The sequence below is a fragment of the Desmodus rotundus genome, chromosome 10 (genome assembly GCF_022682495.2).
Source record: "Desmodus rotundus isolate HL8 chromosome 10, HLdesRot8A.1, whole genome shotgun sequence".
Classification (NCBI taxonomy): domain Eukaryota; kingdom Metazoa; phylum Chordata; class Mammalia; order Chiroptera; family Phyllostomidae; genus Desmodus; species Desmodus rotundus.
Window position 1 is genome coordinate 80173706 of NC_071396.1, and position 288358 is coordinate 80462063.

At 39.1% G+C, this 288358-nt stretch overlaps 1 protein-coding gene across 1 annotated transcript; it reads right to left on the reverse strand.

Annotated features, from left to right (window-relative positions):
• Positions 1 to 33281: 33281 nt before the first annotated feature.
• On the reverse strand, positions 33282 to 239888 carry CDH2 (cadherin 2). Its single transcript, XM_053913141.1, has 16 exons — positions 238900 to 239888; positions 210378 to 210489; positions 92142 to 92368; positions 90296 to 90442; positions 88409 to 88564; positions 84285 to 84429; positions 82077 to 82249; positions 72868 to 73005; positions 72021 to 72206; positions 69378 to 69631; positions 67810 to 67952; positions 64105 to 64338; positions 63590 to 63823; positions 61470 to 61609; positions 43723 to 43887; positions 33282 to 34653 (listed from the first exon to the last, which is right to left on the reverse strand). The coding sequence occupies exons 1-16, from the start codon at positions 238957 to 238959 to the stop codon at positions 34447 to 34449; spliced, it is 2721 nt and encodes a 906-aa protein (XP_053769116.1). The 5' UTR covers positions 238960 to 239888; the 3' UTR covers positions 33282 to 34446.
• Positions 239889 to 288358: the final 48470 nt, after the last annotated feature.

The following is a 288358-nucleotide window of genomic DNA, read 5'->3' on the forward strand; positions in this document are numbered from 1 at the left end:
AGCTGTAAAAACCATCAGGGATTATGGCTGAAAGAGACAGAGGGCTTCTGGAGTCCCAGGCATTCCTCTAAAAAGGCCCATGCACAGACTTACTTGGACTCATTCCAGCCCTGGGGCAGTGGCTTGAAATGTGCCAGGGACATACATGGAGGAACTGGCTTCAGGATGAAGGCTAGAGGGGCAGCTTTCTCACAAGTGGAAGTGCTGAAAGAGGCTATTATTCCTTTTCTGAGACCACTCTCCACCCACAGAGCCAGCAGGCATGAGCCAGATTTGAGTCTCCATCAACTTGGCTAACACTGTTTGCTCTGCCCTGGTGATTCCCTGAGATCCCGCCCTGCCCAGCTTGCAGGCTCACCCAAACTCTTCCCGGTGGCTTTTCCTTACAAGTAGCTTCTCTTGGCTCATCCTTCAGACTTTCCTAAATCTCTCAAACAAGGAGCATCTGGCCTCAGCCTGCTGCATATCTCTCACTAAATGGCCCAGGCCTGGCACTAGCGGTAGCTAGTCTCAGTTCTCAGCTTGGCCTCTCTTGGGCATCTCTAAGCCCAAATAAGAAGCAATTATCTGCATATTGCTCTGCAGCTCATGCCAGCTGGTCCTGAGCAGAGCACAGGTGGTGGCTGACCTTGTACTGCCCAGCAGGCCACAGAGCCAGTACACCCGGTGGATAGCTTCAGACTAGGCCGAATTACAACAGGACCACTCCATGATCCACACATTCAAGGGACGGACACACTGGGCAACAAAACCCCACTGAATGAAGTACTGCTCTATGAGGTCAGCCCCTGCCTAGCAGCTTCTCCAATGTGGTTGCAGCTGGTCCAGGCAGCCAATAGTCCTGTGGGTAAATCCCTCTCATTGACATGCCAAGAGCAATCAAGGATCAACTACTAGAGGAGGATGGACACAGTTCCTATCAGAGCTCACCTGGAATGCCCTACTCAGGTGACTGGGGAAGTTATACCACTGGGCCCTACAGGACACTGACTACAAAAGGTTACTCTACCAACACTGGAAGACATAGCAGCTCTGCCTAATATATAGATACAAAAACAGGGAGCCAGCCGACATAAGGAGGCAAAGAAACAGGTCCCAAAGGAAAGAAGAGGAGAACTCTCTAGAAAAAAGAACTAAATGAAATGAAGTGAACTAGCAGGTACAGAGTTCAAAACAATGGTCATAAGGATGCTCAAGGAACTTAGGGCTTCAACAGCATAAAAAAAGACATGAAAACCATAAAAAGAACCAGTCATAAATGAAGGGTACAGTAACTGAAAGAAAGAATAATTTACAGGGAATCAATAGTGGAGTAGATGCTGCAGAAAAATCAAATCAGCTATTTGGAAGACAAGAAAGCAGAAAGCACCCAATCACAACAGTAAAAAGAAAAAAGAATCCCAAATAAAAATGAGAGTAGTGTAAGGAGCTTCTGGGACAACTTCAAAGTATCAGCATTCACATCATTGGGGTGTCAAAAGGAGAAGAGAGAGAGAGAGCATGAAATTGAAAACCTATTTGGAAAACAATAACAGAAAGCTTTCCTAACCTGGTGAAGGAAATAGACACACAAGTTCAGGAGGCACAGAAAGTCCCCCCAAAAATGAACCCAAAGAGGCCATACCAAGACATAATAATTAAAATGCAAAAGGTTAAAGACAAAGAGAGAATCTTAAAAGCAACAACAGAAAAGCAGCAAGGGAGTTCCCATAAGACTGTGGGCTGATTTCTCAACAGAAACGTTTCAGGTCACTAGGGGTTGGTATGAAATATTCTAAGTGATGGAAAGCGAGGACCTACAACCAAGATTACTCTACTCAGCAAAGCTATCATTTACAATCAAAGGACAGATAAAGAGCTTCTCAGACAAGAAAAAGCTAAAGGATTTTAGCACCACCAAACCGATATTATAAGAAATGTTCAAGAATCTTCCAAGAAGAAGAAGAAGAAATAGAAAAATATGAATAAATGCATATCTATCAACAATTGTGTTAAATACAAATGGATTAAATGTTCCAATCAAAATACATGCAGTGACTGAATGAATGACAACATAAAAACCTTACCTATGTTGACTAAGTATTAATGAATAGATTAATGGACAAAGAAGAAGTGGTGCATACATAAAATGGGATATGATTCAGCCATATAACAGAATGAAATCTTGCCATCTGCAACCATGTGGATGGACCTAGAGGGTGTTGAGCTGAGTGAAATATGGCAGACAGAGAAAGACACATGCCACATGCTTTTCTTATATCTGGAATCTAAAAAAAACGAAATAAACACACAAACATAACAGAAACATCCTCATAGATACAAAGAACACTTTGATGATTAACAAATGAAAGAGAGGTTGGGGGAATGGGTGAAGAAGTTGAAGGGACTTAGAAGTACAAATTGGTGGTTACGTTAGTCATGGGGATATGAAGTACAGATAAGGAATATACTCAATAATATTGTAATAATGGTGTCAGATGGGTACTAGATTAATCAGGATGATCACTTTGTAAGTTATATAAATGTCTACTCACAAGGTTGCAGACCTGAAACTAATATAGTATTGTACATCAACTTTTGTATAGATTTTATTTATTTATTTTTAGAGAGAGGGGAAGGGGGGGGAAAGAGAGGGAGAGAAACATCAATATGTGGTTGCCTCTCGAGTGCCTCCCTACTGGGAACCTGGCCTGCTACCCAGGCATATGCCCTGACTGGGAATTGAACCAATGACCCTTTGGTTCATAGGCTGGCACTCAATCCAATGAGCCACACCAGCCAGGGCTCAACTGTAATTTTATAATACAAATAAAATGAGAACAAAATATGAAAGTACTCTATCAATACTCAATGTGCCTTCTAATGATTTAACCAATATTTTCCAATTATTTAAAATGGCTTTATCTCATAATAATTTTAAAACAGGTTGTAAAAACAATTTCACTTTGCAATATAATAAATGGAGACACAGAAAATAGAAGTGAGGACTATATATGTCAGGCACCATTGCTCGACATTTAAATATATTTTATAGTTTAATACAATGACCAAGAAAATTAGTACTTATTATACCCACTCAACATGAGGAGACCTAGTCCCAAAAACACTATGTAACTTTCCCAAGTAACACAGCTAGAAATCGTTCTTTGGAATTATTAAAAACCATGACCCAAATGAAATTACTCTATGCAGTTCTATGGGAAATTGTAAGTTGGGCAGGTATTGCTTTGTTTTGACTTTTGTTGTTGTTTTCTTTGTTTGCCATCTACTCTCTGCCAGGGTATTTGCCTTACATTTCTGACTCCAAAACCCATGAAAGCAAATCTAAGGAATAGGTCATGAATCAATTTGCTTAACAAAAATGCAATAGAAGTATACATTCAGGAGAAAGTCCAATATTTTGAGGTCACATTTATAGGTCCAGGGACATTTCCAAGGTCTTTAAATCTCAGGTTTTAAAGTTGGCACCACTGGTAGGGGATAGAGGAGAGGGAGGCTCTAGAGAGGGGACCACGCTGAATGACATCAACTTGTTCACCGCCTGGACACATGGTTTATCGATTCACACATCAGTGCTGCTGAGTCCCGTGAGGATGTTTATAGTTCCTCCCTTCCTCCTTGTGGGAACTTCCCTCTAGATAAGTCTATTTTCTTGACTGAACCCAGCACTCTGTTTATCCCATTTCTTCTTCTTCCCCTGTTAAAACAAGGAAGAAGAAAAACTTATTCACACTCTTCTGTGATCACGGGAGTGAAGTGAGGTCTATTTGGAACAGGTTATTAACACAAAGACAAGTGGGCCTTAGGGCCAGCCATTTGGATAATGGCTCACTGGCCCCTAAGGAGGAATTTACCAAACCAATTTCAAAGAAATCTCTTTTACCCTTTACCCCTTTCGTCTGGCTGGGGTAAATCAATTTCAATAAAATCATTGCAGTTCATCTTTCCTGCATAATTTGCCATTTTGCATGGATGTGAATCCTATCAGGTCTATCCGCACAGTGTTCAGAGGTGTTTACGCGGTCAGACCAAACCACCTGAAGTGATTTGCCCAGCCAGGGTTATGCAGAGGCAAAGGTTAAAGCCGGAATGGATTTCCTCATTCCTAAATCAGTATTGTATGCTCTCTTACTGCCTTTTCCCCCCTAATAAAATTGTTTTAGCTAATTACTAGATTAGAAAACCTAAGATAGTACAAAAACATCCCTAATGGCAGCAAAGGTTAAAGGGGGAAGAGGAAGGATGCATTGTGTGCTGATTATCACTGAAGGACAAAAGTCTTATTAAAAATCATGTTCTTCCCTAGCAAGGAACCTTTATAATAGATCTCCACCATAGAGATTAAAAGGCTTCAGAGCTGTACAAATAACAATAATCAGATCAGAAACTGTTAAAAGCATAAGACAGATAAGCCCAATGAGAAACCTTCAGAGGGAAGCAGATAAGCATTGCATCCGAGGGAAAATGTCAGTGAAGCTATTTCCCTCTGGAAGCTTTTTTTTCCTCTTGAAGAGAGGAGAAAATACTGATAGAAACGGAAAGTTCTCATGCATTTGAAAAAGAGAGAGGAGTCCCATTAAAGGTCTAGTTGACTCTGTTCCCTGGGAATTTGGGGCTTACTTGGCATCTAACCCTGTGCCATGGGAGTTTGCCTTCATCGTATTTTAAAAAGTAGGGGGCAAAAACATACATCAGGTAGAAAAGTAAATGCTAAGCATGAGCAAATTTGAAATGAGAGAAAAGGCATGGTTGAAACACTCAGATTCAGAGGTGGGCTGTAGAAAAGTAGCAGATAAAACATTGATTTATTTCCCATTGCTTCACCCGGGTCACAAAGGTTACCGAGTACAACGGTAGCTATGACGAGGGTTTCTGCTCAATGATCCAGCGATGGCAGAGCGGCGCCGGCGCTGCGCCTCTCCTTAATTCACCTCGGCAGAGTCTCGTCTGTGCAGGAAAAACGTAAAATGATTCCCTGATGCAGATAAATGTGGGTGTTCTTCCTTGACATCAACACTTGCTTTTACTACTGCTCCGAGTCACTTACTTGGTTTTTAAACAGCTTTATGGAGATGTAATTTACATACCGTAAAAGTCACCCATTATAATTGGACAATTCAATAATGCCTAGTAAATTAATAGAGTTGCGGAACCATCACCACAATATTTTCTCTTTGTCTTCCTACAGGTTGAATGTGATTGGCCTAGATGTGTTTTACTTGGTGTTTGTCTTGCTTGATGTTCTCTGAGGCTCCTGGATTTGTGGTTTCCTGTCTGCCATTAATTTTGAAAAGTTCTTGGCCATGATTACTTCAAATAGTTCTTTCCCACCATTCTTGGCTTCCTCTTCTGATATTCTAATTATGTCTATGGTACTCCTGTTCTGATTGCCCAATCTTTCAGATTCTTCTCTGGTTTTGCTTTTTTGTTTGCTTTTTTTTTTTTTTTTTCTATTGTATTTACGTTTAGAAAGTTTTTGTTGACCTCCCTTCAAGTTCACTGTTTTTTCCCCTGGCTGTGTCAAGTTTACTGATGTGCCCATGGAAGCCATTCTTCTTTTCTGTTACTATGTTATTGATTTCTAGAATTTCCTTTTGACTCTTCTGTAAAGTTCCCATCTCTTCCATGACTCATTTGTTCTTTCGTTCTCTCTTCTTTTCCCATTGCTGACTTTAACATGTTGATGTAGTAATTACAACACATATGAAATGTACCATATTTCAGTCTGATTCTTCTGGTCTCTTTGTCTCTTCAGACTCTTTTTTGCCTTTTGGTGTGCCTTGTTCCTTTATTTTATTTATTTATTTTTGGTGAAAGCAGTGCATGTTGTATTGGGCCATAGAAGCTAGAGATAAATAGGTCTTCAGTATGAGGATTTATGGTAACCTGACAATACAGGTTATGTCTAACGTTTGCTGTAGTTACAGGTTCCAGAGGCTTCAATTTCCTGTAGTGGCCTTGTTTTGGTCTCAACGTTTTAACATTGAACTTCCCTAAGTACTCCTCCTCAAAAGGAGTTTGTGTCTTGCAGCTGTTTTTGGTTTTCAGCCACTGTTATTGTATGAGAGTGAGGGAGAGAAGACATGATAAATGTAAAAAATTAAACCGTACAAGTATGAGAATAATACATGGGAAAATGATTCTCTAATTTCATGGTAGAAGAAAGCTTTCTCAATTTAATTCACAGTAGGGGCAATAAAAGAAAGGATTGATAAATTTGACCACACAAAAATTGAAACTTCAAGTGACACAAAATATTAAAAGTCAATAAACAATTGAAAAACTAATAGAAAATACTGGCAACATACACTACACAAAAAGCTAAATTCATTATACATAAAAAACTCACAATTGAAGGACAAAGGATCAAGGTCTTCATAGAACACTCTGAGAAAGATTAAATAATTCACAAACACACACATTTAGTCCTGAAACATATGGGTAAATGTTCAAATTCAATTATAAGGATAAATGCAAATTAAAACAATACTAAATGCAATATAAAATCTGGGATTGGAAACTGGAACAGAAAAATCACACTAGTGGAAAAATGGTGAAATTTGAAAAGGTCTGTAGTTAATAGTAGTTTCTCTTAGTTTTCTGGTTTTGATAAGTGAACTATGGAAGATGTAACTTTAGGGTTCTAGGTGAAGAATACACAATACAGGAGCTCTCTGTAGCATTTTTGAAAAGTTTCAGTACGTCTAAAATCATTTGTAAATAAAAAATTTAAAAAAACAGTATATTTAGGGTTACAACATGTTTGGTAAGACTATTAAAAATCAGGAGGGAATGATAAGCATAAAACATAGTCACTAGATAACGTGTGAGGGTGACAGATGGGAAATGGATCGGGGAGATGACTTCACGGTAATTTTAATGCTACTGTTCTTTGAATAGGTGTGTATACATAGTGTTCATTGTTACATCATTATACCTTTTATACACTTGGTAGTATTTTTAGACCTAATGAAATTTATTTAATACATACAAATATGTGAGATTCTAGCAGAAATACAGTTCATATTAGAAACAAACTTTTTATAGCAATTTGAAATTGTATTGAATTCAATCAGAATACTCTTAAAAAGGCCTTTTGAAGTTACAATTTAAAGTGGTAGGTGTGCCTACTTCTCCATCTGTAGGTCCCTAATGTGACTTGACTTGCATTGGAGGATAGTAAAATCTTGGTAATAATGCAGTTTAGTTCTGAGTGTGGTGGTGTCAGTGGAGAAAGGGGAACAGTTGGAACATGTGCCTTTGGATATAATTTTAAGAAGAGCAAATGGAAGTGAGTACTTATTGGCACATATTGAAAAAAATCCCCCTGCAGTGAGTCTCAGGATACCCAATTAAGATAAAATTAAATCATGCAAATATTGATCCAGTTAAAGTCACCAGGGGAAAGTCTTATTATCAGTCAGATTTCTTTATATCAAATAACAAGGAGCTGTAGAAAAGCCAAAAATGTTATACATATGCATTCTAAATGAGGGGAACAGTAATAATAGGGAAAAACATTTTATTTTATTTTTATTACTTGCATTGGTTATTGACTTACAGTGTTGCTTATTAAGATGAATTATATTTAAAATATCAGATTTTTTTCCCTGATTTTTAACACGGTCACAGTGAATGCTCTACCTTCAAGGAGCCAACAATTTTGCTTGACTAAGATGCACACAATATAGGTAATTTGCACAGAGCTAAACGCAGGAGGACTATAATGGCATGTGGCCTATGGATATCCTTAGAAAGTGTCTGTTAACGATCTCATTGGTCAAAGTAATTGCTTATACTTCCGTCACTGATTGGAATCACTCTCTGTTGTAGGAAAACCACCGTAGGAACCGCTCTTTACTTAATTGCACAACTGTGTTTGAATGAATGCAAGTCTAAATTTTGTTAATAAGACTTTTTTCTTTAAGGGTGTAGTTTCCAGAAGCAAAACTCTGCATTAAAATTGTTGCAATAAAACAAACTCAAAAAAATAATCTTCCACAAGAAAGGAATAGACAGTTAGTAATAAATTTGCTTAACGCTGTCTTCATTGTTTAGGTCATTATTCCATGTTGTTAGCCATAATCTAATAGGTGCATCTGATAAGAAAAGCAACTATTCTTTTCAAGTCTATCACATTTCACATATCCGCATGAACCCAGAGTATACCAAATTTTACATGTCTGTATGAATACAGACTTTCAACATCACAACAACCTTTGCTGCTGACCCTTGACCAAAGCACTTCTGGAGTTCCTCTTTTGAATTGCTCTCAGAGTTCACAACACTTCAGGAAAATCCTCAGTAGAGAATCTTAATCCTTTGACAATGGATCTGATTTTTGAAAAGAAAGTTATGTGGAGTTCAGTGTATTGAATAAAATGGGTAATGAATCTGGTTGCAAGTCTGGGCTAAAAATGAGGCATGATTACAAATCATTGTAAATGCCCCAAAAGACATTTCAAAAGGATTTCGCACACACAACACCTTCATTAAAATAAACATATAAACTTCCAAAGAACCTATTTTGCAGAACAATACTCATATTTCTGTATTAGTTATGGCATCGGCATTTAAACAACACTTTATAATCCCTTGCAGGGCAACACTGGAGGCTGGTCAGGGATTGCTGTCCCGATGTTGGAGAGTCGCAGGCTTCTCTGACAAGCCCTTCTGTTTCTGCTAGGCTGGGGCTCTTCCCTAGAAGTCACTCCAAGACTCTCACTGTGCAGTACTGCCACCAGATCTCACCTCTTCTAGACTGGGTAACGAAGAGAACATGGAAGCTTCCCCTTTCTCCCTTCACATAGCCTGCAGACTAAAAGGAAGCCAGAAACCCCAACTGTTTCAAAGAGTTGGAGTAAATGACAAGGAAAGTCACAAGGTCACCAGTCTCCCCAAACTTATCAACTTGTCAAAATTTGATTAAAATGAAATGGAAAACAAGTTCACTCAAGGCAGACATAACACCTGGGAGACATGGGGAGCAAGCAAGAGATATTTTCACACACAATAAAGCTAATTGTATGCTCATGGGCCTCAGTTTCTTTAAATAACCAATGGGCAGAAGCTTTCCCTCTTTTCTCTTGACTGCAGCTTTCTCCATAGCTTGCTGCTCACTTCCTTCTGCCTGCTTCCTCCCTATCCTGCCTGGCTGTCCATCACTGGGTCCCCCACAGTGCATAGGGCAATGGGTAGCTCCAATCAGTCATACCATGGCTTTTGATTTTTCCCCTCTCCTCCTCACTCTTTCCTAAAGATAAAGATAAGGCCAGTTTCACTCCTTTAACTTTTCTTATTCCCCTTCCTCATTTCTGTTCAGTCTTCAAAATAAAAGAGGTTAAGTGCCCAATTTTGAACCCCAGCCTAAATCCTGCATCACAGAAGTGTTCAGAGGATTGAATGAGTTTGTGCACTAAAGTCCAGAATGGTGCTTGGCCCAGAATAGGCTCTCACTGGATGTTGGTTATTATTGTCATTATTAACACTTTATTTTTCACTGTGCTTAATGAACACATTATGCCACATTCCCTGTGCCACCACTGTGCGATCTCCGATCTCCTCACTACATATATGCACGGCCTTCTCCCTTTTGGCTGGCACGTAGGCCTGTGAGGGGGAGGGAAGAGGAATGGCTGTCACCTCCCGAGACTTTGATCTGGAACAGCCTTTATCTCTTTCACTGTGGGGATTTTCCCCAGGCTCTTTTGTCCTCTATTTCAGAGCTTATTTTGCCTCCCTTTTGTGTTACATTTGCTTCTATAGGGTGGTAGAGTTGCCCTATTTACAAGAGTAGCTATCACCATGGTAACTTGGTATTTTGATACAGGCATGAAACAATTCTGAAGGAAAAATAGGTGCCTTATTTTTCAACTTTGGCATGTAGATGTATGGGAATCAAAATGCTTGCCCGGCATTATATAGCTGGTTCAGATGTCAAAGCAAAGAAACGAGTGTTGTTGGTATTTTAAATAAGTATTGAGCAACCACAGCACGCTATCAATTGAACAGAACATTCTCACAATTAATTTCTGCTTCTTAGGCACTCACTGATGCTTGCGGGAAACGTGGCATATACTTTGGTGAACTCATTCTCTGAATGAAAAAATTGGTACCCATGGTCAAACAAAGACGTGCTGTGTTCACTCAAATTGCAAAAAGCATTGTGAAAATGTCATTTGGAGTCTCTAGGATATTTTGATTGTTTATTGAGGGAGGACAAGAAACAGAATTTTAAAGTCAGCCTATTCTTAATGGCCAGAGGAACATGGGTGTTGTACATATCACTTATGCACTGTGTATAGCAGGAGGAGTGGGCTGGTTTTAAATACTAATGCCTACTGGGTTCCAAGCTCCCTACTATGAGCTGCTAACATAGATTAGTGAACTGTCCCTCTTGCCTTTGGCAATCTTCATTTGGTGAGGAAATAACTAACTATAATATAACATGATGTATTATAGTAACTCTTTAAAGAGAGCTATAGTATGCTATGAGAGAGGAGAAGCAAAGGGAGCCTCAATAAGATAAATTTAGAATGAGATTTTTAAGGGTGGCCACCTGGTGATATTAGAGGGAATAAGCTTTGCCTCAGTTAGATATAGTGACACACTGTACAGCATCTCTCCAGAACATGAACTTCTATTATTCCTTTTGCCACGTAGGGCAACCATAATCTCTACCTTGGCATCCCACAATAACCTAAGTGTTCCTAGGCTTGCTGACAAGCCCTGTGTGAATTCCCATGCTGCACTATTTTACTTTGCTCAGTGTGTTACTATTTGTCTCATCTTTGCTCATTTTGTTTCATCTGTCTGAAATCTGCCTGTTGTACCATGTCCCCTCTATCCACCCCACATGTCTGCCTCCTCTTGCCAACTTTTGCTGCCCTACAGGCTGTGGTTTTGATGTTTTTTCCTTGGGATAACCTTGTGCTAGTGCCAAGTGTTGTCATCCTACTATTTGGTCCTGCAGTATTCTCTTCTTCCCTTTATATGTGTGCTTATCCCACTGAGCATCTTCACTGACTATTAGAGAGGCGCCATTCTGACCAATTAGGAGAGTGCTCTTTGGACCAATCAACAACCAGAGGCAGGGGGTTTCTGTCTATATATGCTAGCTCCCCTCTGGCTCAGCGAGTGCACTTTCCTTTCCACCTAAGACTGAAGATTGCATTTCCCTGACCAAAGACATCTGGCCACAGCAGAGTGGAGCAGACCAGCACAAGAGTAAAAGCAAACAGCAAGATGGCACAGTGCAGGGCAAAGCAGACCAGACAGAGCAGCAAAACAGAGCAGAGCTGTCTAGTCAGGGAGGTCTCTGGCCCCAGGACCACCTCTCCTCAGGGCTGCCCCACAGCCAAGCTGTGCTGCTTTATACTTGAGCTGTAACACTATTGAGCCATTGTGATTCCATGCCGCATCACTGAACAAAGTTTCCTTCTTCACCATACCCCAAATTGGGATTCCAGCTGGTGTTGAGTTGGTGCCAGCAACTACATCAGTTGACACTTTCTAGACATGGTCCTCTGATCTGGAGTTTCCATTTTAAGTTTTCTACCATTCTGGCAGTCCTGGACCCTAACTCTGACTTCCTGAGTTAGCAAGACCAACACTTTCTGCTTCAATTTCCGCTTCTCCATGCCGTGTGAACCAACTCTTGCCCTGTGCTCTTCTCCTTCTTCAAGAGCCAGCTCCCCTTCAGTTTCTGCCTGTTTTTGATTTCTCTCCAGTGCTTTCTAATAGATGCCTGAAGTTGTAATTGTTTTATACGGGAGAGTTAAGTCTCATATAAATGACTGTGCAATTATCAAAAGTAGAATCTGCCCAAATGAACCTTACTTATTTCTACACTCTGGTTCTCTACATAAAATAGAACAAAGATTCAGCAATCCATTTATACCAATAGATACATTAGAGATTAAATCTAGATTTCTTCTTCTTTGTTTTATAATCTCTCCCTTACCATGGGTAATTTCAGCTGTTCTCATAACCTCTCTTATCTCCTTTACTGATGTTTTCTTAGATCTTAACCTTCAGACATTATCACTCCCCTGAACTCCAGATCTAGATTTCAAGCTGTTCCTAACCATATTCATAAAATAACATTTCCTTTTGAAACCTTGTCCAGCCCTGACCAATGGAAAGTAACGCCTCCCACTCTAGGGTCCTCCTCGCTGGGTGTCACCTGTTGTTTATCTTCATAGCATCACCGCTAGTGCCTCATTCATTATTTTACTCAAAATTGCTTGTTTGAAAAAGAGCTCAAAATGATTCAAAATGAGGTTCACATTATTTTAAGGTATGATAAAAGGATGCTATTGTCCCAAGAAAGTCTTTCACCTCTTAAAAGTTAAATGCTTTGCTTTTCCGTAGGCCTTAAATTCCGTAGCTTTGAGGAATGTGAATGAAGTGACACACTAGGATCCACTACTTACAGAAGCACAAAGACAAATATTTAAATGTGACTTTAATGTACTTGGGCCTGACCTGCTAGTGAAAGGAAATGAAACCTTTAAAAATGGTAAGAAAGAAAAAGTATTTAATGAGTATAAATTCTGAGTTGTAATCAATTTGAGAAAAGTTATATAAGTTGTTATTCTCTTTTTGATATAAGGATAAGGGATGCATCACTTGAAAAGGATCAGTTCCAAAAGTAAAATAAAATAAAAGTGATTATGCCCCAAGCTCTCTTTTTTCATGTTTGTTCTCGTATTAAAAACAAGTAGTTGTCTTTTTTATGCCTTTCCTAAATTACTTTTTTATTTTTCAGTTAAATAGTAGATTAGTTTTAAGTGTACACCCCAGTGCTTAGACATTATATAACTTGCTAAGTGATCATCCTGATAAATCTTGTACCCATCTGACAGGATATAAAGTTATTAGAACATTATTGACTATATTCTTATGCTGTATTTTACATCCTCAAGACCATTCTGTAACAACTGATTTGTATTTCTTAATCCCTTCACCTTTTTCACCCCTCCTCCCAAACCCCCTCTCCTCTGGCAACTGTCCCATGTTCTCTGTATCTGTGAATCTGTTTCTATTCTGCTTATTTGTTTATTTTGTTTTATAGATTCATTTGTTGATAGCTATGTATTATTGGCATTTTAATAGTCATATTTTTTGTTCTTCTCCTTTAACATTTCATGTAATATTATTTGGTGGTGATGAATTCCTTTGGTTTGACTTGTTTGTTTGTTTGTTTGTTTTGTCTGGGAAGCTCTTTATATGTCCCTCCATTCTAAACGATAGCTTTGCTGGATAGGGTAATCTAGGTTGTAGGTCTTTGCTTTTCATCACTTTGAATATTTCTTGACAATCCCTTCTGGCCTCCAAAGTTTCTGTTCAGAAATCAACTGACAGTCTTATGGGAACTCCCTTTTAGGTAACTAACTGCTTTTCTCTTTCTGCTTTTAAGATTCTCTCTTTGTCTTCAATATTAGGTATGTTAATTATCATGTGTCTTGGAGTGGGCCTCTTTGTGTTCTTCTTGTTTGGGACTCTGCACTTCCTGGAATTGTATGTCCATTTCCTTCACAAAGTTAGGGGAATTTTCTGTCATTATTTTTGCAAATAGGTTTTCAATTTCTAGCTGTCTCTGTTCTCCTTCTGGCTCCCCCATGATATGATTATTGGTATGCCTGAAGTTTTCCAGAGGCTCCTTACACTATCTTCATTTATTTGGATTCTTTTTTTTATTCCAAATAGCTGATTTGACTCTCAGCTTTATCAACTCTACTGTTGGATCCCTGTAAATTATTCTTCATTCCATTTAGTGCATCTTTCATTTATGACTGTTTCTTTTTATGGTTTCCATATACTTTTTTATGTGGTTGAAGTTCTCATTAAGTTCATTGAGCATCCTTACAACCAGTGTTTTGAATTCTGCATCTAGTAGATTGTTTGTCTCCTTTTTTTTTTTGCTATTTTTATTGAGTTTTGTTCTGTTCTTTTATTTGGGACATATTTCTTTGTCTCCTTATTTTGGCAGCCTCTTTGCATTTCTTTCTGTTTATTAGGTAGAACTGCTAGGTTTCCTGGACTTGGTAGAATGACCTAATGTAGTAGGTGCCTGGTGGGTTCCAGTGGCACAGCCTTCTTTTTCACCTGAGTTGGGCACACCAGGTGCACCCCCTCCCTTTCCCTCATGGGTTGTGTTCAGCCTCCTGTTTTAGTTGAGCCTTGATTGCTGTTTACATATCAATGGGCTATTCTACTCTCAGGCTGATCAGCTGCAAGGACTGGCTTTGACTACCAGCTACCTTGGAGGATCAGCCATACAGGGGTCCATCCCATAGAACAGGACTTATTTCAGTGGGCTTCTGGTGCCTGCTGAATCTGCCTCTTGGGTGTGTTGCTATGGAGGTGATTGAGTGGTGCTTCAACGTGGTCTGAATTTGTCCATTGGGTGCAATGGCCTTGGGGTCTCCCAGAAGTTACAGGCTAATGTTAGCTATGGCTTGTGTTCTGCCTGGGACCTCTCAGAATGATCTGCACAAGGATGTGCAGATGGCTGCTACTTGTGTTGGGACTGGAGGTTCAGGAGAGGATAAGCTGCAAACCAGTGTTAGCTGCCACTAGTACCAGGCCTGAGGCCACTTAGCGGAAGGTGGGGGACACACCTAGGTCAGATGCTGCTTGTTTGAGAGATTTTAGGAAAGTCTGAGGTCAGAGCCAAAGTAGGCCATTCATATGGAAAAGCCACTAGAAATAGGTTGGATGGACCTCAATTTGGGTGGGGTGGTGTCTCAGGAAGTCACCAAGGTAGGCTGAATGATGATGGCCAAGCTGATGGAAACTCAGACATGGCATGTGCTTGCCCTCTGGCTCTGTGGAGAAAGGGCTCAGCAAAGAAATAACGGCGTCTGCCAGCTCTTCTCTCTGAGAAGAAGCCACCCTTCCAGTCTGTGCCCTGAAGCCAGACGATTCATTTTCTCCCCATATGTTCTTGGTGCCCTTTGAGCTGCTGCCCCAGTGCTGGAGCTGAGATGAAGTGAGTCCGAGTAAGTTCCTGTGCAGCTTGGTTTTTACCGCTAGAAGTTATGGGTTGATTTTCTCGGCACTGGAACCCTGGGCCAGCAGGCCTGGAGTGGGGTGGGACCCTGGCTCCTCAGGGGGACTTATGCTGCCAGAATATCCCGCCTGATTTTTATCTACCACATGTGGGTGTGGGACCAGCCTGTTCTGTGTCTCTGTCACATGTTCTCTGTATCTATGCCAGACAGCCATGTCCAACCAGGCTCGATGTGGTTTCTTCTATATAACCTTAGTTCTAGGACTTCCGTCCAGCTAGGTTTCAGGTGGTTCTGAATAACGGCTGTTCTGCAGTTTGGTTGTAATTTTGATCTGGTTTGAGAGTTTCTGAATACTGCATTTTCCTATGCCACCACCTCGATCTTTGGAAGCCTTAGTAATTAATAGTCTCAGATAGCTCACTGTATTGTTAGGAAGAGATTTAGTATACATTTAAATCAATATTTTTAGTTCAATTTGCAAAGAGCTGGCATTCACTCAGAAATATGGAAATGGCAACCAATAAAATGGTTTCCTTCTCTGAGGTGTCTATGTAAGAAAATATTACTAACAATAATGGAAGTTAGTCATTCACATTGAAAAGGCACTATGCCCATAAGTGCTCTTGAAACAACACGTCAAATATGCCTATTTCTAAAGTTCTGATTTATGTAGTGCTTTTCTCACTGTGTAATAATATCAGTCTCTGAAGTGCATCCCATAATTACACCAGCAATAACCATTTCTTTTTGTTTATAAAAAATAACCCTAAGTGAGCAGCTGAAATGTAATTTCCTGAAGCAAAAATCTAAGAATTGATAGTATCTGTTTAACTCTCTCTGTATCATTTTCAAACCCAAGCTCAAAAGGTTAAGATTTCTGTTTGTAATGCTTTCTAAACTATGTTGCCCCATCAAGTAATGAAATTAGCAATGATTGAAAATTGCAGATACATTTAATGAATAGCATTTAATGAGTGTACGAAGATATTAAAATACAAGTACACCTTGATTATTCAGTCTAATTTAAGGACTAAGACATGACATTTCTTTGAATTTTCTGGTTACCGCCACTTGCGCTACGTGTATCAACCAGTTCACCTACTTTGTTTCATTGGATCGCTTTCTTTTTCTTAAATACAAGCACAAATGAACCACCAGTCTTGAATTTAGAAATCAAAATACTGATTGCATGACCAGTAGCCTTTGGAGAAAACATAATAAAACAGAAATTAAAGTTTCCACCTAATTCATAGGTGGAACACACTAACTTTTCCTCAGAAAATGCTTTGAATTACATATTTCAGTTATAAATTTTAATTCAAAAATTAATGCCAAAACACTTTTGGAAAATAACTGGATAATTTAGGATTTAGTAATCTGATTTTAAGAGATGATGATAAAAATGCAAACAGGAACTTGCCTCTGGCTTTCTTAGCTAACAGAATAAATCCTCATTGAATCATGAATCCCCCTATATACTTATTCATACCTTTTCTGGCGCCTGAAAACTCAAAGGTAAGAGGAAAAGACTTTTAGAGGTAGCTCTGACACTGCTGGTAGGCAGGTGAGAAGCCACGATATTTGGCCATGTACCTTCTTGTAGTCTCAGCTTCATCAGCTGTGCCTATGTCCGGCGGTGCCTCTGTCTCCAGGCGGGCACTGACTTTTCTTCCCCAAAGAACCAGAATCAAATGTGTACATAAGTTTTATCTGCATATTCTAAGAAATTAATGCCAACTGCCCCCCATGAAGAGAGACAACATGTCTTTGTTTAGGTGAACTGTTAGCATCGTATATTGGCTTTGTCCTCTTTAAATAGCATGTTTATTGGGGGAGCTTATTGTATAAGAGAAACCAAGTTTACTGGAAAAATGTCTACTAGCTCCTTGTGATAATTGATCAATATCATGCACATAAAGAAAATATTTAAGTGAAATTTACTTTTCTTTTTGTTAGAAATTCTTAGGCCAGACTCTCTGGGGATTTTGAACCAATTAACCCTCATTGGTTTCTATTTGAGACTTCCTGGTTACCAGTTACCTTTCTTATGACTGTTGGGGCTTTAGGTTAAAGAAAATTATTTTAAACAGAGTCAAACTTCGTATAAGGGCTCAGGAGTCTCTTTGGGAACCATAGGTGGAAGTGGGGGTGCCTGAAAGGAGGCCCTGGCCTCCTGCCTCCAGGAGCCCTGCTGTCCCCTCTCATGTCTGTTTCTGTGCAGTTGTTGGGTTGGTTAGTTCCTAGTGCGGACAGTTCCTCTGTTTCTCAATTTGTATGATAGAAAATGGCTAGTATTTAATGACTCCACATTTACACTGTTCTTACTGAGAGACGATCAAGATTGACTGAAGTCTTGTCTGCAATGAATGACACATTTTCAGAGGCAAACGGGTATTGGCCCCATCCATTCTGGTCTGAAGATGGACGTGTGTTGCACACACATAGCTGCTCCTGTTATAAAACAAATGGTGGGAAGAGCTTTGAAGGCAACAAAAGATGCCTTGATTCTAATTTTCAAATTACTTACATGAAGTTTTGACTTACAAAGGGGATAGATAATGAAAATATTAGGTCAATCAGTTCTAATCATTGATTTTTAGTATTTATTAATGGTCAATCAGATATCATTCAAACAAATCTAGAGCTTTATTTAAGGGACGGCTAGAATTGGCTTTGGTTTGCAGTCATGCCTACCGAATCCTACTACTTTTTGTCCAGGGATACGAACAATATTTGCCTATTTGGAATCATATTAAATAGCATATTACATAACTTATTTGCTCCTTTTTTTATTTCAGAAATAAATAGCACTAGACTGTAGTATTGCTATAAAAGCAAGCACATACATTCGTATATAGCTATAACTCTAAAATATTAATTGTCGACCCTGGCACTCTTCTCTGATGTAATGGGGCTCATACTCATTCAGTCCAAAGGCAGAGATGATAGATGAATTGCTGAGATCATGGTGTTGATGAAGCCAAGGTCAAAGGTGTAAGCTCTGGGTGGGCCAGGATTTTTGTAAAGAGAAAATGAAAAGCCTGCATCTCAAACCTCATCTAATCTTCTTATTAAAAATATCATTAAACAGGAGGGAAGCTGGTGATAATATTAAAGAAATTTCTTACACAAAAATGCATGTGCTTCTGTATCTACTATCAATTTTATATTAAGGGAATTTCTATGTTTAATCAAAAGCATATCTTGATCATGAGTAAATCCAACAAATTCATATACTCTAGATTTTATGGAAATAGATCCTTTAACTTGCAACTAGTAATCTAAAAAATGCACACATAAATTGTTCAGTAATAACTGTTTCATCATTACCACGACCCAAATAAGTAATAATGTATGTTATTCCTAAAATCTATAGCATTTCTTTGATATATTTTTGATACAATAACTAGTTATCTGATTGAATTTTTCATTGATTTTAGAGAGAGGGGGAGAGAGAGAGAGATTGAGAGAGAACATTGACTTGCTGTTCCACTTACTTATGCATTCACTGATTGCTTCTTGTACGTGTCCAGACCGGGGTCAAACCCGCAACTTTGCCATATCAGGGTGACACTGTAACCAACTGAGCTGTCTGGCTGGAGCCTTGAATTTTCTTAACTTCATTTCTTAGGTTGGAAAAAAGAGAGACAGGGAAAGAGAGAGATAGAAAGGTAAATGTTTTTATCTTGGAAGAAAAGGTATGTCTTGGGGGCCCCCACAATGGCTTTTACCTTGAGAACGCTAATCAATTTCAGATGGCCAAAGTCACTACATTTTGCAACTGACTGGTGAGTCAAAGGGTATTTCAGTAAAAGTGAGCTAGAAGTGTCTGGGATTTAAACAACATAGCATTGTGCATCCGGGCATATTTTCTTAGAAATTTTAAGTTATTCTTAACTAAAGTTTTCAAAACCCAGGTAAGAATTTACCAGACCTTGTTGACTTTATTGCCACAATGTATTCGCAACTGCTGATAATTTTAGGTAGATTTGCTTGAAGAGCTTGACCTATTTGGTATCCATGTGAATAATTTCACTGATAATGTAAATTAAAGAAAACGAGGATATTGTCAGCTCATATACACAAACTATTAGTCACGCAGTTATGAAAGGGGAAGATGCTGACTGACTTGCCTGCCCTTTTCATTTTAATAAACACATAGTAGGACAACATGTAGCAAAAATTGTATGATCCCTCTATCAATCCCATTTTATATAACATACATCAGGCATGCTGAAGCACACGTGCACACACGTGTATGTTGTGGGCTCTGTCTCTTTCCCTGGCTCTGCCTACTTCCCTGTTAGGTCTGGCTTTTGCTGCTGTCTACGACTGTGCCCATCAAGCAAGCCAGTGGGTTGTGTCCGTCTGCTTTCCACCGCCTTCTGACACGATTCTGGGAGCAATCTGAGTGCCTGCCATTTAGGCTTTGATGTACAGATTTCCTTTCAAGCAAGGAAAGTTTCCATTACTGCAACTAGAGGAATAGATTTCTTCTTCTACTGGGAGTCAGAGTGGTCTATTGTCTCTTTGATATTGTGGATTTTCTTTCAGGGACCCTTTCCAATTTTAGCACAATATCGCTTTTCTACCGGAAAGATCGGTTATTGTCTAAACCAACATGTCCCTTAAAGGGCCGTGTAACAATTTTCATAATATAGTTATTAGATAAGACAATCGCAGTAAGTGCTGAACCATCTATTAACATTAAAATACAATAACATAGTCACACAAATGTGCTCTCTTTGGCTATAGACCACAGGACTTTATGAGAACTATTTTGTTTTATTTTAATGTAATGTCCTTTTTTCTATAAAGTTTATTGAGATATAATTGACATACAACGTGATGTCAGTTTCTTGCACCACAAGCTGAGTGTCTTAAAGGTTAAAAAACACTCTTTTTAAATTCCCATTTAAAGCATTAAATTTAACAAAACCATTTTAGGAACCCTTCACTAAAACCTGAATTCTTTGATTTATACGAATGACAATATTATTCTGCTATACTATAAACACAACTATAATATTGGCAGAAAAAAGAGATTATCTGGTGAAGGTCACATATTTTTATTTATTTTTTATATTTTATTTATTTATTTTTAATTTAATCTTGACCATGGTTTTTCCCATTACCGCTTAGCCCCCTTATCCCCCCTGCCCCCAGCAGTCATTGCCCCGGTGCCATGTCCTTGCATCCTTTTTCCTTTGTGCTCAAGCCCTCCACCCCCTCACCTCCCACCCAGCAGCTGTCACAAAGGTCAGATATTTTTAGTGTCATGGTTTTAATTTCACTTTTCCTTGACCATGGAAAACGGAGCTAAGTTACAGACTCAGTTCATGGCTTATTCATAACGAACAACCACTGTGAAAATCACCAGCCAAGGTTAAGAGATTGAAATTAATATTTATATACATTTACATTACACAAAAATCTTTCCTATACTTTTTCTTTTTAAATTAAATGTCTTTAAATTAAGTGCACAACAGCCATTGTTACTACGCCTGTGGCTCCGCTGAGGGTGCCGGTGCTGCTGGTGTGGTTCACACGTGGCCATGGTATTAGAAACTGACAACGAATTCTGGGGTACTCATTCAGGACTGCTAGCTCCCAAAACCTTCTCTTTTCACTAAGCTCTACAGCATTCCCAATTCCATCAATCTGTCCACCTACCAACTCCTTCCAACAAGCAGAACAAACGGTTTCTCACTCATTCTTGCATGAATTATACATGTTTCTTTCTTATCTTCTCCTTTTATTTTGTTTGACTTGGAAAAAACTTGGGATAAGAGGCTGACATTAACTTCACTCAAAAGAATAAAAACAATCTCAATATTTAATGATATTCTAATTCAAAAGAAAACCTTTATTAATGCCAATTTTATGTGCTGATACAAAGAAAAAGTGTCATCTGAATAGTTGTATTTATTCAAATTCAACATAAAGAGTAAATTTTATGTTAGGGTAGCTAACATCCTGAAATCCCACGCTTTAGTTCTCTTTGCTGGGAACATTAACAGCATTTTCATTATAAGGTCCACTTTCCAATGCTTCAGTAAAATGTTGACATCTCACCAGACATGCACGATTTGTAATAGATGTCTGAAAGTTTGCTCTTTTGGAGATGAAACTAGTTTGTATAAATATTTATTATAAATGAAAATGAAAAGTTAATTAAAAGAATACTTAGTGATTAACAATATGGGGTTTTATAATTTGACATGCCGAGATTTCCTCCAAACTCTATAATCCGAAATGTGATTTTAGGCAACGTTTTTTTTGGGTTTTTTTGGAACATTAGTTTACTCAACTGAATAATGGATTGATGTTTGGGTCAAGTAGTAATTTTTTAAAAGCGCATCAATAAGCTAAGATATGTGTTAAAAAAGGTCTTTAGCACTATTATGACATGAGGCTAATTTATCTTATTTGTATTTTTAATATATATTTTTAGTGTTTTAACCAGTAAGCATTGATATGTACCACAGGATAACATGAAACTAATCTATACTCTCAGCCATCTTATTTAATTTTCTCTCAAAATTCTGTTTACTATTTATTAAAAAGACCTATATTGTGCACACACAATGGTAAGATTAGTTGGGAGTCAAAATGTGGGAATTACATTTGAAGCTTTCTTGACATAAATTGAATAGCCCAGTATTTTAATTATGCAACAAAATATATAACCCAGATAGTCAAAGGGAAAAATCATCTGCTGTAAATGGAGAATTACAGCTTGCATTTAGTTTTGAAGACACCAGTAAATTGTTTTTTTACCTTTTTAAAAATACAGGCATACACTTTGAAAGGCACACGTGGTATTCTATTGGATATATAACTTGACTGTACAATCAATATTTGTAGGCCATGTTTGCTCTAATGCATCTTAATCAATTTTACAATAAATAATTCTTATATCTGACACCAACACGCTTAAGGTGATAAAAAGTTAGAAGAATAAGACGACTCTATCTTTAGGTTATCTTCTTCCCACTGAAAACATTTTTTCAAAGCCTTGAGATGAATATTAAAATTTTTTAGGAGATGCTACTTATGTTTATTAAGTAGGAATTAATTCTCTGCTACACGTCTTCACTTTAACAAATTATACTATATTACTCCAGATATTTTTTATAACACAATCTAATTAGAAGAGATTCCTTGAAATTATAGAAATATATCCCTAGAGGTTGACACGACGAACTTCTCTCCATTTGCCAGGAGAACGTTTGTGGATCTTCTGGGTCAGAAGACCTTTCTCTCCATCTTGCATGCTCTGGAATGCACCCTGCGCCTCTCGAGCCCTTTATTTCTTGGACTCCCTCTCCTCCCAGTTTGGCTGTACATTAGGGCTACTGAGTTTCCCTATGTTTTCTTCATAAAACGGTTGTTACCAAAGTTAAAAAATTAAGCATTCACTGCGATGTGCCTACCAGAATCGTCCTGAGAACTGGAGAATGCTCTTCCCCCGTTGTTGGAAGTGCTGTTGGCAGATGGCCCTCCTGACAGGCCCCTCCCCAGATTGCCTCCAATACACAGGGTCCACTCACCCAGAACCACAATACTTAATAGGGTGCCATGTATCCAGTGACTAGTCCACACGGGCCTGCCTGGGTGTGCGGCACCCTCACAGTCCGACACAACCGGAAGGACCATCGGAGCTTTGCAGCAGACTGAGATGTCAGCTGAGGTCTTCATTGAAGCTGCATGGCAGCCCATCTCCTTCTGCCTAATCTGGCTTCTTTCACTAACCCTCCCTAAGCAACAATTCCAAAAGCCTTCCCTGATAAACTTTCTGCCTGCCAATCATCTTAGAATCTGCTTCCTTGAAACCTATCCTGAGACATGATCCTAGTGTTGTTCCATAGGATTACCAATTTTCTCAGTCAGGTGGGTCCTAAAAATGCTTTCAGGCAAACCCGGACAGGTTCTTTGTCTGGGTGACTCATGGCAGGTTCATTTGCTCAGACTGTGGCCTTGCTATTTTGGAGTGGGAGCCAGGCATCAGTATTTATAAAGACCCCCTGGGATTCTAATGTGCAAGTGAGTCTGGAAAACACTGGCCAATAAAGCCACCATCCTTCATCAAGTCTCTCTAACTACCCGGCTGTATTTCCTTATTAAAAGAACACGTGCTATCTGTTTGATATTCTTATATTTAGTTTGGGGAATAGTTTTATTTAATGCTCATCTGAGTAGCCACGCTTTTTTCCACCCTGAGACTAGTAAGTGACTACAGTCTTCTTGCCTCAGATTGTGGTCCTCCATTCTTCAGGGTCGCCAGGGTTTATTTTCATACTGCATTTTTCCTAGAGACTAGTATAGGCCAATTAGAACTGTGGTTCAACAAAGGAGAATCAACTTAACATGTAGAAACAATAAAAGACAGTATCTGTCAGGGAAGGGAATTGTTTTGTCACTTTATTTGATCATTTTATCCCTCCATTAAGTCACCATTACAACAAACTATTTGAGAAGATGAAAATCAAGCAAACAGAAAGAAAAACTAATAGCTTTGCCCCTGTCTGGTTTCTCTGGGTTGAGTCATCCATTCTGCAGAGCTAAGTCCCGGCTCTCAGTACCAAGAAAGACACATATCTGAGCCTTCAATCTAAGTAGTATCTTCCTATTGATAGATATGCCATTCAGCTTTCCAACTTATCAATTTAATATTTGAAACCTAACATTTATACAACCCTTTACAGTTTATAAAATATCTTGACATCAATGATCTCATTTGACATTCTTCAGATGTGCTGTGTGATTTAATAAACTGGGTGACACTGGCATTAAGTTCTTGTAAAAATGTAATCATGATTAACATAAAGCAATTTGATATATTTGCTTCTAAGCCCCTGTACATCCTGCTATTAAAGTTTAATATTGCATGATGACCTAATTTTTGAAAGACTCCTATGCATTTGGTCAAAGAGTTTAAGAGGAAGGGTACTATTCGAAGGGAAATATTAGAAAGTGGATTTAGAATTAGGTGAGCCAACCTAAAAATGGATGATTCTGCTCACATAGCTGAGTTATTAAGTCTGCATTTTTTCATGCCCAAGTCCACAAGGAAAATCTCCACAGTAATAAAGTTTGATCTCTCTAAGACCTATCATTTCCAGGCAATTTAGTCAACTTCTAGAATTTCTATAGTTCTGTCTTTTCTGGATATACTTGGATGTTCTTCCAGAGCTGGGGATTTAAGGAAGCAAAGTCGACAGGTATTGAAGCTTTCTTGTCATTGTGACCTGGAATCTCACCTATTTTACTTCAATGAACTTTACTATTCAGGGTCAATATCTTATATAAAACATATTTAATAGTGCTTTTAATCATTGTAAGAGGTTCAGACATAAAACGCAGAAAATTAACACTAATATTTTCTTCAACTTAAAGAGGTGAAATAAAAATCTCTTATCAAAGTAAGAGATACATCGAAAGGGCAAAAATGTGTATTATAGAATTGTAAAGTTTTTATGAAATTTCCAACTGAATCTTGTCAATCGTATTTGAAAAAATAAGAGATTGCACTGAAAATTCAAGTGAAAAAGCTTTTGGAGAGTGAAAATGTATTTTTCTTCTCTAAATTACAGGCACACCTCATTTTATTGCACTGCGCTTTATTGTGCTCCACAGCTGGGTTTTTTTGTGTTTTTTTTTTTACAAAATGAAGGCAAGACCCTCCACCAGCAAAAAGATTGTAACTTACTTTATTGCCATATTTGCTTTATTGCAGCGGTCTGGAAGAAACCTGCCAAATTTCTGAGAGATGCCTGTATGGAAGGACAAGGGTGTGCAGATAAATATGACTGTGTCTCAATAACAACAGCTAACATTTAAGATGTGTTTATTGTGTTCCAGGTCACAGGCATTCTCCTCAACAGCCATGTGGCATGAACCTTATTTGATAGACAAGGACACCGAGAGACCAAAGAAATTTTCAAAAGTTACTCAACCATTAAAGAGCAGGAGCAGGATCTGAATGCAGGAGGGATCGCGCCAGTCGGTGCCTTCTGGTCAGGCCGAGTTTCCCCTCCAGGCATTGGAGGTCCTTGCAATGCCCTGGTGAGCCAAAAGTCAGCATATTGAAAAAACAAACCAACTGTGTTGGATAAAGAAACAGAATGAAAGATTCATCTTTCTTAGTGGAAAAGAATATATGAGTTTCTGCTAGCAGGCTAAATGTTTCCCCAGAGCCTGGAAACGTTACTTTGATTTCCTAAATTGTTCAGCTTACAACAAGAAAATGAAACGTCTGGGCCAGAGATGGCAGGCGGGGCTCACTGCTTGCAGGAATGAGAGAGATGGTTGACAGCGTCTGATAGTGGACGCTTTCTTCGAGCAGCTTTCTAGGCCCAGGGTTAACAGAACACAGCAGCTGTCTTATTGCGGCTGGGGAGATGGGATGGAAAAGAATGCTAGGAATGTACCAGTCTTGGTGGGAGCGGGAGAAGAAAGGACTTAGTGAATATAAGAAACTGTTAAATTAAAAAAAAATTTTTTTCCTCTCATCTTAGAGCCTCTGATTCCTCCTCCCACGCCACATGCATCCTCACTAATGTACTCAGTGTATCACAGGGTCTGTATGTTTCCTTGTAAAATATATGATTTATTGTTTAAATGTAGGTTGAAATAACTTAAAATTGTAACTTAAGTAAATGAAATATCTGACTGCCCTGACGCCCAACACTGGCAATCCTATATGGTGCAACCTAACATAAATGAAAGTGTTTCCACGGTTCACTTAGCCCTGCCGTTCTTCCCTGGGTGCCTGTTACAGCCAAGTGATAGAGATAAGTGTGGGCTTAAATCTGGGCTTCGCCACTTACTAGCTGAGTGTCAGGGGATAAGCCACATAACTTCTGCTATGGTTTCTCCATCTAAAGAAACTTGGGAAAATAGAAGCGACCTTATATACCTTAATACATATTTCCTAGACTCAAAGGCATTCTGATGTTAGTACTCTACTGTTACCAAAAAGCAGCAAGGTGACATTTTCATGCAACGGCAGCACCCTGCCACCAGGCTGGCACTCACTCGATTGTTTGGTGCTTCTCCATCTTAGAATTGTGAAATTGCGGGGGAAATGACGCCTATTAGAGATGAGGAAAAGCGATGAAATAGGGTAATTAACTGTATGGATTAAATGAGCTAATAGCCAAGGGAACCGAACAGTGTCTATGCACAGAAGGAATTAGTATTATTGAAATGTACCATGTTGTTGAATGCACATGTGTGTATGGGTTTCCTTGAACCTGGCGACAGTTTGAGTTCAGTACAAGCTTTAGGGCCATGTTTTCTCCAGACACAACAGAAGTCAACTTCAATTTCTAATGCTCATGTGGGACCTGGGAAAATAGGGCATCGGTTCAGTTTGTATTTCTCCCAAAGTGCAGAGATCCTAGGGCAGTGATGGGAGCCACGTGTAGAAAGAGGAGGAAACCGTGGGGCGGAGAAAAGAATTTTCTTTGTGATTGTTGATGCCTTTATTGTTACCGAAAGTTCAAGATGGAGTTAAAACAGGAAGATAAAAAGAATCTAATGGAACAAGAAAACATTATTAAAATACAGTTTCAATCAGTCCCCCAAAAGATAGAAGCCAATAAGATAAAATAAACTAAATTAGAAAATATTCTCATTCAACGGTCATATTTCCCCTCTGACCCCAAATGTTAGTACAATGAATGTCTTAACCATACACAATCAAAAACTCTATTAGGAAAAAACCCCAGCAAACTCTAAATTGTACTATGCAAACTATCTCTCCCACAAAATAGAAACTGAAAAAATAAACTATTACTGATAAATGTTTATGTATTAACATACAAGATAAGGCTGACATTCTTAAACTTGAGGTTACTTATTCAAGTATGTTAGTTGCAGGGAAAGGTCAGGAAACAAATTAATGTAGATCCTGACTGGCATCCACTTAGTAATTAAATTCACCAGGAATTCCTGAACATATAAGTACTTTTAAAAATTATTTAAAAACATGTCAACATGTTCAGACTTAAACACTGAATAAATGAATCCAATATTGTAAATACGTATTAGAGTAATAGGATTCCACTCAAATATCTGTCCACCATCACATTTCTGAGTCACAGAAGTGTTTCAGGAGGTCTGCTCCACCCTCTCCTCACCCTACATCTAAGAGTAGAAACTTCAAATCAGTATCCTAATACTTATGTAAACTTATGTTTTGTTAAAACATTTATAAAGAGTAAATATAGTCTCAATTTTTTAATTGTCCCTATAGTCAGCACAACCATTTATTGTAAGAGAAATGAAGGAAATCTGAATTTTTTTTTTAAGATTTTATTTTTAGAGAGAGGGTTAGGGAAGGAGAAAGAGAGGAACATGAATGTGTGGTTGCCTCTCGTGTGCCCCTCCTGGGGACCTGGCCCAAAACCCAGCCAGGTGTCCTAACTGAGAATTGAACCGGTAACCTTTGGTTCGCAGGCTGGCACCCAGTTCACTGAGCCACACCAGACAGGGCTGAGTTTGCAACTAATCTCCCCCAAATTCATTTTAGCTGCTGCAGCATCATTTCTTTTCCTACCTACTGGTCGTTTAACTAGACTGGCTAACAAACGGAAAAAAAAATGGTATGTGAACTTTTATTACCACCTTTACAGCTGTGATAATCAAAAAGCACATCATATCTACAGAAACATTGAATTTGCTGCATCAGGAAAAAGAGAGAAATGGTTTTGCTGCTTTCCCCCGAAAATGCCTTCTTCAAGGGAGTCAACCAGCTGTTATTTGTCCAGGAAGGGTGGTTTTTGTTCCTTTGTTCTTGGTGAGCACATGGTAGTAACGTGACCATCAGGTTTTTCACATTTGTATCATCAATCATCTCATATGAGTCAAAAAAATGACAGTTCAGGATAGTACGAATCTTATAGATCTTCCAGTTTTTCCTTTGAATATGAAAATACTTTTATTCTCCCAATGAGGGAAAACTACAGTGGATTTTAAGTGAACAAATATAAAACTACCAGGTAAAAAGGAGGGACAAAAAAGACAACTTGTTAATGCCTTTATTGCTATTGAGCTCAAGTCACGGGCTGGTGGCCTGAAGTTACCCTGAAGAGCGAGTGAACCATCAGCGGGAGTGTCTCCTCACATCCCCGGTACGCTGAGGTCACCTCTAGAAATACATGATTGGAGGCTACTGATTGTGAAGACAGTGAATTGCAAAAACCAGATCATTATCAAGACTGATGTTTTGGCCAATCTCGTGTTGTAGTACCTGTTTGAAAATGACGGTGAAATAAAAAGTTTAAATTTATGTTGTTTACAAAGATGTTAAAATAAAATTTTAAAAATAAAGAGAGGGACCAAACTGTATCAGGGAAGTGCTAACCCACTACCTCCCCCCAAATAATAATAATAATACAGGTATTGTGACCTAAATAGTAGTATCAGACAAAATGGAATTTAGAGCCCAAAGCTTTGATGGTTGCCAAGCAAGACACTTTCCATTGATAAAAGCTACTTGACAATCCAAACTAGAGGATAGAACAGTTTTAAGCCTCTATCAACATGGCCTGGAAATCCACAAACCCAAAAGCTACTGGGAAATGTTTATAAATCTCTCTCAGAAACTGATCAGCTGAAAAGAAACACTAGGTATTTAAGAAGTAAAAGTAACAGGTTTAGAAAAATGTGAACCCTATAATCAAGGGAATAAATATGCCAAATTAGTGATTTTCAACCTTTTTCATCTCATGGCACACATAAACTAATTACTAAAATGCTGAGGCACACCGAAAAATATATTGTTTGCCTATGTGCCGAAAGAAATAGGTATACTTTTGATTCATTCTTACCAGAGGGCTATTGTTGTGCTGGCTGTTGTCATTTTTTTATTTGATAGTCTAAGGGAAGAGAGGTCAGTGCCCCTGACTAAATAGTCAGGTACTGCATGTTTTACAAATTCCTGTGGCGCACCAGTGGGCCGCAGCACACCGGCTGAAAATCACTGTGCTCGGTCAGTAAATCAGAACCCTAGTTCTTTTAATAGAACAATAAATAGACACATTAAACTACTCTGCTGAAGAGGAAATGAAGTAAAAGGAGAAAACAACATAAGACATATTTTTTAAATACTACATGCTACTTTCTAGGACTAATTTTTTCAAGAAGATGTAAACTGTGAAAGTTGGTCAAAAGGGGTGTAATGGCTCAGTAAGCTAATTCCTACTGGGAATAACATACCCCCCTGTGCCTCCAATAGTAAAATTATAGAAGTCTAACAACTTTTTATGAATAGATAATCCCATTTTATATAAGCAATTCCACAGCACACAAAAAAGTCAGTTTTCTTAATGTTTTATTGAGGCCAGTATAAATCTCGGACTAAAATTGAAAAGAATAGTGAAAAAAAACAGAAAAGAACATGAAAACACATAGAATTTTAACCCCCTCAGTAAAATAGCAACAAATCAAACATATCAGATGCCTATTAAAATAACATTATGACCAAGGGTGGTTTATTACAAAAAGTTGTATTCAATTGTAGCAAACCTAATGGCATACTTTACTCACTAATGGGTTAGTATATATCATCATCTCTGTAGATGAAGGAAATGCATTTTAAAAAAATGCAACATGTATATTCATCATATCTCAAAGTGAGCTGGATATACCATGAAATATATCTACAATTATGGTAAATGTTGTATATATAATGTTGAAATATACCAAATGTTTCTACCATGGCAAGAAACACTAAAATGCTTGATCCACATTATTACTAAACATACGAAAAAGAAACTAAGTATTAACTTGGAAACCAAATAAACAAAAAGCTGTAATTATTTGCTGTCACGATTATGTGCTGTCAGCAAAATACTCGTACAAGAGAATCACCAAAAAGCTATTAGAATATAAGAATAAAATAAACAACTAGAAATGAAATAAATACATAAAGGTGGCTAAATTTTCAGTACAGCCGTAAAAAAGAATTCAAAAATGATGTGGAAAGGAGGTCCCCCTCATAGTAACAATGAAAATTATTGAACAGTGTAATAAATGAGATATTCAATGAGGCTCAATGAAGGTTACGCATGTACTTGAAAGTGAGGGATTATAGTATTGGGTGATAGAACAGGTGAAACTTTTAACTTTTTAAACTCAGGAAAATTTGTTATGAAACTTGATGTTTCTAAAATTTATGCACAAAATAGAATTTTGCAAAAGAATATAAAAATTTTTGATTAGAAGGAAAGAACAGTGTGTGGAACGGCTTGTCAGAACTGATATTCTAGTATAACAGTCTAATATTGTGAAGGAATTAAATAAAAATCGAAGGAATAGAATAAATGATCTAGAAACAAACAGATTTATATGGGAATTGTATATATGATTTATGTGGCATTTTACATGATTGTGTTAGGTTTGAACTTTTTAAACAAGTGGTATTTGGAAAATAGACCATGTATCTAGAGATCTGTAAAAGTTAGATTTCTACCTCATACAAAATAATTTCCAGGTGAATTAAAGAGCTACATAAACGCAAAACAATAAAAGAACAGGAAAAATATAGGATAATAATTTTATTATTTACAGGTGGGAAAACCTCAAAAATGTGGAGTTGAAAATACTGAGTAAATAAACCACTTCGAACAAAAATTTTAGTAAGACACCACCATTGGCAAATTCACAAGATAAGCAAAGAATTAGGAAAAAATGCAAATAATGAGATTTTAGTAATTTAATTGGAAAAGCCAAGTAATTCAATAGGGAAACTAAAATAGACAATTTAAAGAAACACAAATGGCTAATAAACATGAAAAAAAATCACCAGCCCATCTAATTAGCAATCAGGAAAGCCCTAATTAACATGAGGTGTCTTTTCTTGCCCATCATTTGGCAAAACATTTAAATACGTGTAATGTCCAATATGGAGGCTGAGGGTCTATCGATTCTGTGTAGTGTTGATGGGAGTGTCAGCTGGTGCGGTCTTTAATTAGGGCAGTTTGGCTACATCTCAAAGTTTAAGATGCACATACATTTATCATGGAAAATGACCCATTTCACGGAGATCTAGCACTCTGTGGGCATATTGTTTTATTGGTAACGTTGCAGAAGAGATAGAAATAACTAGGAATAAGCTGGGAAAACATGTTTCTGGATGGGATCCATAAACCACACTCGTAAATAGTTTGCAAGGTTTTATTTTATCACATGGTTACAGTCATTTCACAGAGTACTTAAAACTAGCACTGTGGCCTAACTCACAGGCTAACTTCCAAAGGAAAAAAAACAAGTAAGGCATTGCCTAGATTGTCTTACATTTTGTGGTTACTATTTTGAGCTGCATAAGATCCTTTCGCCAAAGGAGGAAGTTGCAGGCTTTTAGAAAAGCCTCATCTTCTAGCTAAACGGCACTTTGAGAAGTAACATGAAAACATTGTAATTTCAGCCATACTTAATTAAGTTCCCTCCACATTCTTCACTCCAGCAATCCCATCTCCAAAACCTTCACATTTAGAGAAATGCAGAGACATGGATATTAACTGTTGTTGCATTGTTTCAAGTAGTGAAAAAAACTGGAAACAACATATTACCTAGGAAATGGTTAAATTAATTATAAGTCCACATTAAGGAATACTATGTGGCAATTAAAATGAGGTATATATATTTACATTAATATGGAACAATATCCAAGGTACAGGCTTAGTGGAAAAGGCAAGTTACAGAAAATATATCATATGCAATCTCATTTTCATGAAAACAAAACAAAATCTTTATAGAAATGTGCGTGTAAAAATGCTGATTAAAAAAAGACTAGAAATTACACATCAAACAGCTAACAGAAGTTCCTCCAATAGCAGGGCAGGGGGCTTCCACTTTTTATTAGTTTCCTGGGTTTTTTTGAAAAGTGTTTTTACTAAGGAAGTAGTCCTGTATTACTTCTGCAAAAAAAAAGTTAAGTTTTGAAAAATGTTAATGTTTAAATTTACTGATTATATGTAGGACGCTTATTATTAATGCTTATAGTTCATACATATATTAGATATAGTCTCTGTACCTCAACTACAAGAAAATTATCGGAATGTTTGTTGACCTAAACAATGAAATTCTAAGTGTTGCGATGGCTGAGTTTAAAAACGTGGTTCAGTTGTCAGCTGGGTGCACAGGAACACAGAGGCATAGTCTAAGAATACATTTCAGAAAAAGACTATTTCAATGAGCAAATTTGTGGTTTCATCATGTAAATTCCTAGAGGCAAGCTCCGGCATTTAATTATTAGAAAACTCACGCAAACACCCTGGAGTTAATTAGAGGAGGTATGTTTTATAAATGCTTTTTAAACTGCCCAGTATGAGGATATACGGTATAACGATGGTCATGAAGCAAATAGAAAAATATACTGAGAATTCCTTCAAGTCTCTTAAAATTCACTTGTGAATCGTATTAAGACACATAAACAATTTCACAATCTTTAGTAAGATCATCTCACTTTTCGCCCTCTGTGACTATCCACCAGGCTAATACTACTTTATACACTTGACATTTGCTCAGAGAGTGGAGCTTAGATGTCGTCACCACACAACTAACTACACACACGCACACACAGAGGTGACTATGTGAGGGGATGGGTGTCTTAACTTGACTGTGGAAATTAGTTCATCATGTATAGATACATCAAATCACATTGCACATCTTATATACAATTTTATTTATCAATTATACCTCGATAAAGCTGGAAAAAACGGTCAAGCCAATGAACAGATGTCAGTCAAACCCAAGTATATATTTCATTAAGTACATAAAACAATGGCTTCAATGAATTGCCTGAGAATTCCAGATGTCCACTGCAGTGTCCAGGGCCAGTCCTGTAACTTTTTACTGAGGCTTTCCTTTTGCTGCTGTGCTAAGGAGAAAGGCCCGTTAGGGTGAGTGTGACCGTAAGCTTGAGCAGAAGGGAATCAAGGCATGAGTGATATTAGGAACCACACAAAGCCCACTAAAGTTAAGGATGTGGTTGGCTTGTCACCGCCAGCGCAGTCTCTCCGGCGCCACTCGACGTGTGTCGTCTGTAAGAATGAGAAGACCCACGGTGGTTCTCTCCGAGGCTCATTGGACACGGCTGCCATGCTCACGGTTCGATGGGGAATAGTGCGAGAGCGAACGACAAACAGACAATGGAACCAACAGTACTGTATTCTCAATGAAACTCCCGTGCTCAGGAGTTTTGCAACATTCAAAGCAGTTCAAGTAGAAAAAAAGTTCAAACCAGTCACCAGATCCAAAATTAGCATTTTATTCAGAACGCTGGGGTGTTCATTTATATTCTGGTACACAATACAGAGGCAAAGCTGTTGTCAGAAGTCTCTCCAGTTTAAAAGCTTTTTTTTTTCATTTTTTTTAGAAACACACAGTAGTGCCACCTGTGTCAGGCCACCCCTTTCCTTCCTTTTTTTTTTTGTTTTTTGGTACAAATTATGTAAAACATTTGTGCTAAGAACTTTTCTCCCTCCCCAAACAAAAACAAAAATAAAAAATAAAAAAAAATTAAAAAAATTAAAAATTGAGTATTCTAACTACAGCTCAACAATTGAATCAAATGTCACTTTGTTTGTAAATACTTTATCCATAACGAAAGATATAAACATGCAAAAAACCTGAATCCATTGTCCAAATAATACATACACATGTTCTGAAGTTTCTGCACTTCTCCATAGACTATGCCAATAAAACATTATGTACACATACCATTTTTACAGTGAAGTGAAAAAAAATACAGTAAATAAAAAAGTGTACGTGGATTAAGACCAAAATGTGTCTAACATTCTAGTATATGAAAAAATTCAAATTTTGCTACAAATTGGTGATATGAAAACTCCCTTTATTTGCAACCAGCTGCGTAAGTTTTAAGATTTTAGTGAAAAAAAATCTAAAGTCTAAAACTAGAAGTAATGTACATTTTCCAATCTCATGGTCTCATCCCCCAAGATAATAAAATCGCTCCATGAGTTTTTGTTTGTTTGTTTAATTCTGTATTTTAATAAAAGCAAATGCAATGTAACAAAAGCGTGTTGAAGCATATCATGGTTTAACTCACTGCTCCCACCACAAAATATTTTGTCTTTTACTTATCATTTCAGAAATCAGTACCATTAAAGCCTTAAACATAAAACTAATTCCAATCTGAAAAAGGTACAAAAAGGCACATAAAATCCCAGTGCTTCTGTACTGTAAAATTCAAGTGTAACTGAGCTCAGTGTTTTTCCAAACAGTGTTGGATCACTGATATTCCCTCTGAGCCCAAATTGGTTTGCAGCCTATGCCCAAGCCTCCAGCAAGCACTGTGCTAGTAGACTACAAAGTTAAAGCCTAGCTTCTGAATGCTTTTTGGGAATATCAGTTGAAATTGTTTGTACTTGTCCAAAAACCAAGTTCACCCTGAAGTTCAGTCATCACCTCCACCGTACATGTCAGCGAGTTTCTTGAAGCGTGGCCCCCAGTCGTTCAGGTAGTCATAGTCCTGCTCGCCGCCACTACTGGAGGAATTAAGGGAGCTCAAGGACCCGGCCGTGGAGCCGCTGCCTTCATAGTCAAAGACTAGCAGGGAGTCATACGGTGGAGCTGTGGGGTCATTGTCAGCAGCTTTAAGGCCCTACAATTTGGAAAGACCAAGAAGGAATGAAGAAAGGGTTACAATCAGCAAATCCACAAGCAGATACCAATGGTCCCAGGGGATCCCGTATGTGTTTGTAAGTTTCTACCTGCAGACCACAAGATTTTCAACCCATGGGAACTGGGGTTATCAGCATGTTCCAAAGTTACACAGAAACTAACGTGAGGCTTTCCTCTGTAAGGAAAAATCCCCTAAGGAGTCTGGCTCTGTGAAGCCAAGACATACAATGGGAGGTGGTTAACTGGAGAAAGTCTAGGCAAACACCCCAAAACCCCAAAACACTCAGACTAGCACTGAGAACTAGGAATTCCAGGAGGAGGTGGCATTATATTTGATCTAAATTTGGAAGGATATCAAAGGAAGAGTGAAGACAAGGCCGGATGTGAAAATTATATGTAAGGAAAGTTAGTCACGAAATCATTTTATGATATTAACAAAACGTGAAGCGTGAAATGAATCGATAAACTGTGATCAGGTATTATTTAAGAATACAGGGACTCCTAGCTCCCACATGCCCTAGACATCACGCTCCAATATCTATACATCGTATAACTGTTGGGGGCGGGGAGTTCTCCTGATCTACAATTCTGCTCCTAGAAAGAATTTAAAAAACAAAAACCAATGAAATGATTACCTATAAATTTAGCTCTTACAAAAATATCTTTAATATGTAATTCATATGCCTGTAGTTAATTCACAATCATGTACTACAAAACTTTTATGGATTGAATACGAGGTCCTCTTGGTGTTTTCTCTAATTTTCTCCCAGGTCCATTCTGAACTCCAAGATATACCGACATCGGGCTCCAAGCAATCGTTCTGTTTCCACGCTCTGCTTCTTAAACGTCGGTGGGCTTACGGGGGTCCCGCTTATCTAAGACAGCATGGACTGTGCCACTTTAGATCAGCCCTTTCAATGCATGCATTTTATGAGTGCATATATATGTGTTTGTCTCTTTATTCTTTCAAGTTTACAGATGGGGGAAGAGGGCAAGAGCATAAAAATGAAGGTTAGAGACATTATGTTTAATGCCGGAGAGATCAGACTCTGGGTCGACACCTCAGCTTAACATCATGTTCAGTGTGGAGCTTGGCTAAGTCCTGCAAACTTCTTTTCCTCATCTGCAACTGTAATAACAATCATAGAATCATTTTGAAGGCCAAAGGGAGTAATAGGGCACAAGAGCTCACCACAGTTAGGTGAATATTAGTTTAAAAAAACTTAAGTTTAGAGAGAAATTTCCTGCTTTGGAATTTGAAAAAAAAATGCGAATATGTAATTTGAGAAACAAAATGGCAGTCACCTGGCTTCAACAAGAACGAGAGAGAAAAGTACACACGACCCGTTTTGCCATCCCCACGTCTGTCCTACCGTTCATTTAGACACCACTTTTCCTCACGTCGGGTTATACTATTTGTAACCCAGAACCTCCTGTGTAAAATAAAATAAAGCAAGTCTTCAACAAACTTCTTCAATATATAAAAACTAATTTTAGATGGAATTTTCTTTATCGTATTTATAGAATAAACTACAGGGCAATTCTGTTAAGATGGAGAACCACAAACTACAATTTCTGAAAATTCATGATCTCTTTCTGTGGTAGATTGTGCCACCGTCCTCCGTCATTCACGATCCTTTCCCGTGGGCAGGTCACATCCCACATGGCCACAGTTCCCTCTCTGGAGCCCGAGCTCACTTCCCCAACCCACCATCAGGGCTGGCGTGGGACTGCTATTGGCCAGTAAAATATAAGCAGCAGTGCTGAGGAAGACTGAGAGTTCCAGCTAACACGTTTCCACTGGACCCCTCTTCTGTCCTCCTCCACCAGGAGAATGGTCTGCTCTGGATGGGAGTAGATCCTGAAATGCAGAAAACCTTAGGAACTGAGCCCCTGCAGGCTGACATTAATATATAACTTGAGAAAGTTTTTGTTGTGTAAGTCAACAATACTTTGGAGTTGTTAGTTATTGTTGCCTTTGCTAGTTACAGCCAAAGAATGCACTCTCATTCATTTTTTGCACTTATGTATTCAATTCACAACATTATTTCTTGAGTGTCTATGCTGTAATGTGTTCTGCTTAGTGTGACGACACAGCTACCAATCAGCTACACCCAATGTGTGCTCTCCTGGAGTTTATATTCACGCGCCAGCACGAGCCCCTCTTTCCTTCCCCCTGCAAGTTCTGGCCACTGCCCATTAAACAGCAGGTATCCCTTTAGTTCAGCGCTGTCTAACTCGGGTCCACACAGGAATAAGACCCATGAAAGATCTAAAGGAAAACCAAGAAAAATCAACGAAGTTTCTGATTTCTGTGTTCATGTCTGATAAGAACAATGGGCCTCTGAAGACACACATTAAGTTTTCATTAGGACTTTAGGTGATTATGAAATTGTAACTGCTTTAGAATGCAGACAACAGAGAAGAAGCAAATGTCACCGTGTTGAGGTCATCTGCTTTAACACATTTCAAATTTTAAGTGGAAATACATGCAGAGCCCTGTTCGGCCTTCAGATGCCAGCACCAAACTGCAACTATGGAAAGTTTGAGACTAAAATTAGCTCTACAAAGTCAATGGCAGGGCATCCATGGTGTCTGGAATTGGTGCAGAGGAACGTGATGGCCCACGTTTAATGGCACCGAAGTATAAATACTGGGTGCTGTCTAGTCGTCACAGGCGTGTTCAAGGCCCGGAGAATCCTCAGCAAGTGCTAAGCCTCCTGATTCTTTAAAATAAATACAACACCTTTGAGAATCTAGTTCCACACTCACTATTCACATTCTCAAAAATACTTGTTTCTTTAACATTTTCTTTAGCTCCTGCCTTGGCTTTCTGATCATCACGAGAGTTACTGAATCTATGTTTTCTTTTCTTTTTGGGTAAGGTTAGAGACATGACACCCGTTAGAGACCCCTGTGCTGTGCTGAAGCATCACACCCAGTCTCAGGTTTTAGTAATTATAAAAGGGCGGACACCACTGAACTTTTCAAGAATTCTGAAGCAAGCCAACTTTCCACCCCTCGAAGGTTAGTACTTTAAGACCCTTCTACTTGGATAGCACTAATTTTTATCCACTAATTAAACAGGACTCTTTGGATGAGGCATTGTGTAAATTCTGGGTCCTATGCTTGCAGTTCTAGAAAGGACCCCCCTAGCCAAGTCCTGAGAAGCCGACAGTGACAGGCATGCAGCCAGAGTGAAGGGACGTGCAGGAGAGATTGGGTGGGCCACAGACCTTGCAGTCCACCCTCGTGGGGCCCTTTGTTCTTGGGTGGGGACACCTTTGGACAAGCTGTGTAACACGCTGTTGATAAATTACAAACTAAGTGCACGTGCTCGCTCTCCCCTCCGAAGTTGGACCAGAGCAGTACGCGCTTGCTTCACCTTTGCTGGATCTTGAACTCTGGATGAATCGGAACTATTTTCTGTAATTCGAGGTGCCTCTGTAAAATGAGAAGAGCTGTGGCTCTGGCTGAATTCTTGCTGAGCATGTATTTATGGACTTCTGATCCTGTGTTTTATGGGTGCAGACATGCCTTTATAGGGACTATAAAAACCCACATTCTTCAGTGAAGGAACCCATGAGGGATGTAAGAGGAAAGAGGTCCTATTGATTTCCTTACATTCTGTTTTCTATTGTTTCAATGCCGCTGCCTTTGTTCAGGTCCTCATTATGTCCTCCTTGGGCCACAGCAAAAGTCTCTCTAACTGGTCTCCTGTTCCCAGCACTATTCCTGCTTCTTCCCTATGAACTACTACTGATTTCTCTCTACGTATCGTCTGATGTCACTCCCCCAAGGAAAACTCTCTGACGGCTCTCTGTCATCTATAGCTCATCTATAGTTCTTCCCAGAGAGAGGAGGGGTTTGCCTGGGGGGTATGCAAGATGATTTTTAATTGGTACATGAACACTTTAAAACAATTCTCTTTATTAAAAAATTAAGTCAAAATTGATTAATAGTTTAAGTAAGTAACAAACAAAGTTTGCAGACATGGAAAAAACTGGAAGTTGTTACTCAAATGCTTGAGGTTCGGGTAACCTGCAGGATGAAGTTAAAACCATTCGTGACCCTCGGCTGCTCACCCACCGTGTATGTTTCCGCCCTCCTCAACTCGAGCAGCCACAACTGACTTATTCGCCAGGATCCCTTCGAACCTAGAAACGCCGTGTGCCTATGTACCTGCCTGTTAGGAGTGTAGTAATTTCCTGCTAGCTGAAGTGTGATGCCATTAGTCTGAAATGTCTACGGTCATATTTTTTCGTCTGATTTCAGCCATCCAGCCATCCATCCTTTAAGGCCTGTTAAAAATGCCACTTCTGTGTGGATTTTTTCCCCCCCAGCTATGACTGGACATTAATTTCTGTGGTCTCTTTTGTCCCCTTCACTTTCTTTGCCATGTGTTGGTTATACTGGATGATGCCATCCCTCTCCCACACAGGTGGTTTGTATTCATTCCATATCCTGCTTTCCAGCACAGGGCCTGGCATCCAGCAGGCATTCTAGGAGGTAACTTCGTGCCGCTGTCCCGGGCCTAGGTTTTTCCCCAGCATCTTATTCTTATGTATGTTTAATCCTTTCACAAGAAGCTAGGATCTAGGTTTAAAATATATAGAGGCATAAAAGAATGCCAAAATATACCATACCAAAGTATACATTACAGTATAATTCTGTGTCTTATCTGTACCAACATTATTACTAAGTCCCTTCCTGGAAATTTCATTTTACTTAAAGCAATTTTTTTAAAAAGACATTTTGGTTTGTTTTATTTACAATTAGAGGACAGTAGAAAGTTTTTACTTCTGAAAGGTAACTTGTAATATTAACAGTATGATACTGATAATAGTGAAGAGATATTACTATGTGACAGGCACTATACCAAGCACATTTACATGGCTTATCTCACTTGGTCCTCAGTGCAATCTGAAAAAGGAAGCTCTGTTATTATCCTTATTTTCTATTTTATATGTAATAAAACTGGAAATCTAACAAGTTAAACCAAGGATCTTGACCTTGTATGAGGCGACTAGATTTGAACCCAAACGCCCAGCTCCCATAAGAATGGACAGAGAAATTTAAAACAGAACGAATTAAATTTAGTCAATAGGAGAAAAGGCAAACGTTTTAAACTTTAGTAGTTTAAGCAAGTTATTCTAAAAGCACCTTCCATTAGCTTTTTAATGATATTAATCAAAAGTCAGTCTTTTTACAGAAGTATGCCCTTGGGTTTTATACTTCTGAGATAAAAAACATACAGGATTAGTGAAATTATTGAAGGTATGCTAATACCTACTGTTGGGCTGAGATTAAATACATTTGCTTCAACTCATCATCCTCTGAAGGTCATGTTTCAAAACCTCAAAATAGAATGAAATTCTGTAGCTGAAATTAAAAATTGTGTGGTTTGTTTTACTCCACCTACCAGACTGGAAATGTTATCATTTTTAAGATTCAAGGCAACATTCATTCATAATTTAAATAAACTAGAAATGTTCTTGGGAACTTACCCATTCTTTACATGTATAAAAACACTCTAATTATAATCAGCACTGTATTATTTTTCCTTTGGAACATTGGGTACTATGATAAATCAAATAAGACCTGGAGATACAATCTGTTGGCATTTTAAATGTATTTCTAAAATGTGCTTGAGTTCTTTCTAGGTACCTTCAACTATCTGAAAACTTTACATGTATTTATTTCTATTGGTCCAGCTATAGAAAGATTGAAGAAGTCTTAATGAGTGTCTCGGATGATAGAGTCTATGCAGTGTGTTTTAATGTAATTTCTGACCTAAGCCTTTTGACAGTTTCACCCCCCTGATCGTCCACAGAACCGACTATCACATCCCTGGACTCTTTTTAGTTATTTTCTGTGACACCCTAACATCCTTAGACATTCCTCCTGTGTTGAAAGTAGGGCATTTCTAGGCACAGATTTTTGGTTCCCTTTCTCTTGCACATTTTTCTATCCTATAATCACATTCAATGTCACAGGTTCAGTCATCATTTGGAGAATGATTCCCAAACACGATCTTTTCAAGCATTCACGTGCTCAGCAAACCAAAGTGCCCCACACCGCCACCCACCCCTGTGATATGCACCTCTTCCCCTGAAACATGGGAGGGCTCCCCGGGGAGGTGGAAGGGAACCTCTTCACAGGAATTCTAAAGGGAGGCTGAGTCCTGGCTGGGATGGAGGCCGATGGATGGCCCCTACCCCACACCGTGTGTCTGACCTGTCTTGGGTTGGTAAAAACAAAGAAACTCACATCTAGAAGAAGGGGAAAGGGCGTTCCTTATAGAAAGAACAGGCTGGGGCAGACACTGGTATGGGACTGCAAGCTGAGCCTGGGCGCTGCAAGTAGACGTCTCTGCTGCTGGCTTATTGAGATGCAGATTGGGGAGGGGCCTGAGACGAAAGACGAGTGTCCAGTAACAGGGAGACCCAGCTGGCCTCCTGGCCTGGCAAAGTAAGGATTCAGGCATCAGACTGTTCGTGGGTACAAAGTCCATGCTGACAGTAAAGCAGTCAGCACACACACAAAAATTCTAGAGGTCTAATTTATTTTCTTATCTAGGCATCATCGGCCCTGTAATGTACACACAGTAGACATTCAATATTTATTTGCTGAATGGGTGACTCTAAACCAAGCCCAAGATGATTCCAAAATAAGGTATTTTAACAAATGCAGACAGTCTTCAAATTTTGAATTGATTGTATTCTAGATGTTAATCTGCAAGTCAGGTGTTTGGCACAAAGTTTCTTACGTGAGTATTTACACATGTTCCTTATGGTCTCCAGCCACATTTTAGGCTCTGGACTTGGGTACTGTTTTAGGAAAAGAAAATCCGAATGGAAATCCTGACTGCACCTCCTCCTACTGCGGCCTTAGAAGGGTTGGAAAACTGAACCTTATTATCTAGATCTGTTTTGTGACCTGCTGAAGAAAGCCCAGTCCCTGTAAAAAAGATGAAAGAACACATACACAAAGCACACACTAAAACACGACTTAGAACCCCCAATACACTCATTTTCTGAATGGAATCAGCACCAGTAGAGTGAATAGCTCCAGGCATGGGCCCCGATGAATCCTAATCCACTGCTAATCGGGTGGTGCTCATAGCTTCATGCCCTATACACCTGCCCCAGTACCTGGCTTTCTTAGAACAATAAAATCTAAGAGCTAGGCGACAGACTAGATGCTTAGGTTACACAAAGATGAACATGAAACAGCCCCCGTCCTGGAGTTACATTAAAGTCACAACTCTGAAGCTTTTGCGGAACTGTAGACAGTTCAATGGGGCTGCAGCATAGGAAGGGAATGTGGTGGGGGAGAGGGCAGGGCTCAGATAACACACAGCCTTGTAAGTGACGAGTGATACTTAATGCTAGAACTTTAACACTGTGGGAGAAGCATGTCGTGCATCAGATGGAATCCCACAGAATATTTACACGTCAGGAACAGGCAGATGCATCCAGTTAGGTATTTGTTGAATCACACTGAAGCTAGAATTCTTGCTTTGAAAAAGTTCAGCTCCTACACCTACATTCAATAGATGCACTGGTAGTTCCTGAAAACCCTTCTCCCCACTATCCCTTCCCTCCTCTACTATAAAGGGCACATGGACAAAACCAAGGGGGAGGGTTGAAGCAGGGGAGGGAGGCGGGTTTGGCTGGGGTGGGGTAGAGAGGTGGGGAGAAAATGCAGACAACTGTAATTGAACACCAATAAAATAATTTAAAAATTGGGAAAAAAAAAAAAAAAAGACGCACTGGGTCTGGAAACCTGACGACTGCAGAAGTAACTAGACAATTCTTCAAGACGGCGGGAGCCAAATTACAAGTAAAATTATCAGGCACCCTTACAGATTAAAACCGTCTAGTCATATATAAAAACTCCTGCAAATTCCCCTAACCAGGCCCATATATAAATAAGCTGGGAGAGTCATGGCATATTTTTATAGATAAAGGAGTTGCTGGTACTCTTTGCTTTTAGCTCCCATCTACTTTTCAGTCATGTGTACTACAAAGTTACTTCTCTGCAGAAGTGAATACATCATGTTCAGAAAGCAGTATGTATTTTAGAAATAGATAGTAATGAATGCTTGTAAAGATAGATGAATATTCTTTGTTCCAAAACTTTTTTTACCAACTGTAAGTGCTTCTAAAGGCCTAAGGTAGATTGATTATGTATACGTAAAATATGACTACTTCAAGGAAGCCTAGGAAATGAGAGTCTTATCAGCCTGTGACTGAAGGTGACATGCACGACAAGTGCATTCCACGCCGTAATGCCGGGAGACCCGTTCTGCTCTTGGAGATACGAGTGGGAGGATATGGCTGGAGAACATGAGACCAGCTGTGTATTCTCAATCAATGTCAGTGTGTCTCGTTCCCTTAAACTTAAAATAAAAATTGAAAAGGAGAATTGCAAAGTATAAACATGATCAAATGAAGCAGCATAAATCACGTTAATTCAAAACTGAAGTATTAAATGTAGCAGAACCCTTGGTCAGTAATGAACTAAAAGAATGCCATAATAATTTTGACAGTGAAAACCCTATCTGTTATATTCAACAGCGAATTAGCTGCCTCTTACAGAAGCTCTTAAAACTCATCAACTAGACAAGTATTTAAATCACTTACATAATATTTAATTTAGCTGCTCTTCCTACTAATCTCATTTGATGGAACTCTCTAGTCATTGGCAGGCACTGAGATCTCACCATTTATGGGTTTAAAGTGAGGAAAATAAAAGCGAACTTATTACATTCAGAAATGCTAATAAATGAAATTAGAACACACTATTTACTATTGTTATGTATTGCCTTTATAATCTAGGAAAATCCTTTCATAGTTGGTGTGACTAATACTGATAATACATATGAATGTCATTTATAAATGCAGATATTAATTGATCGATCTCTTTTTGGCTGATCAAAGGAATGAAATCTATTTTCTGTTACTGAAGCCACATTTGCATACACAAAGCTAAACGTTAGCATAAAATAAACAAACTTTTAAAGAAAGTCAGTCTCTCTTTTTACCTCATTAATGAAATCCCCGATGTCCCCAGGGTGTGGGGCTGCAGATCGAACCGGGTACTGGGGCTCAGCGTGAATGGGTCTCTCATCCAGTCTTCGGATTCCTACAGGTTTGATGGCATCAGGTTCCACAGTATCAGGCTGCTGGAGCTGGCTCAAGTCGTAGTCCTGTGAAAGACAAAATCAAAAACCCACGGTGGATGGGCATAGAGATGGAAAATTACAGCATTTGTGTTCAAACACATACCCCAAATGCATAGAAATGAGTGAAATTTAACATAATGGAAAAGTTGCCACTATGAGTTTTTCATGTTATGATTAAATATTTCTTTCACACAGCTCTTCTGTGTTTTTTTAAATTTCTACAGTCTGTGCTCCATCTGTTTTACTAGGTTCCTTATCAGTTTCCAATGGAAAACAGCCGTGACATGAGGTCCCACTATAAACCGCCAAAAAACTGCCTAGAAAATAGAGTCCCACCAAAGAAGCAAAGGTAACAATGAGATGTTGATGGGGTTCGGACATACTGCCCCAAAGTGTCACCTCAGCATATTAACTGTCATAAGTTGAAGGACTTTTTTAAAATGACAGAAACGTGAAAGTTACTCTGACCTTATTCTGCTGCTCTGCCCTATGTCCCTAAAACAGGTCGTAAGACTCCCATGTGGAAGGTCCCCTCCTCGTACCAGGAGGAGAGAAGACATTCTTATCACCAGGGGAATTTGGAGCCAAGAAATCTGCACGAATGAGTTTGTCCGGCTAACCCTTATCTTGCTAGTTACTCCCCCATTTACTGCACTTTGCACCAAGCCCTTTTCTGGTCAAAAAGCTTCCCGCTGTAGCCACTTCTTCCGTTTTTCATTCTCTTATGAAGGCTCCCACATACATGTGAAATTTTTAAAAAAAATATGTGTGCTCTTCTTCTGTTAATCTTTTTTTTGTTACTTTAATTTTCAGGCCCAGCCAAGGACCCTAACAGGCTGGAGAAAACCTTTTTCCTCCCTTATGATGTTTAATTTCTTTTTTTTTTTTAACAGATGCAGGTATGTTTTCTTTTTTCCTTAAAGATATCAGTTCAGTACAGCGTCAAACCCGCTGTTTATTTCCCTGTCCCTTCACGGTCTAGAGTTGGCAAACTATGGTTTGTGGGCCCTGTCTGACCCATTTCCGATTTTTTGAAAGACTGGCTTTTGCATTTTCAAAGGATCATTTAAAACCAACAAAGAAGAATGTGCCAAAGAGACTGTATGCGGTCCACAAAGCCTTACTACCTGGCTTTTCACAGAAAGTGCCAACCACTGATCCCCCTGTGCTTGGCCAGGGGGACTGGTTTCCCCTCTGGTGCAGCCCGGGGGGAATGCCTGAGAAGACAGCCTGTCCCCTTCGGACGGGCAGGGCAGGGGGGACTTGTGAGGGTGCTCTGGGCGGAGACTGGGCCCTCCACACTCTTTTCAGCCAGCAGGGCAGGAATGTATAGAGAAACTGACTATAATATGAAAATACATCACAAGGTTAGGTCTGGGCAGGTACTTTGTAGTTCTCAACCCCCTAAATTCTGGTGATGTAAAGTGCTACATCCGTAGCTTAACAAAAATTCTCCAATTTAATGCTGATATTTACAGAAAGTACAGTTTCTGGTACTCTTTATAATTCAGGCCTCATCTCTTCGTCTACAAGCAGGTGAAAACCGTTTGCAGTGTCTCTTACAGTGGTTCTGATCTATTCGGCGCCTGAATGTTTACCAAGTTCTGGCAGCCTTCTAGGTGCTTTACATATGTTTGCTCACTTAATGCTCTGAACAACACTGTGTGATATTAAGTTTTATCATCTCCATTGAAGAGTCCAGGAAGCTGAGTGTCAAACACCTCAAGTAACTAGTCCGTGGTCCCAGATCTACTGAGACACAGAGACAGACTGACTCCACATGTATTAGACTTCAAAGCCTACCTCTTTGCCCAGTCATTTCAGAGAGTGAGTCAAGTCCCAGCTACAGGTTGGATTTAGAGTAACAAACTAGATGGATGGGGGTGGGCAGGAATGTGAGGAATGATTAAAATAACAAAGGAGACAGAGAGGAGAAAGGTCACAGACATTCATAACCTCTATGTACCAGGCACTATACCGACCTCTTGATAAGTGTCTTTTCACAAATACTTTCTAACAAACCTGTAAAGAATGTTTTATTTTCTTTGTAGATGAAGAAACAGATTCGGAGGGGTTGAGTAATTTGCCCAAGGTCACACAATGAGTCTGTGATTAGGATGGGAATCAAAACCAGACGCATCTGACTTCTAAACACTGCTGTAAAACTCGGTGCTGCGCTCCTGACAACACTCCCCTGAAGAGCCCCTCACCCCGTGACTCAGCTGATCTAAAGGTGAGGGCACGGAGAACAAACCCCCCTCTAGGGGGTGTCCAGGTGATGTGGGAGGCGAGGCAGGACAGAGGAGGCCCAGCCAGCCTGGCACGAAGCCTTGGTATATTGCCAAGTAGATGCTCGGAGAGGGACAACCGGCATTCATTTTGAATCTTGAGCAATACATGGGCTAGGCAGGAAAAGAATCAGCGGCGTGAGCAAAGGCACAGGAACACTGTTGTCTCTTGTCAGGACACAGCGCTTTGTATTAGGCATTCAGAACTTGAAAGAAAACATCTCGATCTTACACAAATGTGCTCCACTTAAAATTTTGTAGAATTTATGAGTTATTTGTAGAATATGTTAAAGTAAAGGCATATCATGACATAGATGTGAAAGCCTTTGATATGTTAAAATATTACACAAAATAGAGAGATTTATTTAGAGAATCTGAATGCTCAGACATTAAGGAGTTCGTTTTTCCAGGCTGTGTTTAATTGCGTAACTACCAGGCGTAACAGAGGGGGGTAACTGTGTCTTCTGATAACTATCAAAGCTTTTGTAAAAAGGGGAAAACAGATTGTAAGCATAACGATGAAAGTTAATGTGTTTTTATGCTGAGGGTGAAAAATGCCTTATTAGAAGTCTGAATCGCATGTCATCAAGTAATTGAATCTTATGTTTAAGTACTGCCTTTTACCTGGTGAGATAGCCCTTAAGAGTCTTCAGTACATTGTCTGGTAATTCAGTACAGGAACACAGAGAAATGCATTTGGCAGGACTAGAGACAAAAGAGGCGTGTGGGCTTTCTTTATGCTATTTCTTACCTGGAAAGAGCCTGTCTACCCTGATTTCTTACATAGCTCCCAAGGTATCCAAAGGTTACAAACACAAATGATTTTGATTGGCTAGCAGTGCTTTAAAAATTCTCTATTAAGTTGCCAACAATTCACCTGGAAAATAAAAAGATCTAGCAAAACAGATCTTAACTCCTGACATAATGTATTACAGCTGATAGCAGCTGTCTCCTGTGGACAAGCAGCCCCCTGGCCTGCCTCACTTACCAGTGTGCACACAGCGCAGCATATCAATTTCCAGGTTTTTTATCTTCCTTTTGATAGCCTTTTCCTACTGCCTTAAGAACCAAAGAGTAGAAATTGTCTTAAAAATGTCTGTAGTCCAGTCCAGCCTTTTCCACCATCAATACAATACGTCAGACCCCTAGGAAGTGCTCATTTAGAAAGGTGCTGAATAAAGTCTCAGGGACAGTGTGTGTGCCAGATGTTGCAAAGTACAGCCTGTTCAAGAAATGTGCCTTGGGTCACATTATACGCCACAACAGTGCACAGTGGGGAGGGGGGGAAAGACCCTCGGTCCCGCCCCATTGCAATGGTGAGTCCACCCTAATGATCGGAATGTGTCGTCCTCAGTGACACTGGTGCCTAAAAAAAGAGGCAGAGAGTCACTGATTTACAGGAAGCTAGAAACTGGGTTAAAATACATGGCTTAGAGTTTCTCTGTGATGGTTTCTCCTTGTTTATTGCAAATACGGGCTATAAAAACCCGACGGTGGTAGGAAGTGGGTGGGAGTGTGCTCGGGTTTCAGAAACGGGCTTTTCTGTCCACATCTGTCTCTGTTATATGACAGAGGTCCTGACCCAAGGGTCCCATTTTAAGCCTTTGGATAAGGGGTCACTCTACGCAAACCTCCTAAATTATACATCTTTACAATCCTGTGATGCTTTACTTACACAAATTACAACATGTAGGATAAGAATTACAAAGAGAATTACAGAGACTGAAGACCATGCTCAAGGCCATGGAGTTCATGGCCTTAATTCTGAAGATTATAAAGAAACAACCCAACAAGAACTCTTTATTTGGTTCCTAAAACTCTCTGGAGAAAAAGTGGATCTGAAAATTCGGATTACTGTCAACATTTACAATGTTAACTTCCCAAAGAAATTTAATTTTCAAATGAAGGGAATTCTTGTTTTAACTAACTGAGATCATGTGTTATTCAGCAATGACCATTAGAAGTAGGCATGGAATTAGGGTTTTTAAAATATTAACACTGCGCGTAATGAAAGATGCTCCCCCCATCTCTGATTGAAAATGTCTTCAAAGATAATATAATTCTGGGAGAGTTATTAGGAAGTTAGCAGCTGAAACTCTGGTTCTGGCTTTTCTCGCTCAGTTCCACTGACTTGCAATAATTTATAATTGGCTCAGAAAATGATACCATGAATCTATCTTAAGGCATTTGGTTATGTTAAGTAAAATAAAATGCTGTATTGGTATAAATTGAAATTCTGGAATCCCAGGCAAAAATTTCAGAAAGCTGCATTGCTGGTAAAATCCATAGAATTGTGCAATTAAGTCTGTTTTAGAGAGGGATGAAAACATTCATTTAGTGTTCCACAAGTATTTCAGGAATGCCTGCTGGCGCCAGCTGCCACTTTCAGCTCTGAGAGTGCGAAGAAGGAAACCGAGCTTTCTGTGCTGCCCGTGCGCTGTCCGGAATTACATTGGGTGCTTTCTCATGTGACATTTCACATGCAGTGGCCCCTTGGGGAGCATGGGTGTGAACTGCACAGGTCCACTTAGATGTGAACTTTTTGCAATAAATACTGTGAATGCACTTTCTCTTCCTTACAATATTCTTAGTAGCATTTTCTTTTCTCTAGCTTACTTTATTGTAAGAATATAGCGTGTAAGACATATAACACACAAAATAGGTGTTAACTGATCTTTTCCATTATCCATAAGGCCTCCGGTCAACAGAGGCTATTCGTGGTTAAGTTCTGGGAGAGTAAAAAGTTATCATAGATTTTCGACTGTGCAGGGGGATCAGCACCCCTAACCATCCCCCTCCCACCACCGTTTTGTTCAAGGGTCAATTGTACTCCAAGCAAAAATCCTTCCAAGTGGGTGTTGCACCGTTTTGTTGATTGTAGCACCTCGGAGAGGTTAATGATTTGCTCAAGGTCACGGACTCAGTGAAGCAGTATGGAAAGATAAGACAGAGACCACCAGACAAGCAAAATAAATAAACAAAAAAGATGCACCTTGTTGCCAAGGCCATTGGGAAACCCACCACAGAGTTTGCCGGGGGAGAAATGGGAGGGGGTTCAAGTGCTAGAAGGAAGTTCAATGTGGTTATGCTCATCAGGCAGGGGCCTAGCACTCTGGTCTGTGCACAGTTGGTTGTTGGTTAAAACAAACCTCACTGACTTTTAGTTGGGAAGATCCAACGAGGGCCTGGCAGGTCGGGGGGGAGGGCACTGCGAGCTCCTGGTCCATTGTCGGCCTCCACTGGTGAGAACCAAGGATGCCACCCAGAGGCCAGCTCTGCTGCCTCCTAGGCCACGGCTGGTACAAGTGGAAGTTGTTCTTTTGTAGTAGCAAAGACAAGTAACTTTAAAATTCCTATTTAGATAAGGTAAATATTTCTAACATCTTGAGACAGACAGAAATAAAAATACTAATATAAAAGTAAATGGACAAAATTCTGAAGGAAAAAAAAAAACGTTACTTGGAGAAAAGCTGATGAAGGCACAAGTGAGAAACTCTTCAGACAGACCCAGAAAGGATTGGAAGGTAGAACAGAACATTATTATCTCACCCTCCATCACTGCTGGCATTAAAATAATCAAATAAAATAGTGGTAAGATGCCCATACATTACCACGAGACTGCTGACAAACAGCTCCCATACCCTTGCAAGCTTTGTGTAAATTACACTCTGACCTGATTTGCTTCCCAGAGAAATACAGTTATTTCTCTGTGAGACTGTGACTGTCTACACAGGAGAAATGATGTGAAAACTAACTGGATTCTACAGATTAAAGCAACCCTCCCCACCCACAAAAAAAAAAAAAAAAAAAAAAAAAGAAGGTTTGCTAAAAACATTTCTGGTTTGAATAATAAACCTACTAGAGATAAAATAACTTGGGGACTGAATAAGCTGACGAAGGTCCTCCAGTCTGTTTTCAGGGACTATGCTCCACTTCCCACCGGGGCGGTAGCCGAGTCCCCAGGGAGCACACGCACTGTTTCTGCTCCCATGGTTTTCTCTTACTGCTGCTGCCCTGTCAGGGCCGCTTTTCAAACTCTGTGCTCAGGATTGGGGACGAGCCGAAGGTTCCTTTTTTGGTGCAATATTATGGTTCTGCTTCAGAAACTGGTACCACTGAATTTTATCACAGCTTGTTTCCCCTTATAAAACTATAACATGTTCTTTTGGAAAAATGCAGCAAATACCATTTGATTAAATTTCATTCAACAAGATCCTTCTGAAGAGTCTCCTGAGTCACAGGCATGGTTACTGACCTCATAGAGCTTTTAGTGGAAAGTCTTTTAAAAGGACACATTTACAAATAATGAAAACAATATAATCGATAATCGATTACAAAAGACGTGGAATGTGAAGGTGGACGCAGCTGGGAGATGTTGCTGGAAGAGGCGCGGACAGGCCCGTGCAGAGAATTCATGACCTGGCAGAGTAACGGGGCTCCAGAAAGATGTCTGTCCTGAAATCTGAACTTACTTACTTTTAAAAATTTTATTTATTTATTTATCGTTAATTTAGAGAGAGAGGAATGGAGGGAGAAAGCTAGGGAGAGAAACATCAATGTGAAAGAGAGATATCAATCAGTTGCCTCTTGTATACACCCTAACCAGGGACTGAACCCACAACCAAGCAATGTGCCCTGACAGGGAATTGAACTGGTGACCTTTGGCTTTGCAGGACACCTGTCAGGGCCTGAAATGTATGTCATTTCCCATTCCTTCCATGCAATTCAGTTACGGCCCTATAAAGATAAGCACATTTTTTTACCCTTCCAAGGAGACAAAAAGTGTAGCCTTCTAAATGGAATTTCAATTCCACATTCTTATCCCAAGTTCCAAGTTCTCCTTAACAAAAATTAAAACGCCATTATTCAGACAAGATTAAAGTCATTCTATCTTACCGTGACCTGTTCTGCTATCTGGGAGGAAACCTAAAAGTAAGTAATAAAGAAACGGCCACCAGGTAGGAACATGGTGACAGAGCATCAGAATCCTTTACTAGGTTACGTCACATCTTTTTCGGCACTTCCTAAAAAGACATGTTTTTTCTTTAGGATAAATCCCCACGTAAAATCAACACAGCAAAGAAAGCATAGTCTTATAATTTAAAATGATGGAATCTGAAATCAGAGAGCCTTAATTCAAATCCTGGCTTCACCAACCAAGCGGGTGCGTGACCTTGGCCGATGACTTAAATTCCTTGGGCTGATCTTCAGAGCATTCAATCTTTGGACAAAAAAAGCTAATGACTCCATGAATGGAATTAGTCTATGGCAAGGGTCAACCAACTTTTCTGTAAGGACCAGGCAGTAAACATTTTACGCTTTGGGGACCATACAGTCTCTGTCACAGTACCTCTACTCTGCTGCTGTTGCAACGTGAACGTAGCCATAAGCGATGTAAACAAGGGGCATGGCTCAAGGCTGAGCTCCAATACAACTGTATGTATAAAATCAAGCAGTTGGTGGTTTGACCAAATAGTAGAACTTTGACACCCTGACACCCGGTAACTTAGTACCCACCCCCACCTCCACACACATGCACTTGGCATCAAAACCTTTATCATTTGATTACTGGGATATTGATAACTTTCTACTCATCTAAAACCTATGTAGGAAATGGGTGATTAGTCAAGAACAATAAATATTACAGTAAGTTACGTAAAATATTGTATTCATTCACATGAAGTGACAGAAGAGCCAAAAACGTCATGTGCAAATCATGTGTGCATTAACTGTATTTAATGCCTAGAAAGTTTCATCTTGTGAAGTCAGTGCCACTCTTTCAGTAACTAATATGAACTGGTGTTTGCAGGTGGGTGTGAAAAGATGCATAACTTGGGAACATAATTAACAGTGTGCTTTAGCCAACAATAAAAATGTTGCAAGTGGTCTCCGCAGTTACATCCAGATTTAGCCATCTGTTAGTTTGCTTATACAGTAGAATGATTTTGTAAATCAATTATTTCAAAGAATCAAACACACCGTGGTTAAATTAGTCAGCTTCCCTCTCTGCTAGTCCAGAGACAGGCGGGCGCGGCGGCTTACACCGGGGCAGGAAGCCCACAGTGCCCCCAGGCTCACGCAGAGACCCCACGGCACCAGCAGGTGGCTGGTTTGGTCTCAAGGGACTTTCCTGTATCTGCACTCCATCTCTCCTTCTAGACATCAGCCTGGATTTTATGTTTTACTTCCAGCTGCTCGGATTATATTCTTGACTTAAACAAAATAACTTGGCTGCTCAGATTGCTTCTCCAGAGTGTCAAAATGTGCTCAATTTTGCAAACCATGTTTAACCAATTAATTGGGTCTTATAGCCTTTACCTATTCTCAAGCCAGATTGTTAGTGGTCATCTAACGAGCTGTGCTAAGTGTCCAGCCTCACTGGTCCTAGCCAGTAATGCCTGCCTACTATAGGCCAACAAGACAAAATAAAACATCTCTCACAGGACCCCAGCACAGCGCACCAGAGCTTGGCCTCTCAAGTCACACGAACCTGACTTTGAAAACTGAACTTACAGCAGCGTCTGCTACAGAGGGTTGCTGGGAAGATTATAGGAGACATACAAACTAAGTGCGGCGCCGTGCCTGACACAGAGCAAGTATGTGACGGATGCTAACATTGATGAGTGCGATTATCATTTCCTGAAGACATGAGGAATTTCAAAGGAGGAATGTGAAGCTGTTCAGGGTATCCTGGTTTCAGTAACCTAGCCAGACTTACAAACTAAGAGATTCAGGAAGAGGGTCCAATGCACAAACATTCTGTGAGTGTCTGCCGAGTGTGAGCTGTTGTATATACTGGAATACGAAGTGAATACGACAAGTCTTGCTTTTGTAGAGTTTAAGGTCAGGACCTGGGCTGGACACAAAGCTCTAAGTACAGGTAGATGCGGGTTCCTGTGGGAGCCCGGAGCAGAAACATGACTTAGTCTGGGACTACAAGAGAGGACATCTTGAGATGAATCTTCGTGGCTAAACAGTTAGAGGCTTGTGAAGACCATGGACTGAGTGTGAACTGACACGGCGCAGGTAAGACGCACAGGCAGCTTAATTCTACTGCAGTTGTAAAATGCAAAGTGGAGGAGCCGAGTGTAAGCCCTCACCAGTCAGAGTCCTCCTTCCTCAAAGCCAAATTCTGGCTCGTAGGAACTGGAGGCTCTTACCCCATCTCAGGCACCCGATCATTGCTGAATGTGCTTTCCATGTCATGGAGCTTCTGGGGATCTACCTACTAAAATGCTTAGACTAATTCCCACAAGTCACACACGAAATATATCTCATTTAAAAAGCCAACTGAAACTCAGACAGCAATTATAGCTGACTCTTTTGGGGTTTGGAGCCCTGGGTCACTGAAAAGAGCTCCTGTCGTGACTCCCCGACCCTGAAATCAGCTGTGGATTCCCTCCATGTGCAGTGCTGAGCCCTGCTCAAGAAGACTTTAGCACACCAGGGAGTTCAGGCATATTCTCAAGGAAGGAAAAGGTGCCCTTCCCAGTTGCTGGTGAGTCTCATACAGTTTCTCATGCTCACACACTGTCCCATTTTCACGAGCTGCTGTGCCTCCCATGTCTCCTCTATCAGAGGTCCCCAACCTTTTTGGCACCAGGCACCAGTTTCGTTTTGTAGAAGAGCAGGAGTGGGTTGCAGTGGGCCAGGGCGGGGCGGGGGGCGGGGCTCAGAGCTAGAGCTCTGGTGAAATTCAAGCTTCTCTGACTCTCCCACCCACTGTTCACTTCTGGCTGTGGAGGGCGGGGCAGGGCGGAGACAAGGAGGCGGAGCTCAGGCAAGCTTTGCTGTGGCCTGGCTCTTAACAGGCCACGGACCAGTACTGGTCTGGGGCACAGGGTTAGGGACCCCTGTCTAAGTTCAGGGAACCACCTTCTCTGGCATATCCGATGGGTGAGAAAGATGCACAGGATCTAGCCACCTGCTGTGGATGGGGTAAAATACATTCTCAAAGAACCTCAGGGATGATTCTCTAAGCTCAAATCCCTAACCTGGGCAGCGTAGAAGTGATGTGCATGCCACTTCCAGGTCTGGCCCATACAAATCTCCAACAAGTCATTCTCCCTGCCCTTTTGTCATCTAGTGGTTGCATGTGAGTATGTCTAGGGTAACCTTGGAAGCCTCAAGGGGAAGATGGAGGAGCCAGTGGCACTCTGGGTCCCTGAATGCCTGTGTGGTGTAGAGCCAACCTCCCTTTCCCGGCCCAAATTCCGGAGACCTGAAACCCAATTACTGCTAAGTAAGCAAGAAATACATTGCAACTAGGCTTAGGTCATTGAAATTTTAGAGTTTGTTACAGCAGCTAGCCTATTTTATTGTAACTAATATATCTGGTTAAATATACTTGTGGCTAATCCACTTTGTTTTTTTTTATACCAGTGCTACAGAAAATTATTCCATGGTTTCAGAGCATTACAGTACCTCTTCCTTGTAGAAATCTATTTTGTGAATCCAAAGCCTAGTAATTACTATATAATTGAATTGGAGCCTGCAAAATCAGGTATCTATACAGGATAAGCTGATAACATAAATCAATAAAGGCAGGCTGGTATAAAAATTAGGAAGAAAGAATTACTACAATGTTTGCCTTGCTGAGAGAAAAAGCCTCTACTTAGTTTGCTACAACTGTTGTCATATCAGAACACAGGCCATATTGCTGGATCTTTCCATTTTTTGAGAGAATTGGGAGATCCAAAATTTTTGTGAATTTTTCCAATTTTTACACTCCACAAGTTAAAATAAAACACACCCACTGGCTTTGTGTAAAGAGATCGGCAGTGGCCCTGGCCCGGTGGCTCAGTTGGTTAGAGCGCCACCCCTAGATGCCAAGGCTGAGGGTTGGATCCCTGGACAGGGCACATACAAGAAGCAACCAATGAATCCAACAAATTGATGTTTCTGTCTCTCTCTCTTCCTTCCTTTTTCTCTCTCTCAAAAATCACTAAAATAAATAAAGAGACCCACAGTATGTGAACTGTGACTTTAAATGACAGAAAATCCAGCTTTCAGACACATCCCCTGGACCATCAGGGTTGGTAGAAGAAACCAGCCAAGAGCAAGTCAGAGAGTCCTCATCCTGGAATATGAAACCTCCTGAATCCCAGAGGTGCTGGGCCTTGTGTGCAGAGACTGAGAGAAAGAATACAGCCAGCTGTGATGTTACACTCGGCAGCGGCGGTGTGGGAGGACAGAGTTGGTACACATGGATAATAAGGGCCCCAAATCCAAGAGCGATCAAGAGAAAACTGATATAGAATCTTTACGTAGCCACTCACACTTTCTGTCACAACCAGCTCTCACAGGCGTCGGCTTTAATCTCTAATGAGCTGACAGCCTGTCCAGATGACAAACCTGCTCTTCGTGCCGCCTCTGCTCCGCTGAACCACACGCTGTGGTGCAAAGGATCCTAGTGTCCACTGACTGTCACTTGTGACACCTCCTAACATGAACGGTGGAGCCTTCTTTCAGAGGTCTTGAGTCCCCACAATGGGCCCAGATCCTGGGAATGGAACATTTCCCCAGTCAAATTTTAAGAGCAGAGGAAGCTCTCGGATGTCCCTGAGCCTGCTTCAAAGAAAAGAGAGCCTTCTTTGATAAATTCAAATGACATTCTGAAAGACACTGTTTTAATTGCCTGGCTGAGACTAAGCTTTGCCAAGAATGGTACAAGATATGGTACTACACCATCTTTTTGGGACTCAGGTGGACTAGGGTTTAATCCCCTCTTTGCTACTTTCTAACAGTATGCACCGACTTTGCTGGACTTGGAGGAGGGTCAAAATAAATAATGTACATAAAGCACTTAATACACAGGGTACCCTCAAACAACAGCCTTTGCTACTATTATGGAGAATGAAGCTGCATAATGTCAAGGGGTTTAGGTAGAGGATGTGTAAAGTGAACACAAGTTAGTGCTGTAAACATAATACATACTCAATAAATGTTTCTTTGATATAAAAGCAATCTTAACTTAAGTCTTAAGCTTTAAAAGGGAGGAAGCTAACAGTTTGTTTCCTATCCCGGGGCTGCGCACTCACCCTGATTTTATTAGAGAAACCGATATGTAAGGAAATAGACATAAAGATCATTAAAAGGGATACAGTATCAGCCGCCAGCCCCACTGGCCAAAAGGGCACTGAAGGACATTTACTAATGAGGGTAATTAAACATGACTTGATAACCACCAAAAGCCCTGCTGATTATGGCTGTGAAGCAGATAAAGAGGAAACCTCACCCTTTTAAAAGAGACTGGACGTTTTATACTAAAAGTGTCTGTCCAGCTGCCAACAGCACTGTGAGGAAATAGAGCTCCTGTTCAGGACATGTCTGCTGCTAGTTGCAAACCTGGCCCGACCTCATCTCCCGACAGTCCAAACAAGCAGACTACCCAGGGCACCACCAGGCTCAAGGCACCAAAGAGGATAGATAGATGTGTGTGTTTATTTCTTTGTTTTTGTTTTCTTAGGCCCCTTTCAGCTATTTTGTTGAAAAAACTACCACCCTGTGTTTTGGCACAAAATGTAAACAGATAGAGATGCTAATCAAAAGCAGGGAAGATAGGGAGGCCTATCTTAGTCAAGGATGCTTTGCTTTGTTTTCTAATCAGCTAGCTCTTTAAGAAGAATCCCTTCTCTAGGCAGGAAGATGGGAATCCTGGCTCTCCCAGCTTTAGGTTCAGGGTTACAGCTTTCCCCAGACAGCTCTGCAGACCTACCTAAACTGACCCCTGAGATCTACCCACCCTTTAAACCTGCTCATTCGTTAAGGCTGTCGGCTGAGACCTCAAGCTGTGTCTGCCTCCATTGGCACAGCCTCCGTCCCCATCTTGAGGTAAGACATATGCTGCAAAACTTCCAGCTACGTGTAATAAAAATCAACTAAAACTCGTCAGGAATGCAACATGGCACCAATCTGTTTCCCAGGCCCACTGCGTAAGAGATGATGTCTTCAAATAAACTAATTAAAAAAGTATGAATGATATTCTGTTGCTAAAAAGACTTAATGCACACTACTGCATAGAAAGGGAATTTCTAACAGGTGATCATTCTATTTATAGAAAATAGAAAGTGTATTTCACAAAACTAAACTTCTCAGGAACTGACCATGACTTTAATATTTAAAGCAATACTATCTGATTTAGAAAAGGGAGAAGCATTTGGAATAAATTCACTTAGGAAGTAAGAGTATTAACGAAGTGTGTTGTTTTATTTTTCTTCAGAAGAAAAGGTAAATGATAAAATCCACAAAGCTTTGGAAAAAAGCTAGATGAACTGAGTTGGAGCATCTGGATCTGTGGATATGTTAGAAAGCTACAGTAATGAAGACACAGGGAGAATCAGGAAGCTGGCCCGCAGACTGGCACTCACGTAACTGTCTGCTGCATGTCATGTGGCCCACTGCAGTGCCACGGAAAATGGTCACCTTTCCTGTAAAGGGCGCTGGGGATCCACAGAGGAAGAAAACAAAGAAGAACTCTGGTCCATAGCTGGTACTGAATGAATAATCCATTACTCATGAATCACAGATATATTTTTCGGGGAGGTGATTCATTACCCTGGGGTATACAAAGTTTTGTTAAATAGGATATAAATTTACAAACATAATGAAAAATTGATAACCTGAAATAAAGACTTCTGTTCATCATAAGACACCATTAGGAGAATAAAAAGCAAGCTGCAGAATGAGAGAAGATATATATTTAATACATTTATCTGACAAAGAACCGTTATTCCTAATATATAAGGATGTCCTATAAATCAGTAAGAAAAAGACAGACAACCCAACCGAAAACCAGACAAAAAGTTCACAAAGAAGATATCAAAGTGGTAAGTCAGTGGGAACATCCTAATTAAATCATACTAAGACACACACATACACACACATACACAGAATGGCTAAAATTTTAAAAGATGGGAAAAACCAAGTACTAGTGAGGCTGTAGGGCAATTGGGACTCACACAGCAGTGGCGAGGGGACTGTGAACGGTGCAATCACTTTGGAAAAGTGGCAGGACTGTACTGAAGCTGTGCATATGCACACTCCAGGGCCTAGAAATTCCCTCTCTGTGCACATCACAACAGAAGTGTTAGAAAGCTACAGTAATGAAAACACACAGAGAATCAGGAAGCCAGCCCGCACCAACACACACACACACACACACACACGAATGTTCATGGAGGTTTCACACAAGACAACTGGATCAACTCAAATGTCCAAGTGTAGTAGAATGGGTAAGTAAAATGTGGTTAATTCTTACAATAAAATAAATATTATTCAGGAGAAACAAAAATGAACTACGTCTAAAAACAGCATGGATGAATCTCACAGATAAAATGTTAAGTAAAGTACGTCAGACAGGAAAAGTACCTACTATATGACGTCCTGTTTCATAATAAAATCCAAGCAGATAATGTTAATGTATGGTAACAGAAATAAAAAAAAAATATTGGTTACTGTTGGCAGAGAGCATGCTACTTGGCAAGGGGTACAAGGGAAGCTTCTGGGTTGCTGGAAATGTTCCTTGTTGATATGAGTGAACCTGTGTTGATATGAGTTAAACCTGTGGGAAGCCTTCTGCTTCTGGTTGGAATACAGAAAATCATGAGATTATAATTTGCACTCTGATGCCAAGAACAAGCCAGATAAGTTACTAAATCACAGACTTTTGAAACCATAAGATAGCTGAGGACATAATGAGATTTAACTGGGTGGGGGAGGGAGGGAAAACAACATCAACAACAACAACTGACAAGTCTTTTTCGGGGGGGGGGGGGGGGGCGGAGAAGACCCATACTGCTTTTATCCCTGGAAGAGTGGTAAGAGGAGGAAGAAAAAATAACATTAAATTCTAAAAGGACATATCACTCTGGCATTGAAAGAAACTTTAGTTGTCCTGGTAGACAGCCTTGAGGGAGTCACATCCTGAGGCGTCTGTGGCCACCACCGACCTTCCCCACCGGTCTTTGCCTGGTGCATGTCCGCGTACGCTACAGCTTGGGTGCAGGGCCAGAGCTAGTCATGCTAAGGAGGAAGTTTGGATTCATAATTTCCCCAGAGTGGATGGGGGTGTGAAAACACAAATAGGACACTCATTAAGATACTGTTGTAGGGTGGTGATAATTCTGACCTAAGTTAAGGTAGTGGCCTTGGAAATGGAGATAAGTGAATGGATTTCATGATCCACTTTAGGGGTGGAGGAGACAGAACCCTTGCTGTAGCATTACCACACTGCGTATTTCATTCCGTTATCATGAGGCAAAGATTGGAATGCATAAAAAAAACCCATTAAACAATTTTGTCACCATTTTCTATAATGAGAACTATAAATGGAAATCATAACAGAGGCTCAGAGATGGGCACAGGCTCTTAAACCTGGACTAAAATGCCATAAAAAAAAAAAACCCAAAAAAACAAGAGGCTACAAAAGGGTGTCACAAGAAGACTGGTACTAAATAAATTAGCCACAGTGAACAATATAAAGAAAGTTCCAGAAAAATCTTCGAACTATTGAGAAAGTGGGTAGGAAGCAACACATTCATGCCCAAGAGTTTATCAGGTGGCAAAGAAAACTTCAGAGGTCAGGAAAAGAAAAGGATGAATATTTATGGTGATAATATTAATAAATCTTTGCCATGGGTAGGTTTTACTATTTGATTCAAGCATCAAGCTAAGTGGATAAAGTCAATAAAGGAAGTAAGCCTTTCCTGAAATAATTACAACAATAAAATTTCATTAAACAATGAAAGGGAGGGGTTGGGGGAGAGAAAGAACCAGATTAGGTGGCATCAAGAGCCCTGGTCCAGACCCTTGGATGCTAAGAAATATCTTGGTTCTTGCCTCTAAGCCTCCAATTCTATGCAGCTGCCCGTTATGATGGGTGCCCTTTCAGTTTTTGCTATTTTTACTGAAGCTTCATTGAGTGAGGTTTAAGCTCATGCCTAGAAAATTATGCACAATGACATGAATCAAAATACCAGGAAAAGATTTATGAGATAATGTGATCAACATACATTTGCTAATCTTGAACACAGCTCAGGAAAGTGAAAGGAGAGATTGATTAAGGATTAAGCCAAACATGAATTTTAATATCCAAAGACACTTATAAGCAAGAAACCCTGGAGTATATTTGTAGAGCCATTTTAATTAGTCAGTATCCAAAACAGTTTCACTCACAAGTCAAGTCTTCAGCAGACTTTCAATACTCTTCCAAATGAGAGGGCTGGGGAATCGGGTAAAGCAAGCAGGGGAGCTGAAAGCTGAGCTTAGTTCTGGCTTTGCCAGTCTCTGAGCACCAAATCTCTGAGACCAAATCGTGCTACTTGCACGATTTGTAAAATGGAGAACTCTAACAGCCTGCCACAAAGATCAAACACAATGAATGTGAATGTGCTTTGTAAAACAAAAAGCGATATAGTATTTCCTCAAAAAAGCAAAGAAGGGAAAGAGAAGATATGTTCATGAAAATCTGCTTTCTTTAAATTTACGGTCCTATCACAAATGTCTCCATAAATACCGGAGACAGAGTCCATCTGAATTAACTGATGACGATCCAGGACCCAGGAGTTCTGGGTTCTCTTTTCTGAATGCTGCCCCTGACATTTGCATTAGTAAGTGAAAATGACATAACCTCCACCTGTTGGTCATTCTCTTCCTTGAACAAGAATGCCACTCCTCATGCCACGGCAATACAGAAGCTCGAGTTATTTTATAGCCAGATGGGAACTTCAACGTTCACTGACCGATGATAAGCTAGGTACCATGACGGGCACTATGGATACAAAGATGAACTACACATTGTCTCCAACTTCAAATATCTCTCGAGGATGTCAGACTCTCAAGGGTAGGTATTTGTTGGCTCCGCCCACCTCTGTATCCCCAAAGATTGTAACAGTCGCTGGAAAGTTGAGATCGCTCGGTAAATATTTATGGAACGAATAGCCCAGTGCCTTTCATTCTATACACATAAATATCTAAATATCAATATAAAAACTACTTTTATTTACATTTTGGATATCCAATTAAGAAAAAACTGCAAAAAGTATTTTTTTTAGTACAAATAGAATCGAGTTACATCCTAGGCTCCTTAAAATAATGTTAATGATTTTCTTACAAAATAAATATGACTTTGGACACTTTGAAAAAAAGCTCAAGACATGTGTAGCAGATGTTGGAAAAAAGTCACCAAGTGTTTAATAATGTGATAAAAGAAAGGAAATTTGATACCAACCATTATCTCACTGCCTGTATTGACATTTGTCCTATTCTTTAGATTATATGATCATAACATTTTATTTTAAAGATTTAAAATTGGCTAACCTGGTCTTCTTCTCCTCCACCTTCTTCATCATATTTTAAAATATTATCTCTTACATCATCTTCTGGATCAATTAAAAGTTGCTTGGCCTGGCGTTCTTTATCCCGGCGCTTCATCCATACCACAAACATCAGAACGAGAACTAAGGTAAAAAAAAAAAAAAAACAGTAAAAAAGCATAATGTTGTCATTTTTTAAACTTGGTCTATGTAACTAACCATGGTCTGCAACACTAATAACTTATGTGGGTTGAAAATTTGCAATGCATCTCTTACTGTGTTGTGTACAGTTGGCCTCACATTACAAGGGACAAGACAGAACAAGATCCTACCGCTGGGTTTTTATAGAGTGGAGACCTGGGGCACAGACCCTGGTGCCCTGTGAACTCACTGTGTGAATGTCTGTCCTCAGCCTCATCATCTACAAATGGGGACAGTAACTATTTCTATCTTTTACTTGGGCGTGCCAGCAAATCTTCCCCTTAATAAAACGGCGTGTAAATTCTAAAACAACAAATAACGGTACGTTTAATTGTTACTTGTTATTTAATCGCTGTTTTTTTCAAGTTGGTCAGTCATTACTATACTGCCCAGCTCAGGGAGAACTGCACCTCTCAGGGAGGGGAGGTGCCTGCCACGATGACTTGGGAGGTAAGTTGGAATTGGGTCAGCAGTTGGACCTTGAGGATTTTTGATTTCCAAAGGCTGGTATTTTCCCACTGCACTGTTGTGCATTCCCTTTCATATTAAACTGCAGGTTTCAGGTAAGAAGGTGAGGGGATTAGCCTAAGCACTGAAATAACATTAGGCTTTCATGCTTCACACGTTTGTGCCAGGTTTAGAATCATAAATTTTCCAGAGGGTTGATGTTAAAATCAGCACCAATTCATCTTCCTTCAAATGCTATAGTCACTTCTTCATGACATAATCCATCATATCTAAGTCTTTCTTGATAAGGTTGGCATATATGCTACATTTTAGTTGAAATTGAAACATATCCCTAAGTGCACATCTAGGAACACTCTCTCTCTAAAATCTGGAGATATCAGCTTACATCCCGAAGCAAAAGATTTAATGACTCCTATTTGAGCACATTTTTTATTATTGGCCATAAAAGTAAATATCCTCCCTTTAAAGCCAGATACATGATCTCATTTGCCATTGTTCCAGGGCTAAATCTAGCAAGTGGATTATTAGTATAGCATGCGGGTTTCAATTTATAGTCAAAGTCGTCTTCACAGGGGAAGTAAAAAATGCTCAAGCTTCTATAGTAATTGCTTAGGATAAAAGGACAGAATTCTAAATTACCAGAACACTTGTAAATGGCAAAAATATAAAAGAAATGGGCAACAGTTTCAAGAAGGTGATTGGTGTACAGCATGATCGCACAATAAACTAAGTCCTACTGCTCTTCAACAATAAAACACAGAGCCCAGGCAATTTATCCTTTTAACCTGCAAGCTTAGAAGTGGCTCCTAGAGTACTTTCCGGTGGTTAATTTCTTGCATTCCATTGAACCGAAGATTGCAAAGTATCTTAAAAAGGAGCTATTCCTTAATCTAGACTTGCTCTAAAGACAGGGAATTTATTGAGCTGTGTAATCATTTCTATTATCAAATGTGCTACACGAAGTACAATTTTTCACCATTTTACACAGTCCTTCAGAAGCAAATACCTTGATCCTTGCGTGACTGGAACGGGTTGCTGACTGTGCTTTACAGGAAGGAAAGGAAAGGAAAGCAATATACTTATTTTCCTAAATCATCAACTGCGTGCCAGAAATTCATACTCAAATCATAAGATACGTGCTCAAAGTCAGGACTGTCTAACATTTTTCTATAAAAAGAGTTTGCTACAGCTCCCCCAGCTACTGGCATCAGAAAACGGCCCCAGGGCACGGAAGACGCATGCTGGCTGGGTGTGCCCGGAGCCTGTGCGTGCTTGACCGCAGCTCAGGGCTCTTCTCATTTCAAAGCGGACTTGGCTGAACCATCTATGATTGGCAAGAAAATAAGGTCAACAAGAGCTGTTAAATTACTTCGAAAGGCAACGGTAGTAAGTTACTTTGCTAAACATTCTGGAAGTGAGGAGAGTTAAAATGTAAGAGCCGAGGAGAGCACTCACTGAGCAGGATGATGATGCAGAGCAGGATGGCAATGATGGCGCCCGTGCCAAGCCCTGCACCCACGATCCTGTCTACATCTGTGCAGTCCCCATTGGAGTCGCACTGGCAGACCTTCACACGGAGGATGGAGCTGTTTGATTTGGGAGGATTGCCCGAATCCGTGATGATGATCGGAACTTCATATATCCCAGCCTCGAGAAATTTTATCTTTAAATTAAGCTGAGCAAAATCACCTATGTAAAAAAAATACAGTTTGATAGTGAATACATGATATGGTGAAACACATACTACCTTCTGGAATGTACGTGCTACCGAATGGTGCATATAACGCAGACTGCATGCTGCATTGTGAAGACAATTTTGACTTCAAGGGCTTTGATATCTTATTTAAACTTTAAGTAGCTTTTAAAATATATTTAATGAGGAGATTATAAAGCACATAAAATTAACTTTTTGTTCCAAGCTTCAAAATCTCTCAGCTGCATATATATTCAAATAATTAACCTGTTCTTACCATTAAGCCGAGTGATGGTCCAATTTCTCTTAATAGTCACTGGAGACAAAGGAAGATCGAAAGCAAATGGTCCAGCATTCGGATCAATGTCATAATCAAGTGCTGTGATGTTAATTGAACTGGGGTCTGGCGTTTCACAAGTCTCTGCCTCTTTCGGTAGTACTTGAGGGGCATTGTCATTAATATCCAGTAAATAGATCTGCAGTGTTCCTGTTCCACTCATAGGAGGAATTCCTTAAAAGAAAGAAACACCACAAACCAGTGCTGAATAATTCTCTTCAATGAGCCTCGACACTGTGAAATTTTCGAAGCTTCTAGCCTTCTTCCCCGTATCATTGCGTAACCTTGGACAAATCTAGTTGCCACAGCACATGGGCAGAATGTTTCACAATAAGGCCACTTCTTGCTTCCTTTCCAGGATGACCCTGAGCTGCCACTGCTGGTGAGCAGGAGCTGAGTGCGGTGACAGTATGTGCCCCTGCTGACTGCCTTCCTGCACCTCCCTGCCCCTGCTGTCCATGACCCGGGGCCCTGGGCCCACCATGCTCCTCCAGGCGCTGTGGGGAATGTAAGAGATGCTGAACACCAGGGTTGTGATCTTGTGGACCCGACTTTTGATGGAAAACCAAGACATGTGCATGAAAGGACACAAGAATGCCTTGAAAGCTCAAACACAGCTATGAAATAAATAGTCTACGGATCCACAAACCTCATCTTGGGAAGAACACCTTGGAGGGGGGAAATGGTATTTATTGATGAACCAACTACTTCCTTGAGAAAGTATGAGGTTGCTCTATACAAAGGGAGGCAAAAAAAAGGCATTTATTTATTAAAAAACTGTGCATTTATTCTTACATGTTTCAACTTTGGTCACCTTCAAAGTACTCTCTATTTGAAGCAATACACCTATAGAGACTTTTTTTCCCACTGCTCAAAACAGTTTTTGAACTCATCGATTTTGATGCCTTTTAATGTTCTGCTGTTTTTTGTTTCACCTCTTCCACATCAGCAAAACATTTCCCTTTGAGGCCTTTTTCATCCCAGGAAACAAAAAAAAGTTGCTCGGGGTGAGATCTGGTGAATGGGAAAGGTGGGGCACGGGGGTCAGTCTGTTTTCTGTTCAAAAACTGCTGAACACTCAGTGCAGTTTGGCAGGTGTGCTTGTAAATCCCCCATTATGAAATGGGCAAACATGGTTAAAGAGTCTCAAAAAAATTCACCGAAGCAGAATGCAGCCTCTCACAACAGCACCAGCTGGTACACTGATACAGATGGGTTCCTAGAACACCAATCTGACAGGGGAAGCCTGTGTACAAGGGGCCCACCCTGCAGAAGATAATTTTGTTTTTTGGGGTCCTGCCTCATATACCTTATTCCATTGTAAACTTATGAAGTAGGTTCAGACAGATGTGGAACCCAAGTCTCTATAAACTACACATGGTCCCACACTCATAAGTGGTGGGGTTGCTACTAAAGATTGTTTCACTGACTTCAAATCCGTTCTTGTAACGGCATATAATGCTGTCTCTGCCACTTGTGAAAATCTAGTCTTGTGATTTGGCTTATGTTATATTAGAAATATTTACAAATGTACGTATAGTAATTCTTCAGTTAACATCATCAGTAGATTGTTTGACTTTAAAAGTATATAACAAAACCAACTTTATCACAAGCTAAGTGATAGAAACATCTCATTAATGTCAGAATGAAGAGATGTTGAACAAAACGATATTATTTAAGAGTCTGCTGTACCATAACAGAAATACTATGTTATTGATAAACATATTTAATTATATACTTTATACATTATATAAATATAACAGAACTGTGACCATCTCCAGAGTAAGGCTGCACACGGAGAGAGACACAGAGGTTTAGGTGACCTGCCCGAGGACCGGTAGCGAACGCATGGCTGAGGAGGGGACACGCAGCAGTCCCAGGGGCCTCTGTGAGGAACACGAATGGTTCTGAGGGCAGAGAGAATTACTGTGAGGCGTACAGTGGTAAGATGGAGGCAGAATTCTCCTGCCGCCGTGACTACCAGGACACCACACAGTTCGAGGAACTTTCACATTTGTCATCCCATTTAATACTATCTGACTCTCATAACAACTCTATGTAACAGGCAAGCAGCAAAAGTAATTTATCAATAATGAAAGTAACCCACAGCAAGTATAGGAGGTGGCCCGATCACTAGAGAGCGGGACGGGCCTCCACGTGCAGCCTGGTGAGTGAAGTCAAGCACCTCTGCAAAGCGTCACAGCGATGGAGATTTAACCGCTTGTACCAAACACCCTTGCAGATCGAAAATGGTCCACCCCAGTGAATGAAAAAATTGTCTGTAACTCACAACCAACATGCGTACATCATTTTACAGCTCTTTAAATAGCAACATAACGGAGCAGGATCTATTACTGTAAGTTCCACTGAGGAGGACAGCCACCACTTCCACACAGCGAGAGCGCCTAAGACAGACACCAACCCTGGGCTCCGACGTGCGACGGCGGAGGCTGCTTCTCCCGGTTCAACTCTGGGTATTTGAATACTAGCTCTCATATTGCTAAAGATAAGAAAAATATTGCTCTGGCTCTGGCGCCCCATAGATTTATCACTGACAATGATCTCGCTGAATCTTATTACGTAGGACTTGCAAAGGTTCACTGAAGCTGCTCTTATCAAAAGTGTTTCATAGGCAACGTTTTTCAATGTCGACCACCAGAGTGATGCCTGCTACTTTTATTTGATGCTAACGTGCAGAGCTGAACACTAAAAGCATTTTAAAATATGATTGTGATTGAGTTTCAAAAGTATCAACACATAATAAACATATTTATTGGAGTGTTTAGTTTGTGCCAGGCACTGTTTTAAAAACTTTATGTGTACAAGTCACTTTATCTTCCCCAACACACAGTGAGTCAGGTGCTGCTACCATTACCCTTGTTTAACAGAAAGGGAAAGGCGCAGATTTAAAACCTTGCTGCCAGTCCCACGGTGAGGAAATGGCAGAGCAGGGTTCCGGACCCGGGGGCCGCGTCTTCACAGCTTCCACTCAAAACAAACACGTATCATACTAAAAGCTAACAAAGCAAACAAGTCCAGCGCCAGGTTTCCACAAGTCACTTTTATTGTACTCATTAAAAAACGTGCCACCTATTACTCTCAACCATTTAGAATCTAGCAAAGGCCCAGAAAAAAAATGTACTAAGCTAGGTGTTCCCAAACCAATACACTAAGGCTCACGTACTCAATGATCTCAATTAATGCACAGAATTAAGAGTTTTCCCAGCTCATGGCAGACTAGAGGCAGAGAATTAGAAAGAAGAGAAATGCTGGGGACAGACAAAGTGATGGCAGCAGGAAAAAAAAAGACCACCTCGAAAAAATACAGTGTCTGGGCCACTGAGGACAGACTCAACCCGCAGTAATGAGGCGTCACTGTGTAGCAGGGCAGAACACCACGAAGGCTTCTGATCGCAACGCTAGGCTGCCATGGAGGGTGCAGGAACACTATAAAACACAGAGAATATGCCGTAGAAACCCCAGCGGAAATGGAAACTAGAAGTTGGGGCCTCAGAGGAATACAGGTCAGTGTTCCAGACAACCGGGTTTCATAGAAAACCTCATTCCTGGTGATGCGTTCCCGAGGAGGCTCTCCTCTCTTTAACAATGCACAGGATAATACAGGGGCTGCATTTAATTACGTACCATTGTCAGAAGCAAGGAACGTAGCATTATATATATTGTTTTTCACATTTGGTGATTCTCTGTCCAAAACAGCAATCGTAGTTACTTGCCCATTCACAGGATCTATTTTTAGCCAGTTGGCAGGATCAGATAATTTTGTGTATCTACAAAATGAAAGCACAGTCAGTTTAATTTTTTTGACATGAAATTTAAAAAATAAAGCATATTTTACTGGTTCAGTTCCAAATGCAAGCAGCCCATTACGTCAGTTTTGCAGAAACACGTCTTTAACGGGGAAAGTGTTTCAGGGACAGTGGCTCTGAGAGGCACAGGAGGGTGTGTGTGGGCAGCTATGCAGGCAACATTAGACAGGTGTCTGAGGGGAAGACGAGGAGCTCAGCCTCTACCGTGGGCTCTGCTGGATTTGACAGATCTCGTTTTAACCTGCTGCCTAGCTCAGTGCATGGCCATGGCGCCAGTACAACAGCTCAACTACCCCTTCCGGGTAAGCAGTAGCCTTAATGTGTATATATATATATATATATATATATATATATATATATATATATATATGCCTGAAGAAAACTGTAATGGCATTTTCTATCACACAATACTCCTAAAATGTTTAACACCTTATAATGGTGGAGCTGAGGTCCTAGTGGGGAGACCCCCATCATCCTATTCCTGGTAGGCTCTTCCACAATGGGTCAAGTTTCAGAACTATACCCTCCAAAGGAAATCCTATAGGCTGAGTCTGTATGAAGCTGATTCTCTATATCACTAGTTTATCACCTTATACTTTTTTTTAATGGGGGGGTGAGCTTTTAAAGTTTAGGTAACCAATATACAAATTAGAAAACATATCCTATCTTTTAAGAGGTAAAAAGTTGTAAGAATTCAATATGCCAATTAATTAGCTATTTATCTTTGCTGATTTTAATGTATAGAGAAATGGAGAAGACATGCAGTTATCTGTTAGCAGCAGTTCCAGAGAAGCGGAATAAAATAGGAGTTCATTTAAAAACTTATCGTCGGCAGCAATAATAGCTGTGTGGGGTGTGGTTTCCCACCCACCTACTCCCTCACCAGGAAGGATAAGCTTGATTTTGCTGAAGCTGGAAATCTTCCCAGATATACTTTGTAAGTCCTGTAACTACTGTACAGGCAAAAATGAAAAAAAATTAGCTTCTCTATCTTGGTTTTGGTATGAATTTTCTTCCTGATATGTGGAGAAGAGATAAATGTTATAAGCTTCTAAGAGTCACCTATTTACTTACAATAGACACTTTTTGTGAGTTTGGTATGAAAGCATAGGCTAAATTCTTATAAAATATTTAAATAAAAAGGGAGGCAGAAACAAAGAAGCAGAGAATATTTTTTTCTTCACATAAGACCTGAGTAGATCCATTTTGATATTTCCAAGGTACTATATCCATTGATCTATTCAGGAAATTTCATCAAAGAATTAAAAATAATCTTGTAATAAGTAGTTTTGGGTCCAATGGGAGATTCTTACTTAAATGATAAATTTTATGCACAGTGCAGAACATAATGTAAGGTATAAAATCAGTATACATGGCATTTGATACCTGATATTTTGCTGCATGTATCGGTCTGGGTCCTGAGCGGTAAACGTTGTTAGCATAGTCCCCGCGTGGAGGCCTTCCTCTTGGCGAATGATCTTGGGATTGGGGGTAAAATAAGGGTTTTCATTCACATCAATGACAGTAACAGATACAGTTGCAGTTGACTGAGGTGGGTGCTGGATACCCTTGGCTAATGGCACTTGATTTTCTGCAGCAACAGTAAGGACAAACATCCTGTTCGTTTCAAAGTCGATTGGCTAGGGGAAAAAAAAGGAAACCATATTTTTGCAGGAAATAGTCATTTCATTCTGCAGTTTATTCTTCTACCAACTCCTTTTCCAAAACATTAGCTTTTCATTCACTGGGCCATAGCTTCTTTTCAAATTTCTAGAAAACATGCATTAGCGTCGTCAGTGATTGAAGTGTTTATTCCCATGTATACAAGATATTTATAAATCTCGGATATTTCAAAGATTTATGTTACAAAGTTTACAATATTATTATTGCAAGATTGACATTATTTAGCTACATCCAAAAAACTTGATTATGCTAAAACATTTTACATAAACCGAGATCAAGTCGCAGGGGCGTCCAACCTGTGGCCCACGCGTGGGCTGTGCGTGTCCCAGGATGGCTATGAATGTGGTCCAACACAAAATCATAACTTTACTTAAAACATTATGAGATTTTTTTGTGATTATGTGTCACGATGTATTTAACGTGTGGCCCAGGATAGTTCTTATTCTTCTAGTGTGGCCCAGAGACACCAAAAGGGACACCCTTCTCGACTATACTCACAAACTCTGATACTAAGACTACTCCTGTCTTAAAAAGCTTTTGCCAGTTTGTGATGAAGTGGAAAAGAACCCAAAAGACTAGAAAACATAATTTTTAATAAAGCTAAACATTCCATTTAAAAGTTCATTCATAATTTGATATATACATTTTAAAGTATACATATATAAACACTTAAAAATAATAGTATTTGTAAGTAGAAGGGGTTTTTTTCCTTTGTTACTTAGCAAATAAAAACTCTGGTTATTTTTCCAAATAATTTCAGGATGTTACTGCTCTGTAAACCCCCCAATCTGAGAACAACACTCCAGATGAAGGCAATGCACAAATAACCCTTAATATAAACACTAACTTCCGAAGTTCCATTGAATCCTACTGTCAACGGAAAAGTTACCAGGAGCCAAGTGACCAGACTGGACTTTCACTCTTAACCTCCACTGACCGCCTCCTCGTGGGGGCGCAGGTGAGTGGCCCCAGTGCAGCCGCTGGAGAGAAGAGCCTGGCGAGCTCTCATGCTGGCACAGGGCGTCTAAGAACGATCAGAGTGAGGCTGAGGACAAAGCCGCCTCACTAGCACCAGCCGCACCAGTTCCTTAACCTGGACCACCTGCAAATCTTCAAACACATAGCTCCTTTCTTTTACTCTAAAATCACTGATTCAACTTCCCTTTCTCAATTATTTTAAACAAGACAGTGAGACGCCAGAAGTAAGAGAGAACCCTTTTCAGGGACGGCAAGGGCCAGATGAAGCCTCCCGGACATAAGGGTTACTGGGGCTGAGTGCTCTGTATACATGACTGTAAGAGCTTTAACACGCATTACGTTCACCTCCCCTCCGACCAGTGCTGCGAGGCAGTGCCCTTACCACCCTCACTTTCTGCAGGAAGAATCTGAGGCCTGCAGGAGGTTCACACGGGCCATGGTCACACGGCCGCCTAGGGCGGAGCATGGTTAGAACACGGGGGTCAGGTCCTGGGGCCCAGCTCGTGGTCACTCTGCTCCGTTCAGAGATTCCCAGCCCCCACCTCCTGAAGGAAAAGGCCATTCCATTCACACACGCTTAACATGCTTGGCAAGTGACACCTTAGGACGCCCTTCTCTGTACGGCCAGCCTTTGGGTTTTCTCACAAATTGAGAGGGTGGGGATTGGAGGCGAGGAAGCCAATCTCTTCACTGGGTGGATAAACAGGAGAGATGTTCACTTTACAGAGCTTTTACGTTAGCACTGTGTAGTTACTATGCTTGAAGTTAACGTCCCCTTTGCTTCCAGCACTTGGACTTCTTTTTTTTTTTTTGGTAATTAAAGACCAGAGGACCCAATTTCTTAATGCCTTGAAAATAACATGTTAACAACAGGAATGTTAATTCAAAACCTTTTAAAAGTGTGGACCCTCTTCTTGCCTACTCATCCCATTTTACCTCTGGGATAATTTCTGGTTTGCTCCCTGAGCCAGCACTGCCACAGAAACCTGCAGACACGAGAGCGGCAGGTGTGGGGCGGCGCTGCTGTCGCTCCCCACGGGTGACCCAAACCGCGGGGTGCGCTGGATCCCTAACGCAGCCGCACTGCGGTGAACACTGTGCGGGGCTGGCCTGTCTCCAGCTTGCTAACACTGTCCGAACTAACTGGAAAACAATGAAATTCCAGGGGTGATGCGAGACTATCTATGTTGGCCTCAACAGAAACTACAAAATAGTAAATGGGACTCCTCACAAGACATTAATTCCCGATTTAGAGATGTCTGAAAGAAAAACACATGTCCTAAGGCTGAACAACACACAGAGAGGGTAGGGGGCACAGGCTGGTCACTGCAGAGTGGCCGTCAAATCGCTGGCCCGAGTCCCACTTACCTTGACCACGGTCACTAAGCCATCATTGCTGTTCGGGTCGGTCTGAATGGCGAACCGCCCGGTAGGGTCCCCGCCGCTGATTCGGTACACGGCATTCCAGGACGGTGTGTGGGGCTGGTCCTTGTCGGTCACTGTTAGGTTAGCTACTATGACATCCACCCTGTTTTCAGGGACTTCACCATAGAACTGCAAGAAAGAAGAACCTCCGTCAGAGGAGCGATGTGGGCCAGAGAAAGACAGAGTGTCTCGATGACCACACCGCCCCGCCTTTACTAGCCTGTTACATCTTTATCATCCTCACTAAACGCGGAGACCAGTAATGCAGGTAACCACAGCATTCACGGTCAACTTTAAAAACAATATAGCATTTGCCAGCAGTCAATTTTTTCCAAATTGTGTCACAGTTTCATTACTATTATAATTAGCATCCATTTGTGAGTATCAGGGTGATTAATGGGAGGTGGGAGGAAGGGACTTGTCTGAGGGAAACAATTTTCCGCAAGAGATAATAATTATTTGCTGATGAAGTAGTAAAAATCAGTCATGTAATTCATGTACCTGGAAATATAATAAGTATTTTGTTATAACAGCCCAAAGTTTGGGGGGAGCATTTCTTCCAGGCAGTATATTTTAACAGCTTTATCAGTGGACTTGGAGACTAGGAGAGAAAACTTTGGTACCTCATTTGAAACCCTGGTTTCAGCGACAGAAAACGTCGGAGTCAGTAGCCATTCTACAATTAGGTTAAGCAAGTTCCACCTCTACTTAGCACATTTGTTATTCACGACCAAACTTCCCAGTAATGGACCGCAGACCTGGAATTCAGTGAGTGGCAGTCTGTACTTACTGTCATGGCAGTGAACTCTGGAGGATTGTCATTGACGTCTGTCACCGTGATGACAGCCGTTGCTGTGTTTGAAAGGCCGTATGTGGGACTGCCTTCCGTGTCTGTGGCTTGAATTATTAACGTATACTGTTGCACTTTCTAAAAAGACATAAAGATAACCTCAGTGAAACTAACTCCTCAGGAAGACGTAATGGTGGTTCTGTCAATGGCTCTTTATTACACACGAAGAGCACAGCATCATTCACTCTGATTAGCATCACTTGAAATTTCCCAAGTGGAGTTCACTTGAACTTGCAAAACACAGGTCTGGTCTTTGTCTAGAGAGATTTAACTATGTATTTTCACCTCCACTCATGAAAACAAACACAGAGCAGATGTGAGAACTTCGCAGCTACGCTGAAGCTTCGGTCTGGTTCCAACCTGTCCTTTTCTCCTGACCTTCTCAACATTCCAGTGCATGGTGGTTGAGCATTCACGTCCATTGGTTTTATTTATTTTATCGCATACTAATGTCTACCCACATTATGATACTGAAGACAACAGAGAGTCTTGAGAGGGAGAAGAAAGCATATGTATTTCACAGAGAACATATATTTCCTTTTATGTATTATTTTTAAGGTAGGATTGTTAAATCGAAAAGCAGGCACCTCAGCAAATATGACATATATTTAAAAATTACCCTCCCTCACTAACAGTGCTGAAAGCTTACTACTGAATCCCCTTGTCAAAATGGGGTATTATCCATCCTTTATTTTTGCCTATCTGATAACTCAAAAATGCTATCTTATTTTACTTAGCAAATTGATTCTATGTAAATTCACAATCATTACATATATTTACATATATATTCTTATGTATGTTCTATTAGCAGGATTCATACAGTATTTTCTTCTAGTTCTAATTCGTACATGATATTCACAACTATACAGACGAAGTACATTCGTAAATGAAGTCAAAACCTAATTAAAGGGTTTGTGTTTATATTCTTAGTCCTGGAACATAGTAGGTATTTAATATCTGTAAACTTAACGTATTGCTCCTTGGGCATAACATTGTGTCCAGAGACCTATCATGGGCATGGATACATTTATATGCAGATGATTATTATCAAATAGGCATCGCTGCTTTCAAATTCCAGGTGGGATCTTTTAGAGGGGAGCCAAATTAAGCCGTAAATGTTCCTAAGCGAAAATCTTGAGATTGTTTGAGAAGTCTACAGTACTACTGGACAAACTTTTATACTAGGAAATAACCAAAACAAGTATCTAAAATTATTGGAAATCTCTGTGAAAATTGGTGCAGATAAAATATACATATATATATATATATATATATATGGTTTTCACAAATGTTAAAACATTCTGAACAACAAAACTCACTTGTTCAAATAAAAATACACTGTCACAGCAAAGGGCAGTTTTCCCTGATTCTAAATATAACTAACATTACGAATGGCCACACTTAGGGGACTTCTGGAGCTTGGACAGAACAAACACAAATTGCAGCTTCTGCTTTAGTTGTTCGTGGGAGGTGCAAGGACAAAGAAGGGAGTAGGAGGGGAAGCCAAACCTCACACATGCGACTTGAAGTCTCTCTACCCAAATGTCAGTCTTTGCAGTCATTCATTTTAGTTAAAAAAAACCCCACACTTTTTTTAAAATTAAAAAAAAAAAGAAACAAAGGAATAGTGCTGGTTGAGCCATTTTAAGTTTTCTTAGTCCATCACACCTCACCATAATGCTTATGTAAGCTAAAATATTTCTCAATGATTTCCTCTCCTAATCCAGAGTGTCATTTCAGCTCAATGCTCTCACGGTTAGTGAGAGAATTTTGTGGAGTGCATAGTTCAGCTTCCCAGCTGAAAATAATGAAAATAAAAATCTGTTATTGAAATAACATTTGTTAGCTGCTGTTTACAGAAACAGATGAACATTCTCAAAAACAGCTTTAAAAATGGAGCCTTAAAAAAGAAGATAAAAAACTAACACAGATATTATATGGAGACACAGTTCTTTTTAATGTCTACTCTACAAAGATCTCTAAAATTATATATGCATATTATATGCAATTATCCATTCAGCTGACATATTGGGATCAGTAACTAATACTTGAAATTTCCTATTACTTCAAGCTAGTGTTGAAATCTTTAAATTACAAAAGAGCATTGTTATTTCTAAAATACAATGTCTTGTCAAATAAAGAAATAACTTGGAAAACAGTATAATCTCCACTTTCAAATGCCTGGTTGGTAAACTGCTCTTACACTCAGTAAGGGAGATGTTTTAGACAACCAAACGTTTAGTGCTTCTTGCCTAATTTAGTCACTGGGCGTCTGGTTTTAAATGACTGACATTTAGATTCCATAAGGATTTGACTTCCCACCCTCATAGTCCCACACCCCCCATCTGATCCAGGGGACTCGGCTTAAACACTGCCTCACTTCCTGCTCTGGACCGGATAAAATCCTGTGCTGGCCCACAACCCTTCCTTCTCCTTTTTACCTATCTTACCGTGGCGATCCCCTTTCATCCACTTACTCCACACCTTGAGCTTTCTGTGTTTATTTTCAAATGCTTATCATAACTCTACGCCATTGTACTTGCCATTTCCCTCTGTCTAAATTGGTGGTTCTCAACCAGTATGATTTTGTCCCCTGCCCCCACCAAAGGGATGTCCTGGGACAGTTTTGGTTGTCAAAACTAAGAACTACTACTGACACCTCATGGGTAGACAGGTTAGAGATGCTGCTAAACATCCTACGATGCATAGGACAGGCCCCTAACAAGGATTTATCCGACCCATATGTCAACAGTGTCAGGGATTTTCGGAACTCTGGCCTAGAATACCCTTCCCTCCATTCTCAACTTGACAAAAAGAAAGCTTAAAAGTCACCACAGAGATGACTTCTGGAAGTCCTTGAGGGACAGCTGTTGCCGACTCAGGACACACCTCTGTCACTATTTTTAGTTTCTGTGGCTGCCAGCAGTCCCTATGTCTGCCCGTTCCTGCAGTATGCTCACATAGGGACCCCGCCCGGGGCCCTTGTTTTGTCAGTGTTGTATGGCTGGCATGCACATACCGCCTCACGGGGCAAGCCAAGCGGTAAATACTTGCTGAACTGTTTTCAAATTATAGTTGATGTACAACATTACATAAGTTCCAGGTGTACAATATACTGATTTGACACTTTTATACTTTATGAAGTGATCACCATGGTAAGTCTAGCAACCGCCTGTCACCATACCAGGTTATTACGATATTGACTGTATTCCCCACGCTGTGCATTGCATCCCTGTGATTTATTTCTTTTATAACTGGAAGTTTGTGCCTCTTATTCCCCTGCACTTTTTTTTGCCCATCTCCCTTTCCCCTCCCCTCTGGCAACCATCAATTTGTTCTCTGTACCTGTGAGTTTGTTTCTCTTTTGTTTGTTCATTTGTTGTTTTTTTTTAAGATTCCATATGTAAGTGAAATCATACAGCATTTATCTTTCTATGTCTGATTAATTTCACTTAGGATAATAGTCTCAAGGTCCATTCATGTTGTTACAAATGGCAAGATTTAATTCATTTTCATGAGTACATAATATTTCCACAGGGTGAAATATTAAGTTTAGTTTACAGTTGTTTGCATGGAAAATAATACAATAATTAACATATGATAATACAATAAATTATGTGTCTTGTGTACTCACAACTATAAACCTACTTTTGCCCTACCCTATATTTAACACATTTTCATTATCCATTCATCTATTGATGGAAACTTAGGTTGCTTCCATATTTTGGCTTTTGTAAATAATGTTGTAATGAACTTAGAGGTGTATATATCTTTTTGAATTAGTGTTTTGGACTTCTTCAGATAAATACTCAAAAGTGGGATTTCCAGGTCATATGGGAGTTCTAGTTTTAATTTTTCTGTTTTTCATAGTGGCTGAACCAGTTTACATTCCCACCAAAAGTACATAAGGGTTCCTTTTTCTTCACATCCGCACCAACACTTGTTACTTGTTGACCTTTTGCTTTCGAATTTGTGGTTGGATGGATGACTAGATGGACGACCTTGGGCCCTGCATTACATTATAAAAATTTTTAAAGGATTTTATTTATTTGTTTTAGAGAGAGGGGAAGGGAGGGAGAACGAGAGGGAGGAAAACACCGCTGTGGGAGAGAAGCACGGACGGGTTGCCTCTCGTACACACCCTGACCGGGGACTGAACGTGCAGCCCAGGCACGTGCCCTGACCACTGCCATTTCGCTTTGCGGGACGACACCCAACCGAGCCACACTGGCCAGGGCAGGAAAAACCAGCTTCTTAATCTACATGGCTAGCTATCACTTATTCATTAAAACCTATCCTGGCAAGACAAACCAGCTCACTGTTTCCCAAACTACAGAGATTCATATACTGTTTTCCCAATTCTGCCACTGCTCATATTTCTATACCATGAGCCACTTATGTTAATGTTACCTTGATGTTAACTCCCTTTAAAAAAACCTCAATTTATTGTAAGAATACCATCAATGGAAAACTAGCATCGCTTGCCATATACATAACTGTAAAAATAAACACAGTACAATCCTCGTACTCTGGCAGTCTCTACTTGGTGGGATAGCATCGGTCGTCTATAAACATCCTATTTGTGGTCTCTGGTTTTATTTAGAGGTTTCCCTACGTGTATCAATTAAAATTATTACACCTGTGTACTGGACTATTGAAACACTGAACTAGGGAATATAAGTGAATGAAGAGGTAGGAATATTCAGTCATTCATTTAGCCAACACTTAATGAGTATCTACTAGATGTGAGGTAATGGAGTATTTACTTGAATAAAATAATGAACAAAACCAGAGGTGGCCTTGTTGATATTAGGGAGGGGGACATTTATTGCATCACGGAACCAAATACACAATGCAACTATAGAAAGGATGGGAAGAAGTGATCGGAGAAACCTTTAACGGGGCATCTGCACCCGTTCCTTAGAGCATGGGGGGGACGGGTGCACGAGGCGTATTGGAGGTCAACTGAGAGGGACCTGACGACTAATATCAAGATGAATTAACGGCAGTGTGTGTTAAAGGCGAGGAGACCTTCGTCTTTGAGGCAGAGGAGAAGGTGGCAGTGTTCCCATGAAACTGGAAATTCCCTAGGAATCAGAGATTTGGGGAGACAATAGGTCTGCTTTTGAATGCACTGGCTTAGGGGTTGAACATTTAAGTAATCTTGTCATAAGAACTTACCAGGGAAGTATGGGTTTGTAAACTTGTTCAAATTTAAGTGTGAGGCCCCTAGTTCCCCCATGTGTGAAACGGGGCCGATAGTACTACCGACCTTGTAAGGCAGCAGTCTAAAACGTTTTTGAATGCTAAATATGTTGACATTCTTCTAAGTGCCTTAATAATAATAAAGCATAATTAGCATTTGAGATTGAGCACTAACTATGTGCCAGGCACAGAGCTAAGCACTACACATTACCCCATTTAGTCCTCACAATAAGGCTGGTAGATTTTTTAAATCTTCATTTTACAGATGAGAAAAGCAAGGCCTGGGGAGGCAAGGAGACTTGCGCACTGACACCCGGCCGTAAGTAGCAGGGACAAGATCTGAACCCAGGTATCTCTGAGTTCCAAGTCTGTACCATTAATCACCCTGCCCTGTCAGTGCCTTCCACAAAAGCCATAATATATGTAGGGTACATGTGCACCCTGGAGGGGGTAAACAGGCAGAAAGCCAAATTTTAAGTAGATGGGGAAGGAGTGGGAGTTGAGTGGTGAGTATGAGCTGCCCTTTGAGGGGTCTGGTGTTGAAAGGAAGGAGAAATCTCACAACATGAATATTTCTCCAGGGCTCCTACTCAGAGTGAATGGACGAGGGACACACTGGCTTCCCCGAATACTGGAGGAAGAATGCAGACGTAATGTCTCTGTAACACAGTCTTTGTATTTCTAGAGGAGCGCACAGGCTGCTGTGGGTGCTGAGGAGAGGGGGGAGGACTGGCTGCCAGAGAGTGAGGACGAGCCTGCTAGAGAGATAAGAAAGCGATCTTCAGGCAGAGGGAACAACAGACACAGCAGAATATAAAATGCAGATTTGTAGAAGAAATTGCATGTGGTTGTATGAGTGGTTGGGCATCATTTTCTCATGAGTAGGAGGCAAGACATTCTAGGACAGCAGGTAGGCTAAAGGAGGCTTTGGGGCCAAGGTCACAGAGGGTCTGGCATGCCACTTTAAACAGTGACATTCCTGACTTCATGCTGTGGGTTGCGTACACTCATTTTACCAGAAGGAAAAATCAGCGTGTCTACAGATTATGAAGGAACCTGCAGGGCTGGTAGGAAGAAGCCTGTTGAGAAGGGAAGACTAAGCCAACAGAACATAGAAGAACATCCTTCAGGGTAGAATTCAGTGTTCCGGGCACCTGTAAAAGAATTATTAGGCATGGAAAACAGGAAGTATAATTCTTTCTTTGCCATGAGAAAAATTTTGGTAAGGAGTCAAAGTAATAGTGCTCACACTGTAGATGCTGAAGCTGGATTTATGATGGCAATGTGGGAAAACAGTATCTAATATGTATTGGGCACTACACTGATGCTGTCTGCTTTGTGTTACATAATCCTTACAACCATCCATGAGGTAGGTCACATCTTATCCCTGCTTACAGATGTGGCGGCTTGGGTTGCAGGGTAACACACTGAAGGTCCAACAGTCCAGAACAGGCAGAGCCTGAATTCCAACCCAGGGAAGCAGAGGCGGATTCTTTATAGTCAGGGCATGGATGCAAAGAGAACAGGGTGGAGAAAAAAGAAAACGGCAGAACTAGGCACGTAATGCAACAGGAAGTGAGGTGGAGATGAGGAAGAGAGAGAGAAATAAGTAAACAAATACATAAAGAACGAACACTGGGATATGTTGTGGGTACAGCTTAAGTCTGGGAAACCTGACAAACTGATCTTTTTTTAAATCTGGAGATTAAAAGAAAGTAAAAAGCTGAATCTTAGTATTTCAATCATTAGAAGTTCAATCACTTAAAGGTGTCAGATATTCTGGGAGAATGATAACTGAAATTACTTCTAACAAAAAGAAAACTGTAAATTCTAATAGAAATAAAAGAATCTGCAGCCTTTACGAGGCCTAAAGAAGAGTAATTTATTCCCGGCTTCAGGCAGAATTACCATAAACCATCTGAGATAGACACATTTTTTTCTTTGTTAAATGACTTTTGGAAAATGAAGGTTTTCCATAATTTTCCCTCCTAACTCATCGTTGTGTTTAATAATCTTGCTGTCAAGAAGTTGTTTCTCATACTGTATCTAATCCCTGATCCTACAGTTTCAAGTCCATTTCCACATTCATTTCATCAGGGGGAGTGAGTAGCTGCCTCTCCCTGCTGAAAGTCTTCCTGACCCATGACTAGGGTCTTGCTTCAGACTTTCATTCTCTAAACTAAAAAGTCTCTTTGATTTTTAAATGTGGTTGGTCTGCTTTAGTAAAACGAACACTCTATGCTTCTTTCTTGTCATAAAACAGCCAGGCTAGATGTGATATGAGTATTTCTGTATGGGAACAAGATGAAGCCACATTTCTGTATCTCACAATGCAAGTGTGACTGAAAGAGAAATACTATGCCTGGGAGATGAGTTACACGTACCTAGTATGTGAGCAATCTGGCCCTCGAGAAAGAATATAAAAACATACCATATTCTCATATAAATATGGCATTCATGCTCAGTTTATTAGCATTTGAGAACAGTATTTCATACAGTGATGGAAAAGGTGAAAAGATATCCATGTCTTGAATAGCACTACACTAAAAGTACTATTGCAAAAACTAAATTTCGACAATCTCTAACACAAAACATTCCTAGGGAAAAAATCATTGACACCTGGAAGTTAATAGGTACAATGAAATAAAGACAGATGCCTAACTCCTAAGTAAGGCTCTGAGCTCAGTAGTGAATGAAGTAACCTTAATTGGGTTAAGTTATTTTATTGAAGTGCTTCTAGCACTATATAGCCTATATAATTAATTATAATAGTAATGTTTTCTTCGACCCACTTCAAGTGAGCACTACTAGGATAATAAAAACCAACTCTTAAAATTCTTGTCAGTAATATTTATTATGATAGGTATATTGTTTCATGTTGATGTACATAGCTTGAGATCTCATTACTCCAAAAGGCTGGCTGGGCCAGAAATCTACAAAACAGGGATCCCTATCAGTTGGCACTTTGGTAATTCACTCATACAATGATTACTGATGGTCAGTGATGACCTTGAGAATTTCTTGAGAAAATGGAAAGAACAGAATAGAGAAAAGTTGTAAAGGATTCATTAGGGCTGAGATTTCAGGAAAGAATTAAGTAGGGCTTGAATTGGAGCATAAGGAAATAGAAGGGTCAGGATCAAGAAGAAGGTGCAAGGTGTTTCTGGTAGAAGGAATCATGAGAGAAGACACAGATGTGCGCACAGGTGTGCGGGAGCAGGGTGAGCTGGGGTCCGTCGGTGAGGAGACCACCTGGAGTTCACCGAAATACCCCTTCCCTCTCAGACTGTGCTACTACATAGTATTTCAATACCATCCAATGTTACGCTTTTTCAACCAAATACTATGCCAGAAGAGTGTTCATCTCCATTTATAACTTGAAAGACAAGTCAGTAGAATTAATGCAGTTATTAGTGTTCAAACTTGTTAAAAACATTCATTCTAGAGTTAAGAGGAAAGTTCTAACAATAAGATAATCTCCTTTGTACTAAACCAAGCTCACCGCAGAGGCTACAAAAATCGAATCACACACATATTATCTGTAGCCTCTTAAAAATAGGAATGTTAATATTTATCTTAAATTTATACACGCATTATTTGGGCATGGTTTTTAGTTCAGTTCCTCACAAAAACCGATTATAAGGCCAAACAAAGGAAATGCCAATGATTTTAAAAATTAGATACCACAGGTATCTAATTAACTTAGTCAATTATCACACTAAATATTATATAGACTAACAATGTCAGACTAGCAATGAATTACCTCGCATACATATATTATTTAACCAATTTGAAGCTGTGTAGAAAACAGTGCAACAGATTTCTTAGTGGACATTAACATTGAATAGTATTGTGGATACATTATTGCCCGGAGATAAACTGTATGTGATACCATGCACCTTTAAGATTAGAAACAAATTAAAAACAGTGTTTGGTTGGCTTACTTCTCTGTCAAGTCCAGCTGCCACTGTGATAATATCACCAGTCTCATTGTTGATGGTAAACATGTTGGGCGAAGGGGTGCTTGGAGCCTGGGACAGGATCCTGTACCTCAACATCCCATTTTGGGTGTTTGGATCATCATCATCAATAGCAGTGACCGTCATCACGTATGTTCCTAGACACAATACACATGGAAAATGAATGGTCGCCCTTCATTTCAGGGCCTCCTCCATAGAAGGTATATTTACCTCTTCATTCAATCTCAATTTCACTTTTTCAGAACGAACATTGACTTGATTAAAAACACTATTGATCGGCATAGTATTCACTTTAAAAAATATAAAACCTGGCTTAGTTACTTGAAAGGAAAACTGTAAAACATTTATACATTTAAAAAGACTCAATTTTTTCATAACTGAGAAGACAAATTCATTACATGATTCAAGGAAAGGATGACTTCAGACTTGCATTTATAGAGAATGCAAATTAATAATACAATGCCCTTAGCAACCTATATTATGGCCACTGATTCCTTCCCTCCACTGTATTTTCTGCACTTTCTTCTGTTATGCAGTAACATCTGAAATCACATGCTGAGCGTGACTCTCCCCAGTGCCTAAGCCACTTTCGGAGAGTAAGCTGTGTGCATAATGATGAACACTCCATTTCCTCAGGTCATAAGGAATCATTCCATGCATTACTGTTTTGGTACATTGCATAGGAGTTTGGCACTGTGGTTCATTATTTTGTAGGAGATTAAAAGAACACTGCGACAAATTCAAGGCACTTCAATTTATTAGATATTTTGAAAGGAAATCTACAAAGCATTAGGATCAAAAATAAGTTCAAATTAGCTAGACAAACTATAATTTACAAGTGGAGAGAGAAGTCATTATTATTTAACATGGTTTGTTCTGTGGGATATTTATAAGACTTGGATTATAAAAAAGTTCTACTTTAGAGCCTTTATAGTTGCTGTTCCTTTTATACAGTACCTTTTTTGCCCCAGAATTAATTAAGGTGTGGTCACACTATTCAAATCACTTTGCAGAGGCTGAGCCACTAAAGAAGACACCCTTTCGGGTTATATATCATCCCTACACACCTTTTTATTCACCTTTGTGTATTTGCCTGCTTGTGTGTTTCTTCCCTACTAGAATTTAAGCTCCAGCGGGGCAGAGCCTAGCCTGTCACTGCTGTATCCACGGTGCCCAAACAGTGCCTAACACAAAGCACATGCTCTATAAACATCTGTTGAATGAATGAATTATTAAAGCAAAACAGTATGTTTCAGAATCTTGAACCAAAATGGTGATTGCAATGAAATTAAACTCAAGATTCATTGTATTATGAAACCTCGCCTAGAAGAATGTTTTCAAAGTTACAAAACCAGCACAGGAAGTATACTCATGAGATGTCTGTACTTCACAGGATCATTTAAAGTCTTCCACATATTGTAGATGTTATGGAATTTCATGGTCAAATGCATAATAAATATATCTTTAATGTTTTTTTTGACAATTTTTGTGAAGCAGTACTTTTAAGAATGTTAGAAATAATAGAGGGAAAAATAAAATAATTTAAAAAAGGGAAAAAATGCTTGCAGTTTAAAAAACCAGTTTATCATCTTTAGAATATGTGTAAAAGATTTGTGTTTTAGTAAGGATGTGTTTATCATGCTTAGGTTTTACAGTATTTTAAAATAGTGAAAGAGACTAGTCTGAAAATGAAAGTGTGACTGAGAAGGAGCCACAGAAGGCTGAACTTCCTGCACGGCCCACCCTCCCACTCCAGCTGCCCCCTCCCTGGACTTCTTTCATGAGGTTACAGACGAGTGTATTTGGGCCAAGAAAAAAATAGAGGGCAGTGGAATGATATTTTTCGGTTTTCTCTCTTCAACCAGTGTTTCCCTAAATTACCTCCCTTTCTCCCTAAAAACCCTAGGAATGAGAGAAAACGACACCGAAAGGCTCACACCGTGACCCCCTTTCCTGATTGCGCAGCAGTGTTGCCTCCACCACATTGCCTGAAGTAACCTCCAGATCGTTGCCTCCAAACTTACCAGGCTCCAGCCCTGACTGGTGTGTCTCAGGGGACTGACTGGTGTGGCGTGCCAGCCTGTGAATCCAAACTTACCAGGCTCTAGCCCTGACTGGTGTGGCTCAGGGGACCGACTGGTGTGGCGTGCCAGCCTGTGAATCCAAACTTACCAGGCTTTGATCCCTCCGGAACTGTCCCATTCCAAACCTGGTGCAAGAACTCAGGCCTGTTATCATTCATATCAATGACATTGATGACGATGTCAATGGGGTTCTCCACTTGATTTCCATTAATATCCACTGCATGCGCCCTCAACTGTAAAAATAATTAGAACACAAAACTACTTAGCAGACTTACATCTCAAGTGAGCACATAAAACATACAATCGCCACGCAATCAAAATAGCATAGAGGGACTGAGAAGCAGAAAAACAAAAGCGACTCTTCCCACTGAAATTTAAGTTGGCCAAACTCCATGCGGAGTACATACAGTAGCAAAGAGCCCAAGGTGACTATCTACTAGGGATGGTGCTGGGAATTTTATGGATTTTAACTTATTCAATCCAAATAAAAGAGATTCAGGCAGAAATGACCAGCATCTGAAAGTGAAAAAACATTGAGCTTCAAAAAGGTGAAGTAACTTTGTTCTGTCTATTGACAGAACCTACACTCGAAGCCAGTTCTATTTAACTCCCAAATCCTTTTGCTCAATCAGTACATAAGATTCACAGTAATTAAAAATGCAGTACTGACCCAGAGTAGTCATATAGTTCAAGGGAACAGAAGAGAACTGCAAAGGAATTAAGTGGGTAGCAGGGAATTTTGACACTATGTTTTTTAAAATTATAAATGGTATTCATAAACATTACAAGATAAACATTAAATGTACATAAATACATGAAATGGTATTTCCCTCGCAGGCACAGATTCTCAGTTTTGTAGGTATTCTATAAATTTTATCTTATTCTTTTTAAACAAATGTGATCACTCAGCTACACTTGGCAGAATATCTTCCAAATCTTTTCATTGGCACATAGAGATCCGTTTCATTCTCTTCGGTAGCTGCGTCGTGTTCTATTGAATTGTTTCTTTTTAGCGAGAACGGCTTCTGTGATCTCCCTGTTCAGTGTGATGCTGGCAGCTGGTTTCTGTTGGGTATGCTTTATCAGGTTAAAGAAGCACAGACATAGCCTTTCTTACTTAGAGGTTATTTAATACATGAAGCAATGTAAGTTTTATTACTGTCTTTTCAACACCTATAGAAATAATCCCTGATGCCCCTTGACTTATTTAATATATTACATTAATAAACTCTTAATACTGAACCGTCCTTATAATTCTATAATTAATTAACTATTTTGTTATGAATATCACTCTTTCATGTGCAAAGAGTGAGAATCTGGAGATCAAGAATTTACCCCAAAATTGTCCAAAAACTATTTCCTGAGTATTAGCTGCATCATTAGATAGTAAGAATTCATATAGGAATAGAAATTCATAATTTTTTGTATGATCTTATTTATATTCATAAATTAGAGACTAGTCTAATTAGAGTCTGGTCTATTCTGTGCCATCTTTATCAAGTTTCCCTAGTAATGTGATGTTGTTTTTGTGAAAGGTCTGAAAGTTTTACTTCTTTACATTTTAGAATATAAAAAGCATGAGAATTACATGTTCCTTGAGGAGTCTTCCTCTGCCATGTATCAATATTTTAATTATGACCAAAATCTAAAAAAATGTTAAAGTTTCTACAAGTGTAAAAATCTAACAAATATATTAATGGGCACAATTAGAATCTAAAAACAAATGCATAAAATATGGAATAAAATTTTTAATTACTATGTGCAGATGATGAACCAGTGGGAATACTAACTCAGTACATGGGACAGCTGTCTAGCCACAAAGGAAAAACAAAGTGGATCATATCCCACTTCCTTTTTACTGTAACAAACTCCACAGAAATTTGGGTACAAAAAGAAACACCCACATTAAATTGGAGAGATTGGCATCTTGGAGATAAGAAGGCTTTTATCACCTCTAAATCCAGAAATCATGGTAAGTTATAGCAGCATAGGAATTATTAACACCGATTAAATCAAACAATAAAAGGGGAACACTACATGAAAATCATGCATTAATGTCCCTAATAGGTAAAAGGCTTTTAGTTAACAGAAGAGAAAAAAAATACACAATCTAAAAGAAAATTCCATATAAGACAAGAAGAGGGAATTCACTTTGATTGGATAGTCAACTTATGCAACTTAAAACATCAAGATAAATATTTTACAAAAATATTGGCAATAAATAATGCCTGGAATTGATCATGGAGTAGAGAAAATATATCTCCTATATCAGGGGTGTCAAACTCATTTTCACCGGGGGCCACATCAGCCTCGAAGTTACCTTCAAAGGGCCGAAATAATTTTAGAACAGTATAAATGTAACTACTCCTTAACTGTTAAGGAGTTGAAATTACATTTGGCCCTTTGAAAGCAACCGTGAGGCTGATGTGGCCCCCGGTGAAAATGAATTTGACACCCCTGTTTAGTGGGTAGGTGGTGAAATACAACACAACAATTCAGAGAACAATTTTACTATATATACAAAATAATACCAATTTAAACAATTTATTCCAAGGATATAATGAAAACATGTACAGACAAATGTTCATTGTTACATATACTTGCAAAATAAATTCAAAACTGAATTATCCAAATATCCACCAACAGACAGTTAAAATTATGTTACATTCATTCAACAGAATAATTTGGACCAATCAAAAATTATGATTTAAATAAATCATTTCTACTGACATGGAAAAATGTTTAATCTTATGATTTTGAAGTGGTAAAAGCTGGTTTCAGAGAATGGTCCCAATTTCAAAAGAATACATTTATGAATCTATGCATAGCAAAACATTTTACAGTATATCACCAAAGTGTTTTTAAAAAAGTTTAGTTTTATGTACTAGGATTACAAGTAATTTTTACTGAATTATTAATACTGTATTATTTGAAGTTTTGTTTTTATATCACTTGAAAAGTTTCTACAGTGTGCATATATTCTTCTAAAAGAAAATGGTACTTTCATCAAAAGTTTTAGTTATTCACATTGAAATTAAAGTAGTAATAATAAGCAATTTAGGTGTCTATATTGAACTCATGGAAAAATTGTTGAAATCTTATTCCAGGAAAATACACAAGTGACTATGAAAAATGAAAACAGAAACAAGCTTCTTGGAATTGATTATTTTAATACCAGGTAACTCTTGCATTCTGAAAGATTGAACACAACATTATTTTTAAGTTGGAAAAGTCAGGTTCAAACATATTCAGGGTAGGGCAAAAGTAGGTTTATAGTTGTGAGTATGTGAAACAGAATTTATTCTTGTATTATTATTTATTAATTATTATACTATTTTCTATATAAACAACTATAAACTTATTTTTACCTCACCTTGTATATATTTTAAAATATAAACATATAACTATATACATAAGTGGTTATAACTCAGTAAGAAAACAAAATATAGAAAAGTAAAGAATAAAAATTAATGTAAGAAATATGAGTAGTTAATATATCCAAGAAAAGCTTGCTCGTATTGGCCGACTGCTGAAATGGAGTGTCAGCAGGGTGATGAGGGAATGGGAGACCCCAGTCTCCGGCAGGAGTGCTGGAGTGGTGGTCTCTCTGGAGGGACTACTGCCCACAAACAATGAAACAGAAATGCGCTCTCCAGGATTGAGGTCCCTACTGAGTGGTAATAATAATACCAGCAGGGACAGGTAAATGGCAAATGGCAAATATAGACATCTATTAATAAGAAACTGTTTCAAAATTATAGATTATATATACTCTGGTTTCTCTTCAGAACATATAAATCTTTCACCTTTTTAAAATTACAGATTATACATTCAGTGGAATACTATACAGCTATTAAAAACATGATCTCTACATAACTTACAAGCAACAGTTTTGACCCCGTACATGTAAATTTGCTCCTGTGTGTTCTGAGCCTCCTATCTGAAAGCCAGTGTCAGCAAGTTAAAGGTAATGTGACTTTAGGCAATCTCACTTTCTTCTTCAGTACCATTTTTTTTAAACCACGGACATTCATCAATTCTATAAAAACAGTACAATTACTACAATAAGTTGAAAAGGCTACAAGTACATTTCGCATGTTAAAACTCTCAGAAGCAAAGCTTTAAGACTGAAACGAGAGGCAAACGTTAAACTCTGCACCCACTCAGAAGACTGTGAATAAATACACAGGGTATCAGCAGCTGAAGTCTTACATGAAATCGGGCTATCTGCTCACGATCCAGAGGCTTGGTCACTGACAGCTGACCTGAGATGGGGTTGATAATGAAGATACCAGTTGGAGGCTGGTCGGCTCCTGGCCCAGTCACGCTGTACCGCAGTGAAAGGTTTTTATCTCTATCAGACCTGATCTGAGGGTCAAGAAGACAATCACATTAAGTGAGAGACTAAATGAGCTCATTATCTGAGACACAGCATGCCACACCTCGTGCCCTTTTTCAGCTACAGACTTACACCGTCTCCTCCCAGAAAACCACTGAAACGCTCCCAGTCCTGTTCCTTGTCCTTGTTTCTTGGTGATAGGCTTCAGAAAGAAATGTTCCCTATCACCGGAAAGACTAGGGGCAAGGTTAACATCAGAAAGAACATGCACTAGAAGCAGTGCAAAAAGTCAAAATTCAGGAGTGTCAGTTTTTAAACAGTAACGGATTCTATCCTGGAAATTTGCAGAATATTAATCAAGTAACAGGTGTTGAATTTAATGAAAAAACATCGTTTGCCTTTTTGCATCAGTTTGGGTAAGAAATAGTTGTTTGACTACAGCGTGAAGTGGCCTCACTAGGGAAGGCGGAGATCATGGCGGAGCCTGGGAATCAGATTTCTGCACTTGCAGTGTGTGTACTGACATCATTCACTGCAACCAGGACTTCCCATATCACTTTCAGGTGGCACTTATCACCGCAAATTCCTTATCAATAACAAATCATACAAGATATGATTTAAAAATATATCCCTATACTCCCAAACATTATACCCATGGGCTACGTCCTTCTCCTCCAAACACCACAGTTCCTAGGAAAAATGAGTTGTGGATGAGCAATCTTAGGAGCAGGCGATAGAAAGGGAGGGGAAGGAAAGCACGGAGGAAGGGCGAGTACAGCAATACTGCAGGATGCGAGAATGAGATATTCATTAGGTAAAACGTGTAATAGGTAAGTAGACTTAGTCCAGTAATAGAATGTTGTTATTACTTTTAAAGTTAAAGCAAAATTATTTTTTCTCATTCTCCATTAAAGTAGAAAAATAAGAAACAACTTTCTTTGGGGTTATATTATTCATCGTTAAAGTGAATTATAGTGTGCAATAGAATAGCATATAGGACACAAAAGTAACTTATTAAAAAATACAGCTTTCGGTAAGTGTGTACTGGAATGCTAAATTAATCATCCACAAAAACATTTATTTTCTAATAAATGGCAATACAATGACTTTTTCTTATTTTCCTTTTGTAATAAAAAACGGGCTGCTAATTTTGCTAAACACATGGAAATGTCTGTAATTTTTTTCTCTGCATTTGATGGTATGCATTTAGAGTAACTGAAAAAACTGACTTTTTAGATTTGAAAGCCTATATTTTTGCACAGCCCCGGGGATTCTGTTAATGGTATCAGAGGTCATTTTTTTTTTTCATTTAAAAACTCTCAAATGCACTTAGTGTTGGCATTTTTAGCAATGATTGCTCCTTTATTTTTTCTGTGGCCGAAAAGCTATCTATAGAGGACAAAGAGCATCATGGAGAGGGCAGGTTTCAGGCAGGGAAGCCAAGGTGTGTGCGTTTTATGGCTAAAGGTATGGCATGGGTGTGAACACATGTTGGATTTAGGGTTTCTGTCTCCACAAACTGAACAACCTTGACCACCCACGGTGTGGAGGAGCTACAGGGAGCTCTACCTATAAATAATCTGAGATGATAAAAAAACGAGAAGGAGGCTCTTTACAACCCAAGACATTTCACCTATAGAAAATTATATTTCTTAGTACTTACATGTCGTAAACCCCACCTTGTAGGAAACAAATCGACAAAGACACCTCTAACACACACTTGACACATGCCACACAGACAGCGAAAATTGCCACCGTACCCTGACGAGCTCTTGAGGGAAAGGTCCTCTGGAGTTTTCTGGCAAGTTGATGGGAGGGATAACCCAGTCTCTCTTCTGCCTCTGTAGGTGTCCGTTGTGCTTAGTCAATTGTCTCGGGAACACTATTTCCTCAATTTCTTGCGATCCCTTTCCATTAAAATACAAGGAGACACTCCTGAGTACTAGGAGAAACATTTTCTGAAAGCATATTATTACCAATGGATACCCGAAAGCTTAGGAATCACAGTTTATCGTGAATAAGAAGATAAGTTGGGAGGCCCTTTCCTTGTCCTCCTACTTAAAATAATAGAAAACATCATATAAGTTTTGGGTTATACTGTTCATTGAAAAACTGAAATCCAAACCATTTATTATGTGGCCCAGCTGTGTAAACTATTTTCAGTTTCTATAAACCATGGTAGATAGTAGTTAATACTGAGCAAAATTTAATCAGACCCTTTTATGTATTTCTCATTAGTTTAAACCACAGTGCAGGTAATGCGTTACTGTACATTAAATTTAGATCTTGATGTGCTAAAATATAATTTGAATTCCAAGGGAAGTTTAATACATACTGCTAAGGAATGTCTCAAATATTTATGACCCTATTAAATCCCACAGAATTAATGCTGTAATTATTCTAAACCTATGTCAGCCATGATGGATGCTGTAGATGACCCACTTTGCACATGGGGTATTAATCTCTGCTGGGTGTCAACATTTTCTTCTGTTCTTCTTGTATCTGTAGACATTTTAGCCATTAGCCCTTGCTGCTTCGGTGAAAATATCCAAGCTAGTTTGCTGGAACACACTGAATTATCAACAACAAAAGCAACTTTTCACTTGATTAGTTACCAGTTTCTCCTTTTACATTACCCAGATAGCATGACTGCCCTTAACAGTTAACAGTCTAACACACTATATCCCACATAATGAAAGTCTGACACTGGCAGAAAAGAAAAATGATATATTTTCCTGTGATATATTTATTCATATTTAATTACTGGTGTATATATCGCATTTACAATTCAATACCAGGAAGGAATATGTGTATTCTTATCTCTCACAGTACAATAAATATACAAAATGCAATAGTCATAGTTCACAAAATGAAGAACTTCAGAATATGCATGTGGTGTCCCCTCATAATGGTTTCAAATTAACTCAAAGAAATGGAATATTCAAATGAGTAATGTTATAATAACTTTGCTGAAGAAGTTATTGTATGTTATTTAAAATTCTTAATCTGGTGACTTACACAAAATAAGTGCTCAATAAATTTTTGTTGAATTGAGTCGAACTGTACTCGGTTGGAAATGTATCTTATTTATTTTATCTTGGCTTAGAGCAGCTTCCACCGAGGGAGTGTATTATTCCTAAAAGTAATGTGGGTAGTATAAATAATTCATACTCTCCATTTGATTATTAAGGGACAAGACAAAAATCCAACACTCCTGGCCGGAAATGGATTCCTGTTACTAACGTCAATGTGAACTTCCCATCTAATAATGAATCTGTCGGGTGAAATCTTGCAAAGGAGTATTTATTTATTCCGTGGTTATATTTAACAGCTTGTAAAGCTTCTAAGAAATTTGAAACAAATAACTACTTCTAATTTAAGTGATAAATCTCAAAATGTAAACAAAGCTTTCAAATACAATTTTGGATTGATTAAAGTACATTTGGTCCAAGTAGCTCATAAGATTAGAAACACAACAAAATACTACTGAAGTGACTGAAGTTAATGCAAATTCAAATATCGGGCATCCATTCATAGGATGTGAAGCAAAGTATACATTTAGTTCAAACTGTAGAAGTCTAATTGTCAAACACGCAGATACTCTACCTTCATTGCGTCCTCAGGGGAGGCTGGCTTGAGGCTCAGTCTCACCGCTACCTGCCACTTTTCCTGCGTCTCTTCGTCTTGGGCGTACACCAGGAACTTCGCGCGCTCGGAGGACAGGGGGAAGCTTCTCAGGGCATACACCACGCCGTCTTTGTCCACCTTGAAATCTGCTGGCTCGCTGCTTGCATACTGTACTTTCCTTTTTCCATTGCAGTTGCTAAACTTCACTGTAAAAGATAATACATATGGAAGTCTAGTTCTACTCCCAAAGCAGAAACAACTAGTATCTAAATCTACAACCTGCTTAGGTTAAAGGATAAAATGTAGTAACATGAAAAACAAAAAATTTATTTTTACATCATTAAAGGCATTTTCATAGTAGACAATATCCAATTGTGGTTCTGAGATGTGGTCCCCAGCATCTTCTTGTTCCAAAGCCTTCCCTGTCCCTACCTCTCCCCTGGGTCTTGGGCCCACAGACACGTCTACTTTTCCCCCTATGCCTCTCACAAATGCTGCCCACCATCCCTAACAGACTCCTGCTCACCCTCAGATCCCAGCTCTGAGGGCAGAGCAAATCCCCTGCTCTCTGCCTGCACGTAGCAATCTGGACTCTACTACCAGTTTTGTAGCCATGCCTGACCCTCACTTGGAGAGGTGCTCCTGAGCAAGTTGTCTTGGCTCTCTTGTATACACTGTTTATACTATCTTGTATATTTTTATATCCTGAAACAGAGTCTTACTACATTAATTTTTGAACGAATAATTAAAGGAAGATAGCAACAGCATTTATTAATGTTGAATACCCACTATTCAGAATTACCCACTGTTCTAGAATTACAAAACCTATGGCAATTAAAAGTGAGTAATTTGCAATTTCTAGTCCTCATGGTGCTTATAGTGGCTCTATGAAGTATTAGGAATTTTATGCACTTTCAAACATATAAAAATAAAGGTATATATCAAAATAAATTTTAACTGAAAATATCTATGTCTTAAGAGGAGCAAAATCAATGATCTCATGTATCATCAGATAACAAGTTACACCACATACTTATGAATGTGGCACCAGAAATATTGAAGCCCAAAAATATATAAAATAATAAAAGTATTCTTTAGAGATTCTTTCCTTTGAAATCCTTCATCATTTTCTCTGAAGAAAAATTCTCTGTGCAGAGCATCAAGGAATTTTCTTCAGTTCTGTAAACACGTGATGTTGTGTCCGGACGGCGATTCCATAGGACACACTTTGGAGCGCGCTAATAGGTCCGAGTTACAAGTCGGAATCATATATACCTTTTGCCTGTTAAGAATCTAAGCAAATGTGTTCATATCCCCACCCCACATGCAAATCCATACAGTTCTTTGTTTTCATTAGTAGAAATTCACCAAGACGTGCACAAGACCACAGACAAGTAACAGGCACATTTATCTCCCTCACTAACCATAGAACCCTCCATAATAGTAATAGAATACTGTACTGGATATAGTGTTTTCACACAATTCCATGTATATCAGCTCTTATCTTTCAAACATTTAAAAATAAAAACACAAATAAAAGTTGTATCTCTCACACTAAAATATGTTTTAAACCAACATATTTGTCTTTGGAATAGAGTATCCCAAAAGATACTCAATTACCCCATCTTACATGACATGTGATTTAAAAGTGAAAAATGGGAATCCTTTCTATAGAACAATGCCATCTACTGCTTATTTTTTATTAAGGACAACAAAATAAAAAGAAAAATCATTTGGGGAAACCCTGCTGAGAAATCAAAATAAAAAACATTTATCGTCTTTTTGTATAAAAAGTACCTTTTTTATCACAAAAGGTATTCACGAAACTTAAGAACATATAATCTGGATGAGAAATATTACACTCCCTCCTGCATTTTATGTTCACTTGTACCGCTGTAGCATTAGCCCTCAGCGATTCACACCTGGATTACTGGGTCAGCCTCCTAGGCGGCCTTCTCTCTGCTCCAGGTCATTCATTGCCCGCCCACTCCTAGACCAAAGCTCTGCAGCGATTGTCTCCTGCCTGCTTAAAATCTGAATTACTGTAAGCAAACTCTCTTATCTAGTATATATGATCAATCTCAATTCTTGTTCACTCGGTCTCTTTGGTTTAACTTACATCATATTCTAACACATATTCTGCCCAGGTGGGCAGGCCCACACCCCACATGCATCACCCCCACTGGATGCCCCCACCCCCATTCTCCACGCCACAGCTCCAGAGCCGGGCCACTGCACAGGGGAGAGTCAACTGGGATGTCCGGATTCAGAAGACAGCAGCCTATGCCCTCATCTGGAAAGGTCCTACATGTGTCATTTGAACTTTTATTTGTTTTTACATTTCTTGTCTATGGAAACACATGTTAGCACTTTATTTTTATTATGACTGTAACAGATAATGTCTACCTATTAATGGCTTTACACGACTAGATCTCTCTGTAAGCAGACTGTGCACCCATGCTGGCTTCCTGATGGTGAGTCTTGGTTGGTTCTTTTGTTTCCTACAATGCCCAGCAGTGACAGGTACAGGAAAAACGTTCAATAAATATCCAGGGGCCAACTGTATTGATTAATATCTTACACCTTTGCAAAAAACCAGAAAACAGATGGGAAACTTAGAAGTATGCCCAGTCTGCTACGGCAACACATGGCAACCAAAACAATGACAACACGCCAAGGACTTGAAATAAGTTGGCTTTGTATTGGGTTGCTGGTAAAGAAATGACAAAGAGGCTTGATAAATGCTTGTGCAGAGAATAATGCCACATTAGATCTTTGAAAGTAAATATCATCTTCAAAAGGAATTCTTAAATTGGAGATACCTTAAATATCCTACAGAGGCAAGCAGGTGGAGCCCCCTAGGTTAACATGAATAGTCTGCAAGCAGAAGAGGAAAGTTTACTCTCGCTGTTACTGTGATTGACTATTCTGTTAATCTGGTACTCAACCACCTACTTGGATTCAGGTGTCAGAATGAAGCTGGGAGAAAAAGGAGGCTTTTGAAAACATGCATTAGCAAAGACGAAAAAGAGGTGTCTTTTCCTACAAAGGGTCATTACAAATCCCAGGAATGAGAAGTGGTTGACCTCAAAGAGTCCAACACTGGAGAGAACAGTTTGGCAGAAACTGCATAAAGGTCAGTTACTTAAAGTCAATTAGTTTTTCTATCACCCTTGTACGACCTAACCTATAACCAGTATGAATTAGTTTCATACATATGCTGTTAAATTGCTGTGGGTTTTAAAACAAATGCTCATTCTCATTTGCTCTAATGTGAAAATAGGCACCATTGTTGGCATTATTCAGGTTTGTTTTACATTATACAATTCCCTTTGTACACACTATCCGTGGAAACAACACATAAATGAAACAGTGCACTGCCAACTGACAAAGTCTTGCTCAGTGAAATACTGGCTCTAACTTCACCCTGTGACTGTGAACTAACGCATGTACAGTGCGCCCGGCTCAGAGGGACATGCTTAATCAGTGATAACCATGCCTCACTGCTTTCAAGTCACACAAATTAAAATACTCATTTCAATGTGTGTGATGGACTGAATTGTGTTCCTCAGAATCCATATGTCAAAGTACTAACTTTCAGTACCTTAGAATGTGACTGTAAATGAGATACATTCTTTGAAGTAGTAATTAAGGTTAAATGAGTTCACATGGGTGGGGCTTGATCCAGAATGACTGGTGTCCTCAGCAGAAGAGGCCATGTGGACACAGAAGCGCATGTGCATGGAGGAAATGCCGTGTGAGGACACAGCAGAAATGTGGCCCTCCGGGAGCCAAGGAGAAAGGGCTTTGGAGAGACCAACCCTGCTGAACCTTCAGGTTGGACTTCCAGCCTCTGGAACTGTGAGAAAATAAGTTTCTGTTGTTTAAGCCCCCCTGTCTCTAGCATTTTGTTATGGCAAGCTTAGCAAACTTAATACAATGGTTAATACATGAATTCCATTTTTTACCTGTTGGCCCACATTTATTCCCCATTGTTTTGTTCATTATGACTAAGATACAGCTAGGAATCCTTTCTTCAATCTGTTAAGATTCACCTGCACCCTTGGAAGAGGTGCTAGAATTTAATCAAGAAGAATTTTCTTTTTATGGAAACTTATAAGTTCATGGAAAAATATAGAAAACTGCTATGCTACAAAATCCTAGTTACAGAGCTAATTATATTAATGACTTATAAATTACATTTATTTATAATCAGTAAGCTTTCAAAAGGTTTCCAGGGTGATGACAAAATATGTGTACAAAATCTGGTTCTAAACAAAAAAAGAGAGGACAGAAGCTCCTTGGACGATAGAAAAAGATACCCAAGAGACATGCTTCAATTATTTAAATGACTAAAATTAGATTTAAATTTTAACTTTGAAGATGAAGGAAATAAGGCAGACATCATAGATGTGTGACTCTTGTAAGAAGAAACACAATTTAGTAGAACCAAGCTGTTCTTGTTAGTGAAATGTTTTCTTAATGGATGGTAGGTAAATGACTATGAATAACATAATGAAAAAAGACTTTCAACTTTTGTTCCAGAACATAAAGCAGTTGTATCATTTTTAATATTTTTTATTCTTGTTTATTCTATTATATTTGGCCCAGTTTTTCCTCCTTTGCCCTCCTCCTCCCAGCCCAAACCCGGATTCCATAGTTGTTCCCCACCCCATTGTCCAAGTCCACGGGCCACTCATAAATGTTCTTTGATTAATCTCCTCCCCTTTTTTCCATCATCCCCAGCCCCCTCCCCTCTGGCAACTGTCAGTCTGTTCCATGTCTCTGGTTTTTGCTTGTTAGTTTATTTTGTTCATTAAATTCCTCTTATACGTGAGATCATATGGTATTTGTCTTTCATTGACTGGCTTATTTCACTTAGCATGATAGTCTCCAATTCAAACCATGCTGTCAACAAAGGTCGGAATTCCTTCTTTCTTTCTGCTGCATAGTAATCTATTGCATAAATGTACCACAGTTTTTTAATCCTAAGTACTGATGGGTACTTAGGTTGTTTCTAACATTTGACTATTGTAAAAAGCACTGCTATGAACACAAGGGTGCAGAAGTTCTTTTGAATTGGTGTTTCAGGATTCTTACAGTATATTCCCAGTAATGGAATCACTAGGTCAAAGGGCAGTTCCATTTTTAATCTTTTGATGAAATTCCATACTGATTTCCACAGTGGCTGCACCAGTCTGCATTCCCACCAATAGTGTACTAGGGTTCCCTTTTCTCCACATCCTCACCAGCACTTGTTTGTTGACTTATTAATGATGGCCATTCTGACTGCTGTGAAGTGGTATCTCATTGTGGTTTTAATTTGCATCTCTCTGATGGTTAGTGATTTTCACATGTCTATGGGCCATCTGTATGTTCTTGGAGAAATATCTACTCAGGTCCTTTGCCCATTTTTTAATTGGGTTGTTTGCTTTCCTGATGTTGAGTTGTATTAGTTCTTTATATATTTTGGAGATTAAACCTTTGTCCGCTGTATGATTGGCAAATATGTCCTCCCATACAATCGGCTCCCTTTCAATTTTGATGATGGTTTCTCTAGCCATGCTGAAGCCACTGGTGCACTTCCAACTGCTGCCCCCGTGCTGAAGCCCAGAGGGAGTGAGTCTGTGTAAGTCCTAGGTCCATTTTGGGCCCTCTAAGAGGAGACCCCTGAGAATCCTGCAGTTTCTTCCTCTGCCCCAACCCCCACCGGTTTTTACAGCCAGAAGTTATGGGGACGTATCTTCCTGGCACTGGAACCCTGGGCTGGGTGGTCTGGTGTGGGGCTGGGATACCTCACTCCCAAGATATCCCTCCTGATTTTTATCCACCACATGTAGGTGTGGTACTGCCCGTTCTGTGTATCTGGGTCTCTGCCCTTTTTACCCATCTGGATAAATGTGACTTCTTTAATTCCTTGGTTGTCAGACTTCCATAAAGCTCGATTTTCTGCTGACTCGTGGTGATAGTTATTTTGTATTTTAGTTGTAATTTTTGCTGTAGTTGTGCAAGGAGGTGAGCCCTATTTACCTATGCCTCCATCTTGACCTGAAGTTCCCCTTTGTCAAATATTAATTGATCACAGAGACATGGGTTTATTTCTGGGCTCTCTATTCTGTTCCACTGATCTATGTGTCTATTTTTATGCTAGTACTGGACTGTTTTGTTTACAGTGGCCTTGTAGTATATTTTGATAGTTTTAATGTTTTTTAAGAAAAAGCGATTGTATATTTAAAAACAAGGATGAGATAGGTCCTTAGCAGTGAAAGTACTCTGTACTATAGTCAATGGATGCATGGCATTATACTTTTGTCAAAACTCATGGAAATGCACAACATGAAGAGTGAAGCCTAGTGTAAACCATGCACTTTACTTAATAATGTATCCATATTGGTTGTAACGACTGTGCCCCACTAATGCAAGATGTCCACACAGGTATTCCTACTATTTGGAAGTTTGGGTTACCCCACTTTGCCTTTACAAGAAAGGCAAAAGGTGAAACTAATGTTCAGTGCTTTTGTTTTAGTTTTTGCAGGAATCATAGGGCCAGCACACACTCTGAGCTGTGAGAGCGGACTTGCCAAGCTCCTTCCCAGCATCTCAGCATCAAGCTTCATAGCTTCGAATTGTTATCTGTGAACAAATGAGCTTTGTGTGGATTTATTTTGTGCATCTGTTAGCAAGATGTGTCATCCTAGGGTATCAGAAAAGCCTAAGAGAACTTGTAAGGGTGTCACAGTTAGCATAAAACTGGACATTGTTTGTGAACAAAACAAAGACATCTTGCCAGCAGCATTGAACTTGCCTGCATCCACCACTCGTACTATTTACACACAGATAGAGCCTTGAAAGCTGCCCAAAGATACCACTGGTGCTGCAAGGGGCAGAGCGGCCTCACTCAGTTGGCATGCAGTAATGGCTAGAATGGGAAGAGTACATTGCTTGACTGGATTGGTGGGTGTACAAAACTTTGGTATTATATCATTCCTGTTTTTACTATATGTTAGCATTATTTTAGATTTTATGTGTTATTTGGTATCATTTGGTAGGTTATTTTTTTCAGTCTGGGGACACTCAAATATTTTCCATAGAAATTAATGGTAACTGCTTTTTCATTTTGTACCATTTTGGCTTAAGAGAGGTATCATAGGAATGATCTACTTTCAGAGAATGGGAGAAACCTGCAATAGAAAAACTTTTGGGGGCACGGGATATGCGTCTCCCTGTACTCTGTCCTAATATTTTCAGTAAACCTAAAACTGGTATAAAAATACTGTCTTACAGTTGGCAGTCTGACCGACCACATTTTTAGATATTTGACAGCATGGGGTAGTTGTCAAGATCCTTAGTCTCCCGAAAACAAGACGTCCATTGTCTCAAGACGGTGCTAGTTAGAGCTGGACAGTACACAATAACTTTACACAAACCCCCTGGGTGTCGGGGTATCGAGTTGGTGTCTCATGAGAGTCATAATATTTTATCACATACATATAATAAAGTTGAAATTTTATCATTTAAAAGATAATCAAGAAACTTAATTTGAAATATTCTCCCGACAGAACAATTTACATTAACAATTTAATTTTGCCTAAGTGCTCAGGTAACGAAGTACAAGTTCTAGATTTCATAACATAAAAGAAAATAAACTTCCTTAGACAACTAATAAAACAGGCTTGATGCACTGGATAATTCAAATTTAAAACTACATTTGGTTAAATGTTTTTAGCTAAAAACATCACAATGTTAAACAAGAAATTTATTATTAGAGCCAATGCATACTTTACATAATATGTAGGTACTATGTTCACATAATTAATACAAATTAAACATCAGGAAAATAATTATTTTAAAGTACTTTTTACTGTTAAAGTAATACATCAAATTGATGTTAACCATAAAACCATAATATCCTTATAAAATATTAACAGGAAACCACAGATCTTACATATTAAATGTATTAGCAGTTTATAGCACTATGTAAACCATATGAATAAAAAGGTACAAATGTTAACATATTTTTTTGCTCAAGTAAAACATTATACCATGTTTAGAAACAATTATAAGGAACATTGTAAACTATGTTTTGTGCCTAAACATGCCTTTGACTTTTTAAATTCCTTTCCCACATTAATTGATATTTACAAAGCATGTTGGAAAAACAGTTTTACAATAGTAACAGAAGTTTTCTTAATTATTAATGAATTAGATATATATTAATGAAGAAATGGGAGGGAGGAAGATAGGGAGGAGGTGTCTCAACAGGATATTTCAAAGTGTTTTTACTTAGAGATTCCAACAAAGAATGGTCACTAACTGGCAAGTTTGCTCATAAATCTGAAAAATCTGGTTAGACATTCTTTTGTCACCCCAGGCCCATTCTGAGTTTAAATTCAAGAAATAATTCGTCTTGGAAAACTTTGGTAGCCATTCCATGGTCTGTCGGTCCTTTTCACACATGCCCAATGTGACACACTAGACAAAGGGGGCCTATATACATGGACATTAATGAAAAATGTTGTCACATTTTCTTTATAGCACATAAGTATGATAAAATATGAAATATGAAGTTTTAGGAAACATACTGACCATTAAATGTATACAAAAATGCTGTTCATTGCAGCATTATTTACAATAGCCAAAACGTGGAAAGAGGCAGAGTCCTCACCCATGATAAATGGATAAAGAAAAGGGAATATTACTCAGCCATAAGAGAGAATGCAATCTGGCCGTCTGTGACAGCATGAATGAACCTAAATTATGCTAGTGAATCAAGTCAGAGAAAGACTAATACCGTATGATGTCACTTATATGCGGAATGAAAACAAACAAAATAAACAAACCCTGAGTCCAGACAGATAGAGAACAGCCCAGTGGTTGCCAGAGGTGGGGTGGGAGGTGGTAGACAGGGACGAAGGGAATAAAAAGGTACAAATTTCCAGTTACACAACAATGAAGTCATGGGGATGTAATGTACTATGTGGTGACTATAGTTAATGACTATAGTTAATGATACTGTATTGTACATTTGAAAGTTGGTAAGACAATAGATCTTAAAAGCTCTCATTACAAGAAACAAATTGTAACTATGTGTGGTGAAGGAGAGTAACTAGACTTACTTTGGGGATCATTTCACAGTAAAGGTGACCATTGAACAACATGGTCTTGAACTGTGCAGGTCCACTTACACGAGGAATTTTTCAGTAAATATGCAGTCATCCCTCCTTATCCCCTGGTTTTACATCTGCAGATTCGATCACCTACAGATATGGAGGGCTGACTGTATGCACTGTTCTACGCTATTTCCTATAAAGGACGTGAGCACTGGGGGTTTGGAGTCAGTGAGAGGTCCTGGGACCCATCCCCCTCCAGATACAGAGGGCTGAAGAGTTAAGTTTTTGTGGAATCAAAAATTATACACATATTTTCTACTGCATGGTTATGGGGGTGCTGGCAGCCATAATACCCACATTGTTCAAGGATCAGCTGTGTATACAAATATTGAACCATTACATCACACACCTGAAACTAATACAATGTTATATATTAATTAAATGCCAATTTAAAAAATGAATATAAAGTTATAATGCTTGTTTTCATTAAATTTTTATAACAAGTTTACTGATGGAGATATCAAACTCTTGATAAATACCCTCAGTGAAAACTTTAATTCACAGAAGTTGGTGGTTGAAACAGTAGCACATAATTCATCACTTTTCCTTTAACTGACAGAAAGTTCCTTCTTGTTGAGAACCATGAGAGAAACATTTATTAAATTTAATGATCTTTTTCTTACATTGGCAAATATTGTTAGAGTTCCTAGTTGAAATGCAAATACTTTAATTTTTTTCAAATTAAATATTTTAAAATATTAAACTTTACTTCAAGCATATGTAGATATTGCTTTAATAGTCATAATTTTCTGTAAGTTAAAAATATAACATCAAGTAATTATCACAAGTGAATCATTTTTCCTTTTTTCAAAGTTAAATTTTTGCTTCAACTCCATAAATTGTGTGAGTATGTATGGTATTTTTTACAGGGTTTTGGCAGTTTTCAATTAAATTCATTCGGGTGCTCCAGATTTTCAGTTAAGTAAGCCAATTGTTTTTCAAGCTAATAACTCTCCTTCAAGGAGTCTACAATGAGCAGCATCTGAACACACAATGCACTTTGGTATATGTCGGCAAATATGGTTGTCTGATTCCTTCTCATGGCATAAAGCTGTAGCCATTTATTTTCACAGTATCAATTTAGGTGGAATTACATTTTATGGTCACATTTGTATATACAAGAGCTTCCATTTGAATAAAACACACAAACAATCTGGGCTCTCGGATTAATCTCTTGACGTTTTTATCTTCGTAACATTTACAGCTTTTATACCTGCATGCCATTAGGGCCAGAGCAAACAGCGTCATGGAATGTTTGTCAACATTCTATTTTAAAGTATTTATTTTTCTCTTTGTATACATAATTTACAGAAGTTAATTATGTGGCTCTTTTTTTCACAGAAAAAGAGAAGCTCTTCAAGGATTCTAACCACTGATATTAACTGACCTATTAATCCCTTAAAGGCACTGACATGCAAGGCTACCTTTTTTGATTTAATGCTCTTTCTGATTAGTGCTGTCTCTGTGACGTGGGATGTGCCCTCGTTCCCTCTCCCGAGCGCATTATTCCAAAGTGGCTCCTTCGCTGGCTCCCCATGTACTGTTAATGTGCCATATATACGCTGGTAAAATGAGGAATTCTGCATTGACGTGAGGCATTTTGGCTTAAAGCATTAAATGTATAATCTTGGAAGTGGCTTTTAGAGCTTGATCGTACAGTGCTCTACTGAATCTTGTGAAGCAATTTTCTCACTCTCTGCTTGAGAACGAGTCCAAAATCTCTCCTGCCTCAAATGGTCGTTTTGGGTATGGTGCCCACAAAACCTGTCCTACATGTAGCTTCCTTTGATCACATTAGAAATCAAATAAAACCTTTAAACCAAGTATAACAATAACTATATGGACACCAATTCTGATCTGAGGGAGTCGTTATTATATTAACTAATTAGGATCTTAAACATTTGAGGAGGTCCCTGTAACTTTCAGGTCTTTCCAACTTTCATCCCAATTCTCCACCGTGTTAGGAAAGTAAACGAAAGTAAAAATGAAATCTAAAGGTAAAACAGACTGCAGGCACGGAGTTTCAGATAACCTATTAGCAAACAATATCTGTGTAGTATGTCAATAATAATATAGTATGTATTTGTAATTATATAAGATATATAAATATATAAATATGTATATATAAAATATATTTAAAGTCATTTGCATTTAAAAATGCTTCAAAGCATATAAAAAGCTTAAAGTTATTCATATAAGTACAAATTAGAATACTGAATATTCATGTTCACTTAATGTAATAATTAAATGTTTAAAATAGATACAAAATATAGTCACTTCTATAATAAAAAACCATTTTGAAAATAGTCAATACTAGAACTTAAGTCCTCTTTAATAACTTAGTAAGTTTTATGTCTAGAAAACCAATTAATTTAATTTTAAGGAATTTGTTTTTAAAAAACCATATAAAATTTAATATAATATGTGGACCCTAATTCTAAAATGCACAAAAATTATTATTGACTTCCATAAAGAATAAGACTAATTGTCAACATTAAAATCCAATAAGAAATAAGAAAAAAAGCAAAAGAAGGGTGGAAGAAAAGGAAATGATGGAAGAAAGAAGAAATAAACAACTGAGATAATTTTAAAATTTAATGATTCTTTAATACCTGAAAAAACATAAAACAATTTACATTATCTTGTATTTTAGAATTAAAGAATGAAAACTATGAGCAAAAAATATGAACCAATTAAATTAAAATAATAATAAAATGAATGGTGCATAAAATGTTCACTTAGGATCAACACATTGATACAAAAGTAATGGTCAGCTAACGGGGGCGGAGTTCAGTAGGAAAGGGGGCTTTTCGGTACTTGCTCCGAGGGTGAGTTCTCAGTCAAGGAGTTCCGGGGAGATGCTACACGGAGACTTGGGTCTAGACAAGTCTTGCTTGGCAAATTAGAAAATAATAAAGAGTTTCAGGAAGATTTTAGAGAAAGCCACAAAAGCATGCAAATGTAGTTTTACGTGTCATGAATTAATTATTAAACTGCTGCACCAAAAGACCTTCAACTTCTCAGTACCGTAAAAAAGATGAGCCATGCCTGTCTGCAGCACACACGTGCTCCGTGCTCGGAGGTCCGGGTGGGAAACCGACCTGTTTCGCGTGCTGCTGAACTGGTAAGGTGCAGGAAGGCATTATTAACAGTCACCAATATTTGCAGCTTTTCTCCCTTTCCTAGGCATTCAGAAAGATGACACTTCTCATCTCCCTTGATCTTGGGCATGATCATGTGGTTTGCTTTGTCCAGTAAAATCTGGGGACTAAAGTGACCTATATCACTTGCTAGCAGAAGCATCTAAAAGCTGATACCATCTTTCTCTGCAGTGGAACATACGAAAGAACATGTTAATTGGACGAAATATAAGATGGAAAACCCATGGGAGGAGTGAGCCACCCCACTGAGAGTTTCACCAGAGAGTCCCCTGTTTCCACAATGGACTCTGCAGGAAGGAGAAGCGGGCGTTTCTGTGTTGGGCACTAAAGGACGACAGTGGCTGTCAGTGCAGCATGTCCTAGCCTATCACGCCTGGAAGGCCTCAACCTCAGTGACCTAAAACCCTTCAGTGCAGTAGAAGTACGGTAAAGTATCTATGAAACAAGATGAATCAGAATTAATCTACTTACTGTAGATTAAATTGGTAAAACAAAAATATTTCTTATTCTTAAAAGTCTTGGTATTGCTGCATCAAAATAACAAGGTTTTATTATAATGTTCTCTGAAATGTTATGAAATCTATTACAGAATCTGTTATTTCATTTCCTTTCCAGGGAAAGTCACATAGTGTTTAACTAACATCTGTTTACAAGTTGCCACAAACAAAAGAAAGGAATAAAGATCTATGATACTCGTCTTTGACATGAAATTAAAAAAAAAGCAGAAGAGATAATATAAAAGAATGACTATGACATCAGAAATATGAAATTCAGATTTTCAATAGTCCAATAATGATATGCATACAATTTTATATATTATACTAGTGAAAAAGCAGTAAGATTATTGTATTCTCTGTTGTATGCATTTTAATAACTCAAAAAATTTTAAGTTGTTCTTTACTTCATTGATATTCTTCCTCCAGGCATCTCTATGCTATAAAAGTCAATGAAAACGCATTCTTTTCACAGAATCCAGCTAATAATATACAAAATTATCAGTGCTCAGTAAGAATTCTTCTTCTCTCTCTTTGCAGGATGTGCTTATTACCAAATTACACTGAAATATCACTGCCTCTAATTAAATTACTCTGACAGAGCACAGGTTGTACAGAACGCCTTTTCCCAACAGTACGGTTATTACTCTCTGAAAGTTGATGCAGTGTTTACCTAGCCTTATATTTCACGCTACTTATCTCAGTAAAGAAATAATCCTAATTCACAATTTTTGTCATCTGTTAATTTTTAGAGTTTTTATTATAAACTACTGAACACAGAAATTCTTGCTAATTGTTTTCAAAACAACATTAGAAAAGATTCCTAATCTCTATCTAAATCAATTCAATAATGTAGCCTAAATATGTGCCACAGAGACGAAAAAAACCAACGTTTCCCCAGGATTCTCAACCTACTAAGACACTGGCATACCAGGGTTGAAAAGAATGTTCTATGTTTTATAAAACTTGAATAAGAGAGGCACATAGAATATAATGCTCATTAAGCATATTAGCCCTACTGGTATGACGTGTTATCACATTAACTAAAATTAAAGTCCATGGAACTATTAAATTATTACACCCAAAACCATTTGCTGATAATAAAGTTATAAAACAAACAGCATAAGATTTTATCCTAAACAGTTAAAACAACTTAAGAAATATCTATTACTTTGTGCACTATTAGGAGAAAAAAATTGTGGTCATATACAAAAAAAAAATGTATATAAAACAGCTCTTGAAAATTTGCCATAATAATATATAATTCATAGTTTAAAAGCTGAATTTCCAATTATTACTCCTTATTCCCCCAAAAGATATAACACCTCACTAGTCACTATAAAGTGCTTCATAAATAGCAAGGCTGGACTTTCTACAGAGCAAATTATAAGGATTTAGCAAAAGCAATACCAACCCCCACAATATTACTCACATTATTTCTAAAGGCTGTCCATGCTTCCTGAACACAGCAATATGATGTGTATTAAGCATTTAATATATGCAGAATTCCATAAAAATTTCATCCATGTTACTATTTATTTCATAAAGCCAATGAAGTTATTCAAAGCAATTATATAAATTCCCTAAGTTACCAATGAAATTTAAGTAGTAAAAGCAATTAACAAATTCTAATATAAGTTCAATTTTAATGCATTATTACTTGGGAAATATCACCATATAACTTGGAAAAAAACATGGTCTCCCAGTCCATCTTTTTATTATTGTCTCGGTACACCACTTTCCACCTTCTTAAAGAATTACTGTATAAACCCTACAGAAGTGTTCAGGGGGTACGAGCGTGTTCTCTGAACAACCTACACAGAAGCATGTCTGAGATCCAGCTCAGCTCACTCTCGTTTACCACACACAGTCACAAGGAAAACAGGGCAATTAACCTGTGCCATCTAACTTAAAAGTGGGCTATGATTTTTAATGCATTAACCTAATAGTAATAAAGAGCTATTTAAAGATTATAGTATTTGATTTTATACAAATATATAAATCCTTAAGTTGAATAATACTCTTTTTAGGTTCCACTTATATTTAGAGACATATTATGCTTACTAAATTATTGTAGTGTCCAAAACTGCAGTCATTTCAAAATGCTGTCATTGGTGTAAAACAGATAAAAAATAAAACAAAAATCCTCTTCCCAAGAACTCCCTCCCTCTATGACAGCCCGAGAACATCCACCTCTGTGAGCACACCAACTCAGCAATTTGAATAGCTGGGCAGGAGCCTGATGCTTCAACAGACAATAATAAGCTTTATGTTCATTAATGGGTTGACATTTCCTCTTGGAGAAATGATTACACTTCTATTTCACCATTCTCATTAATTATATCAAAGTGAGTGGGATTAATTGTAACATTTGGCCATCTCATGTATGCTGCTCACCATGTGATTTAGCTGAAAATATCTCAGGTGCAGGGGTGCTCTGCCTGGGGGCGCTGCTCTCACCCCTCCCTGCCCTGAGAGCCATTAAGCACTCACAGTCCAGCTCTTTAGGTAGACTCGGGAAGGGTCAGGGTATCTTTAAATTTTACAGAGATGAAGATTCTGCATTTAATTTACCCAATGTAAATATACGAGCCTGTATTAAAGGATTTTTATCACGCTAACCAACATGCTGTTAAGGCAAATACCCTGTGCACATATTATTTGCTTTCAACTTAGCTTTTATTTATTAGCTGCAATAAATTGACTTAGATAAGTAGTATATCCTTTTGCTCAAAAGCCCCCACAAATATTACTGTTTTAGAATAATATATTAAAGACCCTATTTAAAAAATTAACTTAGTGTGGACATTTGACTTCCAGAGGCATAAAAATAAAATAAAATAATAGATGCAGATAATTGAACAATGATAGAAAAACACATACCTAAATGGGAATGATAGAAGACCTAGTAAATGTGAATTTTTCACCTAAAAACAGTTTTTTAAAAAAGAGGGATATAAAAACCGAGAACAGACAGAAACTGCATGTATGAAGGAACTCCCAGAGAGCATGGCATGGCACATGGGTCCTCGTTTTTCATGCTCCACCTTGCTCCGAACACACAGCGATAGTAATGAAGTAGAGAGAGTAACAACAAAACAAGACAAAATCTAGGCAGGCTCAGAAATAAGATGAATATCCGGAAATGGGCTTAATGTAAGTTGCCACCTGGATAGGAAGCAAGCAGGGGCAACTGGAAGTTCAGTTTGCAAAGTAAAGGGGCTTACGTATGGTGAGAGGAGGTAGGGCACAGCATCCAGGATGCCACCTGGTACCACAGATGGGGGTGGGGCTGGGGGAGTTTGTACAAGGGCAGGATGAGAGATGAAAACCAAAACCCCACTCAGAAGGAGTCTGAAATCCCCAAATCATCACACATCAAAAAATCGAATACTAAGGAGAGCTGACAAAATCAACAATCAGAACCTAACAGACTCCAAATGAAATTAATTTCACGGAACATTCTTCTGGGACTCCTGATCCCACCAGCCATCCTTCTTCATCTCTGTAAGATGCTTCGAGGTTTAGTTCGGGACCTTCACTTCCCTACATTCTCACCCTAGGCGATTTCAACCAGACCAAAGGTTTTTAAAACTACAGGTATAAAGACGAATGTTGAATACATGTGTACTAACCTTGATCGTCCCCCTGAGATCTACATTTCTACATCCAACTGCCTAGTTGCTACCTCCACTTGGGTATCTGGCAGGCAACTCACACTGAACAGGTGCCAAAGCCAATGCTTGATTCACTCCTGCCTCCAGGCAACAAACTCCACGGTAAACAGTTTCAGCCCAAATGCGCAGACTACAAGTCTACCAGATGATCTTGACTCCTGTCTTACTCCAAATGTAATCAATTTGAAAGTGTTGTCAGCTCTACTTACAAAATATGGCCGTTTCTCATCACCTCGACCACTACCATCTAATCACCAGCCATTATCTGTACTAAATCATGTCTATAGCCTCTAAGTGGCCTATCATTTCCACTCTTCATGACACCTAGAGTGGCCTTTTGAAAACATAAATTAGATCCTGCTAAACAAAATCCTCCACAGAGAACCAAATCCTGAACAAAAGCCGCTGGCCCTGCACCTCCTCTCCTCCTTGCTTTTTCCCCTAGCCCACTGGGCGGCTGCAGTCACAGAGGCTGGCTGTCCTGTGACTCCTCCAACAAGCCAAATTCATTCCTGCCCCAGGTCCTTTCTGAATATTTAAAATATCACACAATGCAGGACGGTGGAGAAGAAAGAATAAAAGAGAAGAGGAAGCAAAAAAAAAGAAAAAAGAAAAAAGAGAAAACTTAGAAAACCAGCAAGAAATTCAATCCACTGCCCACATAAAAGATTATTAGGGTCATTTTGGTCTTTTATGGGATTTATTGCTAGTTAAGGTTACCTTTCTTTAATTTTTTCAATTTTCTTCCTTTCTTTTCTTTACTGGTCACTGGTATTCAAGGGGTGATTGGAGTTTAATTTTTTCAGCCAAACCAAAGAATGAATAAAATGAACATGAGACCCTTTTTTTACTTATTAGCTAGTTTGACTAGAGAAGGTATAGTGATATAAATCATAATAAGCATGGGGGAGGGGTATACATGCTGTGCTTGTCAACAAGAGCTAAGCAAATAGAGAGGCAGCAAACAAAAGTGTTTTGATGTTTGCAATATAATTGGCGTGATGACCATAATGTGTAGCCATGGCTGGGATACCGCCAAATAACCATAGTCTGTACCCTACTGTACGTACCACAAAGCCTCCCAACCATCGCTGGAACTTAAAAACTTGCAGTAGGAATGAACAAATTCCAAGCAGACCCTCAGCTATAATGGGCAAGGCCAACAACAGTATAGTGTTGAGCCTGTGTTCACTCATGTACACAACCTGGAGACTAGTAAGAATTAAAGGAACTTGTGAGGTGTCTCAATCACCAGTTATAACCCAGCTTCCATGAGAACGTGTATAGGATGACTCTTAAAATAAGAAAACAAAGGACAAAGGTAGATATTGCACCCACTTTGTCAGATCCAACAGCACAAGTATCGCTAACTTGTCTTCTATGTATTGTGTGTATCTATCTTCTATTTATCTATCAATCTATTATCTATCTATCAATCATCTATCTGTCTATCTATCTATCTATCTATCTATCTATCTATAAAACTTTAGAGCTTAGTACTATGCTCTGAACAGAGTAAGTAATCAAATATTCCTCTTATTACTGCCGTTTCCAAGTCAAGAGTTCAGAGTTCAAAGTGTCTGTGCTATAACACCTCCTTTGGATATCACCTACAACGATCCAAATACTTTCATGTACTTTTCTGTTGTTCACACACTAGTTGCTCACTTTTACACACAGAAAAAGTAAAGACCACATAATATAAATCACCTTGTCACACTGGGAGTAGTGGCATTGATGACGCAGTTCTTGGGGTCAGCTCGAGGAGCACCCAGCTACATTTTAGGACCAAGGGAAGTTGCCATCTCTGATCAAAGTGAAAACTAACCAAATGATTCCTAGTCTACCATTTAAAGTGCACACAGAAGTGGAGATGGCAAGGTCCCTGACCTCTAAGAGTTTATATTTGGGAGGGGAGGCCTTCAATAATTAAAAGTAAAACAAAATAGTATGTAACAAGAAGGGCAAAACCAAAGCTCTCTACATTTATGTTTGAAGGGTGGGAAGGAATCACTGAAAATGGAATGGAAATGGCAGCTGGCTTCTGACCTGAGCACGGAAGGATAAGCAGGACCCCGACAGGCTGCGTTTGGAGAGGTGACAGCCAGGGGCTTCAGCAACGATGGGCTCAGAAGCCCGCCCGCCACAGCGCCTTCTTTGCAGAGGCCACTGAGTGTGCAGCTGTGCCTGGGTGGGCACAACCGTCCCCACTCAGTGCTTGTGCTAGGGATGCGTATCTGGGGAGGATTTTGTTCCTAGGGCACATTTGTTTGCTAGGTGTTTTTTAGGACATCCTATCTTTGTGAGGGAGGAATTTTTACGGACTAAAGTATCTTACTGAGAAAAGCAGTCTTCGGTTAGACTGAAATCCATGAGGCTGAAAGAAGAAATGTCAACATCGGCACAAACTAAAGATCTAATTACTGATGCCCTGAATCGGCTCACAGGACTCAGGGGCAGTGTGTGTGTGACATGCATGTCTGACAGTAGGATTAAGGGCTAAAATGTAAATGTCATTGCAATTTTTAGAAAACGGCTTAGCATTACCCCCTTTCCTGAGCCCATGGGTTAGACCTGTTAACGTGAGCAAGACCATTAGTGGCACTTTTTAGACACAGGAATTATTCAAAAATACACAATCTAATATGCGAGATGTGATTATAAAGAAACGGGATTGATTTCACAAATTACATAGAAGAATCAGATTCATTATATAACAAGCACACCTTGTATAAATTACAGTCCAAGCAACAGGGGCACTAAATACGCACTTTAATTTGGAGTACAGTACAGGAGTAACTTCGCCATCTAATGAGATGAATTATTAATACAGCTAAAGGATACTAAGTAAAAACCCTGCTTTGTACAAAGGCCAACTCTAATCTCATGTATTTTATAAGTAATCTTCCATAAAACACTGTAATTTTATACGCATTTGAACCATACTCTCAACTAGTCTGACACGGCGTCCTTTTCTTTAAACAGGAAGAAATGGCATTGATAATGAGATTTTTATCACTTTTTCTTATTTGGTAAAAAACTAAAATAAAATTTAAAAAGCAGTGGGCTATAGCCGGTAAAGTCAGTTTTGCTGTGGGGCCACTGCAGGGAAGGCTTCTCTCCACAGGTCTGAATCTCCACTCCTTTGGCTGGAGTGGGAGGGGCCCTCCTGGGATCACCATTTTCTGGGAAAGAATTCAACATCGAAACAGGCCCCAGTGAGTGTCACTGCTGGCACTTGTACTCAAGTAATTCTGCTTTGTTTTTGTTCTTCTTGTTGAGCAGGTTGAAAGTAAAGTACAATGGATTCTCGGAGACATAAAGCAAAGGAGAACTCCTATAGGAATAAAACTGTTTTCAATGGATTTTTTCTAGTTTTTAAAAAGCAATAAATCGCTGGCCAAGTTAAAACCCAAACATCACATTCCATATATAACATATGAAAGGGCAGCAATAGCTACAGTGAGAAAAACCACTGCAGTTATTCAATGGTCACTCTTCTCTTTAACAGATTAACACATCTCATTGGCATTAATACGTTGTAACGTATAACCTAGATGCTTCTATTTGTCATCACAGAAAGCAACAGCAGCTCAAGTTATTCTGTTTGAAAATCACTTGTCCTGGAACAGACCAGTCACCACCTTTCCCCAAACCAGACTTCAGTCCGTCATTTCGGCACTCAGTGTCACAGTGAGTGTACGTCCTTGGGGACCAAACGGCGCCACCAGCACTTCAAGTTTCAAATTCTGTGCACTGTCCCCTTTGAAAATAATGAATGTCAATGAGAAAAGGTAAAACTCAAAATTCTTTAGGACAGTTCTTTAGCACTACTGAGTAAGGAATACAAAACAGGTGTAACTTTGGAAAATAAAAATATGCATTCAAGACAACGAAGGATACAATCCATGATTTCTGCTAATTTACAATTTTGATGGGACAAATGCTCTTCAGCAAAGATAAACTGAAGACCTGCAAACTCCTCTGGAAGACACATGACAAGAAAACCAATGTGACTCTAGCTTGGGTTTAAGTTATGACGGGTTTAAGTTGATGTTTACATGACATATTTTACTTTTAAATTTTCTAAGAAAATAAACTCAGCATTTGGTATAAAACAGAAATTCTCTACTCAATTCTTATTCTAATACCCATACATAAGCATTCTACTGCAAGTTTTGGTTTTTAATAGATAGTATTCTTTTTCTCAGGTTCAAAGTCATTTTTCTAAATAGTCTATTTCACATGTACACACTACCTTTTGATAATTCTTTCATGGATTACAGTTCAGACTTTAAAATAAGCAACTTTGTTGACTATCTTATTGTTTTCCTAGGTGGTTTCAAATCCCTTGAAGTTTGGCAAATGTTTACAATAGAAATGATGTTAACCTTCATTTTTCCGACTTGCAGTGTTATTTTATGTTAACATAGACCCCTTAATTAAAGAGGTCTCATAGTCAATGTCTTTTATATTTGACTTCACCTTTGGGAATCTATTAAGTTCAAGGTAGAGCCTCCCCCACCCCCCAAAAAAGAGAAGTATGTATGTGACATTTTCTTAACCTTAAACACTTCAGGACAACTAAAGATACATTAATTGTGTTTAAAGTAAATTAGATTGATAAAAATATAGACCACTGAACTAAAATTTAAAGGGGCTTTAATAATGTTTTTCATTTGAATATGTGTCTTTTTCTTTTCTCCATGAATAGCTGCATGGTATTCTGCCTTTTCCTTTTCCCCATGCCTGAATGTATATGACTTAGTACTGTGAGAGGAACTGAAAATATAAAAGGGAATCGGGCAAGTATTCCACCCTCAAGGAAGTTACAGTCTCATCTAAATTTCTCCAGCAAATAATGTGAAACGAGGTAAAGATCCACACAGTGGGAATTAGGGAAATTAGGCCAAGAAATTAAAAAAGTGGAGTTGACATTTGAAAACATGATTAAATATAGTATTACAAAAGGTATAAAGTGGGCTACAAACCACATTTTCTTTATAAAATTTTACTTTGCCCGCAGTTTGTAGGGGAAAATCTACCTTACAGAGAAAGGGCCAAGCACAACTTGTTGCAAACTGCCCACAGCTGGATTTGAGAATGGGTGCCTGGTTTTGAAGTACGAATGTTCAATCCGCCAAATCTGCACCTCTCACGAAGGCAAAGGAGAAGTACAGCTTTAAAACATGACTTCCCTAACCACCAACCCTTCCCCCATAGAACAGTTTTGCAGTTTTGTGATTGTTTTAGCTTGATTTTAGAATAACAGAAGTTCAGAGAATCACTGAATTCTTTGGTTAAAGCATAAAAATATGCTTTGTATATAAGCCTTCTCATTTTATGCTACTTTGTTTTCCAATTTAACTAAATCACTGTCAGAGGGAATGAGTAGGCAATTTCTGTTACCTGAAAGGAAAATATATGATTCTTTTTGGTTCTTTGATTTCTCAGTAAAGATATACACATAGCTCTTTAATAAAAACACATCATCGAGATTCTATTTCCCAAAATTCCTTCTGCTTAGTGAACGAAGTCATAATAGGTATGTCAGAATAAAAACAGGGATAAAGTTCTTTTAGGCTGACACAAATGCCTATGCAGCTTTTTATAACTGGAATACCGACCGTCAGCAAAACAGAGATTGGGTGACTCAAACAGAACCCATATTACATCTGATTCACTGATCCCTTTCAAAGCCTTGCCCCCAACCTCAGAGCAACACAAAACCTTCCTGAGCTCTGCCAGTCTCTTTGTCTGTTAGAAAAACAAAACGCAATGTGAGAATAAACTTTTGGGGGATGAAACAGCATTTCTTTTTGAACAAGTATCTCCCTTTTCGTTATTTTAAGATGCATGGCCTATCTTGCTTTCTCAGCTAGTAACTTTCCATCACCTGTTATTTAGCATCTCTTATGGTAAAACACCTGTAGCTCTCCTAGCTTTCTCTAAAGAACTTGGATGAAAAGTCAGTAATACACTTGCCTTGTGCACTCAAAGTCCTTGCAAGATAATTAAGATTGGTAAGGAGTCATTGGTTTTATACCTGAAATTGGGTATGAATCTGAGATTAAATCTCAGAAGGAATGTGTCTGAGAATACTTGTTAAACGACAAAATTTTATAATTAAAGGATGCACTCTTTGTGAGAGGAGAGATGCTAATTTCTCCTAAAGATGCTATTTTCAGGAAAACATGCCTGAAAATAATTTTGCTAATGGGTAGATACAGGATTCTTGAAGAGTGCTTTTTCTCTCAGATGTTTATGGATGTTAAACACACCAAGAAACTTCATAAGGTTCCAGATAGGTTTTCTACAGGGAGTTAGAACTAAGGCCCTTTAACAATGGCTTCTCAGATATGTTGTCTTGTTCTGAACATCCTCCTTTCAACAGTTGACTTTCCAGTTTATACCACATGCCAAAAAGCTCAGTACTACCTAAGGACGTCGCGGGAACAAGTGAGAACGTCATAGAAATACTCGAGGGAAGGCTGAAATTTGCAGGACTTTGAGGTGAAGACAGAAATAAGGTGAACGTTCCAGGAGCAGTAGGAATAACAGATCAGAAGAAGTTTGGCAGATGAAATGACAAAAAAAAAAAAAAAGCAAAAAAAAAGCTAAAGACAGCCATTGCTTAAATACAGTTTATATGGGATATAGTGGAGAATACATCCATAAATTTAGTATGGACACATTACAGGGGATTTGCAAAATCCTGGGAGACGGATGCTGAAGGTTTTGGGGCCAGGGAAGTGAATATAGTGTTTTGGGCCCAGTAACCTAACAAATGTACAAGCTGAATTATAAATGAAAACCCAAAGAATGGCAAAGTGCTGAAGACATTAGTGTGTGAGACTAAACTAAACTAAGAATCTGAGCCAGAGTAATGGTAACAGAGACCCAAAAAGAAGAAAGACATATCCAAGGAAGTGGCGAAGAAAGAATGCAGAGGAACTGATAACTAATCAGATGTGAGGATGAGGAATGGCTAGGAAGGAAAGTAAGGAGTCAGAAGGAATTCCTATGTTCTGAGTCTGTCTGACTGGTAGAAAGATGAATGGAAATGGGTTAAATTTGAAGGAGGAAATGGTTTTATGACAGACTGCTTTCTGAGAGCTGGGGATTTAATTTATCATTACAAAGATACGTGAATCTTCGGACTGCCTGACATTGGGCTAGGAGTAGCAGATTCATAAATTACCAAACAGACCTTACCTGGAACTGTTCCTAGTCTGATTACAGAGATAAACACACAAATCATTTGCCTAATTGAAGTCATAGGAATGAGGTGAAATCTTTCAGGGGGAAAGTCATGTCTAATCTAAAATTTGCCTGCTGAGATTATCTTGTTTAGTTGACTTATTGACAAAAAACCTGACAGCCATCTTGTACAGACGTGTTTTCCAAAAGATCTGGAAGATGCACTGATGTCAACCCTCGTCTTACTTTCTTTCCTCCATGTTAATTTATTTGTCTCTTAACTCATGGATCTGTGATAATTTGTTTTTTTTTTTTTTTTCTTTGTACCATATTCTAACTTGCTAGCACCTTTTTCAAATGTAAAACTTAGAAAACAAAAATCCTTCAGCTCAAATGCTGGTGCAGATTACTGCCAAGAAAACATTTGGGTAACTACTGAATGCAAAATACTTTTCAGCTTTTGTAACTCCTATGCAGACTTGGCAATTTCTTGTGAGCTTAGAAATCTTTGGAAGTATTAATAATCACTGAACAAAGAACATCCCACCTCTGGTATTACACACAGGGCAGTGGCCTCTATGAGTCATCCTTCAGGCTTTGGTCCCCGCTTAATGCTCTACCAGATTTAGGCATTGGGTGTAATGTCATGATGGGTCCCTTCATTTCTCTCCTTACCATAGCCACGTAGAATTGTCTCTGGTAAGCACATGACCTATACCACTTGGCATCTGCAGAAATCCATACTTCTGACACACGATGCATGGAATGTCAGGTGTTTGAGGCCAGGGCGTACTGGCACATTGGTACTCTCTGCTTGGCTGCATTCTTCCAGTGCTCCTTCCAATCTGCCCTTGGATTTAGGAAACTGGTACTGATATACCAGTGACTTCACAGACATGATCATATTTGATCCTTACAACTCATTCTAGTCTGAGTAGGCAGCAACTCATATTTCCTTTTCATAAATGAATGAATTATGGCTCAGGGAGATTAAGCAACCTGCCTGAGGTCCCACAATTGTCAAAGAGAACAAACTGCCATTATTAGGGACCAAATGAACTACAAATAATGATAGGTCTCTAGCTCACATTTAGTTTATGCCTTGTTATAATTACCTATTTTCTGCTCTACCAGTGCTAAGTCAGGATTTCAATCTATATCATGTTTTGTTTTGTTTTTTTGTCAAGTTCTACTCATTACTAATTTGTAAGGATAATTTTTCTCCAATTCTACTGGTTATGGGGATAAGCAATTCCACAACATTTAGTCTTGTGTGACTATGAAACAGATATTACCGTGAAAACTATAAACACAAAGAAAGCAAAGTTAAGGTCAGTCAACTTATACGGTTGAAAAGCAGGAGAGCATCATGCCCCAACAATGAACCAATGTCTTCTAAACTATACCTGGTGACCACGCATGCTTTTATATTGGCAACAGCGGATGGACAATGCAAACAACAGAAGGGAATCTCTTTTTGACTAACTGAACCCAAGTAAAAGTTGAAAATAGTTTTTATTATGCTAAGATCTTAACATGTTGCCACTGAGGACTAAATAACTGTTTTCCCGGTTGGAGTCAATGAGGCTTACTGAAGGTTGACTGAGCACAGGGCCTTGTAGTTAAGTATCCAAGCAAGTGTGCGGCATGCTGTGGTCCTTTCCAGTTGCTTAGTTTTATAGCTAAGCTACTGCTCTGTAGCAAAGGAAGGATCCCAGCTTTACTGCCTGATCAAGATAACAATAGGACCACCGTATCTTATAGCTCTATAGCACTTCCCCAGTTATAAAATTGCCTTCACATAGGCAGAAGGCAAATTATGATTTTCTGATACGGCAGTACTGCAAAGACCCTATGCAGTGGGGCACAGTCCACCACATCAGCAAAATGATTAGCTCACATTCAAGTAGCTGAAATGCTGTGAGGAACAGATCATGCTAATTTTCTTAGCTCCGCATGCTAATATAAGCGGTATCCCTATAATCCACATTCAACACAAACGCTCTCAGTTTTACCACCTGTCAACAAGCGCCATGAACAAAATTATCCACAAATAGCAAAACTGGCAACTACCTGAAAAATATCAGATGCAAAAAGCAAAGAAAAACAGTAAAAAGTGGAAGTTGAACCTATAACAGTCCAGCTGAGCTTTGATGCAGAATTCTGCAACCCCTCACTATGGTAAATATTGCCCTACTCTGTGCAACCATAATAAATACAGAAAATCAAGATGGGTAACTCCAGTCCTGACCCTCCAGAAACTCACAGTATAGTGAAAGAGCAACAAATGCCAAGGATTCCAAGTTCATTGTTCTCATATCAAAAGATCTTTGGTCCATTGATTCAGCGATTATGCCAGACACACAACATACACCATAGCATTTAATCCTAAGAGCAACTCTACAAGGTACATGTTATTTTTGAGATGGGAATAAAGAGTCACGGGGAGATAAATTACCAGGTGGGGTCCCACAGTGGTGGAACTAGTATTTGAACACAGCCCTGTGACTCCCAAGCCTTTCCGTTACTGGAGAGAAGCCCGTAGTGAGCACAAGTTGAGAGTAAATGCATGAGCTGCCAATTAATATCTTTGTGAATAAAAGTATCTTTCTCTTAGGAACTGCACTAGATTATACATATATAAAAAATAAAATTTTATGTTTTTTTTACATTCTTGAAACTATCTCTTTTAATTGACATGTTTATAAAATGGTTTTCTGAAGTGAAAAAAATCTGTCCATTCTACTTAAAATAAGGTATCCACAGGCACTGGGGAGTCATAAGTATTTTTCAATTTTCTGAAAAACAAATCAGAATTCATTTAATTTATCACTGGAATTGTATATCAAGTTTCTTATGAAATAAGAACAATGGATTTCTAATGAATACTTTCTACTTTAATCAAAGCCTAAATCAGACCCCAGACTCACCAGGCGAAGTGAAAAAATGGACAGTCAGCAGGAGTCTGTGTTTTCAGTGGATAAGTGTCCATGACAACAGGAAAAAATGCCACAGCCCAAGCAACACTGTCAGCAGGCTCAAAGAAATTAAGAAGAGAATTAGCCTAGAGTTCAATCTACCTCCTTCCTTTCCCTCTTACAGATGCACATTCTGAACAGAATTAAGAAGCGTTACAAAAGCATGGCCCTGCCTCCACGTCATTTTTCTACCTGTTCCGGAATTGACAGAGCGCTTGTGGGCTAAGCGCCACCTGCCCGGTGCTTTACTACAATGCTACACGTATTTCCTTATAATTCATAATCAACTTAGAAAGTCCCCAGCAACAGTACCAATGAATGAAAGAAAAATATAAATTTATTTTCTAAAATAAACGCAGAAGTATATCATTCCATAAAAATGTTTCTAATGACCTTAATAATTTTACCTTGATTTCATTAATTTTCAGTTTCATTGAGGTCCACTGTGATGATTTGGTATATGTATACATTGTAAAAAGATTCCCTCATTAGTTAATTAACACATCTATCACTTTACATGTAACTGTAATTTTTGTGAGAACATTTAAGTTCTGTCTTTGTAAATTTCAATTATACAATACAAAGTTACCAACTGTAGTCACCACGTTATACATGAAATTCTCAGACCTTATTCATCTTATAGCTGAAAGTGTTTTTAAGTATAATTTATTGATGAAAGAAATTAATTAACGCCAAGAAATGATTTTACTTTTTAGTAGTTTCCCTTAATCTGTATTATGCCCTTTGCAGTTAAGAAATGAGAAATAGTTGTATACTAGAAGGACAATCACCACCATGAAAGGAAAAAATATGAAAGCTGTAGCTGGTATATTTCAAATAGTAAACTGCTAATAGGCACTTTTATTAGCAGTATATGTGCTTTCACATTTTATTAATTAGATTTTGTTTGTTTCACTGTATGTACGAAGGAAACTTAAAAGTTTGGACATGAGAATAATTGATTTCTCTTTATTAATAGGTAGGCTTTTCTGCTATTACAATACCCATTAATATAGCACTAGAATTATGGAAATAGTGCTTTATTATTTTAACTTAAACGTATGCTGAGTTAGAGGTTCTTTGGTGGTAATTCCATCATTAACCTCAGAAGATACCTCAGGTAATTTGTTGGATACTTAAACCTGCTCTTTATAGAACGGTATGATAGCTAGGGTACCTACATTGATGGCCTGGCATTACACTCCTAAAGCACTTAAAAATCTTAACATTTGACAAACTCTGTTGCTTTTCATGTTGAAAACAAGGAGGCAACCACTTCACTTTAACATGTCTAATTCACTCAACAATTATCCATTGAGCACCCACCTTGTGTCAGGTACTGCTGTGAGCTCTAGGGATACAGAGGTAAACGAGCATACACATACACACAGGCAATGTTAAGAACAATTAAGGAAACATTTGCATTGATTAAGCAAGTTATTATGGAAAATTCAGGTTTTAAAAGTACAATTTTTCCTTCTTTATGAAGTCTATGAAACGAAGGGATTTTTATCATTTTCCAAACAAAAATTAGTAATACGCAGAACTGGAACTAGTAATTTCCGGCAGGAACCCAGACCTGACACAGAATGGAAGCATGGACAGAGCTCCTCCCTATCGAAGAGTTAAATGTGGAGGGATTGAGCAAAAAGGATAAAGGACTCATGGACATAGACAACAAGGTGATAATTGCGGAGGTGGGAGGAGAGGTATAAGGGGACTAAATGATAATGGAAAAAATATAGTAAAATTAAAATAAAATACAATGTGGATGTATATCTGAAAAACAGGCTTGATTTGGAGAAATTGATGGAGACTTGTGATTTTTAAAGGGCATTTAAACAAGTGGTTGACGGCACTGAGTTTTCATTACATTTCATTTTACTTCAAACTTTATGGCTATTCTTCCTGAAATACATATCCCACCAATGCTATTCTTATAATTATCTTTTTTAAAAAAGATTTTTAAAATTTATTTTTAGAGAGGGGAAGGGAGCGAGAAAAGAGAGGGAAAGAAACATCAATGTGTGGTTGCCTTTCATGCGCCCCCTACTGGGGACCTGGCCCACAACCCAGGCCTGAGCCCTAGACTGGAAGTTGAACTGGCAACCCTTTAGTTCGCAGACCGACACTCAATCCACTGAGCCACACCAGCCAGGGCTCTTATAATTATCTTTAAAAATATCGTTTTCATATCAGGTTAACAAATAAAGATAAAAGAAATGATGGGACAAGTGACCAGAAGGAGCTGCAGAAGCTGTGTTTACAGTGATCTCAACCAACAGGATTAGCGCTGAAGACCTGCCCCTGGCTGAGCCACTCATCTCTTTCTCAGCCTCTGGGATTTCTGAAGACATACAAAAAATACAGGGGCCTGCTGGTAGTGTGCTAATTTTCAGCTGCGCCCTGGAAGGAAAATTCCACAAACTGCTCCTGGTTGTTGACCTCTGAGATTTTTCTGGTATTCTTCTAATAAACCAGACCTTTGCTTAAGTTCGTTTCTGTTACTTGCATCCAAAAGAACATTAAATCACATCTCCTCCCAGTGGTCCATTTTGTGCGCTTCATTTGAAGTCATTCCCTTTTTTCTAATCATCCTGTTAAAACTGTTAATGTTTCCTTCTGCCAATAAGATAAAAATCAAATCTACTAACATTCCAATCTTCACTTCATGACATTCCAGATCTAGTGCACACACAGTCTGTCACCACTTCCACCCCTTGCTTCCCATTCATCCTAAATCACTACTGAGAATGATAATGGAAAATACAGTGAACATTTTAATGACATGTTTAGCTTCGAATGCTAGACCTGCCAATTATGAGATGTGGAAGCTTGTACAAGTTTACTTGCCTCTCTAAGCCTTAGTTACTCTTTAGAAAAGTGAAGGTAATAATATCTTGTTACTAGAGTTATACTAAAGATTTAAAAACACTATATATATAACATCACCGGGTACAGGCCCTAGCATATATTTAGAATGTATTCAATAAATTAGACCCATTTTTATTTCATCATGACTTAAATCTGTAGCTCTAATCCAAAATTTCTTTCTTCAGATGCAGAACCACAGATTTCAGCGCCTATAAGACCTTTCAATGTGGAAAGACCTCAAATTCAAATTCAATCTGTCCAAAAGGAAGATTAGCCCTGGCTGGTATGGTTCAGCACACTGAGTGCTGGTCTGCGAACCAAAGGGTCACTGGTTCCATTCCCAGTCAGGGCACATGCCTCGGTTGCGGGCCAGGTCCCCAGTAGGGCGTGTGCGAGAGGCAACCACGCATTGATGTTTCTCTCCCTCTCTTTCTCCATCCCTTCCCCTCTCTCTAAAAATAAATTCTTAAAAAAAAAGGAAAATTAACACCTACATTCCACCCCAACCTGGGTTGTCCTACACCCCTTATTCCTTGAAGAATGGCACCCACCAGCCACCTAGCCACAAGCTAATCTCAGACTCCTTTCCTCACCTAACTGATTTCCTCCTCACCCTACACACTGTACCTTCTTAACATTTGTGGGACCCATTCTCTTGTTTCTCCCTGGCACTCAAACCCTCTGCACCTCTCACCAGCCCCCAGCAGTAGCTTCTGAACGGATATACTATGCCTTTGTTATGCTCACCAAATTTACCCTCCTAACAGCTAATGAATGAGTCTTTCTAAAACTCAAAGCCGATCAAGTTCAAATCCATAAATAACTCCCTATTGATCAGAGAATAAAGATGTACTCTTTAGGTTGTTACACATGTCCTTGACAATGCAGCCATGGCCTAAAGTCAATTCTCTCATTGTGCCTTGTTAGTGAACTCCACTCCACTCACAGCCACTTACAGATTCTGCAACACATCAGCCTGCTTCAGTCTTCCTTTACCTTATCATGCTGGTGCCTCTGGGTGGCACGCCTCAATTCAGCATCAAGCCAAGTGACTGTGCATCTTCTGAGGGTCACTTCCTTTATGAAACCCTGGAAGATACAGGCATCCTCCAAGTGTGTTCCAAGTGTAACCCTTAAAAAACGTCTATCACTTCTAGCACTCATATTTAACACGCTGTGTACATATTTTTCCAAACTGAAGGGCAAAGCTATGCCTTATTCCTTTACGGACTCTGGTGCTCAGCTCAGGCCTGGCACAAAACAAGCCCTTAATAAATGCTTGCTGGATGAAAGAAAGTAACGGACAGAGACAGTTGAGGGAATTTAATTAAATTTTGAGAGTGCAAAGCAGAATTCAGCATGTATCTTGGAGTCTGTAGACATTCAGTGTCTCACAAGACCTACAACAATACAGGATACGAAAACTGTTCATAATGATTTCTACTAATTAAGAGAGCATTCCATCATAGCTATTCAGATTACCCCTATTTAAGGTAATCAAGGATGTGATAAAGCCGACACATTGTTCCGAAAGGGGTTTGTTCAGTCAAGCATTGGTTTTGTAATGTGGCTACTGCCCATTAAACACCATGTTGAGAGACTAATTTAAATACAGTGCATTACTGAGCAACAACAGACTACTGATGTCTGGTAATCTGAGACCATTTCCTACATTATTAGGAAATTTAGGAAACTTTAATAAATTTGCACATAACTTCCTCAATGGGTAATGGAACGTTTAGAAAAAATCTGGAAGATAAAAATGCCCTGGTAAATCTGTTCAATAGGAAATTATTTCTTTAAAAAATGTTAATAGCTATGCCTACTAAAACATTAAGAATATTTGCAGAGATATGATCAAAAACCAAAAAAAATTTTTTTAACATAAAGTGATTCAGGTGGGAAGGCATATAAATATAACTCATAATGTAGAGGAAAATCTTACATTACTGAATCAAATTAAGTCGTAATATAAGACTCAGCACTGAGAAAATGCTCTGCAAATTTACAGAATGAATCCTAGATAACAAATCTGCTATGAAAAACTGTCACAGACTAGATAAAATTGATGTAATTTATCTATCAATTTTCAAACCAGTCAATAAAAAACTAAATGAAATAAATGAATGTTTCGATAAACTTTTAGATGTGTTACCCATTCCAATGTTAATAAAGTATTTTTTAACAAAACTTTTAAAAACGTGTTTGTCCTTTGTAATGAATGAGTTTCAATAGGAGCAAAAATCGCAATTTTGCATTAAAGATCTCACTTCTGTTGAGTGGTGTAATGGATGAGGGTGTAAGGAGCCGTGACTCATTATTCTCACCTTCTAAAGCCGCCTTCGCAGTACACAACATTACCTTTGTGAAATCTAGTAGGGGGTTAGCAAAGAAAGACTCTGAATTTCCAGAACCATGCCTCACTGGGATGCGCTAGAAACCAAATGACTGCATTTGTTGTAGCTCCCAGAGGGATTCCTTTCCACTTCAAATCTTCTATGGCCTTGTGATCCGCCACGCTCCAGGCAGTTCACAAACAAATTACCACCACTTCCACAGCAAGTAGATTCCTAGCTGTAGAAGCAAGGAAGTTACACAAAAGCACTAAGAGATTTAAATACCTAGAAGCTTGCTAGAAGCCAAGAAATGATATAATGATAAAAGTTAGATATCTATCATTGAAAGCCTTGGTTCTCTGTATTCATGACTGAGCAGAAAAACATATCAAAATACTTTTCATTTTACAACTCAAGATGTCTTCAGACCAGAGGGTAAGACTGGCCTGCCAAGTACTCGGCCAATAGATTGCAGTATTTGTGGTTACCCTTTTAAAATAAAGGAAACATTTGCCTTCCGAAGCCATGTTAGTTTTAGTTCGGTAAGTACCAGGAAACAAACAAACAAACAGAACAACCCCCCCCATGTATGTCATCTGATTATTCAAGTTTTTATCATAAAACATTTTGACTGACATGAAGAGAACACTGGTATATGAAGAATAAGACCTTGGTAAGTTAGAGTTGTGACATATTTGCACCTTTATTTAGTGTGTAGTGCTACAAAAATGAAAGAGGAGGGGAGCGGAAGTAAAATTTCCCATGACATTTTGGCTTCATATATCTGCTTTTCCCTTGCAATTATGGGCAGAGATTTTACGATGTTAAATGTATACAGAGAAACAATCCTGCAAAAATGTACTTCACGCAGTGATAAATAATGATTCTGGTTGTTATTAAGAATAACTGTATCTGATATGCAATGTGGGCCAAATGCCCCCCAAGCATACACAGCGGGTACCTAGAGACCAATATTAAGTTTTTGGCATTTCTTCAGGACTACGGTGTTATTCATGACTATTTCCAAGTCCATGTGAAGGTGTTTCCAGGTAAGAAATCGGAGGCCCCAGAACCATGACATGAATTTGAATGTAAGCAAAGAATGCTGAGCCCCCACCTAAGGGCAGCAGTCTCTCTACTTCACAATAGGCAAACACGGCCAGCAAAAACAACAAACTAAATTTCATTAAAACAGAACGGCAGAGAGTGAAATAGCAGCATGCCACCAAATATTGGGAGTTTGATTTTCATCAGTGGCAGCTGAAACAGCACCCCTCTCCTACTTTCATACAAAAAAAAAAAAAAGACGACATAACAAAAGACAACAGTATCTGCATGCAAGCTGGAGGACAACCTCGCCAGTCTACCTTCTGTCTCCAGCACAAAGTCCCCAGCAGCCACAACCTCCTTTTTAGACTTTATTTCATTCAAGGGACCTATGTGATACCCCTGGTTATTGTGCATTCAAAGGAATACACAGTAATTTTTAAAAATATTCTGCCAGTGTGTGTCATATCACACATACTGGAAAAGTTTTCAACCAGAAGGCGTCTGATTGACTTGTTTGGGGTCATGTGGAGGTAAAAGGAAAAGTCTGAAAAACATAAGAGCTTAAAAGTGATCCACGCAGCAAGGTGAATGCTTTTCAAAAGCACGAAAAGGCGCCGTGGACGTGTGGTCCTTGCACCAAAACAACAGTCCCTAGCGGCTATACGGCTACTTCCATTCCACTGTTACAATGCTAAACACGCTCCTGAAACTCTGCCTTCTGTGAGAGAGAAGCTCTTCACACAGAGATGAAATGACAGGACAAATATGCACTGGGGTGGTACTGCAGGGTACATGAGATCGAATAAAGCAGATTGATAACCGGTAGAAACCATCTTCCGCTAGACTAGATTATTAACGATACCAGAGAAGCACCAATGTGCTTTCAAATTTGAACATGCATTTGTTTGTCAGGCACGGTGTATGGCCATAAGGATCCAAATAAGTGGCAGGATTAACTCACCACTGAATACTATCTATGATAAGGCAACATGCACGTTAAATGTCAAAAAGCAACCAACAAACCACAACAAAAAAACGTTCTCAACTGTGTCTGCCAGACCTGACCACTGTGCTAAGAGATTTTCACTCTAATTTAACCAGCATGTAGTGATAACAAAAATGATAATCATTTTAATAGCTTGAGTTATTATACATCAAATGTTCACTGCCATCTTTCTCTACCTATGGGCAGAATATACCTTCTCAGACCATAGATACTGGGCTTGGAAATGTGTCTTGCTTCGGCCACTGGGATGTGACTTGCCTTCTTGGAGGATGCATGCCATCACCATGCAAAGGAATGTGCTCCAGGTACCTACTGAGTTCAAGTGGATAAAGGAAACATGGTACAGATCTACACTCAGTCTGCAATTTGTATCCACGCCCAGCGCGGGTCAGCTGAGCCCTACCCAGCCCGTAAATGCATGACCAAGAATTACGAGTTTTGGAGTGTTTTGTTATATGGCATCATGTTGGCAATAGCTAACTGAGATAATATTAATAATGATGTCATTAATACATCATCATAAATAGTGCCTTGCTAAGGTCTACACATATTAAATAAATGGTCTAGGATGAAATGAAAATACAGATTTCATTATTACTGACAGAATACAGTATAGTTATGAGCTGTAGTCAAATTGGACCTTCTTAATTTTACTCCCTCCAAGCTTTCTACAGCCACATAAGTAGCTGCTGCCATTTATTAAATACTACGGCTCAGCGTCTCAGGCACTAAAGCAGTCACTTTCTATTCATTTGATTCTTAAAACACTTCCAGTAATGTAACTTTATCCCCCCGTCCTGATAAGGAAATCAAGACTCACAGAGGTTAAGTAACTCAGACCACAGGGCTAATAGGCTGCAGCTCTAGGTTTCAAGTAGGTGTTTCCTTAATACTTACCACATTTCAGTAAGATTTTCTTCTATTTAAAAATGGTTAAAGAAGGAACAAGCTGACTCCATAGAAGAGATATAAGGTCTTTTTCACTTTTGTTGCTCCATAGGGACTCATTTGGCGCTGCAACAGCTCTCCCATTCCCACCCCCAGATGGTCCGCTTGACAGGGAGAGGCCTCTGGGGGGCCTGAAAGCTCTCTTCTTACAAAGGAGAAGCACAGCCTAGAAAATTGCTATGGTAGCCATCAGGCTGAGCTCAAGAGGATACTTTTAAAAAGTTTATTTATTTTGGTCTATAATCATTAAGTTAGGTCAGTCTTGGTAAGGACTACACAAAGATCAGAATTTTCAAAAATAAAACACATCTTCCTGACCAGGTGTATTCCTATCGAACGCTGACAATACTTAACTTCTCTCAAATAATTTTCCTTTCCCAGTTCTAAATCTTGGGCCTATTATTTAAGAAGTAGATAACGATGGACATTTTTCTATAAATGCTTTTTCTTGAAGTAGCTTTAAAAAGATACTGATGAAGAGATTAAGTCCTTCTAAGCATTATATTGAATTGGTATTAATATTTCTGTTGCTGATATAATCTTTTATCAGACTTCCTAATACATCAGGGTAGTTAGGCCACCTCCATTGAATGGTAGTGGAATCTAAAGTTAGCCGAGAGCAAAGGTCTTTCAAAATTTAAGATGTGGGAAAACTAGATATTGGGAGTAAAAATGACCTTGGGAAGAGACCAAATGCACTGAAAAATAACCCTGCATAATTAATAGGGTGATGCTATCTCTATAGTCAGTAATATTAGGCTTGCAACTAAACATGTGAGCTCGTCCTACAAAATGCAATCTATTCGTACGCAAGGGGACAGATTCTATGTCAGAATCATTCTAATGCCTATCAAGAGTGCTTGACTATTAAAAATTAATATATTTAGTGCCAAGAATTCTTAATAAAAACAAAATGATTTAATCCTTTGCTCAAAAATCCTTCCTACTAACTACAGAATTGGGTTGCTCTTCGATACAAGACTGTTGATAAGTTTCCTAGTGGACATAATGTCAGACCTGTGAGAAATGCCTCTGTGTCTACAGGAAAACAAACTATGTGAATTAACCTCCAGAATGTGGGAAATACTACTGTTATTTTTCTATGACATCACTATGTAACAACTATAATTATGTCACAACATTAATTTTTACTGGAAGTAACTGTAAAATATGCACAAAAGAGTAATGCAATAAACTCGTCTTGATCATCCAGAAAGGACAATTATTAGAACTTGCTACATGTGTTTCACCTGTCCCTTTTGTTTGCACTCCTTAAATATTTTAAAGGAAACCCGATCTCATTGGTATGCATTCTGAAAAATGTGGACACTTTCTTAGAGAATTACAAGGACATTATAGCCCTAATACTATTGACGATACTTGTTTAGCATGATGGAATAACTAGTCTACCAAGTCCAAAGCAAGTTTGTTTTCTATCATAACAATATTTTACAAGGAAAAATATTTCTATTTCTCAGCACTACTTTTCCAAAAAGGAAAAATGAAGAAGTAAAAAAGTAATTATGAGTCAAATTTTTCCATTTTCAATTTATTACACATAGAAAGTAACTTGTTTAAGAGGAGGATAATTAAGAGAAGACATGGTATCAATATGCATTATCAAACTTGTAACTAAACAGATAAATAAAATGATTATTTGAATTTTAGTTTATATTTAGGCTATAACGATAGCAAATGAAAAATTAAATGCAAGCTTCTCAGTGTTGCCATTAAAAGCCATACAGAAGTGAACTCTGAAGGGCCTCCTTTCTTAAGTTAATTCAAACAAAATGCTAACATATTTAATGGTTTGCTTCTCTACAAGTGACCTTGTTCGAAAGATAGAGAAATGTGAAAGACTGTAGAGAAGCGTTTTCAAGTTACTAAATTAATGCTCTAACTTAAGTGTTGCCAATGCATCCCCCACCAAAATAAAAAAGGAAAAAATGTGTTAAAAGATGAGGAGAGTAGCATTATACAAAGCAGAACCTGCCAGAAGACTGAAAGTGAAAATATGCTGTGACAAAGTGACCAGATTTCTCTGGGTGCTTCCGCAAGCTCAGTATCAAGAAATAGTTCATTGAAACTAGCTGATTTGTTTTTTTTTTTAAGTTTAAAAAATTAATGTCTTCTTTAGATCAGTAAATTTTTAAAAAGATTTTGTTTATGTTTAGAGAGGGAAAGGGAGGGACAAACAGATGGAGAGAAATATCAATGTGTGGTGGCCTCTTGTGAGCCTCCTACCTGGGACCTGGCCAGCAACCCAGGTATGTGCCCTGATTGGGAATTGAACCAGCAACTCTTTTGTTCGCAGGCCAGCACTCAATACACTGAGCCATACCAGCCAAGACAAATCAATAAAAAATTATATTCTGTGTGTTACAGGGTAAATTTTGTCACCCTCCAATTCGTTTGTTGAAACTCTATCCCCCAGTACCCATTTGGCGATAAGGCCTTTAAAGAGATATTTAAGGTAAAATGAGATCATATGGGTAGGCCTGAATCCAGTGTGACTGGTGTCTTTGTAAGTAGAGAAAATTTAGACACAGACATGCACTTAGAAGAAAGACCATTTGAGGACACAGCAAGAAGGTGACCATTTGCAAGCCAAGGAGAGAGGCCTCAGCAGAAACTAAACCAGCCAACACCTTTATCTTGGTCTTCCAACCACAGGAACTGAGAAATATTAAGTTTATGTTGTTTAAGCCTCCCATTCTATGATATTTTTATGACAGTCCTAGCAAACTAATGGACTGTGTAATGCTGACAACTAAAAATTAGTAATGCTAAAAATCAGTCACTGACTTCCTTCACAATAAGGCAAATTAGTATAACCTTAATTTTTGACTGTTATATAGTAAATCAGTAATAAAATTTCCCTGTCACATATATACATATGTGTGTACATATATTTTATATATACATGTGTACATTATAAACTTACACACACACATACATGCTTGAATTAGATTCCAATGAGATCAGTTGAAAGTTCTCCTTTAATTTATAATTTCTCCATCTCTTTTTTCCTTTCAGTTTTTTTGTGGCTGTTGAAGAAACCACATCATCTGTGCTACCATATTCCCCACAATCAAGATTTTGCTGACTGTATACTATAATGTCATATAACATGATCCTCGGCCCTCTGTATTTCTTATAAGCTGGCAGATCTAAAACCTTGATCAGATCCAGGCTTATTACTTTTTATGGGGAATGGGGTAAACCAGTTCACAGACGAGGCTGTATATTCCTATCAGGAGGACAGAACAGATTTTGTTTCTTCTAGTTATTAGTGATCGTTGCCTAGATCCACTATTTCACTAAGAGATGCAATATAGTGATGATCGATTTGCATTACTTCTCCTTCATTTATTAGAACCTGTATAAAAGGGAACTTACTCTCACCATCTATTCATACATAGGGTTACTATGAAAAAGAGTCATTATATTAAAAAACAAGATAAGTGCTTTATTATCCTTTATTCAATAATTTTCAAAACAATGACCAAGTGGTTTGGTTTGCTTTTTTTCCCACTGCAGTTATTAACCTTATTGATGTCCAAGCTGGCCCAGCTTGGGAAGACCCTTTGTTAAGACAAGTAATTCTTGGCAGTGAGGTTGCTGTGTGGTGGGGCAACAGGACAGCTGGAGACGCGGCGTCAGCCGTTTCCTCATGGAGCCCTGGTTCCTTTGGGTGAACCTCAGTAAGACCCCAGGGGTGCTCATTGCTACTAGCTGGTCACTGTTCTCAGGTATTGAAAAAGATCAATATAAAAAATCAGTATTTTCAAAAATAAATTCATTTTGATACTTCTCCTTCAAATTTAGCATGCCAGAAATTTTAATCAATCACACTGATCTTACAACTCTACCTTCTTTCTCCCCAAAATACGGTTACTCACTTGCTTTACCCCACAATATGTAAACACACAATAGTTTCCAAAACTAACACTACTACCCAATAAGAATGTGAGAAAGTTTCAAATTTGCCTCTATTTTTAGATCTCAGAGTATATTGCAGTGAGGATGTACAGTCAAATTTCTGTGTCTTAGTATCATTTGGAATGATTCTGCTTTGTGTGATTCATGATACCAGCAACTAGATATACAGTAAGGTTTATTTTATCTTTAATGGTTGCCGTCCTTTCATTGCTTTTGCTTCATACTTATGTAAAACGTGGACACGTTTTTAGAGTCAGAGCCATAAAACACCCTCTTAAATAAACAGTAGCACTTATTTAACTACCCTTTTATCTGCTGTGCTGTTTTCCCTTAACGTGTTATCTGAGCTCTCTCCACAGCAGTGCATGGATGACCTCGTTCCTTCTTAAGGCCGTACGGTACTTCTTCAGAGGACCCACTGCAATCTGTTCAACCAGCCCCCAACTCATAGTCCTTTGGTGTCTGCCTGCTTTTAAATATTAGGAACAATTCGAAGTGGAACAGCCTTGTTTTCTTGCAATAAACTTCTGAGATATTTAATACTTTTCTAGCCATTTATCTATTTCTCTTTAAGATTTAAAAAGTGGCTAAAATGATGTTGAAAGGACAAGAGTATAATGAATAGGACAGATTACAGGCACCTACTCATGCACTTGTTTACTAAATGAGAGGATCTGTCAACTTTCTAACACAAAATATACAACTTAACTAATTGACCACAACCTATAATCCAACACATTCAACTTGAGTCAACAAGAGAATCTCAGTTTTGGGAGCCTTTATTATTTTTTCAAGCTACAATGGATGAAGCTTGTGATAATTCCCAGGGTTGTTTTTAATTATAAGACTATTTTTAGAATAGCTCCTCATACTGTAAGTCGAGTACTCCACATCCTGCAACTGAGCCAATAGTGCGAATGTTCACACGGTAACATGAAATCAGGCACCTGCATATATGAAAACGTCCCAAAGTTTAATGGTATGACATTGAAAAATGATATGAAGCATCACAAATTGTTAAATACATGTTTCATAAAAGCCTTAAAGGCTCCCAAATTGTTAAAATTATAATATAATAAAAAGCAGTAATTTAAAAATCAGCCTCTTGAATGTTAAGAGTTAAGCAGCAGTGTACGGCCTTCTAACTATTTTTATAGTGACTAAAAAAATAAAAGCATATAGCTTTGTAAAATTCTATTCATTTCATTAAAAAGTATTTGAAAAAATATCACACCCCCAAATTATTATAGGGCACCGGCAACATTTCTGCTACTTTTCTTATATTTTTAAAACGCAACCATTTTATTAAATACGCCATTACCATGAAAGTCACTATTTGGTGATTTTTTAAAAGGTGGGTAAGGGACTCAACAACCAACACCTGAGGAGGAAGCATACTGCAGAACAACATCACATTGTTTGAGGGGATGGGAGAGCAAACGGTCTTTTTCATCTGGAGCAAAAAAAAAAAAAAAAGAGGAATTCTAGCAAGTTATTTATGGTGGCACCTCCCACAACCACAGCAGATCTCTCTAACCCATTGTCTTGAGCACTAAAGCATCATTAACACATCCTAATAAGAATTTTTCACTGGGGCTCCTTTCTCATCTACATGCAAAACTAAATGTCAGCAGGAGGCCTGTAGCTTCAGGAAGCCATAAAGCGAAGCTTGAACCCAGTAATGATCTTCAGCAGGGTGTCTGCTGAGACAGATTCACTTGGCTAGGACAGACCTGACAGCATAACTGTGTCTTTGTAAAGTTTCACAACAGTTAAGCCACATGTCCCTGGGATTTGTAGACAAAATACCCTCTTTCATGCTTCGAAAAGTATAAACAGGCTATTCTACATTTTCTTCCTAAAGGAACTTTGTATTATTTTTGGTAACCGTCTATATTCTACCCTCATCAGAATTCACTAGTGGCATAGCCTATTGCACGTACCAGCCCCAATTTATCCTATCATTAAGATCGACTTAGGCAAAGGAAAAAGTAATATAATATTTATTGCCTGCCTGAGAGGCGTTAACAGCCAAAACAAGTTAAAATATAGGTTGTCCTTCATTTGTTTCTCCAGACATGTCTAGATGAGAAACATCTGGAAATCTCCTAAAGCTATGAATTCCTCAAAGTGGGGTGGGGGTGGGGGTGGAGAGGCACTTTTCTCTCTCCTCTCTCAAAAGGAACGCCAGCTCTAAATATGGCACTTGAATGGAAGGGATCCCTGGAAATCAGGACAGTTTTATCCACCTGTTTCACTGGCTCCCTAAACTATTCATTTTTCCGTGAAGCAACAGTCAGAGAACCAGAGTGCAGTGAAAAAGGAAATGCAGGGTGCCAGGAGTAGATAGATAGAAAGATAGACAGATAGACAGTCAGGTGGATAAGAACACTAATAGACTAAAATAGAGAGAGACAGGAGTGAATGTAACCGGCCACCTGCCCCAGTTCCAAGGTGGTTCAAAGAAAAGGAAAAAGCAAACGAATGGGGTAACCAAACCAGAAGTATTCAGAAACCTAAAACAACATTCAACAACAGTAGAAAATACAAAATAAAGTGAAAATTTGCTTAAAGGCAGAAAACAAATCACCAAAATTACTAAAGCCTTGAGGGATTCGGATGTCTTGCTCCTGAGATCTCGTCAGGCATTTACCAGAAACGTTTCCAGATTACAACCTGGCTTTTCCTCCCCTCCTAGGATGCTCTGAGATAACTCCCAATAAGCCCTATCACTGGGCCTGAAAGTGAGGGGTCTGGGGTTTTCAGCTTCCTTAGCTTCACGGTAAGCCTTCTCTCTCCTGTTCCCTACTCCCTCAGCTTGTCTTGTCCAAAACCCATGAATTTTCAAGTCCCTTCCTTACCAGCAGCTGCCTACCATAAGATTTCTCATATCCAACGGTGTCCCAAATGACGCTGTACTACCATTCAGGTGCTATGCAGAGAGGGCGCGGAAAACTGTGAATTGCAGGGACCGCCTCAGTTTGTAGCACTTCACTTACTCACTCCTCAGTCCCACTTACACAGGGAGCTCTTGGGAGGCTGAGCCAGAAATTCAGTGAGCAAGGGGTTTATCTCCTGTTGACACCTCACTGTTCACAGACGTGACGAGATCAAGCCAAGATCTAAGTCTGGGTCCCAAATCTGTAAGGCTTCACAATTGAGTATCTATACAATGTACCGTGACACCCATACATCAGGAGGCAGGCTGATTAAGGTATATCCAAACAACAATTAATTACAGAAGACGTCTTCCTAAAACAGGCACTTGGGTTATATGTTAAGAAGAATCCATTCCAGAGCAACTCTAATAGAGGAATCTTTCAAAAGAACCTCTATTTTCAACTATAAATGCGTCCATCTCCTAATATGGAAGAGCGATTACTGCGCTGCATTCTCAGACACTGGCTCAAGCACTAAGAATGCTGGCTGACTGATAATTCAGTCATTGTCCACCTCCAAGGAAATCCATGGTCACTTGCTAGGGAATTGGTTCTTGGTTTTCGCAGGGTGCTCACATTACAAGAAATATTATATCAACCTCTTCTATACAGTCCGGTCATGAACATCGTCATCATATCATCATCATCATCCTCCTGTCCAATTCTTCAATAGTAAATTTTGCAGAAGCCTATAAGCCAGGGTGTCTTAGAAAGACCTCAGCAGTCCCCCGAGTGACGAGGTGATTAATGACTCAGAAAAGCAGGATACCCACTAGCATTTATTTCTTGTAGGCAATGCTTGACTCAAATGCTAGGGGTTTGAAGAACATCACAGAATTACGTTTTAGTCTGGCTAGGCTCCGATGATGACTCACTGAGATACCTTGCAAATCCAAGGAAGGAGGCATCCTGTAGCTTTCCAACTACAGTGGGGGTGGGGTGGGGGCGATAGGGCTGGGACCACACCCATCTCCCTACTTCCTTATCAAATATTTGAGGGCTTGCTATGTTTCTGGACTTGAATGTCATTTACGCCACAACTCTCTCTTAATAACCATTTGAAAAGTACATAATTATTACCTTAAGAATAATTATTTTTAAATTCAAAATATTTATCTGAAAAACTATAACTCAACTAGATTGAACTGGATGGCATATTTCAACTGCACAGAAGAAGAAAAAGACAAAGCAGCCCTTTACTAAATATAAAATAATTTTATCTTCAAGCCCATTACCTATAAACTTCAAAAATGCAGTTACTTCATAAAGAGAACACCAATTTAATATTATTAAGGAGAAGCTTAGGCTTCTGATCAGAGTATTTTTAGATTTTAAAGTTGCCACCTTTTGAGAAGGAGTTCAAACAGAGGCTCTTATGTTTAATGCATCAACAATTTTCAGAATGATTCTTGATCGCAATGCATGGAATTGTATTGACAACCCCTTTCTCCAAATAGACCTCTTTCACTTTTTAAAGGCAAAATTCTCCTTTTCTTACTGACTATCGAACAGACAAGCATGTAATTAAAACCATTTTACTAATTCTCTTTTTTGTTTAGGTGCCACTGAAAATCTGGTACTACTCTACTGTTTGAATAATGATTTCTATTATAGTCAAGCTGAAGCCGAATTATACTAAGGGTAAGTTTTACCACTGAATCAGGTGGAAAAAATTTAATCTCTAAGTTACAAAAATGTTGATTGTCAGAATCTGAAATCCACAATCTGAGCACATTTAGCATTCAGAAGGATGCTTGCGGCGTTTCTACATGTGCTCCAATATGAACGTACTGGCAAATCCCATAAAATAGAAAAGCCAAAAGTAAATTTCAAGGAACAATTGAAATAAAAGCCTAAAATAGGAATATTATAGAAATTTACTTTTCTACCTGGATCTTTCTTCTCACAAACCAAACCTATAAAATCTGTAGGGGAAAACACTCTACAAGTGTACTAACAAATACATTGCATGGTATATATATATATAAAATAAATTTATATATTTGCTGGTAATGATAATAATCAAAAATTTATTTTTAGAAATTCACAGAGGCTGAAAGCAAATAATTGCATATACACATTGGTTATACAATGTATATTTTTGTGTTTTGGTTTTGTTTGTTTTTCACTTGTAGTGACACTAATTTTTAACACTTTATTGAGATACAAGTCTATGTACAACTCACCCATTCAAAATATACAATTCAATGGATTTTAGCATATTCACAGAGTTGTACGTGCATTACCACAATCGATTTTAGAACATTTTTTTGACCCTCCGAAACCCCTGCATCTCTTAGCCATGATTTCTCCTTTGTCCACCTGATCCCAACTCCCTGCCACCCAGCCATAGGCACCCACTAGTCTACTTGCTGTCTGCACAGACTTATCTGTGTTTTACATTTCATGCAAGTGGAGTCATACAATACATGGTCCTTTGTGACTGTCTCCTTTTACTTAGCATGTTTTCGAAGTTCATCCATGCCGTAGCATATATCAGTACTTCATTTCTTTTTATAGAAATATTCCATTTCTATAATGGAATAATTTCTATAGTGGAATAATACTGTATTAGATGAATACACATTTCATGTATGAGTATGCATTCATCAGTTAATGGACATTTGGGTTACTTGCAACTGACTCATTTAAAATAGTAATTCTTACCTAAACTTTATTTTTTAAAATTTAGACAATTTTTCAGTTACAATTGACATTCAACATTATATTAATTTCAGGTCCACAGAATAATGGTCACACATCCATATAATTTATGAAGTGGCGCCCCACCGCCCCGTAAATCCAGCACCCACCTGGCACCATACCCAGCCATTGCATGATTGTCTACATTCCCTACACTGCACCTCACATCCCTATGACTACTCCGTAGCTACCAATTTGCACTTCGGACTCTCTTCCGCTTCTGACCCAGCCCCCAACGACCCTTCCATCTGGCAACCATCGGTTTGTACTCTGTATCTATGAGCTTGTCCATTTTGCTTGTTCACTTATTTTGTTCTTTAGATTCCACATATAGTGAAATAAGATGGTATTTCTTTCTCTGACTTATTTCACTTAGCATAATACTCTGTAGATCCATCCATGTTGGCACAAATGGTACGATTTCATTTTTTAATGGTTTAATTATATATGTGTATATATATGGGTATATGTATGTACATACATACATACATACATACATACATACATACTACAGCTCTTTATCCAATTGTCTATTGATGGGAACTTAGGTTGCTTTCCTAGCTTGGCTATCGTAAATAATGCTGCAATGAACATAGGGATACATATATCTTTTTAAATTAGTGTTTTGGTTTTCTTCAAATAAATATCCAGAAGTGAAACTGCTATTTTTTAAAAATTTTGGAGGAACCTCCATACTGTTTTCTGTGGTGACACCAATTTGCATTCCCATCAACAGTGCAAAGGGGTTCCCCTTGCTCCACATCATTGTCAACACTTGTTGTTTGTTGATTTGTTGATGATAGCAATTCTGACAGGTGTGAGGTGATAATTCATTATCAGTTTTTTTCCTTTTATTAAATTTACTGAGGTGACATGGTTTTAATTTGCATTTCTCTGATAATTTGTGACATTGAGCATCTTCTCATATGCCTGCTGGCCATCTGTATGTTTATCTAAGTCCTCTGCCCATTGTTTAATTGGTTTGTTTTGGGGAAGTTAAGCTGTATGAGTTATTCACACACTTTGGGACGCATCAATGGCAAATATCTTCTCTCAGTCAGTAGCTTTTAATTTTGTTTATGGTTCACTTGGCTGTGCAAAAGCTTTCAGTTTGATGTAGTCCCAATTTATTTATTTTTTTCTTGTGTTTCCCTTGTCAGAAGAGATATACCAGAAAAAACATTACTAAGAGCAGTATCAGAGAGTTTACTATCTCTGTTTTTTTTCTAGAAGTTTTATGGTTTGGGGTCTTACATTTAAGTCTTTATTCCGTTTTGAGTTTATTCTTGTGTATGGTGTAAGAAGATAGTCTGCCTTCATTTTTTTTGCATGTATCTGTCCAATTTTCCCAGCACCATTTATTGAATAAGTTGTCTTTACTCTAGTTATTTTGTCATAGATTAACTGATCAGACTGGGCTCTGAATTCTGTTCCATTAATCTGTACATCTGTTTTTAAGCCAGTACCATGCCATTTTGATTAATATAGCCTTACAGTATAGTTTGACACTAGGTAGCATGATAAATCCAACTTTGTGCTTTTTTTCCTCAAAATTGTAGTGGTTACTCAGTGTTTCTTATTTGTCCCAATGTAAAATTTTTGGAATTATTTGTTCTAGTTATGTGAAAATTGCCATTGGTATTTTGATAGGGATTGCATTAAATCTACAGATTGCTTTGGGTAGTATGGACAATTTAAAGATGTTAATTCTTCCTATCGATGAGCACAGCATATGCTTCCATTTATTTGTATCTTCCTCAATTTCTTTCAACAGTGTCTTAAATTTTTCTGAATAAAGGTTTTTAACCTCCTGGGTTAAATTTATTCTTAGGTATTTTATTTATTTATTTTTTGATGTAACTGTAAATGGAATTGTTTTCTTAGTTTCCCTTTCTGATAGTTCATTATTGGTATATACAAAGTGTAACTGATTTCTGAGTATTAATTTTTTACCCTGAAACTTGACTGAATTCATTTATCAATTCTCAGAATTTTTGGTGGAATCACCAGGGTTTCTAGGCATAATAACATGTCATCCGCAAATAAAGACAGTTTTACTTCTTTCCAATTTGGATACCTTTTATTTATTTTCTTGTCTGATTGCTGTGGCTAGGATTTCCAATACTATGATGAATAAAAGTGGTGAAAGCAAACATCTTTATCTTTTTCCTGATCTTAAGGAAAACAATTTAGTCTTTCCAAATTGAGTATGATGTTACCTGTATGTTTGTCATATGTGGTCTTATTATGTTGAGGTATGTTCCTTCTAATCCCACCTTGCTGAGTTTTCTTCACAAATGTATGTTGGATTTTCTCAAATGCTTTTCTTGTGTCTATTGATATGATCATAAGATTTTTGTCCTTCATTATATTTATGTGATATATCATGTTAATTGACTTGCAGATATTGAACCAACCTTGCATCCCAGGAATAAATCCCAGTTGACCATGGTGCATGATCTTTTTAATGTATTGTTGGATTCAATCTGCTAGTATTTTGTTGAGGATTTCTGTATCTATTTTCATCAGGATATTGATCTATAATTTTCTTTTTTTTGTAATGTCTTTGGTTTTGGAACAGAGTAAAGCTTAATTTTACTTTGTTGACTAAAGATAGTCATCCTATCAAGCTCTATAAAGCATCTCCTCTCCAAAGAAAAATAATTTCCTTTCTGTTCAAAATTATGGTGAAAAGTACTAAATGTTCCTGAGAATCAAGTGGTACTACTATTCTTAAGCAAGGCCCACCACCTTATAAGGGCCTCTATTTTCTTATTTATGAAATAATGAATTATCTAGTTATGGTGAAACAAAAATTATTTCTTAGTTTCAGGTATTAAGAATCTAGATATTTATATTCAAAATGCAGTGGGAAGAATTATCAAAACAACAAAAAAAGCTGACTAGAACCCAAAGTGCAGTCTGGGGACACTAGTCTAAAGCCACTCCACATGTAGGCAAACAGAGTCATAAATGTCCAGCCCCGACTGGGGTGGTTCACTCGGTTGGGCATCAACCTGAAGACTGAACTGCTGGGCGAGGCACATGGCTGGGTTGCGGGCAGGTCTCCAGTTGGGGGAGTAAGGGAGACACTCAATGTTTCTCTTGCACATCAGTGTTTCTCTCCTTCCCTTGCCCTATATCTCTAAATAAATACATAACAGCTTAAAAAATGTCCTGATTCACTTGTCCTCTTTTTCTCCTGTCTTAGTCAAGGATTTAATTGGCTGCATCTATCCAAAAATAGAGGGCAAAGGAGCCCAGTGTTGTAGTCCATACGGGCCAGCCCCAGGGGGCAGCGTAGATCTGCAGGGGCAAAAAAAGACTGCTGGTCCTCAACCATTTCAAACAGCATTTCACTTTTCAAAAGCTAATTATAAAAGAAATAAAAATATCAGAGTTATTTGATATAAATTATGACTATCATTATCATGCAAAATGTTTATAAATATGAAGAATGTTCCAGAGTGTCCAAATGATAAGTAGTATGCATTTCTGGAGATCCAAGTACATGAACTTAACAAATGCACACTCACAAACACTCATAATATCACTTTCAAGGCCACTTTGAACACTCTGAGAAGGAACACACAGATAAATGTTTCTAACCAGTACAGAACTTATCGACAAATTAAAAATAAACTGAATTTGTTCAGGCAGCAGATAATGCAGACGCTCGGTATTAAAAGTGGAAGTGTTAACAGCATAACCAAAATAGCTTCATTAAGCCTTGTGGTAAGGTTATGACACCTAATGTTCATACATGAAGATAATAACATTAGCTACTATCGATCAGGACTAGCAGCTTTAAGACTAAACTTGGTCTTAAGAAGGCTGACGAGAAATGCCCTCCAGCTAAAGCAGAGATGCAGAGGCCAAGAACTAACTCATCACGGTGAATGAGATCCCATGCTATTCCATTAACTGGTGACTAATTTGACAAAACCTGGTAGGCACTATGCTGGTAAAAAGCTATTCAATCTGAAATCTATTTAAGAAACTTAGATTAAGTAAGAAAAGGACAAGTCTTTTCCTTACCATATTTCATCTTTATTCTTTCTCTCTCTCTGATAGTTTTTGGAGAAAAAGGTACAGCATTATCACATGTTACACAAGGGGCATATTCCTGGATTCTCCCTTGATTCCATGTCTAAGACTAACAAATGATTGAGGGTATTTATCAAATGCGGCAGAACCATCATGATGATTCATTCAGTTCAACCACTCTGAAATCACAGTAATCTTGCCACTTTTTTTTTTAATTTGGGGAGATGCACATTATTTCAGAATTTATGCAAAAATTTTATACATACCTTTATATTATAGTGTTTTAAACTTTGGAAATTTGATAACACTGTGATCCTAACCTTTGTTTGTCTTGTTAATCTGGAACTTGACATTCTTCTTCAATATTTTTTGAGAGAACAATCTAAAAAGTTCTTTGTGATTATTTTTTCAGTGGAAAAAAGTATCCATTTTATTCTGAACCTCTAATATTACTCCCACTCTATGCTGAATTTCATTCTTTCCACGGGAACTCCCTTCCTCCTCATTTGGTACTCTTTCTGTAACAGTCCCCCCTTTTATTTTCATACCAGGTTCAAGTGTCCAGAACCAAGATAGTGACAACCACTTCACTTTAATGCTGCTTTCCAGGGCACCTTATCCTTTCCTAGGTGGATTATTTCATGCACTCCTCCCTGAGATCTTGGACTAAAAGACTAACTTTGATATCTTACCCACATATTATCGGTGCCCGGTCTGTGGGCTGTCTCAAGTTTACGGTATTTGATACCTGTACTACAGCATACACAGAAGGGAGGAGCTGTCTTCCCACCAGCAGATGAGAAACGCAGGCATCACCATGTTCCATGCGGGGGTGGCATCACCACCATAATGAGCCTGAGCTCATTCAGCGCTGACTGTCCAACTTACCTGGACACATCTCAGGAGCTAGTCGCCCAGTTCCCCATCCCCACTTGACCAGCACTCGAGGTCCTGTTTCTCTGGGAACTCTATAAAACTTGATACAAGCAACCCTCCAGAAGAAAATACAAAAAATCGGAGGTTTACCTTAGAGGAATCCTGTGTACTGACAGCCACAAGAAGCCTAACAGGCAAGGACAGGTCAGGTAGATAAGAAACAAGGCAACAAATCAGACAGCAAACCCAATCTGCACAGAATTAGAGATGGAGGGAAACCTGGGTGTGGTTGAGGGACATGTCTTTGAGTCACGAAGAAATTCCACAGGTAAAGAAAATTCTCTCTCTCTCTCTCTCTCTCTCTCTCTCTCTCTCTCTTTCTCTCTCCCCATATATATACACATACACATATACACACACATATATATACATATATACATATTATTATATACATATATTTATATATTGCACTTTGCCAAAAGTTGCATAGGAAGTACAGTATTTGCAGCTACTGCTCTGCTCTCTTTTAAGCCCAACTACACAACTATCACCTTTATAATTTATAAAGTTCATTACATATAGTTATCTTATTTGCATCATTTCACACCCTAGTAGGCAGGTATAGTTATCGTATTTAATTGCTAAGGCTGGGAAGAGTGGGGAAACTTGCTACGGTCCTTCCAGAGTGGAGCAGAGCCAAGATTTGCACAGGGATTTCACTGACTCCAAGACTGGTGTGCATTCCATCACGCAGCAGGGGACTTCAATCAACCCTTTTCAAAAAAGTGCCCAGAGGAGCCAGGTACAGAACACAGACAGCAAAGTGTTGAGCCAGGGCATCTGAGAAGGTAACACTATTACAAAGTTGGACCCCTCACTAGATAAAAAAATGTCTACAAAATAAAAACTGCTACACTGCTTTGGATGTTCGCAGGAGCCTTGCAGAATCCCTACTGTGAGTTGAGCACTGAGAATCCAGTATGCCTGGTCTCAGGTCCCAAGCAGCTCGTGGCCTAACTGGACACAACAAAGTATAAACAAGTAATTAAACATCATGAGATAAACGTTTTAGGAGAGAGAGCACAGGCAGAGAGGTGAGATATCAGGAAATAGTAAAAAGCACACCACACCGCTAATGATGAGCAATCCATTAGTGGTAGGATCTGAATTAAATTACAACTGGATTTTATGTATTTATTATTCATGAGACATTCTGTTTTTCAATTATTTTTTTCTCCTCCACATTAGCCCACCCACTTTAAAGCCTCGAGCATTAATTTGATTTCCCGCCAATAATTTGAAGATAATGATTTGTGTCTGGGTTCTGTCTGCATGGATGTTCCTCTGATAATTTGGAGAGAAAATGATGTGTGTCTCCCCTCTTTTCAGACAGTGGCCTTAGGGATTTTATTCATTGTGGGGGCAGGGCCTTAGCTTTCTGCCAGATTTAGGAAACAGGAAGACAGAAATCCAGAAATGAACAAATCTGTCAAACTCATTTTCTTTCATGGTTTCCTGCCAATTTTTGCTACCTCCCTCCTCCCTCTCTCTTTTTTTCTCCTTCCTTTAAGTAAGAGAAAGAATGTAGGAAAATATGTATCTGCCATTCCTAAAGGAACACGCTGAAAGTGCTAGTGAGCAAAAATGCAGGTGTGCAGAAGCTGAAAGTTCCTCCTCTGCTCCTCGGAGACCGAAGTAGGAAGTCTAAGAAGGGCAAGAGTGAATGAGGACAAGGAGTAGAGAACTCAGATGGGAGGGACAGCTGTCTGGGACAGTCACTCCATCACCTTGCTTCCCAACAGAAAGCTTTCCAAGAACAGCAGGGCGCTGACCTGCCTTCCCTCCTCCCCCTCTTGTCTTCCCATTAGCCCTAAAGCAGGGAAAGAATTAAACCTTTTTTATTGCTAAATAATTAACAAACCACTGGCATTCTGACAAGCTGGCATGCACTTTCTTAATCAGCAACCAACCCAAGTCATTTTGTGTATAAGCTACTTAAGGTAAATCCCGTCACTTAAACGTTCCAGACGAGCCTGTTTCCACTGTCCATTTCCTTGGGGTAGCTTGAACAATGCTTTCTTCTTGCTCTCTTCCTCCTTCCAGCCTACAATTTGGCTCCTTCTCACAAACAGGGATCACATGATTAACCCAAAGGATGGTAATAATGATGCCTACAGGAGTTCCACCACCATTAAGAAAATGACTAGTTTATAAGACTTTAGTCGTACAATTCTTTTTCTAAGATCCTAGAAATTCAACAGACACTAGGGATAGGGATATTGCTGTGGATAAGGCCACCGATGACTGCTTAACTGCTACAGTCAATGTTTGTCTTGAAAGAAAGAGAAACATTTGATATTTTCTGAATCCCTTATTCCCTCTGCCTTGAACCCACAGGCACCCCATAACTTAGCTCTCTCAGTCAACACTCTCACCTGTTCCTCTCCCACTCTTGTACATTTTCCTTATCAGTCTCTTTCTTTCGTCTCTCTCTTAAGTGTGCGTGTGCTCCTGGTTGACTCTCCTTGAGATGATATGAAGAGCCCTTTGGCTTGTCCAAGCTAATGACCCACCTGATCTAACAGTAGTTTTATGTGACCACCGTACCCAATGCCTTCCACCTTCCGCGGTGTCTGCATTCCTGTGGCTCTCTTTCCTTTTCGACATCCCATCCCCACCTGACAGAGGCCTGCTTAACCTTGAATACTCTATTTGGCAAGGTCCTCTCTGTCCACACTACAATTTGGGTCATGTACTTGCCAGCTGTCTGTCTGGCTCACCAGTTCCACCAAGGCAGGTCAGTCTGCCCCTTTCATTAACAACCATGTTCTTCTAGGACTTAGCAAGTAACCAATAAAGAGTTCTGTGTAATAAAACCTACAAGAAGATTAAATCCAAATGACAGAGATGAAAAACAAAACAAACCAACAATTTTCCATGAAACTTTAACATGTAACACAGGGAGACTTTTTCAACTTTAGGATGTGTTTACCATTATAATGTATTATCCTTCAAACAAAAGTAATATATTAAAAGACCTTAAACAATTGTTCACACCCAAAGCAGTAATTTCTGCTCTGTACAGAGTCATACTTGAACATATTAGTATCATAAATTCAAAATAAAAATCCACCAATGTTCAAAAGCATGCGAACCTCAGTTGGATCTGTGGGTTATACACCTGCTCATGTGTGTTCTGTGCCTACCTACGTAAACACACACATACGCTCACACACACACGCTCACCTGGAGTTCCCATAACTGTCTGCGCTCTCATGCATTGTCCATAATCTCATACATTATATAGATGGTGACCCAGGAGGTTTTTTCAAAAGGTCATTTTATAGATGCGTCTAAGCCAGAGGGCACTGCAAGAATATCAATGAGAGTCATTATGCCCCTAATTTGGATTACATTTCCTTTAGTACTCTAGTGTAAACAAATCTTCTCCCAAATAGCCCTATTAGTAAATGAAATATTTATGTCGATAAATTTGCCACAAAATTTGCTGACCAAAAATGGTTTTAATGTAGAGAACCTCCTTTCACAAGGCATTTATTTCATACCCTCTAACATGGCTCACAGACAACCGAGGCCCTTCCAGAGCTTAACAGGCCTGTTTTCTAGTAAAATTTTTTAAGTTTTTAGTTTTGAAAAAATAATATAAGTAGAAGATCTCTTAGTTGTTGTTTTTCTCTGAAAAATATAAATTAAGCCCCTGAAGCTCCAGGAAAGACACTATTTTAAATTCTGCTTTTAAAACTGTCCTTTACAATGAGTCTTTAAATGTTTATGTTTTTTAAAGTGGGGAATAACTTCCTGAAAGGGTGACCTGAAGCCTCCTTAGCGTATTAAAGGCAGATGATAGTGTTACTCGGCTGAGATTTTTGTAAAGATTATTATATATGGGAAGTATCTGGCCCGGTACTTGATGCACTGGAAGGTACACTATACATATTTATAGAGTCATTTTATAGAAATAAAGCTACTGGTAGGGGTATTATTGGCTCTGGTATTATTTTTGAACCTGGGTTCAAAATTAGTTTTATCTTCTACTAGTCATGTGACCTGGGGAGTCATTTACTCACTATGCCCAAGGTTCAGTGTTCTTATCTATCAAAGAGAAATAACAACACAACCTGGGTCCCAGGGCTGCTCTCGGTTCAATTAGATGGTGTATCTAAAGAGCCTAGCACAGCATCTAACTATTAATTTTCTTATTATTTCCACTGTATTAATTTAATTAGCATGTTGGGTGAGGGGGAGGCAGGAAGACACGGCCAAGAAATTCTGGGCAACTACAAATTCTCTACAAGAATTTAAAAAATTAAATTTTCATTTTACTCACATGGTAATCTCTGAAGTTAAGAGCACCTGATGCCCGCTTGTCGTCCACATGTGCAAAGAGGTACAGAGAAGTATGAAAGGTGGACTTAGATGAAGATGATACTGTCTGGTCAAGCCAAGGTCTAAAAGGCCACACCATGCTGTTTGAAGTTTTGATATTGTTTAAATAAAGAAAGCAGTGAGGAAAGTTGGCTGTCACATACACAGGAGAACATAGGCATAACACAGACACACTTTGTACAAAGTTAGTTTCAACACACATCGTCATCTGTGACACTGAATTAACACTGTTAATTCCAATTTTAATGAGTTTTTTAAAATTTTGGGGTACATGTCTGAAGTTTCTTTGATTTTACAATTATACGAGACATGTATTATAAGAAAGGTTTCATATTTTGCACATATATAACTAAAAGGACACAACTTTAATCCTCACCGAAAAAAAAAAGCCTTTTAATTTCTGAAGCTTGAGAAGCACTGCTGTTACGGAATGCATTGATTAGGTCATCAGATCGCTCCCAAAACTATACCCAAACGTCTTCGCCAATCTGATAAACGAAACGGCAAACAATTGTGAAAATTGAATGAGATAATGCATGAGAAGAACTCTACATAGTATCCTTCTCTTGCCCTCAGCGAAGGTCGGCCATTATCATTACCATCATCGCTGTAATCAGAAGTCATCACCATCTACAGCAGTATCCATTCATCTTCCACTTTGGGAACGAAACCTGGGTGCTATCTGCACCAAATAGCCCTACTGGCAAAAAATGTTAGTTTTATCTTTCCTATTTTAGATAATTATTGTTTTCTGGTACATTGGCCCACACTGCTGTTTTAAGTATGTTAAAACTGGTAAAAAAAAAGAAAGAAAAAGTGCGTAACTGCATACCATCCTGTTTGTTTATAACAGCAGAATAAATCATATTCTTTGGAATAAATAGTAAATGAATTATTCAGAGGCTTACAGAATCTTCAAATTGAATAAAATGAAAACTTACAAAGGAAGATGTCATCAAATCAGAAATTAAAATAAGATTTAAAGAAGTCCTTTAATAAAGGAACTTACCAGCACAAGAATATCCACAAATTCCTGTTTATTTTAGACTAAAGCATTCTACAGTGCTATCTGAAAATTTGGAAAGGACATCATTTTTTAACTTCCTCTAAAAATCAACAGAAAAAATAAAAGAAATTGCAAACATTTATCTAAACTGTGCCAAAAGAAAAGGAACAGTGGTTATCACTAACATTTATTCTCCCCTGTAAAGTGGAAACTTTGCAAAATTCTAGACACTAAATCAAATCAGTGGTCATTGCAAGGGAGGAAGTACTTGGTTATGTGGTACAAAACCAAAGACTCTGTGCTCGGAAAACACCAAAGTGGGACATAAGCTTTGCACAAGGAGTCATCAGTGCCACATCATGCAAACTGCCTTTGCACATGGGACATATTACATTCCTTTTGCATTTCCATTTGACATGTAAACAGAGTTCATGAAATCTCAGAATGTACTTTTCAAGATCCATTTGGTGTTCCAGAACTTTCCAGACTAAGTAAAAAGGATTCTCCAGAGCTAAAACGACTTTCTACATTAGCCCCGTTAAGATCCTGGCCTTGGGCAAACATTACACTTATTTAATTCATCCAAGGAGAGTAGTGTTGTTCACATACAAATGAAGATGGATATTCATGAATACATTTGACTCATTAATGTCTTGGTAAAAGAGGGAGAGCAGGACTTCAACAATGGGGAAGGGGAGTTTTGGGGAAGCAGCTAACTAAAGACAGATTCTGGCATTAGGGGCCACTGTCAGCGACTAACTGGGATCCTGGGGTACAGGAGTAGTAGAACGATGCTGTCACAGACTTCAGGACTGAGTACTTCCTAATTTTACCTGCCTGCCTCATCTCCTGAACCTCCTCTCTCTCATATCTAATTCCCCAGCGAGACTAAATCCTCCTTCCTAATAATGTGTTCTCTCAGGCACCCAGGCACCTTTTTGCCTGAAATGACTGACCTTTCTCTAGCTGAAAAGCTCCTATTGACCTTTCAAGACCCTAGGAAAACATTTCCTTACATCAAAAGCTTTCTATGCCCTTCCCCCCAGAAGTTTAATTCCTGTCTTTTAGGTATCCAAAGCACACTGCTCACTCTTCCCTCTTGATCATGCTTATTTCACACTGGGTTGAGCAATCAAATCTGTGATAACTTTGAATGGGACTTTTCCTCTGGACGTTAATAACATCATTCCTCCGCAAGTTAATCAGAGAGGAGAACCCAGTTGGAACTGTAATTATTTGCTTACCTGATTTTACTAATGGACTTTCAGTTCCTTAAACAGACAGGCATGTTTTTAATTTATTTTTGCATCTGGTGACTTAGTAAGTGCTCAACAAATACTTTTAAATAAATAATTAAAATAGTCTAACATTTAGCTACCTAAATTGTCTAAAATGTCTTCCTATGCTTGGCCTAATTTCTCTAAATAAAGCTGTATTATTTTTTAGGCTTGCTCTAGATTACAAAAACCCTTGCTCTCTAATCATTCATTCTATTTCTCTCTTTAATTTATTCGTTAGTTCTTAAAATACGGCAATCAATCCAGAAAAGAATATTTTGCAATAAAGGCATGCAGGAGGTTTATATTAGTTCCAATCTTGTGTGGCTCTGAGTCCTGACTGTACAGAGTCAAGATTCATAATCAGCTGTGTTTGGGTTTCTCCAATAACTTGTGACTCCACAGCTGTGTATTCCTTCTGCTTTTTAAGAACTGTAGCTTTAAATTCCATAATCCCAATGGATGTTTTTTAAAAATTTTCCTTTGTAGGATCAATTTACCTATGAAAGAATGAAAGAAAATAAAGATTGGTGCTCTGGTCAGTAACACAAAGTGGTAAAGATTCCCAATTCCAGTCCTGCTATGGAGTCCCAGGCAAGGTGACACATCCTTGAGAAGGACAGAGCTCCGTCAGGCAGGAAACTGTCCTGAGGCCAGAGCCTACATTGTTAAGGCACAGTCCTAGCACAGAGATCTTAATTCTGAAGATGGAGCAGGTAGACTTTTTAAAAAGTAAAATTTTTTCCAGAGAAATTGTGTCATGTGATCATAGGGATTTAACCAATTTTTAAACACTGGCCCATTAATTTGTAACTAATGAAAATAAAATTTTAGCAAAGGGAAACATGAGGTCAGAAAAAAATACCTTCCGACATCTAACATATAACTGAAATTCCCTAGAATGCCATTCCCCAGAGACTGATCTAGGGACCCTCAGGAACTTTCACTGACTGATGACAGATTCCTTAGGAGGAGGACACGAGGCTGATATTCAAAAGAGAGAAAAAGATATTCTGGTAATTAATTTACCAGAAGGTGAAGGAAAGACAAGAGCCTGGGCAAGGCATAAACCAAAAAGACACTTGCTCTAAAGCCAAAGATAAATTAGCAATGAACATTGAAGGTCACTACATGAAATCTAACTCAAGCCCAGAGGCCTCTCAGGAATATTCCAAAGACACAATTAACACCAGAATAAAGAAATCTCAGTTTTCTTTTCTTACTTAATAAGGCCACATCACCCCTGGCTGCTGTGGCTCAGTGGATTGAGTGCCTGCCTGCAAAGTAAAGGGTCGCTGGTTCAATTCCCAGTCTGGGCACATGCCTGGGCTGCAGGCCAGGTCCCCAGTAGGGGGCGCATGAGAGGCAACCACACACTGATGTTTCTCTCCCTCTCTCCCTTCCTTCCCCTCTTTCTAAAAATAAATAAAATCTTTAAAAAATTTAAAAAATTTAAAAAATAAGGCCATTTCAGAGTGCCAACAACTCAAAAAGAAATTAAAATTCCCCAGAATTTTTTGTTAAACACGAGTTACAATTCTGTTTGTTTTCTGCTATAAAGTATACCTCACTTTCTCAGTTTTTATGTTGTTAGAAGATACGCTAAAAATGTAATTATTATGTCTTTCGATAATTAATGTAGCACAGACAACATAGAAAAAGAAAGTACTTTTAAAATATATGAAAGCTTTGATTATAAAAAAATTCTGAAACAAATTATACTAAATTGTGATAGAGCTTATTTTGTATGAACAAAATAAGCTTGTTCATACTTACAGCTTGTTCATGAATCACCCTCATGCTAACATTTTACCCAATGACTAACCTAATTAAATATACGGTAAATAGGGAAAGATGCAGTTCCGCTTCACTCAATCAGGTATCACTGAGCCCCTAGGATACTGCACATTTTGTAACAATTCAAGGACAGATATTTCACAATACTCTAAAAGGTCATGCGTCACACCTAAATCAGATTTCCAGTAACACACTGATTTCCTGTAAGCTTAGCATCTCCCAAAGTCCTGGAAGGTGCAGCCGTGTACCTAGGCTGGTGCCTTGTTTTCAAGCATCCTTTCCACTCTGTTTTCAAGGCCAGCTGCCCAAGGAGCAGCTTTGTGATCCAGAGTGAATGATTAAGCTCTGAGCTTTGGCCTGTCACTGGGAAAAGGCTGCTGGTTGTGAGGCTTAGCCGTTGGTGAGGAACCAGCAGGACTTCTCATGCTCCACGGGACTCGCTTCACGAGCCTCCTCATTCTAGAGCGACCCTGAGACGCTACTTGTCTGGCAAGGTCAGCACAATCTCTCCTCTTTTGGATTCCTTTAGCTCTAACAATTTAGCATTTACTTTTCTTTCCCGGTTTAGTTACGTTAGTGATTCTCCCAGCTACATTTTATTCTTATAGGACAGGTCCCATCTCATACTCTGAAGCACCTTGTAAAGCACTAGTCAAAGTAAATATTCATCAATTCATTTATTGCTGAAGCCCTGAGTAGAACCATTTAAAATGGTGTTTAATCATATAACATATCTAGATATTAAATTTAACTTTTAGAAAAATTTTTAAAATTATAAGCAATCCCTCACAAATGAGCTACATTAAAAGTTTTTACAAAGTAGTTGTAATATTTTACCTGATGTTTTACAGGCTGCAGTATTACAAATCTTTAAGTTGATAGATCATCCTACAGAAGTAAATTTTCTCCATGAGTAAAATACACCATTAACTGTATTATTTCACTATCACGTGTGATGATGCTTCATGTGGAAAATACCATCCGGCTTCAGGATTGTTCAAAAGTCTTCCCTAGATTATGATTACGCTGCATTTATAAAATTAATTATTTCCTATGGTACAGGCATCAGCATGTCAGCATGCTTAAGTGGTCAGCTTAGTGGCTGTTGAAACTCACATGTAATTTAGCATTAGGTAATGAAATACATGTGAATAATGTTTGCCAAAGGTGAAATATTTTACAACAAGGCATTTCATTTGCTCAATACATAGTATAAACAGGTGAACAAAGACAAGAGTTTACCATTTTCTTCAGTGTCATCTCTTGAATAACACCCTTTCCATATCAACTCCTGAAACAGCATAATCAAGTCCAAGATTATGCTATGACCTACTGACAAGCTTACTGAAACCAAAGTGACGATCCAAACATTTTACACTTATTATTAGAAGGGTCGCAGCCACCTCAGAGTTTTAAACAGTTTCTACAATGCCAACCAATATGCATAGTCATCCTTACATTATCCTCTAGAGACTTCCTGATGCCAGTTGACGCAGACCAGCCAAAGTGGATCAGACTCCTGTTAAGTCTTTGTGTTGCACTTAAGATTTTAACAGGCACCCCATCTAGAAACTTACATTTTCTTCTTACAAGTTGCTCAAAGACTCACAAAGTAATCCTTAACATCTCATTAATCATATTTTATACTAGATGATAAAATGATGCCTTACACGTGTTATTTTTATGACCATACAGCTGTTCCTTAAATGGTTGTTTTCTTAATTGTACTTAAGCTTTAGTTTCTTGAATCTAATGAAAACACACTTTAAATTTTTTTAAAAATCATTTAAGACACAAATGAAAAGAACGGCCAAAACAGAATGAGTACTCAAAGGCAAAAGCATCAGGTCATACCTTAAGGAGGATATTTTCAGCACTGGTGGAGAGAGGGCTGGGCTGCACCAACTCCAAAGTTCTTCCCCACCTTGGTCAATGACCATGGGTGGGGCTTGTTGTTCTTTTTCTTTACAGTGAACCAAACTAAATACTTTGTGAGCAGCCTGAAAGCAAGTAACAATTTATGCCAACCATGCAGAAAAGAATGCTGATATTAAATTTCCTGCCTGTGGACCTCCTGGGGCAGCAAGGCTGGTAAAGCATGTTTGTTGCTGTTGATCTGTTTGCAGAGTCATTCCCTCAATTAGCTCCTGGAGACACAGAGAGTATAACTAAGTAACTAAGGATAATATCCCCCAAGAAACTCATTTTCAGCATCAGGACCAAGATTACTGCAGTGCCATGCCTAGATTTCATTATTTTATTGTCCCTGTCCACCTCTGCTGGGGTGCTAATGAATAGACAAACAGCCAAAAGTCACAGAGTACATACAAGACCAAGAATTTGAAAAGGAGGGGCTTTGTTCCAACAGAAACCTGGATAATCTACAGTTTAAGCACAAATACTCTTATACCAGAAAAAAAGCTAGGCCACACTGACCTAAGTAAAACTGTTTTAAAACTCTTTCAGACGCAATATAAAAGATCATGAATTATGAAGACCTAAGAAAAAAAGACCTTGAAGATCATCTTCTTGCTGAGGAAGCTAAGACCTCAGAGGAAGTGACTTGCACAAGGTGACTAGGCTGCTTAGTTACTGAGTAAGAACTAAAACCCAGATTTTCCTTATTTTCAGGCTAAGGTTCACTCACCAACTCCCCCTGCCCCAGTCCACACACACACACACCTTCATTTCAACATGCTATCATGTTCTTAAAAGGTAGATTATGTTTTAAAGGCTGATAGAAAATATGCAGATACACACTGTAGTCAAGTAAATCAACCATGTTCTTTTTCCTTTGAGGCAAATGGAAATAGACATAGATATCACAAAGTCGGGGTTGGCAATCACGGTACTAAAGTCAGTATTTGGAGAACACACTAGGTTGGCTCTTTGATCAACTCATCACATTCACATTTTTACATAGGGGTGGGCCGGCACACACTATAGTTTATTTAGTTCTCTATTTGCCTTGCAGAGTTCAGCAGAGAGCAATTTTGCAAAGCTTAGAGAGCTGTCTCCAGCTTGGTTCACACATAATCTGAAGCCTGTCCTAGACAGCCAGTAAGCAAATCAACCATGAAGATTTTTGTCTGACAAATTCAAATTACCAAATGTCAACAGTACATGACTCAGTGCTAGCAACCAACATAAATAAATCCCATTTATTTATTTCTCTGTATACCTATTAGCCTCTGAGCCCTTACAAGCATCACTCAAAGGCAGTGCCTACTGTTTTTATGTCTACCTAAAAACTAACAAGAGATACTGAAGACACAAGTCGATCCCTTACACCGAATTCTAAGGACACCCATCGGGCAGGTTCCAGAAAAAAGTTACTGAGCTCAAACACAACAGGGAAGGGGTTTTCTTGTTTTATTTGTTATTCTTTGTTGTTTTGTTTTTCCTGGCATAATTGAGAGTAAAAAGTAATAGTAAGGATCACCAACATTTCAGGAGTTGTTTTTTGTGGCCTCCTCTGTTGCCAAGCATCGGAGACATGGCCAGAGAATCTCCTGCTGGCCCAGCTTCTCTAAGCCACATGGGAAAGAAAGCCTCGTACAACGCTTTCATGGTGCAGGAAGGGTACTGAGAAGCAATGAGGTGGTGTCACACACACACATACCCCCCATCACGGTCAACATGCCTAAGCCCCAGGCCACCCTTACTTGCTTCTTGGCCCTCTAAACAATTGTTTGTTCCATTTTGGCCTGATCCTTCAACCTCATTCACCCAGCAAAACCTCGAAACTGGGATCAATGGCAAAGCACCATCTCACATCCAGATGCAGAAAGCTGAGGGTTTCTGGACAAAAATCTCACAGCTATGCTTCTCCTCTAATGCATTCCTTGAGTCCTAATTTGGGTAACCAGTCACCTTGATTTGTTGTTGTTGTTGTTGTTGTCCTTGTTACACCCCATTCTTTACTCCCTTGGAGACCATACTGAACCTTCACTGGGATCTGGCCCAGCCTACAGGTAACTTCATCTCCCTGGACCACATCTGTCTTCATCTCCCTGGACCATATCTGTCTTGGCCAGATGGGAGGCCATCAGCCATGATCAAAATTCAATTCCCCACCAGTCTTTGTACAAACCAGTATCTCCACACCCAGTCCTGCAGCCTTCCAGTTGCAATTGTGTCTTTGACCCTGACTTCACCCAGAGATATAGGTGGGACACCCCCCACCCTGCTTCCTTTTCTCCAACTTCTTTCTTTACTCAGGCCATAAACCTGTTCAAAACGGCCAGCCCCCTCCCCTTATCTTAATATACTTCTCAGCTCTCCTTGGCAGTCTCCCCGCTCTCAGTCCACACACCACTCCCACATATGGAGACACTCCCACATATGGAGACACGCACACCCAACAACTCAAACATGTTAAGAAAAGACAGTTCCCTACCTGGCAACCACAACACTGCATTCTACTTTCCTACCCTGCTTCGGGGAACAGGCTTAATTTTCCACCTCACGCTCCTAAATTTCCACTGGCCTCTTAAATCCTAATTCCTAGGGCATCATCCACTTGTCAGGGCTCTTCTCACCCACACTGTGAGATTTCATCCACTATCACGTGGTATCAAAAACACCCTACTGGTGGCTTCCAGATCTGCACCTATTAGCCCAGACGTGAGCTCCTCTTCAAAAACCTTTGTTCAGTGATCTGTTTGTCACTGACTGATGTCATGCATGTGGGCATCGCAAAGTCAAAATTCTGAGGGGACTTTCTTCTAGGTCCTGACTCTATCCCCTTTCCCAGCACTGGGGTCACAGTAATCCTTGGATTCCTAGTGTGTTAACAGTGTGTTTGGGACCTAATACACACTTAATGTGCTGAACGAGTGAACTGATTAATTATTTCTAGTATTATATGATAGTAAATGCCACAGGACACAGATTATGAACTCCTGGTGCACTCATCTTCTCAAAGGGGAATAGAAATGTTATCTCCCTAGAAGTATGCTCACGACTCTATTATAAACTTGTTTGAGAAAATAATGACTTTTAGTGACCAGACTATCGGACCTCTGAGACCATATTAATTTCCGCCTAACACAAGGGAGAAGTTCAGCTTTCACAATAAGGCTAAATTTACCCTGGAACAACCTGGTTTGCAATTGAGAAGTTGATGCAATTCATAAAACGTGTTTATACATTTCTAAAGAAGGGATTAATGAGGTTACTATTTTCTTAGCCTAGTAAAGTCCCTTCCCAGTTCCAGAATTACCCCATAGTCCTTTCCAACATCAGAATTCTGTAATTCCTCAGTTCTTGTTATGCTTAAACAATCCCTCTACTTCTGTTTAATCCCTTAAGTCTCCTGGTCAAACTTTGCTAACTTCCTTTATTTATTAGCCCCTAATTGTTAAGTGAAAGGTCCATTTACTTATCATTCAACCACTTTTGAGGCCTTTCGTGTCCCACTGAGAACAGGCTGTGTGCACAACAAAAACCTTCAGAGGGTAATCAGGAAAGAAGCACAGATTTCCTGGGTCAGCCTCACATCCTGTCAAAATCAGGAGCCTCTGAGCTCTGTGGAGGCACTGACCACAGTTCTCAATAGTATATGAATCCAGACAATTACAAATATATGTTTTCGCTTTTTGCTCAGACATAAGCCACACTCAGGCTTGCCTCCGGTTGAATGGCTCCTTGTATTCAGTCCTTTCCCAGCCAATGCTCTCATCTCATTAGAATTTCTGTATCCTCTGGTCTTGCAGAGTTCCCTTCACCTTCATTTGTATCAGACAAAAGATGGTAATTTACGTCTAATTAACGGAACTGAGTCATAATGAGTTCTTTTCTCTTACACAGCACTTGAATGTCCAAAATAACCAGTGAGATTGGGCTTCTTAGTCTCCCTCCAGCGGGAGGATTTCTAACACAATGCTCTTATTCAAGCCTCCCACTTTGCATACAGTCAGAGGGCTGGAGGTTATCCACATTGTGAAATTCTTTGGCTAGTTATGCCCAGAGTGATTTAATGGCATGCAGGCAAATTTCATATTTTCTGCTAAGCAGCTCTGTTGAAACAGTCAAGCTTACGATTGCATCCTTTTTATGTCCCTTCCTTATACTTTGAAATGATATCTTTTGCCAGTTGATGAATTTGATAGCATTCTTTATGAGATCAATTTCCTCGCAAAAGATACAAAAGACAGGATGAAAGATGAGTTTGATGCAAAGCACACAAAGGGCTGTGCATCTGCGTGAAGAGAAGCATGGTAAAGCATAACTCTGTTCTCCCCACTCCACGGGAGGGACAGAGAGGGAAGGATGTAAACACCACGAGCCTGTCTGAAGAACGCAAAAACACGTGTTCTAGCAGCAACAGTAACCGGGGCAAGGTACTAAAAGCATCCTCTCACACGCCAGGGCATTTGAAGGTGCCCTCCATGTATGTCGGCATGCCTACACAAACACGCCACAGAGTCTGGGCTTCACTGGCGTCATGCCCTCCCTTACAGGGACACCGTTTCGACTTGCTGGACTTTTACTCCTGGGCTCACTTCATCCAATCTTTTTATGACACTGGGTTAAGAAGAAAAAAAAATACCTCAATACCTTAATCCATATTCCTTTGATATAACTTTGCTATGTTTTTAAAAGTTTGGCAAAACCACTTCACTGTCATCATCTTCTGCTAAAATATTTTTCCCCTCTGCTGCAATCTTAAAAACAGTAAGAAAACAAAAAAAATAATGCTGACCAAACTCCCACCGTGCGAGCCATGGGACAAGGAAATTATAGCTGAGTTACACGGAAGGGCAGGCAACTCTGGGCCGCAGATCCCATTACTCCTCCTCCCGCCTTCATTCCCCCCTCGGAGAGCGCAGAATGGCTAGACTGGGTCTGTTGGGATGGAAAGATGACTCTCTGCCAAACATATTAAACCAGACAGTAAACCAGAGAAAATTATACACTACCTTGATTAATAAAGTTTAATGGGAAAGAAGCAATTAATTTATAATGCAAAATTGACAAAGACAGGTTAAAGAAATAAGAGACTGTTTCACAATAAAGTATAATTTTTCCCTTCTTTCTTGTTTTTTTGGTGGGGGGGTAGACTGGTACTCAAAAAATGTAGTTCAGTGTTTGAGTATGTAAAAAGACATCACTAGAAGCACTTTCTAAGCAGCTGCTCTTGCACAGTGAGACTGAAGATCTAGTATCAGAAATAAGACGCACCTAAGAAGCCCCGAACGTGAAAATGCATTTGAAAGTTAATTTATAAGTCTGACACTTGAACCACAATTTTTCTAAACTAAATTGAAAAACATGGGAACGTCTCCTGGCTCATTCAGAGAATCCTTTCTAACCTAGAGCACAGTGAATTAATAGCGCCAGGAAGCTCACAACTCTGCCTCCTGTCTCACGCACCTGAAGGCAGGTACTGAGTGAGGGGGGAGCCCTGGTCCTGGTGTAGGTCTGCCCTAGAGGGCCTGGTGAGCCGGGTCCCTCCCACCACACAGAGAGGGGAGTAAGGCTTCCAGCACCAACAGCCCCTCCAGTGGTGGGGAAGGGCTCTCTGCAGGATTGCTGAGCAGTGTTCCAGGGCAGCCACCTGCTCAGCAAGTCCAGTGCTTCTAAACTGGGGGCTGTCTGCACTTAGCGAAAGGTAACAATGAGGCAAAGACGTGTAAGTGAAAAACGAGTGGAAGCAGATACTGTGCACCCTGAGAGAAAGCACCAGTTTTGTGCTGGGTGTCAGCAAAGACTGCAGTACAAAATCAAAAGGAAGGCAAAATTGACTTTAAAATTATGAATACACAGATTATTATAATTTACTAAATAACCATTCCAAAAGGGCTTTGTAAGCTAATAAAAACCTACACGCCTCTGACTTGGTTTTATTTATCTGTTCCTTCTCCTAACTGCACATACCTAGAATAGAAAAGAGAAAGGAGCATGGCAACGGATGAAAAGTATGTTCCCTTCACTTGCCATTCAGAGTTACACTTCAGAAGACTGTTGGGTAATAAAGAACAGTGAGAAACAACCTGCATGAAAGCCTACCTGTGAAACAAACTTCTTTGCCTCTGAGCCAAATTAGGACACCATGAACTGGTAACTTTCAGAAAAAAATATTTCAGGACCTCAAATAAAGGAGTCAGACCACAATGAAAGCCCTTCCAGGTAATAATTGCCACAGAAAAATCAAACAATAATATTTAGTCACAATTAGAAAGCATAACCAATTCCATATATTTCTTCACAGTAAAATTGCATAATCTTCACATTTTAGTCATTATTATAGTTGATAACACTTCCTAGATGTAGGGAAATTTAAAATGGTTATTTTCTCTCTCTCTCTCTAGGAATATCAAATTGTTTACGAGCTCTTTTTTTCCCCCAAAAGAGTCATACAAATTGATAGCCTGTAGAGACATACTTTTTTTAAATTTTAATTTTATATTGTTATTCAATTACAGTTGTGTGCCTTTTCTCCCCATCCCTCCACCCCACCCCAGCCGAACCCCCCTCCCTCCCCCACCTCCACCCTCCCCCTTGATTTTGTCCATGTGTCCTTTATAGTAGTTCCTGTAATCCCCTCTCCTCACTGTCCCCTCCCCACTCCCCCCGACCATTGTTTGATTGTTCTTAACTTCAATGTTAGAGTCATACTTTGAAAGTCCTCAAATTATTTAAACAACTTAAAACAATTTCAACTGCAATTTTGTTCAAGTCTAATCATCTTCTCTAAACAAATGGTTATATCTAATTTATCGATTTCTTATTTGGTTATATTGTACCTATAACCTTTTTTTTTTTAAAGAAAAGATTAGAGGAAGTAAGGTTAGCTGAAAATATGATCAGTATTCTCACTAGGACTTATTCCAAGAGGCACAGAGAAACAGACACCGGGTGGGCACACACCACCTAAAGGCAAAAGCAATGTTTCAGGCATAGAGCTGGGGACGAGACAGAGCTCACTCTATCTTAACGGGGCGCTCCACGCTTCACATCCTCTTCCATACCACCGCCAACTGCTTTGATGAACTAAACTATCTGAACATATCCTTTTAGTAAATCTTTGAGGTTTCAGGGACGAGAAACTAAGGTGTAGTTAGCATGCTTCAAAAATAATGGACCACCATAGCTGTAAGGTTCCTGGAGATCAATTCGTCTGGCTGTTCCTTTCCTTTTTGAATATACTCACTAATTTTTAATGTATAAACAAAACACAGCTACACAAAAACAGAACTCTGTGGACTCTCTCTCACATATCAGTAATTGTTCTTTTTAGCGTGGGTTGACTAATCTACTGCATATTGAAGGCACCACTTTCAATTCAGAAGGCTTACCAGCATATTACATCATCTTAACATCTAAACTAACTTGAAGCAGAGTGGCAAATGCATGGTGTAAACTGACTTATGGATTTATGGATCAGGCAATAATTCTGAGACCCCTTAAAGGAAAGAACCAAAAATTTCATCCATCTCTTCCACATTCACTCATCACTGATCAACTGAAGGCCAGAAAGGACCCAATCATCTTCCCAAGGCCACGCCACTGACTCGACAACACTGAGGTCTAATGGCTTCCACACAGGTAGCATCTACAAACATCTCCTTAGGTGCTCCTGACAACTTCCCTCTACTTCTCCTTCTCCTGCAAAACTCAAAAGTAAGCCGTCTGTGTGCTATTCAGAGCATCTTCTACTGCATTTCAGTAGAAGAAATGCTTGGAAATGCTACAGATGCTTTTCTCCTTCCAATCTCATGGTAGGTAAGAATTTAATGAAAGCTAAAATATAACTTCAGGGCAAAAGACAAATTTTGTTTTATTGTACTGTAGAATGTTGTATCTATCATGGCCTAAAAGTACCCAGAATTCTGTATAATATTTCTAATGCAACATGGATCTACCTGGTTTGGGGAAGAAAAAAAAAGTCCTTTTATTCCTTTTCACTTTGCCTACAACTATAACACTGAGATAATAGAGATCGAGCCTTAAATTTCTAAATTCAATAGAGGCAGAGTCACAAGGGGACTGGAAAAGCATTTGTCTATACAAGCTAATACCCAATATGTTAGTCCTTTGGGCAGTTTACATTGATTTTACATTTAATTGTATAGGCTGATGTTCTCATATTTTCCAGGACAAAGTTGTAAAAACGAAAGGATCAAGATATACTCTGATATGAAGCCAAAATAAGAAATAAACTCAAGAGTGAAGGTTTCTGTATACCTACATGATTTCAAAGAGGGTTTTTTTTTCCCTACTAGATATTCACATTAGGAATTTTAAAGCAAAATTAAGAGCAAAAGTGATAACATTATACTTCATCTGCTTTCCCTCATTTCCCCCAACTGTTCATAAAGTACTGTGAGAAATTAAAAGAAAATGAAAAACACCCCCTGACACTTAAATGCCCTTCACCTACTCTGTAACTAATTTGGTTTAATTCCCATTAGTTCAGTTAGCCAGCAGACTTTGTCCTTCCGTCTGTCTAGCAAACATTTCACAATTTTTTCAATGTTTTTGTAAAGTGGTGGGGAAAAAAGAACTACCTCATTAATTTCTCTTATCATCAAAGTGAATAAAACAATATTTTGACAAGAATGAAGCAATTAATACTAATGATTAACTCATATTATTTTTTAAAGTGTACGTTTCCTGAAGCCTCACAGAAAAATACACTTTAAAGAAAACCTACTGATCTCCTATTTGCAGGAGCTGCCTTTGGACAATGGATAAACAAAGTATCAATGGTTTTAGGGCATCCTCAAAAGGATTATGGGGAAGAGACATTAATAAAAACTTTGTTTCCAAAGAAAAATGAAATGATAGATTTATATATTCTCATTGCAGTAACTGAGCTATTTTAATCACTCTTTAAACCAGGTCCCTATATTAGTTTGCTCAGGGCAGCCACAACATAGCACCCCAGACTGGGTGGCTGAAACAACAGAAATTGTTTTTCTGATGACTCCGGACACTGGAAGTCTTAGATCAAGGTTGGTTTTATTCTGAGGCCTCTCTCCTACACCTGTAGAGATGGCCATGGCTTCCCCCAGGCACGACTGTGTCCCTCTGGCCTCACTCAGGTCGTCCTGGATTAGGACCCAGCCTGATGATGACACTGATTTAATTATCTCTTACCGACCCCACCTCCAGAAACAGTCTAACACTTCATTTCCAAGTGGTTCTACAATGTCTAATTTTCTCAGCCAACATTATTCCTTTATCTCCAAGGTCAGGGAAAGAAGACTGTGGGAAAGTCCGAGAAATTATTGACAATAACGCCAAACCACCAACCCTTAGTGCTAGTCGCGGTCTAATCTCGGCATTTTTTATTAAGGCTACTTTTGGGTAAAATTTGAAATGAATATTATGAAACAAAGCACAAGGGAGTCAGAGGAAGAGCTGGGACACACAGACAGATGTTAGTCGTCGCCACTCGGAGGCCCAATGTAATCAAACTGTGCTCAGTCCAATCCTCAACATTCCTCCAAAGGCCCCGTTTCAAGAAATAGGAATAAAATACTGATCAGAAGAGAAAAAACTACCAAAAAAGAAGCATGAAAATGGTAAAAAGCTTTACAGAAACTCTCAGCTGAAAATCCTAATATGTAATATTATTTTGGTAGAGACCATATCTTTGAAAAAAACCAAAGCAAGACAAAATCCACATTCCAGGGTAGTATCTAATCACATTTTAGCATGGACTGACTAATACACTGCACTCTGAAAGACCTCTTTGAATTCTCTATACTTTTAAATACATGCATTTACACTAATGCAACAACCATTTCTAATTCTGCAGAATGAACAAAATTACAGGAGAAAGATAGAATGATTTAAATGTTCACATCTACCCCCCTTATTTTAACAGTGAAAGATGTTAATTAAAAAGAAATTTTCTTGACAACTAAGTGGAATCAGTCTGTGGTCAAGCCTAGACCCTATATTTAAGCCGTCTCCCTATGTCTAAGTTATATGCTCTTTCCAAAGACAGCAAATGAATTTAAATATTTTTCATATTATTGGGCAAATTCCAAACATCTCAGTTCCGTCATTCTGAAAGACTTGTTCAAAACGATAATGATAATAAAGTTTGTCATTTCAAAAGTTACAGCAACCGAGCAGGCACTATGTCAAAGTTTGGAGTGATGCTTCTCATCCTCGTTTTGTTCAAGAACCACTTTGAGAATACAGTTGATGATCTACGAACCCTCTTCTTAAGGGAAAAAATATATATACTCGCAAAATTTGGCATTTCAGGGAAGTCAAACACTCCTATAAGAAGTACTCAGGAATCAAAACCTCTGACACGGATAAAAACAAACAAAGCCTAAGTTAAAAGGAGCTAAGTAGTTTCTTGCCCCTGAGCCCTCCTCACCTTAACAGAAAGACTTTCCATGTAACAAGATGAGTGCCAAGTTTTTAGAACTGAATGACTAGATGACAGAGTTTCAGAGGTTTCCCTCTGCCTCTTTACACCATTCTGATACCATATGGAGGCCACTCTGTTAGCTTTGTCTGGTGTTATTAAAATAATTATGTCTTTATCTTTTGAAGTCTAAGCAAAGCAAAAACGAAAAGAAAACATTGCATTGTTCTCAAAAACAATGAAACACTTGACCATAAAAGTCAGATACAACACTGAAAAACACTACTACTGCCAGCCGGGTGCATGATTAGTACAGTTCCCCTTGACATATTCTATGTCATTCCTTTACAATTAAACATTATACCGAAAAGCTAACACTCAAAAACATCTTTGCCACAAAGAGGACCATAAAGACCCAAAAAGTAAATTTAAATGTCTTTTTTAAAAGCAATGAATGTACACATGTCTAAGCATCACAGTTTCCAGATCCAAGAAGCATTTTTGGAGCTACGTGGGGGATGCAGAGACACAGGGTGGTGTGCGAGTGCAGACTGCTCCCAAGGCCGGCCGGACACACCCTCCCCGCCCTCACGGCCCTCAGAGAAGCGAATCTAAGTGATGCTCGCATCTGATATGCAAAGAGGTGTGTAAGGTTCTCCATCATATTTATGAAGAACTATATCCTTTCACGTTTGTGAAATATTTTCTTTTCAAAGAAAAACCTCAACTAGCCTGGGGAAAGTCACAATTGCTTTGAAGTTCAGTTTCCGCAATTGTAAAAAGGAGTTTTAAATAGACGATTTCTAAGGTCTCTGCTAGCTCTAAATAAAACATTTCTAGGCCTTAAAGTCTTTCACAAATGAAGGTGGGGCTTACAGCCGGTCACGCCAACTTAACTAAAAATCTGTCAAGTCTGGGAAAAGAACCTTTAAAAAGTTTATAGTATGTTATTCTATATATTTTTCCAATAATTCTTGATCATTGCTGCTTTAATAAGGTGTCTCAACTCATATATTTTAGTGGCTAAGGGCCACTCTTAGGTCTAAAGTCAGACTTCACACTCTATCAGTTACTTAGGGACCCAGGATTTCCCCCTGTAAAGGATCTGGCCAGACATCAGGGCCCAGGGCTTTTTCATCATTATATACTCCACGCCCCGTAAAGCTTAGGGCAGCTCTCAAGACATCCAATAAATGCTTGCTGAATGAACCAACAAACCTAGGCATGACTGCACTGCTATGTGTTAGGCAGGAGGAATTAAAAAAAAAAAAAAATCTGACTATGAGTTTTCCCTCCTTAGGAAGTGTCCCGAAGTGGGAACACAGACGTGATAAAAAAGTGCAAATACTGTGATGAAGGTACACATGAGGTACACATATAAGGTACAATAATAAAACAGAAGAGGGATGAACGAATTAATGAGGAGCATAAGCAGTACTGCTGTGAATCAGTGGGTGCATTCCAACCGGAGAAAACCAACTGTTTGGGAGTTACGCTTCATGCTTCTTTCACAGGTCATTGTGACGGTGGTTCAGACATGTTTTTATTCCTTAAAGTGTTTGAATCCGAGTAAGAGCCATTAACAAGAGGTGCTATTCCCTCTATACTATCAGGTCTTTAAAGGTTCAAGTTATAGGTTTTAAACTTTATATACATAAATACATATTTAACTTGGAGTAACTCCCTAAAGTATTAAATGTCCTTAATCGTGGCAAAGAAAAGACACTTTTAGGCAAGTATTTGGGTAAAATTATAAGCAATGTTTTAACGCAAGACAAAATTCCAAGAGTAAATACAACTAGAAAAAGATTGATCCTTGCTAGCAATCAAAGATATATAAATTAAAGAAACTATAGCTTTTATGGCTGTTAAGAAAGCAAGATTCTTTTTTGTTGTTATTTTTAATACACATAACACACAATCGTGGGGTAACCACTGTAGGAAATGTTATTAACTAGCAATACATTTTTGGAAAACAATATGAAATACACAACAAAAGCAATAAAGCAGTTCCAAGTAATTCCATTCCTAGGAATATATGCTCTAAAATACCCTGTAAGAAACAAAAAGAAAAAGATGGAAGCATTAACTTGTTCATTTGGCATTATCCATATTAATCAAAAAGTAGAACAAATCCAAAATGATCAAATCACAGAAGAATCTTAACAAATTCAAATATATTGACACAACCTAATACTGTATATTCAATAATTTATGATCACCAGGGCAGTGCAGAAGCAAACCAAAAAAAATGTTATTTAGAAATGTACAAACTATGAAATGCCACAATGTACTTTGTAAATAAGAATTAAATAGCATAAACCAACATTTGCTCTCTTGGAGCAGCAATGCTTAAAATAAATGATAAGCTAGGCACGCTCCCTACTCAAGAAAGATCATATGCAAAATTAAAAATTTGCCAGTGTAGTACAAGTATGCAAATTTATAGCATTAGATAATTTTTCCTATGAGCATAAGTCATCTTTCAATGTCTAGTACACATGCCACCTCTTTCAGCCGCCAAATCTCACAGCAGAAAGTAGCATTTGCTCCGACCTCTGTGTTTCCAATGCATTCTGCCTGGATTTTTCCAGAGGCATTAATCAGGATCTGTGTAGGGAACCTGCTCTGACTTGCTGGGTGGAAGGGAATGGTACCCCTTCACTTCTGCGTCTGCCTCCACAGAGAGCAGATGTGCAATTGGTGTTTCCTGAATTCAGCTGTCTGAAACAAAGCTAGAAAAAAGAAACCAAAGAGGGGCTGGCCATGCAAATGAAGTTCAGGTTCCCCTCTATACCAATGGGTTACAATATTCAAAAGAAAATAAAGCTGCGCAGTTTTGTTCTTTAAAAAAAAAAACAAAATCACAATAACATATTCACACCATCTCCAACCTTATCAATAAAAAAGAAGGGTTGGAATAAAATATCCTAGAAGCTTCTGCCAGTGTATTCTTATCTCATCTACAATTCTCTCCATATCTAAAGTACACTGCACTGCAACTTGAACACATTGAAACAAATTTACTATAAATGGCCACAGAAATAAGAGATAAAAATCACTTGTAATTTTCTTATACTCCTATAAAGGTTTTCGAAATTTGATAAAATCAGCAGTTTTTGTTAATTTCCTTTCATCCAGAAAAGAACACAGGAAGATCACAAAGGAATCTTGCAAACAGCAAGTCTCAATTTGCATATCTTGTTCCAAAAACTTCATTTACACAAAACTTATCCTAAGGAAATAATCATGGATGTAATAAAGATAAAGTTACAAGGATGTTTATTTCAGAATTGCACGTAGTAGCAAAAAAGCTGGGTAGGTGCTAGTACAGCTCTATAAAAGGACTTTTTTTTCTAATCCTCACCCGAGGATATGCTTTTTGTTTTGCTTTGTTTTTTTTAATTGATTTTAGAGAGAGGAAAGGGGTAGACAGAGAGAGAAACATCAATGTGAGAGAAAAACATCAATCGGTTGCTTCCTGTCCATGCCCCAACGGGGAATTGAACCTGCAACCTTTTGATGTACAGATGATGCTCCAACCAGCTGAGCCACCCAACCAGGACTAAAAGGATTTGAAAGCCCATTTGTATACTGTACTGCCACATACCATTTAAAAGATATTGAGGAATATTTAATGACACAGGAAAGGAGTCATAATACAGCATTAAGAAGAAATACACGAGTGGTGGGGGGTAAATGTAGACAACTCTACTTGAACACAATAAAATAATTTAAAAAAACATAATGACACAATAAAAACAAAACAAAAAAAGGCACAAATGCACATAGAACTCAATTTTTGAAAAAAGAAAAAAAGTTAAAATTGAATCTGATTACTCATGAGAGTTATGTTCTACAAAGTCACCCCAAGCACCGGCTTAGTGAAAATACGTAACTACTGCCCCTAGGAGGGAAGCAGAGGGCCCTGACGGCCTCCGCCATAACACTTCCGGCAGCTCGTCAATGTGCAACCTCGTCTTACGTGTTTCTGTTTAAAGACATATTTATTAATGGTTTAAGTCACTTTCCAGTTACATGGTATCTAGAATACCTTAGTAGTTGGCTTTCCACTTAAGATTTTATTTTATATCTAAACTTTTTTCCCCAAGGTATTCCAGAACTTACCACATTACACAATTTTAAACCACACACATACCCTGCACCTGCCTAGCCACGTCATATGACCCTTGTAGCTATTTGTGTGACCCTCCTGACCACACATAACTTAATTTTCATCCAGCCATGGTAAAGGCAGTGGTAAATTTTCCTGCCTTTCAAGGTCATCTGCACCCGTATGCATTTCTTTAACAGAACCCTATTAACTTATATTCCTCCAAAAGCCACCTGGAGACTTGACTGTAACCACACCTGTGATCTATAAACACACACGCCCTAACACATTTGGGAACTTAATCTCACCCATTTTAATACCTATGCACATAATAATTTGAATAAAATGTTATGTTTGCTTGGAATAGCAGTTCTTGGGATTAGGAGTTCTCAAAAGAGAAAGAACTAATTGAATTACAAGAATAAACTTTTCTGGAATCCAGGAAACTAAATTGCGTAGCCTGAAGCATACAATAGTTTACCAAAGTCCACCTTAAACATGAAAGGGCTTCTCATTTCCCTTACTGCTTAAGAAGGATTCCAAATACATGAAAGTAAAATAATGACTTCATGCTACAAAGACTTCCTACTTGAGCCATTATGAAAATCCCATCAAAGCCTAAATTAGCCACCTGTACAGCTGTTGCAGTTTTTCTCTGCCCTCTCCGTTTCTACCAACACGTCTTCCTGTTTCTCGAAGTGCTCAAGGGGGAACTGGCAATGACAGTGTGCGGTGAGAAGCTAACGCGTGTTCCCATTTCCCAGGGCCCTCTCTCGGCAAAGAAAGGCCCACCAGTCAACTCGCCATTATCACGAACCTGAAACCTCTCTGCCATGAAATTGGCCCGTGTCTTAGTTTTCCAGTGAGAAGACAGAGCAAAAGCTAGTGGCTCCTCTCTCTCTTTAGGGGAATCCATTATATTTTCCATAAACCACAAAATGGTGAGTTAATTTTAGTGGGATAAAATGTTATTGTTGTACTTTATTAAATGGAGAACTGAAATCCCAAGTGTTTGTAATTGATTGGCTGCAAAAATGCCTAAAGAATTAAGAAATGGAAAACTTCAAGTATAGGCTGGGCATGCTGATCCATCTCTGTAAAATCATCTCTTGAAATGTTTTATTTTGTTTAGCTTGTCCTAACTAGAAACACAGAGGACAATACCACAGACCAATACCCTTACTTTCCAGTCCCACACATGCAGGCCTGCAGTGGCGGCTGTGGACCCTGTGCAGGAGGAGAGGCTCATTTACACACTGAGGATCTCACAGCGAATGACAGTAGGTGGAACCTTGGGGAAGAGCAATTGCAGAGCAGATTATTTCGTTTTTCATGAATATGCAAATTATTCCCTTGCCTTTTTAAGTCAAGAGTTTAGACATTCAATGTAAATTAAATGTAGAAAATCTTCAAACTTATCTTGTGGCTTAGAGTGAATTGATAGTTAGAGGCCTTATTTATTTTGCTTATTTGTGGGCAAGGTGGCAAGGGATGGGGGTAATGGCCCCAAATTACTTATCTGAGTAACTGAAATGGAAATTAGGAGGAAAACAAAGTATAAAAATTGGTTATTAGTATATAGTGAGCAATGTTCAATACCTAATAATCCTTAACATTGCAACTGAAATTGGTTTTCAGATCATAAAAAAAATTACAGCATAAATTTGAAGTCAGGTAAAATACTTAATACATACAGCAGAACTGATTATAATCATCAAAACTTGATTTGCCTAGAAAGAGCACCCTGTTTTCACTATTTATTTAATAGTAGGTACGTACAGCAGGGGAATATTCAGGAAATAGCCATTTAAAAAATAAATGAAGTAATACAAGTCAGTGTCATAAGCCCAACTGATAAACCTTTATTGTTTTAAAAAATACTTTTGACTCTGTAATATGAAAATGGGCTACACACTGTGAATACCAATGGCCCAGGAAAACTCTGAACAACACTTTTTCCAGAAAACTCTACCAGCTGTGGCCAGTGGCATGGTGTTCTTGCAGCACCTTCTTGATGCCAAGTGGCTGTGAGATTATTTTGTTTGTCTCTCTAAGAAAAAATCAGTTCCAATCGGCTCTGTTATTGATTTTGGTTACTTAAAACTGATTTATAATGAAGGAAGACTATCAATAATATTATCGATAGTTTATTTTGATTCTGTTGCTACCAAATACAATAAATGTGAAAATATTTACCATGTCTACGGCCATACCACCCTGAACGCGCCCGATCTCGTCTGAAAATATTTACCATATTCATTAAAAGGTTTCCAAAATATTTGCTGGTAGAGAAATTAACTAAAACAAAATTAATTAAAAGTGTACAGGTATTGGTTCCATATCATAAAATCTGGTTACATGAAAGCAGAGATTATAACTGTTGATATCTTGAAATCAAGGGCCATTTACAGATAATATTTAATTTTCAACTTTCTTCAAACATACTTTTAAAAACTATAAAGTGATCCAAGAATTTAAGCTAAGTGTTTTACACCGTATCCGTATTCCTTTCCCTTATCTGGCAAAGGTGCTAATCAAGTAGCAGTAGTCCTGAAACTGGGTCATGAGAATAAGTAAATGTATCCTTATCCACATAAAATCACTCTCATTCATGTAGCTAACATACCGAATTAAACATACTTCAATAGGAAAAATTAACTACCTAAACAAATTATATGCAAAAACTAATTCACCATAATGAAGTATACTCAAAGTATACTCCTTTCCCAGTTCACACTGTGATTTCTTGAAAAGTTATATTACATTTATTGGAGGGTATTTTCCAGAGTAAAAAATACTTGACCTGGAGCCAGGAGCCCAGGGTTACAACCCTCTTATACTATGCTTCAGGTGTGCATCTTTGGACAAGTCATTTAATCTCTCTGGACCTCGTTTCCTTCACCTGTAAACTGAGAAGGCTGTGGTTGAAAAGCTCTGAAGTTCCATCCTGTTCTAATAACCTATGAATCTGTGAGAGAGAAAGTTCATAAATATTCCATAATCTTCTTTTTACCAAAATGTTACTTCCAAATATAGATAACCTTTCATGACACAAAGCAAATGTTATGACAAGGTACTTTCCAATTAATGCAAATTTTAAAGTTACTATTTAAAACAATTCAAAAATAGAGCAGACTCTATCAAGATGTTGTGATTTTGGATATTTCAGAACACAGCATAGGGAATCACATGCCAATCAAAAAAATCTGAATGAAGTAATTAAGCATGAACTTTAGAGAGTTCTGGAATACTTGCAAATTCCTTCTATTCCTTTCGAAAAAGGCTTTTCGAAGAAATACATTGAAGTCTTATCAAACAGAACCCATCAATTAGTATATTTAAAGTTTAAAATTATTTTTTCTCCAATCTTAAAAGAAAAGTTCAATCTCAAAACAGAGAAATTTATATCAGTTATTCAGTAAATCTTTTTTGCTCTCTCTAACTTTAGGGGCATACCATGTCACAGAACTCTGATGAAAAATGAGAATTCAAATTTAGAAAATTATTCACCCTGGTCAATGCACAGTCTTTAAATAAAACTATATTCGCATCCACTAATGGTGTTAAAATAGCAAAAGTATCCTAATACACTTTATAAATATGTTTTAAAATAAACCTTGAATATAAATGGGTTCCTGGTTAACTTAAGTCCTATGTGACCTAATTAAGCTGGGGAAAACAAAACAAAGAAAAAACTTTCCACTATGTGGATTCCTGAATTGAGGACTTATTATAAAAGCATTAACCAGAACTTTTAAGAGATGAAAAATGAGTAGAATGCATTCTCTTAAATAGTATCCTCATGATATTACTTCATTCACAGGGCTTAGTCACAAGTTCTCTGCTCTGAGATTTTGAATGTGAGATTCTTGAAAAATCTTACTTCCTGCCAGCAGTCAGTTACCATTAGCATATGTGGGGTAAGAAACTGTTAATGTATCTTATGGGCATCAATTAACCAGGGTTTTTTCCCCTCCCAGACAGGTGGTTTGCACTTATCTTTTCTTCTGTGATTGAAAAAACACTATCTATAGAAATTATCCACAGTTATAAATGTATAGCTATGATTTTTTTTTAAAATCACGTACATGTAACTACTTAACAGCGAGGCAGTCCACAGGATGAGCCACTCACTACTCATCTGCTTCCGCGTTTCAGAGCATCTGCGCCGTTTCGTGGATCCTTGTTCCTGGCTTAATCAAGCTGTTCTTTTTAAAGCTATTTCCCTACATTAATGGTAAGTATCAGAGATAGCAGCATTTAAAAAAATCACAGTCACGTCCTTAAAATAATTTATAATTTTGATTTAGCATCTCTAATTGTATTAATTATATCATGGGCAGCATGAGACTATTTTTATAGTATATCTAGTTACACAAGTGTTTTAGTTCAGATTATGTTGGCTATAAGCACAAAAATCAAAATTATGCACGAAGAGGCAGCCCAGTCAAGCACTGATTAGAAAACACATGCACACACACAAAACTAAACATCCATTACTAATTCCAAGATATTTTCTTAAATGATAAAAAATCTTGAAAATACTAAAACTTAAAAACTCCACAAGTCGACAATTAAAAGTAGGCAAAAATAGAATGTAGTACTTAATGCATTTATTGTAATATGCCTCATAAAAATCTAGCACCGTTTTAGACTATAAAATCAAAGTTCATCAATAATAATACATTATCCGGAGCAAGACACCTAAGAAAACGAACCTAAATCCACTACACCTCATGCTCAGTACCTACAGATACTGTGTTTGAAACGCTGAAAGATTAGCACACAGTCGGTGTGGCAGCAACGTCTGGAATGGGAGGTGGCGCGCCTATAGACACAGAAACCACCGAAATGGCACTCATCGTGACACAGAAAACTTTCGGAGCACCAAGACCTAAGGACTTAAAAATGACATGACACCAAATGAGGAAAAGCCCAATACAAAAAACTAGAAGAACTGACTAAATGATTTAATAGGACTATAATATGTATATTGTAACACTGCTAAAATATTGGTGCAAACCATGCATTTACAAGTAGGACTCATTCCTCTAATGCTTAGGTGGAACAAATAAGCATATTAGTTCTTCCCAATTGTTTAAAGAGGTAGTCAGTAACACAGAGTGACAGGAAAGACTGCAGAAGGCCAAAAGGCAGCTGTCAAAAGAAGTATGTTTCTCTTTGGGAAAAAAAGTGCAAGTTTTTTTGCATTTTAATTAGCCAGCCTGAAAAAAAAAAAAAAAAACAGGTGAAGACTACTAATTATCACCTTCCAGCCTCACTAACACTTTGTAGTCTAGCAAAAGGGTGAAAAGAGGATGAAAAAAAAGAAAGAAAGAAAAGAAGAAAAAACGCCATACCACTCCAGGCCATTAAAAAAAAAAAAAAAAAAAATCAAGGCCTTCTCTAGCATCCTTGCAACAGAGACTGCTCCATTTATCTTCAAAGAGCTTTCTTGTTTACGATACAAATCTTCCCCTCTGCTACAAATTAAACCCAATTATCTGGCGAACAGTTTGCACAATAAAACCTGGTAGACAGTGGAAGCAGTACCCTTTCCGGTTTCCCCTCCATTTGACAGTCCGCAGGTTTCCAAAGTGAAAACCACTCTTACTTACCCCATTAACACATAGGTGTTGAGAGGGCATGGAAACCTCTGGAAAGATAAATGGCTTCATTTTCCTTCACCCAGGCTATTGGGACAAACTCCAAAATTTGAAATAGTGCTGAAAACTCTCACTTGCTTATTTGATCCATAAATCTTAAAACTACTATGGGAAACATAACTATCTACTTAAAAGCATCATTAACTCTTTCTGGTCAATGGAATCTACAGTCATTGGTATACCTAGTCGTCAAAGAAGGACAAACTGCAAATATTCAATTAAATAGATCCATCTGCTGAGATTGCAAATAGATGAAATGCAATCATGTATATTTGAACCCTGGTCAATTCTACCTCACCCTGAAAGACCAGGGCTGAGCTTTTGATCAAACAGCTGCTCAAAGACACATGTGTGTCCCTTTCACAGTCAAACCCAGCACCCATCCAAGGAGGACTTTCAAAAAATCAAGTTTATTCTAAGTCCTCAGGATGCATTTGTACATACGGGATATACACAAACCACAGTTACAAAAGCACAAGCTCTAGTTTATTCTATGGTAATATTTTGCAGGAGGTAGATGAATTATCAGAAGGTTTTAACTAGCCACGTTCTATTGATGTGAACTCTGCTGAGCAAAAAGATTAGAGGCACTTTTAATAAAACAAGGTCACAATGAGAAGAGAATAGCTTTCCCCAAAGTTTTAACTTAAACTAGATGCCGGAGTAAGGTCTAAACAAATAAAAGTTTCCCTTTTTTCCCTTGGAGCCTGTAGAATTCCATTTACCTGACCAGTTGAGAAATGCAAAATAATGAAACCCACATCCACTCATACCTCAACAGGCTTTGTTTTTGCTGAACATTAAAGTATACTTTGACACACAACAGCACTTCTCCAGGACTAAAAGCAGTATGATTAATCTTATTAGCACGGCATCTGAACCGTGGCCACATGTGATGGGATAGAAATTAGACTGCTAATGGCGTACATACTGTATCCACAAACCCCTATTTTGGAGCTCAAAAGGAGAGAAAGAGAAAGTTTATTCTTGAAACCTTTGAATTTGTATTGGCATTGAAATGCCAATACAAATTACGGAGAATTTCCATAGAAGCAAGATTCCTACACAGAAAAATATGGGCAGACTGGGTACCCATATTTTGTCGATAGACGGGGTACCCATATTTTGTACTTTGGGTACAAAGACTGGCCTGCGACCTTAAGTAGCTTTTTTCTTTTAATTTTTAACTGTTAGGGGACAGAAAAAAAAGTGTCACTAATTTACAAAGAACTGACAAGTAAATAAGTGAGGCACCATCTAATTCTAAGTGGGGGGATTCCTCCATCCCCTCCTGTTTAGGAGGAAGGAGCGACGCTCTCCTCCTTGTACAGGCCGTGAAGGGTTTCAGGAGAAAGGCTCACTGAGCCCAAAGGAAGTGAAGTGGAGCTCTTCGGCCGTGTCTCCTTCTGAGCATTATAATAATAAACAAAACAAAATGAGGGGAAAGATGGGGAATGACCACAGAAGTAAGACATTTTGGACAATTTTTCTCAAAAACTGGGGCAGGATTTCTTATTGCAAGTCCAATAACACTCAAGACAGAACCAAGTCTTAGCTTCCAGGTGATTTCACAAATAACTGGTGTCAAAATCTCTTTGTCACTTGTCTCTGCTACTTTGCAATGTCAAACTCTGAAAAATAATAATCTTCCACGTCAAGATGATCAGATCAGGAAGAAAGCTTTTATGGCTTATAAAATTACGTATTCTTCATGAAAAGTACATAAACAGTGTCAGCACTTAGAGGGGGCTGTTAACTCCTCTTTCATATGCCAAATAGTATCTTCAAAAACACTGGTTAACAAATTCTATCTCCTTCCTTTTTGAATGACGGGCCAAGAATTTACATACCAAACTTCTGGAGAGAATCATTTTTGACAGGAGGAACTGTCGTGGCAAGAGTATACAAACACAGGGCCATATGGTGTCCTTTCTTGAGATGAGGTGAAACGCAGTGAACTTGCCACACTTAGGAGTTTATTTCCTTTCTGGATCGTGAACTTGATGTTGCCTGAGTTAACACAGGAAATAAGAGCATACTCACACTGCACTAATTACACAGGGGCACCTCAGCTGTTATCTCCACTGGGTAGCACTGTCCTCGGGTTAATTCTGCTTTGTTTCAGTGTCAGCCAAGGACTCACAAGCAGCGTTTCCCTGTATAAGACTATCGGCCACATTGTTTCACTACATCAATTATTTCTTGAAGAAAGACCTTTGCCTTCGTTCCCCAGTGCATTTGCATCTGCTTTGCAAGTTACTTGGCTGATCTACCTAAGCAATAGTAAGAGTTACAGAAGGGGGATAAATAACATACAGTTGCCCCTCAGTATCCACGGGGGATTGGTTCACGGGCCCTGGCAGACACCAGAATCAAAGATACAAAAGCCCTGTATGTAACATGGTGTGGTACTTGCATACAATCTACGCACATCCTCCTGTATACTTTAAATCATCTCCAGATTATTTATAATATCTAACACAGAGTGCTATGGAAGTAGTTGTTACCTATGTTGTTTATGAAATAATGACAAGAAAAGGTCGTGCATGTTCAGTACAGACAACTATCCTAGGCCTATACATAGTACACATCAGCAGCAAGAAGGTAACATTTAAAAAAATATTTCCCACCGGTGGTTAACCGAGGGCTAACTGCACACACTATGGGGGAGCTAAAAAAGGAGGTGGGTTTGCCCGGGGTGGGGTAGAGAGTTGGGGAGAAAATGCAGACAACTGTAATTGAACAACAATAATATAATATAAAAATTGAAGAAAAAAAGAAGATCAAAACCATGAACATTAAAATGGCAACACATTTACAACTATGAAAAAGCTGTGTAAGCTATAGTTGAAACTAAGGCAAGAGAGAGGTGGTCAGTCTTAACCAAGGGAATAGGACAAGGCTGGCTCATGGAACCTAAATCACGACTCTCCAAAATGTGGCTTCTCTTCACCATGCCAGTCTACATGGTCCCTTATATAGCATGGGCATCCTTCCTCTTTGAACTCTGCTGAAGTAAATGAGAGATTCACGTTAGCGTTTAGGTCATGCGTTTATGTCAGGTTCGTCACTATCCTTCTCTGGACAGCAGAAAGGCAGCCTCAGTCTACCTTTAGCTCCTCAAGAGCACGTACAGTTGGCTGTCCACATCAGGCTGAACTGTTTAGCATGGCAGAGAAATTAAAGAGAATGGTAAGGACAGCACACGCTGATCTGACAGTGCAGTCACGGAAGGTGGACCTTCTGGCCTCCTGTTCTAAGGGGAAGGGAGTTCTTATCAACTTTCCTATCTACTCCCAAGGCTAACCTTCAGTGGCTCGCCTGGCCTACTTACAGGCCTTGGAAACAAGTGAGACAAATACTGCCAGGGAAGGAACAATAGAGCAGGACTTCTATTATCAAATCTCAAAGCCTCACAGCTGGGCCTCAGCCTCACCCATCCTGCTGGAGCCCGCCTGCTGACCTAGATGGAGACACATCTGAGCTGGTGAGTCGCACCGCAGGTACACATGTGCCCCTTGCCCCCGCCCCAGCAATGAAATCTCACAGTCCTTCTTTTCCCCTTGGTTTCATCTGGATTCTGAATGTTACTTAATGTAAACTTGAAATAGAAGTGGATTTTTAAAAGGTTGGAAAATATCTATTTGAGCTAATAACACTATCCACATTTAAAGAAAAAAGAAATGCCATATTTTCGGACTATAAGACATATCCTTCCCCCCCGCAATTTGGGAGGAAAACAGGGGTGCGTCTTATAGTCAAAATGTAGCTTATATTTACATTGGTGAAATATTTTGTTATTTATGTTATTAAATATTTTACATTTTTTTGCTTCAAAATTTTTTGCCTATTTTCCTCCTCTAAAACCTAGGTGCGTCTTATGGTCTGAAAAATACAGTAATTCTGTGCTATAACTTGTGAGCCAAAGAATCTTAGGAATCATCTAATCAAGGCCTATCATTTTATAAATGAAGGATCTCAGGTCACAGAGGCAAGTGGTGTGTCTTTGAAATTAAAAACACTGAATTCTCAGATGTCTTGATCGGCCTGAAACTTTCGAGTGAGTAGCGTCAAATGTAGGCAGAGAGAACACTGAACGCAAATGTCAGAGATGCAAACTGTGGTTTAACTTCCTATGCTCTCCATTACTCATGGAGACTGAAAAACGAGCGTTCACTTTCTTTAAGCCGGGTTTACTGACCTGCAACATGGAAAGACAAGGAACTTAAGACAGATGATCTCTAACAGTTTTTTCTTCTTTTTTTCAGATCTGAGTTTTATGACTCTTTACCAAGAGAAAATAATAAAGTGTAAATAGCTTAAATGCTTTTACAATGATTAGTTTAAAAAATTTAAGTTAACCAAGTTTCAAAAATGTACACTTAATTTTATGTATTTTATTTCCCAGCTTCTACCACACATACATATTTTTGTATCTACAAACATAGAAGGACAGGTTGACCTTAGCATTTGAGGGTAACAGACAATAAGCCTGACGGGTAGCTGCTAAGCGTTAGCTATATTTAGCATTAAAGAAAGGCACTATCAGGGCACTGAAAGTATTTGGAACGTTCCGGCATCAGCAGATAGCGCATGAATCATGTCTGTGTCACTACCCAACCACTCGTCTAATCTCTTCCTCGATGTCTCCAGAGCTGGTTTATTTCATATTTCAGCTCCCCGGTCACAGACACTCCAATGAACCAAAATAAAACCTTCTGACTTTCTGCACTCACTGTCCTCAAACGGGTTAGTGATGCTGGCCTGCAGAATTCCACACCCTGGTATTAAGGAGCAGAAAAGCCTCCATGTGGCCCTCAGCAGAGAGGACACAAATGGCCAATGAAAAGGCCAGATTCAAATTCCTCTGAAGGAGGCACGGAGGTGATAGATTCAGCACAAGGCTGTGAAGTTCATGTAAAAATTCACTAAAGCTTCAGACACTTTTAAAAGGAATTAACAGGTGGGATAGGAAAAATAAATAAGTTTCTGAAGACTACATCGTAGTGTTCATTTGGTTATCTTTAATATCCAATAACCTTTACTACCCTAAAGAAGAGCATGGGACCTCTTGTAATGTCCTCCAACTGGTAACTCAAGATTTATTTTAAAAGGAAAAAAAAAAATCCTGGGGATCACACTGACCACATTCAAAGTAGCAGATTTACAAACTCAAACAAGCAGATTAAAAAAAAAAAAGGAACTCAAACATGCAGATCAAAGCCCACATTCTGAGACCCTTATCTCCGCAGACTGGTGTGCAAACAAGGCAGAGCCATTAAGGAAGTGATAGGGGTGGAGGACTGGGTGGCAGAAAGCAAAGGGGGGGAAATGGGGACATCTGCAACGGTGCCAGCAATAAAAGTAAAGTTGAAAAAGAGAGTACCCACTAATTCTCTTAAGGATGAAAAGTCAATGCAGAGAAAAACACAGGAAAGAAAAATCAAGGATGATAAATTTGTAGAATGAAAAAAAATGTCAATACATTCATTTTTTTGCTAAAAGTTAAGAATACTAGAAGGCTGGGTTAAAAAGAGGGAAGTATTATTCACAGAATATGAAGACAGTAAATATTATTTCAACACAGTCTATATTTATCAGGCCTTGAGTAAAGTACTGAGTCTGGGTGCTAGGTTGCAAATCTACTATATGGATTTTATAGCAGCGCTGTCCAATGGAAATATGATGTGAGCTCCATGTGTAATTTTAAAGCTTCTGGTAGCCAGTTTTTTTTTAAAACAGGGTGAAAAAGAAATAGGTGAAATTCATTTTTAATAGTAAAATTTGTGTAACCCAACATATCCAAAATCTTATCATTTTAATATGTGATCAATATTTTTTAAAGGAAATGTTTTACATTCTTTTTGCTGTACTCAGTCTTCCAAATTTAGCCATGTTTCAAAGGCTTGATAGCCACGCGTGGCTACTGGCTCCCATACTGAACAGGACATTTAAATGCATGCACAGTTTTAATTGTCGGGAATGCAGAATTGTCAAAGTATTATGACAAGCCAAAATAAAAGGGAAAAGAAAGATGAATAAAGGGGTGCATGTTCACCAAATACGTGGCACAAATGTTCTCTGCTGCCTGAGGAGGGAAGGTGAGATAGAGAGAGATGAGGCGTAAGCGGCCTGTGAATGATTTACATGTAGACGGCACAGAGAACTAACTTCACAGCTATGGGGACTGAAACATTTCTGCTGCAGGCATTTATACAGCTCCTCTTCCTCAGAATACTGGATGAAATGAGCGTGATTTATAAAAATAGTACAGAATTAGCTCTGAAAAAGAACAGGGAATATGAAATATATTCCTCCAAGTTTTTACTGATGACTCCTAGTAAATATAAAGTTACTCCTCATAAAAGACTGAGTAATTTACACAAACCCCAAGAAGGCATAGTGAAGATACGCACTTTCTTTTTTAAAAAAAAAACTAAGGGGAAATTGACAGTATCTTTAAAGGGAAACGGACGGTGTAAAACAAGAGCAGTCATTTGGACAGAAGTCAGACTGTGTATCTTTTAGTAGCGTCATCCTCTACCCCAACAACTAAGAGGTTAGGTAGAACGAGAGAACCAGATCCTAAAACACGTCCAAATACTCCAGGCCTACGTGCACCCACTGCTAACTCTTCCCACTGGTTCTCCAACATACAACTAGTACAGAACCATGTATTCAATTTAAGAAAAAAAATAAGTGACTATTTTTTTATAACTAGATCACTTAAGTTTTTATTTGAATTTATTTCTTAATTTAACTGATAACTGATTAGCAATAAAATAGGCTTTATTTTCACTTAAACTGTGTTCTTCTCCTTTAATTTCAATGGCATGTAGCTGTCAAACATGGATTTTAATCATGATTCACATATCAAGCTGTACATAGTTCAGTGCTGACATTATCTCGATTGGTGTCAGTAAAATACTTAAGTTGCCATGTTATGAGAGGTTTTAGTTATGGGGCCTCGAAGTTTTGAGGTCTTGAATTTGTTATATGCCATTACCTTGGGCACACTGCAATCTTTGGCTCAATTTGTTCATCTTTAAAAAAAAAATAAATGTCACACTCTACATCTAAATTGCTGACTTCTTTTACAGTGGAAAACAAATATTTGAGAAATATCTTACAATGAATAGTGTTAAGGTTTACCTTCTGCATTGCAAAAACGTTCAGGCCCCCAGTGTTCTCATCTACTTTCCTACCCAACCTACGGAAGGGATATGACAAACCCTAAGAATAATAGGGCTCCTAAGTTGTCATGTCAAAGGCTAAGTGTCAACACAACACTTTCACTATTGGAAGATGTATCTTGTCTACTGAAATTCACTGAGTCGATAACGTTGGAATTCAGGACTTTCCAGCCTTTATGTGAGGCCTGGGAACCAACTTAATATCCTGGAAAGAACTGGGGTTACTTAGAGTGCTGGCCCCTGGGTGGCAGTTACGGCTGAACTATTTTATCGAGGTCACTCCTGACCTAGATCCCCCACCCACAAGGTGCCCCCGTGATCACTTCCATTAGAAATGCCTGTGGGAGGGGAGCAAGAGTCATAATTCCTGCCCTATTCTTCAGACCCGCCGAACTGGACGGCACAGCAGTGTCTCCAGCATGAATCATCATGCATCATGCTCCTCAGGGGCTTATGCTCAGCACCTACCAGGACCGGGAGGGGGAAACCAAATTAGTCAGCCCTCTGGATTCTCCACCACAGGCCACGGTTCCTCCTGGCTGGTGACCAGGCTTCCTACTGGTCCCTTGGTATCTTTCTCAGGGAACTTCCTGATGTCAGAGCCCCTGACTGCAACATTGATGATCAATCTGTGGGCCCCTTTGGAACCGCACCAAAACCGCTGCAACCAATTGACTGGCCAGCTTGTCCAGTCTGCTCAGAGTATTCCGATATGCCTATGTGAATTAGAATTTCTACAACGACTGTAAGGGACAGAACAAGTGAGACACCTGAACTCCACTTCGCCTTCTATGTTCTGGTCTAGATTTGTCAAACATATCAAGAAAACAAGTAAACTCAATCTCAAAAAATGAGAATACTGAAATTCTGTTAGGTTGGTTTGTTTCTCACACTGTATCCTTCCCTGAGAAGGCTTGTCCTTTATTCCAGGACTTTTGGTGTTAAATGGTGATGATAATTGTTTCTTTAATGCGGTGGTTCTCCACTGTGGGTAATTCTGCCATCACCCATAGGTAAAATTTTGCAATCCTTGGTGACATTTTTGGTTGTCAGAACTGGGGCACCTGACGGTAGGTACAGTGGGTGCTGCTGAACACAGCTCTATGCCCAGGACAGCCGCACACATCAAAGGACTGCCTGGTCTGACATGTCCCCTGTGCCGAGGGAGAGAAACCTGAGTTTAAAGTCTTCGCCAGACAAATTCTTTGAAATTGTACTTATTTTTTAATCCAAATGACCTAGATTTGCTGGCTGAAAAGGATGATTTGTTAGGAAGTGACCACAGGGGTGATAAAGATAGGGTTTAGAATGAAAAAAAAAATTCTGAACTAGATAACTTTGAAACCTGAGCATCTATAAGGATGAAGGTGATAATTAATAATATGCGTGCATAATGTTTTAAATGTTACTAACCGCTTTAATTTATTTTCTGTTCATACTCTATGTGTTATTTTAAATATCCCTTTGATGAACCATTTTGGGCCTCACTACGTGTATTTAACTTAGTACAAAGAAAAGTTTCTCAAGAAAATACCTATTTCATAGCGTGAATGACCAGGCATATGCCTATTTTAGAGAAGAATTTCCAAAAGGCCAGATGATGGAAGGAGTAGATGCCAGAGGTTACTGGCCTCGAAGCTTTTCGTATGAAACCAATCAATAACAAAGACTATATGTTTCACAATTTTCCAAACTAGCCTATTTGTTAGTAGTTTTTCACTATGTCTCTGTTTGTCTTTGATCCTGAGCACACAATCAATAACATAGCAGACATCCATGGCCTGAATGATCCAGAGTATGACCTCCTGACTTCAGGAGCCAAACCATACCTTACCAAAGGTAACCGAGTTACCTGAAAGAGTTAACAGAGCATAGTCTAAAGAAATAACTGCTAGTAAGAAGAACCTGTCTTAGGGATGAAGTGGAAAGGATTGGTATTTCATCTTTTTAAAAACTAGATTACTCAAATTTCGTAGGTGGAGTAGGGTTCATTAATCAGCTTCATCTCTCAAAACTGTGCCCAAAATGTAGTTTGTATACCCTCCCTCCCTTATAAATTACAATATATTTGAAATAAATCTTCTAAATTTCAAAGTTTGCAAAGTGGCTTATTTAGTTCATCATTTTTCTCATACTGGTATTTAATATCCCTTCAAATTAAAACTTATTGCTGCTACCAAAAGGGAAGCAATGACACTCCAAGAGAAATCCATTCACCTACTTGTAAAAACCAAAGTGTCCTCTAACTAAGGTTAAGTGAGACTGGAAATATCAACCTCAGATTAAGGGAACTAAATCTATATGGTCAGACATGTGATCCAAGGGGAATACGGCCAAAGGACAAAATACAACTGGGACAAATGCTGACAACCAGCAGGTTAGGGAATTGTCATCTAGGCTGGCCACCTGGCCCCTCACCCGTAGAGAACACACAACCGTAGCGCGGCCCACACCAACCACTTCACTGGTGAGCTGGTTCGAGGACATTTTATTATATGCACGTGCTCCTGGAATACAAAAGAAAGAGGCTTCATGCCACGTAACCCCGGGACTAGAGCTCGACATCTCTACATCACACACCTTGTTCAGGAAGAGTCTGGACTATCAAGAAAGGTCTGTAGCCTTGAGGTAAGATTAGTTACACAGATGTGTACACAAATCCTGCTTTTGTAGAACGTGGCTTTAAAAATACTGACCTTTTGTTTTATTTTGTGTTATTCTGAAGATAAAAGTGACAAGTAAAATGATAATCACAGATCTGAGAGAAATCTCAGTAAATCAGGCAGTGCAAGCCTTGCATTTTACAAACGAGAAACGGTCACAGTGATGCCACACGCGTGGTAAAGCCTATACTGCAGTTAGCAGATGAGCCGCCCCTGAAGCCCACGTTTCCCCACTCTTGGACTATTGTTCTTCCTAGTAGGTTAGGCTGCCTGTCACCTAAGTAATAGCACAATCCTGAGAAAAATTTTAAGAGTGTTTTCATGTATCCCAACCTAAGCACTTTGACTTCATTTGTTTAAAAAGGAGCAAAGTATAGCTCTACCTCCGCGTTTATTTAAATTTTATCTGTCCTCCTGCCAAGTGTAGGGAAACAGAGAGAGACTTCCTCCTTTTCTGTCTTTCGCCACTGAGTCTTGTTTCTTTCCCCCGATGATACAATTCTATCATTCAAGAATTGTCTGTATGATAATCAATATTCACACATCTCTATGTTAAAGAACAGAGAGCAGGCGAAGGTGGAAAGAAGAGTAAGACATGGAAGGACAGACATACAATAAAAAACTGAGCGAGGAACAAATGCCGACTGTGCCACACATGTACTGAGGCATATTTACAGCCAAGCAAGGTGCTCCATATTCTGTTATATATATGACGTTTAGTGACATCAGTATGGGCCTTCACCCTTTCAATGTAATCAAAGAAAAAACAATCACCCTATTTCAAAAGAAGACTGTTAAAAAGAACAGGTTCCCAAGATCTCATTAAAGAAAATTCACAAAACAAAGAAAGAACTAGGTGAGCCAGTGTTCTTTGCTGTTTTGTAATGCAGTACATTTAAGGTCTGATGAGTGCTGTGTGTGTGTGTGTGCGCACTGACTTTAGGTTGGGAGCAATATGAAGGTCATACCAGGTTTTGCTGTGTTTGGGATTTTAAGAATAAGACCCAAACAGTGCACCTAAGGGAGGCTTAGCCTGTATACCTTAATGGTTATTGATGTGTTCCATTACTTTGTATTAAAACTGGCCTTTTATTTCTTAAGATCGTTCATTCTACAAAGTCCAGAAGTTAGAGTCTGATTAAATGGGAAACTTTTAAATCTCAATCGCTTAAGAAAGGATTAATTCTTCAATTACTAATTAAAAGTTACTACCTAGCTAAATTATTAGCTAAAAGTATATTTTGTTATGTTAAAAAGAAAGAACTTTCCAAATCTTGAAAAACCACTAATTACATAAACATAGTTTTTTCCCTCATTCCCTGACATGACTAATTGACGACAGTGGGGGCAACTTCCTAACCCATGAGAAAATTCAAAACCAAAAAATAATCTCAGGAAAATAAAGGATTTGAACCTTCAAGAAAATTTTCTCACATTAGCAGCCAGGGAACATAACACAGAGCAGACTGAGTAAATGAGAGGAAGAGACTTTCGGACAATTTCTCTGGTGATTTTCACCAGATAAAGCCACTGTCATCAAGGCCAGCTTTTCACAGGGAGGCACACAGAACTGTAAAAAAAAAGCCCTAACGCCAGAGTCTGTGTCCAATTCATTTCATACTTCACACACTGCCTGGAACAGGACCTCCACTTAAGAAAGCTTAATAAGGAATTGAAATGAATGAGTACACAGAATATTCAAAAAGTAATCAGATACTGACCACCCCCAACCTGCCAAGAAACAAACACATTTCCATCAGTAATTAAATACCGTCTACTACACAACCAAATTCCTCAGAGATTAAAGTTCTGGAATTGAGATCATCAAGTTTTTCAACTGAAGGAGGTGTGAATAATTTATAGAGCATTTGACGATGCCTTAATATTGAGCAATATTGCAAGGACATTCAATAAATGATCTACAATAATGCAAATGCATTAAGTGGCATTTTTGCTAGTTAGATACACTAAGTCTATTGTGCCGTAGGACAGAAACTATAACTCAATATTCATTCTCACCTTCTTTCAAAGTAACAGGATTTTTAGCTGGGTCCAGTGCAGCTCAAAATAAAGCGTTCATTTCCCTGCCTTCCTTCAGGTTGTTGTGCCTCAAAAGAAACTTCTGGCCAGTGGGATGCCATGGGGTATGTGCAACTTCCAGGTCATGGGGTGGGGACTGTCTTTGGGAGAGGGGGTTGGACGGGCAGGGGAGAGCAACGGGGGGAAAATGGGGACAACTGTACCAGAACAACAATAAAAAAAGAAATAAAAAGGAGGCGCATCTCTGCCTTTCAGTTGCTTAGGCTGTGGACTTGACTGCTAGCCATCTTAGACTGCAAATGAAGACGACTGTCTAGGAAGGCAAAACAGTAACCAAGAAGGAGCCTAAACCTCCGAATGACTTCATGGAGCAAAGCCATCCTACCTCCTCTGAATGCTGACTTCTAAATGGTTACCTATGAGAGAAATAAACTTATTTCTTAAGTTATTGCTATTTCTATTTCCTGTTTCACGGCATCAAATTTGTATATTACTTAATTCATAAACCACATGAACAAAACCATGCTTTTTAATTATCCCTATGTACTTGGGCTAAATTATATTACTCTCTCACATACACAATTAGAACAATAGACACAGACACACAAAAGTCTGTAGAACGTGTATGTATAGGGCCCAGTCATTTTGAGATCGCATATCATAGGGATACGTTCAATGTATTTCTTAAATGCCCTCTCCCCGATGCATTTTTCTGGACTGGATGCTTTAAAACATGGCTAGTTGAGACCTTGCACAAAGAAATTACAGAATATTCAATTATAGAAAAGAAACAGATTGTGATAAATTATATATATATATCACTTAGTTTTCTTCAAAAGTTTTGCTGTTACATATTTATAAATATAAAACAAATATATGCCTGTTTAAGACCAAAATTGATATTTCACCCAATAGTACATGGCTAGACAGACTGTGTGTATATAGAAAACAAATATGACCATTATAAAGAAGACAGATGAGCAGTAATATAAAAAGAGACAGACATAAAAAGAAGGCATGATTTACGCCCAATTCAGACAGAAAACCCATGGAACTTCACTGACCCCCTCTACCCCATCCTAAACTGTAAACCTAAGAACGCAAGAACAGTAAAGGAAGAAATACTCAGACACAACATTTACAGGACGTCCTAGACAGATATCGCTCAATCAAGAAGATGTCTTATCATTTTTATTTCCTTTGATAACTATTTCCTGATTAGAAAATTAAATTGTTTGGCAAGGGTTTCAGCCCTTCTCAAGGAAAAGCCCCTTTGGCCACAGGTGTTAACTTTTTCTCATGGAATCTGGCTGTAACCACAGGCACTGTGACAACTTACAGCTATTAGGCTCATTGTGAGTCAAGGACAAACAGAGAAACCCATGAAGCCATGGGGAAACACTAATGTTATTCTGTGCACTTTCACGTAAGTATCCAGTACTTAGAATGTGTTTTACCCAATGACCAGCTTTAAATCAACTACAAGCGGCCACAAGAAATCCTTAGCCTTCTGGTTACTTCGGGGTAAAAGGTCAACAGAAAACACCTAAATAAACTAAATTGTCCAGCACATCATTACAAATGACATGTGAAAACATGTGAATGTTTTCTTAAAGAAACACATATTTTCATTTTAACCACTCTATTTAAACTAGTCTCAGGGGCCTCAGAGACTGCCCATTCACTGAATGCAACCTTTTCATTATGTCTCATTTTTCTTGGCCTCCCTGCAGTATTTTAACTCCTTGGTCATTCCTGCACTCTGGGGACTTTCTTTGTCCTTAGCTTATGTTGTACCGATTTCCCCTCTAACCTCCTTCAGCTCCACCTCAGGGATCCCACAGTTCAGTCCTCAGCACTTTTTCTCTTCTCTAGATTCTGGCTCCAAAGCACCAATTCTAACATGTGGGAGTCCCAAACTTTTTCCCCAGATCTAGGCCCAAGTCACTGCTGGTTCACGTCCTCCCCTTGGTTATCTTCACAACAGTCGACATTCTTTACCCCCTTTCTTTAATCCAACAGGAATCGACGGAGTATTAACTGTGTGCTGGGATTAGAGTTACGGAGAAAAACAAGGTCACTGTAGTGCCACAAAATGAAACCACATCATTAATGAAACCACCAAAGGTTGAAGTGGGGGCAGGAGAGCACGTATCCCAGCTTGACCTGGGTTTTGTAAAAAAATCACAAGCAGCGAAGTTAGCTGGGCAGAGCGGGAAGGAGGAGGTGGAAGGGTCAGAGTGACGTGCAACAGTGTACAGCTGAGGGTGTGCAGGAACTGTGCACACGTCACTCAGCAAAGCAAGGCCTCGGGTTTTAGAAAAGGAGGATGTCTCCCCTCCCACTCCTGAAATATGGTTTTGGGGCTTATTTCAATTAATGGTACCATCAATCTTCTAGTTACTTATGCTTACATCTTACGTTTTTTGAAAGATTTTACTTATTTTCAGAGACAGGGGAAGTGGGGGGAGAAAGATAGGATCAGAGAAACATCACTGTGAGAGAGAAACATCGATCAGCTGCCTCTGCTCCACGCCCCCACCAGGGACCAAACCGACAACCAAGGAGAATGTGCCCTGAGGAGGAAGTGAACCAGTGACCTTTTGCTTTGCTGGACGCCACCGAACCAACTGAGCCACACCGGTCTGGACTATAGTTACCTCTTGAAAGTCTCGGGCTCCATTCTACTCCTGGGACCATATACCCGAGAAATACCTAGCAGAAAATCCCAATTGGCTCATCTACTTCATGCTCATGTTTTAATGCCAAGCTCTAATGCCATGTCTCCCAGAAGCCTTTCCCAACCTCCACCACAGACAGAAAAAACTCACTCCTTTGAGGACTCCCTAATACTTCTACTATGTTATCCGTGATCGACAACTCCACGTTATGCAAATCTGACAGAAAACAGAACTACTGCTATTCACACTTGCACTACAGCGTTTGTACACACCAAGTGCTCAAAAATGCTTTTTCTCCACGCAGTTTTCTTTATTTCCTACTCATCTTTACACTGACTCATTATTGAGATTGTTTTAACAATCTCCTTTTAGTCTTATTAGCACACTCAATGTAAATTAAGCTAGTTAAGCTGGGTTTTTTGGGGTTTTTTTGGTTTTGTTTTGTTCTTAAATTAATGGGGTCCACGGAAGAAGAGGGCCTAGGCCATCTGCAAAACACCTTCCAAGTCTAGAATTCTAGTCCTCCATCTTGTAAAATACAGTTACTTGAAAATTGTTGTATTAAGATTTCTCATTATACAACACTGAGAAATACACTGTTTTAAATCAACACCTTATAAGGTGATTTCTCCAAACTTTCTTAATTCAAACTCTTTCAACACACTAGGCATCACATGCTTCAGTTCAGCCTTGCCTAAGAATATAAGTATTGTATTATGACACCAAGTAAAACAGAAACTAGAAAATAGAAATTCTCCAATGGGCCTCAATTACCTGTCTTATATTAAAAACAAGTGATTTCTAGTAAATAGGATAACCTTGACTGAGATAGACTTTTCCAGCTAAAACCATCTTAGGACATTGTTAGGTCATGATGAAAGCTTATAAAAATACATTAAAATACAGTAGCCAACGAGGTGACAAATTGAGTTTTAGCACTTTATATAATAGATCAAGTTTCTGGCCTCAGGTCTGCCTATCTCGATGAAAGTGTCAGCAAATTGATGTCCCACGTACTCTAAAACCCTCTTCCAAATACATAAATGTTTTTAAAGTTAAGATGAAAACTGTTTCAAGTCTCACCAAGAGCAAATCCTGAACCAAGTATAACTCAGAAGGGAAGTACAACAGATTCCAATGTGTTTTATTCATGCTGCACATAAATGAATCTATAACACTTAATTGACAGATCACCTCTCTGCTGCTATGATAATCCATATACTTTTCACAAGCATGCTGCTAACCCATGGGCATATTTTCATAAAACGAAACACTTTATTCAACACCATTTATCAGCACTCATGTGATTAAGTCACAGATTTTAACTGAAGCAGCAGTATTTTGCTGATACTCAATTTTCTTTCTTAACTCACATGATTTCTCTCTCCTCCTTCACTATTACAGCGGAGTGTCTTTGGAATGTACCGGGGAGTTAGTTTTGTGGAGCATGTTTAAAGAGGGCTCAAAAGCACTGCTCCATCCTGAGTAATAAGAAAAAACCTCAAACAAAATTTTGATTGAGCTACGAACGGGGAGGGAGGGGGAAGACACCTTCCTAGCCTGGCAGTGATGCTTGGAAGGGAATTGGAACACAAACTTCATTACATTGCATTGATCTCACTAAATAAAGGGTTCTGACTGTATCGATCAGCTTGTACCAAACCCCTGGCTGTTGCAGGACCACGCACGATGTGAAGGCCAGTGCACTGAAGAAGGAAGAACAGAAAGCACTTTTGTTCTCCGGCAGCCACAGAGCAGCGTTTTACACTAAGTGGTAGATTAACATGATTAAAATAATAGACAGCATTCAGTGAGAGAACAGGCAGGGAGATAAAACTTGTGTTAAATTCAAAGAATTCACAGTTTTTAAAATGATGTAATAAGAAGTTAAAGGTAAAGTGATTTTTAAAAGATGAATATTTTCTTTGCATATTTCTAAGCAGAAAAGCAATTTCATCTCCTTAATCGTTGTTCCTTTGAAGGCCCCAAAAAGGGTCTGTTGTGATTTTTTTAACCTCTAACTATGCAGCAGCCTCCCCCTACCCACCTTGTCACTTTCAAAATCACTGTGAAATGATGCATGCAGGAAGGGGTAAATCCAAGATTAATTTTAAGGTTCATTTTGTACATCTGCTCATTTTCATTTAGTAGGACATAATTTTCTTTAGTCAAACTCAATCAAACTAAGCCTGAATATGCTGTGAACTGATCTTATTGCAATAAAATATTGCTACCAAAATTTACAGCAGGCTTTAATCTCAGAAAAAAAGGAGACACTATCCCTTTATCCTGGTTTTCAGAACACAAACTAAGCATGTGTTACCAAACTTCGTCAGCATCCATATTTACACTTACCAAGTCTTCTCGACTTTAAAATAAGTAAAAGGGAAAATTAGTTGTTTTCCTAAATATCAGCCAGGGGCAGAGTTCCAGAAAGCCTTTCCACCTTTTCTTCCAAATCAAAAGGGTTAAGTGCTCTGATGTACTGTCATATTTATTCAGTATTACTCTACCATTACTACTCCATATTTCAGTATGTAATAAAGAGGAAGACAATGATTTAGCATTAAGTCACTACATTAATCTCTCCAATATTTCTTGTCTTTTCAACTTCACTGCCTAATAATGATTAAAGTATGACTCATTTAAAGATATAAAGTAATTGGCTGCATGTAGTTCAGGGGCTGGGGTGTGAAATCCCGCCCAGGGATTGCATTCAAACTTGACTGCAATCCCAGTCTCACTTTAGTCACTGACCGGGTTCTGCAGGGCAGCGTCTCAGGCAGGTTGCTATGTCCTCCAGTGTTAGGATTACAGAACACACACTGCCCGTTCACTGGGCTGGTTCTGAAATTTTAAGGTAATTATTTTAAAGTGGTATTAGATACAAATATGAGTTATTTAAACAGTTACTTGGGGTTTAAATTCTGGTATCTTTATGTCTACTTTATCAGGCAGATGCCATAGCTGTGACACGGATATGAAGCACTTTTTCTTCGGGGAGGGAAAAGGGAGAGACTTCTCCTTTAATATTTATGTTTCAGTATATGAAGTATGGGAAAACTCTTTAAGTTCCTTTCTCTGAAGGTCAAGGAGCCAGAAACCCCGCACATTGCTGTGCAGTCATTGCTTCATTTATCCAATAGTTACAAAGTACCCACTAGAATGAAAAAAGGAGCTGCCACCCACTCTTTAATACATTGACTGGTAAAAGGAGTGTCTGCCAGCAGGGAATCCAAGGAAGAGAGGGGTAGAAAAGAGTAAGATTCAAACAGCCTATTTTATTCATTAATTTTTCTTCTAAGAATGGTCTTATCTATCCTATTAATTTATTAAATGTAAATATTAAATGTGAATTAACTTGATTTCTAAAAATACTTCATGTTAAAAAGCAAAGTTGTAAAGAAAAAAAAAATCCTAAATCATCATAATAAACATTTATTTAGCTTTTACTATTGGCTGGATTTTGTTCTAAACACTTTATAGATATTAACTCATTGACTCATCCTAACCCGCATGTAAGATAGGAACCATTTTTATCCTCGGTAACTAAAGGAAACTGAAGTAATTCAATCTCAAGTTTGATTTATGTCCCACAGCTCACACTCCTCATTACAAAATACACACATTTCGCATTTAATACTTGGGGATGTAGAAAATATTCAAGATGTTTTCATCATTTTCCTTAATTGTAAATTGAAAATATGTGGCAACTGAAGAACAGGAAAACTTACCTGAAGTATAGTATTTTTACAGGTAAGGAGTTGGAGTTTACGGTTAACTGCATTGTCTAACACTTTGAACTGCTCAGATGCAGGAAAACATTCCATAAAAATGAGATTGTAATGGTCATCAATTGTTATTCTAAGAAAAGATCCAGATGCATGTTCTAAAAACTACAAATATTTTTATTTTGAAGACTGGCATCATCCTGAGAAAAATGGACTTACATATCCATTATTGCTCTATCATAAATTGTCCATGAATAGACATAATGTAACCCTAACAGAACAATGGGGGGAGGTAACATGACTATGCAGTAAAACCTTTCAAAAATCAAAATGGATCATATCTCTAAACTATAGCACAGTCTATATAAACTAGTGTTAGAAATGTGTCTGTAGCCTGTAAAATATGTAATTTTTTATTTACTATCTGAGTGCTTGTGCAAACTCCCCCTATCTTTCTGAATATCTTTACTTAATTCCTTTAAAAATGTATATAAAAACCTATGCCAACTAGTTGTTATGATAATAAAGCTAACTGACACATCTATAGCTCCTAACCTAGTATCTGGAACTCAAGCACATTTGGTACAGTCATAGAAACACAAAATACAGTCAAAGGTTTCTAATCTCTCATCTACAAATAATTCATCTGGAAAAAATCCTTATCACTGGGCAAATCTCTCCAATGTTCTAATCTCTTAAATAAAGAGAATGAGTAAGTGATCTTCACCTTTGATTTTAAACATTATTGAGTGTGTTGTGCTTGACCTAAAAGGCAGATGTAAATAAGACACAGGCCATCCTGGCAGAATTGCCAGACTAGTGTGGAAAAACAACTTCCCAGAACTGAAAGGTAGACAGGAGGTTCTGGAGACCCGTATCAGTACAGGCAAAGAATTGGCACTGTGACTGATGGTGCAGACAGCACCCATCAATAATAGTTCCATATGACTAGGGTCCAGGAGGTCCACAAGGGCGATGGGACAAAGGAACTGCAGGGGCACACCCAGGGCCAGATCGGAGACCTTAGAGCCCAGGCTAGGCAGCCAGACTCTCTCCTTAAGGTGTTTTTAGGCCTTCAGAGGTCCATGGTGAGTTCTTATGCAGAAGAAACACATTATCTGCCTTGTGTAAAGAACACCAGCAGCACTATCGAAATAGCTTGGAGAGAAATGGTACTATAAAGAAAAACAAAAAGATCAGCATTGCTTTACATATTAAATCATCTTCTTTTTTCAAGAAAAAAGTGACTGTCCAGTTATCCAATCCACTAACCTGACATGGGAGAATAATACTAAAATCTACAGGGCTTCCTCCCCAGCTCCTGCGGGAGCAGTTACGGATTTAGTTGATGGATTCAACTTCTGAGTGGCTTGGGAATTCATAAGCTTCCCTCTAATAACAGTAAATTTAAATTCTGGTAGCCATAGTGACAGGTTATTCTAGTTCTATCAAAAATTTGGGAAGCAGCCATCAGTACAAGGCCCTGAGGCCCAGAGAAAATACTTTCTTCATACTGAGCAATGGTCAAACCAATTTACCTATTCCAAATACAGTAAGGGTTTTATTTAGCATTATTAAAATAATCATCATTCCACTTTTAAGGAAAATAATCTGGTCACAGAGCACCAAGACTGATTACAATATAGCAATTTAAGTTGTGCCAAAAAAACTGTATATAAAATATTTATACATGTTATGTATATATATGTTTCTATGCATGTATAGAGACATCTACACTCACACACTTTACACATGTGCACAGATGTACATATATGTAAAACACACATATACATACAATCAGGTCAGAGAAATGTGGGGTTTATTGGAGTTGGAGGTACAGTTAGTTGCCCTAGTGTTGCCGTAAGGCTATTTCAGTACGAATTCAATTAGAACATTTGTAAAAGAACAAACACATGTGATGTTTCCTTTTTCACTTTATAAACACATATGAACACCGCCAAGTTAAGGTTAACGTATTGTAAAACTCTCTATGCTTGGACATCAAAGTACACAGGGAATGCTGGCCAAGGATGACAGTGGCCAAATGTTTCCCAACGTTAAATGATTACTTATTAACTTATAACCCTAAAAGAATGCTCAGTGACAAAGATTTTAGATAACGAATAGAAGGATAAAGAAATGATCCATGACGAGCTGGCTGTTATTCTGAGATACCCTGAATTTTCCCAGGATATGTAACTAGAGAAAACAGTGAAAATTCTGTCAGTATGCCGCTAACAACGAAATGGAGTTGATGGTAACCAACTATGACACTCTTGATTTGCTTCAAAAATTTTATCATTAAATTTGTTTTTGTTTTTTTCTGAATCGAACATAAAATTAAAATGAATTAATAGGCAACACCAGAATATGTAATTAGGTTCCAAAGAACTTTTTAAATTGCAACTAAGTCTCATAATCATATCATTCATGTAAGTTCATAGGTTATGCCTCAAGAACTCTGTGAACAATAGGATATTAGAAGTGTGTACCTCAAATATCAGATGTATGTGTATTTACTTCTCATATGTTTGACTTCCCTCCAAAAAAGCTTGACTGCTAAGCTGTAATATTTAAAGTTTTTCTTTAATATGCTTCAGTGGCATTCATGAATTAATCAGCTAAATAAGTGCTGGATGTAGCATTAACCCCATTATTAATGAGGCTAACTCCTACAGAAAGAAGAAAAGCGTAATAAATCAAATGAGCTTTGCCAACGTTCAATACACACTATTTATTGGGTTCTGGCAAATCCACCAGTGGTACAAACCAAAGCTTATGTAAATTATTATTTTGCTTATATCTGAAAGTAAATTCATACACTAGTTTCCAACACAACCAACAATGGACAGGTCATACCCACAATCTCTAGTGACACAGGATATATATACACGTATACATATACATACATACATATATATATGTGTATATATATATATATATATATATATATATCAGATGCATCCTAATTCACTCAAAGCAATTAGGCAGCATATATCATGTGACTTTTGTCGCTTAGAATCGCCACTGTATGATCTGCTTAATACTACTTTACACTACAAATTATAATTTGCCTTTCAAAACATCTTGACTCCAAAGTTGACATATTCCTAATGCTGTTATTTTTCTCTGAAAATTACTTCCATTAATTTAACATTTTAAATCACAGCTACAAAATTTTAAACTCATAAAGAACATTATTATCTGCATATAAAAATCTATCTACAACTAAAGCAGATATACTTCCATTATGGTAATTATCGATAAATGTTTGAAAGAGTCAGCCTTGATGTCTTTGATTAACATAAACCTAAGATAAAATATCAAAACTTTATCTTTCTTAATGAAAGTACAGCTTATGATTTGCAAACATATATCTATTAGACTGTAGTTCTGCACACAACTTAAAAACACAAATTATTAACTTATAAAAAGTGATGATGACTCTATATGTCAGTAATCATAATTCATATCCTTTTCTTATTACTCATTTTAGGACATCTAGAACTGCCTGAGAAAGGCATTATTAGGTCAAAAAGCAGAAGTTTTGGAACAATGTAGCATTAAGCATCGTGTCCTTGCTCTTCTACTTCTTTGGCAGAATAATGAATATCTCTTTTAATTTATAAAATAGGACATCATAGTGCTCACAGCTAACATAGGACTGTGAGGTGTACAGGAGCTAATTCCTTAAAAAATGTTCATATCTCATATAGAGGGTTCATTAAAGAAATATTAGAAGCATATGATAATTTTTGAATTGCATTTACACTAACAGAGTGACCATGGGCATGGGTAAGTCATGGCCGGTCATCAGAGTCCATTTCTGCCAGGGAACAGGCAGAAACAGGAGACTCCGGGGCTGAGCGCTCATTCTACCCTAGAAAGCAGGGTGGACGCACTGCTTTTCAAGGGCAGATAACAACAGGTTGTTAGTATAAAATGGAATGGAAAATGGAGTACACCACTGTCAAAGGGAAGTGTACGGTCTTGTGAAATATGTACACACACACACATGAGAATACAGGGTCATGATGTAAACTGTATTTCTAATAATGTTTCCCAGTCATCATAATTGGAAAATTACTGCCCTCAGAGACATGGGGATACACTCATCCCAAATAGGACATCTGTGCAGTAATCACACCAATGCTACCTGGAGTCTACAAGGCAGAATTAATTGACACAAGCCAGGACAGAACAGGGAGCATGAAGGTGTGAGCAGCGCATCTCAGCAAGCCCCTTTCAGGGAGCCCGGGAGGAGAGGATTTGGGCTCCGGCTGCAGTGACTGAAATCTAAAATTGTGTTACCTCCTTCGGGGCGCAGATAGCTGGACTGCTGCCAAGGCTTTCCAAAGTGGAGGTCGACTGTGAGGGCAGTAACCCCTCCTGCAGTGTGGTCTAGAGCAGTGAGAGAATTACATTTCCATGGGATGCTGAGACGTCTGTAATCCCCAGTTTTGATCAGTTCCCTTCAAGAGTTAATTAAAAATTTAGAATCGACACATTTATGAGCACACACACTCATCCATGTAATGCAATCTTTATTTAAAAAAAAAAAACATTTTCTTAGCTAACCAGATATATAACCAAAAAATAGTTTCAAAAATCTGAGAAAGCACAGGTCATTTTGGATCAATAAATAACATATAATTTGTTGATAGAATGACCTATACACACAAACTCAAATAAGACATTCTTGGTTCCGCAGTATTTGAAACTGGTATTTTCCTTTTAAGTTTCTTTTGACCTACTCACAAATCTATACTTACAAAATACCTCATAATTTTGTTCAAAAATACTAAATATTTTTTCTGCTAGGAACTGCTCTATACAATATTTGTGGCTCAGCAAAATTTGTATGTTGAAACCTATTCCCTCATATGATGGTATTTGGAAGGAAAGCCTTTAGGAGTTAAATGGTCAGGAGGGTAGAGTCCCCATGATGGAATCAGGACCCTTATTTAAAAAACAAAACAAAAAAAATAAAAAAAAAACAAGTGCAGTGAGCTCCCTTGCCCCTTCCACTCTGCCAGGGCACAGTGAGAAGACCACTGTCTATGTACCGGGAAGCAAGCCCTCGCCAAATCAGCTCCGGTCTTGATCTTGGACTTTCCAGCGTACAGAACAGGGAAAAATAAATTTCTGTTGTTTATAAGCAATCCAATCTCTGATAATCTCTTATAGCAGCTGAAATGGACTAAGACAGAAATAAAGAAAAAAAATTCCTAGACAGTGAATTTTGTCAACTTTCAAAAATCTAACATTCTGAATAGCATTTGCATCCCTATTCTGCAGAAAAAGAGGGCACAAATGTAAAGATCGTCATAGCAAAGTCCCTATGCAAGCACACTGGGGTTTTAACGACACGGCCTTACTTCACATCTAGACAAGTTACAGGAACACTTTAATAGAAGCTTCACACAGCACATGAATCACCGCCACAGTGATTTTCTATTAAGATCTGACCTAGAAAAAGCCCGTAATTTTTCTTCCTCTCCTCTCTATCTTACAATATAGCCTTGTAAGAGAATCAAAATATTTTGAAAGACATTTAGGGGAAAAAATGGTCCATTTAAAGAGAAGAAAAAAAAGTAAGTATAAACTAGAGAAAAAATTGTTCCCAAAGCAGTTTTTCTTTTTTCTTTTCTTTTCTTTCTTTTCTTTCTTTTCTTTCTTTTCTTTCTCTCTTTCTCTCTTTCTCTCTTTCTCTCTCTCTCTCTCTCTCTCTCTCTCTCTCTCTTCTTTCTTTCTCTCTTTCTTTTCTTTCTCCTTCCTCCCTCCCTCCCTCCCTTCCTCCCTCCCTTCCTTTCTTTCTTTCTTTCTCTTTTTCTTTTTCGTGGCCTGAGATAGTGTAACCCTAGAGCTTAGTTAATTTTCTTTTTACCCAAATACTTTCACAAGCTAGCATCCCATTTCCGTCTTTCCCAGTTACTACCTTATTTTGTTTTTAATTTCCATACTATTGCTGGCAATAGATGATATTCTCTGTGACCTCATTTCCCAGTAAATCTGTAAACTTTTGTTCATACTCATTCATTCACTTAATCTACCAGCTAGTGTTAATGGCCAGACATGCCAGGCACTATGCTAGGCATCAGGGGTGCTGGGGGAACAAGTGACCCAGTCCCTACCTCATACAGCTGACCACCACCTTGGGACTAGAGCAGAAAAGCACAGACCCCCGATCAAAGCAACACTTCCATCTCTCTACCTTGATGCTTTCCCTTTCTGGCCATAGCCACATAAAGCAGATTGTTATTCCCCCGAGACTATGAAGTCTGTGCTCCCATCCTCACTGAGACCTGCAGTAAGACCCAGTATCAGCTCACCACCGTAACAGAACACTCACCTTGTACTACCTTATGTAATCAATGGGGCTTATCAGTCACCATGACTGGAAGCCCAGGGATAGGAAAAGCTCAGGATTTTATATATTCAGCCATTTAGTCATTGCATCGAGGGGCAGGTTTCTCTCCACTCTCTACGGTGCCTAAAGTGGATGACTGACAAGAACCCTGGAGCACATTTGCTTTTTTATTCCCGTTGAGGGAGAGGAAAAAACCATGGAGGGCAAGGGAAGGAGTAGGGGGTAGGGCTGGGGGAGTGAGGTGCAAAACACATAGGTTTGAGAGAGAACTCTATTTCCCTGCCGTTGACCTCACTGGTCCAGAGGGTCACAGGAATAGGGCCACTATACTTCTTTCCTAGGACTAGAGGTGGACTAGACCCCTTCTAAAGCTACGGACTGCCGTAAGGTGGCCAGAAGTAGGTACCCAAATGGTAATTGAGGGAGGAATCTCAGGGGAGGCCACCATGATGTCCACTACACAACTGATTTACACAAAATATTATTCACCTACTATTTAGAGCCTTTAAAGACAGCTTCATTCATATAGTGCTCTCCAGAATCCATAATTGCCTGATTTTCCTTCTCAGCTCTAGATGACTCCCACCTTATCAGCCAAATGAATCCCTCACTGTGCCACTCAAGGATCAAGATTTGGGCCCATCAGTCTACATTTTTAGGGAGTATCTGCCAACAAAAATCTTCCTCCTGTGTCCATCTGATCTCTCTCTCACACACACACATACTCCTCATCTATCTTTCCTCCTTACCTATCCAAACTGCCATTCTCCAAAGTGTCTTTTCTAATAACGGATCACTGCTGGATCGAGTCCCTCATTTACCTGAATATGCAGATACATGCTATGGAGACCTCACAGTTTATCAGGAAGAGTACAAGAGTGGAAGTCCCGCAGGCCTGGGTTGAAGTCCTGAGGCCACCGCTTGCTAATAGTATGCTTTGAATAAGTCACTTGAAAACTGTTTACATCTGAATCTTCTTTTGCTGGGTCATTGTAAAGACTAAATATAATTTCTACTAAGATCCTGGCAAATACAAGTCACTTGATAAATAAAAAAAATGTATTACCATTGTCAGTCCATGACATCTCTAGTTTGTACGCAGTCTCCAGTAGCTCTCCAGTGCTCTGATGTGCCAGATCTTCCCTGAACAACTAGTATGCTGGGGCAAACGAGAGGACCCATCTCTGTATCAGTGCCCCATGTACTGCTGGCCGCTGTATCTGACAAAACCTAGACGCTGCCTCACGAGGGCTACCTTTATCTTCTACCATCTTCTATAGAAATTAATTTATATTTCTTAAGTGGAAGACATTTGTGGCTTAAAGTATGCTGGGTAGATAGTGATGATACAAACTACCTTTTCCCCCAAGACAACAAGTAAAAGAGAACCAAATATTTCTGAGAACCTATCATAGCTCAAAAAGGTGGAGCAATAGTTCCAAACATCTGAGAAAAATTCTGGGCGTACTCATTAACATCTTCAGGAAACAGAGCCAAGTTTACGTACATTCCTGGGGGGGATGGGAAAATAAATGTGTACCTTGACTGGCAAACTGGATTTTAAAACCCCGGGGAAGCAACTCCATACAGTGGGCAGAAGACAGTATTGAGACCACATTCAGCTACTTACTCATCTTCTGATTCTCTGCGAGTCACTCCATCTCTGTGAACTCAACTTCATTATGTGAAAACAGAAAGACCTCAGCATCCTACCTGACTCAGAGTCTGGGGTGGCTAAAATAAAATTTATGAAACTGCTCAAGAAGTATAAAATGCTATGCAAATATAATACATTAATAAGTAAGTGACCTGAATGCCAAAGGTAAGGCGTTTCTTACACATCTCCATGTAGCAGTGCTGAAATGCCCACATTACGAGTACCAGACATATCAATAATCACCAAAACACAGGATGAATCTGTTCTTAATTGCCTAGTTTATTTAAATGGCTGCCTGAAAAATAGTAAATTATTATTTGGGATGGGTTAAGTTACTAGACCTCTGAGAATGAGGCACTAATACGGATTGAGAATTCATGTTATCTACTAATTTGTTAATCATTAGCGGAGTGACAATACCACACTCTGGCTTTATGAATTTGAGCAGTTAATATGAGATTGCCTCATAAGGGACCATTTTCCTGGAATACAAACGCAACAAGATGCTTTAATAAATGTCTTCTGCAGCAACAAAGTAGACAAGTCAACAAAAGTCGCCACAGCAGATCTGTGACTGAAGGAATAAATAAGTATTGTACATATACGCATAATGTAAAAACCCACAGGATTTAATTTCACAAAGAAATTAGGAGAACAAATATTCTGTCCTGTTGAGATTTTTCTCTGATCAGTTCATTAGGGTGGACCATTATTTTTGGCCTTCTAAACCATCCTGAAATTCTACAAAGTAATTTCTATAATTTAAATGATTACCACAAATTATGACCATTTTCCCCACTTCCACAGCTAATCAGTGTTAGCTGGGCACTGGCATTTTCCAAGGCAATGCATAGTGACTTCTTTACATACAACAGAGAACAAGTATTTGCTGAATGAAGGTATAGAACACAAATACTCCCCAGGCTCTGAGAATTTCCATAACAACACTTTATTAAATTCATAATACCTGCTAATCTAAGAACACTTAAAGTGAACTTCTGAAATGAAAGACAAAGTAATAATGAACTGGCCCTTATTTGTAGGACTTAAAAATGTAATTCAACAACTTAAATAAAGTCAAGTGCCAGCATGAAAGGGGGGCATCAGGAAGGCCGGTGATTTCAGAGGCAAATCAAACGCAGTGTATCAGGTGCTCCTGCTCTGACAGAACTGCCCTTGGTCGGACTACGCACCATCAGCAAGCAAAGGAAGAGGTCAGGGAGGAGGAGCTTTCAGCCCTGGGAATTAGCTTAAAGTGGAACTTAGGAGCCGTTTTCTTTGCTATAACTTTTTTTTTTCCTACCAGGTAAATGACGATTCTTAATCTCAATTTATTAGCACTTATATTAGAGCTCAGTAGTCTCCTTATTTGAGCATCTGGTGAAATAAATATTCAGATGTTTAAAAACAAACAAACATACTTAGAGTGTACACAGGTGTATGTTCTGATCAATCTTTAACAAAATGTTCATTAATATCTATGTTGGATGCTGTAATACCTATCCAAAGACAGAGGGAAGCTTCCACATAGAAATACAAGAAAGAAGAGGTAATGTACCACCTCCAAAGTACGACACCTCCAAAAGTCTATCTGGACGAATGGGGTTTGACTACCTAAACATAGAGGGGATGTAATGAATTTGACCTATGTTTCTGTCACGAAAATGCATACCAAGGCCAACTAGGTCAGTTTGGTGGAAGACCGCCTTTATTAGAACCACGTGCAGTTCACTTGGAAAAATACATATTCTTAGGACCCGGCCCTTAAAATCTGGGGTGGGCCCCAGGAATCTGCATTTTCACTAGCCTACCCCAAAGTAAGTGGCAGGTACCCTAAAATCTGAAAACCAGTGATAATGGTTTACATAAAAGAAGGTTAAAACTAGAGGACTTTGGAAGAGTTATTTCCTGTACTTTTTAATCCAGACACTAGGAACAAAAGTCAAGCTGAAAAGAATAAAAGCATATAGTGTAGAATATGTAGCCGTCAATTTAAAGGGCAGTGTGGTGAAAACCCGATGGATCCGCTTCCCCGTACCAGACGTTTTGAACACGGAGAAAGGGTGCACTGCCACAGAGAACGACTGGCTCCTGGCACACGGCACCGGGCAGGCACGTCCTGGCGTCAAGACACAGTGTCCTCAAAAACTCGTGGCGTGCTCAACTGCAGTGGTGATACAACACGGCGTACAAATACTGGCGTCAAAGACAAGTCCATTTATAAAAAGCACAAAATACGTTTTCTTCAAAATAGCAGCAAAGGAAAGCATCTGTAAGAGAAACGCAGTCCACACTGAACAAGGAAAAATAATAGATGGAGGTGCCAGTGACGTCTCCCTTACGGGTGAGCTAATCCCAGCCAGAGTGATCCATACAAGATTCTACAAGAACAACTAAAGAGGCAAACTTCAGATACCTGCAGAAATTCAGTTTAAAACCACTGTTATTGAAGGCAAAAAAAAAAAAAAAATGCTCAGCTCTCCACACAGCAGAAAGGATTCTTCTTTGTTCTATGTGCTGCCAGCTTAGGGGACAACCAGCTATTGACATGAAAGTTCTCGAGATGAAATGGAGACTCTGAAAACAGCTAGAGATGTACCTTAATAAGGTATGCGCATTCTTGAAAACAGAACGTTTTTATTTTTTGTGCAATGAAATTCACTTTCCAGCAACAATCTGAAACTACCAACCAGGATGATCTAAATCCCCTGTTATTTATTCGTTCCCATAGCTGCAGTGGTTTACTCCGTCAATTTGACAGCCATGTCAAACTTTTAGATGTTACCAAATACCCCTTTGTTCAAATGAGGATTTAAAATAAGTGCTGGCATCGATTCCTGGGGCTACTACGTATGTGGGTTGCCAGTGGGGTCTCCTGATGTATTGAAGCTATGACCTTTCATGGGAAAAAATCAACTCACAGGTCTAACATGTGAGTACAAAAATCAATTTTACAAGTGCAAGATGGTTAGCAGCTCATGTGAAAAACACCCACGAGTTTTAGTTAACCACAGCCTTAAACAGGGGCCAACAGAATGAGGCTGCACGGTACACGGGCCCGTGCACTCTGGGCTGCCCCAGAAGCGCTGCCCATCAAAGACGAGCAGACAGCCTCCGCAGCACGCACAGGACACAGGCAGTGGGGCTCAGTGGTGGAGGGACCCTCAGTTTCCTCTCTTTGACAGGCAAAAGGAAGCCAGAATGCTCAAACCCAAAAGGAAGCCAGAATGCTCAAACCCCACTAAAGAAACTGTTTGATGTTTAGCCTGCAGCAGAAAAGATTTAAAGAGCCAAGGTGATTATGTTCAGGCATTTGAAGATCTCTTAAATAGAAGTTCCTACTACAGGCACGTTGCCTGTCTTGTTGTCCACCATTGCTGCATTCCTTGCAAACACCTGGCATGTGAAATGATAAAATAAATGACCTCAGAACATGAAAGAATATACTTGCTCTGTGCGGTGCCAAAAGATGAAACAGGCACCAGTGGGTAAAAATTTTCAGAACATATGCTTCAGTTAAACTTTTTAAGAAACCACTTTTTAACAGTCAGAGCTCTCCAAAGATGGAGCAGACTTTGTAAGGGAGTGATATCCTCCTCGTTTGCTGGGAGAGAGTGGCAGTGGCTGGATAACCATCTGTCAAGGATGCTACAGCAATGAAAACATTGTTTACATCATCGAACGCCACAAGGGCTTCATTTTTATCCTAGCTACCATTTCTGTTGAGCAAAGCTTCTGCTGACATAAAATCATCAAGCTGAAATGAAGGATTTTAAACCATTTTAGGAGTGACTGAACAAAATGTGTTAAGAGTGGTTCTCAAATGCAGGTACATAAAAACATCTCTGGAGCTTGCCATGAAAACAGACTTCTGAGTCTCACTTGAACTCATTTCTCTAGGCTACTCCAGGCTATTGTCCTAGCGATTACCCCTCTCTTCTGTACCACTACATGCCCCCTGTCTACTGGATTCTCTGCCATCATCATGCAAACACACTACTCTCATCTTTAAAAAATACTCTTGGATGACCCCACTTCCCTCGTCAACTACCACCCAATTTCTCTTCTTCCTTCGAACAAAAAACTCAGCCTGTATCCAGCTTCCCTCATCCACCTGACCATTGAATAAAGCCAAATCAAAGACACCAGTTACCTCCATAGTGCAAAATCAATGGTGAATTCTCAGTCCCCATCTGAGCTGACCTGTCAGGAGCATTTGGCACAGATGATCACTCCCTTTTGAAACACTCCCTCACTTGCCTTCTGAGACGCCACGCCCACTGACTTTTCTCCTACCTCCCTAGCCACTCTTTCTCATTCTTCAGTCATGTCTTGATCCTGATTTCCTACCACGAGAATGCTCAAAGGCTCACTATGAAACCATTTCTTTTCTCTCTTCAGTTTTCTCCTCCTCACACTGGGGAACTTAGTGATTTCACCCTGGGTCATGACTTTGTTAGTTATACACTTAGTGATGCCCATCTGCAGCCCAGCCCACCTCACTGAACCTAGAACCTGTATTTAAATGTCTCCTTGGCATCTCTGATATTCATGTCTACAGGCTCCAACCAAGTTCCGGATGCTCCACGTCACAGTGACTAACACCACACCATTCTCTGTGTTTAGACACGATATCATGGAATCGTCCTTGACTCCTCTTTTTTCACACCACCTGTCCAATCCATCAAATCCTGTCACTGTTTTCAAACTACAGAGTATAAAACTGAACTTCTATCTCATACTACATGGACTCTTAGATATGACACCAAAAAAGCAAAATGAGGAAAAATAAATTAGACTTCATCAAAGTTAAAAACTCTCGTGCATAAAAGCACATTAAGAAATGAAAAGACAACCTACAGAATGAGAGAAAATTTTTGCAAATCATATATATGATAAAGGTCTAGTATCTAGAATATATAAAGAACTCTTACAACTAAAAACAACAACAAAATTTAATTAAAAAATGGGCAAAGTGCCCTGGTTGGTGTGGCTCACTGGATTGAGTGCCGACCTGTGAACCAAAAGGTCACTGGTTCAATTCCCAGTCAGGGCACATGCTTGGGTTGCAGGCCAGGTGCCCAGTGTGGGGCGTGCAAGAGGCAACCAGTCCATGCATCTCTTGCACATTGCTATCTCTCTCCCTCTTTCACCCTCTGTTCCCCTCTCTCTAAAAATAAATAAATAAAATCTAAAAAGAAATGGGCAAAGGACTTGAATAGACACTTCTCCAAAGATGTACAAACAATACACAGGACAGGACACGCAACGCCATTAATTGTTAGGAAAACGTAAATACAAACCACAAAGAGGTACCACTTCACACCCAGTAGGGTGTCTACAATCAAAACAAAGGAAAAACATGAAGGTTTAGTGAGGATGCGGAATACTGGACTCCTTGTACATTGCTAGTTGTAATATAAAATGGATCAAGTGCTGTGGAAAACAGTTTGACAGTTTTTCAAAAAGTTAAACACAGAATTACTCTGTGACCTCTACACTCCACTCCCACGTATGTACTCCAAAGAATCAAAAAAAGGTACTCAATAAAGTGCATGCGTACACATTCATACCAGCACTATTTGCATCCCTCAGAAGGTGAAAACATCCCAAATGTCCAGCAACTAATGAATGCTTGAGCAAGTAGTTTACAAGCTGTAAATGCACACACACACACACACACACAGGAATACTATTAAGCCCAAAAAGGAATGAAGTACTGACAGGTGCTGCAATGTGATGAACCTCTAAACTGCTAAGTAAAAAAGCCAAACATAAAAGGACTTGGGGGGCAGGGGAAGGACTTGGGAGAAAATGCTTAATGGATAAGAGGTTTTACTTGGAAGTGATGAAAATGATTTGAAACTAGACAGAGATGGTGGTTGCAAAATATTATTATGTACTAATTCCACTGAGTGGTTCTCTTCGAAATGGTTAATTTTCTATTATGTGAATTTCACTTCAATAAATTATTTTTAAAAAAATATTTAGAATCCAACCCCTTCTCCTACTTCTACTGCAACCACCTTAGTCCCAGCCACCATCTTCTCTCCTAGATTATCACTACCCTCCTAACTGGTCTTCTCTTCCCTTCTTATTCCTTTTGGCTTTTTTCCTCAACACAATAGCCAGAACAATACAATTTTATCAGCCAAACCATGTCTTTCCTCTGCTGAAAGCTCCCAATAGCTTCTCACCTCTTCATAGTCCAACCAAAGTTCTACAAGGTACCAGCACAGTGCGGCCCACTACTGTCGTCACCTCATCTAATCTCATTCCCTACAATTCTACCCCTTCTGCTCTCCACTCTGGTCACATCAGGCTCCTTGCTGCTCCTTCAATAACCCAGACACACTCCTGCCTCAGGACCCTTGAGCATGCTGTTTCCTCTATTTCAAAGGTTCCTCTGCCAGATATCAACAACTCTTGAACCATCTCCAACATCAGTTCTTGCTCAGATGTCTCCTGCACAAAGAAGCCTTCCCTGACCACCGTGTACAAACTGCAGAACACACATTCTATTTTGCTTCTCTGCCTTATTTTTCTGCACCCATACAGTAAATTTTATTATTGTGTTTATTTCCTACTCCTCACTAGATGTTTACTAGAGAGCTTAATGAGAAAGAGAGAAAGGGCTCTGTGATCTTAGAAAGACAGATTTTCAAACCGTTCAGGTGGCTGCTTGCTATTATGTTTTCATATGTAAATTGTGACTTACTTAACCTTTAACACATACCTGGTTGCTAGTTTATGACAAAGCAGACCCCAACTACTTCAAATTATGGAAGGCTATGAATAACTGCCAAAGGACTTAAAACAAAAGTGACCACTCAAACTGGCTTATCTTAGTTTGCAGCACTACATTAAGAAATCTCGTCTTGGCTGGTGTGCTTCAGTGGATTCAGTGCCGGCCTGCGAACCTCAGGGTTGCTGGTTCAATTCCCAGTTAGGGCACGTGCCTGGGTTGGCTAGGTCTCCAGTGGGGGGGCACACAAGAGGCAACCTCATATTGATGTTTCTCTCCCTCTGTCACTCCCTTTCTCTCCCTCTAAAAATAAATAAATAAAATCTTTAAAAAATGAGAAATCTAGACCAAAATATATATCAAAAGGGATATAAAAATCTAAGTATTAAATAAATCTATATAATTATAGTAAAAACAAGAATGACATTTCTTAGCTCTTACATTGATCATATTATATACTTAATTCTTCTTTAAAAAACAAAATTGCCACAAGGTATTAATAAAGCTCCCCACCCCCGAGAATCTATGTGGCTGCATTTCATTGGTAAGTCCTCAGAACTGATCAACAATATCCAAGAGGATGATCTCCATACTCAGTACCTTTCCCACAATCAATCGGAAATCAGTAAAGTGCAAGTAGATGGCCAACATGATAAATAAGATGTTTGTAAACCTACCTTTCAAATATTTTAAAGCACACATTCAATAATGCAAAAAGACTTATCAAAATGAAACTAAACCCACATTTCATAACAAGTTAATACAAGCCTCGAACATAGCAGACCTGCCCAAAATATATACGGCTTCCCAATGCAGGAGTACACGTCACACGAAAACACTATTTAAAAAAATCAGTGTAGCTGTATAGGCCTACTAAACTAATAAAAAACATTTCGGGACTGTTTTCTAACGATAACAGCTTCCTCTGAGCATGTTAATGTCAACAAGTCTTAATCAGTAAGTAAACTAATCTAAATCAAACTCCATCTAGTTGAAAATAATCATCATGTGTTGCCCAGAGTTGGTGAGCATGAATGAATTACTGAAAATATTCTTGGTAATTGCGGGTTGCCATTTATGTGCACCCAAGTTGGAGGAGTTTACTCGGAAAAGTGCGGAAGCACGCGAGGCAGACCACCGAGGCAGGACACGTGGGGAAGTCACTCTGACATCCACACTAAAAGCAGCCCAGACCCTCTCGGCACTGTCACAGTGTGGTACTTATTTCGTAGTGTCAGACACACTGCTGGTGACAAAATGAAAATTCATGATTGCAGTTATTCTATTTTCAAGTAATGTGCTACCACAAGAGATTTTTCTGGTTCAGTGGAGTGTAAGCTAGGCATCAAGGGCTAAATATTCTTTTCCAAAGCCGTCAATTTTTCTGCTTGTAAACAGGTATGCACAAAATACTAATAGTAGACAATAATTGAAAGTTATTTTTCAGTATGGAGGGTGCCTTATAGCCACCAATTCTCAAATCTAGTACCCACAAGTCACGGTGTTAAGCAGGAGTAAGGAAGACCAGCTCTGGGATAAATCTGTCGTAAGACGCCTCTTAGGCTGGTCCCCATTAGCTCCTACTCTTCCCTGCATTAGGCCGTAATGGCTTTTTGTCATCAACATCATCAGAACTAAATTAGAAATCAGGGAGCCTGGGTTCTAATTCCAGATCTGTAGCTAACAATCTAAAGAGTTGTATAATCATGGGAAAAGCCTATAATCTCTCTGAGCTACAATTTACTTATCTGTAAAATGAGGGGGTTGGCAATAAATGCTTAAAATTGACCCTAACTTATAAAGGCAAGCACAGCAAAATGCCACAGGATAAAAAAGGAATGTTGTTCACCTGCGGGGAAACAGGGAAATGAAAACCATTATAAAATTAAATGGTAATGAGGATGTAGAAAAGAACTAACATACTTCAGCCCTATAAAAAGAGTCCTACAGAAATGCAAGGAAAAATACTGCCATACTCTACATTCCTTTCGGCCTAGTAATTCTACTTTTGAACGCAAATCCCCAAAGAAAATACCCTTAAAGAAAAATCAAAGTTCTCTTTTAAAAGGAAATCTCCATAGCAGCATTATATGTCAGAGAGAAAAACTGGAAACAACCTGTAAGTACAAAAATAGAGGCACAGTTAAGCAAAATCTGGATTTGCTAACAGAATGCACAAAGGCCTCCAGAGCCATTTTTTAAATACTGAACTATTTTCAAAAGAGTGGAAATATTCAACATGATATAACATGAAATGTGACAGTTAATCACAAAATACGCTTGCCCTCTTCAGGATTTTATAAAACAAGACGCACTGATGAAAACCAGAATAGAAGCTGGAGGGACAGAGTTGGTTCGCTGGGTCCATCCTTTCTCTCAAAGTCATTACGTGGCAAGCAATGAAAGCGGGCTGGGGAGAAGGGAATGCTTTCGGAACCACAGTCCAGCTTTTCCATTTCATGTGTCTTCTGTACGGCTTTTCTAACACAACGAATACAGCCTTATGTACCTCCTTCTAATGCAGAACATTTTTCAAGCATCACCACAAAGATTGTTACTGAATTGTCTGAAAAACCATCCGCATTCATGGCATCTACAAACGGAGATGTTAAACTTTCATACCAGGTCTAGTGTGCCAGGGATGTATCCCATGAAACCACATCATACATATGGTCGGACCACTGTCCTCCACTCCCCGACCGTCATCAATGGGAAAGTAAGAAAAGCATCAAGAGTTAACAGTTATACCTTCAACATAACTCTTGACTCTAAAGTCAACCTTAATATGTATGGTAGGACTTGCCATGAGGCAAATGTTTTAGAAACTACCACGTATTTCTTAGGTTCGATTCACCTCTTTCCTTAAACACTGTAAGTCATAAAACCATGGCAAAAGCGATTACTCTGGCTGGCCCAGCAGAAGATCCCTTTCAGCTTCAGTATGGACACGGTGAATGGCCTTACTGCCAGTGAAGGACTCATGAAGGTAAGTTACAGCACGGGACCTGCGTTCAGTATGTAGATGAACCTTTGGGTTATCATCCCACTAAAAACTACCAAAAGATACAAAAGGCACAAATCTCAAATTCTTCCAAGTAACGATTCTCCAAAAGAGACTTAACCAGTGACAAAACTCTTGTACAAAGGAATGCTGATTACCCCAGAAGCCTAAGTTTTCTTCCTCCCCCTAAAAAAAGGTTTTTTCCATGAATGAATGTTTTGAAGTTCATGTTTTAAGCTTTAAGATGCTGGTATCTTTTAACATATTCTATGAATGAATAAGAAAAAAAGTAATCATGTGTTGTGAGAGAAAGTTTATTTTTTTAAGGCTAAAAAGTAAAAATGATAAAACTGGGCACACCCAAACTACAGAAATTCTACCAGAGGCTACCATACACACTTCTCTCAGTGATGGCTACAGCACAGACTCAAGAGTATTTTCAATCTTTCCCATTTAGTACTCAAGCAAAATTCCAACGGTATGATTGCACTAAAAAGACACTGGCATGCAGCTCTGCCCACTTTCCACTGTCACCAGCATTATCTAATAATTAGAAAACAGGCTTTCATTTTTGAAACTGTTTCTAGTGACAGACCATATGCTTATTTGCAGCCAATAAATTCAAGCTCTTAGGAGAAGAGATTAGAAGGAATTATCCACTTAACAATGAATCTAAAAAATAAATTTCAGAAACGCAACAAATTCCACTGACATTTTATATCTGTCTGAATTACTCTAAAAAGGCAAATCAATGTATTTTTTCAGTATTCATATAATACTTACAGGTCACATGGGTCTAGGATGTCACGTAGTAATTTACAGGTTTAAAGAAAATAACACATGCAGAACTCCAAGACTCACTTTAAGCTAAGCCAAATCTACACACTTTGATTTGAATTAAACCTCTACCCTGTCAACCATTACCCACTAGATGAGGCAGCAATTCAGTATTGAGACAGACAGATTCAATATTTACTCATTAAAATACCATGTAAGGAGGCAGGGACAGGAAGATGTCTTTTTTAAAAAAGATCAATTTCAGAAAAACCACATAGGTGTGAGCAAATCACAATTAGAATAGAAATGAAAATAAAATGATAACCTGCACCAAAGAGCCTTGGAAGCTAAGAAGAGGCCATGTCCGTTTCAAAGTTCCCTGTCTGTGTGTGAGTGTCGCAGCACTACGGTCTGGGCGGCAGGCACCTCGCTGGAGGCTGTGTGGCACAGCTCTGTGCAAATTAATTAGCGGAGGATGCATGGATTTCTAAAAGCAGCTCTCCAAAACAACCTCAGCGGACAGGCACGCTTCTAGGGGACTGGAATTTAAATACAATGTACTAATCAGTTCTTCTTGCTTTCACATTTCAATGACGTTTTGTGTAGTGATAAGACTGTGAAAATTCAACTCACCAATATTTTATTTGAGTTCAATTAGAGGTAAATAGAGGGGGCTTCTCAATTTTGCTTTAGACAGTCAAATTTTATTTCAGGTTTTATCTATACTTACTGGCAAGACTTTTCATATGATAACTATAATGAACTTGATCCATATTTAAATAGATGAGTCTATATTTGAAATTCACATATGCTGCAACTGAATTAGCTATCTAGTAATTTCTATAAACAATGTCATAACAAAAACATGCATTTCATGCTTCTGCCTCAAGACTTTACCTGCTAAATCTATTCACTATAATTTAGCAAAATATTAAAGTTTGACATGTTCTACCAAAGATAATTTTATAGTAATCTCTTTAATTCAAAATACTAAGTGGATTTTCACTGTAAATAATTTTAAAACCATTAGAATCAGATGTTTGGTAAATATTATTCTTCAAAACACTTAAAATACATGCAGAAGAGTTAAAATTAGTTGTGTAAAGGTTTCCGCTGCAATTTAAAACTGGAAGAAATATGCAGTGTTCAAGAGATCGGGAGCCTTCTGATATTGTACAAGAGAGACTCATGAGCTCTTCTGTCATCCTAAAATAAGGTCCCCAAAGCCTCATTATAGTGATGGTGAAAATTGCATACTTGTCATACAGTGGAGGTGACTTAGAGCCTTTTTAGCATCTAATTTGTTTCAAGAGCATAGACACTCTAGGTACAAACACACTTTGAGACAGTACCATTGAGAAGAGGCTGTCCTTCACGCACACCCTGCGACAGGACTGCACTGTAAACATCTTCGGGAAATCCAGTCTTGCATAACGCGATTTCAGCAGAAGCCTCTACAGACGCCTGCAACACAAGAAACAAAACGTGTGCAATGATTGCTACCCCCTTCGACAGCCCACTTCGCCGAATGCCTCATTTTTTCAACTATCACGGACAAACACCCCCTTTGTTTCCGGACGGTTATCATTAGAATGTAGGGGGCAAAAGGTTAATCTTTTTGATAACTGGAGTAGAAGAAACAAATCCCACTTGTCTTGTCCAGTAAAATCTAAATAATAAACATTCCAGGTTTTTCTACGGACTGAGTATTTCCATGAAAATGGTCATTGTGACTGCAGAACCAGCCAGTGGATCTTGGGGTGGGGTCAGCCAGACAGTTTGTAAGCTCCACAAATCGGCACTGCTAACTTAACTTTCCAGAAAATATGTATACATTCAAGTACACAGACTTCTACATTCTCGTCTAATTCTCCATGAAGTCTGTTTCACTAGTCACTCTGGTAATTAAAAAACGAAATTGCAATACACTTACTGCAGGATAGAGAGTATTTTATACCAAGTAAAACCAATCAATCCAAATTGTGTGTGTGTGTGTGTGTGTGTGTGTGTATACTTGAAGGACAAGGAGATGTTAAAAATATAAATAAAGAGTAATACAATTATATTCCTTTTTTAGACTTCAAATTGGCTTCCCTTGCCATCTTCCCCTCTATCATCACTTACACAATTAACTACCCGGTGTGCTTACAACTCCATTGTACCAAGCGCTACCCACCTAGTCCTCCAAGTTGGTTTCACGGCTTCTTTCAGCCCTACAGACATCATCCCCGGACAACTAAGGTTCACTAGATCTTGTGCAACATTTGCATTAGTTATAGGAAGGTTGACCCTGTACTGATGAGGACCCAAATACAGGAGGAGGAAGAGTGGATGGAGGCTGCCGGGGGTGGGGGGGGTGGGGGGGGTTGGGAATTTCAGTAGTGGCTGCGCCAGCATTAGAAGCAGCCTGCACTGGTGAGGAGAATCCGAAATTGTGAGGAAGGAGAAAGGGAAGCCCCAGAAAAAAAGAGACCTCAAGGCAGTTGTCTGAATGAAGTAACACAGCACAGCTTCACATTTCAAGAACCACCTGGATTATGCATGTGAACTTCTGCAAATATTAAAGTGGCAAAAATCCAGACTAATCAAATTGTCATTTAATATTCTGTTCTTTTCAGATACCAGAAAATTTTTTTTAAAAAAAGTAAATTTGAACTTCATTAAGTATATCATACAGTATTTTATCTCAGAAAAGAATCAGGAGTAACAGAGAGATAATAGTTCAAACCATCCAATTAGCAAACAGTTTCAGGTCTGTTATGTGCAAGAAAGGGTTTTGAATATCAAGTCAATGATACAGAGCAACCAACCTCCTTACACAGGTGTTAGTGGAAGCTGGTACAGTCACACTGGGTACAATTTGAAAAACCCTAGTAAAGATGAATGCGAACATGTCCTGCACGGTAGGTATATTCCTGGAGAAACTCTCCCACGGGTGCCCCAGCCCCCACGTGGAGGAATGCTCACCGCAGCACGGTTATGGCAGCGGAGTCTGCAGGCTATCGAACACCCACCAGCAGGAGCATGGGCTAATACATTTTCAAAGGGCCAAAAAAAGGAATACTCAACAGCATTAAAATGGAAGACTTGGAACTACTTTTATCCACAGGGTTACATCTCAAAATGAACAAAAAGCCAATTTCTTTAACTTCCATGTAATATTGAAAGAGAAATTTAATTATAAAATCAAACTAGAGATGCCTATTATTTTTAGTAAGTTCAGAATCTATGCAACATTCCAAATTCCAACTGGAGACAAAGCATACTACCATATTAATCTTGCAAAAAAATAAAAATAAAAAGCATGATCGATGACTCCATTTTTATATGTAACGTTTAAGTACAAAAGATAACGCAATGTTATTGGCACATGGAGTAAGAATATAAAAATGTACAAGGTAGCGATAAGCACTAAATTTAGGATCGTGGCCACCCCAAAGGCAGCAAGATATTAAAGGCATCAGGAGGAATGACTAGGCGGCTTTGATTTTATTTCTAATAATTCATTTCTTTCAAAAAGATTTTAAAGCAAACAGTGTAAAATGTAAAGATGTACATAGGCACATGGCGCAAATTATATGATTCTCTATATATTCTGCATACTATACATATTTCATAATGAGAGAAAATACGAGGGACGGAGAAGTAAGGAGTTGGGTTTCTAACACTCCTCAATTTGGGACACCATGCAGTATTTTGATACTTGCCAGCTCTAAACACCCAGGCCCTTATCCTGGGCTTGGCACAGAGAAAGCACTAAGAGAAAGCTTTCTGCTTCCAGCAAACTGGGACAAATAAAGGAAGCTCACTAGGTCACCCTATAAAATGGGCCAATGTGTTGTGAGTCTGTGTCCACTGATGGGTAGGGGTCTGCCTCTCCCCCTCCAGGCCAGGACTCCACAGAGGGAGGCGGTGGCAGGGTTCCCACCCAGGAGGGCAGGTGGGAACAAGAGCTTGGCCGTGGCAGCAGGCACAGGCGAGCGATGGGAAGCACTCAGTAGGCAGGAGTCACAATCCCACTCAGTCATTTGGGTTAGCTAAGCACCCAAAGACTAGGGGAAACCTGTAATCTGTTCTCTTTCTTGCACTTTTAAAAAACTTTAAAAAATTGCACTATAATTGTCATACCTTACATCATTTTTTAAAAATTGAGATATAATTGCTATATAACATTATATTAGTTTCAGGTGTACAATGTAATAATGATGTGATATTTGTACATACTGCACAACAATCACCACGGGAAGTCGAGTTAACATTGTCAGCGTACACAGTAACCTTGAATTCCACTACCGACGTATTGCTTTTCAGTGGACCTGCCCTAAGGCAGGGGAACAAGCAGCAAGCAACATGCTCCTCACCCAAACCCACAGGAATGGGATTTCGAGGCTACATGAAGTCTATCGGTGATACTGCAAACGTTCACTTCTGAGTCTCGGTCTCCCCCTAATTTCAGAAAAGAACTTTTGCCCCTAGAGGCTACTCTGCTCTTTTTCTTCACCCAGAAACGGGCACCTACCTGCACTCAGTGGCTGTGAGGTCCCCGAAACCCTGTTTGTAAAGCACATCTCTAACAAATGCTCTCTCCCAATCTCGCCAGTATTTAACCGCCATGGGAGTCGTGTATTACTTTATGGGAGGCTCATATTTGTTTTAAAGAGCTGAACCTTTCCTAAATTCTTCTTCCCTGAGACAAAATGAATCCACAGAAATAACATGCTGTTCTTAACCTACACTATATCTCCTTAATGATGGGCTCCATAAATTATTAAAACATATATTTCTCCCTATTAATTTAATACAATACTAATTTTCCCTCCTATTATGCTGTCCAGATTAACATGTTCAGAAACAAACAGGAAGCACTGAAATGAATGCAACCTCAAAACTAGAGATACTGCAGGCTGACGTCATGCCTAGCAATGTGCTGGCGCATCGCATCAGCATCTCACAGGATGCACCCAGCCGCCCTCCAAGGCTGGGCTGCTGGTAGCTCTGAGATCGTCGGGTACCACGAGCTGGGGGCATGATCTACCCAGGGAAGCTGACTCCACGTGAAGCCTCTGGTGACAGCAGGTTGTTGGATACTGCAATTTCTCTAGTCTAACCTAAAGCTAATGCTGGAATGTTCTCCAACAGTAGCCCTCAGTCCGGCATAGACACATGCCTCAGGGGACATCTGACCAAGTCTGGACGCATTTTTGGTTGTTGAAACTGGGAGAGGGTTACTCTTGGCTCCTTGTGGCTAGAGGTCAGAAAACCTCCTAACCATCACACCACAGAATTATCCAGCCCCAAATGTCCATAGGCTCAAGGGTGACACCCATGAAAAAGGGGTGTCCTTCTACCCTTTGATACCTCCAGTAGTGGGAAGGTCACTGTCTCTTAAACAGCTCACTAAACTCTTATTAGAATATCCTCCCAGCCCCCGACATTACATGATCACTCTGCCAGGCCTACCATAAGATTCTGGAAATTACAAGGTGAGAAAGAACCATCCCCTCAAAAAGTTGCCTGCAGTGGGGGAGGTTGGGAATCACTCGCATTTTCTTGATATTTGAATAATACGGGGGTCGCCAAATGTTTTCTGTAAAAGGGCGAGACAGTAAATACTTGAAGCTTTGCAGGTGACAGGGTTTCTGTTGAAAACATCCCACTCTGCTGATGTTCAAAAACAATCACAGTCAACTGGGAAGGACGAGCGTGGTGCTGTTCACTCCAATAAAACTTTATGTACGGACACCGGGATCTGAATTTCGTTTCATCTTCAAGTGTCAAAAAATATTCTTCTTTTGATTACTTTTAAAAGCATGTATGCATTTATGCTTCTAACAATGTGAAAAACACTCTTTTCTAAAAAAATTACAGGGCTGCTTACCAAGCAGACTTTCCCAGACTGAAGGGTGTTACATACCTGCTTAGGAACCTAGTCGTTAAATATTTTATTTATTTATTTTTAGAGAGAGGAAGGGAAGGAGAAAGAGGGAGAGAAACATCAATGTGCGGTTGCCTCTTGTGTACCCCCACTGGGGACAACCCAGTGGCCCGAAACCCAGGCATGTGTCCTGACTGGGAATCGAACCGGTGACCTTTTCATTTGCAGGCCTGCACTCAGTCCACTGAGCCACACTCGCCAGGGCGAAAAACACTCTGCCCATACAAAAACAGCCATCAAGACTTCCGTTTTCAGATTCCTGAAACAGTGTGGTAAGTTTTATAAAATATCGCTATCTCCCTTAATTCTCACAATCACCCCCTGAGCAGGGTAAAATTATCCACATTTTACAAATGAGTAAATAAGTTCCCAATGGTGAATACTCAAGACCTCACATCGGGAGGAGGAAGAGGCAAGATTCTAATCCTACAGTCTTCCCAAGCACAACAAATAATTACAATTCTTGCAAGAAACATTTAGTATCCATTTGCCCCTGGAAAGAGAACAAGACACTGCCCCTTCCCTTAAGAAGTTCAAGGCTTAATATTGGAGCAAAATAAAGAGGTGACTGATTGCAATAGAAAGTGTTGACTGGGAAGTAAAGATATGCACAGGGCACAGGAGAGACCAGGCCGGGGGTCTGCGGGGAGGGGGGGGGGCCCAAGCAGAGCCGGAGGAGCCAGGAGGTGGGGCGTGGCGAGAAGCCATGCCAGGCAGTCACTGCCTGAGCGAGAACAAGGCAGTGAGGAACAGCACACCGCCTGGGGAATTACAATGAGTTCAGTGTCACTGGAGTCTGAGAAGCAAGGCAGAAAGTCTAAAGTTGAGGCTGGAGAGTTAGACGGGGTTAGATCATAGATGGTTTGGGGCTTAGGGTTATCCTGTTGGCTTGGGGGAGCCAGGCAGAGATTTTAAGCAGAAGCAGATTGTGTTTGATAGACGATTCTCTGATGCTTCGTGGGAAATGTGTGTGTGGTGGAGGGTTGGGAGCGGGGAAAAGTGAAGGCTGGGCGGCAACTTGGGACAGAGACTTGTCTCCGGCAGGGACTGCAGGAATGAAAAAGGGGCAGATTGTATCAATATTCAGACAGTTAAAAATGACAGGGCTCACAGCGCAAGGAGGGAGGGAGGAAGCGATGCCCTCCCCACGTTTCCAGCTGGGGGACTGTGGACATGAGTGGCAAAAACTAAGAAAGATAATCTTAAAATTATTACATCAGGAACAGTGTGCTAAAGCAGCAGCAAGGATGGGATGGGAAATCTTCCTGTAGAAATCAAAGACTGCATAGCTGAAGTGACATTTCGGCTCTGTCTTTAAAGAGGATTAAAAATTCGCCAGGAGAAAGAAAAGGAAGTGGAAAAGGGCATTCATTTCAGGCAAGAGGTGCAGCACGAACAAAGGCCCTGTTGATTTATGTCGAGCTAGTCAACCCAAACCACCCTGATCTCTTGTACCAGGCAACTGTTAAGTCATGGCTTCCAGTATCTTTGCTGCTGATGTGCAGTCCCAGGGAACAACAGTTTACATTTAACCCTACAAGATTTGATCTCAATAAATTAATAATTACGTCTAGATTGAATCATTCCTCCTGACCTTCCGTATCAAGCAAATCTAATAAGACACCCAGTGTCTTCATAAAGATGCCACTCAGATACTAAAGAAGGGCATCGCACACACACCCAGACATCATCCTCTACAGGGACTCAGGAGCCAAAAGCCAGGAACAACCTGAGTTGAATCCCTACCCTTCACTTACTGTCTGTGAGACCTCAGAGAAGTCACAGTTCCCCCATCTGCCCAAAATGTTTAATTAGGGCAGCACCCACTTGTAGGGCAGGTGAAAGGGGTGCATGAGATCATATGTGTAAAGCACAAGAGTGTCAGGCGCATGGTTATTCAGTGTATTAGCTACGAGCAATAGTAGTATTACTGCTTTTATGACAACATGAATCTAACTCATGGTACATCTGTTGTACAGCCCCTTTAGTTCCCAAACTTGCTCAGCATAGCAAGTAATCTGGGATCTTTGTCTACAGTACAGATTTTGTGCCCTGGCTGGTGTGGCTCAGTAGACCAAGTGCCAGCCTGTGAACCAAAGGGTCGCCACTTCAACTCCCAGTCTGGGCACATGCCTGGGTTGCAGGCCAGGTCCCCAGTAGGGGATGTGTCAGAAGCAACTACACATTGATGTTTCTTTCTCCCTCTCTTCCCTTCTGTCTAAAAATAAATAAGTAAAATCTTTTAAAAAATAAAATAAATAACATAAAATACAGATTCCAAGATCCCAACTCAAGACTCACTAAAACAGAATCTCTATTAGAGTACTGTGAAACAGAAGCTCTGTGAATACATCCATATATTTAACAAATGGCCACACATTCAGCCCCTACCATGGTCTCTGAAATCTTTCTGAACTCAAGATATGGCACATCTTATCTTTCTTCCTAGTTTCCACGTCTAATAACTTAGCAACAACAAAAAGGAGTAACACAGCAATTATTTTTTTCTGCTCTTAACAATTCCATGCTGTCTCCTACTTACTGTGTGCACCTGAAAATGGAAACCACGGTCATCCTTTCATAATTACAAGTACAGGAATTTTGCCCCAGGTCAGCATGAGGCTATTCTTTTATTTGAAAACCGCGCCCTCTTGATTTTGTTGTTTGTTTTTAATTGGAGCAGATTCCGTCCCCGGTCCTTTAGGAATTCACCTCTTCTCTGCAGTTCTGCACAGATTACAAGCAGTCAGCAAGTGCTCTTGGCCCATCAGGACGAAATTCCTGCTGGGCAGAGGATCTGAACTCGTTTAGTGCCGCCCCGCACGCTCCACAATCAGCTCACCTATCTTGAGTTTCAATTTCCTCCTACAAGTATTTGCTCTGCTCTTCCCCGGCTGCGGATCGACCTCCTGGTTGAAAAAGGCCAGGAGTGTGACAGGAGTTGAGGAGTTCTGCTTGCCTGTTAGGATTAGTCTATCTGTTCCAGTTCTGAACGCACAGCAACATCACTTTTTGTTCTGGTTAAAAATTTTCCATAGTTTGAATACTGTGAGCTTTAACGCCTGAGTCCACTACTCTTACATGTTCCTGTTTCCATGACTATTTTTTTTCAGTCATCCTTGGTCACTGGCCCTGCTTTCCCATTTCATCCAAGTCACTCCCAAATCCAGGCTCTTAAATATTCCATTGAAACCTCGATACACTCTTCAATCTCCGTACCTCTCTCCCTTCTTCCTGATTGGGATCATTTATGATCATTGGCTAAAAATTTTACACCTTGGGCTGAAAGCAGCCCAAACCTAACACGATGTTTTCTTTCTGGCTCTGAAGACTATCTAACTAAAACCTAGGCTCTCTGGTTATCATAAACTCATTCATTTAACCAATTGGACGTTCCTCCTCAAAGTATCCATCTCTTCCTTTTTTCGCTCCCAGGTTTACTCTGGTCAGAATCTAGTGAAAATTAGAGTACTGTGAAGTAGATGATCAAACACAGTCAATAAAGCCGAACAGCTCCCTTTCCTTTACGGTATGTTAATTCCCCTCATTCTCTACGGGTATAAAGGCAGTCACGTGTTCCAGGGGCTCTGAGGCAGACCTGCGTGACCTTGACAAGCTACATAAACTTCTCCAGTGCCACAGCTTCTTCCTTAATAACAACAACTAGAGTATCAGCCTCATAGGATTGCTGTGAAGCATATAAAGGGCTTAAAAATAATGCCTCATTCACCACAATGTGGTGGTTGGCTATTACATATTAAGATATTGTTGTTTTTATGGTGGAGATTTTGATCTCTTTGCTATATGAGTACCCAATAAATATTTTTAAAGAATTTTGAGAAGTAGAAATACTGAAATGAAACCAGTAAACATTCATTCATAAGCATGTACAAAGGAAAGCAAGTGGAATTCCCTTCATAACACGTGATTTGCGGAGTGGGGGTGGGCAGTGGGGGTGAGGCAGTGGGGACAACTACGGCGACACTTTTACTATGTGGTTTTGTCTTCCAAGTGGCGTGAGCACATAGAACCAACTGGTGAAGACATGTTTAAAGCGGTTAGTGGGGTACATGGCGAAATAATAATGAAACTGTTCAAGAACCAAGTCTGCATGACTAATTTTTTATTTCTTAATCCAATTTATAACCATACAGTTACATTTGCCAGACGCTCTACGTTTCATAGGATTCTACCCATGATGTTGGAAGCTATGTTAAGAAGATTATTCGAGAGCTACTGCCACTCTTGAAAGATTATTCTCTGTGTCAGCCATACCACTGATGGCACTTTGAATTTTATATCCCCGGAAACATGCTTGAAATGTGCAGAAGTTTAACCCTGGGTGTTGATACGTTTGTGTTGTCATATACTGTTCTAGAAGGACAGCACAACATTTCAAACAGGTTCTTTAACTCTTCCTTGCCTTCACGATACAATCTAGACCAGCTTAAGTGCAAAGTACACCTAAAAAGGACCACACACTATCCCCTGTAACCCACCTAGAGATTTCCAACTGAGCTTCAATTGTATTATTAGGGTGGGCCCTTGAATATTTCTAGTATCAGCACAATTATTTTTCTGATTTGCATCCTTTTTAACCAAGTAATACCAAAGAGGATAGTCAGATAATAGCATCAATACTGGCCTAGGAACCTGACAACTCTGCTGAAATTGAACTCCGAGCTAGAAGACAGCACCATACTACAAGAGCTTGGTGGACGAAGTCCAGTTCCACACACAAAATGTGGTTTAGAGTATCAACTTCCAGGAGCTGAACTCATCAATGCTTAGGATCCTATGTAAACATCATCAATGGAATCCACGGAGATGTGTGCTACGCCCTCTGTCCAGAGCCCACGTGAGAGGAGGCTTCCGAGGCACCTGGAACGAAGGCCCAGAGCACAGACGGCCGTTTACCAATGAGTGTCTGGATTTTTAACGGCATGAATAGCAACCCTGCACCCACGGACTGACTGGGCTTGTGAAAGCGTGACACTACCATGAGATGACGGCTCAGGCAGCTAGGCAACCAACCTGCACGAAAAGTCCCAGAAAGTGTCTAAAGCAATTGCAGGAGACATGGCCAATCCTGGTTTGGACTGACTTTGTCCCATCAACTCATTACACTCACCAGAGATTGCAACGTCTTTCTATACCACGTTCAACTAAAATTTTATAGTATTTGACATCAGACGGTGTTTATAACCAACTTAGGGATATATTTAACTAAACACACTGAATATCAGTGATTGCTAATAGTTACTGCTTACCGCGTGACTGTGGAACAGTGTTTTCCACGCATTGTATCTCAACAAATCTCACAACAATCCAACGCGGCAAGTGCTACTATTAGGGCTATTTTGCAGCAAGGAAGCAAACTGGAAAAAAATGGTCCTAGGTAACCAGTCAATTTAGTAATGATATCCAACCCAGCACGGAAGGCCTTTAGGGACCACCCTTCACCACTGCTCAATCCCCAGTAAAACCACCTGGAAGCATCCAAGTGCACTAACATACACCTAACAGGCTAAGGAGAAGAAACGTGTCCTGTGTAAATTAAGACCAAGTGACAAAGTTACCCCCTGCCATTGTGAATTTTCTCTAAAATATAATTCTCACAGATGATATGTGATACATATAAATAATAGTTTCACTATGAAAAAAATGAGAGAAAAAGACATCGAGTCAAACTTTTGTAAACACCTTGTTTTTAAGTCACCCAAATCAAAGTCCCCACCATCACCTCCAACTCTTCTAAAAGTACACATCAAGTGTGTTAATTTTCAGTGGGCGACATTGATGAGGGAATGATTACAGTCGGTGGCTGAGTGTGTTAATTTGCTATCATCCAGACTTGAGTTGTGTTTAATCAGGTCTGTTTCATAAAACCTGAAGCATGGTTTCACTTTTTAAAAATGGTTACAGACCTTTCCAGTCCCCATAACTCTGATTTAATTTGAATAGCTGGCCGTAGTGATGATTTATCTAATTCCCAGACCTTGATAAGATAAACCCAACCCAATTGTACTATTATTCTTGTGATAAAACGACATTCACAGCACAGCTTGGAGAAATGTGCTGTAGTGACAGGAAGGCACCGTCAATAACGTCCGAGTTCAAAGCCATTCCCGAGCTTGTTCCTAAAGCAGCACCCTGTCCAGTGGACTTCCATAGGTTAAACAACAAAGACGCAAACCCAGGTCCTGCGTGCTGACTGAGAGGTTAGAGCTAATACCATCAGTTCCAGTTTCAACTCAGGGGCGGAAAACCAGCATTTTTTCCACCCATGGTTATCATGAGTGATTTAAGTCTGGCATTTGGACAGTTCCACCGAGGAACCTGTAGAGAGGGAATGCCTCTTCCTCTCCTGAAGCTCCTTTCCCCGTGGAAGGACTGCTGCTACCTGCAGTGCTTCCACCTCTTTCCACTGCACCACTCAGTCAGTAATACCCTGAATGGCGGCTCTCAAAATGTGGTCTGATCCTTCCAGAGGATCTGGAAAGGCGAAACTACTTTCATAATATAGTATTTCTGGCCTTTTCACTCTCATTCTCTCACCAGTGTAAAGTGGAATCTTCCAGTGGCCACGTGAGCTGTGACACCTGAACAGGATAAATACAGAAGCAGGTATGGAAAACCAACTGTCTTCTATGAAGCCGAACATTAAGCAGATTTGCAAAACTATAAAAGCACAATGCTACTCTTCCCACTAATTAATTTATTCTGTTTTGGAAAATATAGTTATTGTTCATAAACACTGGTATTTGTGTTATATATGTAATTGGCTTAATATTTTTAAATGAATTAAATAAACGTTGTGTATATTCTCAGTTTAATTTCTAATATGCTACACATAGGAAATATTACCCACATTATAAAAGCTCATTAGGGTACTCGATAATTTTTAAGAGTGTAAAAGGGTCCTTACACCAAGAAGTTGTGAATTGCAGCCCTAGAGAGAAGAGGGATGGGCTGAACTTCTCTGAAGACTGAATTCCAAAGAAAAATCTGGACAGCTGGTGGCCAGCCCTGTCCCCCACTCCTCCCCACTTGGGAGTCACAGACCCATAGAAAAGAAGCGTGGTGATCTCATTTTCCATGCTGGTTCCATGCTGGGAGTTCGCAGGTCCCCGGCAGCACGTGGGGAATGGGGGTAGTCCAAGACTGCCTGCAACCGAGTGAGCATGTGTGTGGAATTCTGGGGTTCTGTTTCAGCAACAGACATGCCCACAGACAAATAAAAGCCACGACCCCTTCAGCCCAGACCTTTTCAGAACCTTGGCGGTATTTTCCTTTTTTAACTGTTGACTCTTCTGGCTTGTATTACACTCGATTCAGAACTTGGCAAAGGGGAAGAGAAGTGCTATTTACTGGGTCCCTTCAGAGACTTTGGCATTTGGTGTACTCTCTAGGGGCCACAAGAAATAAAAAAGGAGTCCAACGCTGGGGAAGAAAATACTCGTGGAGATAACGGGGCTTCGGCCAGGGGAGAAAGGGTGCTTTCCTCAGGCCTTGAATGTTCTTTAACTTGGTGGTTTGCAGTCTTGAATGTGTGATGTAGTTGGTTTTTATAGCTGGCAGGTGGTTTTTAACATCAAGAGGCTTTAATTCCTAAGCCACAAGGTATTTTGATCTCCATGTGTGACCACAACTTATGGTGGTTTTTCTTGAAAGTGCCTGTTTACAGAGGCAGGGCCTGGAGCAAGGACAAGGAGCCCCAGGAAAGGCTATATAGGCCAAGGATCTCAGAAACAAGACAGGACTCACAGTGACCTTGGCCCAGTGTTTGATGAGGGCTGTTGCAGGTTGGCCTTGGCAAAGGTCTGAGGCAGGTCAGCACTGCTGGAGGTACCCGTGGGCCTCAGGCCTGAATAAGCAGAGACAGCTGAGGCACGAGAAAATGGGCTTATTTCAACAACTATTGCCCAACAACTAAGTAAGCAGAACAATGTTTGCTGTTTTTCAATGACAGCGAGTTCAAGAGCCCTAAGGATTCTCATAGCTTGACCACAGGCTCAAGGGTCGGCCTTCACCACCTGGTCTGGACTAGTCTTTACAAATGAAGGGGGATCTTCCCTTGCTGATGGTCTTCTTTAGCCAAAGCAACCCCAGAGCAAGTTGCGTGGCAAAAGCCAATGTGGCACGAAGACGGAAAACACCTGCTCCCGAGACAGCCTGTCCCCAGTCAACCACCCGCCAGGGCCCACACTGGTGACAGCACCAGGCGGTCAGTCTCAGGGGGCTCACAGGGAAAGGCAAAGTAGGAAGTTTGGATATGCTGGTCATGAACCAAAACCCCTCAGGGAGAGGCTCCCAATGGGAGATCAAATTTAGCACTTTGTATGTACCTGGGGAGGAGGGTCCACCCCAGCATTCTGGGTTTTCTCTCAAAAAGCTGGTGTTGGAGATACTGCCACTTATGTGCAAGATTCAGAAGTGTCCAATGGCAGTAATCCCTGTCCTTTTCCAGTTACCTTTCTTTCCCATCCAGCATATTCAGTATCTCCACTTTGAATTCTGTGTTTAGTTCAAAGGTCAATAATCAGTGCATAAGGCTTAGCATTCGGGAAAAGCTAAACCAGGGAAGGTGTTCTCTGCCCACTGTGAGTCCCTCCTTCAGTTATTACTGGCTCTCTGCTTTGGTCTTTGGGACGCTTCAGGACAGGTTCTGGGGTCATGGTGATTTCACCTAGGATAACTCTTCGAGGATTGAGAATGGTTTGTGTTCTAATGCTGTAGGCTACGGGACTGCTGCCGTGCTCATCTTGCATGCCCCGTCAGGTTTGGGGACTCTGTAAAGAGTGAAGCTACAGATCATCTAAGACTCCATGAGGTTGGAAGCAAGACTCCCTGACAAAAGTCCATCGCCCCCTATGAGGGCGATCGCTACGCTTCTGGGGGAGCATACACTTGATGGCTAAGAGCATAAACTCAATGTTTAATCCAAAACCTGGGGAAGGTTTCGTGGAACCCTTATTTTCCCCACTTCCAGGTAGAGAACTCTACACTAGCCACACCACTCCTGACCTCTGTCGACCTCTCTGGCAGGTTTGGGTGAAATAACTGGGCCTACAAAGCCCACTCCCCCTTTCCCCCACCCCCAGTAACCTCTTCTCTGCTGGGAGCCAGCTTGCCCATGTAGTGCAAAGATCAGTATGCTGTAGGTGTATTTACAGTGGCAGGACCCGCACTTGGGAGGCCCACCCTCATCCAGCGTTGCTGGGTGCGGGGAATTCATTCTGAGACCTGACACGTTTAAGCCACATTCTCCAATCTTGTCTTTGTCAGTAATAAAGGCTGTATTTTAGTTCTCTATCTGCTTACTCTCTTATCTTATTTGTTTAGAATTTAGATGGATAAGATGCACTATTTATTAGGTCCCTTCAAAGACAGCAAAATTAACTGTAAAGACTCACTATTACTAAATACTTAAAGTCCAAAGCTAAGAGATCAAAAAAGGAGCGAGGTCAAAAAATTCTTATACTGCCAACAGGGACACAAGGCCACTAGGGCAGCTGGACACTACAGGTCTGAGAACAGACAACCAAGATTCTTCCATTGCTTGGGGAGTCGATGGGTTGGGAACAGAAAGTCACAGGTACCTCTGGATTACTGGCTGACTACAGTTCTGGGCCACATTGTAACAACAGGGTGATTCACAGAACCATTAACTACTCATCAGGCACTTCCATCTCTTAAATTCACCACCCAGGGGCAGCGTGGCCAGGGACAGAAATTGCCTACTTCCATGGCAGCCTATCCCTACTGTTGGCTCAATCTGTTAGATTTTCCCACTCGTAAGGACAAAGTTTGTTCCCTGAAACTGAGATCCTTTAAGTCCTCATTCTAAAGTCCAAATCCTCCTCCAGACTGCAATCCTTCCAAATCTCGAGCAGACACTTATCTTGTTCCCACTGTTTCCCACCCCGCTGGCCACCTCCTGGTGGTGTGCCTTTGGGTAAATGGTTTACGCCAGACTTTGTTCAGACCTTTGTAGAAGGGATGATGATAAGATGCCTACATATCTCAGGGGGCTGATGTGAGGACTGCATGAGACAATGCACGGGAAGTGCTTGACCTGGCACATAGTAAGCTCTCAGCAAACAGTAGATTTAATCAAATGAATCTGCTTTCAAGAAGGCTCACAATCCTCGGAAACACACCATACAAGCCATAACTGAAAAATGTTACACAAAGGGAATGAGAAACAAACAGCCAGAGGAAGAGGCGGACAAGTTACAAACCTCGTCCCCTAGGTTAGGGTTCATACAGATAGCTCAAGGAAGAAGAAAAGGCCAAATTAGCTAGTAAAGATGCACATGAACACAGCTTGCTACCCAGCAATGCTACATTTCTACTCCTTGGTATGTAGGTCAGAGCAGACCAGCATTCTATTACCTGGAAGCATGCTAGACATGCAAATTCTGAGGGTCCACCATAGATTTCCTGAATCAGAAGCTCAGGGGGTGGGAGTAGGGCCAGGAATCTGTGTTTACCAAGCTGTCAGGAGAGCCTTATGCGAGTTAAAGTTTGGGAAATGCAGCCCTGGAGTATTCCTGGCACTTATGCCCAGGCTGCATGTCCAGGAATGTTCGCAGAAGCAAAATTCTGACCACACACACACAAGCCCATCAACGACAAGTTGAGTAAGTAAATGGTACCGTATTCAGAGCATGCGATGCCTTAGAGTGGTGAGAGTGAACAAATTATGGCCATACCACTCAACTGAATGGATCCTGTAGACATAACGCTGAGTAGAAGAAACTAAAAAATTACATTATATGTACACACACATAAACACACATATGAAATGCACATTTATACAAGTATGCATGATATACTATACATACACTTATGTAAACCCCTCTATATATACATAAGAAATATACATAGGGATGGTAAAACTATAAAGAAAAGCAAGGAATAATTATTCGAAAAATAAAAATGGTGGTTACCTCTAGGAGAAGGAGAGGAACGGGAACAGGACGCTGGAGGCCTCCAGGGCAATGGCGATATTCTACTTCCTAACCTGGACGGTGGTTACACTGACATAGTCTGTGTGCTTTAATTATCGCTCGTACTGTGGGCACATGCTTTCTATGCTTCTCCACAGGTACAACATTTTACAACACAAGTTTTTGAAAAGGCTGAATTTCATACATATACGAGAAAGAACCAGATGCCAATTCTGCCTTAATTTTTTCACCTGCGTTTAAATAAATGTCAAGCCTAGGAGCACAAGGTCTCCTAGGACATCGTGCTGGGGGCATAGGAATCCTTGCTTTATCCCTTAATGAGGTAATGCATGTGAAGTACTTAGAACAGTGCCTGGCCTATGTGTTACTGAAAAGACAAGCGCTAATATTAGGATAAGATGAAACAAAGTTAAAAGCAACGTTTTCTGCATCTATCTGTTAATAAGTCATCAGCATCTACAAACACAATGAATCTACTTCTACTCTGTTTTTGCATATTTTGTGCTGGCAACGACCAGTATGATAACACTACCCTCAATCCTCAAGTCTATTGAATCCTCTTCATCATAAGAAAAGTATTGACAAACTAAATAATTTAATCTGGTCCCAGGCCAGTCTCAAAACACAACACACACACACACACACACACACACACACACACACACACACACACACACCCCTGCTTCCATTCTGGGCCATTAAAATTAAATCACAGACCCAGAAGACCAGAATACCTCCTGTTTGATTACCTGTCATTCTCAAATCAAATCTGTTAGAATTTAAGGAGGGATGTTACCATATGTGCCCTTGAATCGTGGCTTCCAAGTGTGGTCTAAGGAACACCGGTGGAGGCGCACACAGAGCCAAAGTCATCCAGCCGTAACACTGGACAAAGCCTTGCACACATCAAGTGCTCGAACTTACTCAAATAATTAAATTACCCTTGATTGCCTTTGTGTAAAACAATGGTAATGGCTATGCTCCAAGCACTTTTCAAGTGCTTTCATAAATAAATTTATATATATTCATGTGTACATGTATGTATTTACATACATACCTATATGAGCTCATTCACTCTCCGTAACAACCTTATGATTCATACTATTGGCTATTTCCGCTTTACAAATGGGCATGCTGAGGGATAGAAACGTCAATATGCTGTCCAGATTCCACAACCACCAAGTGTCAGAACCAGGGCACAAATACAGGTCATCTAGCGCCAAGTCCCCATTCCTACCCATTGTTCTACACTGCCCCTCTAAGCAACTAAACCACTAAAATTGAAGAGAGAAAAAGAATGAGATTTAAACATCTACAGAAATATTGCATTTAGTAAGGGAAGCATTTCAGTTCAGGAAAATTGAAATTTTATTTGGCAAATGATAGTCACCCATGTCTTATTATGTATATAAAATCTGGAAGAGAACTAAAACAAGACCCACTACCTCATACCATATACAAAAATAAATTTCAGAAAAGTAAAATATCTAAATGTGAAAATATAAACAGATAAATACAATGTGATATAGCATGAGGTCTGGGAAGACGGTTTGGAGGAGGGTGGTTTCGATTTGCATCCTGGCTCACCTACCAAAGAACGGTATTCCAGAGACATATTACACATTATTTTTAGATATTTGTTTATCTTCATTATGAAGAACTAAGGCTCATGGAAAATAAAGATTCGGAATCATGACAATACCCATGACTAATGCAAATACTAAAAAAATAATAACCTCTGTCCCCAAGATGCTTATATTTTAGGCCATAAAATGTTATAAGTCATCTGCAGATAACCCATTCTTCTCTACATTTAAATATACCACTATCCCCCTTTAAAACATAGCTCCATTGAGACTGCCTCAAATAACGGTAAAATCATAACCCCAATCATGGACAACTCAGTTTCATTTACAAGGTACTTAATTATAATTAATTTGTAAATTAAATCAATGGTCATAATATTCTTCCTAAATGTTCTTAGTTCTCTGTCAAACAAAAACAGAACTGTAAATAAAATGTAATGCTGAAAACACAAATACTATGCAAAGAATTACTTTTACGGTAGAAAGACTATATGTAGGAATTAAATAAAAGTAAATACAAATTACATACCAATAAACTCAGGCCAACAATGTGTACAACCTTTTAAAATACTTTAAAATAAAGTCCACATGTGTAGAAAACAAATAAATTAGAGCTGCCTTAAGCAAACAAATCTTTGGTGGGCCATTGCTTCTGGAATTTGATTCCTTAGTCATTGTTCTGTATAGCATCCTCCACCTTGAATCTAGATCTACTCAGCAACCATCATAAATGGAGAGTCAAGGTCTCTTTGGGACAAGTATGCTGAGTGGCATCCTTCATGGCAACCTCTCAGAGCCTTAAAAAAACTATACAAATACGAAAGCAGGTCAACGCTACCCAAAGATGCACTGAACAGCCGAGAAAACTGGCAGTTTGTGGCATTATAACCCCTCAATTTAACCTTTTTTAAATTAAAAGTAAATCTGGGTAAGGCTTCATTAAGAAGTGGGTCACTATTAAGCTCAGAGAGGTATTAAGAAGCATCACTTAGATTAGAATCTAACACTCATTCTGCTTGAAGCCTTCAAGTCAAAAAGGCGTTTAGTTCTTTGCCTCCATCCTCCTCATAAAGACAGGCTGTAACTTAATGAATTCCGAATATATTTGGAGCAATACTGACGAATTACCAGAAGTACAGGAAAAGATATCTAAGTAGGAAAACCCACAAGAAGTATTTTGTGACTCTACACCATAAACATGCAGGTGAACCTTAGCTGCAGTGAAACAATCCATCTATTGTTTTTTTGTTCTTTTAAAATTTTTTCAACTTCTTTAACTTTCCAGGTATTTCTATGGTGTCAAGGAGTCTTTCCTAATTTTGTGACTAATAAAAAATGTGACACAAATATATGAATGATTTTACAAATTGAGTGGAAGGTGCAAGACACAAAAGGGAATACAGTGCAGCATATCACCAGATAAGGTATAAAAATAAGCAATGCCAAGTGATCTATGCTATTAGAAATCAAGTAAATAATTGCCATTGACGGATGATGCAAATTGGAAGAAGGTAACTGCTGGGTGCTGCTAATGTTGTGACTGATTGGTTGCTGATTCAATAGTATGTTTAACTTGTGAACATTCAGCAGGCTATCCACTGTGTGTGCACTTCCCTGCACACAACTGTTACTTCTATAAACTGTAAGTGTATGTGCCAACGATGTTTGTGTAAACTTCAAAATTCTAATTCCCTAAACTGTAACGTGGGAAGCAGGACATCAGAACCCACTCACGGAGATGTTGGCACTAGACAGATTCGACTGGGGGTGGGTGCCAAAGCAGCTGTAAAAGGCTAATATTTTGGCTGCATAAATCACATTTTTCATTATTTACTGTACCAGAAAGCCATCAAAAATGAACTTCAGTCTCTGAACCATTGTGTTAGTCAATTAACAAAAGAAAAAATTAAAGTGATCTCAGTCTCTAGTTTATTAAAGGTTTATGTTAAGCAAAGTGGATTATATCCTCTCTAAACTTAATAAAATTATTGTGTTTTAGTCATTTATTTCAGGGTTTACTTAATAGCTCCCCAATCAACTAATGGTGATATTGCTGGATATTATAGTCCATCCAAGTGTATCCATCCACCTCAAAAAACCAGAATTATCTTCTGGAGGGCAGGCCCTTGTAGTACTGATTTCCCCTGCTGGGTGAGTGTCCTAAGAACCCATCTATATCAGTGTACCAGCTGGTATTGTGAGAGACTGCATTCAGCTTTGGTGAATTTTTTTGAAAGACTTAATGTGTTTGCCCATTTCATGATGGGTGCTTTACAGGCGCACCTGCCCACACCGCACTGAGTGTTCAGCGGTTTATGACCAAAAAACGGCATGACACCCATGCCCCACCCTCCCTATTCACCCTATCTCACCCTGAGCAACGTTTTTTGGCTTCCCTGGATGAAAAATGTCATCAAAGGAAAACATTTTGCCAATGAGGAAGAGATGAAACAAAAAAATGGCAGAAACACTGAAAGGCATCAAAATCGACAAGGTCAAAACTGTTTTGAACAGTGAAAAAATGTCTCGATAGGTGTATTACATCAAATGGACAGTACTTTGAAGGTGACTGAAGTTTAAACATGTAAGAATAAACACACAATTTTATAAATAAATTCCGTTTGGGGGGTCCTCCCTTGCAGGTCAAGTTACAAACAACAGGGTTCTAGGTTTTCATAACAGCAGACAGATAAATCTGTCTGTGCTCAGTCACTCCACAAAACAGTCACAGGAACCTGTCTGTACTACATCCTCTTGAGGTATGGACATATACAAGGTCGGTCTGGAGAAAGTCCAACCATTGTTAATATAATGAGAACAGTCTGTGTGACATCGATGTAACCTGGCAGCCAAAGACAGAGGACTGGAATGTGCATGTGTGAACAATGATGACTTCACTGTACTAGTCAGTGAAGGTGGCACGAGCCACTGGGTAAGCATGTGTACTGTGTGGCCCTGGCATTTAAAATGACTAAGCAAGTAGAGCAACAAATCTGTATCAAATTTTGTATTAAGTTTGAACATTCCTCTGCAGAAACTGTTTGGCTGACTTAGAAGTCTGCAGCTATGAGAAACTGGTGCCTGGCATCACATCTCCTGCAGAGTTTTTTGGTGAAACATCAAATCATCCAGGTGACTCAGCCCCACTACCGCCGAGATTTGGTGCCCTGCGACTTCTGGCTTTGCCCGAAACTATAATCACCTTTGAAATGGAAGAGATTTCAGACCATCAGTGAGGTTTAGAAAAATATGACAGGGCAGCTGATGGCAAATGGGAGAACTGTGTGAGGTCCCAAGATGCCTACTTTGAAGGGGACTGAGGCGTCACTGTCCTATGTACAAAGTTTCTTGTACCTTCTTCAATAAATGTCTCTTTTTCATAGTACATGGCTGAATACTTTCTGGACAGACCTCATATATTTCAAAAGATGCCAAATAATTTCAGTTGTGGGAGAAAAAGTGATTAGAACTATTCAAACACACAAAAAGTTGCCATTAAACATGAAGGCATTTCAAAACAGTGTGATGGAAACTCTTGAATTTCTTTTCACACAAAGAATGTGGAAAAAATCATTCATAGTTTCATTCAAAATCATTCAAAATCATTGAGAGTTTCTATAGGCTCTTGGGAAGTATTTTTAAGTTCCAGGATTCACATAAAAGAATTACTTTTTGAGCACTTATCAGTCTATTATTTGATGATCAAGAGAATTTGAAGAACATTATAAAACTGACTATGAATCATTTCCCTAAGATGTTTTCCTTCTTTCTCTAAGAGGACACATTTTTAAAATAAGGGAAAGTCCTAACTGACCATTAAATTTTTGCTTCAGATTCCAAAATAAATAAAAAATATTTAAGGTCAAGATTAAATAAAGACTGTAACTGAAAAGTTAACTACTTTAAAAATTTTTAATCTGAATTCAGTAGAGAGAAATTTCAATTGTGCGATATTCATTCCCAAAGTATCATATTACAAGGGTCCCATCCTGGCAGGAGAAAGCCATGGGCTCTGAGTCAGGTTCATCTCTCTGAGATGGATATGGTTTTCCTCCCGATTCTCCTAACAGTCAAAAATGCCTGAGTTCCAGTCTCATCACTTCTAAGATGGGAATAAAACCACCTACCTCCCAGAGTTACAGAAACAATGAACTGAGATAACGTATTAGTTTCCCTTCCTGAAATTAAAAAGATTTCAGTTTGAGGTTTAGTACTACCAGAGATTGTTTTTTAAAAAAAGGCCTTGAAGGGGGTAGCAGCAAACATCCGAAGTCCCCATGGTTTGCCCTGGCGTCTGTGCTCCTCAGAGTTATATGAATGAACTAATGATGATTACTAAAAATAAAACAAATTGTGAAATGTCTCAGAACTGCACATGTACAAAAAAATGAAAGGGCAATCTTCAGAACCCTTAATGACCGTAGTAGTACAAGAGCGGTATATATAGTGCAACAGAAGAAACCTGAATGAACTCAAAATCTATTTTGATAGTGAAGAAAAAAAGTTATTTCACATTCCAGTTCCAGTAATTTCTGGAATACTAAAGATTCTAAATCAATTCCTTTAGTAAACTTTTTTTTATTACTTCCGTAATCGACTAAAACATTAAAAAGTATATCAGAATTGGAGGGAGGGGTTCTGAGTTTAAATGTTTTAAATTATGATAGTGAAGTAACTTTTGAAAAAAATGAACACAAATCAGTATTAAAACCATAATATATAATTGTACACAAGTACACCATGGTCAATTTTTTAATTAACATAAAAACCAATATTAAAATCACAATAAATAGAACTATGTAAGTACATTATTACCCTAGTATTTATTGGTTTTTATTATAAGTAATAATATTTTGTAAAAGAAAACCTAAGAGAAGATCATGGATCAAGCACCTCTATATTACTCTATTATGAATGCCATATGGTATTTATAATAGCACCTCCTTTTAAATAGCTCAAGCTGTTTTAAAAGCATTACACAACTAATCCTCCCAATGCTTCTTGGGAAAAACCCAAGTTAAATAGTTTACTTCATCTAGGCAGTAGACCAGAACATCTTATAGTAATGTTCTTCTGTACTTCAAGTTCTACACACTAGTAAGGCCCGCCAGACTACTTTCACATCTGAACAGAAGAAAAATTAAATATTCAATCAGCCAAGAGAATGTAAGAAATATCGCAATGGCTCAGCCAACTAGTATAATCTCTCAGGCACAGATAACTCAGCACAGTGTGGTCACTCCATGATACAACATGGAAACTTATCTATTATTTAACTATCCATTAATTTAGCCAATCTTCCTCTGGAACTACTTACAGATCACCCTGCTATAGACTGCTCTCAGCCTAACTTTAAGAATGCGCTAGTGTTAGTTTAGGTCATCTTCATCTTATTCTACTCTTCCTGATTTTCTATTCTTCAGGTACAACTTCTACCTGTGCTATCTGTCCAGCTTCTCTTCATTCAGAAGTCCTGGAATCCCACTCATTATCCTGACTGTTCTTCTTTGTAGCTTTTCTAGGTCCACGATTATGTCCAAAATATTGGGTAGTTTAACAATTATTTTCTTGATCTGGAACTAGAACTAAAATGTTTTATTCCACATAGTAATGGTTCTCAAATTGGACTGTACATTATTACCATTATTTATTAAATCGGTTCCTAATGATGGATTTTCAGAGATCAACTAATCCAATCTCGTGTAATTATTTTTGAAAAATGCCTCAATGCATATCCTTACATATGTATACACAACACATGTACACCCTGGCGCACACACAACTATAGAAAAATAACTAGAGGGGGACTTGTTAGGTCAAAGGGCTGTATTGTTAATGCTGACCCATATCACTAAATTCGGTGATTCTCACGAAGGCTATTTTCTCTCAAAAAAACATTAAAGTACAAAAAAATAACAAAATGAATAATTTTTATTCTTAATATTACACTTCCTCTCCTTTAAGCTTAACCAACCCCTCTCCACATAAAGTTTACCTTTAGTGGTAAAAGCAGTACAGCCAATGAAAAAAATTATGTTTAAAAGTCAAGCATACAAAAAATACAGAGAACTTCTAGCCTACCATACATGCTAAACTATTGTCAACAACCCTAAGGTCGCATTCTACCATGGTGAGTACCTGAAAATCCCTGCACTTCAGGTTAAAAATTAAAGTCATTCCAAAGTCTTTGAAAAAGAGTCATATTTGTGCTGTTTTTAAGCAGCTGCAAGAGTCACCGAACTGAAAAGTCCCTTAGAGATCTACTAACCCAACCAAGTCCCGGATTTTAATGCTGAGAAAAGAGATGTCAGGAGAGTTTAAGAGATTAAACCACAACTGGTCTAGATTAGAAGCCCAACTTTCTGCCCTTGACATTAGCTCTTGCTGTAAGGGAGGCTCATTTGTAAAGACACATTTATTATATACCCTTGGTGCCCAAACCCCCTTGGTGACACACACAAAGGTATCAATTAACTATCAATTGACACTTAATGTCAACCTGAAATAAATGCTGGAGGAGACACACATATAGACAGCAGTCCTTGGCATACAGCATATATGTTGTATATACATATATGCAACTCATGAAAATGGGCTGGTGTAGTAAGTATAGCCGAGAGCCCGGACAAGGAAGTACACTCAGTGCTGCAGAGAGTAACAGGAAAGAAAAACTGAGCAGTGTTTATGTGAACCTAAATTTTCACTTAAAAATTGTATTATGACACAAATTGTAATCTTTATGCCCAAATCTTTCCAAGTTCTTATTTAGCTCCTAAATTCACCTCCTTCCATCTACTTTCAACCCATTACTTTACGCACGTAGAAGATAACAGCTCTCACTAAAACATTTATCTGCCAGGCATGAATAGGGTTGTTTAATTAAAATTTATCTACATTTAGTTAAACACACAAAGACTAGTAGCTACTCAAATTAACCAACATAATTTGCTGAAAATTCAAGGCAAAACAAGTTTTAGCAGGAAAAAACAAAAATGTGAGGCATAATGATTTGTTTGTACAAATTATGTTTCAATTACAGTTCTTAACCCAACTTGAAAATATTTAGGCTCTAGAAGGTATACTGATGGAAGATATAAAATACTCAAATTACAAAACCCAAATTCCAAATCTATCACATTTTCAAATGGTTGATAAAATTCACCACAAGTCTCTGCAGTGCTTAAACTTGATTACTTTTTGTATTTGAGCCAAAAGAAAAAATTTGAATAATGTTAACTTGGGCAAAACGAAAGTGTATACACAAACACTACATTTCTTAAACAACAGCTCTGATTTTTCTTTTAAGAAAAATCACTCTTCTAACTTGAGACTATACCTTGGAAAACAGTATGGGGATTTGAGTTACTTAGGATTTTTTTTTAAAAAAAAGAATTTTAAAGCAAGATTAACTGTTGCTCTAAGTCTTGACATTTCCCAATTAATAACCCTAAAGCTTAATGAGGCAAAACAGATTTAAGAATTGAAGATTTTTAATGAAAAGGGAAATTAAGGACAGTCTGGTGCAATGCACTGTCACCAAAATAATCTGTTCCAAGAAGACTTTAGTCTCTACATGTAAAAAACCATGAACTATCTCAAAAGAATTTCCTCTTAAAGTCTCAGTCCCAACATTTAGAAGGTCAAAGCAGACTTTAATAAAAGAATGAAAGTCAAAAAGTATGTTCTGTAAATAAACTCTGAACTTGCAACTGAGGCCTACAATATTATATATGAATATATATTAAATTTTAAAACAAGCCTATGAAATATTTTAGGATACACAAATTATTATTTTTCAAACCATACCGACTGTGTTTGCAGTGTACCATCTATTAGTAATGACCACAATAAAAGGGCAAAGATACACATAACTATGTTCAACAAGTAGAATAAACTGTGAATACCAACTATGTTAATTCTCCTCACTTTCACAAGAACTTGTAACAAAGACACATAAAAATCAAGTAAACACAATGACATACATTTTTTATGCTTCAAATGATTATTGCATCTTAGATTATCACATCCTCAAAAAAGCTTCTTTTTATACAGGTGTCACATACTGAATATTAACCTCTTCAAAGTCTATACCCAAATAGATGAAAATCATACATGGTTAATGTAGTTTTTTTCATATGTTCTCACCTAGGGTTCAATGTCGGACCTATGTGGTCAGACTATGAATCTAGAATATTTATGGACATGAGGGTGGTGTCCTTGATGCATCATAATGCATGCAAGTCATTTAAATAAAAACAACAGAGTTATGCAATTAAAATGTGAACTAGAAAAACAAAATAGACTCCTAATCTATTAATTATTCGGTAGGTAGTAAAAGTAAAATTGATTTTCCCCTGATGATAAATCTATTCATGGATTTGAAAATCACTTGTATAACTTAAAAGGAAAGTTTATAGTAACTTTGTGATATCCCTTGATAAGTGAAGTTTAGTGCTCAAATTCTTTTTTTTTAATGTTAAGGACAATACTAACACCTGAAGTTAAAATGAGAAAGAACAGAGAAAATCTTAACAAGTAAATCTAGGCAATAGAGTAACAAAACTAATTGGAAGAAGCTCTCAAAGTGGAAAAAAAAAAGTGTTCAAAGTAAAACAAAGTACACTTCAGGTGACAATTAAAGTTCTTTGAATAATCAATTTTCCTTATTTAACTGGTCTGAAAAAAATAAGGTTGCTCTGTATCTACACTAATTACCTACTCATTCTCTTTTCTAAAACTCTTGGCTCCTTAGTCTGGCCTGAAAAACACTAGACTTTTAATAGCAGATGACTGCGGAGGGGCCATTTTCACCTTGCAGACAGATCTTTGTTACTCTGGTGTGTAAAGCAGACCATTAGCACAAAGTCATTTCTAATCTCAGTTGTACAATCCACATGGTGCACATAACCCTAAAGCTCATGTTGCATAAACTGCTCTGCTTCCAGTCCTAATGACCTTGCACATCATTCAATGTTACTGCTTCACTTGCACCCATGAATTATAAGATGGCCAAAAAACTTGATGACAAAGTTATAATTTCCCCCTTTCCTGAAGGTTTATAGAAGTCAACATATCATCTAGAAGACACTGAAAAGATTTTACAATGGAAAAGATATGCATGATACACCACATTTATGAATGATATTTAAAAATACTTATGGGAAAATGTAAATGACCTCCAAATTTCACACCTGGCCGCAGCATAAATGAGTACAAGAGGAAATGAAATCGAACCAGTGGTGCCACACTAAATCCCAAGGTATTGTCTCCTCCAGTCCTAAATTCACTGTACTGTATTCAATTAAAACTTTCAGATCAAAAAGTTAGTGAACATATACCATCTACTGCTGGACCCACGCTCTGATGATATATTACATTCAAAAATAATACATCGAGAAATAAATTTTTTTGATCTATAGCATTTCCCTTTTTTTAAAGAAAATATCTGATGTGCCCAGGATTCGAGTTTATCTTCCCCTTAACCTCAAACATTTGAAGTAGCACTTTTTTCCTTCTTCCCCTTACCTATTTAAGAAACCCCATTTTAAAAGGAAAAAAAAAACCAAAAACGATAAATGAAGTGACAGGAGGTTAAAGAATGAAGAGTGTGCTCCAAGAATAAAGGGCGGTTTTATAACAGGAGGTACTTTTGTTAGCAAGTGATTGGCAGGTCTCCTCCTCCAAGTTAAAAGAAATTCCATCCATTCCCCCAAAACAGCAAAGGCGAAAAATGTCTAGTCTAACAGTTCTGAAACCCCAGAGTCCAGAGAGAGGCAAAGGGGCGGACTGGCCACTGGGGGAAGGGGAGAGAGAAGGACCAGCAGGAGACGAAAAAACAAAAGCAGAAACTCAAGGAGAAAGGAACGAAGGGACCTGGGAGGTCGGAGACAGTGGGAGGGAGAGTGGTGGAAAGTGGGAGAACACGACTGGTGGGAGGAGAGCGCTAAGCCCGACTGGGCCAGGCGTACCGCTCCTCCGCGCACCATGGACAGGGCTCAGGGCGGCCGCGGCCCAAACCTCTCTAGAGGGCAGTGGGAGAAAGCGGGCGTCGGCCCCGTCCTGCTCCTGGTGCCCGCAGCCCCCTTTCCTCAGGCCGAAGCGCCAGGCCCTGACCCGTGAAAACCAGGATCGAGTGACCCGCACCATCTGTCTTTGCCCCGGTCGCCCCCCAGAGCAGTGACACTTCCAAGCCGCGCCCGCACTTTTCGGAGCTGCCACGGGTTGGCCACCCCCAACAGCAGGCTGTGCTCAAGGGGGCCCTCTCGGACGGATTTCCCCGGAGACCCTAGCCCGCAATGAGGGCCGACACGCCCCTCCCCTGCAGCAGCTCTGGGACCCCACTGCTGGCGGGGACAGACTCACGACCGCCACCCGGCCCCCACCAAACATAGGGGTCGCGGCGGAGGCACGCGGCGTCTCTTCCCGGGACTTTGCTGGCTGGCAGAGAGGAAGCTCAGGTCATTCTCCGGGCGGACGCCGCGGTAAAGTTGGGCGATCCTCCGGGCTGCTGATCCGGAGCAGGTGCTTCCTGCCGCGGAGGACCTCCTAGTACCGATTCCAAGAAGGGGCTAGCTGGCACTCTTCCGAAAGCGCGAAAAGTGCGAAGGGTTCTGGCGAAGGCGCCCCCGGGCGCATGCAGGGAAGAGGCAGCCGGACCGAGGGAGGGGAATAATAGCCGAGTAACGGAACTTCTCCCCTCTAGACGGGATAAGGAGCCTACGGGTCAGGGGCTAGGTGCTGAGGCGGTGACCCCGCATAGAGTCCTGGAGGCAAGGGGTGAGGCTTTTTTTTTCCCCAGGTGGGACCGACAAAGCAAATTGTGAAGGTAAAAGAGCAAGAATAGGAGGCAACTCTGGGCTGGGGTAAAGACAATAGGACAGTGGAGACTTAGGGCACCCGGAGGCGCGCGGGTGCCGGGGCGGGGTGGGGTGGAGGCAAGTCCCGTAACTAAGACACCAGAGTGAGCATTGCTACTGCAAAGTCGAGACTCATCCCTGCAGAAATAAACAAACAAAAAATGGGGGCAAAGTGGAATTCGAGGGGCGAGAAAACTGCAAAACAGGACTGCTATCTTACCTCACCCTTCTGCCTAGGGTCAGCCCCGCGAGCTCGCCCAGCCCCAAAGGAGGACCAGAAGGGGCCTGCGATCGCCTCTTCGTGACCTGCCAGGAGAGGCGCGAGAGACCAGCTCGCCCCCGCAGCCCTGACCCTGCGCCCTGCCCGAGCCTCCAGTCTGCGCAGCTCCCGGCCGCGCGGTGCCGCACCTCCCTTCCCGGGTGCGCAGCCCGGCCCCGCAGCAACGCGGGGAACAAAGGGACCCGGTGCCGCCCGGCTCACCCCACCCAACCCGCGGCCCGCCCGAGGGACCGTCGCGTACCTGAAGCAGGGCCGCCAGCAGCGGCAGCAGGGTCCACGGCGCTCCCACTATCCGGCACATGGAGGCGGAGAGGGGCCGAGCAAGGAGCCGGAGGCGGCGGCAGCAGCGGCAGCACCAACAGCAGCGCGAAGAGAAGGCTCCAGGCAGTTTCCACCCCCTTCCCTTCTTCTCCCCACCCCACCCCCTTCTCCGCTGCTCTCTTCTCCCCGCCAATGGAGAGCGAGCTGATGACAAATAGCGGGCCACGGAGTCCGCGGGACTCGCACCAGGAGTAATAAAACAGACCGAGAGATCAAGGGGTTGGGGAGGGGGCGGAGAAGAAGGCGGGAGTGCGTGTGAGGGTGTGTGTGTCGGGAGGCGGCCCCCGTGGCAGCGCAGGCGATTCTGGTGTGGCCCAAAGCGCAGCGGAAGCCAGGAGGGATGCAGGCGGCAGCAGCGGGGACCTTGGCCGGTGTAGGATGCGGAGGTGGAAGTGGAGCAGGAGCCCCGCAACGCGAGGTTTCGGGCTTGTGTTTTTTTTTTTCCCCCCTCCCTCCGGGTACCCTCTCCAAGTCCGCTCGCCACGACTAGGACTCCCGGGAGAGCGCCGCAGGGAGGGCACTCCGTGTCCTGCGCGCTCCGCCTACAAAGGGTAGCAGTCCCGCCGCCTGGCGTCTCCTCTGCGTGGGGGCTGAGGGCCGCTTCTGCGCTCCCCTTTCCGGTCCCCCCGGCGAGTTGGAGATTGTTCACCGCGCGGAGGTGAAATCAGAGGACGACTTGGCCACTACCACCAAGGCTCCGTCCCGTGAAGCTGCCTGCGCTGCCGAACCTGCTGCTGGAGCGCGGGTCCTCGCCCTGCGCCGCTCAATGCGCGCGCCGCCCCACTCCCCGCCGCCGCCGCCGCCGCCGCCGCCGCGCACTCTGCTCCGCATCCGCTAGCGCGACCAGGCCCCCGCTGCCACCGCGCTTCGCCCGCTCCAGCCGCACGCGCTGCCGGGCTGCGCGGCCCTCTCCCCGCTCCTGTCCCCGCCCGCCGCCGCCGCCGCCCGCCCTCGCCCCCGCCCCCCTCCTCCGCCGTGCCTCCCCGCCCGCGTCGTGGCCAATCGGAGGCCACCAAGCTGCGGCGGTAGCCGGCCGGATCCACCGCAGCCGCCCGCCCCCGCCCCGCCGGAGCGCCCCGTTTTTGCTGCAGCCCATGGGTGGGGGTTGTCGCCGGAGGGAAGCCTGGGGTGCGCAGAACACCGCCCCGGCAGGTGGAGGGGCTGTGGGAAATAACTTGAGCAGGAACTTGATTGGTGACTGGTTCCTCTTTGGACCTTAAGGAGGAATCGGTGAGAGATTAGAAATGAGGATGCAGGGCGGGGGCCGAAGGGGCGGGGGATGCCTCCTTGGTAGCGTAATGCACGCTTCTGTTTCTGTTTTGTCATTCTTTGGAGCTAGATAATTTTTCTGGGCCGAGGCAGACACCACAAACTGGCGACGCAGGCAAAGCCCATTCCGGCCATTGTTGTCGGAGGCACTTGCCACGAGCCACCTGCCGGTGATCAGGGCGGAGGCCGCGGCTTCTCTGCGCTCGCACCTCTCCCACCGCTGTGGCTCTGCCGGAACACTCTAAGTCCTTGTGGTCTTATTTTGTTTTGTTCCCTCTGAGAGTTTGAGAGTGCATGTTATTTCATTGGAAACCTCACGTTTTATATTTCTGCTTTTTAGTGTACAGTTCCTATTTTTGGCAAACCGTTTCAGGGGCTTATACCTCCTCCCTACACCATCCTCAATAACAATGAAAAAAGAAAAGAAAAAGAAAGGGAGAAACAACCTAAAAGCCAGAACTTGGCGTGAGAATAGGATTATCTAAAGGATGAAATGACTGATGCAGAGTTCGTACCAAGCAAAGGACTTTTACTTTCTCCTTTTAAGGCACGAACTTGAGCACAAAAAGTGAGAGACTTTACAAGTTTAGGTCAAAAACTTTTGTGGAATGAATGGAAGGTGAGGGAGTAATTAACTTGGCGAGGTAATAAAATTTTCCAGAACCTGTTTTTCCAGGGTTCACAGGCAAATAAGAACATCGGTTTAATCGAAGTGTTTCAACCCTTTGGAGGTCGTTGAAATTTGTTGCAGTTTATGACCAACTATCCTGCTTTCCGTAACTGAAATATTAACATTATTTGAATTTGAATTTCTGGATACTGATCACTTAAGAACTTAATAATGAATCTCTAAAAATCAAGTACTAATTTATTTGACATACGTGATGCAGCTTTTAATAATATGCTATTTGCTGGTTAGGCTTTTAAAGTTTAATATTCCCAAAGAAGTTTATTCAATTTCAATTAAAACATAATATTGTAGGCCATTTCTTAATGAAACTCAAAAGTTTTTTCCTAGCTTCTCAAAAGAATAAGGAAAGTCATGTTAATTAATGTAAAAACCAAAGGCTCCACTTACTCTTTTTCTTTCTCCTCCTTCCTTTATTAGGCATTATTGTCACACTGTTGCTAATTGGCATAAAAGTTGTCCTTGCCACAGGATATTTATAAGTTCCATTTTTAAGGAGCCATGCATAATAATAAAACATTCAGTCACAATGTGGGGACAGTGCTTGTTTTACTGCAAAGTAGGATTTACAGATCTCATCGCCATACCTAAGATTCAGCTGTGATCCTGGACCTGAGGCCTTACCATCCTCACCACTCCCAGCAGTAACCATTGATATTTATTGCCATTTTGATTAATATAAAGATAGAACAGCTAGCTTCCAGAATGAATAACTATAACTTGTTGGGATTATGCTTGAAGCTTTGAACATTATGCCCCTAATAAATTAAACTCTTATAAGTTGAAAATTCACTTTGGAATGCTTATAAGGGAACTAATTCTCTGATTCCAATTGTTTTTGCTTTTACAGGTAAGTAAGCTTTTTTTTTTTTTTTTTTTTTTGTCCAAGTAGTATTCCTCTCCCTCTTCAATGGTTGTGAATTGCTTTGGGATCTTGCATGAGTTTAACCTTATCACATGGTCGGCAAAATTTTGCTAATCAACCTTTATCAGAGGAAGGAATAGCCTAGTCTAAAATCATGTTACTGGAGACTTAGTGCCTTCATTTGGTATTAAAAGTAGACTTGGTGTTGACTTTGGCACCCTACACAGCTTTACCTCCATTGCACCATACTTAAGATAATCTAATGAAGCCATTCATTTCTCTGGACAAACGGTGAGCAAACTCAGATTTTCAGCCTCTGCTCAGAGCACCATCACCAGTCTGAAAACTCCAGGACTGCAAAGAGTTTGACAGTCACCCAGAGAAACAGCCACATGGTGGAGGAAGCAGGAGAAAGCAAGAAAAATAACAAAAACTAAGGCTGGACTTATACACAGAAAATCAGTCTAATTTCTTGATTTCTTACCTGTGAATTGCTGCTGATTTCTGCACAGAGCCAGTTTTCATATGTACGTAATGCCATGACGATTCATTTACACACACTCATTACAAAGTAAAGTCATAGTAACTCTTGGTTCCGGTGAATTTTCTCAAACAGGACATGCTAAATGTATACATACATCAGATGAGTGTTTGCATAAAAGGATCTTGACTTTGGAAACAAATGCCAAACAGTAGTAGTCTGTCTGCAGCAGCACCCGCCTCCCACTGCCCCAACACACAGCTCCAAAGTGGAGACCAGCTTGTCTTTACTTCTGACACCCAGCTACGTATGCTTCCCAAACGTTGAGTGAAGACCGTCTTCTACTCTCCCTTCTTCTCTCCCAACCTCCAGGACAACCTAGGGTTGTCCCTTCTCCCTTAGGAAGTGTCCCTCACTTTGCAAGTTTTTCCACACTTAGCCTGATTGAATTAAATTTCAGGGTCCCTGAGTAATATACCTTTCACATAGTTATGAAATTTTCTAAATGAAACTGTAAAAACAGTCTATGCAAACCCCCTATTTTACAGGAACACTAAGGCTTAAAGAGGTACACAAGTCTACCAGCTGGCAAGTTGGGGCCCACCGATGTTACACAACTCTCAACTTAGTCTCTTCTAGTCTCTTTATGTGAGTCTAGGGAGCCCTTTTTAACTTTTAAAAATTCAACTGCAGTTGATTCTTGAACAACACATGTTTAAGCTGCACAGGTCTTCTTACACATGAGTTTTTTTCATTAAATACAATCCATTGGTCCTCCATGTGTGCAGATTGTCACATCTGTGAATTCAACAGCAGATTGGAAATAATATTTTTACATTCCAAACCACACTTTCCCAACCATGGATTCCCTACTGGCTGGAAAATACTGTTCTGGATCCATGGTTGGTTGAATCTGCAGATCCAAAGGGCCAACTGTAGAATCAAAAGTGACACATGGATTTTGTGACCATGCAGCGGCCATGCCCCTAACACCAAGTTGTTCAAGGGTCAACTGTATATGAAAGGGGAGGGAGACTTAAGAGAAAGAATAAAACTTAATGACCTTAAGGATTTGTCCACTGTTTCTCTCAGTTACTTTGTTCTTCAAAGTAAAGTGAGTCCTCCCCCGTATCTGTTGGGGATACATTCCAAGACCCCTAGTGGAAACCTGAAACCTTGGACAGTACCAAACCCTATATATATTACACTTTTCCTACACATACATACCTGTTTTAAAGTTCAGTTTATAAATTAGGCACAACGAGAGATTAACAATAATAACTAATAATAAAATAGGACAGTTGTAACAATACACTATAACAAAACTTGTGTGAATGTGACTCTCTCTGATAACCCAGCTGGCTACCCAGTGACTAATGGGCCGGGAGCACACACAGCCTGGACATGCTCGTGAGTCAGGTCTCAGGCAGGACATAGTGAGAATGCTTAAGATTTCATCATGTTACTCAGAATAGGTCACAGTTTAAAACTTAAGAATTGTTTATTTCTAAAATTTCCCATTTCATATTCTTGGACCATGGTTGACCATGGGTAATTGAAACCTCAGGAAGGGAAACAGCACATACGGACGGCTACTCTGTGTCTGAGATTGGAGACAACCCTGCTTTTTTTTTCCTGCTGCTCTCTCAGTTCTCATGTGCCTTTCTCAGTGTGATCATCTCGCCATGTGTAGTGTGATCCTGGCATTTCAAGATCCATATCTTTGCTACAACCTGACTGTCAAAACCCAAGCCAGCCATGTATCTGGTACTCAACCAGGGAAGTCATGAGCAGTTCCAATACTAGAAGAAAAACCTGGCTTTCTTTTTTAATCCACTCTTGCTTGGAGATGTTGTTTGCCTTTTTTCCTTTCTTTTTCTTTTTGTGTTTGAAAATCAAACTCAGTGTTTTCATGGAAAATATAAACAAGTAACTTGAAGTATATATGGTCAACTATGAATCAAGAGTGAGTTTCTGAACACTTCTAATGGTCTTTTTCCTTGTCTTCAAATGTGGAAAATATGCCAATACTTCTTAAGAAACCTTGATAGACACAAGTGGACTACAGTGGGAGCTTAGCATTGATGTGTATTAAACGTGCTTATTTCCATTGAGGATTTGGAGCACAGTAGTCAGGAATCTCAGTAAATGCTCCTCTCACCCCGCCCCCCAGTTCTGTCTACAATTAAAAATACCACAACAACCCCCTGGAAAAAAAAAAAAAAACAACCTAGAGCTTTTAATCAGAGTTTCATTTGGGAGGCTCTAATTTTACAGAACAACACAAGTAACTAATGTAGATAGTAATGGCGGAGTAATCTACAGACAGACACAACTAATAAAAATCTGGTGGCTTTGTAAGATGCATAAAAACAAATCTGAGAATATGAAAGTATTCATTCATAGGAAACAAAATACTCAGTTTTAACGTATTGAATTCATATAGGAAAACCAATTCATTTTTAGAGTTATCTCATAAATGAGTGATAGCATGACAGGCCTGAAGCTCACTTGCCTTGGGATCTTTCTCCTGTGAACCTGGATTTTGTCACTTCTCCAACCACTTTGTGAGTATATGTTCCCAGAGTCCAATTTTCACAGTTGGTCCCGTGAGTCCTCTGCCAAGATCAGCTGTATCGGAGAAAAAAGATTTCCGTGATATTCAAGAAATCTCCCTTCTACATGAGGAACATGGTTATTTATGGGGTAACAGCAGCACTTTGTATTACTTAAGAGTCAGAAGGCCTATTTCTCAAGATAAATATATCTTCAGATAATAAAGCAAATCATAGTGAAGACTTTGTAACATTTGTGCCAAACTTTTGTCCTTGGGTCCTTTTAAAGCGAAGATCTGCCTTCTGGATAGCTCTGACATACACTTGTCAGTATTTGGAAGCCAGTAAAACATGTTTAGTGTCTGAACTGATACTGCCTGTGCCCTTTCCTCCAGTGAAAATCAAGGCCACGGATAAAGTATTTCTCAGGCTCAGGATACCCGTGTTCTCTCCCCAGGTCTGTGGCTGGCTGAATAACTTTAAACTTGCCACTTAATTTCTTTCCATGTTTTCTTTCCATCTTTCCATGTTCACCTGCAGAACAGGAATAATACCACTTTTTTCACAGACGTGCTAAGATGACTAAGAAAGTCATGTTGGTAACACCTATTTAGTTCTTTAGAGTGAAATTCTCAATACATACATGGGATTCTTGAGGCTATGCATTCAGTTACCAGAAGAGAAATGATTATTTGCTTCCTCAAGTTAAATCCCATTTTAGCGATGGGCACAAACAAAAAACCACTAAGTGGTTCCTAAATATTTCTTGTTTTTTTCACTTATCCACAACAATTTTAAATAATGTATTTATCTTTCCATTAAATGGCAACACATGTTTATGCATAGATGTTTGAGAGAATAATATTCAGTAAAATAATCACTGAAAGCATGATAATTATTCATATATGATTCATAGATGAGTCCTTACATTGCAGTACTATGTGGGATGATGCAGTCCTCATTTTTCTTTTAAACTTTGAATGTAAAAAAAAATCAATGACAGACCCATTTATTACAGAATTTATAATCTATATCACTGTGTTTCATTCTTTACACAGCTCAAAAGACCTAAGTGATTACCACAGGTAAGCATTATGTTTCTAGGAGGTCTATTATTTTGAATTATCGTTGAGAAAAGTTTTCATAACATGTTTGAAGGAGAGGAGAACATTCCCACTTCTTAAGTTGTTCTGAAAGCCAATAATAAGTATGTATTTGCATTCCAAAACTACTTTACCCAAGCTTCAAGAAATTTCAAACTCTCTGAGGCCCACTAGGACAAAGGAGGGGAGAGAACTCAAGGAGTCTGGTCTTCAGGACAGTGAGGGAAGGGACGAGCTGAGGTAGGGACACATGAACACAACTGGACGTAAGGAGAAGGGAAAGACGCACACTCCTGGCGTTTCTGCTCTCTGAAGATAGAAGGGGCTTGTGATGTAGAGAGAATGTGGAATATGGCCGAACTACCTGATACAGGCAAGGTCATCATCCCTGTAATTGCTCAATAAATATTTGTTCAATTTCAGGAGTGAGTCATGCCAGAAAAAAATAAAAAAACAAAAACAGGACGTGGAATTTGGACAAGAGCGTGGGATGACAGCCTTTGAGCATCCAGAGCAGATAGGAATGTCCACCCGACAAGGCGCTGATAAGGCGAAGCCCATCGAGGGCCGTTCAGCCTGTCCACCCCAGATATCTGCACATCTCTTATGAAGAGCAAGTCATCACTGGCAGTAAGAAAATGTCCCTCTGAGATGCTTGCCAGTGGGAATGTGGGCTGGTATTCTCAGTTCTCAAATTGTTTCCTCAACAAATATTAAAAACCTATCTATACTTCAAAAATTCCTGTCATATTACTTTTATGAAGGTGGAAATGATGTAAAATCACTCTTTCTAGTTAATAGCCTTTTTTTAAATAAAAAGTAGGCAATATCCATATGTTAATGAGATAGGGTAAAAGCTTTTAGCTGAAGAAGGTATGTATTGTTTTTAATTTTTTTCTCATTTTCTGCAACTCCTTTTTTTTGCATGTAGAACTTCACAAATTGATTATTAATTTTTCTTATCTCTGTCGCCCTTCCTCCTTTCTCTCTTTCTTTTAAATAAAGTTTCTGGGAAATTCCTTCAGCTTTAAATTCCAGCCTCTCTTAAATATTTCACCATATTTTTGATTTTTGAGAGCTTTTAATTGTTTTATGGTGGTTTCTTTCATAGAAACGTGTTCTTGTTTCATGGATGTGAGAGTTTCTCTCTTTAGCTGTTGTTTAAAAGCTATTTTAAACAACTATCTTGGCTTGATACTAGCATTATCTTGGCTTGATACTAGCATTATCTTGGTTTTCTCTCTGTTGCTTTCTTGCAGTGTTTATTTATATCTGCCTTTCACATTTGAGGGATACTTTCTTGGGGGCATTATGGTTAGGATGCACTTTAGAATTTCATTTAATTCTCCCAGTTTTAAATAAGCCATCATACCCTGCCTGAGCTTTGCCTGGGTTAAGTCAGTTCAGAGCTGGGCTTGAAGACTTCTCAAGATTGTCTCTTCAGAACGTCTTCTAACCACTGCCCTCTCATGCTTGTGTAAAATGTGTTGTTACTCCTCAACCTATACCAGATGCCTCACACCCAGATGCCTCCTGGGACTAGTTTCTGACCTCTAGAAGCTTCCCAGCTTGGCAAAGACTTAAGTCACACTGCACAATGCTGGTGACTGGACTTGACTTATTTCTGTCCAGATGTAATCTGTTACCTTTTCAAAGGAAAGAAGGACTGCTATGTGATTATAGGAGGCCGGTTGACTTCTGGCACTTTTTCCCTGAGTTGCTCATCTAATCCTTCCCAAGGATGACATACACATCAGTCTCAACTGAGGCCCATGTCCATGGCAGCAGCTTAGGGCTCCCATTGTAACATAGCCCTTCCTGCAGGTAATGAAGGACACCCCCTTTTCCATGTTCTATGAGAAATATCTTCTCCACAAATTGTAGTCTCAAATCATTTTCTTAGCCCCTTTAGTTTTTAGATTTTTTTTTAAATCTAAATGCTTTATTCTTAATATAATAATAGTTATAAGAACCATTTTTACAGTTTTAACCACATTATATTGAAGCAAACCATGGAGGTGTGTTCACCCTAATCTGCTCACTTGCATTCACACTAGTTAAAACAATCCAGAGTGAAATACTTTTCTATCTGATGTGGAGAGATTTTTGTTTCCAATAGACAATAATGAAATATAAATATACCATACTGGTAAGCCAAACCAGAAGTTTGGCATAGATGAGGTAGTAATACCTCAGTGACTAACACACTTAGTATAATTCTCTTCAACCTTTTCTTTTCTGATATTGTCTTTCTGATGCTGAGCCCAGGTTTGGCTGTCTGCTACCTGTAAAGCCAGTAATTGAGGAGCGGGGGCTGGTGCAAGGAAAGTCAGTTTATTCAAGAGCTTGCAGCCTGAGAATATGGCAGACTAACATTGCAAAGACCATCTTAACATCTCAGGGAAGGTGGGGGCTTTTACGAGCCAGGCAAGGGAAGGCAGAACGAAGGAAACAGGCGGGAGGGAGGCAGTGGTGGGCGCTCTGTTCAGGGTGCTGCGCGCACAGTCTGCGATGTGCACAGTCAGCGCAGTCTGCTTCGATAACCATCTCTGAGCCGGCCGAGCAACGGTCTGCTTTTCATCATCCTAATCCTAGTTTTATGTCAAAGGTAAGCAAATCTCCTGGAGCGAAACTGCTTCCTTTGAGGTTACTTCCTAGAATCCTTTAAGCAAACAGGATGTGTGTCTGTAGCTACATGTGAATTTATAAGTCATCATGTACAGATGATAAAGGAGCGGTGGGTTGGGTTACAATGCTGTGTGTGTCTGCTAAAATGTCCTAGAGAAAACATCTTTCAGTGGGGGAGATGTACCCTATAAATGTATGTGAGTCAACAAGTGCTTCTACTAAAAGTTGTTCTAAATATTGTGACAAGTTCCTGGTGGGGAAGTTCATTAACACCTTACCCACTAACACTCCTTCTGTTGAGAATCATTGACTGAACATTTAATTGCTCTTCACCTTCACTTAGTATGACCCTTCTATTATTCATCTGAAGACTATGAGGTTGAATTTTTCATCTTTGTTATCAGTACCCCAATGTTTTCCTTTGGGCCCACCTGCCTGCACATACTGGCCCAAAGAATGCATGAGCAGGAGTTTGCAGTATAGGAAAAAAATAATTTAATACTGAATTGGCCAATACAGAGACAAGGAGCTAATGTTCTAAAGACCTGTGTTCCTTATGGCATGTAGGTTACAGAATAGACAGGGCCACATCACAAGATACCGAAGGTTAAGGGGTTCTAGGTCATGACGGGAGCTGATTTGTTGGATGCGAGGAAAGGGTAATGCATCATCTCTTTAGGTCCTGAGGACTTTTCTGGCTCTCTTCTGTCCAGTCTCATGAAAAAGTAGCCAGGGATTCATTCTACCTTAGGACTCAGAAACTGAAACATGATGAGTCAAGATGTTATCCGTAGCCTGCCAGAGGTCCAGACTGTGTGACCATTAGTCAGGTCCAGGTTTCTGTCTTCCGTTGCCTCCAGGGTTGCTGGTTATCTGGGGAAAGGCTAGGTCTCCGGGAGGGAATATAAAGAAAGAGTGATATGATTTCTAGAGCTAGGGTTTAAAACTACATTTAATCAAAGCCATAAGGACCCTCCATTTCACAAGTCCTAGACCAACCGGTATTCATTAGTGCCTGATTTCTGCCCCAATAAGACAGAAGTATTATATAGTAAATGGTGAGGCCAAGTAAACTGGTATTCAAAGAATGCTGCTACCATTGTTTGGATTCCCCTCTTAACTTGTTCTCTTAGAGTTTTAGATGGGGGACAGTTGCCCCTGCCCACCACAATCATACTTGTATTGGAGTGGTGGTTTTGCCTTTCCAGGTCTGCCCTGGGACCAGACGTCTGGAGTTACCTTTTTTTTTTTTTTTTAACCTCAATCAGAATTTCTTTCTATGCTGAGGTCATTAAAGCTGCCTGTAAGGCATACGTTTCATCCGGAGACACCTTCCTGTCCACACGGCCAAAGGTAAAGATTATTATGGCACTCAGTTTAGTGAAAAAGTTCAATCTTAAGAGTAAGCACTGGGAATTCAGGCATATCATTCTCCCAAGTATAAGGATCTGAAGTTGTAGAGGGAGTGTACATGCAGACCATTCCTGCTGATTGTCCATGGACATCAAGTCCTCCTATTGGCACTTGTATTAATAGGAATTGCCCTGCTTGGATTGCAGGAACCCCCTGACCAAATTTAGTGCCCTTTCAGGTGCAGGAGGGAAGACCACCCCAGGTCTGGCAAAGGCCCCCTCTCCTGTGCAGGATGTTGGGGAGGAGCTGCAGCTGCATCCCTTCCATAAAGAGGTGGGGTGGAAGTGACCGCAGGGTCATTAAGCTGGAGGAAGAATGAGTCTTCCTCATTCTCAGGAGTCTCTGGGAGAACTGACCTAACCAGCTGACCTGCTCGTATTATTTTGCATTTCTTTTAAACAGACTTATGCTCATATAAAAGCATAAATGCTTCTATATAGGGGATTTCATCCCATTTTCCCTCTTTTATAAATAACTCAAGTTGCATGATGGTAGTGTAATTTAAGGACCCGTTTTCTGGTCGGTGTTTACCTGATCCTAAATTACACTGTGGCCATGCCTCCTGGCAGGAGAAGAGCATTCCCTTTCTCTTCATTGGTTCACAGTTGAACATGGCCCAGCTTTCTTAGGGGGCTGCATTGTAGGGCTGAGTTAGACATAAGGTTCTCCAAGACAATACCTTTTCTCATAGTTACTTTCCACAAACCTTTTACCACTTTCTTAGAGTAGGGTAAATGGAGGCAGTCTGGCTTCCTCACCCAGGTGTCTGGATAACTAAGGGAAGCAGTGTTCCCATAACCTTGAATGGGCCAGATAAGTAGTGTTCTCATAGCCTTGAGACTAGGTCTGATAAAGGAAGTGGGCTCGTGTATGCAGCATCCTGCCATGTTATATAATTTTTTTGGCTTTTTGCCAGCTTTGTTTGTCTCTAGTACTTAAGCAGGTAGGGACTCCCCACTGGGTGCCACGACATGTGCCACATTAGGGGATGAGAGACACGCAGAGGGATGCGCAGCTTGCAGCATGCATGGCTCACCCACCCGTGAATAAAGGCATGTTAAGCATCTCCATGGCTCCGTGCATTTTCTTCCGTCTGCCTGGATACTAGAGTGGACCTGACAGGCCTTGACCAGCTGCAATACACTTAGTTTCTCTTAGTTTTATCTTTATTATTTGTTTACAGTCTACCAACCTATTTAGGAGAAAACTACTATCCTTGATTCTTTCAAAAACTTTTTTTCAAGCCTTATATTGTAAAGTCTGTCCCCTGACAAGTCAGCCACTACAGATGAGACAGTGGGGATAGTTGGGTGGCCCAAACTTCCAACTATGCCTGGGACCCTGAGTAGTACAGATACCTTGATTTACGCTCGGTTAAGCTTGAGATGTCCACTCCTTCAAGGTCTGCTGTAATGCAGTTGTAATTGTCTCCCCGCCCTTCCCAGGAGACTAACCACAGACTCAACAAATAACAGACACAGTTTTAGTAATCAATCCTACTAGCTAACGGTAACCTCCCTAATACAACCAATAGGGGGACCCCTAAACCAAGTTAAATGAGTCCTTCAAGTACCCAACCAAAAGTAATAATACAGGGGAGGGTGTTCCTGGGATGATCACTGTCAAGGTTACTCTCCAGTAGGTATCCCCAAAACAAAACCAAAGGGGATATCTTGACCCTTTGCATTTCTTCTACTGCAAACAAGAAGCATTTGTAGGGCCCTGGTGGGTTAGCTCAGTTGGTTAGGCATCCTCAGGATTCGCAAAGGTTACAGGTTTAATCCTGGTCAGGGCACATACAAGAAGCAAACAATGAATGCATACATAAGTGGACCAAAACAACTCAATGTCTGTCCCTGTCTACCTCTCTGTCTCTGTCTCTCTCTTGCTCACTCTTGTTTCCTTTCTCTTTCTCAAATCAATGTATTTATCAACAACAAAAAAAGTATGCTGTAGGTCAACATTGCTGGCTAACAGTGTCTTGTCCCTGTCCCAGTTCCTGCCTCCAGACCAAAAGGGCCCCAGCAGCTGCGAGGAGGGGATCTAGAGACCCCACCTGGGCTGGGGGCTGGTGTATCCACATGACGAGACCACTCACACTGGGCACCAAAATTTTTTACTGGAACGCCAATGTTCTTCCTTAGATGCATCTGCCTGCATGCACTGGACTAAAGACATGCACGAGCAGGAATTTTCAGTACAGAAAAAAAAATTATTATTGGCCAATATGGAGTTGGGGAGCTAAAGCTCTAAAGACCCAACTCCCCAGTGGCATAGAGGTTACAGATTACATAGAGCAAAATCACAAGACATTGTGGGTCACAGGTTTGGGGTTGTGCTGGGAGCTGATTGGTCACAAGTGAGGAAAGAGTAATAAAACATTTTTCAGGCTTCGAGGACAGTTTTGAGGTCTTTTCCTGTTTCCAGTTGTCCAACATCATGGGAAATAGGCAGCGGGTCATTCCACCTTAGGACTCAGGAACTGAAACATAACTTAGGTCAAGATATGATCTTTAGCTTGCCAGAGGTCCACACTACGTGACCATTAGTCAGATCCCAGCTACTGTCTTCTGCTGCCTCGGGGGTTGCTGATTATCTGGGGAAAAGGGTAGGTCTCTGGAGGGTGTATCTGAATATACAGGGCTGAGCAAAAGTAGGTTTACAGTTGTTTGTATGGAAAATCATGAATACATAATCACACGAGGATAAACTGTCTCATCTACTCACAACTGTAAACCAATTTTGTCTGCACCCTGTATAAAGAGGGTGGTATGATTTCTAGAGCTAAGATTTAAAACTAAATTTCATCAAAGTCATAAGGACCCTTGGTTTCATCTTGTTACTGGACAATGTGCCATCACTTCACCTTATAAGGATTTACAATATTTTATACACGATGATTTCAAGCTTAGAGTTAAAAGGGATATTAGCATCCATTTAATGGATGTACAGTAATCACTTACCATCCCACCGGATGTTTTATTTCCACATAACCAGTTTCAAGAAATGTATTACTCCTGCTTAGAATACCCAGTTTACCTTTCAGTAAAATTGGGTAGGTTACCACTTAGTAGTAACAACAAATTGATTAACATATGAGAAGATAAAACCTGTTTTTAATTATAAAGGAATACTCTTAAAATGGTGACTTTTAAAAAGATTGTGTCTAAATTGGAGAACTTGAGAGTGAGAACAAAATACAAGACCGATGCCACATATTTTTTCTTTTAACCTTAGCTCTACAGAGAGCAGGCAGATGCTAGAGCCGCTCTGCGCAGACTGCCGAGTTTATGGGGAAAGGAACAAGGGGCAACCGGCAGGCTGGCGGGAGGGAGAGCCCTGGTGAGCCGGAGCACAGACCCTTGCAGGCTCCAGTGCGGTGTTTATGCTCCATGTGCCTGGCAAAACCTAGCAATGGATAGATGATGAGTTCATATAGTTTTTGCCTGAAGGAACACAGGTGCCTTGGCTCTGAATAAGCAGGAAATTCTTCAGTTTGGTCAGTAGAGCCTAGAAAAGTTAACTCAAGACTGACTAAAATCTTAAAGGCCTTATGACTGTGATTAAATTTCGTTTTAAATCCTAGCTCTAGAAATTCTCTCTCTCTCCCTCTCCCTCTCTCTCCCTCTCTCTCTCTCTCTCTCTCTCTCACACACACACACACACACTTTCACACACACATGCACACATACACTCAGACCTAGCCTTTGATCTGATAATCAGCAAGCCTGAGCTACATGGTTTCTGTTTGTTTTTATGCATCACAAAATAAAATCTGTTGGTTGCCTGCTGTACACCTTTAAGAAATTCCTTTAACATTCCTCTATAGACAATACAGGTCAGGTTGTGGACAACTTCTCCTATAATCAATATAGCAAAATCAGATTATTATCAAAGTTAAAGTAAAACAGGTATGTGTTGATTTTAGCTTAACAAAATTATTGTTTTAAAATATTTGCATTTAAAAATGTCTTCACTCTCTAAGAGTGAAAACCATGGGCTCTTCCAAAGTGGTGCATTCACACCAAACAGCCGATATCATAGTTAACATTTTTTCCAGAAATCAAATTCTTAAATCTTTATGAAAAATTATGAACATGAAAATATTTTGCATCCTTAGTTATCATTTTCCCAACTTCTATTTTTATTTAAAAATACTTGCTTTTGACCATCGTCTTCTCTACTCAACATTTCTCCAACTCTGCCCTCTGATTCAAAACTCATGGCCAATATAATTTCTTAGCCCTCTGTGACTGACGTTAAAAAATCTGTATTTATTCTGAGTCAGTTAACAACATCATAAAAATAAGCAAGCAAGAAAAAAAAATAGGGAGGAAGTAAGTGGGGAAGAAAGAACAAAAAGATAGTGAGTTACCCACACTTTGACTTTTTCTCTGCTTTATTTAAATGTCTGATCTTAAAAGGGGTGAGGTGGGGCCCTGCTTTTTAAGAGGTGCCATTAGGGTGTGCTCATAATTTCGGTTTTATGTGGTAGAACTTTAATTTCAGAAATTTTATTCTATTTGAACTTAAAACTTGTAAAAATTGTCACGCTGACAGCTCTGAAAACCGGAGTCATCCAATTAGTCCCCAAAACAAATGTTTCTGTGGCAACGATCACCACAGAACACCAGTAGGCCTCACACAAACACATCAGGTTAAAAGGAAAGCATGTGTTTGAGACGGAACAACTCAGCTACTTCGCCTTCCGAAAGGATACAGTTGATGATGGTTGGTGTAAAGCAGTGGTCTTCCGGAAGTTTTCCCAAGGACTGCATCTAATTTTGTAAAATAAAAGGGTATATGCACATCTGGAATATGCCTCCAGGGTAGAGTCTACTTGCATAATTCAGTTTCACAGCTGTTTATTGTGGACCGCACTCACAACGTTAACTATTCATTTTGTTTCCACCATTATTGTATTTTACTTGCTATAACAGACCCAGTCTGGCTACTTGACAAATGTTTGGCACGGTTATGAACTTTCATGGCACAAAGACGACCAAAGGACAAGTAAGGCCACCAGAAACCTTTGGTAGGTTTCCAAGGTTTTCCTCTGAGGTACTGTTTGGAGGAGAGGAGAAGATTTTAGGCTGGTTGTTTGTAATAGACATTATTGTTAAGGGGGTACTGTACCTGTACTAAAATTTTAAAATACTGTGCAAAAATTACTTAACTGATTTAATAGTGGCTTCAATGATCAAGTTCAGTGTGGCAATCAAACATTTACACTAAACATTATTGATTTTAATGTCCATGTTGAAAGAAACCAATGCACAGAAATTTTAAATTGCACAAATTTAAAAATTGATGAAATAGAAACCTAATTTTAGAAAACGTATTATTACCTGGAGTTACCTCCTGGCCAATAGGAAGCAACTTATCTTACTTTTACATCTGTGGCACCCAACTCATTCATACTGATCTTAAACCCAGGTACTTTTAGCCTTCACTGCGTCATGGAGATCACGACACCTACTGGCAGCATAGGATTTTGCACCCTAGTTCCATAAGACATTGAAGCCCCTTGTTACCTAAGAGAAGTAATTTCAAATTTAGGTTTATAGTATGAGTCAACATTCAAGTTTACTGGAAAAGTTATATCTTGGAACATGACTATCAGTTAGGATAGGCTAAATTATGCTAGCCTAACAAACACTCCCTAAAACTCAGTGGCTTAAATTAAGTTTTAATTCTTGTGCACACTACATGTATATTGGAGATTTTGAGTGACGAAAAGTGTGAAGATTCAATTCTACGTCCAACCCTTCCATTAATTACTAACCTAGTGTCCCAAGTGTGCTTACTGATTGTTTTGGGATACCACTTATTTTGTCCATTAATCAGGGTATTTCTGTATTTGCATTAAATCTACCTTAATTTGTTGTAGCTTTATTATACATTTACTACATCGGAAGACTTATTTCTTCTACTTTTAAAAAATTTCTTTGTTATTATCACCTGATTATTCTCCCAAGAAAAGTTTAGTATTATTTTGTTAAATTACTACAAATCACATTGGACTTTTATTTGAATAGCATTAACTAGCAATTAATTTGGTATTAATTAATATCTATAAAATATTTAGCCTTCCCAGATAAGTCCTTTATATCTCTCAGAAATATTATAATGTTCTCCATATGTTAAATGTATGTTTATTAAATTAGACCCTTGGGCTTTTATATTTTTGTTGCAACAGTGATTAACATTTCTTTCTAAAATTTTATTTCCACATTTGCTGTTACCTGCATATAAGCATGCTATTGTTTTTGTACTTTTCTTTTATAGTAAAATAATTATATACATTTTCCATGGGATACCATTTTGGATTTTCTTTAAATGAATCACTGTTCTTTATGTCTTTTACTGATACCTCTAACGTGGACCAAAGCCTTCTAATAAGGATGTTATACATCATGGTTTTTCCTTTTTTCCCCATATTTAATACCAGTCTCTCTTGGGTTTAAACATTAGAAAAGTATGATAGTGACTATTTTTTAATCATGTTTATGGAATATTCTTTGCTCAAGGTATTTTCAATAATTGTAACTGTTAAATTTTTCGATGTTTTGTTAAAAATTATGGTAATTATACTTTTCTAAATTGACCTAATAGTTGAATATATTATAATAAATCATGTAATATTGACTTCTTTGAAATCCTGAAACAAATCTTACTTGATGAATTCTTTGATGTGGTGTCAAGTTCTATTTCCAAGTTTTATTTCTGATTTAAAAATTATATTTTCTGTGAGACATGTTGACTTATTTTTGGCAATATTTAGTATTCTATTTCTAAAAGTACTGTTATATTTATCAATTATAATTATATTTGATATTTGCTAATAATGTCTTTAGATATTAGTTTTTATTCTATTTGTAAATATTTGGATATATGTCCTTGTTTTTAATTTTCTATTAATTAATTTTGTTAACTATTTCCTCCTTTTCTGTCAACTGATGTTATTTTTCCAAATTTAAGTTTGTTTGCATCCTTCATAGCACATAGAAAAATATTTATACTTATGAGTTCATTTTGTGCATACCTTTTGCTTTAACATTTTTCTATATTTTTAATCTCTTCTTTGGCTCAAGAGTTATTTAGAAAAGTGTGTTTTCACATCTATGTGGAGGAACTTTGTTTTTAGTAACAGAACATTTATACATTTAATTCCATTGTTGTCAGTTCATACAGTGCATACTTTTGGTTTCTTTAGATTACTGGCTTTGCTTTGGGTCTGGTATCAATATTCTTCTATGCTTCTTGCATACTTTACATGGAAAAAGTTACTGGTAACATCAATATCTGTGACAGGTTGAGATTTTGCCATACTCGATAGCTTCCACTGTTGTATGATTGTTGGCAGAAGACAGTTCCTGGATCAGAGAGAAAAAAGATTTTTATTACTTAAAGCAATAGCGACGCCTAAAGTATCACCATGTTTGTGTCAGTTTCCAGGCTGTGACTTCTGCATGATGAGGTGAGGAGGACCATGTGGCACCTAGAGTCACAGTGCATATTTACAGGGGAGGAGTCCTGAGCTTAGGAAACCTTATCCTTTTTTTTAAAAGACACTAATCATACCTGTCCTTTGTTCCAGAGGGAGACTGTGTCTATATTCCAAGACTCTAAGCAAGCCAGCTATTTGCTTCAGGTAGAGACTATCTCTCTCTTCCAGGTTGTTTTCTATAAAAAACATCCTTGGAAATTCAGTCTGGAGCAAAGGAACATAGTGCTTCTGCTTGTACAATGTGCAGGAATGCAAGACACCTGTGGGGCAGTAGAGGAGAAATAACATGTACCTATAACAGTTCTGCCTTGTCCAAATTCCTTATAACTGTTTTTTTCAGATCAATACAGACATTGATATAAAAATAGAGCTATTTATTACATCTATCCATCCATCCGTCTGTTATCTCATCATTAAGATATATTCATAACTATTTGTTGATTAATCAAAATAGCAACAAAGAGGCTCTTGTTTATTAACTGTGCTTCCTTAGTCCATTTCTTTCCTCTTCCCAGTTTTTAATGATTAATCTGGCTATATAAAATCGGTCATTAATATACCTATATGTATTTCTATTTTCAGGGAATTTGGTTTTTTAAGCTGTAACCTAAGTGCACGGTGTGGCGATTGCTGGAGGGAGGGGAGGAGGGTATAGGGGTGGTAGATGGTGATGGACGGAGACTCGCCTGGGGTGATGAACACACAACGCAGCATACAGATGAGGTGTTGCAGAATCGTGCACCTGAGACCTGTATAATTTTGTTAACCGGTGTCACCCCAGTAAATTCAATAAAAAGCAAAACAAAACTAACCCAAGTGCATGAGAGTACTTGGTCTACTTTTGTTGCCATAACAAAATACCATATACTGTGTGGCTTGAACAACAGAAATTTAATTTTGTCATAGTTTGAGAGGCTGGAAGAGATCAGGGTTCCAGCATGGTTGGGTTCTGGTGAAAGTCCTCTTCCTGTGTGCTCACATGGCCTTTCCTTAGTATGTGCATTTGGGGGGAGTGGTGGGGGAAAGGGGGGAGAGAGAGGCTCTCTCTTCTTTTATCTGAATACAGTCACATTGGGGTTTGAGCTTCAACATATGGATAGTATATGAATAGTATTTTATCCCTGGAGACCTTCATTCATGCTATAACCTGGGCCTAAAAGCCCTTCCACTTTTCCTTGAGTGACCGACTTGCCTTCATCTTCATCTTTCAATACTAGTTCAAAGTAATCCCCTCCAGAAAGCCTTGATGGAGTCCTAGGTGAAGCTATAAGCTCCGCTGCTACCTGGTCCTTCCTTGCAGAAAGCTCCCCCTTGTCTATCAGTTTTGGACAAATGCCAGTTTACCATAAGCTCTTCAAGTTCAGGGCTTATTTCTTATTTACCGTGCGACTCTTTGTGACTTAGGCAGTGTCTAGCTCAGAGTAAGCCTGTAATCAATGCTGGATAAACTTAAAGCCCAGAAACTAGATCATCTCTGTCCAATAAGACACCTGGACATTTTAGGAGAGCCAGAAAGAGGAACGGCTGGTGAGGAGGAAGGGGGTGGTACCCTGTAAGAGCAGGGACCTGCGCCCTGGGTGACTGAGCTCTGGATCCATACCAGGATTTCTCAGGCTGCACGCGGGGGAGACACAAGTTTGTACCAGATGAGGACACTCCAAGCCCCTTTCAGAAACAAACATTTTGTAAATTCGTAAACATTTGCCACAAAGGGCGCTCGTCTGCAGACTGACATTTGGGAAATTCTGTTGCATTGCCCAGAGGACACACATTTCATACAGTGGTAGAAGTCGGGATAACCAAACTGTCAGGGGGCTTTAGGAGATAATATTAATCTCAACATGCAGTCTTTCTTCATAAAATCTCTTGCAGTACTGAAGGCCTCGTGGTGATAAGCATGTCCTTTATAGATTAAATGGGGATTGGTGACCCTTAAATTGAGCTACAAAATTATATAATAAATTTTTAATTCTAGTATGATCAAAAAGATTTGATGTGCCTTTTAAGAATGTAAAGATGGGAGAATTATCACGAGCCTAATTATTTCCATCATTGTTTTGCATACTATATATACATACACATCATAGGAAAGGGGAAAGTTTTGGGGTCAAATTTTTTAGCCAGCCTCTTTTCTTTCTTTCTGGAATATACTATGCCTAAACTCCATTCTCTTCCTGATTTAAAAATAATGCTAGACCTTTGATCAACAGATTTTTCACAAGATGTTAAGCATTTGGGGCGAAAGGAAATGTTCTTGCATTCACTTAACAGAGCTGCTCTTTTAGTTGGTTTTGCATAGATTTATTTTTGAAGCCTGAACTGCCTGCTAATTTCCCAATTAGAAGCTCACGTAATTGCCACATTAGCACTGCCTTCTTTTCCTTCTCTGTAATGCTGTCCTATAATATAACCTGGCTTCTGCAGCAATCTCCCTAACACTTCCGCTGGTGGGACCCAGGCCACCTTCACCAAGTTTCCACTGTATTGCCAGGATGGCAGTGGGGTTCTTGGTGTGTCAGGAAGCACAGGCAGTGGCAACATGAACTCTGTGATCCTCTCCGCACACTCTCCCTCCTTCTCCTTTCCTAATTGATTACAGCTCCATTTCTGAGCAACTGGAACTGAAATCGCTGCAGCTCTTTCTTTGCCACCAGCAGAATGAAGAAGGCTTTGCCTTGGGTCCATTTATTTCATTGACAATTTAAAGACTTCAGTTGTTTTCATGTAAAGTACCATAGTCTTCTAAAAGTATACTTTAGTACTTTTATATTTCAGTTTACTGCTATAAATATCTCATCTTGATTTATTTTAAAGCTGATTACCTAAAAAAAACTTTCTTTAAGAAAGGGGGAGATATATTTATCTATATTATAGAGAAATTAAAAAAAAAAACTATTAGTCTGATTTCACAAATAAACCTGTATAAAAATATAATTTATAATTAATATCATTTAAAATGTTTTCCTAGAGTTGGTGAATGAAATGAATTTGTTGATTGCCACTTTTAAATTTACAAAAATTCTGTTGCTTTAGTACATTTTTCTTGTAGCTGCTACAGTAAGTAACTAGGAAGGCCTTTGGGTCAGAGGGCCACTCTCAGTTCAGGCACCAATTTCAGCTAGCCAGCAAATGGGGTTTTGTGGACACAAGAGGAGTTGTAAATGTGGTTTTGATTTTGCAAATAAAAAACACCAACTTCCACAAATGTTTTAATCACAATATTAGTTACATTTTACTATTTTAATAACACATCTGACAAATGATTTTGGTAATTTCCTCAATAGAGGATTTAAAAAAATGATTCAGGTGCAGGTACATATTTTGTCTAAAGCATTTTAGTAATGACAAAAGTCTAGAGTATTTAGAAATATTTTAAACTATGAATGGATGCCATAGAAAATTGCCTTTATTGACAACTGAGTTAATTATAGCAGTTCTGTTATTCAAAGCCCTATTTTTTGCTTGTAAAAAATCATCATAGGTTAATTATGGACTCACATTAGCTTCTCCATAGGTGTAATATTTTATGAACTTTAAAAAAACATCTTGACTCTTTTCAAAATCCACTGAGTAAAGATACTTTAAAAATATGTGCACTCAAAATGGTCGTTCTGTGACATGAAATCTGAGTTGTTGTTTATAATTATTTATATACCGTAATGTGTTTATATCATTTTAAGAGCAACTTTGTAAGCATTAGCATGATCATAATAGCAATGCATTAGCTACACACATTTGAATGTGTGTTTCATAAATTGTATTTATAAAAGAGTGTCAGCTTATCTATGTCTTTAGTTTTCCATGCAGCTCTCTGGGAGACCAGAATGTGGCTGTCATGGAGTCATTCGATTTTAACAGAGATCCTTTCTCTATAACTAATTCAACGCATGGCTATATGGGTAATTTTGAACAAGTAGATCTTTCTCCAAGCTGAAAGGCTGCCAGGAGGGAGAGTGAGTGAGAAAAAGAGTATTTCAAAGGAGCCACAGAGAACCACAAAGTAATCACGAAGCACCACTGTATTGCCACAATCCTTTGACAGAAGTGCATTGAGAAATGGTGATATAGAACTGGGATGACACATCATTACAATAAAATACTCTATAATACCTGGGACAAGGGTTGGAAATGATTTTGTCATCAAACGGAGCACCCGAAATTGTAGAAAGTTTGACTATGTCTGCTGCGGGGAATTTTTAAAAGACTATTATAGCTCCCCCGTTATTTCACAGAATTTCACATAGCAGTGAAATATGAAATACAGAAGACGAGAAATGTAAAAGAGAGCTGCCATTGTAACCTTATATATCACATTTAATGAAAAAAAAAAAAACCTTTTAGCCAAAGATTACATAATACAAGTGTATAAATTATGATTAGTTACTCTAAATTTAGCTATCACTATTTTATTAAATCCTAAGTGGTGGAATAAATTATTAATGATGGCTCGGTCTTGGAGCCTGTGAAATCCTGACAAATGGAATCTGTGTTGGGCCATATCACACCACTAGCACTAAAGGAAATGGAGGAAAACTGGATTGTGCGAAAGTCAGTGGAAATATTTTCATAGTACCAATAAAATGAAAAATTCAAAGGACTAAAAACAATATTGAATACTTAACATTGCTGTTGTTGAATTTCAGTAGAAAGAAAGCCAAACAGATAATTACTGGGACTATGGTAAAGACTGATTCTTGAAAATAAAGCAGGAACTTTATTATAACAGAGCCTGATGGGCCATAAGTGGAACTCATTTCTGAGGCTAGAGGTTTGGTCCCATGCTGCCTAAATAAATGATCCTCAACAAAGGCAAGAACTGATCCTGGAGAGCTGATCCAGGCTGAGCTCACCAATGGGGACTACGTTTTTAATATGGTCTCTTTATAATGTAAACTAGGCTGAGTATAATGGGGAGTAAGTGAAATATTAGGCATCATGTTTTGTATAAGAATCAAGACCAGGTCAGGGATGGTTTGGAATGTGTTCATTCATTGACAAGTATTTGTTCCTGTGCATGGACATATCATTTTTAAGTCAAGATTTGTCAGTAAATTATATGCAAAAGGGACCTTTTGAAGGAACCCAAGGAGGAAAATGATATGTTAAAAGGAGTATTTAATAAGAATCAGTTTAGTTGCAAAAAGCTTTTCCCATTAAGTGATTTGGATCAGATAGTATACATAGGAAACTATTATAATGTTTCTAAATCAGGTTTCAGGTATGGTGCGATAATATCTTGAAATTTTAATTAATATGTTTGCTTTTCCACACAGCCTTTTAAAAATATATTCTTGAGTCTTTTCTTTCTTCCACAACCTCATCTAAACCACTTCCACACATTCTTATGCTTTATCTTCTTCTATTCAGGAAGAGCTATCATTGATTATCTTAAGGAAAATTAGGATTTTAAGACAAGAATGCAAAGAATCAGTCAATGCTAAGGTTTTGCAATGTAAAACAGAGTTTGAGTTTTTTATGGGCCCATAGAATTGCAAGTTAAGATTTTCAATGACAAGAATGGACATTACTCAAGAAAAAAATGATTTGTACAGAAAGCAGAGGGAAAATGGAGACAATTGTACTTGAATATCAATTAAAAAAAAGAAAAAAAGGACAAGTGTCCTTTCAAAAATGGTAAGTGCAATAGTGTATGTGGCTAATCAAGTTTTCTGTTTGTTTGTTTCACAGGAAGCCAGACAAAGATAAAACAAACAAAACAAGCAAAAAAAATTCCTGACTGTGGAGAACAACTGAGGTGTGTGTGTGTGTGTGTGTGTGTGTGTGTGTGGAGAGAGAGAGAGAGAGAGAGACAGAGAGAGAGAGAGAGAGAATAGCAGAATAGGGAAGAACTGGGAATTTGGCCTTCCACCCTGGGCTCTCCAAAAATCGACCCCTGATGAGAAAGGATGATCAAAACTCCAGGGATATTTGGGGGATTCCTGAGAAGAGATGCATTGCCCAGGTTCCATATATAGTAGGGAGATCTCAACCCTATAGAGAAGCTCTGTATTGAGCATCAAATTGTTAAGCTATAAGGTAAAAATGACTAGGGAAGAGTGTGCAAGAGTATCCCAAGCTCCGAGCAGGCACAGAAATAGAGAGGAGCACACCAGGCCCTCTGTTCAGGCCAAAGAAAAAGGAAAAGACCACAGAGGTAACCCGTGAGTGTGAGGACATTGCAGTAGCACGTGCAGTGGGGGTGGGTGCCACAAAACCGAACACCAGTGGTGATCATAGGTCTCATCAGAGACCAAGGAGGGTGGATGCTGATGGCTTTGGACCAGTGCTTCTCAAAAGTGAGTGGGCATCAGAATCATTCAAAGGCCTTATTAAAACATAGATTCCTGGGTCCCCCTCCAGAGTTTCTGACTGAGTTTGTTCATGTGGGATGAGGTCCAAGGATTTGCATTTCTAACAACTTTCTGGTGGCAATACATTGCTGGTTGAGGACTTCACTTGGAAAAGCACTATTCTAGACCAAACCAAAGATGGTGTTTGCACCCTCTCCACCTCAGACACACACACACACACACACACACACACACAAACTCACACACTCACTCAGGATTTAGATGGCCTCTGGAGGGAATGAGAAAAGAAGGGGACACATTCTGATAGCCTAAGAAATTACCCAAAAGAAAATGAGTTCACACCTGAAAGTGCTAAGTAATCACAAATTGGAGTGAGTGGGCCTTGATTTCCACATAAAATTTACCACCATCAGCAGAAATTAGGGCTGAAGAGCTAAATTCACTTCTGTTGTAGAGAAATAAAGACCTCTAGCATTTGTACAACCCAAGTTTTGTTCTGTGAAAAGCAGTACCCAGCCTGCCTGCACTTAGTGAGGACTATGTACTGAGGTTTAAATACAACTTTAGGAGTCCTAGACAGGAAGCAGTCTGAAAGGATGCTTTGCTTTTTTGTTGCTGTTGTTACACAAAAACAGTTCTGTTGTACAGTATTTTGCTTTTTAACCTCCCTGCAAGGAAGATGTTTCTGAAGCCCAGGTGACCACTCCGTGGCTCATCCCCTGGTCCTCCTCAGAGAACAGAGAGAACAGGAGCTATGTCTGAGTGGACAGCCCTTCTGAGAGCTCTGAGGAGGCAGAACCTCTGCGGGCTCAGGAACACTGCTCCCGCAGCCACAGTCCTCCCTCTGGGCCCTGCACGAGCAGACTCCCTGCCACATACATGACTTGCTTGGGGGCCCCATGCACCCTCGGCAATGTTCAGTCTCCAGTGGAGTGGGATCCTCACCTTCCAAGGGTCCAGCATAAAATGTAAAAGCCTGGCATTTACACGAAGGCAGCTGGTAGGGCTTGTCCCTTCTGTTGCACGTGGCTTTGGTCTAAACTAGGACTGCGTGTGCACCTTTGCTGTTTGCCTTTTCGCTTTGCACACAAGAGCCAGGTCAGTAGTGCATAACTCTCACCAAGCTGAGTTCACATTCATGAGACTTATCTGATATGAATTTATTGTACATTTCCTAACATCCCACATCCACCAGCTTCTTGTAGTCAAACTTTCCTTTGGTACTCATATACCATCACATGAGCCTCCATCCCAAGCAATTGATGGAAAACCCATGTCCTCCTCAGTATTTCTAAGGATTCTTCAGTTTATGGAGGGTACATGTGCTTAAATATGTGATGTGGTCTATCCCTCTCATTCTGAACTCTCAATCACCACGTGTTTTTTTTTTTTTCTATACACATAGTTGTTTTATCTGTATACTTAGCAGTATTCACTCCTCATACTTCATCACAGGCACAGATAAAAGCATTATTTCCATCAGACCTTTACCAAAGCATCACTAATCCAGCTATTTATCTTCTTTAATTGAGCACCTACAATGTGCCAGGTGATATTCTAGTTCTTGGATTAGCACTAAAAAAATACAGCTAAGTGCACTATTGTGATTCTAAAACTTATGGAGATGTTCCTGAATGTAGGAGGTTAAAAAATGAAGGTTATAGCACAGAACAATAACAACTTCCTTTGCATTCTCAATAACAGGTGTCGTGATTTCTAAGTCACCGAGATTTCCTTCATGGGAGCCAGCTTGATTCTGAGGACCCAGCCTCATGACTCCTCCTCTTACTGTCTATAGAGGTCGTTCTCCAGCTTCTCTTTCCCTCAAGTGCACGGATTTCTCTAAAACTTTTCTTCCTTTAGTTTACAAAAGAAAATGGAAAATTGATTTTAAAAAGATTGAACAGAGTCATTTAGCTTACTCTGTCTCATTTTAGTAACCTGGATTTTATAACCAAAAGTCCCAGGCCAGTGTTTTCTCAAACAAAGGAGACAGGTGTCTTGGATAGGATTCATCAGAGTTTAAAAGAAGCCCACATAGACCATCTTTTCATCTTGGAAAACGCAACCCACCACAATGAATGTAGTGGATCAAGAAAATGTCTTAGGCAATGGCTGAGTGATCAAGCTGTGTGGATTAGATTATGACAGAGGAGCATACAGCTGGCCTACTGCTGAGTTGAAGTGACGATATACTTCCACACTACTAGAGGAAGTCAGATCTGTTTACCTAATAACATAGATAATTTTTTCCCTAATAACATATTGGAAACGTATTTGCCTGGTCACTAACTGCATACCAGATCTCACTGATATGTTGATTGACTCAAAAAACCACGTAAGGAAAAGAAGATACATGGAAAAGAGTTACTTCCTGGTTATGTTTACAGTAATCCCCTTTCTTTCTCTAAGGTCATCTATTTTCCACCCTGGTCAAATAAATCGTTTAAATGCAGGTATAGTAGGATTCCTATATCTACACGCTTCTAGTCTTTTTTGGTGGCACTAATATGTGCAGTTCTTAAATTTAGTTTGCAATTTGGAAGTGGGTAAGCAGTTCCAGAGACAAATAATCATTTCTTATTAATATCCCATGAGTCAAAGAACCAATGTGGGTGTTCTAGCATTGGCAGAGTATATCTTTGCCTACTATGTATTTAAAAATGAAATTGCCTCGTTTTATACAAGCCACGGTTGTTCTGGCTGATGGCTATAGGTCTCTCTGAGGAATTGCAAAGTTTCAGAGTTCATTATTTTGCCAAACACCCAAGGTACTTCTTTTTTTTTCTCATCTGAGGACATTTTTTTTTTTTTTCATTACTTTTGGAGAGAGAGGAAGGGAGAGAGAGAAACATTGATTTGAGAAAAAAAAACTGTTGGGAACCACCCTCCTGGTTTCAGTAGCTGGAACCCTCCCATGACTAAGGCTGAGTAAAAGACCTTAGGACCATAAGCCACTAAGGGGACAAAGCTTATCTTCCTGGCAGGGGTACCGCCTCTGCACACTTTTACTTCACCCTGCTCGGCCCAGGGTGGAGGACTGGTTAGCCAATGATGGGTAAGATCCCTTAAGGGAGGGATGACCTAAGATAGGCATGGTCATGAAGAGGCCATCGGGGAAGGACTTGGGGGGCTATAGAAAAAGGGGGTGATAGACCCTCACCCCTCGGCTTTGACATAGCCTGAGTCCTCATTCTGTCTGCAAGAAGTCTCCTAATCTCTTGGCTACCTTACTTCCCCCGCCTGACTTAAGTCTGAAACAATGCCAGAGGGTGGTGCAGCCCTGGGCAGGAACAAGCAGTTCCCTGGGTCAATCAGGCCTAAGAAAAGAATGTTAAAATCCTGTGAAACCTGCTTTGCTAAGAATGCCCTCAATTTTCTGATAAGGGTCTAAGCCTAAAATGAGTTTGTTTTCCCAAGTTTTATGGCCCTTTAGCTAACTGACCCTGACTCAGAATAAGCCCTCATAGTTCTTTGAATGTTATCTATTGTTTGATCCTTACTGCCTGACAATGATTGATGAGCTTTACCTGTATTCTTATGCAAATTGAACCCAATAAAAGCCCATTGAGGAACAGGCTCAAGGCCCTTCTCTGAGAGACTGGCTACCTTTCCTCTCCAAGCAGATCATGTCTTAGTAGACTTATTCTTATCTGTGACAGCTGGGGGGCTTTGCAGGTGCCTCCCCACCCCCCCAAAAAACATCAACTGGTTGCCTTCACTATGCCCCTGAACCAGGGACTGGATTGTATATGCACGTGAACAGAGGATCAAACCCACAAAATAGGTATGTTCCCTCACTGGGAATTGATTGTGAAACCCTTCAGTTATGGGACTGCACTCCAACCAATGGAGCCATACTGGCAAGGGCATAGGGCACTTCTTTAAAAGCCTGGTACACTCTTCATTCCAGGGGCTCTGAGTCTGGAAATTGGATGAGAGACCATGACTCTCAATTGTGCCAAAAATCTGATTAGGAAACCTAGAATGTTTTAAACTGTAAAAATCAAGTAGCTAGTAGGTAGGAATTCTATTTCAGTCCAGTGGATACTACCATCTATTGCTGTCCACCAATGATTCCTGTAGCTTAAGTCATTATGGTCACTGCTTTAGCCAGCTACCCACTTTGGGGATCAAGTCCTCTTATCTCCGGCCTTCCTACTTCAGCAAAGTAATTTGGCTCTGCCATACTCCAGGTTTCCATTATCCCCACTAAATTTGGGAAGTCCATTTAAATGGAGTTACTTGCTATAATCATTCATGGCCTCATTGAGTATTTCTTAGTACTTTGGAGAAGGGATGTCCTTGGAGACCATCCAGTTAACATAGTGAGGGGGTGAGTAGCTAGTAACACTTGAAAGTCTGCACTTGCATTTCTACCTTTCTCTCTATACATTCATCTACATTATACCCTGGAAATCTTCACTCTTCATTTAACCTTGGCTGCCATGGAGCCCGGTTTCAATCCACAAAACATGTAATCTGGTAAACCACAATTATATACTCAAATATCAAACATCTTGAATCCACCAGATCTGGAAACTGCAATTACATTAATATGTGTGACTTAATCCAACTTTTTGTTTCTGTCTCCTTGAACTAGGACCCTGAGACTCCACTCATGGCACTCCTCCACAAGTTTTCACCAGTATAAATTAGCAAAACCTTCTAATTCCTCTGTTGGACAAGCTACAGACTTTGTATCTACCCCCCTGTGATCTGGGGTCTACAGTTATGCATCTGGAAATGATGCAAAATGACTGGGCATATCTTGTGAAAAATTAGTAACTCCAAGCAAGGCAGCTGCTAGGAGTGCATGCCTTAACACGTTCTTCAGGTAAGGAAGGAAGGGCTCCTTCTATTTTCAAGAAGTTCAGTGGAATTTGGAGGTTCATATCCAACAAAATCCACCCCAAAGTCTCAACTCTTTCCCAATAAATGCCAGAAATTTCACATAAGCTACCAAACAAGCCTATGCATTCAAGGTTGTTTATAATTCTAGATTATGCATCATCAGACTTTGACTCTAGTTTTCAAAAACATTGGTTATGTATTTGGCTACAAGAATATGATAAATTTTAGGAAGCTCTGTTGTTTTCCAGATATGAATTGAGGTGAAAATGTAAAACCTTGAGGAATTCAATTTCTTTTTGTGGAAAGAAGTTGCACAGTCAAAAGCAGACAGACTATCTACTAGTCTTTCTTGTCATTGTTTACAATAGATTGTTTTATTTTAGCAGTCTCTTGTTATCCCAAATTCTTGCCTTTAATAGGTACTTCATTTCAGGCAGCTTTAGCGATAAGTTAATGATTATTTTAAAATTTTTGAATATCATGGACCATCGCAATGAGGTTATTTTGTCTTTAAAATTAACCAGGCAGACAAGCTATCCCAGATCTTCACCATTTTCAAAGTCTACTTTTCAGGACCACTTTCAGTACCAAATATTTTCTTAGAATGTCCTACCTGGACAATAGCAACTACTTGGATTATTTCAGAGAGGAGAGGATTTAGTAGAAGGCCTTAGATGCTTTCCTAATTGCTAAAGTGCCTGGGGAAGCAAAAGTCATGAAAAATCACTGTTAACTCTCAGGCTCATCACTACCTTACAGAGGGGCAGGGAATTGCAAAAGCTGTGGAAAACTATTAATAGTCATCCCAACTTCTTGCTGTACCAAGATAGGTGACTTACTAGGCAATAGCTGCAGGTCATTGCAAAAGCACAAATCTGCTGAAGAGCCTGTTTCTGCGCACCACTGACTTAAAAGCAATGATACGTGTATTGCTTCTACTTTTGGACCTTGCAAATATCTCACAGGTGCTTATCAGTGGTAAGATATATCCTGGAATCTAACTAGCAATGGATTTTGAGAAATGTAACGGACAGCCTTCTAGCCGCTGAGAATAGGAGATATCAAGATGGGAAGCAGTGCTAAGTTATACAGGCAGCAAGATGAGCCTTTCTCACGTACTCTAGACATTTGTATTTTTCATGACTTTGCATAAAAATAACAATTACATGTATTTATTAATTTATGTCTCTACATATATATTGCACAGTGGATGTTATTAAAAAGTTCCTGGTTCAACTAATACAGAACAAGAGCAATCAGCACCTATAGGCATCCATTCCAAGATCAATTTTTGCTAATGTTATTTTGTGGTTAGGTGAAAAAAAGCACAGAAAATAATCACATTTTGGCTGATTAAAAAATGGAATAATGTATAGCAAACAATAACAAAAAGAAATGTAAAAACGAAAATTTCTGAAAAAATTAGTTAAATCTATTAAAAATATAAATCACACAACAGAATAAAGAAGAATACTTGAATTAAAACAAAAAGCCCTTAATATCTCAAATAACACACTTTTGTTATTCTTTGCAATAAGTGAGATAAAGTCTGTTGGCTGAACAGAACCTGAAACTGGATCAACAAAAATCTTTCATGGCTCCTTATTCCCTTCTTCCATAGGTAGGAAACATAAAATTGAAATAGTTGTGTTAGTAACAAAATTAAATAGCTTAATAATATTTGTCACAATTACTAGTATTCCTAATATGCTCGGCTGTCCTGACAGTGTGTCACCTTTAAGACTGTATGGCATCATCTAACACAGTGCCTGGACAGGGTATGCAGCAAATAAATACCAATCGGATTAATGAAAACAAACTCAGACTGCACGTTTTAAAGTTTGTGCAAAGAGTGTTCAACAGCTATACGAATGCTCTTAAGCAATGAGCTAGAAATCAAGAAAAGGCAGTTAATTTGGCTGCCATGAGCCAATTCACCGTGGGAACTTGGGGAAACCGCTCCGAATCTGTGTGCCTTACTTACTTTCCTAATAATGAGCTCTCCCGTCTGCTTCACAGAAACACCTGAGATAATTACTTTGCTTGGAGCTTTAGGGAGGAAACACAAGCTATGGAATTCAGTGTATATTGATGACAGTGCTAGACTTTGTATTAGTAAACAAACACACATGACTGGACCTATTAATGAAGTTTCATTATAAACTAAATGATTGTATTAATGTAAGGAAACATTTTGATTATAATAAGTTTCAAAAGCTTAGCTATTAAATATGGCACATCATTCACGTATTCAACAAACCATCCTAAGAAGGCCAAGGTCATTTTGTCTTTCACTCTCACAGTTTTTCACGTCCTTCCCAGACTCCAATCCTACTGTCAGCGGTGTCTTTGTTCTGAAGTCAGCAGCTTTTTTACCCAGCAGAGAAAGAGCAACCGTTTGCTCCAAGTGCCTGCTCTTCTGCTCCCTCTCAACTGCTTGGCAGAGCTGACATGTTCTTAATGGAGATCCTTCCTCCTCCCCGAAATCTTATCACGTGAGTATATTTTAAAATGCTCAAGCGTGTTTAAAAATATTTATACTGACTTCCATCATCCTTTTTTAAGCATGTGAGGAAAGTTCTTACTCCCCAGTTCTCCCATGAAACCCATGGTCATTTCCATTACTTTTCTGATCAGAATTAGGTAAAAAAGATCCAAGAGTTCTATAATTACCAAAGTCTGAAATTAGAATGTCATACCTCATATAAATTTTAAATCTTTCAATCTCAAAACTTCCCCTCTCCCCCAGCAGGAACGTGTTGTCAGTTTTTTCTATCTTTCCAGTGTCTTCCTCCTCTACCTGCCTAACTTTGATATCTGATCAGTCCACAGTTGGATAGAGGCGTTGCTGGGAAGTTCTTACTTTATCTGTTGTCCTCTGGTTCACTGCTTCTCCTTCTGCATTTGGTAGGAATCTGGCTCAGCTTCTCTCTGCTAGGCTTGGTTCATTTTCTGGGTGGCCTTTTTTTTTGTTGGGAATGAGGATGACCTACCTCCAGCTCTTGTCTGTATGTATGGCCTACTTTTTGCCCAAGAGAAATATGAACCCTTTGCCTCTTGCCCTTTGTACTGAGGAAGAAGCTTTTGTGTGTGCGTGAGAGGTAGACACAATTTAGTGTATCCCGCACTAGAGTGGGCATACATCAGGGTGTGCTGCTGATTATTTGAAGCCCCTTTGACTGAAATTGGAATGAGCAGCTAAAGATTCCCAACTTCTTCCTGGGGGGAAATGGGGCTCACAGAGCTAGAACAGCTCTCTCCTTTTATGCCGTCTCTGTGATTGAATTTGAGTTAAATTACAAGTTTTAAATATTTGTTTAAACGTTTACTGAAATTTGTATCCTTATCTGGCACCTCAGTTTAGAATTTCATATCTGTTGTTTTGGTGCCATAATATCATTCTAATTGAATATTGTGCTATTTTTCTGTGCACTTGCTCAAGGGGATCTTTCTCTTTATATTTTTATATACACGGATAATTACTAAGGAAAGTTGTGGATGCTTAAAGGAGAAGTTTTATATCCATGTGTACTTTTGTGCAAAAAAATAAAGCCATACATGTCTGGTTGGCTGTCTTTATGGGATCAGTGACTGAGATGCCTAGAAGATTCTTACACCTTCTCCATCTGCCCTGGTGTCCAAGCGGGGAGGGATGGAAGGAAGGCCCTGTCTGCTGTTTTGGAATTTCAGTGTTGATAAATTCAGCCCCACTGGCAATCTTGAAGGGAGAATTTTGTGTATGCCTCCTCCTTTCTCTTCCTGGCTTCATCCTTTCTTGTTTGAAAAACTGATTAAGCCTACACCCCCTTGAAACCTGGGGAGTGACGGAAGGCACAAATTCTCAGCTGTTCTAGTTATTATCAGCAGTGGGGCTGGAAGGGAACAAAGCTATCCATTTTCAGTTATTTTCTGGAATGCTCACTTTTTGTTACACAGATTTGTATTGGTGGGGCAGAGCAGTGTGAGGAGGAGGTGGGGAGGCCAACGTCCAAGCTGACAGTGGTGGCTGTTTTAAGAGAATGTATCTAGATCTGCTAGGATATGAAGGGACTTTGATTCATTGTAACAACTTTATGTGACAACCTAAAGCGGAGTGTCTGCTTAGGTGACAGAAGCTGAGAGAACGCAAATAGGCAGCTCAATATGTTCAAGTTTCCCAGAGGATCATAAATCAGAGGGTATACTGCTCTTAGGACACAGTATGTGCTGGGTCAGTAATTCTTAACTTTTGTCTTGGGAAATAGAAAACATGCCCACTGCATTTAGCTGGGTTCTGGATGAACAGACAAGGCCATCCTCCTGCTCCAGTTTAGAATGCTTTAGGTTGCGACTAATTGGCTTTAACACTGAAGGAGGTTAGGGTAGCTGTGCTCTGTAAATAAAGTGTTCAGAGCTGGAGGAGAACTCAGGCATGGTCTTGATTTTTTCTGACACTTGTGTCCACTCTCTGATGTGAATTGGGCGAAAATGCTATAAAAGGACTCCTCGCACCAACTAGGATGCATGTTGCCTCATTCACGTTTGCAGGAGAAAATACCCAACTGAACCATTTTAAACCACATGGCCTCCCTCCCTTTAAGGCTGTGCATGACTGCTGCAGGAACTGTGGAATATCCCGATCAGTGAGGACTGGATTCGGGTCTACTCCAAGCAACACTCCCCGTCACACCTCATGGCTCCTAACCAGCGGGGGAAACAGACAACTGCCTTGCCTGATAGTTCCCAATCATAGCGGACATTTTTTTTAATAAAGTGAGGAACTGTACCCTAGATTTCCACAAAGTTTTTGAGAATCCTATCTTAGAAACCCAGGTTACCTATTTAAGAGATTGCAAGTAACTGATCTTCATTTCCATATGAACTTCGCGACATGGAGCTCATATACACTCAAATTGGGCCCAGTAAGGCTTGGGCTAGAGTGATTTTTCCCTGAGATTTTATAATATTTCTTTGTCCCTTTCAAAAACATTGATTTGATCAACATGTCCTATGGGATCCAGGATTCAGAGTTTATACAATAGGTTATGTCAGTTTTATTTATGCGTGTCAAATGTTTAATGATTATGGCAAAAATCCTAAGCAATAGAAACTTTAAGTGATGGTTTTACTGGTGGTAGTTTAATTTTCATTCAAAATACTTCTTACAAAGGCTGTGGATGTGGCTGAAAGGAATTGTTACTTAGGCCATAGCGCTCATTAATATGAATGATCTACTGTGTTTGCTTTGGGTTAACTTGGCTTTAAATGAGTGTCTGTTTTAAACAGGTACAGTAGGTAGCCATTAGGCCTAACACTGACCTGGATTTATATAAAAAATTGCTATTACAATTTCTAAACATGGCAATATGAGCTTGATTCCAAGAGTCCTAGAAGCTTAAACATACATTCACATTTCCAGATAGCTATTACTTTTAATGATATAAAATAGAATACTTGAACATTGCTTTAATGATATAATTGAAAATAAAACATTTCTTTTAAATAGTCAATGCTTTTGTCTTTTAAGACTGGGTTCTCCAGAGAATGGCCCTCCTTTCTTTTACAAAAGCATTTTCTTTGAGAGGGAAATTCAGTTGTTTAATGTTTTATGACATCCCTGAATTTTGTTGTTCTGATTTTCCGAGACTAGTCTTATTCTTAATATTGGTTACAAGTCATTTTTTTCTTTATTTCTCTTAGTACATTTTACTGAAAGAAAAAAAAGAAATAAAAATAAGTACACTAGAGCATTTCTATGCTACAATCGAGCACAACAGAGATCAGAATGATTTTAATGTAGGCAAATGTAATCAGCCACAGTGTAAGAAAGCTTAATTTATTATATCCCCAGGGGTAACAAAATCTAGGGCTAAAGATCACTATAACTGTAAGAGATGTGAAGAGCAAATTAAAACAAACAAACAAATAAACCCTATTTTGCAACAGATTATTCCTCAGAAAAACCAATGTATTAAAATTCGTGGCCACCAATAGTCCTCTCCCCCCTAAATGTAATACCAAGTATTATCCATGAACCTTAATCAACTATAGTATTTCACACTCCTCTTTTGCTTCCATTTGCAGTGCATCAATGCATTTTCACCATTGTATCTAGAAATAAGCTTCAAAATTATTCATTATTTTGTTCAATGTTTACTGTTTTCATACCTTGACATGCTATCCACAAGAGAGATATTTGGTGACCTCAATGAGGAAGGAAGGGAGCATGTATTCATAGGATTGGAGAGAACCTGTGTCTTTAATACTAGCTTCAATAACTCACCTGATTGCATGATTCGATAGCCTATAAATCTTCACTTATTTTACTAGAGGTCTTTTTAGTGAGCAGTTACTGTGCCAGAAATTATGGTAAGTGCTAAAAACAAAAACACTTTATGCAACCCTCACAAGAACCTGGATTATTCCTATTTAATAGATTAGATAATTGAAGATTAAATGATTAATTTTTTTTGTTTATCTTATGTATATAGCACAGCGCTAGAGTTAAAACTCAAGGACGTATAATTACAAAACCCATGTGCTTTCTGCAACACTTCACTATTTCTTCCTACTTCTTTCAAAGTAGATTATCAACCAATTTTCTCCAGCTTTGAGTTACACTAGGTCATATAGCCAGATTTTCGTTAATCCCTAAATAGATTTGCAGACTAGACTGAGGTTAAGACCTAGACGAGAACTGAATGATGCAATACTTCATCGGTTAGAATGTGCTCATTTGTTCACATTTTAATATCTTTGACATCAGGATTACCTTATAACTGATGATGAGGAAGTATTTGTCATGGTTTGATTATGAGAGTTTAATTTTGTTCTTAGTGTCATTTAAATGAATGGTGTGTCTTCAATTGATGGTTTTCTAGATTAGGTGAAATATGATACTCAGTTCTTCACTGAAGAGAAATTAGACAAAGCAGAGTAATCCCGATTCACCCACAACTCCACTCCATGCCTTCCCCCAAACAGAGCTGGGAAAAAAGATGCTCCCTTTAGAGATGGGGTGGGTTTGGGGAGTTTACCTCCCATTGCCATTGTTACCATTTTTTCTCTCCCATGGCCTGGATCTAACAATGGAATTTCTGCTTCTTCAGAGTTTTCCCCTAGATCATTGAAAAAAGATGTAATTTTATTATGATTTTTAATTATTTACACTCTCTTCCACCTATCTTTTAGTCATGTTAACCAAGACTTTACTCTTCTTATTAAGGGTTCTTTCCATAATTCCTACAAAACTAAAGTAAGTGATTTTTTTTTTTTGGCCTATGCTCTTTCCATATATGTATGTAGGATTTTAAGTGATGATTATTTAAACAGTCTATTCTTATTTTCCTTTTCACCATCCATTTGTATATAAGGGTACATAATTTTTATATTATGTAAATTCCCAGTGTTATTGAGGGGCCTAAAAAACTATTGAAGTACATAATATATATTTTTTTATTTTTGCATGGACCATTATACATTTTAAAGCCTCCCCAAAGCTCTGCTCCTCTCCTTCACCACTTACAAAAATCTTTCACTGATGTTCCTAGGAGAAATGGATATTTTCATCCTCAGAATATCTTCATAGCTTATGCTATAGAGAAGTCTCTCAGTTTCCTCTCATGTAAAATGGGTAATGATATTACCTACCTATCTTGTTCACAGTATAAATTAGCTAATGTATGTACAACTTAGAGCAAATGTCTGGCACCAAATAAGTGCTCAATAAATAGTCACTATTATTAGAAGCCATTTGGTATACATTGTAACTGCCACTCTAGTCCTTTTCCTATGTATTTTACAGATCATAAAGTCCTAGAAGACAAAGATCGTGTTGTACGCATCTTTGTATTCCTTTCACTGCCTAAAATTGTGCCTTACAAATTCTGAAAATCCCATTTTTTAAAAAATTGATGAGCAAAAGTTCCCATTCAGCACCCATCCTAATTGGATTCTGTGAGGCTTACCCAATCAATACCTGTGGGAACCAGGGTGTGTGGCTTTCCCCATTTAAACTTGGTATAATGGGAATAAAATAGATTTCAGACGCAGACGAACCTGCTTTTAAATCTTAGTCACCTTTTACTTTGGCTTTGAACTCTGAGCCTCAATCCGCTTCGGTAAAAAGTGAGTAATATTTACCCTATGTGATTGTGGTTGAAATTATATTATATAATATATGTATAGACCTAGCACCACACCTGACATATATTAAGCTTTCCATAAATAACTATTTGTAATTATTATTGTTGTTATTTAAAAAATATTACCTTGAGCATATTAGTCAATGCCATTAAATCTCAACTTCTTCATAAATAAATAGGGCTAATATTGTATTATTCATATGATTACAAAGAGGATTAAATTATATACATAAAGATCGTATCAACATTTTTTCGTGTACTAGGAACTCCACAAATGATCTTTTTCCTCTATTCCTCCTTTCCCCCATCTTATTCCTTGATATAACAAAGGAGCAGTTTCCTTGTTCTTTCAAAAGGGATATTTCCAAAAGTTCCTTAACTCTCGAGTATGTTCTGCTACTGTGGAAACTAGCAAAATGGAAGCCAAGGGCTTTGTGCTTTAAATTAGAAAAATTATGGGGACATTTGGAATAACCTTTACTGTCTCCCATCGCCATTACCAAGCAGCGTTCTGTAATTTCCCATGGGCATCTCCAGTCCCAGGTTTTCAATGGTGCAGGGAGAATTGACCCCTAGCTCATATAAGTAGTATTCCTGAGGAGTCCTATTCCACTAGGTAGGTTCTATACTTGTTCCCCAAGGGAGATTTAGAGTTATGGTTTCTTTCTCTGAACAAAGTGAAACGATCCTAAAACAACAACAGAAACAGAGTGATGGACCCCCACGTGTAACCTCCTGAAGAAGAAGCTCTAGGAAAAGTCCTAGATGCTGTATTTCTATAAAGTTCCCCAAATAAGACGAGAAAGCTTGTATAGGTCTGCAGGCTTGCACGGGGGCAGCACTGTTATATGGGATGGCATTTTTTACTGATGGTGTAATTTGATGGTAAATTGTCATTATTATCTCCTTATGAAAAGATCAGAATTCAGAGCACAATTGTCATGCTTGCCAGTTTGACCGTAAAGTCATTAGCAATACTGACAGTCCAATTACAGTTGTACTTATTTCTTACTGATCAGAATCACGGCAATTTCAGCGGAAGTGGAAGCACTGAGATACCTGTAAATCGAGTGGGGCTGGCAGCAGTCTCCCACATTCAGGAACAGGGAAGTGGAGGGTCCATTTAAGACTATGTGGCAGAATCATTGTAAACGATATTTTATATGCCACTCGTGTCCTAAGAACCTCAGTGCATGACACACATATACAGTAAAAAGCTCTAACTAGAACCCTAAGACTGGTGGATTTCCTTTCTGTGCTCCACTTAAGGAATAAAGAAGCAAAGCACAATGAAATAAACCAATATCTGGTCAGTTCAGACTCAGAGTTCAATATACTACAGCTTATTATCTCAACAATTCATACTGACCCCAGGGCACTGCAAAGTCATCAATCATAAAAGAAATATTCAATTAGCTTTAGTATACTGTATTTAGCAAGACTGTGAAGTGGACTAATGCATTTTGAAAAGATTTTTTTCAGCGACTTAGGTTGAAACAAAACAGGGTTTTCTATTTAACCCCTCAGATAGCCAGAAAAATTGGGGTTTCCTAATCATACAAATGACAGTTGTGAATGGTACCATTGGGATTTTTAATACTACCAACAGGTATAATATACATTAAGAAATATAAAGAACACACCCAAGATGGTCTCACCTTGAAGCATTCATTACGATGCTTCTAAGTCACATTTGGATCCTGAAAAGAATGTCAAAATACCTGTCTACATCATTGCTGCTAATGTCAGGGGAAGGCACATCATTACAGGAAAAGGTAAGCCCAGCTCCCCACGAATCCTTGTAGAGAGAATGTAATTAGCCACTCCCAACTCTTCCAACCTTGCATTTGTAGTTCCTGACTTCAGTGGACCATGCCTACCATTTATCTTCATTACTGGCCAGCAACATTAATAAAGATCAGCTTAAGATCTGCGTGTAGAATCACTTCCTATAGATTCCAGCTTAATTTAGGAGTGCCGACATCGAGGGAAACATCCTCTCGCTGTCTGTGAGAAATGAGTTGGTTTTTCTGTGATACCCAGCTACAGCAATAAACAAAGATGATGCATACGTGAAGCTCCACAGCCGGTTCTTCCATTGATTACCTTCAGACATTAGTTTTCAGCTTAATTGCCTTGGTTGGCACTTTCACCTCAGTGGTACTTACATATGCCTACAGATCTGTTTGATCACAACCCCTGGGTTTTGAATTATTTAATACCCTATCAGCTTTAGAAATGTTGTCCTTCATACTCTGTCCAGGAGTTCTGCAAAGGAGTAAATACAATGTGATATTTAATAAAACAGACTTTTAAACCACAGATCTCCTTAAACAGTTTATTACCTTTGTAAGCCTAAGTTATTTTCTTTGTTCATGAAACAGTTGCTAGTAAAATTAAAATCACAAAGAACTTCCACATTCCATCTGGGTTTAAAGACGTTATACAAAAAATCTGGTAACAATGGATTTGTCTCATGAAAATGATGGCTTTGCAAAAATTGTGTTCATTCTATTTAACCGCAATCTTATGATTTAAAAAATTCTTAACAGTTATTTATACGTTTAAGAACAGTCCATACCGGTTTTGTGTTTTGCTTTTACATCAGTGCTCTATTTCATCGCAGGCTGCATATGAAGCGCTGGTCATCTCCTTGGCCTTGTGCAGACACCGGCTCCAGGCTGCCTGGTCCTCCCACTCCAGGTTCATTCATCGACATCACCATCTGGGCCGTGCAGATGGGATCTCTCAGCTTCTTGTTCTCTTCCCAAGATACTTCATGTTGTTTTAATGGCAACATTAAATATTAGTTCCATGATTCTCTGTACTTAGTTGTGAGATGACATTACATTCAGTTAATGTTTTTAAAAAAGAAGACTCTGAGGAAAGCATATAATCTCAGTTACTGGGCCAGTTCTTATGAATCAATTTAATATAGTCTTTTCCTTCTTTTCTAATAACTGCTTATTTTTATTGAGGTATCAACTATTTTATCAAATATTGACTTATCTTTTTTTCTAGCTTCCATAAAATACTACAACTGTAATATGTATATATACACATCTAACCCATGTACTGTATATATAACCCTAATATATAAATATGTACATATATGCATTCATACAAATTAAACCACATCTTTAAAAAAATTAGGTATGTTGAAGAAACCACATGTTTTTAGATGTCTACATGACCATTATTTACACAAATATGACCAGTTCTCTAATTTATCAAGGACAATGCAATGTTACTAAAGTGACTGGTTCACATAGAAATTAAATGGAGAATTATTGAAAGAACTTGCTAAACATTTTCAGATTAAAAAAATTGTCTTTTTTGGCTGTTGAAGCTACTTCAGGCTCAGTTATCCAAATAATTTTTAAACTCTTCACTCTATCATTCCTTGTAGATAGCCTCATATTTTAATCAGTCTGCTTTGACAGTCCTTTGAAAATGGTGTCCTGATGTGTATTTAAGTGCAATAAATAAACTTGACATTTAGAGGAATAAAGGAAATTGATATGAATTAAGCTGGAAAATGCAGTCTGTAGCTTTGCAGCCACATGCCTAGCCAACACACCAACGCACTTTCTCCTGTTAAAGAGAAGAAAGGAAGAATACAAGAATATACTTAAAGACAACAGCTGTGTGCCCCAATGCACAACTATGGCCACCCAATCTGTCTGTGCACCCTTCTTCCCACAGAGACCACATCGTCCTTGCCCCAGGTATGAAAGACTGAAGTCCCATCCAGTAAACTGCATGCAAGGCAAAGTCCAGCATCTCTGAGTGGTGCGCCCTGCATTCCAACAGGCTGAGAAGCGACTCCTACATATCTGCAAGCTATTAAACAAGTCATTTCTCTACCTTCCATACCCTACCCAATAAGGAATAGTGGAGTAGGATCAGTGTAGCCCTAATAAACTTTTTCATCTGGAGAATGGAAGATAAAGAAAAACACGGAAGTCAGGCATTGGTGCCTGGCAACAGTGAAGTTCCGTAGGTCAGAAGCTGTGAAGACGTTGCCGTGGCCATGTACAAAGCTTTTTGTTTAAACCCTGGATCCACTCTCTGTGAGAAGCTGCTTTGTTCGTTGTCTTCTGTGGCTCTTGGATTAGCCTTTTTGGAAGATTTTTCTAAGTTTCGGAGGGGATTGCTTTGACAAAGAATACAAACCGCAGCCCTGAGTGACAAAAGCTTTAGGGTACAATTTATTAACCCACCAAGGCAGTCCTCAGGCCTCCCAGCCTGCTCTGTGAGGAAGCAGGCTGCACAAGCCCTATGGCCCCAGCCAGGCATCCTTTTTAGTGCCAACTTGTCTCTGGTACCTGACTTGTAGTCAAATGCCAAAGAACTTTGTTTTAGATCTTTATGAACTTGGATAACTGACCATTTGGGTACTTGTTTTTTAACCCTCGAGCTTTAAATTTACACTCTTATTTTCTAAATTCGCCAATAAGGAGTGATCCCCAAAACCCTAGACACCCACCTTCGACCCCACTACAAGCAGAACCCCAGGCCTGTGCGCCCCCTGATGTGTCTGTAACAAACTATTTTTCTTCAAGTTTCCTAATGGTTATTGCAGAAAGGTGTCTTGCAATCATAATAAGAACCATAACAAGCTGTCCAGTTACGTTTATTTAGCGAGAGATGCCTGCAGGAAGCTTCTGAGGCCCAGGTGAGGCCCCCCAAGCATTTCTAGCAGATAGCATTGCTATCGATGGACTGAGACCGGCACAAAACAGTAATGCCTTGCGTTACTATGTTATGATGTCAGGACTACTGGGATGTCATTGGAAAATAAGAATCTTTTAGCCCTCTTATATAATCTTATGGGACCACAATAGTATGCGAGTTCTGCTGTTGGCTGAAACATCGTTATGGAGCGTGTGACTATTGATATGCTGCAACAGGGATGAATCTTAATTTCATTATGGTGAGTGAAAGAACTAAAACAAAAAACAGGAAATTCTGTATTTTTCCATTTATGTAAAATTCTAGGAGATGCAAACAAATCCACGGTGGCTGAGCAAAGATGAGCGATGATGGAGAAACGAGAGGAGGGGTGGGAGGGAAGGGAGAGCCAGATTCTGAGGGGTCTGGGAAAGTTTAGGGTGTGATAGATAATGTAGTAATTGCTTTGGTTGTGGTGATGGTTTTGTGGATGTACACAGAAAGCAAGGATTGTCAAAGGGTGCTTTAAATATGTGTAGATTATTGTAAGTTTTTATTCCTGAATATAACTGTTAACAAAATTAAAAAAATGTAAAGATGTCTTTGTTAAGTTCTTATGACACATAATCTAAGCAGAAGACCCATGCAAGATAATGTATTAAATTTAACAAAATTGTAATTGAGGATAATTTTCTTTTTGTAACTTCTTGATATAAAGCTTGACCATTGCATTCCTTATAACATGTTTTGCCAGCTGTCAGATTAAAAATATGTACACAAGACTCATTTTCAAATGAGTCTTTGTAGTCTTCTAAGACTAGAGTTGCAAGTATCATGAGATAATTACTAAAGCAGGTGAAAGTGTATCAAAGCTGCCAAGGTCACGCAAATCAATTTAAAATAACAAACCTATTTTTTTTGCTTTTACAAGTATTACATTTCTTCCATTAGATTTGGTGTCATTCTACATTAAATTTTTACATTTCTTTACATTTGAGATTAAATTATTTTAATAGTTAAGGTTATAGTCACAGAATTATTTTGATATTACCAGTTAACTTTAAATCTGTGTTGCTTTTACTACTTCTTGCTCCTTAGAAACAATCATTGAAAAATTATTCTTTTAAAAACTAGTTTAATAATTTAAAATATTTTTTAATAATGTAAATTGTAGCCCTTCCTTTCTTCCTCCCTTCCTTCTTTCCTTCTTTCTTCCTCCTCCTCTTTCCTTCCTCCCCCTCTTTCCTTCCTCCCCACCCCACTCCTTTCTTTTTGCTTTACTTTCCCTTTCTTACCTCTTTGTTACTAGTTTAAAATGTATTTACTGAGCACTTAAGATTTGGAGTTCTGGAGATCTGACTTGTAAGCCATAGCCTTACTTTTGGTACTTATTTTCTTGTTGCTGAGAAAAGACAATGGGTGATACACGCCTGCAGGAGGAGGTTTACATAGGAGAAGGGAGGGTGATGGAGGGTGGGCACCACAGGCTGTGGGTACTGCAGGTGCTTGAGAATGGAGTGGGCACAGACACCACAGCAACCATGGAAGGTTCTATGGCCTTTCAGTGAAGAATTCAGTTTATCATTCCAAGCCAAATAAGGTTATACTTAGACTAATCATGTACAATGATTTTATTGAGTTCAAAAAATAACCACTTCAGTAGTTTCTTGTCCTCTTAAAATCTTGTTGCTTGTAAAACATAAAAGAGCCTGAGTTGGTATAATTTGATTTCTCATAAGATCCATTAGAATAAAAATTAGGTTTACAGAGGCCTTTTTCCTAGGGAAACCACATCTACTAGTTTCCATGGATTTAGTTCCACCAGCACTCATTTCTTTCAGTAATCATTTAATAATTATGTTACCTTGGAAGAAATTATTTAAACTCTCTGCGCCTTAGTTTCCTCATTATGTGTAGGGGATACTTTGAGTAATAAATTGAATAGTGCCTGGCCAATAGCAATAGCCAAATAAATAAAAGCATTACTCCTATCATTAATTACTTTGGGTCAGGTGGTTATAGTTGAGTACAATTTAACATCATTTTATATAGTAAAGTAATATTTTGGGAAGATTTAATTTTAGTTGTTAGGGTCATGCATTCCCATTAGATCAATTGCTCAGTGCAGGGCTTTTCAACTGGTGGGCTGCAAGAATGTGTAAAACGTGCAGTGCCTGACTGCTTAGTCAGGGGCACTGACCTCTTTTTCCTTAGACCGTCAAATAAAAAAATGACCACCAACACAACAATAGCCATCCCATTTGAATGAATCAAAATTATACCTATTTTTGTCAGGCCGGCAAAAAATATATCTTTTTTGGTGTGGTGCAGAATTTTAGTAATTAGTTTATACATGCCATGAGATGCAAAAGGTTAAAAATTGCTGGTTTAGTATCTTTACCACTTAGTAGTCCTCATTATTACAAATTAAATTACTCTCAGTAATTGACTGAAAAAGCTGATGTTTTAGATATAGATAAATGAGCAATAAGGCTTGAATACTATTTCTAGATTTTTTGCTTTCTGGAAGGCCTTGCTTGGAATGTAAGACATTTGGATGATGCAAACAAATGTATCAGTTCTCCTGAGACAAACAGGTTGTAGACTCTTGCTGATTTAAATTTAGGTTCTATTATCCTGATATGTTGTTTTTATAGTTAGAATAGACACATACTTAGGTCTTCTAGAGGACAATCTTAGTTTACAATGTGCTGGCCCATTGTGCCTCTTCAGGTGTGCCCAGATTTGTTCAATGGTGTATTATGCTTTTTGGTTTGGAACATGAGCTCAATGTGTTGATACTTCTTAGCCTTTCTGGCTTCATCGTTGCTCCATATTATGACTTTGTTCCTGGATTCAAGGCCTTGACCCTGAATACTCTGTTTTGAGTCTTGACTTGATTTCCTGTCAGTTTTTCCATTCCATTTGCTTTTGTGAAGTATTTTTGGAGTTTAGTTATACATTTTCCCATTATAATAATAACAAGTTCATATCTATTTTGTAAATAGTTTGTCTTTTTTGTGATTTGAAAACTATGCCAAAATACTCCGAAGAAACCTTATGAACCTTCATGAAATTACACGAGAAGATATATTCAATGACTCAGAATAGCCATTTGAATCTCCATGACAGAACCAATTATTTTGTAAAACTAGAGACTTAATTTCTTACAAAAATCCAAGCAGGATTTTAAGCAGGCAGTCTCTTACCAGAAGGGTGTCAACTCCCTTTCTCCTTAAAGTTCATTCATCATGTCATAAAAACACTATACGTAAGTACTCTATAGTGAGGGTTAGAAATTAGATCTGGAAATTCTTGACTATAGTGAATTAATGTTTATAATGATCTACAATTACCTACCGTTTAGGTCTTAACACCTGTGACTGCTTAAGAAACAACTAAATCAGCTTCTGAGTTTTCCTTTGCATTGGCACCAGAGACCGATTTATACATATTACAACTGATCGCATGTACCATGTGACAATATAAACCGTTGACTGGACTTACATCTGATAGGACATTTCATTTATTCAAGGCCGTTTAATGACTATTTTATATGCTCTGCATTGAACTTGGAGCTGGGATTAAAAAGACACTAGCCTACGTCTTTGTTCCTAAATTAAGGAGACTTTCGTTTCAGATGATAACTAGATGACTTTTGCTATATGGGGAAATAAACATGCTATTCACTGGGAAAATACATTATTTGGATTTGTATATATCCAACAGGATAATTATTTGACTAAATTTTTTATTATTACTTTTAACTGGTTGTCTTGACAATGTGAACAGATAACCTAAAACAGCTGACAACAATGAAAATGGTTTTTTTGGTTCATTCCTTTCCATCATCCAGATATGGTCTGACTGTTGACAAAGAGAACTTACTGAAGCAGTTTAGGTAAGAAATGATGATTGAATGAACTAGGGAGGCAGCAACAAAGACGGTGATGAGCAGACAAGGTTGCAACAAGTGTTAGAAGAAAGGATGTTGCTGATGAATAGGATATAGAGATGAGGAAGGGTAATTTTGAGATGTTCATTAGAAATTCAAGTGAAATGGAGAGGAGGTAGTTGAACATATAAATATTGACTTCAAGGGAAAGGTTTTATATGGAAATGGATAGGTGATCAGGTTTTTATGGAGACACTTTTTATCTCAATGATACTGATGTCCATAGTAAACCTACAGTGAGTTTGTTTTACTAATTCAAGGGTATAGATTTTTGCTTCTTATGTTTTGTGTCACCTTGAGGAATTAATTACTTTAAGTCTCACTATCTTCCTTTGGTAATAAAATATCATATTTGTGAGGTTTAAATTAAATAATGCATACAGCCATCAGCATAATGTTAGGTATATAGTAACTACTCAATAAATAAAGTAGTAGTAATCTGAGAGCAGGCAGTATATAAATCCGAGGGTCAAGACCAAAAAGAAAAATCACTTGTTGATAGTGGTTAAATTAAATAAGATTGTTTTGCATTAAAAATTCCCATAAAATTCTGAAAAACTTAGAAATGGGCAAGAAAAATTATTTCTACTCATCCTCTAAGATTAGCTCTAGCTTAGCTCCATCTTTCCCTGTCATGGAGTGATTTTGTAGCTATGTAAATTGTAGTTTCAGTAATACTAAATGATTCTTGTCCACAGACATGCCAATGATTACGCCCAGCAGAGATGCAATCAACGAGTAAATTCATTTCGGTATTTGTGATTGCCTTTATAGGTGCATCCTGTGAATTCTTGGAAGTGGAGGCAACATTTTATGGGTTCCCTCACTAATTGATGAGTTAAAAGGGATATTCAACATTTGCTCATTTATATTTGTATGAGAGTTATGCCTTTGTCTTTAACAATATTCTTGAACAAGAGTAAAGAGTAATTCTTATCTATCATTCTTCAATTTGATAAAGAAAAATTATAAGTGATATGGATATAAAAAGGGAAATAACTAAAACGTTTAATTAGAAGAAGAATGTAGGTACATGCTTTGATAAATGTTATTGGATTGGACCAAGTTTCTGATATGATAAAATAGTATTTAAATCTTGAAATGTTTTAAGTAATGTTCCTTGAATGTGTCCTGGGAAACATGAATGTATTAAGAAATGCTGATAGATATTTTGGAAAAAAAATAAAGAGAACCTGATATCAAATTAATTTGGGAAAAAAATGAATTTATCTAAGTTAGATTCCTTTATTACAGATCTCAGAGAATCCACTCAGTGAAATGCATTATAAATATCTGGGAGAGAATGGATAGCATACCCCAATGTATTTTGATTTCATAAGACACATGTTTAAACAATATATTTGTTTAAAACCTGATTTAAAGGAAGGTTTTTGAAATTTTCAGCAAAGAAATTATAGGAAAAAATAAATATGGCAGTCTAATAGCACAGAAGGGGGCGGGGTGGAACGTTTCCACCAGTCATCTGGTTTCCAAGGATCTCCCCCATCCTGAGATGTCTTTTGCGGGAGCTCAATAGCAGCCCTGAACCGGTCATTTGAATTTGTCTGTGAGGTTGCCTGAGCACAGCCTGATTCTGTCTGCAGTGGCGAGATACAAATGATACTAAAGACCTTTTAAAACCTGCTTTTAAAAGACATCATGGTCTCACATTTCAAACATAATATTTGTGCTTATCAAATTGCTCTATTATAAATTGTATCAGTTGCTTAATAATTGAATCTCATATGCCTCATGTAATTTAGAGAAAAGTATCATGACCAAAGAACGAGAGTGGGAGAGTTGTATTTAATTTGGGGATTGAGGCCCTAAAATGATTTGTCTCAGAATCCCTAAAACACATTGAGATATATATATATATTTTTTATTTTGCCCTGGCCAGGTGGCCCAGTTGGTTGGAGCATCATCCTGAACACCAAAGGGCTGTGAGTTTGCGGCTTGGTCAGGGCACAGACCTAGGTTGTGGGTTAGATTCCCGGGTGAGGCGTATAAGGGAGGCAACGGATGGATGTTTCTCATATCAATGTTTCTCTCTCTCTCCCCTCCATTCCTTGTTCTCTAAAATCAATAAACATATCCTTAGGTGAGGATTAAAAAAAGAATCCCATTTTGCAGGCAGTCTTATAACTCTCCTATAGTACTTTTGGAGACCTTTATTTAGACCATTAATTTGATAACTCTAAAATGTTTTAGTGTTCTGTTTTTTAAATAATTGAAAATTTATTTGGGTAGTGAAACAAAATAATCCATGTCTATTTCTCTCCATATATATCATTACAAAAGAATGAATGAAATAAGCATTACTTGTCCATTAATGCCATGTTCGAAATGAGGTATTTCTGATTAACTGAAGGTGTTATGGAAGGTGTGTAAGAAAAATGTAGGCGAGCCTCTTTTCACTTAAAGTCCTATCTAGTCTGACTGAAGATTTAGTGTATGTGACAAAAGATAACAGTTGAAACATAATATGAGAATTAAAAAGTGAGAAGTTGTTTGCATAAGTACATGTGAGAAAAGAATCCTTGTAGGTTAGACTAGGCAGAATGAGAATGATGAGCTTTTTAATGTTTGTATCTATTTATTAAATTTATTGGGGTACACTGATTCATAAAATTACATATGTTTCAGGTGTATAATTCTATAATACAATGTATGCATATTGTATTGTGTATTCACCACCCCAAGTCAAGTCTCCTTCCATCACCATTTATTCTTCTTTTACCCTCTTCTACCTCCCCCTCCCCTTTTCCCTCTGGTAGTAAACATATTATTGTCTATGAGTTTTTTGTTTTTTGTTTTTCTTCTTTTTCTTAATCCCTTCACCTTTTTCGCCCAGTCTCCCAACCTTCCTCCTCTCCTCTAGCAGCTGTAAGTCTGTTTTATGTATCTATGGGGCTGTTTCTCTTTTTGTTTTGTTTTTTAGTTTATTTTG

Bases quoted from the DNA above. Each gene is read 5' to 3' on its own strand.
- CDH2 (XM_053913141.1), bottom strand. From the start codon at position 238,959: ATGTGCCGGATAGTGGGAGCGCCGTGGACCCTGCTGCCGCTGCTGGCG. The intron at 67,953-69,377 runs GTATCAAATGCC...TTCATTTTGTAG, and splicing joins TACATGCAGCAAAATATCAG to ATACACAAAATTATCTGATC. The intron at 61,610-63,589 runs GTGAGTGCTCTC...TTTTTACCTTAG, and splicing joins CTGCATCATCATCCTGCTCA to TTCTCGTTCTGATGTTTGTG.